The sequence below is a fragment of the Amblyomma mixtum genome, chromosome 8 (assembly GCF_055824585.1).
Source record: "Amblyomma mixtum isolate Tamu chromosome 8, ASM5582458v1, whole genome shotgun sequence".
Classification (NCBI taxonomy): domain Eukaryota; kingdom Metazoa; phylum Arthropoda; class Arachnida; order Ixodida; family Ixodidae; genus Amblyomma; species Amblyomma mixtum.
The window spans coordinates 123,437,489-123,719,062 of record NC_143019.1 but is presented as its reverse complement, the minus strand read 5'-3'; the positions used below and the strand labels follow the sequence as shown (position 1 = coordinate 123,719,062).

At 46.9% G+C, this 281,574-nt stretch overlaps 6 protein-coding genes and 2 long non-coding RNA genes across 12 annotated transcripts; 7 read left to right on the top strand and 1 right to left on the bottom strand.

Annotated features, from left to right (window-relative positions):
• The first annotated feature begins 47,806 nt into the window (after window positions 1-47,806).
• Window positions 47,807-129,122, top strand: LOC149334200 (cytochrome P450 4c3-like). 2 transcript variants are annotated; one of them, XM_089555074.1, is made up of 13 exons: window positions 47,807-47,973; window positions 53,058-53,215; window positions 53,679-53,967; window positions 68,700-68,812; window positions 70,039-70,124; window positions 78,269-78,462; window positions 78,531-78,600; window positions 80,019-80,145; window positions 105,783-105,971; window positions 112,066-112,239; window positions 121,257-121,323; window positions 126,076-126,255; window positions 128,830-129,122. In XM_089555074.1, the coding sequence occupies exons 3-13, from the start codon at window positions 53,694-53,696 to the stop codon at window positions 128,985-128,987; spliced, it is 1,632 nt and encodes a 543-aa protein (XP_089411200.1). In that variant the 5' UTR covers window positions 47,807-47,973; window positions 53,058-53,215; window positions 53,679-53,693; the 3' UTR covers window positions 128,988-129,122. The 2 variants fall into 2 exon arrangements, with proteins under 2 accessions (XP_089411200.1, XP_089411201.1); XM_089555075.1 differs by lacking the exon at window positions 53,058-53,215.
• On the top strand, window positions 80,163-86,279 carry LOC149334204 (uncharacterized). 2 transcript variants are annotated; one of them, XR_016284729.1, is made up of 4 exons: window positions 80,163-84,274; window positions 84,776-84,844; window positions 85,344-85,408; window positions 86,134-86,279. It is a non-coding gene; the product is annotated as an uncharacterized LOC149334204 (long non-coding RNA). The 2 variants fall into 2 exon arrangements; XR_016284730.1 differs by having other exon boundaries at window positions 80,176-84,463.
• On the top strand, window positions 86,722-91,211 carry LOC149334203 (uncharacterized). 2 transcript variants are annotated; one of them, XM_089555073.1, is made up of 12 exons: window positions 86,722-87,848; window positions 88,349-88,463; window positions 88,521-88,689; window positions 88,750-89,122; window positions 89,353-89,526; window positions 89,646-89,721; window positions 89,791-89,901; window positions 89,989-90,237; window positions 90,296-90,467; window positions 90,601-90,749; window positions 90,830-91,027; window positions 91,103-91,211. In XM_089555073.1, exons 1-11 carry the CDS (start codon window positions 87,543-87,545, stop codon window positions 91,009-91,011), a joined length of 2,076 nt encoding a protein of 691 aa, XP_089411199.1. In that variant the 5' UTR covers window positions 86,722-87,542; the 3' UTR covers window positions 91,012-91,027; window positions 91,103-91,211. The 2 variants fall into 2 exon arrangements, with proteins under 2 accessions (XP_089411199.1, XP_089411197.1); XM_089555071.1 differs by having other exon boundaries at window positions 86,738-87,848; window positions 89,646-89,901.
• Window positions 91,300-93,650, top strand: LOC149334202 (uncharacterized). 2 transcript variants are annotated; one of them, XR_016284728.1, is made up of 9 exons: window positions 91,300-91,419; window positions 91,505-91,620; window positions 91,702-91,821; window positions 91,907-92,025; window positions 92,107-92,226; window positions 92,312-92,430; window positions 92,512-92,631; window positions 92,717-93,036; window positions 93,175-93,650. It is a non-coding gene; the product is annotated as an uncharacterized LOC149334202 (long non-coding RNA). The 2 variants fall into 2 exon arrangements; XR_016284727.1 differs by lacking the exon at window positions 92,717-93,036.
• LOC149334201 (uncharacterized) lies at window positions 95,142-102,323 on the bottom strand. The gene is made up of 3 exons (XM_089555076.1): window positions 101,775-102,323; window positions 101,500-101,712; window positions 95,142-100,348 (listed from the first exon to the last, which is right to left on the bottom strand). The coding sequence occupies exons 1-3, from the start codon at window positions 101,975-101,977 to the stop codon at window positions 100,192-100,194; spliced, it is 573 nt and encodes a 190-aa protein (XP_089411202.1). The 5' UTR covers window positions 101,978-102,323; the 3' UTR covers window positions 95,142-100,191.
• A 3,218-nt stretch (window positions 129,123-132,340) lies between the features above and the next one.
• On the top strand, window positions 132,341-159,324 carry LOC149334199 (uncharacterized). The gene is made up of 6 exons (XM_089555069.1): window positions 132,341-132,554; window positions 149,783-149,930; window positions 152,036-152,169; window positions 154,666-154,774; window positions 157,156-157,284; window positions 158,899-159,324. The coding sequence occupies exons 1-6, from the start codon at window positions 132,464-132,466 to the stop codon at window positions 159,215-159,217; spliced, it is 930 nt and encodes a 309-aa protein (XP_089411195.1). The 5' UTR covers window positions 132,341-132,463; the 3' UTR covers window positions 159,218-159,324.
• Window positions 159,325-179,999: 20,675 nt separating this feature from the next.
• Window positions 180,000-198,833, top strand: LOC149334198 (uncharacterized). The gene is made up of 6 exons (XM_089555070.1): window positions 180,000-180,222; window positions 183,417-183,564; window positions 186,893-187,026; window positions 188,786-188,894; window positions 196,991-197,119; window positions 198,421-198,833. The coding sequence occupies exons 1-6, from the start codon at window positions 180,132-180,134 to the stop codon at window positions 198,731-198,733; spliced, it is 924 nt and encodes a 307-aa protein (XP_089411196.1). The 5' UTR covers window positions 180,000-180,131; the 3' UTR covers window positions 198,734-198,833.
• A 30,203-nt stretch (window positions 198,834-229,036) lies between these two features.
• Window positions 229,037-258,155, top strand: LOC149334197 (uncharacterized). The gene is made up of 6 exons (XM_089555068.1): window positions 229,037-229,261; window positions 233,337-233,484; window positions 237,233-237,366; window positions 239,748-239,856; window positions 252,301-252,429; window positions 257,731-258,155. The coding sequence occupies exons 1-6, from the start codon at window positions 229,171-229,173 to the stop codon at window positions 258,053-258,055; spliced, it is 936 nt and encodes a 311-aa protein (XP_089411194.1). The 5' UTR covers window positions 229,037-229,170; the 3' UTR covers window positions 258,056-258,155.
• The last annotated feature ends 23,419 nt before the right edge of the window (window positions 258,156-281,574 follow it).

Sequence of the window (281,574 nt, the reverse complement as noted above, 5' to 3'; positions counted from 1 at the left end):
CAACCAACCAACCAACCAACCAACCAACCAACCAACCAACCAACCAACCAACCAACCAACCAACCAACCAACCAACCAACCAACCAACCAACCAACCAACCAACCAACCAACCAACCAACCAACCAACCAACCAACCAACCAACCAACCAACCAACCAACCAACCAACCAACCAACCAACCAACCAACCAACCAACCAACCAACCAACCAACCAACCAACCAACCAACCAACCAACCAACCAACCAACCAACCAACCAACCAACCAACCAACCAACCAACCAACCAACCAACCAACCAACCAACCAACCAACCAACCAACCAACCAACCAACCAACCAACCAACCAACCAACCAACCAACCAACCAACCAACCAACCAACCAACCAACCAACCAACCAACCAACCAACCAACCAACCAACCAACCAACCAACCAACCAACCAACCAACCAACCAACCAACCAACCAACCAACCAACCAACCAACCAACCAACCAACCAACCAACCAACCAACCAACCAACCAACCAACCAACCAACCAACCAACCAACCAACCAACCAACCAACCAACCAACCAACCAACCAACCAACCAACCAACCAACCAACCAACCAACCAACCAACCAACCAACCAACCAACCAACCAACCAACCAACCAACCAACCAACCAACCAACCAACCAACCAACCAACCAACCAACCAACCAACCAACCAACCAACCAACCAACCAACCAACCAACCAACCAACCAACCAACCAACCAACCAACCAACCAACCAACCAACCAACCAACCAACCAACCAACCAACCAACCAACCAACCAACCAACCAACCAACCAACCAACCAACCAACCAACCAACCAACCAACCAACCAACCAACCAACCAACCAACCAACCAACCAACCAACCAACCAACCAACCAACCAACCAACCAACCAACCAACCAACCAACCAACCAACCAACCAACCAACCAACCAACCAACCAACCAACCAACCAACCAACCAACCAACCAACCAACCAACCAACCAACCAACCAACCAACCAACCAACCAACCAACCAACCAACCAACCAACCAACCAACCAACCAACCAACCAACCAACCAACCAACCAACCAACCAACCAACCAACCAACCAACCAACCAACCAACCAACCAACCAACCAACCAACCAACCAACCAACCAACCAACCAACCAACCAACCAACCAACCAACCAACCAACCAACCAACCAACCAACCAACCAACCAACCAACCAACCAACCAACCAACCAACCAACCAACCAACCAACCAACCAACCAACCAACCAACCAACCAACCAACCAACCAACCAACCAACCAACCAACCAACCAACCAACCAACCAACCAACCAACCAACCAACCAACCAACCAACCAACCAACCAACCAACCAACCAACCAACCAACCAACCAACCAACCAACCAACCAACCAACCAACCAACCAACCAACCAACCAACCAACCAACCAACCAACCAACCAACCAACCAACCAACCAACCAACCAACCAACCAACCAACCAACCAACCAACCAACCAACCAACCAACCAACCAACCAACCAACCAACCAACCAACCAACCAACCAACCAACCAACCAACCAACCAACCAACCAACCAACCAACCAACCAACCAACCAACCAACCAACCAACCAACCAACCAACCAACCAACCAACCAACCAACCAACCAACCAACCAACCAACCAACCAACCAACCAACCAACCAACCAACCAACCAACCAACCAACCAACCAACCAACCAACCAACCAACCAACCAACCAACCAACCAACCAACCAACCAACCAACCAACCAACCAACCAACCAACCAACCAACCAACCAACCAACCAACCAACCAACCAACCAACCAACCAACCAACCAACCAACCAACCAACCAACCAACCAACCAACCAACCAACCAACCAACCAACCAACCAACCAACCAACCAACCAACCAACCAACCAACCAACCAACCAACCAACCAACCAACCAACCAACCAACCAACCAACCAACCAACCAACCAACCAACCAACCAACCAACCAACCAACCAACCAACCAACCAACCAACCAACCAACCAACCAACCAACCAACCAACCAACCAACCAACCAACCAACCAACCAACCAACCAACCAACCAACCAACCAACCAACCAACCAACCAACCAACCAACCAACCAACCAACCAACCAACCAACCAACCAACCAACCAACCGAACCAACCAACCGAACCAACCAACCGAACCAACCAACCGAACCAACCAACCGAACCAACCAACCGAACCAACCAACCGAACCAACCAACCGAACCAACCAACCGAACCAACCAACCGAACCAACCAACCGAACCAACCAACCGAACCAACCAACCGAACCAACCAACCGAACCAACCAACCGAACCAACCAACCGAACCAACCAACCGAACCAACCAACCGAACCAACCAACCGAACCAACCAACCGAACCAACCAACCGAACCAACCAACCGAACCAACCAACCGAACCAACCAACCGAACCAACCAACCGAACCAACCAACCGAACCAACCAACCGAACCAACCAACCGAACCAACCAACCGAACCAACCAACCGAACCAACCAACCGAACCAACCAACCGAACCAACCAACCGAACCAACCAACCGAACCAACCAACCGAACCAACCAACCGAACCAACCAACCGAACCAACCAACCGAACCAACCAACCGAACCAACCAACCGAACCAACCAACCGAACCAACCAACCGAACCAACCAACCGAACCAACCAACCGACCGAACCAACCAACCGAACCAACCAACCGAACCAACCAACCGAACCAACCAACCGAACCAACCAACCAACCGAACCAACCGAACCAACCAACCGAACCGAACCGAACCGAACCGAACCGAACCGAACCGAACCGAACCGAACCGAACCCGACCGACCGACCGACCGACCGACCGACCGACCGACCGACCGACCGACCGACCGACCGACCGACCGACCGACCGACCGACCGACCGACCGACCGACCGACCGACCGACCGACCGACCGACCGACCGACCGACCGACCGACCGACCGACCGACCGACCGACCGACCGACCGACCGACCGACCGACCGACCGACCGACCGACCGACCGACCGACCGACCGACCGACCGACCGACCGACCGACCGACCGACCGACCGACCGACCGACCGACCGACCGACCGACCGACCGACCGACCGACCGACCGACCGACCGACCGACCGACCGACCGACCGACCGACCGACCGACCGACCGACCGACCGACCGACCGACCGACCGACCGACCGACCGACCGACCGACCGACCGACCGACCGACCGACCGACCGACCGACCGACCGACCGACCGACCGACCGACCGACCGACCGACCGACCGACCGACCGACCGACCGACCGACCGACCGACCGACCGACCGACCGACCGACCGACCGACCGACCGACCGACCGACCGACCGACCGACCGACCGACCGACCGACCGACCGACCGACCGACCGACCGACCGACCGACCGACCGACCGACCGACCGACCGACCGACCGACCGACCGACCGACCGACCGACCGACCGACCGACCGACCGACCGACCGACCGACCGACCGACCGACCGACCGACCGACCGACCGACCGACCGACCGACCGACCGACCGACCGACCGACCGACCGACCGACCGACCGACCGACCGACCGACCGACCGACCGACCGACCGACCGACCGACCGACCGACCGACCGACCGACCGACCGACCGACCGACCGACCGACCGACCGACCGACCGACCGACCAACCACTCGTTCGTGCAAAAAAGGAAGGAAAAAGAAGAAAAGAAAAGAGAAAGAGGGAAGGCGTGATAGACGAAAAACCACGTGGCATGAGATTATGCATTCATACATAGATAGTCAATTTCGCTGTCGCGAAGTGAAATGGAAGGGATGCTGACGCACTCTTCACCATTTTGCCGAATGTTGATGGCTTCTTCAATTTCTCTCGTCCGTTGGTCTGGGTAGGTAGATATGATTGTGGTGTTGCCAAGTTGGGGAGCACATTCATGCTCTCGGCAATGTATTGCCAGTTCACTGCTGATGGCGCCTTTCAAAGATCTTTTATGCTCTTGCAGCCTTTCATTTAAACAGCGGCCTGTTTGGCCGATATAGGTGTGCCTGCATGACAGTGGTATCTGATAGACGACATTTTTAATGCATTTCACGTGCATGTTCTTGTGCTTCTTTTAGCACTGCTTCCTTCCCGTTCGCTCACTATTTACCTTGGCACACATGCTCCTTAACATGTTAGGTGCTGACATCAGCACTTTTCCGCCAACGTTTTCGCCTACCTTCTTGAGGTTGTGTGAAAAGCCATGAATGTATGGAATTACTGCATACGGCTTCCTTTCTTGTGATGTGGCCTTGATCTTTTTCCTGCCTCTAAGCTCTTGCAGTACTCCTTCTGCGACACTGGACAGTAGCTGCGTCGGGTAACCTGCTGCTTCCAGCCGACAAATTTGGGCGTCGAAACTAGCTTGTACTTCATGGTGGCAAGATCTTGTCAATGCGGCTTTCATTGCTGCTTTCACTATTCCCCGTTTGATGATCTTGGAGTGGGCTGAGGTGTAAGGAAGGAGTCCCTTTTTGCTTCGCGTCTCTCATAGCCTTAGTTGCTTTGGGACGTTAAACCCCATAAACCAAAACCAAACCTTTTTGCTTCGTGTTCCGTACCGCCAACAAACATGACTGTCTAAAAAGGTTAGCGTCAAGTCAAGGAGTCGCAGAACGTTGTTTTCTGGGAGTTCGCTCGTTATTTCTAGTCCTTTTAGTCCTTCTTTGAAAACGTCAATGATTTGGCCAACGTGCTGTTGCTGTCGTGCTGTCTCGTCCTCTTTATAAAGAATTAGATAGTCATCTACATAACGGAACACCTTGATGATGATTGTCACTTGAATAGCAGTCATAAGACTTCTGTCAATACGCGCCAGAAACAAATCACTCAGAATGGGGGCGAGCGAAGACCCGATGCATATCCCCTCCCGCTGAATGTAAAAACTACCCTTATGACTGATGATGGTGGACTGTAAGTAGCTCGTTAATAATTCCATAAAATTTCCGTTCGACAGGCCGCAAGAGTTCTGAAATTTCACCACGCCGTGTCGGTCAATGCATTCTTCGACTTCTCTGCACACCAAATTCTGCGGGAGCGAGTTGTACAAGTCTTTTACATCTATCAATAAGCCACTCACGTTGGGCTGACAGGCACCCTGAAGAAAGTCGTCCACGCTTTGAGGCTTGCGTATCAGGAACGGGTCGTCCACCGTGAGTTCGGTGAGGGCCCGTTGTAAAAAACCGCCCACAATGCTCTGCCAGGTTCTTTTTTCCGACACAATGGCTCTGAAATTACACTCTTCTTTGTGAGTTTTGGCTGTGAAGAAGACTGTCAGACTTGTCTCTTCGCACTTGCTTATGGCAGAGGCCATCTTCGTCAGGCCCATATCCTCGCACATCGTCATCACTTTTTTCTTCAATCTCGCCGGTTTCACACCTACCAGCTCCTTGCAGTTGTCTGACACTGCCTTGTCCGCTTTATCGTTGTACACATGAGGTGAGGCTAGGACAAATCCTCCTTCCTTGTCCGACTGCAGTAGCCGCAGGTCAGCGTCACGCAGGGTCGTCACCGTTGACCTCAGAAGGTCAAGGCCCGCTTGAGGCTGTCTTCTGGGAAGGCACTCCACTGCGCTGTCAATGCACCTGTCTCCACCGCCATTCTTTGCTTTGGATGCCACGCTCCTCACAAGTTCCAAGAGCTCGGTCTTGTTAGGACGTGGGGGAACGCAAAACTTGGGTCCCATGTTCAACAACCTCGTCGTCGTGTCGGGTGCTGACGCATCGCCTAAGACCACCAACTCTTGACCTTGAGGTTGGGAAGGCCGCTGTTTCTTCTTCGGGAGCTGCTGTAAAGTTTGGTGTCGAAGGATATCCGCCGTTTGGTTGGCTACACGACGATCTTGGCGATAGCGGCTGCGGCCGCATCCATCTGCGGAACAGTTCGGTTCACCGCTAGCAAGCAGTCAGAGTAAAACCGAGCTTGTCTCCACGCTTCTGAACGAAGAATCCGGCAAACTCTCCTGGCGTGGCCTTCTGACGGTGCCAGGCCTCCGAAGAGCACTGCCACATCGGGTGGAACAAATGAAGTCCGTATGAAAAAACTGTAGAGCCGGTCTCTGCAAGTTGCCCATGAAACTAGGTTGACATAGAAAGAACGAGGGTGAAACACTGAAGGGTAAATGAAAGTGCCCGTTGAACTAGAAAGGTACTTCAAAAGGGTGGAAAGGGTGGCATCCAAGGCAAAGAATGGCGGTGGAGACAGGTGCATTGACAGCGCAGTGGAGTGCCTTCCCAGAAGACAGCCTCAAGCGGGCCTTGACCTTCTGAGGTCAACGGTGACGACCCTGCGTGAAGCTGACCTGCGGCTACTGCAGTCGGACAAGGAAGGAGGATTTGTCCTAGCCTCACCTCATGTGTACAACGATAAAGCGGACAAGGCAGTGTCAGACAACTTCAAGGAGCTGGTAGGTGTGAAACCGGCGAGATTGAAGAAAAAAGTGATGACGATGTGCGAGGATATGGGCCTGACGAAGATGGCCTCTGCCATAAGCAAGTGCGAAGAGACAAGTCTGACAGTCTTCTTCACAGCCAAAACTCACAAAGAAGAGTGTCCTTTCAGAGCCATTGTGTCGGAAAAAAGAACCTGGCAGAGCATTGTGGGCGGTTTTTACAACGGGCCCTCACCGAACTCATGGTGGACGACCCGTTCCTGATACGCAAGCCTCAAAGCGTGGACGACTTTCTTCAGGGTGCCTGTCAGCCCAACGTGCGTGGCTTATCGATAGATGTAAAAGACTTGTACTACTCGCTCGCGCAGAATTTGGTGTGCAGAGAAGTCGAAGAATGCATTGACCGACACGGCGTGGTGAAATTTCAGAACTCTTGCGGCCTGTCGAAAGGAAATTTTATGGAATTATTAACGAGCTACTTACAGTCCACCATCATCAGTCATAAGGGTAGTTTTTACATTCAGCGGGAGGGGATATGCATCGGGTCTTCGCTCGCCCCTATTCTGAGTGATTTGTTTCTGGCGCGTATTGACAGAAGTCTTATGACTGCTATTCAAGTGACAAGCATCATCAAGGTGTTCCGTTATGTAGATGACTATCTAATTCTTTATAAAGAGGACGAGACAGCACGACAGCAACAGCACGTTGGCCAAATCATTGACGTTTTCAAAGAAGGACTAAAAGGACTAGAAATAACGAGCGAACTCCCAGAAAACAACGTTCTGCGATTCCTTCACTTGACGCTAACCTTTTTACACAGTCATGTTTGTTGGCGGTACGGAACACGAAGCAAAAAGGGACTGCTTCCTTACACCTCAGCCCACTCCAAGATCATCAAACGGGGAATAGTGAAAGCAGCAATGAAAGCCGCATTGACTAGATCTTGCCACCATGAAGTACAAGCTAGTTTCGACGCCCAAATTTGTCGGCTGGAAGCAGCAGGTTACCCGACGCAGCTACTGTCCAGTGTCGTAGAAGGAGTACTGCAAGAGCTTAGAGGCAGGAAAAAGATCAAGGCCACATCACAAGAAAGGAAGCCGTATGCAGTAATTCCATACATTCATGGCTTTTCACACAACCCCAAGAAGGTAGGCGAAAACGTTGGTGTAAAAGTGCTGATGTCAGCACCTAACAAGTTAAGGAGCATGTGTGCCAAGGTAAATAGTGAGCGAACGGGAAGGAAGCAGTGCCAAAAGAAGCAGAAGAACATGCACGTGAAATGCATTAAAAATGTCGTCTATCAGATACCACTGTCATGCGGGCACACCTACATCGGCCAAACAGGCCGCTGTTTAAATGAAAGGCTGCAAGAGCATAAAAGATCTTTGAAAGGCGCCATCAGCAGTGAACTGGCAAGACATTGCCGAGAGCATGAATGTGCTCCCCAACCTGGCAACACCACAATCATATCTACCTACCCACGCCAACGGACGAGAGAAATTGAAGAAGCCATCAACATTCGGCAAAATGGTGAAGAGTGCGTCAGCATCCCTTCCATTTCACTTCGCGACAGCGAAATTGACTATCTATGTATGAATGCATAATCTCATGCCACGTGGTTTTTCGTCTATCACGCCTTCCCTCTTTCTCTTTTCTTTTCTTCTTTTTCCTTCCTTTTTTGCATGAACGAGTGGTATTTAACCTGTGAACGTGCAATAAAACTTGGTTTTAGTCAGCGTCGTGTCCCTCTCTCTGCTTCGTCCCCGTTTGCGCTGTTTTTTATCCTCAGATCTTGCTATCGATTATGCGCGAAAATTCGTGCCACTTGCTCCACGAGATGCGTGTTGACGGGGGCGCAAGCAGAAGTTGAAGATGTTGCCGGAGCAGACGGGCTTGGTGCTGCTATTCGGAGCGCATAATCTTGCACATCCGGTTACCATGGCCGGCCGAAGGTCGAAGAGCGCCGAACAGGCTCAGAACTTCAGGTGGTAAGATCTGGTGTCGCACGCAGAATCCCAGAATTCTAGCCTTGCAGGTAGCGGACGAAATCAACGAGACAAGATGGCACGGATCGACACAGAACGAGAAAGAGAGCCCCTTGTATTAGAAATGAACTTGAGCAAGGTGTGTTTCTGGGCGAGTTGGTTGGGGTACATCTTGAGAAAAACAGCGCTTGCAGACAAAGGACCATCACGAGAAGGACACTCAACTGCGCTGACACTACTTTCTTGCTGTGCTCTTAACTTTCGTCAAAGCTACGTTATTACATTTGTCAAAGCAGGAATTGAGTGCGTACGATGCTTTTTCACAGCGCAGTTGTGTGTCCTTCTTGTTCCGGTCCTTTGTCTGCAAGCGCTGTTTTTCGTAAGAGTAAATTGAGTGAAAGATTCTTGATTCCAACATTTATTATCTTTCCGTATTTTTTTGCTTTTCCAGCAGCATAAACTTTCAAGGTGACAGGAACATTGTGGTGGCAGCAAAACACCAGGATAGCAACCACTTCCGAGAGGTCCTAAAGTATCAACACCAGCACACGCAATAGACCATCGATCACAGCTTCCTGTCTGGAGAGGGAGGGAAAAGTAAGAACTGCAAAAAGTGACATTTGAGCTTCGGGAAGAAGAGAACAGACCTAATCGCATCAAGTCACGGAAACGGTATGTGAAACGAAGGTGCTGATGTGAGCCACCACAAATTAGGTGGCAAAGCATATGAAGACAGCAGGCGCGGGAGACAAGGCCTTCCGCAAAGTTAAGCTATGCACAAGTGAGTGTTTTTCTGTCTCAGGCCTTCATGTCTTCAAACGGCCTCAAAAGCCTGGCGCTCATGCCTGCTTTGCTCGTTAGTAGCAAGTTTCAAGAGGCCTTCGCCACCATCTGGAGGCGGGGGTAGAGAGTGCGGGACAGTAGCCTCAAGGTAGTGCGACAAACCGTTCTTTCCCGAACTGGCACTCTGGCGTCGCACAACACGGCGCTCAGGTCGCGTGGTGCTGTGCGCATATTGGAAGTTGGCGCTGCATACGGACCCAACCTGGTGTTCGTGAAACGTCCCGTCGAGTACTGGGACCTGGAGCCAAACATGGCGTTCAAAGCGGCCTTCGAGAAGAACCTGGCGGAGATCCCTAAGGTTTGTTTCTTGTACTTCTGACATCACATAAGTATTGTCATGAAACAGTGGCAAAAGGCAATCACAAAGGTCGCCGGTCTAGGCCACCAGAGACAGCCAAAACTTGGAGCACAAGCAGAGAACAGTACGCATTTAAAAGCAGCAGAAAACCGTGCACAGTGGTCCATCAAACTAACAAACATTAAATGCATAGCGTAAGTTCACATTATAATCGGTAACATTTACTGAAGAACAAAAAGCAGCAACGCTCTAAAATTCAGACTTCGTCAAATTGCACAATTGCCTACCTACCCGTATTCACTAAAGAATAAATATATGACTGAAAAGAACTAAAGAAAACGTATCACTTACAAAACTTTCGCGGAGTGGTAGCAATTATGAATGTACAATAAATGAATTTACTTACTGACTCAGTTTCTTCAAAATGAGCGACAAATTACCAATAAAAAGTTGTTGTCGACCGATAAACAACCATTTAAGCATATAAGATATACAGGCCAGTAGATCAAATGATAATTTCTTGCGGATAAAATAGCCGGGTCATCCTGTACTTAAAATCACTACCTGTGCTCTTTTTCTCGTCGCAAATATTAATTCCTGCAGAAATCAAAAATTGTTTATCAATTTTTGCTCGAAAATGGCATTCAGATCGAACAGTGGACTTCATCGCTTGTAGCGATTTTTGCGAATTAGTTCTCGCACAATATCTTAAAAGGCGCAGAAAGCAGGGAGCAGCTTAAAAGCAACCACTGAGCTCTCCTCGTTCCCGCATTTGGTTCGAAGTGCATGTCTGCTGATATTACCGCCACTTCGATTTTCGCTTGGTGCTGGTGGTAACAATGCTTTATTGGCACTTTTAGGAGGTTTTGACGGGCGAGGTCTTTACTCTGGAAATCCGTTTGCGAAGGCTGCTGCACTGACTGCTGTAACGAGGTCCTTCTGCTTCGTACTGCCTGAAGTATTTTCTTTTTGACGTCTATACACCTCTTTTTCGGACAGGACCATATCATCTGATATAAGTCTGCCTTCTTCCCGCAGAACTGACATTTGGAGTCGAACGCCTCCAGGACCTATGCCGTGTCGCCTATATGGAGTGGTAAAGGTGCTGGCCTGAATTTTACGAAGCGAGATCTCTTCGACTTTATCTAACGTATTTTCCAGCGGGTGTGTTACCCTGCGGGCAGCCTAATGTGTTGAAGTATCTCGGTGAAGCATAGCAGTGGAGCAGTGGTTCTACAACATCCCTGTAGGGTGCCCGGGGGAGAAATTGTCGGGCCAAGGTGGGTGCTTTCCCATACCCTGTGATGCCCTGGTAGCCTGGTACTAATATTTAATATTTTTCTTCTAGTTTCTGGCCTCTATTGTGGCTCTTAATTAGCATACTAGCCGTGAGAGACATTATCCTGCCTTTGATGTAATTATGATACGCGGTTTCAATCCCTTAGCATGTATTGTGATTACGGGTGAGTGGCCGCTAAGGCTATTGCCGCTGTCTCTGCTGCTGTCGCATCGTAATGAACGTTAATCTATCTACGACCTGATTTTCGTGCACTAAGGCGACTGCCACTATACCCCACTCAGTTCCCGTAGCATCGACTTAAAATACGCCTTCATCCGCTCCATAGTGCTTCTCTATGGCTTTAGCTCTACCTTGCCTTCTCTCCTGGTGAAATTGGGGATGCATATTTCTTGGCAGCAGTCTTAAACTTTCACCGCCACGGGGCTGACATGTCTCCTCTGGCGTCGGGTTGGTGGGGGTACCTGATGTGCAGACATTCAAGCACTTCTCGTCTCGTCCTGTAGCGGACAACCTCCCGATATGTGCCCTCGGGTGTATGTGGCGCGGACCGTAGGTACCAGGGCTGCCGGCTCTGAGTACCCTGCCATTGTGTTTGCTTCGGAGCCTGACTAGTTGACCTGCTCGTTGCGCTTAGGTAAGTTCTTCAGTAGTGTTGTGAACACCTGTGGAAGGCTTTGAGTAGAGGAATGGTGAGGGAGTCCACCCACCGTCTTCACTACCACGTAGAACCTTGCTCTAGAGGGTACATTTTCAAAATGTGAGTTACGCGGGAGAAGTGGGCAAAGATTTTTGGCCTCTTTCATCGTGAATAACTGTGCTTGCTATTGTTGCCGTTTTTTGATGAAGAACGGTCTCATCTACAACCGTGAGAAAAGGCTGAGGAAAGCCTGTCTTTTGGAGCCTTACAATCTCATGTTCAGAGCTTCTTCGCTTTGGTTGAAATGAGAGCGAAACTCCACAATGGAGTCTTCCATAGGTGATGTGAAAATGGATCGCTTCACTGTCGGAGAGTGGGCCGATTGATTAGATCGATAACATTTGTGAGCATGCGGACAGTACATCAAGCAAAATCTTATTTTGCCTCAGAAAGTGGCAAGTGTAGAAATTGCAATATCACACCTTTTGCACGCTCATCTGTAAACGGTAACCCTTTTTCTGTATTCTCTAAAATTAAAAAAAAATCCGTGTCTGGTTACTTTAGTGCTTCCTGTTTTTTAAAAACAACAAAAAAATGCTGTCTGTTCCGATTCGAAAGCAATAAAACATTGCTCACGCATGCTAAAACCTTTAAGGATCTTTGCCTTATCAGAACGATCACTCGTGCTTCGACAAATTACGAAAAGAACATTTTTTGTTTATGCTTAAGCTGCGCCTTTAAAAGTATGATGCGATAGCTTTAATGGGTACCGCTAGCGACTACAAGTGATCTCATTAGCATATTGCACGATCACGCACTCTACTTATGTTACCACATCGCATGACACACCAATGTCACGTGACGCAAACATATAGTCGTTCGCGTGCACTCAACCGTCATCTACATGCGCTCCGCTACTCTCTTAATCGCTACTCCATTAATTAGTGCCTTTCAATTCACCCATACACCCATTAGCACATTGTCACAAGCTACTACATAATGTGAAAGATAACGCGACATGCATACAAAACCACATGGCCTTGGCCTAACGTATCTTACTCGATACCCAAGAGTCGGAGATTCCATTACCCATTAATCACCCCAAATTTCTTTTCATTGCACTTAATTTACTTTGTATGCTTACATGTCGCAATGGCGCTTGAGCCATACACGACCTTGTTATCAATTTTATGTAATGTGTAAATAACTATTCATTTCCGCCGCCCTACGCTTAACGTCGAATCTTTTCCACCAATTTGGGATTTCGCGACTCAACGCCGTAAGCCTGCAGCGTGACACCGCATTTAACGCTGAACGGCAGCCTTCAAGTTATTGCTTTAAAACCTATATAATATGGGTGCCTTACTGGGAAATGTCGTTGTCGTCGGTTTCTGAAGAAGGCACTCGGCAAATTAAGATATATGGCCTGGCAGGATTTAACCCTCGGCTCCTCTTGGCGCTATCAGCTGTGGGACAATTACAACTTTCTCGGCCAATGTTTTCTGTTTACGTGCTTCGATTCTGGTGGAAAAAACGTCTGACTTTTGACAGCATGGTGTTGAAGGTATCATGTGTACGGAGGCGGCTGTAATCGAAGAAAAGGACAGCGGCTATTTCGCCTCGCTCGGTACAGCGCGCCCAGAAAAAAGCGGGGATCACAGATTATGCAAGACAGTTGGAAACCAACACATAGAACCAAAGTATTCATGGTTAGGATGCTAAAAGCTTTCATTCTATAACTGTTCTTACTAGAAGCAGAGGTATAATGCCGTATTTTAACTCGCGCATCCTCATGATTACTGAAATTTTAGCAGCCGTTGAGGGCGACTTCCCGAACTTCATTTCATGGAGAACGAAACGCTACATGAGTGCCGCTCTTTGGCAAATATGCAAATGCAGCTCGGAATAAATAATTGGACTGTTGGTGTAGCAGAGCTGAGCAAGTCTGACGTCACTCGCTCCAGCATAATCTGCGCATGACCGAGCACGTCAGCACAGTGTATATATATGCCATCTTATCGAGAGTAAACGTTGTTCATCACCTGATGTCGGCCCGTGCACATGTTGGCAGCGGTGCCCATTCACTATGTCCGCCCCGTCGACGCTGCTCCCGGCCCCGAAACAATTGGATACCTCGGGCGACGCATGGACTGCTTGGAAAACATGGAAAAGTGAGTTCATGCTGTTTTCCACGGCCACCCAGTTAAGTAAACAACATTAAAAAGTGCGAGCAGCGACGTTACTTGTAACAATTGCAGACAACGGCAGGAAAACTTATAGCACTTTCAAATTCGACAAGGAAGAGGACAAGAACGACGTCGACATTTTGCTTAAAAAGTTTGAGGAATTCTACAAACCATCGACGAATCTGACATTCCATGAGTTCCGCTTCGGATCAAGAGACCAAAAACAAGGGGAACCTTTTAACGACTGGCTGACAGACCTATAAAGACCTATATAAAGCTGCTAGCAAAAAACTACGGGTTCGGAGACTTGGAAGACCACTTGCTCCGCAGCCGGATTATCCTGGGAGTTCAAGACAAAGGTTTACAGAAAATGCTTATTGCCGAAAACCCGTCGTATGAGAAGACAGTTACAATATGCCGAGCCCACGGAAAGGAGCAGTTTAAGGAAATCAGTGACGGCAATGAAATAGAGGGCGACGCCGTAGTCCATGCGGTGGGGCCGCGAAAACGGCCTTGTAGTCGTTGTGGCTATTTCACTTACCGTGGCGTAATATGCCCGGCTCAAGGGAAGGTGTGCACGAATTGCGGTGGGCGTAATCACTTCGCTCAAGCATGCAAAGCACTGGCGCCCCGTCATAACAGAGGTTCGAAAAAAGAACTGCGCCAACTGCAAGGCGAGGACAACAGCGATTTCATTTTGCAAAGTTTGACCGTCGGTGCCCTAGCCTCAGACCATTGCAGCGCGACAGTTTACATCGAAGGACGCCTATACACTTGCAAGCTGGACACAGGAGCTAAGTGCTGCGTAATTTCGAGCAAGGATTTTTTTGCGTAATTTCGAGCAAACCGCACCAAGAATGTCGCGTAACGTTAACAGCGTTTTACGGCCATTAAACTCTGGCCAAATAAAAATTAGGCTGCATTTGCGCTATAACAACAAATTGCACGCAGGGGCGTTTTTCGTGGTCGACCAAAACGTGCTCGTGACTCTCAGTGGATCAGCACGCCGACCCGTTGCACCAACCAGCACAACCGTTTGAAGATGTTTTCAGTGGACTGCGGCAGTTAAAAGGCATTGAGTATGCGATGAAGCTAAAGCCCGGATCCGTGGGAGTGGTCGTGCCGGCGAGGAGAGTTCCGGTGGCCCTCCGAGAAAAAGACAAAGAGGAGCTCCAGCGCATGGAAGAACAAGGAGTCATATCCAAGATAAATGAGAAAACAGAATGGTCTAGTCATATTGTCACGGGCGCCGGTAGAACGTTCTGTCCCTGGCGAGCACACTGGGCGGAGCGCAGCCGGCCGACCCTAGCACCGAGCAGAAGAGGACGAAGTCCGGCGCGCGACAAAGGTCGAAGACAGACCGCACGGGCGAGCTGGTAGAGTGTGGCATTGCCCCTCCCCCCTGGAAAGGCATCGACTCGATGGCTGAGATTGAGGGGGAGCCACGTGTGTGCGTGAACCGAGTCCCGGGCGCGGAACGTGGTGAGAGTTGTTCTAGCGGGCATGGTATGGCTTGAGTCTTGCTACGTGCACAATTTCGGATGTCGACGGGCGTCTTGAAGAACGAACACTCCCTTGCGGGAGCACTTCATACGTAACGTCGCTGAGTTTGCGGAGTACCTCGTAGGGACCGAAGTAACGGCGCAAAAGCTTCTCGGAGCGACCGCGCTGACGGATGGGGCTCCAAACCCACACTTGATCTCCAGGCTGGAAAATGACTTCGCGATGACGAAGGTTATAGCGGTGAGCATCGACTTCCTGCCGCACGCGGGTTCGTTGCCGAGCCAGCCGGCGGGCAGCTTCTGCATGGCGAACGAATGCATCAGCGTCGGCAACGGATGGGTGCGCAATATCGGTCAACAACATCGTGTCCAACATAGTCACGACTTCACGACCGTGTACCAAACGAAATGGCGTTAACCCCGTCGTCTCTTGAAGGGCAGTGTTGTAGGCAAACGTGACGTACGGAAGTATTGCGTCCCAGTTCTTGTGGTCATCGTCGACGTACATAGAAATCATATCAGCGATAGTCTTATTGAGGCGCTCGGTTAGGCCGTTGGTTTGAGGATGGTAAGCTGTGGTCTTACGATGACTTGTGCCACTGAGCCGCATAACTTCCTGAGTAAGCGTGGACGTGAACGCTGTGCCTCGGTCAGTTAAAACAACAGAAGGGGCGCCATGGCGGAGGACTATGCTGATGATGAAAAAGTCAGAAATTTCAGCAGCAGTACCGCGGGGAAGGGCTTTCGTCTCACAATACCGGGTGAGGTAGTCGGTGGCAACCACAATATACCGGTTACCCAATGATGACGTGGGAAATGGGCCCAGTAAGCCCATGCCGACTTGGTGGAAAGGAATTCTCGGCGGAGCAATGGGTTGGAGCAAGCCAGCCGGCTTGAAAGGTGGTTTCTTCCGACGTTGACACTCGCGGCAAGTGCGCACATAACGCTTGACAGCCGCAGAAAGCCTGGGCCAGTAATAACGGTGACGAACTCGTGCCATCGTTCGAGAAAATCCGAGGTGGCCGGAAGGAAGCTCGTCGTGGCACGCCTGCAAAACGTCAGTGCGGAGCGCCGTTGGAACCACGAGCAGGTAACCAGAGTCCGTCGGGCCGTAATTTCGTTTGTAGAGGACGCCATCTCGCAAGCAAAACGACGACAAGCCACGCGCGAATAGACGAGGTGGTAACGAGGCGGTTCCCTCGAGATAATCGATGAGTGGGCGCAATTCCGTGTCGTCTCTCTGTTGTTGAGCGAGGGCGGACGTGGTCAGAGCACCAATAAATAGAGGGTCATCTTCGAGGTCATCAGAGCTGGACGGAATAGGAGCACGGGACAAGCAGTCTGCATCGCTGTGTTTGTTGTCCGACTTGTAGACAACTGTAACGTCAAATTCTTGCAAGCGAAGGCTCCAACGAGCTAGCCGGCCCGAGGGGTCTTTAACATTCGCGAGCCAACACAGTGAGTGGTGGTCACTCACGACCCGAAACGGGCGACCATACAAGTAGGGCCGGAACTTCGTTATCGCCCACACAACAGCTAGGCACTCCTTTTCAGTGGTTGAGTAATTTGCCTCGGACCGTGACAGCGTGCGGCTGCCGTAAGCAATCACGCGTTCAACACCATCTTGCCACTGGACGAGGACTGCACCGAGGCCAATGTTGCTGGCATCGGTGTGAAGTTCCGTGTCCGCCTCCTCGTCAAAATGGGCAAGAATGGGCGTGGTTTGTAGGCGTTCGCGGAGCTTTTCGAAGGCGTCCTGCTGTTCCTGTGCCCAGACGAAAGGCTGATCGTCTTTTGTCAGCCGTGTGAGAGGCTCAGCCAGCCTGGAGAAGTCTTGCACGAAGCGTCTGTAATATGCGCAGAGGCCAAGAAACCGGCGCACAGCTCGCTTATCAGTGGGAGTCGGGAACGCAGCTACAGCGGCCGTCTTGTCAGGGTCGGGGCTGACGCCCTCAGGTGTCACAACATGGCCCAAAAACTTCAGCCGTTGGTACGCGAAGCGGCATTTTTCGGGTATTAGAGACAGACCGGCTGATCGGATTGCCGTCAATACTGCACTCAAGCGTTTGAGATGTTCTTCGTAGGTCGCAGCGAAAATAACCGCATCATCAAGATAGACGAGACACGACTGCCATTTGAGGCCAACCAGGACAGTGTCCATCATTCTTTGAAAGGTGGCAGGAGCGGTACACAGGCCAAAGGGGAGCACCTTGAACTCGTACAAACCGTTGGGGGTTATGAACGCGGTCTTTTCACGGTCACGTTCATCGACTTCGATCTGCCAGTACCCACTGCGTAGATCAAGAGAGGAAAAGTAGCGGGCATGACGCAGGCGATCGAATGAGTCATCAATTCGGGGCAACGGATAAACGTCCATTTTAGTAATCTTGTTGAGGCGACGATAGTCGACACAGAATCGGAGAGTGCCATCCTTCTTGGCGACCAGCACAACGGGCGAAGCCCACGGGCTTGTTGACGGCTGGATAACCTCGTCACGGAGCATTTCCTCAACCTGCCTCCGAATCACCTCCCTTTCTTTCGCAGACACTCGATAGGGGTGGTGTTGTATAGGCCTCTCGCCTTCATCAACTACAATGCGGTGTTTAGCGACCGATGTTTGCCGAACTTTAGAAGTGGTCGCAAAGCAGTCACGAAAAGAGTCGAGGATCAAGTGGAGGCGGTGTTTCTGATCGGCGGTTAGGTCGGGGTTCACGTCAGTCAGAACGGGGGCGTCAGACGTCGATTCATGGGTATCGTTGAGGGTCAAGGCGCAGTGGGAGACTGAGTCACTAATTTCATCGAAATAGGCTATGGCTGTTGCTGGCGGCAAGTGGCGGTATTCGGCGCTAAAGTTGGTAACAAAAAGCTGCGTTCGCATTCCGCGGAGGGAAGCAACACCACGCGCAACGCAGACTTGTTGACTCAACAGTAACGACAGGTTACCTTCCGCAATCCCGTGAGGCGTGCGTGGGTTGGAGCATTCCACCGTAATAAACAAACTGGAGCGTGGTGGTAGCGTGACATTGTCATCACACACGCGAAAAACAGGCCTGTCGGGCTCGCTTCTGCCGGCTGTGGCACACTGAGGTGAGAACGTCACGACAAGTTCGCGGAGGTTGATTATCGCACCGTGTTCTCGAAGAAAATCAAACCCGAGGATGAGGTCCTTCGAGCAATGAGCCAACACAGCGAAGCAGGCAATGAAGGTTACACCGCGAATCTCCATTCTAGCGGTGCAGACACCTAGCGGTGTCACCAGATGGCCTCCAGCTGTCCGGATGTACGTTCCAGGCCAAGGTGTCAGGACTTTCCTCAGGACAGTCGCCAGACCACGACTCATGACGGAGAAGTCGGCGCCGGTATCTACGAGAGCAGTCACGCGGCGGCCATCAACGATGATCGGGATTTCAGCCGAAGCTTGGTCACCTTCGGAAAAACGCTGTGTGGGGGTGGTCGGACTTGGGGATCGTTCTCGCGGTCGAGTTGGTGCGTCAAGCGGAGACGTCTCTATTCGTCGAAAAGTCGTCGGACGTAAGGGTCGTTCACATTGTCCAATTGAAGCGTGAAGCGAAGGCGTCTCTGGGCGTCGAAAGGTCGTAGCGGCGTGAGGTCGGAGGTCGGGTCGCATGCTAACATCGGTGAGCGGAGGATGTTCGTCATTATGTCCAGTGACGGCGGCCCTACCTCCGGGGGTCGCCGTCCTCAGTTTTCCCGGCGCGGGCTGGAGGACTGCCGGACGTAGGACTGGCGGGCTGGTGAAGACAACCGTCGAGGTGACGGTGACGTGGACTGACGTTGGGCAGTGGGTGCAGGTGGGACGTTGGCCGCTAGGTACTGATCTATCTCGCGGGGTCGTTCACCATAGCGTGGCAGGGGTGCATCTGGCGAAAAGCCGCGCAGGCCAATCCGGCGGTACGGGCAGTGACGACGGATGTGGCCCGCTTCGCCGCAGTGGAAGCGTGCGCGTGCGCGTGCGTTCGGCGTGCGCCACATGTTTGCCTTCGTGACGGGTGGGCGGTCGTCTGGCAGCGCTGCCGTATACGGGAATCGGCGGGACGGCGCGGTAGGGGCAGGAGAGTAGAACGCCGGCGGTGGTGGCGCAGTACTTCGCAATGCCTCGCTGTATGTCATCACATAGGGCGCTGGCGGTTGGGGAGGCGGAATGGGCTGCACCGTGCGGCGTATCTCGTCACGGACAGCATCCGAGATGGCGGTCACACTAGGAGGCTGCTCCACAGAGCGAAGCTTCTGCAGCTCTTCGCGCACGATGCTCCTGATGAGCTCTCGGAGGGAGGTGTTCTCATCCCCGGGCTTCGGAATGTGGCACTCCACAGCAGTGATGTTTGATGGACGGCCGTAGTGCGCAAACCGCTGTTGCAGGGCGCGCTCCATGCCTGCCGCTTCCTTCGCAAAATCGGCGACTGAAGCCGGAGGATCGCGCACGAGCCCAACGAACAATTGCTCCTTCACTCCCCGCATCAAATGGCGCACCTTCTTGGCTTCAGACATCGAAGGATCAGCGCGGTTGAAGAGCCGGGTCATGTCCTCCACGAACATCGCCACGCTCTCGTTTGGCTGCTGCGCTCTCGATTGCAAGGCCAATTCAGCACGCTCCCTCCGTTCGTTGCTGCTGAAGGTATGCAGCAACTGCCGCCGGAAGTCTTGCCAGGTGTGGATGGCGGACTCGTGGTTTTCGAACCACGTCTTGGCGGCGTCCTGGAGGGCAAAGTAAACGTTCCGAAGCTTGCGGGCTTCGTCCCACAGATTAAATTCAGCTGTGAGGTGCAAGCCACTCACCGCCTAGAACAGCCAAACTCATAAGTGGCCTGGCAACCCTGACTGTCTCCGCGCGTTCCCTCTCGAAGTGCCGAGTCGGGGAGAGAGCCTTCAGCCGCGAGCGGAGACGCTGCCGTCTGTATTTGAAGCCTTTTGTTTGTAACTGTTCGACGGTAGAGTAAATGCATCCGTGCTCACATATGGCGCAGTCGACGTCCCGAACCTCGGTGTAGCCCGCCCATTCGAAGCCGCAAGCCACTTCACCGAAAGCCAGAGTCAACGTGTGTCGAGCACCAGCAGCCAAAGCCCAACGCCCGTCTCACCGCCGCCGCCGCCGCCATGCCGCTCATAAACTGGGAGGAAGCCACCGCCTCGGACCTCGCTGGTTTTAGAATGGACTTCTTGCGAGATGAACTATCGCAACGCAATTTGGACAATACTGGTTCCAAGGACGAACTTATTTCTCGCATCCTTGCTGACACTGCCGCAAAACGAGTCCTGCTACCGGAAACAACTGGATCAGTCACCGAGACGCAGCCCGCTCCAACTCAAGGTGACCAGTTTTTCCAGCCTATGCCAGTGTTCAGCGCCGACCCCGTACAGAATATGCAGATTTTGACCGCCTACCTTCAAAATCAACTAGCTTTGTCACTGTCACAAGCCTCTACGAGAGCAGTGCACGTAACAACTTTGCCGGACTTGTCATCAACGCTTCCGACGTTCAGTGGCGACGGAGGGTTATCCGTAACCCGATGGATAGACGATCTCGAGCGCACCCAACAGCTTGCCTCTTGGGAACCCGCTACCCTGCTAGCCATCGCCCTCTCAAAACTTCGTGGCCCAGCCGCTGACTGGAAGGAAATCACTGGCCACCAGCTAAAAACTTGGTCAGAGTGGAAGGAAGCGCTTATAGCGCAGTTCGGCGAGCGACTGTCGCTTATACAGTGGCAGGAACTTGTCGGTGCGCGTAAGCAAAGCCCCGGTGAGAGCCTGGTTACCTATACTTTCGCCAAGCTCAAGATAATTGGAAGGTGCCCACTTTCATTGACTGACAAAGAGCGCATCGAATATTTAATTCAGGGCATCCGTGATGAGCAAGTGGCTACAGCGATCGTCGTTCAACGCCCGAAGACTGTCCAGGATTTCGTCAGCATCGCCTACAACCTCTACAAAAGATGCCTTGAAACATCTCCACTCAGTGTTTTACAGGTTCGGTGCTCCTGACCATTGTTTCTGTGACCATGCCAAGTCATTTGAATCACACCTGTTCGAAAACTTCATGCATATGCATGGTGTGAACATACACTTCGCAGTAGCTTACAGGGCAGCTAGCAACGGACTGGTGGAACGTGCGAATGCCACACTTGTGACCGTCCTCCGAAAACTGTGCAACAATGATCAGGCACTGTGGGTCTCCAAACTCGACCCAGTGCTAGTGGAGCCCACATGCGAAGCCGTGCAACCTATCCCGAGTCCTGATGAAGACAATGCCGAGCAAATGCCACCTATGACCAATGAGCCGGATCAGCCAACTGGTTCAGCGAGTCAGCGACCTCAGCGTCACCGTGCACCACCCAGGCGACTGCTTGACTACGACTTTGCCAAAGTAGACTAATGTTCCTGTCCAAGAGGACTTGGACTTGCAGGCGGGGTGGGATGTGAGGTGCAAGCCACTCACCGCCTAGAACAGCCAAACTCATAAGTGGCCTGGCAACCCTGACTGTCTCCGCGCGTTCCCTCTCGAAGTGCCGAGTCGGGGAGAGAGCCTTCAGCCGCGAGCGGAGACGCTGCCGTCTGTATTTGAAGCCTTTTGTTTGTAACTGTTCGACGGTAGAGTAAATGCATCCGTGCTCACACAGCAACCCTGTCATACCCGTCCAACCAGTCCTCCACATCCTCAAACTTGTCACCATGAAACGACGCAGGCGTGCGAGGCGTATGAAGAAGTAGCGGTGGCGAACTCACAGATGGCTGGAAGGTCTGGCTGGCCACCGTAGAGGTCATCGTGCGGGATGGCGCGGTGAGGGGTTTGTACTCGGGAGCTAAGCCTGTCAAGCGGCGGCTTGACTTGTGGACAGGTGTCGTGTCCAGGGGGTGTGGCGGTGCGCTGGAGGTTCCTGGGACCTCTTCGTACATGGATCGTACCCCGCAGCTGCACCAAAATGTCAAGGGCGCCGGTAGAACGTTCTGTCCCTGGCGAGCACACTGGGCGGAGCGCAGCCGGCCGACCCTAGCACCGAGCAGAAGAGGACGAAGTCCGGCGCGCGACAAAGGTCGAAGACAGACCGCACGGGGGCGCTGGTAGAGTGTGGCAATATGGTCACGGTGCTTAAGAAAGAAAAAGTGCGCATCTGCCTAGACCCCACAGTACTAAGCAAAGCTCTGCTACAGTTGGATCCGGGTATCTCAGTCAACAGATTGCACTGGAGAATGCCACGCCCGTTGTATGAATGTAACAACCGTTCAAAAGGCGGCTAGAAGTTCAGCGTAACTAACTTTGATTCACTGATTAAATAATTGGGGACACCCTTTTTTGCACAACATGAAATTTGTGGAATTCCATGCGGTAGCGGTAGTTTTCTTTTCCAAACGGGCCGCCGCTGCATTCCGCTCAATGAAGCTGAACGGGAGAGTGGGACCCAACATTAAGCCGTCGAGAGCGGTGGCTTCACCCTTCCATTGAGCGTTCCTCCATGCCATTGAGGCACCCTAGGTATTTTCCGATGCGAGCGCCTCTTTGTGGCGAGTGCCTCATTCAACGTCGCACGCGTACTTCTGCCGACCGCCGAGAAGCGGCGCTCGCAGCCATCACGAAATAAAGCCCCTCGATAATTTGAAAGTAGCGTCTTTCTGTGAACTATGCCACCGCGCCGCGCACCCTCGCCGATCCTCCTCTCTCACCTCTCCCATCGGCGCTTTTCTCAACGGTGATTGGCTCCGCGGGCGGTCTCCGGGAAAAGCGCGCGGAAAGTTCGCTCTTTTTGTGTTTTCATTTTTCGTCGGCACCATTTTTTGGCCAGCCGCCGCTGCTGCGACCGAGCTCCCTGGCATTGCGCGCTTGCACTTCGCGTTATTCGCGCTCTTTTAGTGCAGCACTATGCCGAGTTGCTGCGCATTTCAGTGCACAAGCCGGCCTGAAAAAGCCTTTGTTCTTTTCGCGATTCCGAGCGGCAAGAAAGACAGCATTAGGAGAAAAAAGCGGCTGCGCAACATCGGCCGCAAGAACTTGACCCTGACGAAGACTGCCCACCTCTGCGAGCAACTCTGCATTTCTTCCAAGCGACTGTGTATACTGAAACTGCATGCATGCGCATCACAAAGCCAACAACCTCACTTAATTCACTGATCATTTTTCGTCGTTATGCGTGTTATAGTTGTCACTTCATGGTTACGCTCAACGTGCTATAATAGCGGCGGCTGATGCATACAATGTGTGTGCATGTGTTAGCAAGTGTGGAAGCAAAAGTGTTGGTATGCGTGCAGCGGTATCCGCGGTGCGGTAAATTTTTCGAACCTCTGGTAATGGTGCACATCGCAGTAATGCGGCGCATGTCCCGAGCGAGATTTAACCTAGATTTTTTTTATGAATGCAACTTGTCTAACGATCTACGCTTATTTGTTGTTTTGCTGAACCGTTACGCTTCTACCAGGTGAGATTATCAATGCCACATTCTAGGAAAAGACCTCATATTGCATTCACATAAATAATTCGTTTTTTAATCACTTCAGCGCTTTGCATTGTTACCTGAATGTGCTCAAGTATTGTAAATATGTAATGCATGCCATTTTTCTATATTCATTGCTACAGTTTGTGATCTTTTGCTTTAGTTGAGCATGGTCGCGTAGCCTTTTGTTGAATACATCACCCGCTCAAAAACTATAGGCCTACATCTGAGCTGTTTCATTTCCCTAAGTATGTTTTTGTTTTCTGTGTTTTGTTTTGAGGACTGCACGCAACGGGTGACAGATGTCCACAGCTGGCTTATTCGTGTTTTTTATGTGTATTTTTGGCGTAAAACTACACGACTCCTCTGTAATAAACATTGCATCTGAAAAACTGTGTGTCATATTGTGACTGTATTTATACTGAAGACTTATATTAGTCAGGCACTTGCTTTAGGATAGCCTTGACTGTGGCTGACCAAATTGCTAAGACCCTATAACTTTCTCTTGGGCTTTGTCACGGTCGTTGCTATCAGTTTTTTTTCTTTCTTAACGTAACATCTCTTTAAGCGGATTTAAAAAGGAATAGAATGTGGGCGGAAAATTCCCCAGTGTGCCAAACTTTGGGGGTGGTCTACCTAAATTTTTAAGTCAACACTGAGTTTCCCATAGTCAAATTAGGTTGGACCACAATGTTGGTCAAATATGGACGACGTCAAATTTATGGGTTCCAGAGAGACAAATTTTGGGGATAGCCCACCTACATTTGGATCTCACCATTGAATTGGTCATATTAAAATTACGCTTCCCACCAATTTTGATGAAATTCGGACAAGGTCAAATTTCGGTGGTTGAGAGGGCCAAATTTTGGGGTGCGGACACTTTCCTTGGATGACGGAAAATCGGTGCGCGGATCTTTGGCTCTCGGCTTCGGCTCGACATCACCTCAAGGTCGCCGACAGCGGGATCTGAAGTCGTTTCATGCTTAATAGAAAAAGTTCGTATTCGTTTTCAAAAAGATTAGGCCGTTGCATGTGCACTGCGCGGTGCCAAACTCAGACTGAACCTTAATAAAAAAATTTAGGACGGCCATCGAAGTAAATGGCCCAGCTTGTTCCCAGCAACCATCCCACTTCTGAAACTCCACTCGTGAACAACTTCATAAACTGTGCTTCCGCGATAATTAGTTCGAAGTGAATCTACATTTAACTAAACATTGGTATGCTGAAAATATTCAGGAATGTTCAAATATATTGTAAATATTACGCTTCATATACTATGCCGTGTTGAGAATGACGGTATTGAAAAGTCAAAAAGAATGCGAGATGTATGCAGCAAGTGGTTTTGTGTGCCGCAAGCGCTCGTAATTGGCACTTTCATTGCGCGTACGAGACGCTAATTTATGTGGCTCGTGGTAGTCACGCGTTCGCATGTCTTTATCGTGTTTTTATTCAATAACAGAGCGTGGAAAAAGCGCGCACTTCAGAGCGCGCGCATCTGTCAGCCAACTGCCCGGACGACGAGCGAGCGACGTCCAAAAAAGCGTGCCGTGTGCAGCGCGCGCAGCCGGCGGGCGAGGATATTCGAGGAGGAAAACGCCGGAGTGGAGGAGAGTGTCGCTACTTTCAAATTATCGAGGGGCTTTATCACGAAATAAAGCCCCTCAATGAAACAAAAGTAGCGAAAAGCTTTGAACTTTCCGACACTCCTCCTCTCCTGGCGCGCCGCCGGAGAATCGAGCCTCCCATTGGCCGAGGTGCCGTAGTCACGTGTTAGCGCGCGCTTTTTGGCTCCGCAGGTGACGCCGGCGCCATTGCCGGGGCTGGGAGTCGCGCTTCATTTTCTTTCTGTGCATCAGTTTTGGAGGGAAGCGTTTTTTTTTCATATTTGACAGCGTCTACATGTTGTGGCGATGCCGAGCTTCTGTTGCGCGTATAGATGCAACAACAGAGGTGGCAGTGGCAAAAGATTTTTTGTAATTCCTTCCAGAAAAAGCAACTCGGCTCGCCGAAAGGTTTGGCAGCACAGGATCAGCCGGGCAAACTTCGATAATGTTGTGGATCCGCGTCTTTGTGAGATAAATGGTCATTTTTCAGTTGTGAGTCGTGTTTTTTCGCATGATTTGGTGTGAAGCGCCAGCGGCTGCAGTCTTTCTTGGCACTAAATGCTGTTTGGCATGATTTTAAATAGACTCGTTCGCTAGTGGGTACGAAAGCCGTGCTGAAGTGCAGGTTTAATGTTGCTCGCATTGCGCGGCGTGTCGGCTTGGTTTCAGTCGGGCTCGTTCGCATGTTGTTTGAACCCCGCCTTTTACGTTGCTCGCTATGCAGGTCCAGGCTTGATGTTGCGCGCATTGGTTGCCGTATTTGTGTTCCTGCAGCTGGACTCCTTGGCTCACGAACTCGATACTAAAGGGGCGGTACTCGCTGTTTGAGCCTACTCTGCCCATGCTGCTCGCGGTGCAGGTCTAGCTTTCATGTTGAACGCATCGCGAGACGTATTTGTTTGTTACAGTTGCACTCCTTCGCTCATGAACTCGACACCAAAGGTGTGGTACTTGCTGTTGAAGCTCCTGCTGCTCATGCTGCTTGCAATTAAGGTCTAGCTTTCATGTTGCGCGCATTGCTGAACGTATTTTTCAAGCAGGATTCTAAACCGAAATCGGGCGTTACTGTGCCTAGGCACATTAACGCACCTGTCGCTTGAATACTCGATATCTGCGTGGATAATATTTGAGAATGCAAGCAAGGACCTCTGTAAAACATAGTTTCAAACATTTTGGGCTGAGCCCGTCGTCGCTGCCGCGAATTCCTGCGAAAATCACGCTGCGTGGAGCTATGTAACGTGGATAGGTGGTGTCAAATGAATCACTAACGCAGGGGCGCGCGCAATGATCCAGACCATTTACAAAGTTCGGCATTGGAAAAGCTCCTCATGGTTTTTAATGCGGAGTGGTGACGTGTTAACACTTGTGTATTCTTTTTTCAGTTATGAAAGGTCACGCTCTATATATTTTTTTCGTGCCTTGTATCTCCCACGCCACAATCTAAAGGCGACCGAATCGGAGGCAGAAAATGCAACAAAAATCATGCGGGCGCGTGGTCCGCTGCGCGCCAAAGCGTGAGCGACGAGAAAGCCACTCGCAGGGTGTCGAACCGGAACCGAACCTGAACCCGAAACCGGAACCGAACCCGAATTTTCGCCCGGAACCGGAACCGAACCGAACCCATAATTTTTTCGCCATCTTGGAACTGAACCCGAACCGGAACGATTCAAAGGAACCGCTCCGAACCGGTTCGGGACCCGGTTCAGCCCCACTTTTTTTTTTGCATTTCGGCATACTTCTTGTTTCCGGACAAAATGAGATGATCCAGCGCATAGATTTAGCGCAACATTTACTTTTGTAGACGCTCATTGTCTCAGACAGCAGGTTCTAAATAAAACCCCTCATGATGTAGGGCAACAAAGAAAAAAAGGCTCAATGGCTGCGGAGCTCTGCTGCTGATTTCAAAAATACAAAAACCAGTGTGCTCTGTCGCATGCCGCAAATCCTCAGCTGATCTCCGTTAATCTGGAGCCCTCCACTACACCGTATATCCTATAGCCTCAATGTCTACTGGACACTTTAAACCCGCGATATTACTACTAGTATTACCAAAGGAAGGGTGTATAAATTGTTGCACCTTCTTTTTTTTTAGAACATTCTTGTTTGCACGTGACGGAAATAAGCAACGAAACGCGGGTTCTTGGCAATGGTGGAGATGATCTAATAAGCAAAAAATTAAATACCGGATAATCAGAAGGGCAATGAGGAAATATATGCGCTCGCTGGGATGCGATAGTGATTACGCCCAGAAAGAGGCTACTGCGATTAAATGTAACGGCGATGAAGTGATTTCATTATGCCCATTCGCTGAAATCGTTCTGCTTCTGAGAAAAAATTGCTGCCAGTCGCCAGCGCGCGGCTCCATCCGCTGTTATCGCAGTGCTCAACCTTGAATTCTCTGTCTGGCGACTCATATCTACTTCTTGCTGTCATACTTCCGGTTCTTAGTGTCTGACATGACAGGCTTATGATTCTTGGCGTTTTTTTCGCGTACAACGCTTGGGCGACTCGATACTTTGAGCCTTGACAACAATCTGCCTCGGCTATATCGCGTACAGGTAGGTGATGGGGGGTGGGGAGATGGGTGAAAGTTTTTTAAGGCGCATTTTTACCAGTGAATGCCCGGATGTGCGCCCACCGGAGTGTGCATCAAGGATGGAGGCTGCCAGGGTTGCCGTTGGTGGCTACTTTGCGCCAAATTGGCTACTTTTCGACCCCGTCTGGCGATGAAAATTTCACGCTGGCTCCTTGGCTACTTTCTGGCTACTTTGAACTTCTATTTTGGCGCATTTACTAGCCAATTTTTTTTGCAATATACAATAGCAAGTAAGAACAGAAAAGAACAATTATTTCCAAGCTTTGCTGTCCTCATTGCTGTCCTGGTCGCCTTGATGCGCGCGCGCGTCCTCGACGCATATATTCCTCCAACGAACTGGAGTCTTAAATACGCTAGCAGCAGAGAATTAGCGGTGCACTTGATCGCGCATCATGTTTGACTTTCTGGCACGCAGCGGCATCGTACAAGGACACTTGCGGCGAATGCCCTTTTCAACACCTGGCGCAAGGAGCACTGAAAATTTTGACCCTTCCAATTTCTAATGATGATGCAGAGCGCGTGTTCTCTTGCGTGAACTTGACGAAAACAGAGATCCGTAACAAAATGAAGCTGGACTTGCTTATGGCGATTCTGCGAATCAAATTTGGGCTACGACTCCAAGAAAAAACAGCATCATCGTTTAACCTTCCTGCTGAGTTCTTGAATAGAATGTGCCAAAATTACTCCGGCAAGAACACTATCTACTCTAGATAAACTACGCGGACTGAACTTTAGTTTAGTCTAGTTTATGGGGTTTAACGTCCCAAAGCGACTAAGGCTATGAGAGACGCCGTAGTGGAGGGCTCCGGAAATTTCGACCACCTGGGGTTCTTTAACCTGCACTGACATCGCGCAGTACACGGGCCTCTAGAATTTCTCCTCCAAACAAATTCAACCGCCGCAGCCGGGTTCGAACCCGCGTCTTTCGGGTCAGCGGCCGAGCACCATAACCACTGAGCCACCGCGGCGGCGGGACTGAACTTTTATTTATTTGCCACATAGAGCTAATAGATTTGCAACGTACCTGATACTTGAAGGCCGAGCAAGGGGCCCAAAATTCCGTGGTCTTTATTTACTCTGTGTTTTTGTGCTGATTAAAAATGATATTATTGTTCATTAATGAAAGTTGCTTATAATAATGGTTCTTTTCTACTTGGCTACAAATTTGGCGCCAAGATCAGGTGGCATGGCTACTTTTGGCTACTTTTAGCTTCAGTTCTGGCTCTTTTTGAAAAATTCCCAACGGCAACCCTGGAGGCTGCCCCCCCCCCCCCCCCCCCCGCACACACACACATAGTGCGGTTATTTTTGGGAAAGCAAGCTATACTATTAACGCAGTAAAAAGAACAACTATAAGAGTACTCATACTCTATTCTCTGACTCCGAGTGCGATTTGTACCCGTGGCGGCGCAACAGAAAACTCTCTTTACAGATGCCTTAGGCTACTCGGCTGTCTTCGGGGCTTCTTTTTATGGTTGTTGCATGGAATATTTGGAACCTCTCTGATCCTCCTCATGCCTTACTTGACAGCGTCGAATACAGCGATCTCGGCATAAGGCCTCATGCCACCATAACTCCCTTTCTCCGCCCGCACATGAAAATTCCAGACGGTGCACACGTCAAGAAAAGGGAACCAGTCAGGAGGTCGAACTTGCGCAGCGTATTCCTCCTGCGCTAAAGTGCACTGTTTTCTGAACAGTGACCTCGTTGAACGCGGCGGTTCTGCGTGTTCATCCATCATGCGTGTTTTCCACACGCTAAGCGGTCCTATCAACAAGAAGAGTTCGCATGGAGTTCCGGAGTTTTTCATCGCAGATATAAATGTTTTAAAGAAATGTATGATGTCAATGGGTTTTTTAAGATACTGCTTAAGTATGTCCCAAAACAACACAGCATTACGACAAAAATATCAAATTATTTCTCAAATTATCTCTCGTTGCTCGCACAGGAAGAAATGCACTGACCACGGCACAAACTTCCCTTTGGCCTGAAGGTTCATCCTAACATGCAGGGTCCATGTCTGAAGCGTGGAAAAGGTTTTTGTGACCGATTGAAATTACAGTCGAGCCCACTTATAACGAACCTGACGGTCACGCGGCTTCCGTTCGTTATATCTGATGTTCGTAGCAAGTGGATTCTTCGTACAACAGCCAAAAATACTAAGGCCGCTAAAAGAGGCGTTTATTATAAAACTGCGTTATGCGTGCCTACTTGTGCAAAGCAGAGCCTGTCGCTGCTCTTTCCAGGCTATCTAGGGCGGTCATTTAATCGTCGTCGAGACCTTGCTGCCAACTATCAAATTTAGGGACGGGTATAACTAATCATGGATGAAGTGTGCATAGCAACTGGTGGCAGGTCGGTCACATAAATGATTCCTGGCAGTAGGGAGAGCTCGCACTTGGTGTTCAACGTCTCCGTCAGAGCAGGTGCTTCTGCGATTTTGTGGTCCGCAGGAATGTAGTTATCCGAGGAAACATCTGGTCGGCTATGGATCAACGATGCGTTGCCAGAAATCTGCATACGTGTGTTTCGAGCTTCTTCTGTCGTTCCTGGGCTGATGCAGCGACGAAGTAGCGCAGCGCTTGTGGAGCAGAATGCATCCGTTGCACTGTCCGCTGTATGACAATGCGTGCATATGGTAGCGGCGCAAAAGATGGAGACGACTGGGCAGGCTATGCTTACCACGTGACCGGCATGGCCAGCAAGGATTTCAAAAGTATCAAATCGCTGCTGTTAGTTGATTGTCGACCATGGTCAGTAGCTTCGTTCTCGACGATGCCCCCGTCTCACGCGCACCGCGCTTCTTCCATTCGGGATGCCTTGCCGAGGCGGCGAACGCGTAGGCAATGATTGCCCTCGTAGGCCATCGACGCGGTTTTCCTCGCGAGCATGTCCAGAAAAGACAGGCGAGCACTTAGTCGCCTATTAAGCATAGATGCCAGAAAGAGGCCGTTTGTAGTTTTGAAAATAAATGCCTGAAACAAGTTGGTGGACAAATGGCGCACGCCAGATTAACCACTTTTTATCACTCTATCAAGGGCGCAAAAAATTTTGTTAACTCAAAGGTTCCCTTTGATAGCGCCCCATGAAAAGTCGCATTTGCCAATTTGGTTTGTTTGTTTTGGTTTATTGGATTTTAACGTCCCAAAGCAACTCAGGCTATGAGAGACGCCGTAGTGAAGGGCTGCGGAATTTTCGACCACGTGGGGTCCTTTAACGAGCACTGACATCGCACAGTACACAAGTCTTTAGAATTTCGCCTTCATCGAAATTCGTTCGCCGCGGCTGGGATCGAACCCACGTCTTTCGGGTCAGCAGCCGAGCGCCGTAACCACTGAGCCACCGCGTCGGGGCTGTTGACAATTCGTGTCCGTGCAAAAACGAAGCGTTCTCAACCCATCCAAGCGCGCGTTTTTCATGATACTATTTTTATTAGAAGAGAGGAGGTTGACGTCATCATAATAAGACAATATCGTAATTTCTTACTGTACTGTAGTGAGAAGCCACGATTAGCTGTGTTTTTGAAGATACTGAGCTATAGGGGTTCGGGATACATAACGGGAGTCACAAAGGCGATGTCGAATAGGTGATTTAAATAAAATATGTTTCGTAAATTCTGGATGTTAGGGAGAACCTGTGCTCCCACGAGGCTCTCGTTGGGCGGCAGATGGGTGGTCGAGGGATTCTCGCACATTTTCTTACCATTTAGTAAAGGAGGGGGGACTGGCAAGTCGGTTTTGAGGCTACGGAAAGGTGTCCGTCTGTAGGTAGGTACCGATACATGGCAGTTTCGTTTCTCACTGGTGCGCGGGAACGTAGAGGGCGCGTGCGGCGGCAGTCTTGGGGCCCCGTAAGTACACTGCGCACGAGAAAGTCCCAACTGACTCCAGCTTCAAGGGAGGCCTATTAATCGCGCGACGGGGTCTCCCGAACTGCTCAATCAGGAGGGTCTTGTAGATGCAAAATCCACCGGCTTTTCGCCTTACACCCCACAAGGTGGATTACAGCGTACACATAGCCGATTTTCATTAATTTCGAGTGCATTTCATTTTACGGCTCTTGCCGCAAATTCGTCTTTGCTGCGGACAATAAGTAAAATGGGTAAAGTGAGAACACCTCGCATTAAACAATTTTTTCATGCTTAAGTCACGCAGTAAACACGACAAAAAGAAGACGGGAGATGACACGAGCGCTGACTAACAGCTGGTTATTTTATTCTAGGAAAAGTACATAAAGGCGTTGGACGCAGGGAACAACCCCAAAAACAGAAGAACTAAAGTTGAAATTTAAAAACCATATTACGCATGCACATCACAGTCGAGTCATGACGTCTTTTTCAACGAAATTCGAAGACTACCTTCCATAGTAGACGGCACTCCCCTATCTCCTGGACCTCACACAACTGCCAAGAAAGCCTTACTCCTTGTCTGCCAAACTGATAGGTGGTGAAACAACACACTCATCTACTTCCTTCCTGATCACATAGGCCTCGACCAACTCCCTACATATGCAAAAATGGTTATTAAGCACGACACTTGTCTTATCTACTGGGGGAAGCAATCGTTGCACTCGCTGCAATGCTAAGCCAAGTTGTACGACACCGCTACTTTTTTCACCCATCAGTGATGTTCGAACAAATGCTCATTGCTTCCCCACTTAGAAAGACAAGTCTCCTGTTTATTCACTCAGATAGAATTTGTAGAGAGATGGTGGAGGCCTTTATGATCAGGAAGAAAGCAGATGGGCGTGCTGCTTCACCATCCATCAATTTGGTAGAGAAGGAGTCAGGCTTTCCTGGCAACTGCGTGAGGTCCAGGAGATAGCGGAGTGCTGTCTACTATGGAATATAGTCTTCATATTTCGTTGAAAAAGTTTAGTTAGTTTATGGGGTTTAACGTCCCAAAGCGACTCAGGCTATGAGAGACGCCGTAGTGGAGGGCTCCGGAAATTTCGACCACCTGGGGTTCTTTAACGTGCACTGACATCGCACAGTACACGGGCCTCTAGAATTTCTCCCCCAAAGAAATTCTAGCCGCCGCGGCCGGGATCGAACCCGCGTCTTTTGGGCCAGCAGCCGAGCACCATAGCCGCTGAGCCACCGCGGCGGCGCATTTCGTTGAAAAAGATGTAATGACTCGACTATGATGTGCATGCGCAGTACGGTTTTTTAGTTTTAATCTTTGTTCTTCTGTTTTCTGGATTGTTCACTGTGTCCTGCACCTTCATACACTTTTCCGAGAATGTAATAACCAGTTGTTAGTCAGCGTCTGTGTCGCCTCCAGTTTTCCTTTTGTCCTGTTTACTGCGCTGCTTAAGCATGAACTCTTACCAACTATCACAGTTTTATGTTCTCGTAAACAAATCTTTGCATTTTTATTTTGTATATCGATGTGCCAGAAAAATGAAAACCCATAGCAGAGTTGACTGAAACTCATCTGCGTTTTAATTTTTTTTTTGTCCTGAACCCGTTTGAACCCGTTTGAACCGGTTCGGGACAGTCCGAACCGGTTCGAACCGGAACGGAATGGCCCTTTGGAGCCGAACCCGGAACTGAACCCGAAAGGCGTGAACCCGAACCCGAACCGAACCCGAAAAAATGCCGGTTCGACACCCTGCCACTCGTCGAGCGATGGTAGTCACTCTAGTGCCGCGAACGTGCTCGCGCGCGCCACTTCCAGTGTGTGCTCCGCAGTCAAAGCGATCGAAGAACAAGAAATTTCTATAAAGCATTCCAACGTTGGTCTGGGCAGTTATTACAGTGACTGATTTTTCAATCTCTCACTTCATGATGTCATTTTGACCGAAGCCAAGTCACAAAACGCAACACAAAGTTCATTTGGGCGCGCGGTCTGCCGGGCGCCAAAAGGCGACGGTTGGGAGCGTCTGCTAGCTGCTCCCGGCCTAGGTGCCGCCACCGTCGGCGCCCTGGAGAAGCCGAGAGAAGAAGCGCCGGCATAGGAGGTGGAGGGAGGAGATGTGGCTACTTTTAGTTCATTTAGAGGCTTTATCACGAAAAGTGCGACGGTCGGCTCACATTGACCTTCGCGCCGATGACCACTGACTAGGCATGGAAAATATAGGAGGCTATGTCTCGGTAGAGACCCGAACGGCGCTCTTAGGGAAGGCATAACGGAAAGAGTGTTAGAAGGAAAGATGAAAGAGGTGCCGTAGTGGAGGTCTCCGGAATAATTTCGACCACCTGGGGATCCTTAAAGTGCACTGACATCGCACAGAACACGGGCGCCTTTTGCGTTTCGCCTTCATTGAAACGCCGCCGCCGTCGTCGGGTTTGCACCCGGCTATTGCGGCTGGGTAGACGAGCGTCTTAACCACTGCGCCACCGCGGCGGGCCTCATACGGCGGTACATAAGCGATCTAGCGGATACCGTGCAAACTTCTGGGCAACACCCAGCTGGAGACGCATGGAGGCAGACATGCGCTAGAAATAAATTTTTCGTTCGAAGTAGCCCATATTCATACTACCAGTCAGGGGATAGAGAAGTGCGCAAAATATAGCCAACCCCTATATATAGCGTTTATTGATTACGAGAAAACATTTCACTCACTCGAAATCTAAGCAGTCATGCATGCATTGCGGGATCAGGGTGTTGACGAGTAAGGTTCTAGGTTAGTTGGTAATGCATTTAAAAGGAAGAAACAGCACGAAGAAGCAGGACATGCGAAGAAATGGGACAAAATGTAGAAGAGTAAACCGTAGAAGAGTAGAGTAGAAGAGTAAACAAGAAAGTTTTAAATGTAGAAGAGTATTACGTGAAAATAGTGGAAGATATCTATAACGAACGCAAAGCTACCATAGTACTTCATAAAGTCAGGAATAAAAATGCAGTATGCGATGGCAGCGGCCGCAATCGCATGCTGCCACCTTTTCTGTTTCATTTTTCCTTCGAGCAGCAGCGGACAGGAACGTTCTACCCCGTGACATCGTCAACATCGCTTCTTCCTCTACTTTTCAAGAACATGTAACCAATCACCTTCAGTGCTAAATAATATTCGCTGTTTTGTTTGTTCATTTCATTAAAATCCCACCCCTTATGTAATGCCCCCTGATACAAGGGGGCCTTTAAGGTAAATAAACTGAACTGAACTGAACAAAGGGTGTCAGGCGTGGAGACCGGATCCCACCAATGCTCTTCACCACCTGTCTACAGGAGGTGTTCCGAGGCCTGGATTGGGAGCAGTTGGAGGTAAGATTTAATGGAGAATATTTAAGTTATCTGCGATTCACTGAAGACATTGCTTGACTAGGTGACTCAGGAGATCAGCTCCTCAGCTTGATCAATGAGTTAGACAGCCAGAGCAGAATTGAAGGCCTTAGAATTAACATGCATAAACCTAAAGTAATGTTCAACAGTCTCGCAAGGGAACAGCAGACCACAATTGGTAGTGAGGTGATGGAAGTTGTAAGGAAATATGTCTACTTATGGCAGCTGATCCATATCTTGAGAGGCAAATAACTAGAAGAATAAGAATGGGGTGGAGCGCATATGGCAGGTTCTCTCAGATCATGAATGGTAGCTTACCAATATCCCTCAAGAGAACCGTATACAACAGCTGTATCTTACCGGTACTCACCTATGGGGCAGAAACGTAGAGGCTAACGATAAGGGTTCAGCTTAAGTTAAGGACAACGCAGCGAGCTATAGAAAGAAAAATGATAGGTGTAACTGTCACCCAACTTCCAGCACTTTTAAGCGTAAAGTTCTGACACCCTTAGAGCGTGAGGGACTCAAAGGAGATGCCCTCGACTCAGCGTGGCAAGCTCAACGGAGACCAGCTACCAAGAGACAAGAGGCTTTTCGTCGTTTGGTCGTTTGGTGCCCAGCTTTCGCCGGTCGCAAGCCAGAGAATGGGTCGGAGCCAAAGGTTTACAAACAAAACAAAGTTTATACAGCAAAGAGAAGATACAGAGGATTTCAGAATCAATAGTACAAGCACATACAAAGTGATTAACAAAGCAATGCAACTCGTTCAAAGTTAAACTTGAGAGAGATTACAATGCAAAAGGCAATATTGCACCTAAAGTGCACTAACACAAGAGAGAGGCGAACAAACGAAACACAATTTGTTCACTGGGCACTGCGACAGTCCGACGACCAGAGGTTCACGACGATGCCGTCCCGCAGACCGGCGCACGTTGCCTCGTTGGTACGTGGCTGGCCGAGTGGTGTTCTCCCGGGAGACAAGCGGGCGCGCTTCTCCGAGGCTTTAACGGCGGCTTAGATTGAACTGACAGCGGTCAACGCCCTTCTTATACAGGCTTCGTCCGCGTCTGTTTGTTCTACGCGCCAAAGTAGGCGAGCACATACACGTAGTGTCGGCCGTGCAGTCTCCCTTTCCTTCTCGCGCCGGCCACGCGTCATCATTGGTCAAAAGCCGGGAGTCGCTTCGTGGAGCTTCTCGTAACTTTTGGCGTGGCGCCGCCACCGACGGCCGAAGGGGCCATGTCATAACGCACGCAAGGCTACGACCTTTCCCCCGATTAGCAGTAGAGGCGACTCCGGCGTTCTAGAGAAATCGTTGTCGTGGCTGACTCATTCCTTCCGGCGAGCGGGGGTGGAGGGGGCAGCCACACACACAGAGGGCTAGTCGCCCTCCAGGGGTCTCCTCCTCCCCCGTTTTACGACCGCGCTGGCTAGATGCGTCCGCGCGGCGATGATTTCTTTTCTTTGTTTCAAAAATGCGCTGAATGTTGTGACACTGCCCCTTCCTTTAAGAATATTGTGCAACAATATTCACAAATCACAAAATTGGTGCGCACATGCGCTCACAAACTCAATGGCGAATACCAAAATACATACATGAATACAATAATGTTTTCACATACATAAAACGCAATGTTCACAATGCACTTAAAAATACACCGGAATTCGGCAGTACATCAACAAAACATTACAAACAGGAAGCATACAAGTACGAAGTATACTTTGGCCTGTACTTGCACATTCGGCCTACACTGGGCTTCTTCGATTAACCGGGCTCGGGCAGCCCGCTGGCGGCCCGCAAGTTCGTCTCTGACAGGAAAACGCATCATGGTCACGTGGGCTGGCGGCCACCGGAACCAGACGGTCGGCAATCTCGGCGGCAAGCAATGCGCGGATCACGGAGGGCAGATGCTCTCTCTAGCTTCGCGTTCTGCGTCTCATTCACGCGTACGGTAGAAATAGGCTGCTTGGTATCGAAAACAACGACTTGCAGTTATTGAGGGCTGCGTGCCGCAGACTGCAGAACATGCAGCTGATCAGGCTCGCACTCGTATACATCGGCAACGACAACGCGAGCGTGTGCCTTCGGTGCACTGTGTAAGCTTCAAGAAATCCTCAAAAGCATGCGATGAGCAATCGCAATCTAACGTGTTTCAGTCGACACCACATAGAACGGAAAAACTGCCCGTGCGTTGTTTATCAAACGACAAGCCGTACTCTCGGATTATTGCGTGTTTGCTTACTACGCAGTAAGTATATAAGACTGGTATGACCGCCGACGATCGACCCAGCTGGTGTACTCTGCTGTGGTTGTTGCGATTTCTAAGCTCGTAACCTGCTTCCCGTAAGCTGTAAGTAGAAAAGAATCGGAACACGTCCGTTCAACTGTAGTCTGTCGGCCGCCGGCTTTTGCTGCTGGCAAGGAACGCCTAATCTCGGCAAAATTTGCGCATATCAGCTTGTTGAACGTCCACCTAGGACAAGCGGGTGCACTCTATAAATTTAGCTGCGTATCGTTTCTGTAATAATACAGCTTTATAGCAGAGAACTGGCACTGAAATGAAAGGCGCTACAATAAAGCCCTGCGTGTCGGCTCCTCACGTTCCGCGTGTGTTTGCATGACGATCAGCGCTAGAGCTCATTTTTATCTTTTTTTTTTAAATGGGCCAAACTCGAGGAGGTGCATGCCTGCGGTACTTCTCAGATATTTTGAGCATATGTGGCAGTAGGCCCGAGCATGAAGCTGTTCAACAGTTGGTGACAACAGAATCAGCACTTGGTCGGCGCGACAATTCTGTGTGGCCATGCATATGCCCGCAGAGATGTCTCGAGCAATGTGCTCGTTAGGGCTTTTAATAAAGGACATGTTTCAGTCAAGCGTTTTTCAAAGCATATCCACTTTTGCACTGCGCCAAACGCAATGAAGACCATACGCTCCCGTATCGCGCTCAACCAACACTTCGTAAAACACGGTCAGCACATGCATCTATGCGCGCGTCTGAACGCCTACTCGGAACTGGAATCCGGCTGCTCTCGTGAAAGGCCTCGAACACCATCGCAATATCCGCCGGGCGCACGAAATTAACAGCCGAAATATTTTGTGAATCAGAAGTATGCGATCGTAATATGAAGCGAGCAATTCTGCTTTCGAGGTGGTGAGACGATCGAAATATGATCGCGCATACGCACGCAAAACATATCAATAAACAGCGAGAACTACCGCAAAAAGGTGTCATTGCAGGCGACACAGTCGATATGCACCGTGGCCTAGTCGAAACAAGCGCCTGCATCGCGCAAAACATCGCATGAAGAACCGCGGTCCTTCTAGTCCTTATAAAAATGGCCGCGCGAGCTTCCCGTTACCAAACACCTCTCTGTCGTCTGCTAGCTGCCCGAGCGCTGCCAGCACAAAATCGTCCTGGCGAGTCTGGCCGCCGGCTGGCAGCCCGAAACCGCCCAGCCAGAGAAAAACGAACGCGTTCCGGGCAGCCACCGGAAGTGGGCGGAGCAACCCGAGAAAATCGAGCGCGCTCGGGCAGCCCGCAAGCAACCCGCGGGCTGCCAGAGGCGGATAATCGAAGAAGCCCACTGTGGGCTCGGAACAGAACTGTTTCCCTCAAGGCTTCAGTCGCGCCGTTCCCTTTCGCAAGCGACTGTGGCTTTTCTTCCTGTCGCGCGTTCTAGTCTTCTTCTGCCTCATGCTGAGGATTCTCTTCCGAAAGCTGTTTTGGCTCCGCTTCCTACACGTAATCGTGTCTGGTTTTGCGTCCAGAATTCGAGCCCTTCTTCTTTTCCTGCGGCCAGCGCGTCTGTTGCGAACAAATGTAACGCCAGTTCGCTCATCAAGGCTCCGCTGCCCGTGCCTACTTTCTTTTCGGTGTACGCTCTTCTGTTTGCGCTTTCGTATCCACACTGAGTCCTTGCTGAACGCTGGGTACGTTCGTCTGAAGATCTTTCTCACTTTGCTGCGATGTTCATGCAGCTCGCTTGCATACCACTCAGCTGTCTTCAGCTTAGTTCTGTTTCGCTCCATTTTCTTCCTGAATTTTCTCCAGGGCTTCGGCTTGTCGGGTTCACGTGCTTCGGCGGTGTCCGACTCATTTCTCTTTCTTTTTCCTTTCTTCCAAATTCTCCTTCGGGTCAAGGCCGGTTCACTGCCGTTTGCGTCATCCGAGTTGTTCTCTCGCGATGAAGCCACTAGATCAGTTTTCTTTTGTTCTTCGACGATTTTGCTTTCTTCTTCAAAATCCTTTTTTTTCTTCTTTCTGACTACTCTTCGAGCGCAATGCTCCGAGCTCGGCTCAGGAGTCACTGCAGAATCATTCTCCTCACTTATGAATTCTCCCTTAGTGATTCCTTGATTCAGTTGGTCATTTTCAATGCAGTCGTGTACAGACCCGTTCTCAGTGCGCTCTTTTACTTACATAGCACATTCTCATTCCTCAGAGGCAAACATTTCCTCGCCTTCCTCATAGGCGCAAATTTCCTCGCCTTCTTTGTAGGCACAAATTCACTTGCCTTCCTCATCCGGAAAGCTCTTTTCACTGCTCGAGGGTTCACTCGGAACGGTTTCCGTGTTTTCTCTGAGTGCGCTTTCCTCAGATATTACCACGTCTGAGCTTTCACACTCAATGCCATCTAACCACTCCTTCTCGTGGTCGGCACTACAAGACTCACACGTGTTGCAGTCGGACTCCTCCATAGAGATCCGAACTGCTTCTTCGTCCTCAGGCGGCTGTCTTAGGGTCCCCTCTGACTGAAGCGTCAGGTCGGCCTTTACCTCAGTGCCTACTACCTCGGTAGTAGCTGCGCATTAAGTTTCCTGAGGAATTGATACTCCGGTGTCTACTTCATTCTTTATCTCAGTTGCAGGAACTGGCACTTCCACAACCAAACTCTGACTTGTGGAGCTAGCTACAACCTCTTCCGTGGTTGCCGAGGAATTAATTTCCTCTCTTTTCCACCCGGCTTCTCCGGGAGTAAGCTCCGCTGGCTCCCTGACGTTCCTCAAACGCCGAATTTCAGCTAGCTTCTTCTGAAGCATTGCCATCTCTCTTTCAAAATTCCTTTCAGCTTTTTCACGTTTCCTTTGCCTCTCTTTCTCAGCGGCTTCTCTAGAGCGCTGTCTTTATTTCTCTCTTTCTTCTCGAGTCCTCTCTCTTTCTTTCTCAGCTCTGTCTCTCTCCTGGTCCACCCATTTACGCAGTTCGGCTCCGGTCATACCCATCTTGATGCCGGCCTCTACTAGCTCCTTTAGCTTCTTAAAGCTCATATTTGGCGACCGAACTGTATATTCAAGGCAATGAATACCTCTGCACGGTGAACCTCTCTAACCGCTTCAGCGCGGCACCTCACAATATCGTTCTGCTGATAACACTCGTTTACGACCTCTTCGTAAACTCCTTCCAGCTCTTTCTCCGTTCTCTGCGCTTACAAACACCAAACATCCTGTCGTGGATGCCAGAATTTGTCACCCAACTTCCCGCACTTTTAAGCGTGAAGTTCCCAGACACCCTTACATCGTGTGGGGGTAGCGGTCTCGGACTCAAAGGAGATGCCCTCGACTCAGCGGGGAAAGCTCAGCGGAGACCCGCTACCAAGAGACAAGAGGTTTTTGGTCGTTTGATGCTCAGCTTTCGCCGGTCGCAAGCCATAGAATGGTGTGGAGCCAAAGCTTTGAGTTTGAGTTTCTTTATTTCTACCACAGCCAAAAAGTTACATCATAAAAACATACAAGAAAAAAACTCTGTACACCAAACTGTGAAAAGGAAGGCGAGAAAAAAGCCACGGTTTTGTGGCTTGACAGGCCCCACCTCCCACAGAAACAAAACATCTACGACGACAGCGGCAGCAGGGAAAAGAGTATCATCAGCAGCAAAACATCACCAAGCAGAAAACACCAACAGAACATTATGTAGTGGCAGAAAATAAATGAAAAAGAAACAAACAGGACATATGATTACAAAATGATACACAAAGAAAAACATCATTTGCAGTTGTCTGAAGCGGTGACAGCGAACAACTCTTTTTTTTGTAATGTATGTAGTTTTTCTGCAGTGAGGTGCAGTTTATTTAGTGCTTGTGGAAGACTGAAACAAATAATCTGCATGCCGTAATTTGTGCGAGGTGTCGGTACGAACAAAATTTCTGGATATCGAGTAGGGCGAGACGAAGTGTTTTCTCTTAATATTGCTATTTTGTGCAGGGTTTTGCGCCTTTTATGCATCTCTGATTTGAGAGTTACCAGTAGCTTGTACACATAGAGCATACTAACTTGAATTACGTGATATTTTGCGAAAAGTGAATGACTGTGGGCATGATTAGGCTGATTTGCAACTGCGCGTAGGGCATTCTTCTGCATAATGACTAGCTTTTCAAGAGCTATATTTGTGCTGTTTCCCCAAACTAAATGGCAGTAACGCAGCTGCGAGTAAAAAAGTGCGTTATATAGTAAGCGCATGAGATGCGGTGGAAGCAAATGTCGACATTTTCTAAGCATACCTAAAACCCGAGAAAGTTAAGTGCGCAGGAAATCAGTATGATGATCCCACATCATGAACTCATGGAAAAAATGCCAAGTGATTTAACAGTGGAAGAAAATTCGATTACAGATTCATTTATACGCAAGGCAGTGGAGGTATTACATGACGTTGATTTCGCACGGAAAAAGACCGCTTTTGTTTTGGCATTATTGGTTAGTAATGAATTTTCAATGCTCACAAACAAAACATAATTTAAATGCTTCTTTCCACACTCGCATACCAATTACGGTCAAAACATGTTCAGCCATTATTTGCAATTATTACTGAATAAGCTTCGTTTCCCTTAAAATTGTTGGTGCCTTTATTCCGTATTTTAGTCTGCAATATTTTTTCGTGTACTTTGTGTCATTTATTTTTTCCCTTGCAACCACATCGTTTGTGGTGTTGGCAACACATGACCATGTAGCAATTCTTTAAATCTTGTACGAAGGCTCACGCTTATAGTCACGCTTCGTTCCACTCCTAGGATTTGCCTGCACCGTAAGCATCTCAGTGGTGAAAATTTTGATTTGCATTTTATTCTATTTGTGCGGCTTCAGGGATGAGAAGAGGGTGACTGTTTATCTTAATTTACGTAGAGCAGCAAGAGCACTTGCTTCTTGCAAGAAAATTGAGCCGGGCCCATCGGACTGACTGCGCCGTTTCTTACGCATCGATCACAAAGTTGCCCTTCGCAGAAGCCGCTTCACAATCCATCCCAGGTCGTTAGACTGCTCCCAGATGGGCCTCTGGAATGCGACTGCTGCAACATACGATGTGCCGAAAGAACCGCGCCGTAGCTAGAGGCTCTCCGCTGGATGCCTTTTAACTGTTATTTGCGCACCGTATAGTTCCGGATTGCAAGAAGGGCACGACGCCGCTTTCAATATGAGGCACTCGCCGTTCGTGTTCTTCCAGGTTTTCCTGGTTCTTCAGCTCTTTTGGAATACACCACCTGCGGATTCACTGCAACTTTGGACGCTGCCAGACGCGACCGCACCCGACAGCTGGACGAAACCGCCCTTTCTGGACGAGATATCCAAGTTCAGCTGGCAACCGGAGCCATGTACAGTCGCAGTCAAAAGTAAATGGAAGGCGACTACGATAAAAAAATTTAATTTTTTTAAATATAAGGCATAATGGTCCATGTTTGTTGGTGCATAGTGCAATTCGCAGAATCACAATTAGTCTAGACATATGTATTCAAGGATGCATGAATTGAGCGGGCAATGATTATATTTTTTCGTTGATATTGCCTTCCATTTACTTTTGACGGCACCTGTACATCCGCCCACCCCGCTATCAGCGTTGGAAGCGCGGGATATAATCTGCAACCGGACAGCGTTTTCTGGGGCACGACACCGCTTTCAACATAAAGCACTCGTTGTTCATGTTATTCCAGGTCAGTTACAATGCTGAAATTTTATCTGCTAAAACCTCAAATCGTTTTTTGTTCGTGGTGTCGTGCCCCAGACACTGGTTGCATTTTATCACTGGTTGTAGGACTGGAATGGCACTCTTTACTAGCAACACTCTCTTAACGCTTTCTGCAGACGTAGAGTTAAACCCCGGTCCGCCTGGTACCGATCAAGAAAGCGTCCTGGCAACTGTACTTGAGACAGTCGACAGAATTGAATCTGGCCAGGATGGTAGCAGGAATGACCTACGAGCCCTAAAACAGTGGCAGGCATCAGTGGACACCTGCCGCGGTGGCTCAGCGGTAAGGCGCTCGTCTACCAAGCCAGAGTACCCGGGTCAGAACCCTACCGCGGCGGCCGCGTTCCGATGGAGGCGAAACGCAAGAGGCGCCCGTGTGCTGTGGGATCTCAGTGCACGTTAAAGACCCCCAGGTGTGGAAATTATTCCGGAGACCTCCACTACGGCACCTGTTTCTCTCTTTGTTCTTTCACTCCTACCTTCCCTTCGCTTACGGCGTGGTTCAGGTGTCCACCGAGATATCTGAGACAGATACTGCGCTATTTCCTTTCCTGAAAAACCAATCGATGTCGAGATGGTAGAAATGACGTCTAAAATTTCTACGCCATCCACAGAACTGTCTACAATAGGCCCCTCAAATATAACCGAGCAATTAATAACAATTATCTCACGGTGCGACGACACAGAAAACCGACTTCGCCGCTCCAACCTACTTTTCATCGGTATATCTGACAGCGATTCCGAAACATGGTCTAGCTCGGAAACGAAGGTGTTGGAGCTGTGTGCGGAACATCTTGCATACTTGAGCCAACAAAAACTGAAAGGGCCCATCGGCTTGGTTGATGTGAACCAGAGAAATGTAGACCGATCATCGTCAAGTTCGCGCACTACAAGGACAAACAGCCGATCATAGATAAAGGCCACAATTTTAAAGACACACAGTATGTCGTTCGCGAAGATTTTTCTTCCCCATCATGCCTGGCCAGGAAAAACTAATAGATTTCGCGAAGTCGGAGGGCGGATCGTTTAAGCTTAGAGTCGATAAACTGCGCATGAACGACACTGTATATATGCACGACGCTACTTCAAACACTGCCAAACAATACACCCGATATCAAAAACGAAGAACGGTTTTACACAAGGCTGACTATCAGCCGCAGCTTTCATACGGCGGCACCGCCCACCCTTCGCTTTCCGTATCATTCACTAAATATGTAGCATCCTTCCAAAGCGCAGCAAACTCCACTCATATCTAGATGATAGTAACTCTGACATGTCAACTTTAACAGAAACGTGGCTGCACTCGGATATAACTGACGACGAAATCTTACCTGATTCTCGCAATTTTGTGATTTACCGGAATGACTGACCAAATAAAAGTGGAGGTAGCGTGATGATAGCCATAGAAAAATACAATCCGTCCCTTCGTGTCAACATTTCGTCCCCTCTAGAAGTTTTATGGGTGTGCATCACGTCCTCATCTCTTAAGTCGCTTCTTGATATATGTTCCCGACCACCAGATAGTTCAGAAATTTTAGTAACAAATCTGCACGCCAACCTCTCAGATATCAGAAGCAACTTCCTAAAGGCCGACTTTTATTTATTCGGTGATTTTAATTAACCGAATATCAAGTGGAATACCTTAACTGCATCGGCCCAGGACTCGCTTAATTTCGTTGAACTAACATAAGAATTTTCTTTAACTCAACTAGTTTCACAACCTACGCGCGACCTTAACATATTAGACCTTGCTCTCACATCGGCTTCAGACAATATAAGTCCGATCTCCTTCACGGATGGTTTCAGTGATTACAAACTGCTCCATTTCACTCTAAAAATGCCGTCACGCTAACGCAGACCATCTCAGAAATACATCTTCGACTATAACAGAGCCAACTACGGTGCCATTAAACTCGGTTTAGAAACTTTCTGCGATTCCTTTCTGCAATCCTTTCCTAATCAATCTGTCAACGAAAACTGGCGTCAGTTCAAAGATAAACTCACGCAGTTAATTAACACACACGTATATACCCCGCATATCCTTCCGTGCTAACTCATCTAATGTGCGGTACCACAAGAACCTTCGTACGCTGATGAACAAAAAAAAAAACGATTTTTCAAAACAGCTAAATAGCTTATAACACCCGCATCATGGAAAAAACATAAAAACGCTGATAAAGAATACTGCGCGACCATACGGAAAGCTAGGCATAAGTTCATGGCTCACGATTTGCAATCCGTCCTTGAGCACAATCCAAAAAAATTTTGGAAAACATTACCACCTTCCAAAACTTCTTCAGATTTTAGGTTGATTGATGAGGCTGGAGATTCCATTGCTCAACACGAACGCCCTCCGACTTTCAATACCTTTTTCACCAATATGTTCACGAAGGAAGACTGTTCCAATATTCCGTCGGCACCAGAATATGACTATGACTACATGAGCCCAATAGAGGTTACTGTTGATGGCGTTGCGACATTGATTAAAACTTGTGAAATTGAATACTTCATGTGGTGCTGATGGAATTAATTCAAAAATTTTGAAACATTCCGTGGCTCATTCCAGCGTCATACTCATATATATCGGCAATCACTTTCAACAGACGAGATGCCGTACGAGTGGAAAATTGGAAAAAGTTATTCCAATTTTCAAATCTGTTGACCGGACTAACGTTGCTAAATATCGCCCAATATCGCTGACATGTATATCTTGCAAACCTCTCGAACACATCATTGCATCTAACACGGCACTACATTTAGAAAGGAACGGTTTCTTCTTTTCAAAACAACACGGGCTCAGAAAAAGGTTATGTGAAACACTACTACTCTAGTTTATTATTGAGCTGCTTCACGAAAATCGTTAAATCGACTGTATATTCCCCGACTATGCTAAAGCCTTCGATCGCGTTCCACACTGTCGTTTAGTAGCGAAACTCTCATCCTTGCGCCATGATTATTTAACAATTTCTTGGATGAGAAACTTTTTATCATTTCGTAAGCAATTCAGTTCTATTGAAAACCATTCATCCCCTTTAATTGATGTAACATCAGGAGTACCGCTAGGTAGCGTAATAGGGCCGTTACTGCTTCTGATTTACATCAATGACCTACCGTTAAGCATTACTTCAACACTCGGAATGTTTTCTGACGATTGCGTTATTTATCGCAAAATCCGCATCCTTAATGACCACATAGCTCTTCAAGAAGATCTACATTGCATTAATAACTGGTGCGCATCATGGCAAATGCCCCTTAACACTGATAAATGTCAATTATTGATATTTAGCCGTAAATTTTCTAATTACCTTTTCACTTACTCGCCTCGCTTAACCACAGTCCAGTCACTTTCGCGCCGTCATACAAATATCTTGTCGTCCACTTTTTAGCTAATCTCTCATGGAAAGCCCACATAGAAAAAATTACTGCCAAACCTAGCCGTACATTAGGTTATTTAAAACGTAGCCTCAGAGGTGCATCTTTTTCCACATGGCAGCTGGCATATCAGACATTTGTCCGCCCTCAACTTCAATACGCATCTTCCATGTGGTCACCCCACCAACACTACTTAATTCATCCCCCAGAGCGCGTAAAAGATCGTGCCGCACGCTTCACTGCTGGCCACTATTGCCGACATTTCAGTATTACTAACATTAAGGGTTCGTTATATCTTAGAATCTCGCTGAACAATAGCACTTATTTGCCTCTTCCATAAAATTGTTTACAGCCATCATTCCTTCTCACTACCTATTACAAAACCGGACCACACATCTCACCGATTGCATAATCGCCTCAGTTTTACACGCTTTCGGGAAGGACCACTGCATTCAACTCATCAGCCCTGCCACGTGAAATCATTTATTCGAACAGTCTTCCTGACAACATTGTTCACATCTCAGATTATGTTGTTTTGGAAAGAAAAAATGATCAGCATTTTCTTGTGAAGTGTTTTTTTGAAGTCTGTTCTGTGGTGTGTTTTTCGATTTAGTTCTATTGTCTATTTGGTTGCTCGCTATTGTATAACGATGTTAAAGCAACCATCTTCTACTTGCTTCTTTTTCTCACCACCGTTATGTAACCCCCCTCACATAATACTCCAGTCGGAGCCCGTGAGGTATTTGAATAAATAAATAAATAAAATGGCTTCAAAATAAAGGCTGCTGTCATGTACTCGCTGCAACCGTTGTGTTCGCAATATATTCCACACAGTGAGCGCCGCGGAAAGATCAAAATGTGAGGTGACTGAAGCATTGTGAAGATGTGCACCCACTTCGGATGGTGCAACACGCGCAACTCATTGCAAGCACGCCGTGTAGTGTTCATTGCTGCAGCGTGTCGGTGGTATCTCTCGGAACTTTCCGAGGGCAAAACACAAAACTACCGTTTTCGTTAATTTGAAAGCTGCACGCAAGGTTGAACGGTATAGACCAAAACAGGTTTGTTTTTGGCCTGATGTAATAATACGCTTCGCGACGCTCATACCACGCGACGAGTTCCTCTCCTGCAATCTTCCGAAACACGTGCGCAACTCAGCTGGGCGGGTCGTGTGTCACTAATGCGAGTCGCCGGAATCGTTATCTCTTTTACTCCGAGCGCAGCTCAAGGCTGAATTTCGACATTGAAAACGCCGACGGCGCCCGCTTATTGCCGGTTGTTGGGCCGTTTGTAGACAGCTTGCTGGGCATGCAGCCATTCGACGCTGACAGGCACGCCAAGACTGACCAGTTCGGTTGGCGCCTTCTGTACCCACGGATTGGAATAGTGTCCCAAGCGCGCGCTTCCGACTATCTGCTTGTCCCATTTGCCCCTTTTCAAACGTGACAAGGTAAGAATCTTTATGGCTGCTTTTCTCAGCGCCACACCGAATCGCTGTTGGGTTGCCTTTACATTTCTATATTGTGTGCCCGGTCTCTCGTAGAGCTTCTGGATGCTCCCCTGCAGACGGTACGACAGTAGCTTTGACTGGTGCTTATTTCCGTTCGTGTAGTTTCTCGGCCACATCCTTTCTTTTGGGGCTGACGAACGAATTTGTGCCTAATTTCCGGTTGTTACCGACTAAAGTAAAAGTATAACTGTATCCTGCGTAACTCATTCTACTGAACCTTGCAATTTCCTAAGGCAGTTGTTTTAATTAATTTATTTATTTTGTGGTGTTGATCAATTTAGAATATTACTGAGCATGTCATCGCTTAAAGCTAATTGATTAGAAAAGCAGAAGAAAAAACAACCACTGCCGCCGGTGGGATCCGAACCCACGACCTCCGAATTACGCGTCCGGTGCTCTACCTCTGAGCTACGGCGACGGCTTTCAAATCTTCTGCTTTCGGGGGTATTTATGTTTACAAGTAACCTAACCTTGAGAGTGTTCATCAGCGCCACCCACGTTCATAAGCGGCGGACGTAGAACGTCCTGAGTAACCGCAGGTAGTGACGTAGAACGTCATCGAACGGAGAGGGTGGAAGCTGCGTGAGAACCCTCTTATGCTTCCTATGGAGTCAAGGCTGCCAGAACCGAGGCCCTCGCTAAGCAATTAAGCAAACAAGGGAAGGGGAATGAGGGGCTCGTTATAAATATGAAAGAAGCCAACAGCCACAGAAACCAAGGGGCACAGGGGATTTTTTAATTAATTTATTTATTTTGTGGTGTTGATCAATTTAGAATATTACTGAGCATGTCATCGCTTAAAGCTAATTGATTAGAAAAGCAGAAGAAAAAACAACCACTGCCGCCGGTGGGATCCGAACCCACGACCTCCGAATTACGCGTCCGGTGCTCTACCTCTGAGCTACGGCGACGGCTGTCAAATCTGCTTTCGGGGGTATTTATGTTTACAAGTAACCTAACCTTGAGAGTGTTCATCAGCGCCACCCACGTTCATAAGCGGCGGACGTAGAACGTCCTGAGTAACCGCAGGTAGTGACGTAGAACGTCATCGAACGGAGAGGGTGGAAGCTGCGTGAGAACCCTCTTATGCTTCCTATGGAGTCAAGGCTGCCAGAACCGAGGCCCTCGCTAAGCAATTAAGCAAACAAGGGAAGGGGTATGAGGGGCTCGTTATAAATATGAAAGAAGCCAACAGCCACAGAAACCAAGGGGCACAGGGGATTTTTTAATTAATTTATTTATTTTGTGGTGTTGATCAATTTAGAATATTACTGAGCATGTCATCGCTTAAAGCTAATTGATTAGAAAAGCAGAAGAAAAAACAACCACTGCCGCCGGTGGGATGCGAACCCGCGACCTCCGAATTACGCGTCCGGTGCTCTACCTCTGAGCTACGGCGACGGCTGTCAAATCTTCTGCTTTCGGGGGTATTTATGTTTACAAGTAACCTAACCTTGAGAGTGTTCATCAGCGCCACCCACGTTCATAAGCGGCGGACGTAGAACGTCCTGAGTAACCGCAGGTAGTGACGTAGAACGTCATCGAACGGAGAGGGTGGAAGCTGCGTGAGAACCCTCTTATGCTTCCTATGGAGTCAAGGCTGCCAGAACCAAGGCCCTCGCTGAGCAATTAAGCAAACAAGGGAAGGGGAATGAGGGGCTCGTTATAAATATGAAAGAAGCCAACAGCCACAGAAACCAAGGGGCACAGGGGATTTTTTAATTTATTTATTTATTTTGTGGTGTTGATCAATTTAGAATATTACTGAGCATGTCATCGCTTAAAGCTAATTGATTAGAAAAGCAGAAGAAAAAACAACCACTGCCGCCGGTGGGATCCGAACCCACGACCTCCGAATTACGCGTCCGGTACTCAACCTCTGAGATACGGCGACGGCTGTCAAATCTTCTGCTTTCGGGGGTATTTATGTTTACAAGTAACCTAACCTTGAGAGTGTTCATCAGCGCCACCCACGTTCATAAGCGGCGGACGTAGAACGTCCTTCTTCTGCTTTTTTCTTCTGCTTTTCTAATCAATTAGCTTTAAGCGATGACATGCTCAGTAATATTCTAAATTGATCAACACCACAAAATAAATAAATTAATTAAAAAATCCCCTGTGCCCCTTGGTTTCTGTGGCTGTTGGCTTCTTTCATATTTATAACCAGCCCCTCATTCCCCTTCCCTTGTTTGCTTAATTGCTTAGCGAGGGCCTCGGTTGTGGCAGCCTTGACTCCATAGGAAGCATAAGAGGGTTCTCACACAGCTTCCACCCTCTCCGTTCGATGACGTTCTACGTCACTACCTGCGGTTACTCAGGACGTTCTACGTCCGCCGCTTATGAACGTGGGTGGCGCTGATGAACACTCTCAAGGTTAGGTTACTTGTAAACATAAATACCCCCGAAAGCAGAAGATTTGACAGCCGTCGCCGTAGCTCAGAGGTAGAGCACCGGACGCGTAATTCGGAGGTCGTGGGTTCGGATCCCACCGGCGGCAGTGGTTGTTTTTTCTTCTGCTTTTCTAATCAATTAGCTTTAAGCGATGACCTGCTCAGTAATATTCTAAATTGACCAACACCACAAAATAAATAAATTAATTAAAAATCCCCTGTGCGCCTTGGTTTCTGTGGCTGTTGGCTTCTTTCATATTTATAACGAGCCCCTCATTCCCCTTCCCTTGTTTGCTTAATTGCTTAGCGAGGGCCTCGGTTCTGGCAGCCTTGACTCCATAGGAAGCATAAGAGGGTTCTCACGCAGCTTCCACCCTCTCCGTTCGATGACGTTCTACGTCACTACCTGCGGTTACTCAGGACGTTCTACGTCCGCCGCTTATGAACGTGGGTGGCGCTGATGAACACTCTCAAGGTTAGGTTACTTGTAAACATAAATACCCCCGAAAGCAGAAGATTTGACAGCCGTCGCCGTAGCTCAGAGGTAGAGCACCGGACGCGTAATTCGGAGGTCGTGGGTTCGGATCCCACCGGCGGCAGTGGTTGTTTTTTCTTCTGCTTTTCTAATCAATTAGCTTTAAGCGATGACATGCTCAGTAATATTCTAAATTGATCAACACCACAAAATAAATAAATTAATTAAAAATCCCCTGTGCCCCTTGGTTTCTGTGGCTGTTGGCTTCTTTCATATTTATAACGAGCCCCTCATTCCCCTTCCCTTGTTTGCTTAATTGCTTAGCGAGGGCCTCGGTTCTGGCAGCCTTGACTCCATAGGAAGCATAAGAGGGTTCTCACGCAGCTTCCACCCTCTCCGTTCGATGACGTTCTACGTCACTACCTGCGGTTACTCAGGACGTTCTACGTCCGCCGCTTATGAACGTGGGTGGCGCTGATGAACACTCTCAAGGTTAGGTTACTTGTAAACATAAATACCCCCGAAAGCAGAAGATTTGACAGCCGTCGCCGTAGCTCAGAGGTAGAGCACCGGACGCGTAATTCGGAGGTCATGGGTTCGGATCCCACCGGCGGCAGTGGTTGTTTTTTCTTCTGCTTTTCTAATCAATTAGCTTTAAGCGATGACATGCTCAGTAATATTCTAAATTGATCAACACCACAAAATAAATAAATTAATTAAAAAATCCCCTGTGCCCCTTGGTTTCTGTGGCTGTTGGCTTCTTTCATATTTATAACGAGCCCCTCATTCCCCTTCCCTTGTTTGCTTAATTGCTTAGCGAGGGCCTCGGTTCTGGCAGCCTTGACCCCATAGGAAGCATAAAAGGGTTCTCACGCAGCTTCCACCCTCTCCGTTCGATGACGTTCTACGTCACTACCTGCGGTTACTCAGGACGTTCTACGTCCGCCGCTTATGAACGTGGGTGGCGCTGATGAACACTCTCAAGGTTAGGTTACTTGTAAACATAAATACCCCCGAAAGCAGAAGATTTGACAGCCGTCGCCGTAGCTCAGAGGTAGAGCACCGGACGCGTAATTCGGAGGTCGTGGGTTCGGATCCCACCGGCGGCAGTGCTTGTTTTTTCTTCTGCTTTTCTAATCAATTAGCTTTAAGCGATGACATGCTCAGTAATATTCTAAATTGATCAACACCACAAAATAAATAAATTAATTAAAAAATCCCCTGTGCCCCTTGGTTTCTGTGGCTGTTGGCTTCTTTCATATTTATAACGAGCCCCTCATTCCCCTTCCCTTGTTTGCTTAAGGCAGTTGTTATGTGTTTAGTTTGCTGTTCGCATGTCTGGTTGCCTCAGAGACAAAGCACCACCTTGAAATGGTAATGCCACAGTTCTTCGGTTCTAGCTCTGTGCAGATAGCTCACGCGATATGAAAAAAAAAACATGTCTATCCGCTCTCGCACAGACACACCAGTGGTCTCAAAATCGCAGCTAACGCCTCGATTCCGCTCCTTTCCGCACTGTCTGGTTCTGAAAAATAACAGGACCATGATACTAATGGTCTAGTGCCCATATCTAAGTTTACACCGGTGACGTGTGCAAGTGCATAGAGGAAAAGAGCTGACGGGGAGGTTAGCGTTGCAGATACATAAAGAAACAAAAGGCAGCACTACTTTGCTTTGCAGACATCAGGCACGTTTCGCTGTAGACATCATGACTGCGTGGACGCTGAGGAAACGTCACAGTTTTGACCAGGAGAAACGCCTTAGTATATTATCTCTGTACTAGATTTATCAAAGCATTTACTGGCCTGTGCAAGGTAATTAGGGGCTTGTTACGACATAGATATGAAGGAGATGTACAGCCACTGAAATCAAGGAAAAAATAGGAGACTTCTTTTTCTGTGTGTGTTTGTTCATCACAAGAAATTGTTGCGCCATTATTTTGGGCCTGAAAAACATTCTATGTGCGCCGCTATCGACGAAAGGGGCACGGGTTAACACTCTCAAAGTTAGGCTGCACGAAATGTAAATACCCCCCGAAAGTAGAAGGTTGGGCACCCGCTCCCATTACTCTGTTGGTAGATACCGAATGAAATTTACGAAGGATGTTATTTCGATTCCACCATTGACATGTGGTTATTTGTCTTCTGCTTTCTAATCAGTTGCGTTCCAGAGAAACAACTTCCAGAGAAAAGTTCAAGAGAAACAACAACAGTAATTTAACAGGACGAATTATCAAGAAAATTACTCCCGTGGACTTTGGCTGGTTTCAGTAAAAGTTGGAGCCCTTCATTTCAAACCTGTGCAAGGCTTTCGAAAGGTTTAAGTTTCATTTGTTTACTTATTCACAATTCCTGTAACGTCATGAAGCCATAATTTTCGGGGATGGGGGGGATGCATAATTAAGTCCTAAAAACAACAAGAGCTTATCATTTTTACAGGATAGAAATTAATGAACGGCACCAAAGGGAAAGAGGAAAGAAAAACCCACAGGAGAACGAACTATGTATCCAAATGTGTCAGCTTGCTGACAGTGCCAAACCGAAAAAAAAAACAAACAGCGCGGAAGAGCATCTGAGCATTAATGCACGTCACAAGGCTGCAAACGGTGCCTTCGACGCACAACCAACAACACGATGAGACACGGTGAACTGAGCCTGACGGAGAGGGCAAGGAAATACGACTTCAGGCTGAGAAAGTGCTGTGTATTTCCACCTTTCCTTCCATGAAAACTCGAATGATTTTGTTTTCGGCATAACACGTTTGGTGCAATCTGCTTCCAGCCGCCACTTCCCACAATGCCACAGTTATCGGTGGGCCATATGGAGCCCTTCTTATCTGCCGGATGTTGGGCTCAAGCAGCGCTTACCTTCGTCAAGATCACAGCGCTGGCGGTGGCAGGTGTGTCACTCTTTGCCGTTGTTCTGCTGTGGACAGCCCGAAGGATCCGCGCGAGGAATACCAAGCAGCTGAAAGACCTACCGCAGATACGAGAGCACTTCCCTTTCCAACAGCAATGGATCTGGAAAAAAGCCTGCACTCAGCCAGACTCCCCAGTCGGATTCAGCACCCGTGAGTCGAAGCTGCACGCTGATCTAATACAGATATGTATTTGTGTCTTTTCACAGTTGGACATGTATTATTTCCTCTATTTCATTAATCAACTGGTTCTAAAATGTTGTGGCTGAGAGCTGCAATCTAAATTTTTCATAAGTGATATGTCTGCTGGGCTGAACAAGTCTACGGCGAGATGCAAATCGAATAGGAGTAATGTTAAAAAACGTATAATGCGGAATAATATTGAAGTGAACCATGCTATGACAAACAATGAACGAATGTTAAAATAATGGTGTTAGCGCAGAGCTATAATCGATGAAGTATGAGATAGGAAGAGGAGAAAATTACGGAGTGAGGGTAATGGTGCATAAAGCTTGTTTTTGAAATTCCTGTGAGAGAGCAAAAGAACACAATCCCTAACTGTGCAACATATTACATGCAGGGTCTGTTCTGAAAGTAGTAGGACTGATTTTTTCCTGGGCGAACGGGAGGACGAAAGGTGTTCTGCGCGCGCAGGATCGGTGAAGGGGGATATTGGGAACGCTGGGGAAAATCGGCAGTCTGCTCTCGGTCGCTTTTGTAGTGTGGATCCCTATCGAAACGCCTCGTCACGCAGAATCATGGAGTGTTTACTGGATCAGAGATATGCGATCAAATTTTGTGTAAAGCTTAGTAAAACGGTAAAAGAGACTCACAACATGATTAAGGAGGCCTACGGTGATGCTGCCATGGGTAGATCAGGTGTTTTTGAGTGGCACAAGCTGTTCCAAGAAGGTAGGGAAAGAGTGGAAGACGACGACCGCTCCGGACGCTCATCGACCAGCAAGACCAACGAAAATGTGTCGCGATGAAAAATTTACTTAAGATTGATCGCAGGATGAGTATCAGAATGATTGCTGATGATTTTAGCATTCCTCAAACCAAATTTCTAGAGATCATGACCGAAAACTTAGCCATGAGGAAAGTGTGCGCGAAGTTGGTGCCGCGACTGTTGTCAGAGGAGCAAAAGGCCAGCCGGAAAGCGATCTGCGAGGATCTTCTTCATCACGTGAATGAGGACCCCGATTCTTTGGACAATGTAGTGACCTGTGAAGTGACGTGGGTGTTTGAATACGACACGGAGAGCAAGCGGAAGAGCTCAGAATGGCTCACCCCTTCTTCCCCACGCCCCAAGAAAGCGCGAAAGAGCAAATCCAAGGAAAAGTCCGTGCTCATTTGCTTTTTTGATCGACATGGAGTCACTCACAAAGAGTTGGTACCACCCGGACAAACAGTTTATGCATTTTTTTACGTGGAAGTCCCCAGAAGAGTGCGACAACGCATTGTTCGTGTCCGCCCAGCCATCGCCAACAAATGGCGGCTGCACCACGACAACGCGCCGAGCCACACAGGGTTCATCGTAATCGAGTATCTTGCCTAGCACAAGGTGGCAACGCTGCCTCGCCCCCCCCTAGGGCCCCGACTTGACCCCGCCAGGCTTTTTTTTATTCCCGAGAATAAAGTCGACGCTCAAGGAGAAGCATCACGGATCGTTAGAGGCGGTTCAAAAGGCCGTGACGAGGGTGCTAAACAGCATTCCGGTCCAAACGGTCCTGAAGGCGTACGAAAACTGGAAAGCTCATTGGCAGCAGTGTGTAGATGCGGAAGGGTGCTCCTTTGAAAAATGCTAATCATTTGTACTATTATCATGAATAAAATTTAGAAAAAAAATCAGTCCTACTACTTTCAGAACAGACCCTGTATTGTCTAATCGGTGTGGATAAGTGCACAGCTCTTTATAATACAGCTGTTTCATATTAAATTAGTTACTACATAGCTTCAAAATCAAAACGCATACTCCAGGAGTCCCGAACTCATATTCCTATGCGGGCCTTTTTGAAAAATTTTTATCTGCGGCAGGCGACAGGCCGGATAAGAACCAAAAAATGGCATCGCGTTCTTTTGGGCGGCGTGTAAAGAACGTCAACCTGCTGTGTTTTTAAATTCAAGAAACTACGGAGATTATTGGCGTAGTCGAGAAGGAGTTTTTTTTTTTTTGAACTGCAGGAATTACCCTTCAGTTTTAAGCATGCGGCTCTCTTAAGGTTTGACAACGCTTAGCAGCGACAACGGATGCGATATCCGACGTTAGGTCTTTAGAAACTCGGCGCTGTGTCTGTCGCTTCATGTCCTCCTGTCCCGATTTTCGCTCAGCTTCTTTGCTATAATCATGAAGCAATTGGCCCTACAATCTTCCCTTCTCCAGCTAATGCATAGGATTGTTTGGAGTGGCGGTGCTCGGCTTGCTGTGCGCGTCATAAGGCCGCTTTTTGATGTCACTCTTTGTGATTCACAATAGCGCGACAAACGCGTACAAAAGGGAGCCTGACAAAACAACAAAGCAAAAAACTCGGTTGCTTTTTCTAGTCTGCATTTTCGCCATCGCTGCGATTTTCGGTACCTTCTCCGAGTAAAGTGAGCGCGCGCGCGCACGCGTGTACACACACACACACACACACACACACACACACACACACACACACACACACACACACACACACACACACACACACACACACACACACACACACACACACACACACACACACGCACGCACGCGCGCACACACAAACAAACACACGCACACGCACACACACGCACACAAAAACACACGGACAAACACACACACACACACACACACTCCGCCGGCTTTTGTCGGAATGGGATTAGTAATGTTTTAGCATTAACAATAAATTGAAGGTAAAACAGATTATGGGGTGGTGGAGGTGAAAGCTTTTATTTGGTGAAATAGAGTTTGGGAGCCACAGAGCGGCCCTGCTGCATGGTCGGCGTCCCTAGTGCGGGACACCGCATGACGAGGCCCCGTCTCTCGCCCGTTTCACCAGAGCCCTTTGGGACTCAAGCGAGGAGCAGTTGAGGAGGGCAGTCTCCCATGCCTCTCGGGTGGGGGCGGGGGAAGGTGAGGATTCTGAGTACATGCCCACACCATGTGGAAGATATCACAGGTCTCCCCACAGTGCGGGCATAAGGAGAGGAGGGAGGACTCTGGAGGCTAAGGGTTCCTGAAAAATGATAGCAGGAGGTGCAGGGTATAACGTAAAGGTAGAAGGATACCTTAAAGAAAGAAAAAGTGAAAGTAATGGGGGAGGGGAGGGGGGGGGGTAAGGACGGTTCGCGGCCCAAGGTTAGGGTGAAAGAAAAGATAGAGCGGCGATATGAGTACTGGAAAAAACAGTGTAATCATTTTTTCTGGTCTGTTACCTCTCCACGCTCCATACCTCCAGAACCCTTTCCGAGGAGCTGGTTTATTTATTTATCGCAGTTTTTCAGGTTAATCAGTCAATGCCCTTTAGCAGCCATCCTGCCTGGAGAAGGTTTCCATGTTCACCCTTCTAACCCTAACACGTTCCCACATCACAACCTCCTCAACACCTGGCCTTCTCGGAATGAAGGCCCTATATAACACCGCAAGTGATGAACGCTTAGCACAAATGGAGACAAGACCTCTTCGAAAAACACTGGCTAGGACCCTGAGGCGTTCCTCAACCTTGTGCACTTTTTGAGTGCTTTATTAAATGGATAATTAGCAAAATGTTCATTACCGATACAATTTGCGTGTACTGACAAGCAATTTAATAATAATGCTTGTCCTAAGATATTGTTCCATTCGCAGATATAAACTGTCTGTGCGGTGATAGGGAACGAGCGAGACTAAAGGAAGCCGGCTGCTGCCAGACCAGACCGATGGAGCAACCACTCGAGCTTGTGTTTTGTTGTCGTTGGCCTCTGGAGAAATCGAGCATACACACGGTGGGAGATTGGCCAGCATTTGGTGCAGATGTTTTCTCCTTCCTTTCTTCGTCGTCATCGTCATGCTTCTAATAATTTCCCCTTCGCAGGCGAAGCCCGCTGAGAGCGTCAGGCATTGCCACGACCGTGCTATGGATTTAGTTTTATGTCGGAAGTGTTTGCAGACGCTGGTTCATTCTCAGCTCCTTCCTTCACTGAACAGTTATTTCAGTTTTACAAAACTTCCCATCAATAGCACCCTCCATAGCCTGAACCTTACTCGTTTCTTTTGTCGCATTGAGACGCTTCTTTCTTCTTGCTATTGAGCTTTGGAATTCGCTTCCTGGAAACGTCTGCTCGTTACCCATGGAAGAGGTTTTGGCGGCCATTGCTTCTGATATTTTCGATTTTCATTTTTTTTCGTATTTGTATTTTTCTATATGACTTTTTTCTAGAAGTGTGTGATGAGAGGCTAGTTGGTAAGACATTCTGAAGACATAAAACTACGCAGGAGACAGGACGCAGAAAAGATGCAGACAGGACGAGCGTAGACTAACAACTGATTTTTTGGACGAAAAAACGACCTTTCTTCAACAGCAACGCATGCGCAAACAAACTTAACGCCCAAAGCAAAAGTACACAATATAATCAACCCAAAAAGTCAAGTTATTCTTATCAAGGCTGGAGCACGCATAGATGAGTAAATAAAGAGTAAATAAAATGTTGATAGGGGGTCGAGTATCAAAATCAGAATGCGCACAAATGCAGGATTTCCTCAATAACATCGGTGGGGACCTGGCGGCTCGGTTGGGTACAACAACGCGCAGGGATCCGTGGCGTTGGATTAAAGAGTGCAGCATGAAAGGGGAGACTTGAGAGGCTCTTACGCAGGCGATAGGGGCTCTCTCATAGTTTGAGGGACGTAGTCTGCGCTAAAAACAATCCGGTGGTTGTCGTTATGCTACATTGGGTATGGACCTAAGGGTCTGTCCCGACTGCCTCAATGGGTGCTCTGGGAGCCTTTACAGGATGGAACAAGTCAGGACAAGCGCAGATAGAGTGTTTGTGGCTCTTCTGCTGTACATCGTCTTCCACTCGCCTCAGGCATCCGCAGCCAATATAATGATGTTTGAATAGAATTCTGTTTACCTAAGGGTTCCAGGTGGGTAGAAGTCGGGTCGTCCTGCATCGCGCGCAAAACAGATGAACGAAGGCTTTCGGGAACAACCAGAAGAAACCGCAGGCAGATGGCAGATTAATTCTTCGTGTAGAAGAGGCCCTCGCGTATACAACACCTGCATGCTGCGACAGTCATTAAAAGCGGTAGGAAGTGGCTTGAGACGCTTCTTGTTTTTTTTTTTTACTCAGTTAGGAGGAAACTAGCTTCTTGAATTCAGGTGACACAGAACCGACATAGTAATGTAAGTCATCAGCGTCACATTCCGTCATAGCAGGCGGTAGCGGCAAGAGGAAGCCTGCGTCAGCGTGCTATTGACGACCTTCATACGAAAAGGCCTAGTCGTACTCTGGCAGATGGAGGGCACACTTGCAAGTCGATCAGAGGGACCACGGGGATTGAGATGCGATCAGAGGGAATGGTGATTGGTAAGGACTGCAAAAGGCCGTCGGTACAGGCACCACTGCATATTCTTCCCGGCTGAAACGACCGCAAAGTATTCCATCTGGGCGATGAGGTTATCTCGTTCTGGCTTGTTTTGGGACCAGTTCGCGTATGCAATAATATGTTCTTTATCATCATAACGCTTAACGAGGATAGCATCGATGCCACTACCACTTGCCTCAGTATGCACCTCCATCGGAACTGTAGTTCTGAAATGTCAGAGAATAGGATGGGACGCGAGAAGGACTTTTAGTTGACGGAAATAACAGCCGATCTTTTGTGGCCACTCTATGTGCTAAAGGCAATAAGCAGGAGCACGGTGTCAACAAAAGCACGGACACCTTCATGGTCGACGAGGTGGCCGCACCATGCGTGACGTTCAATGATACGGCACATTTCAACGTTTGAAGAACGCTATCTGTCTTCATCCAGTCCAGGACAAGAGATAGGCATTCATGTGCTCACGCAATGTCCGTGCAAAGATAACGACGTCGTCGAGGTAACGCTTACAAATGTGCAGTGTTTAAGCCCAAAGTGTGGCGTTCATATATCTCTCGAAAGTTGCCAGCACAGAGCAGAAAATTATGCGCATTACTGCGCATTACTGCAAAAGATTAATGCGTAAGGCGCAATAAAAGCAATTTTCTCCTTCTACGCTGGTGCATTGGTATCTGCCGCAGCCCAATCTCAGATGCAGAGATAAAAAGCATGAGACTGAGAAGAGTCGATTGCGTCATCAATCCGCAGGCGTTAGTGCGCGTGCTTCTTGGTGACACCGCTTAGGCGTGTGTAATCCTTAGAAAAGCGCCATGGGCTTTGTTCTTGACTAGAAACAGGGGACTCCAATGGCTACAGGAATCCTGAATAACTAGTTTCTTTTGCAAAATGCCCAGGAATTGCTCATTCATGACCTTACAGTCGTACTGTGCCGGTCTGCATAATTTCTCTCCAATGGGGCGTGCATATGCAATGCCAGTATGACGACGAGTGAGTGACACAGGTATTAGGCGTGAAGTGTCAGGCTGAAAAACTCGAAAGCGGACGCACATATCAACTGCAGCTGCACCAAAGTATGAAGCTCCTCTGTGACGAGCGAGTTGTTAATTATTTAAAGAAGTTTCAAGTCGGCTGTGGAGAGGCAACGACATTTTCTTGGCGCATACGTAACCAAAGCCACTAACTTGCTATACCACTGCTTTAAAAAGCCAGCTTCATGGGGTTTGGAAAGAGCACCGGTTACAAGCAGCAGATAATGGTCTATAGTCGAGTGAAGCCCTGGAAGACCGACGAAAAATAATGACGAGTCAATCCAGCGTCCACCGGGAAGTTCGAGTACACTTACGCCACTGTAGCATCAAATGCATTTTGCGTACGATAGGAGCATGACATCCAGATAAGAATCACGGATAGCGGAGACGCGACGGTATCTTTTGACATGCAAAAGAGATCTCCAAAAAGTGATAAATACTCAAAGAAGCCACACTGAAGACAACTACCAACATTCAGCTCTACCGGTCGAATGTAGGCAGTGTAACCACATATTCGCAAAAAGTGGTCGTGTAAGACTTCACTTGGAGCCGGGAAGTGGCTGCATTGTTCGTCGTTCCAAGAAGATTAATGCGAAGCAGATGAACAGTCCGGATTATTGTTGAATGAGTGATTACGCGGTGTTGCAGCATACCGGGGACGTTCACAGCGGGATGGTGGACGGTTGCAACAGTATCTTGTAATGTGACGTGCGACCCCTCACCGATGGCGTATTGGAGCAGGGCGATGAAAACGTTGCTCTTGAAGTGATTCGGTGTAGGCAAGACGCGTAGTGTGACCAAACGCGCCTTCTTGCGTAACAGCGAACGTGGTTAGCCGACTTCAAAAGTGGCGAGATTGTGGCGACTCTCGTAGCATCCTACAGGTTGTGGAGGTCGTCGGAAAATGCTATGCAGCCGAATTAGGATCGTAAGGTCCGAAATTATTTTAGACTTGAAGAGGGAAAGGAAGAGACTATTAAATACGAAGCCAATGTCTGAGTTAGCAGTAGGAGGGAGAGGAGAGTTTCTGATGTCACTGCAGAGGACACGCTCGGCTTTAACAGATTACTACGACACTAATGTTCAAGCAGTGGACGGTAATCTCACGGAGATCATTACACAGTTCTTAGTAGAAGTAGGCGGTAAGACGTATAGACAGCTTAGCGGAAAGACCTTTCAGGAGAGAGCCAGATGATCTCATTAAGACAAGCCAAAGCATGAAAACCTTTAACCCGGCAGAGAGAACAGACCTGGCAGAGCTGTCAAACCTAATCGCTAAACACAAGGTGAAGATATAAGGAAGTATAATAAGGAAAGAATCAAACATACTCTGAAGAAAGCAGGTAGCCGAAAGCGGCCAAGAGAAGACCAGGCATGGATAAAAATCAAATGTACGCGTTAAGAGACAAAATGGACAATTGTATAAGCAGTATGCATAAAATAGTGCTGAATTAATTGGAAAGATATGGGAGAAGCCTTTGTCCAGCGGGGGGCTTTGTTAGGCTAATAATGATGAAGACGTTGACTGCTGTGCAGTTTTTTTTTATGAGCATTCCTTGTGCCATCCTCAGAATCAAACTGAGCCCGACTTAAGTACGCAGGGGGCTGCCAGACAGGGCCGAATGGGCACGCGGTCGAGATTATTTTTATTGTTCCTCCGCGTTCTCTTCCGCATCGCCCTTTTGTCTCGGCGACAAAGTGGGTATAGACGAATCATCGAGCGCTCGCGCTAGGCTCAGAGACACTAGATCGTGCCACAGCAATTTGTCATGTAGTACTGTCTTCACCGGATTGCCGTCACGTAAGGTTATTATGAGTCTCGAGTTTGCTGAATCAGATGCTGTTGTTTGACTTTTTTTTTTTAATATGCCGCAGTGTTTGAAGAGGAAGCATGTCAAAAATGCAGGAAATGAGGAATGCAATGCAGCACAACCATGAGCTAGCAAGAAAACATTTAGAAAGGATAGCAGTCTATTTAAAACAAATTATAAACAAAAGAAAACAAAAACCAGGCAAGCAAGCAGCCGCCAGCAAAATAGGAAAATCAACACATCTATTGGAATCAAAGACAGTAATTGAAATCAAAGACATCCATTGGAAATGCATTCCTTGGGGAGTTAGTGCGTTTGAAGATTGAGTTCTGAAAACTGTTATGACGTGCAAAATGCGACTCCAGACTATAAAGATCGGTGCGCTGAGTTCGACCAACAAAGCGTTCACGAATGAAGAATCCTGAATAGATACTTAGATAGTGATCGTACAGCAGGAACAGTAATTGCAGCGTGGCAAGCATTCTTGTGCTTTCAATGTCACAGTGTTTTTTGCAGCCATAAGAGACGACGGTGACTCTAGTCTGTGATGTCAACCGAATATAAAACGAACTGTTACTTTCTGAGCATTTCTAGTTTATTCACGCATTTTTTCTAGTGAGGGTCCCAAAGCGCGCCACCGTGTTGTAGCCCGATGCACGGTTAGCTGCTGCGCCTGCCTGGGAGCACGGAGGACCTTCTGCAGCTGCTGGTGCTTATCTCGGAGCCATAAGCAACTCGAAGATCTCTGGTGGGCATCGCAGAGGGCGCGATTTCGGCAGCGCTTTTGTAAGCCGAGGATGAGAGTGGTGGAATTGTGGCGCCACCGGCAGCACGGGGCATGCTCTCATGCCGTGCTTTTGAAATTTCGTGTGCTTTCATTTTTGCCGAATAAAAGACCTAACTAAAGACTACCTCGCCAAAAGCACCTGAGTCGATCGATTTTCTTGGTGGTCGACAACCTTCTTATTTACAGCTTTTGCATATAGGCAATATGTGAACAGTTACTTAGCCCCGCCGCGGTGGCTCAGTGGTACGGCGCTCGGCTGCTGTCCCGAAACACTCGGGTTCGTTCCGGGCCGCGGCGGCCGAACTTCGATGGAGGCGAAATTCTAGAGGCCCATGCACTGTGCGATGTCAGTGCACGTTAAAGAACCACAGGTGGCCGATATTCCCGGAGCCCATCACTACTGCGCCGCTCGTAGCCGGAGTCGCTTTGGGACGTTGAACCCCAATAAACAAAACAGTTACTCAATTAAGGTAGACTAAATAAAACATCACATGGAAAAAAAAAACCTAGCCGATAGTTCACACACCTTCTAAAACCGTTTCGTTAACTCATATCTGCCTCGCTTCTTACGTGTAGAATATCTTTTTGACATAAAAGTCTATTGTGTAAAAGCTTGGGCCAGCTAGAGCAGGTTGAGGAGGCTCTTAAGTTTTCCTGGGCAAGGGTTGTATTGTGTGCGTTCACGCTTGTGCATTGTGTGCGTTGAGAAAGATCTGCCAGTCTTACCTGGACGTCATTTTTAAATTTGACCCCAGTGACAACATGCTATTTCTGCAAGGAAAACAAACACTTTTTGCGCATTGTAGTAAGGAAACTGGAGCTCGCGATGAGAAATGTGATTTTAAAGTCAATACCAAAGTTTCAAGTGCTACCACACGTAATAAGTAGCGAATTTTCCTAGTGTCCAGCATTGTTGCGCGGCTGAAATGTAGGTGTTGAGATAGATATTTCCATCACTAAAGGATAATTCTGAATTGTGTAATATATAAACATTTCATATCGAAAAATATTTTAACTGTTTTCAACTTTCTGAACTTTACGCATATGTCGGTTAATTACAGATTGAAGAACGGTCTCTTTTAATTTATTTGGTACGTTTTAGCGGAGACACCCTATATAATTGGTTTACTAACACTACTCATACTGACGAACTATGGAGCACATTAACCACATGTAAAAATGAATAAATCCTGGTCATCAGATCTAGAACTCTTGTCATATCGGAACTCTTACGAGAAGGCCTTTAACAGCAGGTTCCAATTGTCTGTCGTCATTTTACTCATTACGCTCAGGGGCGGAGGGTATATCATGAGGGAGTGGGTTGCATTACAAAAGAGATTGCAAAAGAGCGAAAAAAGTGAATCGAAATGGAAAAATTAGTAACGTCCACGGAGATTAGTCAATGCTACAAAAACAGAGTAATACAAAGAAACACCACAAAGTACCTAGTTAAAAGATGTGCGAACGAGACAAACGTGATGTAACAAAGCATAAAGGCAAAATGAGAAACTGCTAAAAAAAGAAATTTATAAACGAGTGAAAGAAGTTTGTTAACCTTCTAATGTAATAAATAATATGTAGTTCACTACGATTCTAACAGTGAGAACCATGCTTGTTGCGCCAACGAAGAATAGACGCGTTTGTTCAGATTTCTGGAACTAAAAAATAGCAAAGCTAGACGCACTTATGGCCTTTAAATAGAACCCATAAAGTTGATTTCGGAAAATAAATTGCATGTTCCTGCATGGGTAGATTTTAAATAACGTCCGGCATATTCCTGGAAAGTATGAAGCATGCAGAAAGCTGTGGTAATGCATAAATTCAGCGAAAAGAATAAAATTTGAGATTATAGAGACTATTTTTAGTCCATCGTGTAGTTTTAACAGGGTTAAAAATATACATTTCTACCGGACTAAATTACTTTTCCTGGAAACGTAGCTCAATATCTTCATTAAAGTATTGTTTTCCAATTTAAATGTCGACTGAGCTTGCTTGAGCGATCCAGAAATAAATAACACTTAAATAATTTGAAGGAAAGGAACTAATTCTGAGAATTTTCGGTAATTTCGAAGGCTATCAACTCTTTAAATTGTGAAACACATTTAAAAAAATTAGAACGTTCTCTTTTTTTTGGCTGAGGAGTTAATGTCCTTGAATTATAAATACCCAACCCATGGTCGCATATAATATGAACAGTCTTTTGCACCTGAATATGGGAAAGCCGGTGCTCCACGACATACCATGTCAGGATCATTGTTATGAATTGATACACTCTAAAATGCGTTTCTTACATTTCTTATCTCTCCTTGTGTTAGCTTTATGTGAGGCTCTATTATGTGAAAAGAGATAAAAAAGAAAGGGGACCTTATCTTAGCTTTCTGTCTGCGGGTGCTATGCGCCCAGTAGTACTTTGAAGCATTGCTGTCGTGTTCACAAGAATGAAGACGACCCCTTGAATGCGATAAATCCCCAAGTCCAAACTGCTGTGCTCCTCATTAAGTAGTGACGCGTTTATCAAACCGCTGAGAGCATCGCCTGTCTCATGGCCGCCAAGTTTGATTTGCACTCGCTAAGGCTTTGTGAAATGTCTGCCAAGCCGAATCACACTCATGGACCTATAACTGAACATTTTCCCAGCGTTGTCACAAATTAAAAAAAAATCTTTCTGCAGCTGACACCTTAATGTAGGAGGGAGCCGAGGTAATGGGAAGTAGAAGAATGTACGCGCCAGGAAATGCGCTGTTTAGTCTGGCCTCAGCCTGGCCCGAGCTCCAATTTGCGAGCCCGGCTTAGAATGGGTTGTACACTAGTGGTCGATATCCACAGTTTGATTTAATATTGAAGGGTGACGTTCACTTGTCGCGTTCTAGCAGCCGTAAGGATGAAACGGGCGCGTAGTGTGCACTAAACGCTTACGTACTTACTTTTGGTGTTCGCTGTAGTTGAATTTTTTCGCACGAGAACAATTACAAAAGAATGTGTGTGTGTGTGTAAGTGTGTGTGTGTGTGTGTGTGTGTGTGTGTGTGTGTGTGTGTGTGCGTGTGAGCGTGTGCGTGTGTGTGTGTGTTTTAACGTTTCAGCAAGGAAAGAATCCCACTCTGAGACGTCTCTACACTTTTTTGTGGACGCAGACATGTCGTTTGGAGACCGAGTTTCAGGGGTCACTCGGTGTGCTTGCACTGTCTTTGCAACTATGCATGCGCACATTCAGGCAGGATCAACGATAAGGGAAGTTAAGTTTAATGCTATTTTTGAACAATTGAACAGCGGCCGCGACCGACCGCTCTCGCAAGTTCTAAAGTGCCAAATACTTCACCGACCTGCAGCACTGTGGTGATCTTAGTAGATGTTTTTAACGCTTCACATACGCCTCGTCTCGCAAGTTCATTCGCATGTAAATTGCAAACACCGCTGACTTGTTTTTTTGTTGTGTAATAGAATCCGCTGTAGCGGGACATTCGCTCGGTTGCTGCTCGACGAGCATCCGGTTGTTTTTCTTGGGCGCGTGACTTCACCTGCCCAAAGGCATCTGAATGCGTTTATTTCTTTCTTCTTTATTACTTTACTTTACTTTTACCTTACTTTCTTACTTCATTCTTTCTTCTAGCTCCGTAAAACTGCTTCTCTACAAGTCGTTGGTTCGTAGTAAGCTGGAATATGCTGCATCCATCTGGGACCCCTATCAAGAGACACTAATATACCAACTCGAATCTATACAGAACCGTGGGGCGCGTTCCATTCTCTCCAATTATCACCGTAAATCTAATGTCAGTGCCATGAAATCAAGCTTATCACTCTCACTACTGTCGGAACGTAGAAATATATCCCGTCCAACATTATGTACAGCGCGAAAAACAAAGACAGGGGAAGAAACACGCTAACAAACAAGCGCTGTTTGTTTGAGTGTTTCTTCCCCTGTCTTAGTTTTTCGCGCTGTACATAATGTTGAACCTTCACCAACTCGCCCAGTTTTCTGTTCTATATCCCGTCTTTGTCTATTTCATAAGATTTACTATGATAACCCCATCCTTAAGAGCAAATTTATAACGCCACCTTGCTACGTTTCAGCTCGGATCAATCATCGTCATAAAGTTGGTATTCTTTCATGCCAAACAAACCACTTTTACAACTCATTCATCCCCTGCACATCAGCACAGTGGAATCACCTTCCCCGTTCGATCGTCTAAATATGTGACCATTCTCTGTTTAAATCAGCTTTAACTATCCTGATGGTAACATGGTACAAGGATTTCTTGCGTACTGCCATTTGTTTATTATTTTTAGCTCATGAGCTGGTTCAAACAGACCTTGTCTCTTTTTTCCTTCACAAATTCTGCTGTTTAAGGGCATGACAGAATATGTGCACCGGTTTTTTTCCTGCCTATTTCAAAAAATTGCTCCTTGTGTTTTTTTTTTCTCTGTTATGCTTTACTGTTGTTCTTTGCTTATAATTTCGTGTTAATGACTGTTAATTTGTTCGATTGCATTTGCTGTAATCTACTGATTTGCGCGAGCCATATTTTTATTCACATTTTGTGTTACTAGTGACTGCCGTTCGTTCTTTTCTCATTTTGTCTATTGTACCCCACTTCCCTCTATAATGCCCTAGGGTCCTGATGGTACTGAAATAATAAATAAATAAATAAATAAATAAATAAATAAATAAATAAATAAATAAATAAATAAATAAATAAATAAATAAATAAATAAATAAATAAATAAATAAATTCTATGAGAAACACTTTTGGGGAACAGCTTACAGTTTTGGGCCAGTTCGGGTTTCTTAACGCAAGCTAAACTTTAAACACGCGCTTTGATGTTCGCCTTCATTGAGACGTGGTGAGTGTAGCAATTAATTCAGCCCTCAAAACTTTTTCCGCAATAAAAAAAAAAGAAATGTTATCGCTGCAGGTACGAGGAAATTTTTTCATTTAGACATTCCGGGCGAAAGACGGGCTTCGATTAAAAAGCAAGAGTCAACGCAAAGTAGCCTGCTACGCGTGCGTGTAGCAACCCTTTGATTTGGCTTTCGGAATGGATCTCACGGACGAGACCACCGTTAAAATAATGCAGCGTACGAACAAACTCATCTTTTATTCTTTTTCTGCTTACCAAACAATTCGTTTTTTTACTGAGTTCGCGATGTGAACGCATTTGCGGCTGCATCTTTCCTTGCGTAGTACAAGCGTAGTTCCACAGAATGAGATATTAACGAGTGACGCTGCCGCTGGCTGGTGCGAAGCCGTGCTTCACGCCTAACTTTGTGGCCCGGGCCGGGGTCAGTTGAAGGATAAGTTGCAGGCCCGGGCCGGTCCGGAGCTTGAAGAGGCGCACCTATAGGACAGGCTGAGGATTGTAGCCTCGAGCTCGGCCTTTAGAGCTACTTCTCTTTAGAGCACACCGCTAGCTTCAGTCGGAGACCCACACAGTGCCAACACGGGCCTCAATCTGAGGCCTGATCAGGGCTCAATTAGAAGTACTTGCCAATATTTTTAGTCTCCCCTGACGTCCGCGCTAACTGCGCATCAGGGTAAGGTGTAGGCAAAATTGATCGTTCACTTGCTCCTCCAAATTGGAAAAAATATAAGCATAAGCTAGAACTTATGTGGCTGTTTTGTGAAGTTTACTACAAGGTTCAATTTGGCACCATTCTCTTCCCTGCTTCACTCACTTTTGCGCTGATTTCGTCTTTGTCTGCTTTTCTTTTCAGAGACATTCGCTCTAATATGTGGATTCCATGCCAGGTTTCAGAAGTACGGGCGCTATCTTCTGTACTTAGGATTCACGCCACTGTTGGCCCTCTACAAAGCACAGTACGTTGAGGTAAAGTAGACACTAAATATCGAAGTGCATGTTGAGCTTCTTGCAGAGGAAGAAAGTGTTTTTGTTCCTAGGTTACTCTTTCAGGTACAATCTTCGATATATTATGGACTAAAGACTGAAATTTCCTTGTGACAGGGGAAAAAACGCCCATATATAAGAGTGAACGGTGGTCATGTCTACAAACGTGAGGAAACCAGCAATAAAAACGGGAACGCTTAATGAGAAATTACACAGGACAACGCTAAAGTAACAACTTATATTTTAATGAAAGATGGTCGACCTAGGGAACAAAAGAACACATTAGTTCCAGGCGATAAAAAACGCTCATTTTTAACATGACCTAGGACATGCTCATTCTGCAAATCCTGACCAATTCTAGAATGCCTGAGATAAAAGTTTATCGTCCTCAGTGGTAACGTAATCAAACTTTTGGAAACACGTTGAACAGAAACCTTACGGCACTGCTTTGGATGGCAGATTCTCTTTCTGTGGCATGCAATCAGTGACTTGGAAAAAGTGGTAGGAATGTCAGTAAATCGCCTCTAACTACTGATAGTTTAGCCACGTGAGAGCTGCTGGCATGCACTGGCTGCGCAGATATGCAGAACACCTTTCAGACGCGTTATTCACTCGTAGGGTGGAACAAAAGGGAGGTTAGATTTACTTGTTTTTCAAACAGTCATCAACAAAACACCACTTCCCCCAAAAAATATTCACGCCCTTTTGTTTTTTTGAGTAAATGTCACGCACTTCGAAAATTTTCGTTCAAGGCAGGTAACGCACCTTTCCTGATGCGAATAAACTGAGCACCAGTTGTCAAGACGCGTCGCTTTATACTGTTTCTTAAAATGCACTGGGATTCATCCTGTAATGTGTTCAGTGCATGAATACAGTCGCTAGAAATGTCACCTGCTGCGTGTCAGTAGTCAACACGGAAATAGCTATAATGTTTCTCGTGCGTAACTTGGAGGCTTAGTCTAACCTGCGAGTTGAGTCGGTAGGAGAAGGTAACAAAATCATGTGCACACTCTGTATTAAATATCTTTCATTTCAAAGAAATATTTTTCATTGTGGAGCCTTGTTTATATGTCATAAGGAAGCTCTGGCAATATTGGCGCAGAGTGCAATGAAGGCCGCATGGTATGAAGCCATGTTTCGCTCCTTGAAAAATGCGAAGACTTCTATTCAGCACTGCAATGATCCTAACAGTGAATGTCATGTTTCAGGAGGTTTTGTCAAGCAGCAAGATTTTGACAAAGGGAAACCAGTACCACTTGCTTCACGACTGGCTCGGAACGGGACTACTCACCAGGTATGGTGGACTGAGTGCGAAGGTTTATGTTTCTGTTTCAAGAGCGGTCAGGGTTTTTTGTGGCAGGTCATTAAAACGACAACATATTTTAACAGCGAATCTGCTCTTGACTGAGGCTTTCATGGGACGAGGCGTGGCAACGCGGGCGCAGTGATGTGGAGAGGGAAGAGCCTAACGAGGAAAGATCAAGCGCCAAGAACAGCTTCAGCGTAGTGGGGAGAGGGGGAGCGAAAGAGAGGATGAGGGGAGTCGGCCAATTGGAGTATGCAATGCGGCTCCATCAGATAGTTCGGAGGAGCACGCATATTTAGACGAGTGCACTGGGCGTGTGTTTCCCGGACGTTCGGAAAATGAGTAAAGTCGCGCGTTCTCCGGAAGAAGCCGCCCGTCGGGAACGCCTCTAAAAGCTGGCGCGCGAACGGGCACGGCGCCGCCGGGCGAGACGAGAAGCCCGCGCTAGGCATACCGAAGCCATGTGCAAGCGGAGGGCTGAAGATCCCTAGCGAGAGAAGCCAAACGCCAGGCAGCTTCGTTGTCAACATTAGCGTTCACGGCGTTGAGTCCTGGAGGCAGGGCTGATTTTCTTGCTTCTTAAGGAACAGCGATTGCTTCGAGCCCTGCAACACGGACGACTGTCCACAATGAACTTCAGCTTGCCTTTTCACTTGCTAGCCACGGCTACGCTATCCGCAAAAATTTTCCGTCTCATATACACACTTAAATCCCTCCCGCGTGTGCCAGGCAGCTACAAGCTAAGTGGATGCATTGCAGACAAAACCTGCTATCCATTTTATCGTGCTGTCCGGCGTTTGTGCCGTTTAGTTGCGAAAGCAACCCTACCGGAGCCCAGCTCGGCTCGTTGCGTATGCCCGTAGCGGTGCGGCTACCAAAGGACCTTGAATCGCCGTTGCCTAACAATCGCTTCAGCTGCGCTCTAACAGATGGCTCCGCGCCGCTGCCGCCTGTCGCCTATGCGCCCGGAAGGCACCCCCCTCGCACAGGCGCTCAGCTCATGACCGCGTCGTGACGGCCAGGGAGTCGGCACAAGCTAAACCAAACGCTTAACCACAAGCTAACACCACAAGCGTATTGGTAAAAACGGCACGTACGATCTTGTGCAGTTGCCTAGCAACCCACGTTACTACCTAAGCTGACACGAGTTACTCGGGTAAGCTCGGGTAAGTTCGGACTAGTGTCGTGCAATCTGCGCGAGAGGTTGCTCGGAAAGAGCAACATGGGTCGCAAAATCCCGACGGGTGGCTGGTATAGAAACAGCCACCCATTGCAGTGGCGCACCGCTTAACCGCTGCACCACTGCGCTGGTAGTGGTATATGAGGACTCGCTGTCATCTACGAATCTTAAGTAGGAATTACCAATTCAGCTTACATGGGCGTTAATCCACTAAATGTATCATGCCACAACCCTAAGGCGGAGTTTTAGTGCCCCCCCCAATTGAAGAATGAAGACCTGCTTTGGCAGGTCTACTCTGTTCAACTACGTTAAGCCCCTATCAATTTTTAATACCTCAAGGCCCGGATGACAATAATTGCTTTCGCATCGCAACCTTGCATGTGCTTTACTTAATGAAGCCGCATTCTCGTCGGGGGCATCCCGTCTGCCGGCTCTGATATCAGCAAGCGAACCCAAAGCGTTTCTCCTGAAGATGGGCACAGTGCACACGAAAGAAGAGCTCTAAAGCCCTATGCATAGTGCCACATCTTGCGCCTTAATGATCGAGCTCCAGGAAGCCGAAATTAATCTGGTGTTCGGCGCTATGGTGTCTTTCATAGCTGATGTGCAGGTTTGGGACGTTTAACAACCGATACCATACCATAATCGCTATAGCCACAACTTGTTTATGTGATCCGGCTGTTTGGATTAATAAGTTTGGAAATAAATTCCCTATACACAATGTCACCCAGTAAAAGTGGAATGTGAAGACAGGTATACGTTGTCTTCTCTCGAAAACGTCTCATATACTCGCGCTTGCGTTTAGAATAAAGGTGCTCACATGTTACGTGAATTAATAATCACAGTATATTATTCTTAGGTCGGAATGCTAAACTGGAGTATGTCATTAACGGTGATAATTAATCAATAATCAATTCATAATTCTAGCAATCGCTGTGCAAAAACTGGTGTCAAAGGGAAGCTAATAACACAGAAAATGGGTGTACACTAGCGCATTTTTGCTCGAACAATTAAACACGACGGAACTTGTTATTCATTTTTTTTATGTTGGCGCAGGCCTAGAGCTGCTAACAGAAACGAGTGCATCATTCTCAAAGTTTGGTTTTAGGTTTTGGTTTTATTGGGGTTTAATGTCCCAAAGCAACTAAGGCTATGGGGACGCCGTAATGAAGGGCTCCGGAAATTTCGACCACCTGGGGTTCTTTAACGTGCGCTGACATCGCACAATAAACGGGCCTCTAGACTTTCGTCTTCATCGAAATTCGGCCGTCGTGGCCGGGATCGAACCCGCGTCTTTCGGGCCAGCAGCCGAGCGCCATAACCACTGAGCCACAGCGGTGGGGCCGTTCTCAAAGTCTCTTCATTTAAAACAATAGCTTTCACGTGTGTCAGAGCGCAGTGATTCTAAAAAACTGAGACAAAGATCTAATGGGACCGACCGGCAGGATTTCAAGCAGCGCAGCGAAGAGATAGGTGAAGTGCAGTCGGGATCTTGAGTGACGCCTGCGAGTGCGTATGCTGTGAGGCTCGTCGACCGGCATCCACCGACCTGCGCTTCTAATAAACACCTTTAGAGAGACATTATTCCGTCTTTGTAACAAGGAACAACAAAATTCGCCACGATAGCTTATGCTTCCAGTCGCTGCTCGAATCAAGGAATGAACACAATCGACAATAATCCCCAGTTGGTGCACATTGAGGCAAATATTGAAACATATCTTCGTATTTTCTTCAGGAGGGTCCCTTTACTGTCTGCGCGTGCCACTCAGCAGCGCATAGTGCTCACAGAAAACAGGTGTTCTCAAACGTCTGCGTTTCATATGGTGGTCCAACATGCGGCTCTTCGATAGACTGAACATCCCAGTCAGGACGAACAATGCAGACAGCACACAGATATTTACTTAGTTTTTTATAAATGAATCAATGTTTTTTCTTCCCAGCGATTTACAAGAAACGGCCCTCAGCCGGACAGGTACGATATTAGCTTCAGAGGCCGCTGAGGGCCAGCGAAAAAAAACAACTTATGAATCACCATAGAAAGAACTGAATGCTATATCCTCTTGAGATCCGCAGTGTAAATTGTGTCATTAATTTTGTTAACAAAGTCAGCATATTAGTAAACGTAATTAAGAGCTCGTTTGCGGCGCTTTGCTATTTAGTCGACAAAGCCCAGAATAAATTTAGAGCTCCGATCGCGCTTAATTCATTGCTTATATCTGTTGATTTCAGTTCACAAGTGTTAATGGGTGTTAGGAAGTGTTCTACCGTAATTAGCTGACATGCGCTTGCACAAGTTTTAAATTGCCGGGCCTTAGGTGGATATGCCGCGATTGCATATCCTTCTTTTGAGTGCACTCTGCACACAGCACTGACAAACGACGAATCAGTGCTCAACTGTTTCAGGCTGGCTACGTAATCGTGCCAGTTCACAGGCCATGCCGCAAACGTCACCTGCAGCATTCATTACAAGCTATGTTTGAGGCCGTAAACAGGCAAAAAGAAAGCGCTGGTCTAAATTTATTATACGGAGACATAATGTATATTGTTCAGTAGTTTGAAAGAGAACAAAGGGAGTATAAACTTTTCAAGTCAAAAGTACCTTTTGCATACGCTTTAGCAATGCCGACTAGCTCCTTGTGGTCTTCCAAGGTGCCGCCGGCTAGTGTCAGCTCCCACTGCCCCAGCGTTGGGCGGCTTTAAGTAGTTGGGTCTGTGTGAAAGTAGGAATATCGCCACACCAGGGAGAACAGCACACGATTGAAAGTTGAGCACTGGGGGTTCAAAGTGGCAGCCGCAGGTCAGGACGGTTAAAAAAAACTGTACATTATGCGAATGCGTTGTAGCAGGAATTGCGGGGACAGTGAATATGTAAACTGCAGCACAGCAATGTCCCTGAGGAAAACACATTAAGTATAAATATCGCGCACTGTCGGTACCAGCTTTGACTGGGAAAGTTGAAGGCTAACAATAGGGATCGCATTTAGATGAAGGATCGTGCATCAGTTGTTAAAAGAAAGGAAAAGCGGCCGCGGTGGCTCAGCGGTTATGGTGCTCGGCTGCTGACCCGAAAGACGCGGGTTCGATCCCGGCCGCGGCGGCTGGAATTTCTTTGGCGGAGAAATTCTAGAGGCCCGTGTACTCTGCGATGTCAGTGCACGTTAAAGAACCCCAGGTGGTCGAAATTTCCGGAGCCCTCCACTACGGCGTCTCTCATAGCCTTAGTCGCTTTGGGACGTTAAACCCCATAAACCAAACCAAACCAAAAGAAAGGAAAAACGGTTAATGGTTGCTGTGAGAGAACTAGAGAATGGCGCATCAGAAAAAATTTTCATTAGATGATATCTGAGAGGTGTTCAGAGAAAAGAGTTTACTTGTGTAAAAAATACAATGCAGAGCAAATGAAAAGGCAATAAATAAATTACAAGGGCAACTGAACAGACGCCGCTTGCAGGGGGTCAATCGTAGAAGATTAGGAAATTTGTTTACACTGAGGGCCTCCAGCTAGCACATGTTATCAATAACTGAAGATAGTCCGAAAAGTCATCCCATCGTTTGTCCTAATGTGGAATTAATCTGGCTGAGGATGATGATTATGATGGCGACGTCATTTTTGATTAGCTCTTTCTTGCGCTGCTCTTCAGTGTCACTGTTTGATTTCATCACCAGGAATAGCGTTTGATAGTCAGTTCATCATATTCTATCATGAAATGTACACGCTCATTTGGCAAATACATAAGGAGGTCCCAAAACGAACGAGGCTGGAACTATAAGCGAAAAAAAAAATTGAATCATTATGATATAAGTGTATAAGTAGACGGAAATATTTCAAGCGAGTGTCCTTTGTTCTTATCTATTAAAAGAAATTATTTAGCTAAATTGAAAAAAAAAGACGAAAATTGTATTGAAAAGCATTATAAAGTAGATAATTGCTTCAAAGTAAATAGCCATTCTACACAAAAGTGACAGAAAAAATAAACATAGATTTGCGTAACTGAATTATGCTTCGAAAGGAAGAATTTGTGGCGTCAGGACCGAGTGGTGAGGAAAATTACACTTTTAGTTATCGCAATGGGAAGTTATTCGATTTGTGAAACTGTACAGTCGCCGTCAAAAGTAAATGGAAGGCGACTTTGTCAAAAAAATTTAATTTCTTTAAATCTAAAGCATAATGGTCCATGCTTGTTGGTGCACAGTGCAATTCGCCCAATCGCAATTAGGCTCCACATATGTATTCAAGGATGCATGAATTGAGCGGGCAATGATTAAATTTTTTCTTTTATATTGCCTTCCATTTACTTTTGACGGCACCTGTACATGCGAACTGCAAGAAAAAAATGGCTGGCAGTTTGGCTTCGCGAAGCACGAAATATCGTGCGAAACCAAAGTTTTCAATTTGTACACCACCGTGACGACCCTCAAGGCTCAACACTCAAGGGGCGATTGAGATGTCCGGTGACCTAGGGTGCCAGTTATTTATGCTCGTCTTCAACTTTTTCATCGTCAGTGCCAATTTCCCCAATATACGCCGGTGGCCTATGCTCAAGTGCCGTGTGTTTCTGAAGCAATGTTGTCAAAGCCAAAGCGTATTGCTCAAATGTCGTTCTTCTGCTACAACATTGTCGAAAGGAACGCATGCAGTGCGCGCACCTCTCTCTGTCACTACCACCACAGAGCACATAGCGTGAGTATTAGTTTGACAGTAATATTAGTTTACAAAATGTAAGATGTGAAATGCAGAGCGCAAGAGTGTGCTTCAGTTTAACGCGAGGCTTGATTGGCTGCGCCGATAGCATAGTGCTCTCGTGCAGTGGCCAGCGAATCTTACCTGTTCACGCTGCCGTGGTTTCGAATCCCAGTCGCCGGTGCTTGATGATTCATTTTTATATCTTTATTTCACTTGGCGCAAACCCCTAAACACCACAAGCAGATGAACATCGCAAAGTCGTGCTTAGGGTTTGCCGATCGGAACAGAGAACGGTGGATGTGATTTCTACAATATTATCAGCATGTTGTAAGGGAGCAGCACTGCATAAAAAGTTGTTGAAGGTAATATTACGTGTGGCTTGATTCTGCTTGTGTTGAAAATGCGATAATTGTGCTCTGTCAGTGTTTACCAAGTAGGAAATGCAATAGATATATGGATATGGATGGAAGCTTAGTAGAGCGAGATGAGAGTGTGTGGATTAAAACAGTGGCATAATATTATATGGCACTCTTATGTCGTATGTGGTTTCTTCTTAGTTAATATGTCCGGAACTTTCAATGAGAGTTAAGTTCTACTCGAAGAAACATTGCTTATTCAGCAGCATTAAGCCTGTTACAGTCGAGGGAGATACGTGAATAATTACCGTAATTAGTTTCAGGCTTCGATAGTAAGACATTTTTGTGGCATGAGAACGAGTCATGCTCTGGTGACGAAACTGGATACTCTCAATTATCGGAAAGGAAACAGATCTTTTAAGGCCTCTTCCCCTCACTTAATCCCGTCTAATGGCCTAATTAAGCGCCATTAGGGACACCTAAGCATGAAAGTTTAATGAAGGGGGTGTTCGCCCTCCTAGATATGCTTGGAACGGAATCATTTTTAGGTACAGGATATTCTGCAACGAGGTCATTGTCAAAAGGGCTGTGGCGAAGCAGCTCTAGAAGTGCATACAAATGCCACAATAAAATACTTCCTGCGTGGTAGCATGCTGTAGCACAGTGACATCCTTGAGAATGTTGCGATTTTGAGAAGATGAACACAGGACATGCCGGATGGCGATAGCTTTATTTGAAGAGAAAAACAGCGCTTGCAGACAAAGGACCAGAACAAGAAGGACACACAACTGCGCTGACTAACAACTTTTATTTCGGAAGGGAGCGCGATCCGCGCCTTTTATACAGAACTGGAGGGATCGAATGATGCGCACGCGCGAAGATCAGCAAAGTGGGAGCACACATCCTTGGTGTACTAGCGTGAGCGCTCCGTCCTCGTCAAAGCACGCATCTTTGCTTTCCTGGCATTTGGCATCACCCAGGTGCACCAAAAGACAGCCCCGATCACTAAGAAAGCTGGCCCAAAGCTGCAACAGTGCATAATGGGATCTTTTTAAAACTTTTTGGAATTGTTTCTTCACGCTCCCTGTCTTTGTTTCCCCGTTTTTTTCTTTTCTCGCTTGTTTTGGCTGCGTTATTGGTTATCAGTGACGATAAGAATAGTTGGTCTATGTGTTGGCTCTTTCCGTGCTCCCACTTTGCTGATCTTTGCGCGTGCGCATCATTCCCTCCAGTTCTGTATAAAAGGCGCGGATCGGCTCCCTTCCGAAATAAAAGTTGTTAGTCAGCGCAGTTGTGTGTCCATCTTGTTCTGGTCCTTTGTCTGCAAGCGCTGTTTTTCTAAAGATGTACCTCAACCAACTCGCCCAGCAACACACGTTGCTGCTTGTGTTCTGCTTGTTTACCAAGTGTGTTTCAGAACTGGAGGGAATGATGCGCACGCGCAAAGATCAGCAAAGTGGGAGCACGGAAAGAGCCAACACATAGACCAACTATTCTTATCGTCACTGATAACCAATAACGCAGCCAAAACAAGCGAGAAAAGAAAAAAACGGGGGAAACAAAGACAGGGAGCGTGAAGAAACAGTTCCAAAAAGTTTTAAAAAGATCCCATTATGCACTGTTGCAGCTTTGGGCCAGCTTTCTTAGTGATCGGGGCTGTCTTTTGGTGCACCTGGGTGATGCCAAATGCCAGGAAAGCAAAGATGCGTGCTTTGACGAGGACGGAGCGCTCACGCTAGTACACCAAGGATGTGTACTAGCGTGAGCGCTCCATCCTCGTCAAAGCACGCATCTTTGCTTTCCTGGCATTTGGCATCGCCCAGGTGCACCAAAAGACAGCCCCGATCACTAAGAAAGCTGGCCCAAAGCTGCAACAGTGCATAATCTGTTGACCGTCGTCGTTTACTTTCAGCACCGGAGAAAAATGGCGTTCCAGGAGACGCCTCTTCACGCCGTCCTTCCACTTCCGAATCTTGGAGGACTTCATGCCCACCATCAACTCCGAGTCCATGGTACTCGTCGCGAAGTTGGCGGAACTATCTCGCGCGAACAAAACGTTTGACGTCGTGCCTCTGATCACCCTCTGCACATTGGACATCATATGCGGTCAGTTATTTCGCACGGAAGCTTTTCGCGGAATGTGCAGTACGAATGCCATCTTTTGCTGATTGCAGAGACAATCATGGGAACGACAATATCTGCTCAGAGCAACGAACACAGCCCTTACGTCGCAGCAGTGAACAGGTAAGGCTGAGGTGAGAGCTAAAAATGATCCACTACAAGAAAGAGGGAGTTAGAAGCATCTGGAGAGAAACCTGTAGTCTTAGAGAAGGAAACCTTAGCTAATAATCAGTCTTGACATCAAGACAACTGCATTTCCTTCCACCTATTCTTGAAAATAGGTGACAGGGCAAAAACAATGCTCTATGTTACTTTTTCTTCGCTTTTTTTTTCGTTAGTAGCAGGAACAACTTTTAAAACATCGTTGGCTCGGTACAGCTACATGCACCATGACCTACCAGAAGATTAATTTTGTGCAATTTCTGCTCGAGCGTTCCGCCGTACTTATAATTTAAGCGCTTCTAGTAACACGACATTCGTGCCCTGAGCGAGAATGTTGTGTAACATGGCACCGTGTGTAACCTAAGAAAACGAGCGCACAGTAAACGCTGAAGCCATTAAGGCCGGCAGATTAGCGTGATGTGTTCAGTATCAAACGCCAGTCTCAGAATTAGTGAAGCCGATAGTTGAGCGAGTTGTTAAAAGTTCATAATGTAAAATATAGCGCAAAGGAAGCACGAAAGAAAGACAGGCTGACGGTGACAAGCACTAACTCGAAGGTGAGGTTTATGGCTTAACGCACGCAATTTATAAACGACACGATGAAAAACAATGAAACAACAGGCCCCCTCGGGAGCCGAGTAAAAGGTTAAAAAGAGTTTTCTTTAGGGTTTGGTCGAAGTCTCACGTCTCAGTCATTTCAACCCAGAAGAATTGAGCACCAGGCCTTGAGAAATCTTGTACCCATTAGAAAAACAGTGGGTACCCGGCTGCACTTAGGATCGAACCCAGCACCTCCCGATTTTGAGGCGAATGCTGTACCACTTGGTCACTGCTTCGATTTCGAAGAACCTTTTGAACCTTTGACTCGGCTTCCGAAGGAACTCGTTTGTTTCATGCTTTTCATCTTACAAATTGCGCGCATTCAGCAGTAAACATCAGTTGTGAGTTAGCGTTTGTCTGCGTCTTTCTGTCTTTCGTGCTTCCTTTGAGCTATATTCTGCATCATTTTCGTCAGTCGCAGAACTATTCCGCTTAATAATGAAGTGTGCGCACGCATAACAAGAACTTCTTTTCTCGCTATCGTTTCGTCCTTCAGTCCATAAGTGCACTTTTCAGAGAACGCACAAACGAAAAAGAGAAGAAAGCACAGGAAGAAAACAACGCCGAATCGGAACGGTCATGTTTTCATTCACATCGAATACCTGTTGGTTGCTGTGGTGCCTTTATATGTAAAATTTTTTCCAGCAGCCGTTTTGACGTTGCATGTAATTGGCACATGTCAGCAAGCCAGGCTTCATACCTGTTGGCGGAGCACTTCCCCGTTCCGATCCTCTTTTGCTGTAGTCCCTATTCATAGCGCCCTCCTCTGTCTCTTCCAGAATCGGTGAGCTGTTCGTGGAACGCATCTTCAGGCCTGTCCTCCGGGTGGACTTCATATACAGGTTGACCCCCATGGGCAGGGAGTCAGCAAAGTGCCTCAACACGCTGCATGGTTTCACGCGCAAGGTACGGTAGTACTCCCACTAATGATGCAGAACTATCGATAGTACTATCGATAGTTGAGTCACTATCGAACTATCGATGGTAAAAAAATATTATCGATAGTGCTATCGATAGGGCGCTATCGATAGTACTATCGATAGTTAGTATTTTCGATAGTAGTATCGATAGTCTTCGAAAGTTCTCTATTGAAAGTACTATCGATAGCAGTATCGATACTACTTGTTATATATAGTACTATCTATTCTATAAAATCAAGCACGCGTACTCACCGCATCCTAATCTTGGTTTCTCGAGTGTGTGGTATGGAGGTGATGGTATGACTAACTTACAGGACTCGCCCGTTTTCGCGCCCTACGCGTCACCGAGCTCTGCAGACGTTCCCTATGTAAAGTTGCTGAATAAAATGTTAGCGTGCGAATGTCCTAGTTACGAAGCATGTGTGCGAAAAGCATTTCTGCAGCGGTTACGTCAGCAAGACGACGTCTGCAGTGCACGATAGATTCGTGTAAGCCAGCACAACTTGTGCTCTTTGTCATTTCATCGGATGCAGTTCCAGGTATTTTTCCGAACTGTCCCTGTGCACGTTAAAGTACCCCAGCTGGTCGAAATTTACCCGGAGACCGGCACTACGGCATCCCTCATAGCTTGACTCTCTTTGGGGGGTTAAGCCTCATGGGTCCGTGAAACCAATCAGGTATCGCAAATGTTTTGGTTATATCGCTGGCCAACAAATGCATATCGGTATTGTTACTATCAATAGTCTTGCCATCGACAGTTTCACTATCGATAGCAACACTATCGATTGTAATACTATCGATAGTAGACTATCGACAATACTATCGATATCCAGCGATAGCACCACAATCGAGTTTTTTACACTATCGATAGTTAAAAAAAGTATCGATACTATCGATAGCCAATTTTTCGATAGTTTTGCGTCAATAACTCCCGCGCAAGAGCTTTACAGGAGCTTTAGAACCACAAGCATCTTCTCCTTGTAGTGGTCAGCAGAATCCCAGAGCACTGCGCAACTTGAACTCTGTGCGGAGTTTCTCCTCTTCGCTGATTGCTCCTGTCAGAACCCTTACTGAAACGAGATAGCATACTGTAGAATATCCCCCGTTACGCATTATAAACTATGCATATCAAGACCTTGGATGGAGCAAACCTGATGTCAGGAAATGACAGACGGGAGGAGAGGCCGTAGACGACGAACGAGTAACTGTGCTAACAGCTTGTGATCTGAATTTAGTAGAATCACAGGGCGCCAGTCTGTCAGACATGTTGTCAAAGCAGCCGTTTTGGGAATGAGGACAATGCAGTCTCTTTTGACTGATTCAGGAAAGACATGCTCCTCTCGGGCGTCGACGGTGGTATCAGCTAGGCAGGGTACAGCTAGCGGACGCTCGCAGAACGCGCCCTTTGGCGCGCAGTAGACAGCGCGACATATTGAATTTTCACTTTATGCCTTCGTTTTGGTAGAATGAAGTGAGATGATGGCTGCGAAGGAAAAAAAAAATATCTAATAACTGCACCTGCCTTGCAGTGGGCGTAACCAGGCTGATAATGATGGTGATGATGATGTTGCACTGCGCATAGAAACTTTTTGTACTGCAATCGCTGCGTTTACGGCATACACTGTGGCAGTGGCCTGCGCGAGGGAGCTGACGACCATATAGTAGACATTCTCATTGTAAAAAAAGTGCGCTCAGGAAGACAGACAAGAAAGTCCAAACAACACAAGCGCTTGTATTGTTTGGTCTTTATCTGTTCTCCTGAGTGCGCCGTTTTTTATGATTCTATACCAACTAGCTCAAATGTCGGTTCTACTGTAGGGGACATTGTAGGAGTGCTGTTTTTATTTCAGCAGCACCTTTTGCCGAATGTAATTTTAAGTTTAACGCCGCCGAAAGGAAGTGGCATGACATAAGCGCTGGATGCGGACTTTTACCGTTTGCTTTTGGCAGAGACAGACGTGCTAGACTGCGCGGCGTAATTCGAACCAGTGGAGGTTTGATGTCTCCACAATTTCTTATTCTCTCAAAGGCGCATTTGCTAGTTTAACAGGTCGTTTTATTGAGTGCGTAGCTGCCACTCGTCTCAAATTTATTTTCCGCTCAGGAAAGCTTGCCAATTGTTTCGAAGCAGCTATTGCGCGTGTACATCAGAGGCTAACGTTGACATGCCCCGACAACGTATATATTTCATATATATTTTAAGAAACATGCACAACTGTTAACATGTCAGTACGCCGTATACGCAGCAATAACAGCTTTAACAACGTTGACAGTGGTCTCGATGACTGCGCGCGTCAATTGGGAGTATTTTACGCCACCTATTCATGTTACAGAAGTTACAACTAGGCAGATTTGCACGGGTATCAAGCGGAAGCGATGCCGGCCTTGAACACAGTTTGTGAATATGTTTAGCGGAGGTTCTCGCTTGCATTCTCAAATACTGTGCAGGCGGATGCGGCGCACTGTAGAGATAGCGGCCGTTATAATGTACCTAGGCTCAGTAACGGCCTACTGTTATGACAACACCGCCAGTAGAAATACGCTCAGGAATGCTGCAACATCGGAGTTCTACCTGCACCGCAACCAGTGTGAACAGCGGGGCTAGAACAGCCAGAAATACAACTTTAATTTCGAGTTCGGAAGCAAAGATGTTCAGCTGCTGAAAACCAAATACGTGCAGCAATGAGGGCAAGGTCAAAGATACACTTGCATAGCAAGCAGTGTGAACGACGGGACTCAAGCAACATGAAGCGCAACTTTCGAGCTGAGCCTGTGAACAAGTCCAACCACAACAAACCGAATACGCCGTGTGATGCACGCAACATCAAAGCTAGTCCTACAGAGCACCAGCGTGAACGTCGGGGCTCAGACAGCAAGAAGTGCGGCTTTCGTATCATGCAGACAAACGGGTGCAACTACAGCCATGCTGAACGTAGTTTAGTCAGTTAAAGACTGTAGCTGCACGCGCTTCACACCAAATCTTCCCAAAAAAGCACGACTTACTGCTCTAGAACTGCCATGTACCTTATAAAGGGATGGACCTATCACACTATCGAAGTTTGCAAGGCCGATACAGCGCAGCCAAACTTTCGGCCAGCTGCGTTGGAATACCGAATAGAATACCGAATATTCTTCTCCTGTTGCCTCTTCTGTTGCTACACCGCTAAGCACAACACAACATCAGCATCGCAGCAGAACGTAAACGCTGGTGGCGACGCCAAAACTCTGTTGTACCAAAACAAAACGAAGCATGCTTTTGTACCCGGGAATGGCGCCGGCATCAGCTCCGGACATGGAAGAAGGAAAACTCAGGAGAGTATACCAGCTGCACGCCAAAAAGTGCGCCGGAAGTCACACGATTTCGCAAGGGCTACTGGGAGTATTGTGGAGGCTAACAAAGAGGGTTCAGCTTAAGTTAAGAATAACGCAGCGAGCTATGGAAAGGAAAATGATAGGTGTAAAGTTAAGACCCAGTGAACCACGGATATCCGTGGGAGGTCCGAGTAAGGTCCGAATCTCCAGTGCCAGGCTGGGATGTCCGTAGGGCATGCCTACGTATATCCATATTCGGATATACGCATCGGAGATTCTGTGTATGTCCGAGGGACGTTCGTTATCGGATGGCTGGCGGACATCCGCCGGCGGATGTCCGAGGAGTATCCGTAAACATCCCTCTTGGGATGTGAGCTTACCTGGCATATATATTTTGTTTACCCTCAGACGAACATTTTAAAAGAAATTCTATTCTGGAAATGACAAAATTCACACAATCACATTTCTACCACCAACTAGTTTAATATTCAGGTTGATTAAGATCACTCAACTATGGTGTTGATGTAAAAGAACCAGAATTAAACTAATTGCTTGGCTTTCTGGTGCCAGTGCTCATAATTAACGCCCTTTTATCCTGCAGCAATCCTTCAAGGTAACCGAGGCATGTAGCCATGCATGCTGCCTTCCATGAAAACAAACCCGAATAAACTCCTACTAGGGGCCGCGGCAGAGCGGTAAGCCTAAAAGTCAATCCAATCCAAGCCAATGTTTGTGGCGCGATGGTCTCGTTGGTTTTCGTCGCGTGGTGCTCCTTTCGACCTTTACTTTTGCTGCAATGTGCGGTTTGTTCGCTCTGTGGTTGCTTGGCTGTGCTGCAAATGTGATGTGTCACCTACGCGCTCGAAAAGACCTTCGTTTGCCTCTGAAGCTCTCGTGAAAAAGCTCCGGCGTCGTATTGCACCTGACCCCTTGCCGAGACATGCTTTGTTGCTTTGGATGAAAGAAGCGGCCATGGTGTTACCACTTGCGAGGTAAGTAACTGTGCTTGAAAATTACTTTCAGGATGTTGCTGTGGGATGAGTGAAGCGCATTAACGCAGTTGTACTCTGTTGCGCAACTTGTTTGCCACGGAGTGGAAGTTACATGCACTATGCATTAGCTGCCGCAAACGTTTCTCGTGTTTGTGAAAAAAAGTTGAGACGGTGTGCAGTTGCATGGTGTGAATCTTAAGGCAATTGCGCGTAGGTTCATAACTGCGATAAAACAGAGAGCAGGAAAAGCATAGTGTTAGTTTTTCAGTGCTTCGCGACTGAGTTTTTCTTACTTTTCTGTTGCCTTTGCAGTGTGGATGTGGCCCGGCTACCGAGTGTATTGGTGCCTACATTAATTATGCCAAGCCATGGAAAGCACAGGTAGGTTGAAAATGTCATATAAAAGTTGTTCATACTTCCACAGCTTATCAATTTGTGCATTAGGCTTGCCAAATGGAAGTCTCCAACCATCCACTACACAGTACTTTGCACTGTGCAGTAGCATTGTTTAGGACAGCTTAACTGTTGTGTTAAGTTTGCGAGCTTCAGTCACACATTTTTCACTTCCCAATCAATGAGCTCTTGCAGTGCTTTGGTATAACTTTGCCAAACATGTTATGCCCACAGGGCTCAATGCTGAGCCAGATAGCAGGACCATATATGACACCCCTAGAGCCACATGTTCCTGGATTGTGACCAGACCTCTCTTCCTTACTCCTGTGCAGCTGTGGATCATCAAATATGCTGTCAGTGCCCTGATGCGTGATTCATCAGTGAACCCTGTGGGCATTGTAGTTTCGACAGAGATTGTGTTTTGCTGCATCGTTGACAACGTGGTGTATAAGTTGCTCTCTCATACTTTATTTTCTTGTCTATACAGTGTGGATGTGACTGACCTAAGCTAGCAGCTATATAGTACCTGCAGCGTACAGCAGCAACCTTCAGGTAAGTTTGAACTACAGTGCAAGTTTCACCCTGCCAGATAATGGATAGTTTCCTTCTGTTTGCTCTGTGCAGCGGAGGGTATCTAGCTATACTGCAGTGTTCTTGTACACTAATGGATAAAAATTTGTGGGATGAAAGTTCTTTGTAAAATAATTTCTCTGTGCTGTTAGCCAGAGCAATTTAATCAAAAGCCTAGAATCATGAGAGGACATGGATACTCAATCGTATTGAACAAATTTCAGCTGACTGCCTGGCGAGGCAATGCAAAAATAAATATTTTCAGAAAATCTACATCCAGCAAACATTTCTCTATGAGTGTACCTTGTGCCCAACCTAAGTCATTAGCTAGCTTGCAACGGTGTGGTAAGGATCCCTACTCTTACACTTGAATTTTTTTGACCATCAGTGTGGAAGTGACTGCCTGTGGGAGTAGCTGTGGTGTCTTGCAATGTAAACGCATTTTTCATGAACTGGTACAAAGCTCTGCAGTGGGGCATTTGTTTTTGCAGTTTTTTTGGAAAAGCAAAATATTTTGTATTGCAAGAAATATTCTCACCTCTGTTGTTTACAACTTACTAGTTGTTCAAGATGTAAACATGCTTTCGGAGCTACAGATGACTAATTTACTTGGCACGGTGGAGTTACTGCATAGAACTGAATGGTGTCTGTCAAATTCGCTTGCTTTAATGACATATTCTGAACTTAGTGTTTACTGTTTTCTGCAGAAGACGTCCCCGGCTTGGCTACAAATTCATCATGGTCTGTACAGTATCCTTCCTGCTGCGTTAACTAAATGTATGGCCAGCTTGATGAATTCCTCATGAAGACTGAAGACGGCATTTATGTCATAATAAAATCATCCAGACTTTGATATGCTTTGTCATTTTGGTCGATTGCTTTACAGATTCATGCATATTACATACAGCAAGGTGTATGTCCGATTTCAGACACTCTGCGGGCTTTTAATAAGCCCAGTGGCCCTACGAGGTACACTGATTGGTGGTTGTAGTTCTGGCTTGCCTCATAATGGTGAAGAATGCATTACCTGCAAATATCCTCAAAAGATCCGCCGGCGGATATCCGAGATGGATATCTGTCGGCAGTCTAAATAATTATATTTGTACCTCCGTCGGAGGTCCGTGCGAGAGCCGCTGGACGTCGGCGGATCTCCCACGGATATCCATACATCCAGTAAAGGACATACTTCGGACGTCCGATGAATGTACACTGGTTGATTGGGGAGATCGGAAGAGGGCGGAGTGGGTGAGGGAACAAACGCGGGTTAATGACATCCTAGTTGAAATCAAGAGGAAGAAGTGGGCTTGGGCAGGGCATGTAATGCGAAGGCAAGATAACCGCTGGTCCTTAAAGGTGCACTGAAGAGGATTCTGAACATGTCTTTTTGCCGCGGGAACTTGATGTACACGTTCCCAGCATTCTTAGGAGCTGCGACTTATTGCCCTGTGTGGCCGATTTCCTCAATTAAATCTAATTAACGTCCGGCTCCCGCCTTTTTTTTTTGAATTCGGCCTCATACGATGGGCGGAGTCTACAAACGCGTCGAGTGCCTTTCAGTCAGCTCTGTGGAGGCTTTGCTTTGGCTTTATTTTGTTTTTTAAGTTTCCGTGAATAAGTAGTTGCATTCGTAGATAATATAGCCGCAAAATAAGCCAACAGAAATAAAATTACGCGCGGACTATTTGCTTTCGCCAATGACTTGACTGAAGTGAAATGAAAACCGCGAAAATAATCGAACTAATTTCTATTACTCTTTCTGGACACGCAGGATACAATAATTTGATAAATCCGCGACATAGTTGTGGTTCATAGAGCGTATCACTAAAAAAAAAACAAGCCCGAAGCAGCCGGACTATGTTTTCTCCTCGTCTGCTGCCATAGGAGTGATGCGCCCTACCGCGGTGGCTTCGGCCTGCTCCGAGGAAGCGCTCGCCTCGCTTCTTTTACTTGTCGGTTGTTGGTGCACGCGGTCCTTACTCCCAGAAGGTCCTGTGTGCCCCACTTCCTACTTTTGCTATCCTGCGACATCCTTGGATCTACACTTTTTCGTGTGATCTGTGGGACGCCATCGCGTTTTGTTGCGAGTGTTGTTCGGTTCGCGAGTGATATTTTCGCGATGCCGGACGTTTGTGCGGTGAGGTTGTGCCCTCATCGGACTAAGAAAAATTGGCACAAGGGCCTACGTTTGTTCGCCTTGCCGAAGGACGAACCGCGACGTAGTGCATGGCTACGTTGCGCGGGGCTCGATAACACCGAGACGCTACCAAAGTGTGTCCGCTTCTGCTCTGAACACTTCGAGATAAGCGCTTTCCATCGGCCCGACGTGAGTCACTCTCGCCTGCGTTGGAACGCTATGCCCACGCTTCGACTTCCCGTCGTCGATGGAACCGAGCAACAAGCCCCGAAGCGCCAAAGAGTACTGGTAAGTATTTCTATGAATTAATTTTCTTAGCATGGCTCGACAGTGTCGTTCTGTAGGATCGCCGACTCGAACATGCGTCAGGCTGAAGATATAGTTTGTTCTAAAAGTTACGTGGCTGTATCATGACGCGAATGGTCATCATTTGCAGAAGCGAAAGAAGTAACAGTGTTCCGTGCTTCGCGTTCGTAAGTGTGGGGTCGGCTAAATAAGCTTAGAAACTTTGATATACAGCTTGTTCGGCAATTTTACGCGCGCCGTACAATGCTTCCGCCGGCTAAAACGGTGCATTGTTCGCGCTCAAATTTCGCGCAGACATGGCGTTTGGTTGTAAATGCTGTGATTCACGATGCCGTGCACCCGATAGAAACTAATCAAGTTCCCAAATCGGTGTATTTATAGTGAAGGCATGGAATGTAGAGCAATCCTGAAATGCTATGTTGCACCACCTCCAGCTTTGTAAACCGAAGTGACTGATCGGCCTTTGTACAACCATCTTTCAGAGCAAGGATCTTCAACCAGATCCCTCTGAGGCAAGGCTTTCAACAGCTGCAGCCAGCAGTGGTCCGTACCAGGACAATGGTTCTGTCGAACACAGCACTAGATCTGAAGCTGTCTGTAAGTCCTTATTGCATTTCGTCCATTCTGTGTGGATGAATATTTGTTTCCCTACAGTGACGCCAGCTGCGACTTCTCCTGGCCGTGTCACAGAGGAGCCCTTGCTGCTTCCACCCTTCGTCCCGGCCACATGCAGCAGTGATCCACTTGACTGCACATCTCCACAGGGTGACAGGCTAGACTCTGACTCCAGCTACTCTCCAACCTACCATGACGATACCGAAAGGTGGGCTCTTCACAGCTGCATGGGTTTTGGGCCTAACAGTTGGCACTATTCTGATTCCAGTGAGTCATCCGCAGAGAGTACACCGGCCCCCCCAGAAGAAGAACGGCAGTTCTTGGTCTTTGAGAGCTGTCTGAGGGAGCTGTTCCAGACATGCCCAGAGTGCTCGAGGCCTTGTGAAACCACCATTACCACCAAAGGCAGCCTCATCAATGTCATCAGCATCTGTCCTCTGGAGCATGTCCGGACGTGGAACAGCCAGCCTGTCATCAATGGAAGGGCAGCAGGAAACCTTCTGCTGTCCAGCCACCTCCTCTTTTCAGGAGCAAATGTAGCTTCCACACTGAGGATGCTGCGCCACATGAATGTGCACGTCCCAAGTGACCGGACCTTCTACAACTATCAGGATGCCCTCCTTTTTCCTGCGATAGAAAAGGTGACCAACAAACCATACTGATATATTTACCCCAGCTTGACCAGATGTTTTCAAAAAAGTTCAATTCTCGTTAGCCAGAAGGCAGAAATGAAGTTCAGATTAAACGAACACACTTCTCCTGACATCACTTTTTTGTTGTTTTGTAGTAACTACCGCTGCAGTAGTGCACAATCAAACTAAGTTGTAATTTTACACTGGGCTAGTCAAGAAATGGGATAACATTTGAACAGATCTGGCTACAAGAACAAGCTGAACTCATGGACCAGTTCAACAACCAAGAGGTTGATGTCACCGGTGATGGACGATTTGACTCCCCTGGGTTTTCTGCCAAGTTCCTGACATACACCACGCATGTTGAGCAGATCAACAGAATTCTTCACTCGGTCCAGGTCCAGCTGGGGGAGGTCAGTAGACACGTCTGTGGAAAGTTGTTGCAGTAATTCAGTGATAAATATTTATGTAAGCCGTTGGTATGTAGAGTGGAAATACAGGAATGTAATGTTTGAAACCCGTCTTCATGCAGTCGGAGCAGGCAATGGCCAGCGTGAACATGGAGAAGGAAGGCCTAATCAAGCAGCTGGAATTCTTCAAGGAGAAATGTATGGCATGCCACAAAGGTTTATATGGTAGACAATTTATCGTTATCCCACCGACAATGCATAACACAGGTATCAAGATCCGGTCTCTCACAACTGACCGTCACCCTGCCATACGAAAGCACATGCAGACCCGTGAACCCAAGATCAAGCACTACTTTGACATTTGGCACATCTCAAAAGGTAAGAAAGTTGAGAGCATGATTGAAAAGATGCTTGCTTGCACAGAATGTGCTGCAGGCTTCCCTGATATGCCTTTTTAAAATTAAGGTGTCAAGAAAAAGCTAGCTGCGGCAAGCAAGCGGGCTGGATGCAAGGAGCTGGACCTCTGGATTCAGTCAACTACCAACCACATGTACTGGGCAGCCCGCGCTGGAGGGGGCAATGCAGAGCTGGTCGTCGACGTCTGGCGGAGTATGAAAAATCACGTCATCAACCAGCACTCTGGACATGGTGGACTGTACCCAAGGTGTCTCCACAGCGACATGCCAGAGGAGACAAGAGTTTGGATGGACCCTAGTGAGTTGTTTTTGCCCTTGTCTAAAGAACTTGTTTTAAAGCATACCTTTTCCTCAAGAGTCCCAGGCATACGAGCAATTCAAGCACATCACTGAGGACAAGCGTCTCCTCAAGGATATCACACAGATGTCCCCCCATGGCCAAACGTTTGCTCTGGAGGCATTCCACAGCATCTTGATTGACTTCGCGCCAAAGTCTATGGCATTTTCTCCAGCAGGGATGCTCGCAAGGTAATATTATATTGTAGTTCTGTCCTCTGTCTAGAGGCAGTTGGTTTATTCCAAGAGTCAGCACGTAACCACATCCACGTACTCCAGATCATTAGGCAGCATTGCCATCCGATGCGATATCCTCAACTTACAGGACGCAGCTTGCCATCCTCCACTTCAATGAAAATGCAGACCGGTCCCAGGCGAAGACAAAGGAAGGCAATTCACGCTGGATGATGAAGACTACCAAGGCGCGAAAAGGCCATCACACAGTGTGCCCCATCAAAACAGCTACCACTTACAGTAAGTATTATGCTTCATCCCAAATGAGTGACTTGAGGGGAGCCTTTTGGAATGAAGTAATGTGAAGATTTCATTTCCAGAGTATGTCGGAAAGCTTGTAAAAGAAGTTATCAGCAGCAGCGAGCTTTGGCAATCTCTCTCTGATGCATCAGAGGCCAACACAAGTACTTTCCCAGCACCAATGACCTCGGCCTTCACAAGGCCTTCTCTTCAGGACCTTGTGGAAGCAAGGAGGTCCCGCTTCAGCCTGGGTCCCCAGTGAGGCTAGACCAAACAAGGTGAGGGCGACAACATCCAGCGTGTTTGAAAGTCTGAACTGACCAAGATGTGTGTTCCCCCTTCTGCTGCACCAGAGGCCGACATAGCATCTTCGTGGCAGGGCTCGGAATCCTACTTTGCAAGTGTAATGAGGACCAATGGCTGCCAACATCACTCACACTGTGTCCCATGCAAACACTTCCAAGTTTCAGTGAGTAACATGTGTAACTTCTGCATGAATGACATTCGGGGCGTATTTTCGAACAATATCATGCTCCAATTTCCCTTCCAGAGCGCACCTGAAAGTTTGAGAAGGAAGTTATGAGCAGCGCCAAGAGTCAGCGATCCTTCTCTGATGCATCAGAAGCCAGCATAAGTGCTTTCCCAGCACCAACGATCGGCTTTCGCCAAGGTGAGGGCGACAACATCCAGCGTGTTTGAAACTCTGAACTGTCAGACGAGCTGCAAGATGTGTGTTCCCCCTTCTGCTGCACCAGAGGCCGACATAGCATCTTCGTGGCAGGGCTCGGAATCCTACTTTGCAAGTGTAATGAGGACCAATGGCTGCCAACATCACTCACACTGTGTCCCATGCAAACACTTCCAACTTTCAGTGAGTAACATGTGTAACTTCTGCATGAATGACATTCGGGGCGTATTTTCGAACAATATCATGCGCCAATTTCCTTTCCAGAGCGCACCTGAAAGTTTGAGAAGGAAGTTATGAGCAGCGCCAAGAGTCAGCGATCCTTCTCTGATGCATCAGAAGCCAGCATAAGTGCTTTCCCAGCACCAACGATCGGCTTCCGCCAAGGTGAGGGTGACAACATCCAGCGTGTTTGAAAGTCTGAACTGTCTGATGAGCTGCAAGATGCGTGTTCCCCCTTCTGCTGCACCAGAGGCCGACATAGCATCTTCGTGGCAGGGCTCGGAATCCTACTTTGCAAGTGTAATGAGGACCAATGGCTGCCAATGACATCACTCACACTGTGTCCCATGCAAACACTTCCAACTTTCAGTGAGTAACATGTGTAACTTCTGCATGAATGACATTCGGGGCGTATTTTCGAACAATATCATGCGCCAATTTCCTTTCCAGAGCGCACCTGAAAGTTTGAGAAGGAAGTTATGAGCAGCGCCAAGAGTCAGCGATCCTTCTCTGATGCATCAGAAGCCAGCATAAGTGCTTTCCCAGCACCAACGATCGGCTTTCGCCAAGGTGAGGGCGACAACATCCAGCGTGTTTGAAACTCTGAACTGTCTGATGAGCTGCAAGATGCGTGTTCCCCCTTCTGCTGCACCAGAGGCCGACATAGCATCTTCGTGGCAGGGCTCGGAATCCTACTTTGCAAGTGTAATGAGGACCAATGGCTGCCAATGACATCACTCACACTGTGTCCCATGCAAACACTTCCAACTTTCAGTGAGTAACATGTGTAACTTCTGCATGAATGACATTCGGGGCGTATTTTCGAACAATATCATGCGCCAATTTCCTTTCCAGAGCGCACCTGAAAGTTTGAGAAGGAAGTTATGAGCAGCGCCAAGAGTCAGCGATCCTTCTCTGATGCATCAGAAGCCAGCATAAGTGCTTTCCCAGCACCAACGATCGGCTTTCGCCAAGGTGAGGGCGACAACATCCAGCGTGTTTGAAACTCTGAACTGTCTGATGAGCTGCAAGATGCGTGTTCCCCCTTCTGCTGCACCAGAGGCCGACATAGCATCTTCGTGGCAGGGCTCGGAATCCTACTTTGCAAGTGTAATGAGGACCAATGGCTGCCAATGACATCACTCACACTGTGTCCCATGCAAACACTTCCAACTTTCAGTGAGTAACATGTGTAACTTCTGCATGAATGACATTCGGGGCGTATTTTCGAACAATATCATGCGCCAATTTCCTTTCCAGAGCGCACCTGAAAGTTTGACAAGGAAGTTATGAGCAGCGCCAAGAGTCAGCGATCCTTCTCTGATGCATCAGAAGCCAGCATAAGTGCTTTCCCAGCACCAATGATCGGCTTTCGCCAAGGTGAGGGGGACAACATCCAGCGTGTTTGAAAGTCTGAACTGTCTGACGAGCAGCAAGATGTGCGTTTCCCCTTTACTGTAACGGAGGTCGACATGAACGTCTTGTCAGCACATACTTTTACAAGTTTCTTGCATGCAGGTCCAACCAGCTACAGATTCCCAGGTTCCTGTCTACCCGGCCCCAGATTGTATGGACATGCCAAGACACGTATCCTTTGTTGAATGGTCACCTTGGCAACCAACATCTTTTGCAGAAAAATGACTGGTTCAGCCAGATCACACAGATTTTTCTCTCGGCAGAACCTGCCTGCTAGAGAGCGCGTATCCCAGTTGGCGGATAGGGATGCTCTTATCACAGTCTGGCCGTTCTCCTCTGCAATTTGTGCAGTCACTTGCAAGACACTTTTAGCAGGAATAAACTTTGATTCAGTGCACCTGCAGTTACATTCCCCTTGACTGGCAGAGGAGCAATTGAGGCAAGTGTGATAAGAGTGGTGCTTGCACCCGCGGACCAAAAGGCATTCAGATTTGAGCAGGATCCCGGCCACCTACCAAGTGCCGGAAGGATTCTGCAGATACATCTAAGCAAGTCAATAAACTATTTTACAACTGCTATTCTGAGTGGCTTTGTGCATCTTTTCGTACTTTACCGCATGGCTGAAATACAGAGCTATACATTATGCTGCAAAAGAGCAATGGAGCCACCTAACTTACTGATTTTGAAACGCTGCTAGGCAAATACATTTCCTGCGATTCAGTTGTGTATGGCAGTTTGATGAGCTGCAGAACAAAATTTTGTGAAGATGTGGAAGGTTCACACCTTGTTGGTTCATGTATCAGCAGGTTAGTTGAAGTCTGAAAGTTTTGGTCCACCACCACAGTTCTGTAAGCCTTTTAAACCAACTCTTATAGAGCAGTTGAATTACAAATAAGTCTTTGCTACACGGAGACTGAATAAGCTTAGTACATTCCAAAAAAAAGTGGTCTGGATGAATTACAATGTGCAAAAGCTCTGATGCACTGCAAGCAAAAATGTGGTATGAGGTGATCCAGTTCTTTATCCTGCCAGTGGAAAGCTGAAATCCCATGTTCGGGTGCGTAGGATGCCTACCTTTGGACGATTTACAAGGACTGTGGGTCGGCACACTCACTCGTGAGTGCACTCTTATCACCTCACTCGCGTCTGTGAGCATGAGTGGTCATGATTGGAGGCAAATGCCGCGTGACAGTGAAGTTTGTTGCATGTGCTTATTTTTTTTCTGTTGATAGCTGAGGGAATTAGATATTCACTGCCGAAGGCGCTCGAGGTAGCATAAGGCACCATACCGGTGTCTATTTACAAATGACGCAGAGGATTACGCTGGCGCGAGAATGGAAATATTTCGTTGTTGTTCACCTTACTAGTTCACCGTTGGCATGGGCGCAGGCTCGCGGGTGCAGTGAACCGATACGAGTTGTGTCCGATCCTTTTATCGAATTTCGCATTACCACAGCTAGAAAGGCAGATGTCTGTTGACATGCCTCCTACACGGCTCGAGCTCTGTACACAGAGTTCCAATGCTTGCTGCTGAAACCACGACTGTCAACTTCTCAGCAATAACTAGCGTAAGGTGGGATCTCGAGTACTGCAGTGGACGCTTCGTTTTTTTTTTTCTATGGCCGGCCGTGTGCACTGTAGAGCTCTGCTCGGGCCATAATTTTTTTTATTGGGCCAGACCCATGCAATGAGCCTGATCTACTTGGCCTAGCTCTTCAACCACACAAGCGAAGCTTGTTCGGTTGAGTGAGTGGTCATGAGTTTGGGTGACGGGTTGTGAATGTGAGTGAACATTAGTGCGAGTGTGTGAGAGGACGTGAATGAGTGCTTGTGAATGCGAGTGGACATGAGTGTAAGTGAGTGCAAGTGGCCGTGAGTGTGAGTGTAGTTGAGCAACCTCTCATGGTGCTGAGGTATGACAAGGACGAGCTTGTCCTTGCCTGTCAGGCAGAGACTTTGTCTATACTACTACACAGACACTGAATAAACTAAGCACATTCCCAAAAATGGTCTGCATGCAATCTGTAAATGCTGTGACGCATTGGAAGCAAAAATGAGGTGCGAAATGGTTCACTATTTTTCAATATATTTCAATGGTTCAATATATTTACAAATAGGGAAGAACAGCTGCGAGCGGCACCGAGAACACAGTCCGAACTTCGTTGTCTTCTACTCTTCCCACGCTCTTGGTCGTCGTCTACCCACTTCAGGACCCCCGGCTGCTGAAACGCCGTCTCGGCGTTAGGGCGGCGACGTGTGAGCGTCGTGATAAGGTTTAAGGCGACAGACGTGGACGATGTCGGTGGTGGCGCCAGAGGACGATGGCGAGGTTTCAAGGGGAGCAATTTCATAGTTCACGTCGGTAACACGGCACACGACACGGTAAGGGCCACGGTAGTGCGAAAGGAGCTTCTCGGAGAGACCGACGCTGCGAGAGGGCGTCCAGAGAAGGACGAGTGATCCTGGGGTAAATTCGACGGCCTGGTGATGGCGGTCGTAGGCTGACTTCTGGGAAACTTGAGAGGCTTGGAGCCTACTACGTGCTATTTGGCGCGCCAGCGTGGCCTGGGAGATGGCGTCCCGAGCGTAAGCAGTGGTGGGGGCTGAAGAAGGCGGCATGAGTGTGTCCAAAGGCAAGGTGGGATGCCTACCAAACAAAAGGTAGAAAGGAGAATAGCCTGTTCTGTCATGAAGGGAAGAGTTATATGCAAATGTCACATAAGGCAAGGCTGCGTCCCAATCTCGGTGGTCTGGCGATATGTACATGGCTAACATGTCGGTGAGCGTGCGGTTGAACCTTTCCGTAAGCCCATTGGTAAGCTGTCGCGAGCTGGTGCTGCGTGTCACACGAACGAAGAATGTCGTGAACTACTCTGGATAGAAAATGACCGCGGTCGGTGAGCAGTTGACGAGGGGCGCCGTGGTGAAGGGTGACGTCTTGCAGAAGAAAATCGGTGACATCGGTAGCGCAGCTGGACGGCAAAGCACGCGTGATGGCGTACCGAGTCGTATAATCAGTTGCGACAGCGATCCACTTGTTGCCGGAGAGGGACGTGTTGGAAAAGGGCCAAGAAGGTCGAGGCCAACACGGTGAAAAGGTTCCGGAGGTATGTCGATGGGTTGCAGAAGACCGGCAGGCAAAGTGGAGGGCCTTTTCCGACGTTGACACAGGTCGCAAGTGGCCACGTAACGCTTGACGGAACGATAGAGAGCAGGCCAAAAGAAGCGATGCCGCACCCGAGCGTACGTGTGGGACACGCCAAGGTGACCGGCTGTCGGCAGATCGTGCAGTTCTTCCAGGACAGAAGAGCGTAGACGTTGGGGTATCACGAGCAGGAGCGGAGGGCCATCGGAGCGTAGGTTTCGGCGATACAAAATGCCGTTCTGGAGCACATAAAGGTTCAGAGACGGAGATCGGTTTGCAGAACGGATGCCATCAAAGATAGGTCGTAAAGATGAGTCGTGGCGCTGTTCGTTGGCAATATCGGCAAGATCAGAGATAGCTAAGAGGCAGGGCAGGGTCTCTGCGTCCTCTAGGTCAGGTGGTTCCACAGGGTATCGATAAACATTCAGCGTCCTGGTGATGGCGCCCTGACTTGTACACGACGGAGTATGAGTATTCTTGGAGGCGCAATGCCCAGCGACCAAGGCGACCGGTGGGATTTTTTAGTGAAGACAGCCAACAGAGAGCATGGCGATCAGTGACAACAGCGAATGAAGGGCCGAACAGGTAGGGTCTGAATTTAGCTACTGCCCAGACAAGGGCAAGACACTCACGCTCAGTAATGGTGTAATTTTGCTCTGCGGCTGAAAGTAGGCGGCTGGCATAAGCGATGACTCGATCTTGACCCTGTTGACGTTGGGCTAGGACGGCGCCGATGCCATATCCGGAGGCGTCGGTGCGAACCTCTGTGGGAGACGACGGGTCAAAATGTGCTAAGATGGGCGGAGTGGTCAGCAAATGGACGAGGGATGAAAATGAGTTCTCTTGAGCAGGGCCCCAGGTAAAGGGGGTGTCGTTCTTCAGAAGATCGGTGAGGGGACGAGCGATGCCGGCGAAATCTTTGATAAAATGGTGAAAATACGAGCACAAGCCGACAAAGCTGCGCACATCTTTCGACGACCTTGGAAGAGGAAAGTCCTTCACAGCTTGAATTTTGATGGGATCTGGGCGTACACCAGAAGCGTCAACGAGGTGTCCGAGAATAGTGAGTTGGCGACAACCGAACTTCCATTTCGATGAGTTCAGCTGAAGTCTGGCGTTACGAAACACTGTCAGAATATTGGAGAGGCGCTCGAGGTGCGTGGAAAAAGTAGGCGAGAAAACCACAACATCGTCTAGGTAACAGAGGCAGGTGGACCATTTAAAGCCATGAAGAAGGGAGTCCATCATTCGTTCGAAGGTAGCCGGGGCGTTACAGAGGCCGAGCGGCATGACTTTAAACTGGTATAAGCCATCAGGCATCACGAAGGCGGTCTTCTCGCGGTCCTTTTCATCAACGGCAATTTGCCAGTACCCCGATCGAAGATCAATTGAAGAGAAATATTTGGCGCCGTGGAGGCAATCTAAGGCATCATCGATCCTTGGGAGTGGATATACGTCTTTTTTTGTGATGCGGTTGAGGTGCCGATAATCAACGCAGAAGCGCCAGCTGCCGTCCTTTTTCACCAGGACGACTGGTGAAGCCCAAGGACTTGACGAGGGCTCGATGATGTCTTTTGCGAGCATCTTGTCCACCTCTTGATTTATGACGGTGCGTTCGGCGCTGGACACTCGGTACGTACGTCTGCGGAGAGGAGCGGAATCACCGGTGTTTATGTGATGCGTCACCACAGAGGTCCGAGCCAAAACACGGCTATCAAAGTCGAAGATGTCGCGGAAAGATGATAAGAGGCACCTAATATCGCGAGCTTGCATCAGCGGTAGGTCAGAAGCGATCATGTCAGGGTAGTCGTCCGTTGGGTTCACTGTTGATGGGGCTGCAGGCAACCGGCATTGCTGAGTGGAAGGTAAGCAGCTGTCCACCACTGATATCACACATTCGGCAGCAGGGCACAGCGTGGCGAGTGAGATGCCTTGCGGGAGCGGTTGGATGGATGAACCAAAGTTCAGGACAGGAAGGTACGCGCGGTTGGCCGACAATGTAAATACAATGTGTGGAAGCGCAATGCTGCGCGTCAGGGCGACGTCAAGTTCCGCAGTGACTACGTAGTGACCATCAGGTACAGGGGAACAGATGAGAAAGAAATGTAAGTTGCGGCTTGAGGCGGTAGACGAACAAAGTTGACAGCACAAAGACTGTATAACTGGGGACGGCGACTCAGCAGAAAGAGGAAGGTCAAGCTGAACAACATTAGTGGCGCAGTCAATGAGGGCTGAATGCTCAGACAGGAAGTCGAGGCCAAGAATGACTTCATGAGGGCACTGGTCTAGAACAGAGAACAGAATGGATGTATGGCGGCCGGATATGGTCACACGGGCTGTGCATAGTCCAACAACATGAGGCGTTCCGCCGTCGGCAACGCGGAGAACGGCTTTGGGTGCAGGGGTCAGTACTTTTCGGAGGCGGCGTCGTAGGGCTGAACTCATGACGGATACGTGCGCGCCTGTATCGATCAGGGCTCTCACAGGCACTCCATCGACATGAATGGCGAGCAAATTATGGTGTGCACGAAGGGCTAATCGAGGATTTTGGGACTGGGGCTGTACTGCAGCATAACCTCCAGACACTGCAGCGTCTAGTTTTCCGCTTGCGAGCGTCCGTAGGGGCCAGGAGAGGAGCGACGGCATTGGGGCGAACGAGACTGTCGACGCAGGGGGGACGGGGAGCGGCTGGAGCGGGGAATCTGGCCGTCGACTGTAGCACCGTGCTGGGCTTGAGGGGGCGTGTAGTGGCTGGGCTGTTCGTCGTCGCGATGGGAGCTGAGAGGACGGTATGTGCTGCGACGGGACCAATAATTTCGACAGTGGCGGGAGATGTGGCCAATGCGGTGGCAATGGAAACAAATGGGCCTGTCGTCGGTTGTCCGCCAGTCGTTAGGGTTTCGGCGACGTGGAGTGAAGTACGAAGGTCGTCCAGGAGCAATCGCAGTGATTTCGGGTGGTGGTGAAGACCGTACAGGGCTGACGGGCTGGAAACCAAGGTTTGCAAACTCTTGGCGGACGACAGCTTGTACCAGAGAGATGGTAGGCAAGCGGTTGTCGCCATCATGTAGATGCAGGGGGGCAGGGGACATAGCTTCGAGCTCGCGTCGGATGATGCGGGTCACATTTTCTGGGGGCGCTGAAGTTTCCCTGTGTCGCAGGTCTTCACATGAAGAAGTCGCAGCCGTGTTGGGGAGGCGTGTGTACGGCTGGCTAATACGCCTGCTTTTGGCTTCCTCGAAGCGTCGACATTCCTTAATAATTCCGTCGACTGTAGTGCAGTTCTTGTATACGAGCAAGTTGAAGGCATCGTCGGCGATTCCCTTCAACACGTGGCCGACTTTGTCAGACTCGGGCATGTTGGCGTCAACTTTGTGACAGAGGGCCAGCACATCTTGAATGTACGACACATAGGACTCCGTAGATGTTTGAGCTCGGGAGGCGAGGTCCTTCTTAGCAGCAAGTGTTCGGCCGAGCGGCGGTCCAAACAATTCGCGGAGTTTCTCTTTGCACACGTCCCAGCTGGTTAGATGGTCTTCGTGGGTCTCATACCAGACCTGGGCAGTGTCTTTTAGGTAGAATATTACATTTGCGAGCATAAGGGTCGGATCCCAGCGGTTGTAGGTACTCACTCGCTCGTACATGTTGATCCAGTCGTCGACGTCAGTGTTGTCGGTACCAGAAAATGTCCCAGGGTCACAAGGGGGAGAAAGAACGAGTGATGTCATGGCCGGGGCTGAGGTTTGCTGGGAGGCGTCTTGGGTCATGATGAGGGAAGGCAACTGGCGGCCGCTGCGGAGCTCCGTCGTTGGTAGACGTAGGGGAAAGCCGCACCTCCACCAAATATGTTGCGGGAAAGAATATATTTACAAATAGGAAAGAACAGCTGCTAGCGGCACCGAGAACACAGTCCGAACTTCGTTGTCGTCTTCTACTCTTCCCACGCTCTTGGTCGTCGTCGTCGTCTACCCGCTTTAAGGAGTTGCAAGCTGAAAACCTACATGGTTTTCACCAGGATATTTTGCCCTTATTGCCTTCACCATGCAGGCGGGCAGGGGCCTTCTGTTGTGGCGCCCAAGCCGCCCCCACAGCCAGAGCACACACTGCCTGTAGGCAGCAAACCGGTAGTGCCTGAAACAATGCCAATGATTAGATGTAGCAAGCAGTACACAGGATGAAGTTGATCAGATGCGCATCCAAGTCGGGAGGGGACAGAATGTTCTGACCCCTAGCCGCCTCCTAATTTTTTTAATTCAGCCAGAAGAGTGCCTGTTCTGCATATTTACTCATTTGAACCAAAAACAATCATTCCTGTAACTACACTAAACAATGGTGACTTGAGTAAGCATGCACACCAAGGTTGAGGCCCAATGTTCACTCTTTTCTAGATGTCTCAAGCTGACCTCCCTTGTTGTTGCTAGTGGCTCTTTATTGATAATAAAAAAAATAACAATGGAAGCTAACGATGTTGCTAGCCGCGGCATCTGCCATCCAAACCTGAGCTGCGGCTAGCGAGAATAAAAGGACAGGGAGAGGGAAAGAAAGGGGGGAGCGATAGTAAGAAAGGATAGGTGTTGGGCGGCAATATACACTATGTACAATTCCATATATGGGAACCAAGTTCTACAACTCTGCTAAATGCTCCAAAAGCACACTTTTCATCACACTTACTAGTATTTATGTTATCACTGCAACTAAGGAAATTTATATATATAGGTGCCAGAAGCCCACTTCTGATAGGACAATCTCCTTTGAAATTTCGAATTGGCTCAGCAGTTGCTGCCAACTGCAATAAAGATAAATTTAAACCAGCCAAAATCCCGACGTACCTGAACCCGGACATGTATTAGACTAGCAGTCAATAAGGTCTGCCTTATTTTCAGCCGTTCCTGAAACTGTAAATAAGGTTCCTTTTTCTGAAAATGACAGCATGTAAGGTAAAAAAAGGTTCCATGCTTCTTATGCTATATAGCTCGTAATCTAATTCCTGAAAGGAGAATGAGTCTGTCTCCTGCACAGTAATGGGCTTTGTCAGTGCAAACTATCCTGATCCCATTTGTTTGCGCAGTGGACAGCTGCAGTCTTTTGCAGTGGTTATGGCCATAGCACACCGTGATTCCGCACTGTATACGAAGTTTTAGGCATTCTCTGTCGTTTTTTTTAAATAGAACAGCACCGCATGCGTATGCGCTTTAGATCGCACTGTGGTCAATAAACGTAGTTGCAAGAGCTAGCACCGGTAGCGTTATTACGCAATCCGTGAAGCTTGCAGTTGTACTTACTCGTTCGCGGTGTCGCCCATGCCTGGCTGCCGGTAATGCCGCATGTTTAAATATGCAAGCTGCAGCACACCCTCGTCCAGGCAAAGATACCCGAACTCGGGGTGCGCTGTGATGCAGTTGTGTCCCGGCTGCTTTTTAACGGCGGCCGGGCATTCCCGGCAGCAGACGTTCTCGATGGCTGTCGGCATGGCAGCGCAGCCGTCGCACTGGCACCTTCGCAGAAAACGGATGTCAGCGATGCGTGCCACGAGCATAATAGAGTTCATATCACTCACCAGTCCACGTTTCCCACTCGTTGCCAGCCGTCCTCGGAGCCATCGGCGTCCGAGTCTTCGTCCGTGGTACGGCCGGACGGATGGCCACTGCTGCTATCTTCGGCCGTATCGCGCAAAGGCGTACTATCGTAAGAGATGGTGCCTAAATCTGCCGTCCGCCGAAGAATCTCTCTTTCAAGCTCTGTGAGATCGTCGATGTCCATCTCATCGGCTTACAAAAACACAAATGGCTGAACGTAGTTCGGCCAACAACGTGCGCATTTTCAAAAAGTCACTCCGCGTATTACTACGTATTACTCCGCCGATGACGGAGCGGCAAGCCTCCACGGAACTGGCTGAAAGGCACTCGACGCGCTGGTAGACTCCTCCCATCGTATGAGGCCGAATTCAAAAAAAAAAGGCGGGAGCCGGACGTTAATTAGATTTAATTGAGGAAATCGGCCACACAGGGCAATAAGTCGCAGCTCCTAAGAATGCTGGGAACGTGTACATCAAGTTCCCGCGGCAAAAAGACATGTTCAGAATCCTCTTCAGTGCACCTTTAAGGGTAACGGAGTGGATTCCAAGAGAAAGCAAACGTAGTAGGGGACGGCAGAAAGTTAGGTGGGCGGATGAGATTAAGAAGTTTGCGGGGATACAGTGGCGGCAACTAGCAAAGGACAGGGGTAATTGGAGAGACATGGGAGAGGCCTTTGCCCTGCAGTGGGTGTAGTCAGGCTGATGATGATGATGATGATGATGATGACTGGGAGTATTTAGCCGACGGCGCAGCGAATAGTAACGCTGGGCGTAGCGGCGTCTTCTGCGCAATGCCTGCTGCGCATGCGCAAGCGCACTGAGAAGGCGGCCAAGTAGGGGGCGCGCAGGGGGGAGCCGGCTTCAAAAAATGTGACGTAACCGCCTCCCCTGAGTTCTTTCATTACCTAATGGCTGCGCAGCAAAAAAGCGCGTGCTATCATGCGACCACGGAATCTCGTCCAATGGTCGGGTCGGTCGTTAAGCGGCGCGCTGGAAGAGTGGAGGAAAATCCCTTGGGGAAAAAAGCCCCACGGTCTGATATACTCCGCTGCTCTAACAGATGGCGCGAGCAGTACGAAGTTTCCTCAGTCCGGAACCTGCTTTCGGATGCAGCGCTCCTTTGTGGTCACGTGACAGTGTGTGTTGTGCAGTGAGTACTAATCATTGCGTGTGTGTACAGAAGGAATGTTACGTGCGTAAAGTGCAGATTGGGAGAATTCAAAAAAAATAATGTGGAAACTGTGTTGTGACAAATGCGTAGGCGTTTCATTTCATATATTTATCTTAAAAGCCTCTTTCGGGGTATCACATAGAGGTTGGACCGTTCCAGGCTGGCTCGACTTGTGGCCAGATGGAGGTGGAGAAACGGTTCGAGCGCACGGAAGACTAATTTGTATGGGATGACCAGTGCGATGAAATATGCGGGGGGGGGGGGGGGGGGGGGCGGGGTGCGCAGATGTATGGTTCGTGACCGAGTAAGCAGCAATAAAATTTGCGAAAAAAGATAGGATAGCGACGCGGCGACGACTAGGAAGGCTTCGTAAGTGGGGATGTGATTTCTTTCTTTCATAACAGTAACTTTATTGCGAGAACAGGTGATATACACAAACACTGTTTGTACCGATAGCTACAAAGCTAGTGGCCGGTCCAATACAAAAAATACTTGCAGTTCAGCCACAGAGCGCGGAAGACTAGAGCGCGGTAAGGTTAATCATGTTATACACAATAGTGTAGGTTACAAAAAACACGCAGAAAAAAACAAGAATAAGATAGCAGACTACAAGAAGAATACAAAGAATGACACACTGACTTCGTATTCTGATGACCACACATATTGCTCGGGTCCACGCAGGACGGAGAGGCAAAGAGACCCTTCTGAAATCAGTTGGAACAAAGCCGGTATATTCAAGATATACATGTTATCGAGTAGGCGATGCAGATGCTGGGGTTCCCAAGCTTACATGTCGCTGCGTTGGCGCCGGAGTCATCGTCAAAAGGAAAGGAGGGACTGTGGCCCTTGTTCGTTCGCTAAGTCTCAGCTTTCGTTTGGGGCGCCGGAGGACCGACAGCCGCTGGTGCCGTCTCGGGCATTGCTCGTCACCCCACTGACCAGCTTTTATCATTTTTTTTTATTTTCTGTTCATTCGGGTGATCCTTCTTTCCAGGCTGGAGCGTCTCCCTTGCCCTCCTCGCAACGCCGGTGCCTCTGTGCTTGGCGGGGTGTGCTTGACCGTGTCGGCGCGCGAATAAAGCCGATGGCCGGGCTGTCGGCCTTCAGACACCTAATGAGACTTGACCCCCCACACACACCGCCATACAGTCTGTTGTTCAAGCGCCTACGGGGTCCCACAAAGGGAAGATGTCGCCGGAGGTGACCCTCCGGAGGGGCGCAGCGCACTGTCACAGTATGAATATTGGGAGTGAATAAAACGTGCGGAACGATTTTGGGCGGTTCAAGAGCATCGATTAGATATGTTTAGATGGGGCTCCAAGTGGGTGATGCTTATTATAATTTTGGCCTTACCAGTGTTTTATAAACGAGTAATCTTACCTGTGACTATGCATGGAGAACAGTGACTATGTGTGAGGAGAAACCGCTGAAGAAAGCCATTAACGCTATCGCTTCGTGCCGTTCAGGCGGAGCTTAACTGTCCATTTATTTTTTGTTATTTTGCTTAATTTGGTTCAATGTACTTGCACTATCCGGTATCTTCACGTGATTAAGATATTAGGACTCCCTTAATAACTGCCTTTTTAATATTTGGAATGACGGCGGTCGCATCTTTGCACTGTCGCTCTGATTGCTACTTAAATGACAACCTGCGTGCACCTCTTTGGAATGGATATTCTCTCATTCTCAAAATAATTAAATGGAAATGGGAAGACCGGGAATACTTTCAGGCAATAACGAAAGCATTGTACGTTCTAGTCAAAAGCGGTCATGTATTAATTTTTCACCGGCTGGATTGTCGCCAGTATTTGTTCTTATTTTATTCGATAATATTAAAATATTTCATCACAGCATATATTATTTTCATGTTGTAACATTTCCAACGACATCGACCATGTTCCCATTGCTTCCTTCAGGGAATTAAGTGGGAGTCCCTGGCTTCCGTGTTTCCTGCAGTGACTCCCGCTGTAATGTTTCAGTGACACTGCAGCAGCTTAGCTTCTTCGGCCGTTGCAACGAAAGGCAACAGCGCTTGCTACGTACTCGGCATTACAGCGGAGCGAAAAGAAATACTGGCTCATGAAATAGAATCTGTCTATTTAAAGTGGAAAATTCACAAACATGATGACGGTAGTGAATTTTATGGAGCAAGGGCATCTGCGGCCAAAGAGCGCCAGGGCAGAAGGTATTTTCGTATTGCTCAAGGTGGGGTCAAAGACCCATTTCCCAAGCATTTCACCCTGATTAAGCCGAGCACCAGGACAGGTGGAGCTTTCACCCATTGTACCACCGGTGGCTACCAGGCGGCACTGGGGATCGAACCCTGCACCTCCCGCATGCTAGGCGGAGGCTCAACTACTTTGCCACATCTGCGATCCGAAAATTCCGAAATATAAACTGCGAAGTGGTTTGCGCTCCTCTACTCAGAGCGATAAACTCAGAAGAGCCTGTCGCGGGGCTTCTGCGTGGCGTATGCTAAGTCTAAGACGGAATGTAGAGCCAAAGCCCACAGACTTTGTGTCAGCGTCAGCTACCACCGCAAGCGCAATAAGCGAACGTTCAAATGAGTCTGGCAATGGTCACGTGGGCAGTGCTGTTCATGTGACTTCACGTGGTGGTTTTCTACGGTTGACGACCTAATCTGAAGAGGATGGCTCAATATAACACCTTTCGTTGTAAAAGAGACATTAAGTATCTGCAGAGAACCGTGTTTCTAGGTCTCTCCAAACTGTAGATTCAATGCTCTTTGAGAGGACATACATATATGCCTAGAGTTAAATTTCTACCTGTATATCGATTTTCCCGGCGCCTTGCCGCAGGTGATAGCCGAGCGTAAGCAAGAACTCCGCAACGAAGTGGACAGCGGCCTCATCAGCCTCGAAGACGACAGCTCGGAAGGGGCACGCAAGAAAGCCCGTCCCTTCATGGATCTCCTCCTCCTGGAACACTTCAAGAACAACATCACGGAGGAAGGCATCAGGGAAGAGGTCGACACCTTCATGTTCGAGGTGCGCTCTTATGGCGCGGTCTGCACGCGGCCAGCGCACAGTAGTCCGTCAGTTTCGTGCAGCTTAGCAGAAGTGCTGCAAGGGGTTATGACTATATTTCTTGCGTTTTATGCAGTAGGTTTCCAGAGTATAGGAATAAAAGCTGCGCGCCAAAGAATCAAGGCATCCCTTAGTAGCTTTAATTTAATCTCGGTTTGAGGTATAGCCTGCGTTTTATCTGTTATTGTAATTTCAAATCATGCTTGCATGGCTGCCTACCGCGAAGAACATTTTGGAGAGGATTGAATTGCGGGCCGGTTGTTTATTTTATTCTGGCACCTGAGAACGTGCAGAAGTGCCGAGTAAGCTCAAAATAGTATTCATTGTGTGGAGTGCTGCTGTACTGGCGCACCGCCAGCACCTTAGTGCTAATAAGAGCTGTTCGAGCTGATTACGGCCACGTTCGTGCTGATTACGGCCACGCAATAAAGAAGCACCGTTGTCCAAGGATCGTACTCGATTTGGATCGCATGATGTCTGAACTAGATTTTTGTCATTAAATTTAATGCAAAAGTTTTCATGCAAAGGTTGACGCCACGTGCTGAGAAATATCCGTTTCAAGTTTTCTTTTAATAAATTTTGTGGGGTTTCCTTGTTTTTTCATAATCTCACGAGACATTAAAATAAATGGCGCAGTGAACAACCAGCCCACAGGTCATGGTGTTAGTTATGACATTACATGAACGGAGGAAAACGAGTACTATTCACATGCAGTGCGGCGCGCATCAGGCAGGGTGCGTTCCCTTGTGTAAGCATTACTTCGAGTCCGCGCCATTGCCTTCGGCATTCTCTGTGTGGTCCTTTTTTGGGTGTCTTGCAGGCCCGTTCTTACGATGGTGTTCGCGGAAGACGTCCCTTCATTATAATGCCCCATTAACGGTGCCATTTTCTCCCTTTATTTGTTTCTTAGAACGTGTCTAAGGGGGGGGCGAAGCTAAAGGCGTAACAACGCCTGACGGGGCCTCGGCCCCCCAATACAAATTCAGCCCCCCCAAAATATTAATTAATACATTTCGGCAAGCGGCACTGCACTTGTGAGTCAAACAAAACATTTGCACATCTGATAATGAAATGTAAATAAATGCATAAAAACACAGTAGTAGCAAGGCTAAAATAATGAACTTTGGGACAGAGAAAGCACAGAATATTTTTTTTTCTATCTGACTTCCTTCTTTCTAGTGGATAATACGCATGCAAAAACACACAATGTATTTACAAAGCAAAGGAAAAACCGCTTGAAACCAAAACATTTTTACGCTCTTTTTTGAATACAGGAAATCTTATCTAGAAATCTACATGAAATCGGTTCTGTTCAACGTAACATTTGAACTGCGCCCTCTTGCACTCATGTTCGCTGCAGCATATGTCTGCAAAAAGGATGAGATAATGAAGAAATAAATAACGGCAGTAGGCGCCACACAAAGTGCTCCTTCCACGGGCATCAATACGCCTAGGTCGGTTTATCTTGGTCAGGCCGCTATCGGGGCAGCGGTTATCTCTTTAAGAACATTTCAGCAGGGTTTTAGCCAGTCTTTTGGGGAGTGGGTAGAATAACCTTAAAGATATTAGAACTTGTATTTAAAAGGAATGTGACCTCAACCCCTCCCCCCCCCCCCCCCCGAAACGGGATTTCGCCACCTTGAATTAGTACTTGACCACCACCAAATCTTTTATATTACCATTGGGCTTTTACCCGCGATACATCAGTGGAGCGGGAGAGGCTTATTTCTTATTCATTTTTATGCCACAACCTATACTTTATCATGGCGTCCGCCACCAGCTTGTTTCAAAGGCAACGCTCTTGCGATTCATTCATCTTGTGAATGCGTAAGGGCGCACAGTATATTTCCTCTTCACTCTGCAGCTAGCAGTGGGATATTCAGGAGCGCTGCTAGTTTGCGGCGATCTGCCCCATGTGAAATCCGGAGAGTGTACTTTTCACAGCTACAGTGGTAAAACGGGAGTCTATTGATAAACAGGCCTGAAATGCAGTCTGATCTAGGCGCCCAAAGTCTATACGTCACCCCTCACGAGAACAGAATTTTGCCACTCAGACTTAGTACTTGACCACCACCTCCTACGTAAAGCACCCTTAGTTCCTGGAGTTACGGAGTAACTGGCAAAAGCGGCGTTCACACCTGTGACGCAGAGGATGGCGCTAAGAATCTTTGGTTTCGGACATTCCCGAGTGGGAATTGAACTTCGCAACGTTCAACAGTCGAACCCTTTTCAGTGAAGCTCGCCTAGAAGTGATCATTCAGGAACTAGCGTGCACGAAACGGGAATACATACGAAAACGTGAGGTTAGGATAACATATGAAGAGTATAGATTGATAAAGACGGAACAGGTACTGCGCTATTGTGATTTAGCGGATACAGCGTGATTTAGCGGATATAGCGTGATTTAGCGGATCATTAATAAGGATATAGCTGCGAATGTAGAGGAATCCAATAGCATTGGCTGGAAGTTGGCAGTTATATTATTAACTTAATTTAGAGGTACAAATTGAAGGTGTTATATGACAACGCGCCTACATCAAGTCATGATCACTAGAGCTTCTATGATCGCGTGAAATTGGTGAAAAATGAAGTGCATGGTCAGTACTCTCGCTGAAGGACGACTTCGAAGACCAGTCAGTAGGTGGTTATAGTATAGTTTCTAGAAACAGCAGAGGGCATATTAGTTGAAATTGCAAAACGTAACAATTCAGAGATAATTAACCGGTACTTTTTTATGGAAGTCGACGTAGATGAGCGTGATTGCTGAGAAATGATATGGACTTAGCATTGTGCGCATATGCTAGCATCGTGCAGGATTTGGAAGTATTCGACGAGGTAAAATATAGTGAGCATAAGGTGCCAAATTAATCTGCACTTGAAGACGGAACGAAGGCAGTTAGCAAGCTAGAAGCCCATCAAAGTGTCAGTGGTGAGAGATAAAATAGAGGAATTAAGGATATCTCAGGAGAGGAAAGGTCCGGTTGAGAAACGAGAAAGGGCCAAAGCCTCTAACCCCATACATAGCAAGGACCTGGCAGAGAGGTGAGAATTATTAAATAAGTGTAAGGCAACAGACATAAAAAATATAGCAAGCAGAGAGTCGACCATGCTCCAACAACAGGGTAGCCTTAAGGCGGTCAAGAGGAAATTAGGCATCGAAAAAATCAGTTGCACAACCTACCATACACGGAGGGCAATGTGACTACTAATGTGGATAAAATAGTTACGTTAGCTGCGGAGTACACAGATCTCTAATGACAGGGCAGCGGGGGCGATAATGAAAACTTCCAAATTTATCACCTTACTGTCTGTTTCCAACAAGAATTATAACACGTTAATCGCTAACTGAATCACGATAATCTCTGACTTCAGTCAACCAATGGACTACCCTGGTTTTCCTAAAGGCTTTTCGGTAGTCGACCTAATTGCTATGAACCCAGCGAACGGCAATGACGCGGACGGAGGGGTGTGTGCTTGGCGCGAGCTGACTAGCCAAATCCTCCGCGGCAACTTCTGCCTAGTGTTCGTTTTCTGCCATGTTCTTGCGCGTTGAGTGATTCTATATGCCGTGAAGGCCTCCTGCCCCGCAGCAAAATCGCAGGGGACACTAAAGTTCCATCATAAGGGCATGGCGTGATCTCGTAATGAGTTAATTCTCATATATCTGGAGAATCAATGTCTAGTTTACGTTCACAGATCCCTAGGAGTCCCCATACCCACCCGTGTGCAGTGGTACAGCGTTTAAGCGATGTGCCACTGCCCTGCGGTGGACCTTGTGCGGCTCAAGTTTGTCCTCCCGAGCGACCAGTCATTGTTTAACTGCCATCTACCAGTGTGGGCAGATTGCTCCCAGTGTGGTGGGCAGGTTGTGATGGCACCGCAGTGTCACGTGACGTAGGCCGCCCACATGTCTGTTTTCTGGGCACCACGTGCCAGAGTCATGGTCGTGATTTCTCGCTCACAACGCCGACGTTGTATTTTCTGCGTTACGGGGCCTTTAACGATATCGCGTTAGTATCAGCACCAGTGATTGAGAAATACACCTAGGTTAAACGAACCATACATAGATTACCCATATAACCATAGATTACGAAAAAGCATTTGACTCAGTCGAAGTGTCAGCAAATCATACAGGCATTGTGAAAACGCGGTGCAAAAGAGTCATTTTTAAACGTACTGGAAAATATCTACAGAGGCAGCACAGCAAAGATAGTATTCATAGAAAAAGTGACAAAACTCCAGTCATGATGGACGTCGGGCAGAAAGACACGATCTCGCTGGCGCTCTTCATCGCGTGGCCAAAGGCAGTATTCAGAAAGTTAACGGTGATTGCCTTATCAATATCCTTTTGCTTTCCTAAGTACTTCCCCGGTAAGTATCTCCGGGGACGAATTGCACAGCATGAACAATGACTTCGGCAGGGAATACTGCGCGGTAAGTCTGAAACTTATCCGGCAGGAAGCTAAAGTAATGTTCAACAGACACGGGGAGAAAAAGCAGTTTACGAGTATTTATCAAGAAGAAATATTATAACAACTACAGAATGATAATAATAAGGATAAGGACCACAAAATTAATACCTTATCTCTGCCATATTTATTCGGGAACGGAGGGAGAAAAGCCGATTGATGGGTTTGAATGATAATAATAAGGATAAGGACCACCAAATTAATACCTTATCTCTGCCATATTGATTCGGGAAGGCAGGGAGAAAAGCCGATTGATGGGTTTTACAAGCTTGCTCCCCCCCCCCCCCCCCCGATCAGCAGAACAGCGTAGCGCCGCTGGAAAATAAATGTGCACTCGACAACACATCACAGTCTGGGTGTTCAACAATCACAGACGAAAACGGCAACGTTGGCAGTGAAGAGGCGCCGAAATTTTTCAGTTTAAAAATAAAGTGAAATCATACTTTTTGGCGAAAAAAAGGACCGATTTTGTTCCCAGTAGTAGCAAGTCAAACACTTTATATGCGAGGAGAACACTGCATAATGCGTGCGTATTTTAACCTTGGTAGGGAATATCTATGTTTATTTATATTAGGGAAGCCAACCACTCGAGAAAACTTGTGTATGATATCATCAACTTGGGCTTCCCATGAAAACTTTTTTCCTGAACACGACACCAACTATTTTAAAGCTTGCAATTTATATTGCAATATTATTCTCCAGGATATCTCCTTCGATTAATACATTGTTATTTTTAAACTTTTCACTTGTTTCTTTAGAACATATGTAGTAGTAGTAGAAAACTTTTATTGAGATCTTTTAAGAGATTCGCGGATTCGAAGCCTCCGTCGTCTTTCGTGGCGCCGGCGACTTGAGGCTTCTCTTCAGCAAGGTTGGGCCCCTAGTCCAGGGCTCCACTGAGTCGCGCTGCATCAGTAGCGCGCCGCACTAAGGCCCTTTGGGCCGCGAGCTCGCTGCTGGTGTGCCGGCTCTCCCATTGCTCCGCACTCGGGAACTCGTGTTGGTGGAATGCTTTATTTCGTTCGCACTCCCATGTGATGTGTTATAGTGTGGGTGTGTCGCCGCACCAGGGGCAGTTTGCTCTGTATTGTGTTGGTGACATCTTGTTATAGATGTACAAGTTGGGGAAGGAGTTTGTTTGTAGCCTACGCCAGCCGACTGCTTCCTCCCTCGTGAGGGCTTTGTGTACTACCGGTACTGAGGAATGGGGTGAAATGTGGAGGTTTACGAAGAGGCTTGCAATTCAATTCAGGACAACAGAGCGACCTATGGAGAGGAACGACACTGATGCAGCGTTAGGAAACAGGAAAAGAGCGGGGTGCATCCGAGAAAAAGCGCAAGTTAATGCAATCCATCTCTAAATAAAAAAAATGCGAATGGGCAGGGCATGCAAGGCGAAGGCAATGTAGCCGAAAAGGAAAGCGTAGCAGGTGGCGACAGAAAGTTGGCGGGCTGCAGCTAGAAGTTCACCAGGATAATTTTAGAGATCTGTGAGAGGCCTTTGTTCTTCAATGGGAGTAGTTAACCTTATGATAATAAAGATGGTTATGAGGCAGCCGTAAAGTACTCTGCACCTCCCGTTCTAGGGCCACGACACAACGGCGATGGGGATCAGCTGGGCGCTGTTCCTCATTGGACACCATCCGAAGGAGCAGCAGCTCATTCACGAGGAGCTGGACCTAATCTTCGGAGAGGACCAAGAGCGCCACGTCACCTCTGAGGACCTGAAGCAGATGAAGTACCTCGAGTGCGCTCTAAAGGTGAGAGATTGTGGATTGGGCTGTTTCAGAAGAATTCGAGAAAGATGTTCAGAGTGCGCCGAAGAGAGATTCTCAGAAATAGAAACAATAAAGGGTGAAAATAGCAGGCGTTGTGATGTCGGTATGTTTGTTGGCTCTTCCACGCGAGGCTCTGAGCTACATCCGAAGGCCTTCATTTCTTAAATAGTGCGACTTTCCTGCTACCTTCATCAGGAAAAAACAATTTCCTCGTCTTTAAATCTCATATAACTGGGAGCTATTCTTCTGTCGCGTTGTTGTGAATTTTTATTAGCGCCGGGTTGGCCAACTTGCGCTGGTGCAGCAACGCCGTACAGCATTTCAACCCCTGGTTTAAAAGTAACATTTGGTATTCAGTGATTAGGGTTTTTACGCTGCTGATGCGTATTTAAGATATGGACGGGGATTTTGGGTGGAAAAACAGCGCGAAATGGACGGAAGACAAAGATGAAGGCACGTGCGCGGGCGACGTCAGGTCATATGACTTTTTTTAAAAGTATAAATGGCTGTTTTTTCTGAATAAAAAATAGTTGTGAGTAAGCGATCGTCCGTGTGGTTTCCTTCACCTTTTTGTTCTGTCCCTTTCGCTGTGTTTTTCCACCGAAAATGAACGTATACCAACTCGTCCAATTTTCCATTCTACTACAGTGTATATGGACGGAGGTAGCTTGTGTGCAGAGGCCCTAACCTTAATAATGATACAAAGAAAAAAATTAGTTTTGGCGTAGGTGTCTTAGCATGTCAGTGGCTTTAGAGATAAAAGGTTGAATGCCGTCATTTATTCGGTAGAATATCTTGACCACTAAAATGCACGAAAGACAGTGTAACGCGGAAATGCAGACTGGTTAATGTATGTGAGATATATAACTTTAGCACCAGATGTTCGAAAACAAAAATAAATAATGTTTTATGATATCATGTTAAACCACAATGGTATATGCGCTCGCACGCAGTGTGTTCAGGAATTGCGCGAGCACACGGAGACAAATTTTCTTCAAACTGCTGTACTCAACTATATTTTTAAGCTTGCCTAAAATGCTCATGTGCATCCAGAGATTGTTCGGGGCCGCTATTCCCGAAAAAGGTTGTGTGTGTTATGACTTGAGCAAGGTGTGTTGCTGGGCGAGTTGGTTGGGGTACATCTTGAGAAAAAAAAACAGCGCTTGCAGACAAAGGACCAGAACAAGAAGGACACACAACAGCGCAGTTGTGTGTCCTTCTTGTTCTGGTCCTTTGTCTCAAGCAGCGCAGTTGTGTGTCCTTCTTGTTCTGGTCCTTTGTCTGCAAGCGCTGTTTTTTTTTCTCAACATGTGTTATGACGTTGCTACGAGCAGCGCAAAGTACAGTTTCACAGCGCATAAAATGATTTTCAGTTGACGAAATGAGCGTCAAAGAGCCCTAACACATAAAATGATTTATTAAATAATGCGAACATAAATGAGGGATTAAACAGAAATTAACCTAAAAAATTCCAAACGCACACATCTGGAGCTTCACCTAACTGGAGCATCACTCGACGCACGTGAAAGCATCTTGACGCTGGTGCGCTACCTAAGTGGCCCGCCATCATAGGTACTCCGCACGTGCTGAACTGGGTGTATTGGGAAAGTTGCGTCGGGCGTAGGCTACCTCAACCTTGTGTAGTGAGGTGTTGGTGCTTGGCGCAACCACGGACCCTTAGCCCTCATACCGAAGCTGTCGTCCGTACCGTGGCGATAGGTTGAGAGGTGGAGGGGAGAAACCATGAACGGTGGCGGTCGAGGAAGTGGTCAATCCTCGGCCGATGAGCTCCTCGTCCGTCTACCAGGCGGGGAGTCCCGGGACCTTCCTCTGTGTATAAGGGTGAATCAGAGGCGACAAAGTATTAGGAACCCTTAGCCAGTACATGCCATGTAGATAAATCTTCAAAAAAATCTGATCGGCCCCCCAAAAAGGGGTCGCAGCGATGTGAAAAAATTGATGCCACAGAAACCAGAAACGTTTCCGCAGTTTTCATGGTTCACTCAAATACAGATGAACCTGTAGAAAACTTGTCCGCATTTGTGATCGCCAACACTCTAAAGAGCTGTATAGGAAGAAACTACAAAGCAAAAAAGCAGCGAACCGGAGATCTCCTTGTAGAAATAGACACAAAAGAACAGAGCACCAAACTGATGTCATTACAAAATCTTGGTCAAATGAGTGTGCAGGTAACCCCGCACTGCACCCTGAACCACTCAAAGGGCGTCATATCCGAATGTGAACTCCTGCAGAGTACTGATGCTGAAATGGAAGAAGAACTAGCAGAACAATTAGTAATAGCAGCCCGACGAATAACCATCTGGAGAAACAATGCTGAAATCAAGACAAAACACATTGTCCTAACTTTCAATAGCACAACTCTGCCTGATTCCATCCACGCCGCATACATCCATTGTAAATTCCGCCCATACATACCGAATCCGCGACGGTGTTTCAAGTGCCAGCGCTTTGTACACAGCATGTAGGCTTGCCGGGGTAAACCCACTTGTGTCACATGCGCAGAAGACGCACATACCGAGGAAAGATGCGAGTGCACACCGAAATGCATCAACTGCAACGGCGCACATGGCGCGTACTCCAGGTCGTGCCCAGTCTGGAAAACAGAAAAACAAATTATAACTTTGAAGACGACTGAAAACCTGTCCTACCTTGAGGCAAAAAAACGTCTCTATTTCCAACAGAAAGGGACATACTCCGAAGCGGTGACGCGGGGACCGCCGCCGCCTTCGGTTTCTGTCGGCACACACGTCGATCCGAAGTACCTGGTGTCGACACCCAAGTCCCCACCACAGAAGTCGGTGGAACAGTTCACAGGGCTGAAAATTTCGCGGAGAAGACCACGCGATCCTCGCCGGAGGCCCTCAGGCCCCACTTTCAGCAGCGGCATCCTCGGCGACAGACACCTAGAACAGCTCAGCTGAACTGGACCTGTCGCCCCACCCTTCTAAAAAAGCAACTGCTGGTCCAAGAGACTCTGCCGCTGTAACAGGGCCTGGTTCAGCATTGCCAACAAAAAAGATGAATGCGAAGGCCACGGGCCATCGCAACCAAGAAGCATCCTCCACGTCTACCGTGGAGGATATGGATGTCAGCGAAAGTCCGGCGATATCTAAAACTCACACATCCGCGGCGTCTCCGCGGAAATCCGGCGCCACGTAAGTGGCGATTGATTCAACTCCTGGTTCGCCACCGCTGCAGCGGTGGCGAGACTCCCTAGAGAAAAAAGGGAAACCACGAATCGCTGCTCCTGAAAATAAGTAACTTTCCCCAATCCCCAGCTTATCACAATGGCATATCTAATACAATGGAACTGTAGAGATCTACACAGAAACTACACAGACATAACTGATATGCTGAAAACAATGGCACCTACAGCTGTGTGCCTGCAGGAAACGAACCTTGGGCCACAGCACACAAACATCCTAAAAAGATATAATATTTTCCGGAAAGACCGAGCGCAAGCTAGCCGACTCTCGGGAGGCGTCGCTATCATTACGCAAAGCGATGTCCCTGCAAGAGAGGTATCATTAAAGACAAACTTAGAAGCGGTCGCAGTGAACATCATTAGCCATAAAACAATAACAATATACTCTGTGTACATACCACCACACAACACAATTACCATGCATGACCTAGAAGAACTTTTCGAACAGTTGCCTGAGCCATGTGTGATAATGGGGGATTTTAACGCACACTATTCATTCTGGGGAAGTGAGCATACTGATTCGAGTTTAAAAGGCTATGCGCTAAAGAGACGTTCACAGGAAAAAGGAGACGACAGGAAAGAAGCGCAACTTTCAACTTCCTCTGAACGTCTTTTTAGCGCACAGCCTTTTAAATATGAATATGTACAAACTAGCCCGTCAAAAAACCTTACTGATTCCAGGGGTCAGCTCCTCGAGGATTTTATTCTTTCAAATAGCATATGTTTAATGAACCCAGGAAAAGCCACATACTGCTGCCCCAGCTCTGGAAAAATGACCTGCCTCGATTTAGCGTTTGGATCTTCATCGGTTTTTAATGATTTTATTTGGGATGTTTTAGATGACCCCCGGGGAAGCGATCACTTACCTACGGTTTTAAAACTAACATCAGCTACATTCATCCTCCGTACGAAGCCACGGCGATGGAAAATCCACCTCGCCGATTCGGCACTTTTCAGAACGAGGGCCACACTGGAAAAATAATATCCCGAAACCCTTACAATAGAAGAAATAAATGAAATATTTTTGACATGCTTAATATCTGCAGCAATAGAAGCAATCCCACAAACATCTGAAATTTCACGAAAAACACATAAAGTTTGTTGGTCAAATGAATGCACATTGGCTAAAAAGTAGCAAAACAAGGCTTGGGGCAACCTTCGCAGATATCCCACTGCAGCAAACTTGCTCACTTTCAAAAGGGCTAGAGCCAAAGCACGATACATTAGACGCAACGCAGAAAGGGCATCATGGCAATAGTACATATCCTCGATAAAAAGCTCAATATCGTCAAATAATATGTGGGAGCAGGTGCGGAAATTCACAGGAAATTTTACTCCTTTTACATTTCCAATGCTAACAACACCCGGTACTCAAACAACATTAGAAAAGCAGGCCAACATATTGGGTGAGCATTTTTCCACAGTTTCAAGCTCATCCAACTACACACACACACACATTTCAAAAGCACAAAACAATAGTAGAAAAAACAAAAACTTCCCTTCAGAACATGCATACATGAAGACTGCAATCAGCAAAAAGACAGCACCAGGCCCAGACAATATACATTATGCCATGCTTGCTCACCTCTCTGAGACTGCGATAGAGGCTCTCCTAAAATGTTTCAATAAAATATGTATGAGTGGAGAAACCCCCCATGCGCGGAAAGAAGCAATCATAGTACCCTTCCTAAAACCTGGCAAAGCATCAACTAGTCCCACCAGTTACAGGCCAATAGCACTCACTAGCTGCATAGCAAAACCATTCGAAAGCATTCTAAACATCAGATTAACCTTCATACTTCAGTCCCGGCAATTTTTAGATATACACCAATGCGGGTTTAAAAGGACATGTTGCACAACCGATCACCTTGTACGTTTTGAGAACACAGTCCGGGAAGCGTTCATCCACAACCAACACTGTATCGGGGTCTTCTTCGACCTGGAGAAGGCTTACGATACCACGTGGAGGTTCGGTATCCTCCATGACCTAGCGGACCTAGGTATCCGCGGCAGGATGCTGAGCTGTTTGAGCGACCTCCTGACCAATCGCACGTTCACAGTCCGCCTAGGCGCAACCTTCTCCAAGACTTTTATTCAAGAAACTGGTGTACCTCAAGGGTGCATCCTCAGCACGACCTTATGTGTCATCAAAATGAACTCCATAGGAAAAGTAATCCCAAAATCCATAATGTACTCAATTTACGTAGACGACCTCCAAATAGCATGCACGTCTTCCAGCATACCTACCTGTGAGCGGCAAATACAAATAACAATAAATAAACTGGCTACCTGGGCAGCTAGAAACGGATTTAGATTTTCCCCTCAGAAAACAGTAGCGGTTCTGTTCTCCTTGAGACGAGGCCTACAGGCCGACCCCACACTATATCTAAACCAAACCTTATTACCTGTCAAACAAGAGCATAAATTTCTAGGGATAACTTTCGATAAAAAACTCACTATCTTGCCACATATAAACAGCTTAAAGAAAAAAGCTTCCCAGGCCCTCAATGTGCTGAAACTACTATCAAGAAAATGCTGGGGGTCTGATAGGGCTTCCCTGTTACATATATATCGTTCTCTGTTTCGCTCTAAGTTAGACTATGGGTCCATAGTATATGGCTCAGCAAGACCGTCCTACATAAAACGACTGGATCCTGCCCACAATCTTGGTTTAAGGTTGTCTTCCGGTGCTTACAGAACTTCCCAATAGCAAGTCTGTATGTGGAAACTAATGAACCTTCCTTAGAAGATCGAAGAACTGCACTAACTTGTACATACATCCTCAAAATCCTTTCTCAGCCCAAACTTCTCTGTTACCCAATTGTCACGAAATGCCTATCCCGAATACTCTTCAACAATAAGCCCCATGCAATTAAGCCGTTGCTCTTGCGCTTCAAAGAAAAATGTCAAGCTCTGAACATACTAAATGAAATCAAAAATATTGCCCCAAGACACGAAGCGTTACCACCGTGGTACACTCTCCCCACAGTGTGTGACGTCACACTAACACGCCTCAGGAAAACCTGTACACCACACGACCATATAATACAAGAATATCTAGCACTACGAGAAAAATACAGAAATTATACTGCATTTTATACTGATGGGTCAAAAACTCATGTTCATGTAGGAAGCGCAGTAATACAAGGAAAAAATAAAGATGCAGTATGACTGCCCTCATGTGCTACAGTTTTCACCGCTGAGTGTTATGCAATTTGTGTTGCGGTACAGAAAATAACAAATGAAAATATCAAAACAGCATCATTCATACAGATTCACTGAGCGTCCTTACAGCATTAAACTCTAAAATTGCCATAGAGCCACTGATAGGGAGCATCATACACAATATAGTAAAGGTCACTGCACAAAAACATGCTATAAAATTCTGCTGGGTTCCCAGCCACGTTCGTATTAGGGACAATGAGAGAGCCGACATGTGTGCTGCACAAGCCAAAACCATGGAAATAAAACATGTGTATTTGCCTCCAAGGGATTACATGAAGTTAGTACGTAGCAAACTAAGAGCGAAATGGCAAGCTTCCTGGGAAAATGAAGGAAACTACAAGCTGCATACTGTAAAGCCCATTTTAAAAGAATGGAAATCGAGCCGCCATAAAAAGAGCGTTTTATCGAAGTAATCTTTATGTCGTTTACGCATAGGTCACTCACACTTCACCCATAGCTTCTTATTAACAAAAAGAGACAAACCTGTGTGTGAAATCTGTAGTGAGGAGCTCACGGTAAATCCCATTTTAATTTCTTCTTCGCATTTCGAAGAACTTAAAATAAATTTTTTTACGGTATTTTACAATGAACACATTCCATTTCACCCCGCATTGCTTTTAGGCGATCAAACACTTGTCGAGTTCTCACTTGTTTGTAAGTTTCTAAAGAAAGCCAATGTTTTAATTCTATTATAATGTAACCCCTATACACTTAACATAACATCATCTAACCTTGTGTTTGGCTCATTATAGCCATAGTTGCTGATGCGCCATAAAACCCCATATAGCTAACTAACTAACGTAGCCTACCTCAGTAGGCTCGATCCCCCGCTACAACTGGAACATTACGGCGACAGACAACCCTCCTTGAGCCTAAATTTATTAACCGCTTCAGGAACACGACGGAAGCAGAGAGCTCGGGAACTGATCCTGCTTGAGATAATGTTCCCGTTATGGGCCTAAACGTTTGAAAGCACTGAATTATGAGAAACTGCTGATTGCTAGAGGGCCTCTTGCAGAGCCTCCTTGGACATAAAGGTCAGAAAGATGTCTTTCTGGTCGCTGCCCGCCTGGGATAACTTGCATGCTTTACCTGCCGATGACATTGGTTTGGTTTTATTTGGTTTGGTTTATGGGCGTTTAACGCCCCAAAGCGGCTCAGGCTATGAGGGATGCCGTAGTGAAGGGGTCCGGAAATTTCGACCACCTGGGGTTCTTTAGCGTGCACTGACATGGCACACAGTACGGGCGTGTAGAATTTCCTCTCCATAGAAATTCGAGCGCCGATGACATTGGAGCCGGTGTCGCCTAGTAGGGTGACTTGGGCCATAACTGGTAAGGGCGGGTGGTTTTGCCCGTCAGTGCACCGGATTTCGTCTTGTATATTATAAAAGTACGAAATCATTATATGGCTCATCGGCAACGAAACGCTGCGTTGGCGTTAACCGGCAGCAGGAGCCAGAGAAATCCCAGAGGACGTCACAGCGGTATCAAAGAAAAATGAAATTTCTTCGGGAGGTGCGTGGAATTCAACCCAGGACTTTCAGTCTCCGAAGCGAGCAGGCCACAAAACTGCTTTGCTTCTTGGGGAACAATGGTGAACATGGTATATGATTTGCCTTCCGACTGTATGCCAAAGAGTATGTGTGTGATTAGAGAGCAATAGTAAAACGTTTAAATAAAAATAAAATAAAAGGAAATAAATAAACAATGTTTTCGTTTTCAGAGCACGCAAGTAGTCTTAAGTGCTCTCATTAATTTTTTGTCCATTAAGACCACGTGTATCCGTTGTACGCAGAAGGCTGCGACCGACCCGGAAGCTCTGAATGGCTTTCCTGCGCGGAAACGGTATCTCTGACTGGCCGGAAGCTCTGGGTACACGATTTACAATCATGACGTTACCGTCACTGGGTTCGGGGGTCTTGGAATATGAGGGCACACCGCGAGTTTCACTCTCGATTTTCTCAGCAACGCAGCCACCTATCCTTGCCGAAAAGCACTGACAGTACACGGCAGAAAGTGATGTGGACAGAGGAGATTACGAAAGTTGCCGCAATAATATGTGGCGCAACTGGCACAGGACAGAGTTAATTACAGGGATATGCGAGAGGCCGCTATCCTACAGCGAACACCGACGGGAAGATAACGGTGAATTTTCGTGCAGCCTTCAGCTAAGGCCTGTTTTCTCCTGAGAAGGACTTCACGTTGTGTCTGTCCATTTCCGAAGCCGCATTTAGAGAGCAGTCTGGGCTCTGTCTTAAGCACGTGATTAAGCCGTGTGTGGTGGCTAGCTTCCGCCCAACCTGGTGGCGGACGGTGGCTTGACTGTTCAGGTTGGCTGCCGACTTCAAAACGGCGTTCTGCCGTTGCTCAGCAATTGCTCATATCTTCGCGTTGTTAATACGTTTATTCAACTATCGAACACACCATATCCTTTGCTCTGCTCAGCGTGCATCTTGCTTTATTCCAGGCAGTTAATACGTCCATCTCATCCAATGAACTTGTTCGTCTCCTGTGTTTTTCTTCATTCGAGTCCGTTCTCCTCGCAGGAATGCCAGCGAATTTACCCGTCCGTGCCGGTCATTAGCAGAGCCTGCAAAGAACCTTTCACAGTGGGTAAGAGCCGTATTTCTGCCATTCATATTTTTAGTGTGCTCACATTATAGAGGCCATTCCTGCTGTGGTGTGTTTGTTTTTCTGTCTGTCTGCTTGTGCGGATCAAGCTTTGTGGCAGGCTGCTCACCTGCCCACCGTGTGGAGGAAAACATGCCGAGGTGTGTATGTATATATACAGGTTGCGTCAGCATGAAGTGCTGGACTGCTTAAAAGAGTATAAGCGAAATGTGCGGTTCTTTGGAGGAAACATTTATTTCACTCAACGTTTCGATCGGAGGACCGATCTTTTTTAAGAAAGATTGGTGCGCCGATCCCTTCCGAAAAAGATCTGTTCACCGATAGAAATGTCGAGTCAAATATATATGTATCTATATATATATATACACACATACTCAGAGATTTTGGATTCCGTTCCCACCGGCGGCATGTGTTTGTTTTTTCTTCTGCTTTTGTAATGGATAATCTTTAAGCGATAACATATTCAGTAATATTCTCTACTGACCAATCCAACAAAATAAATAAATGTAAAATAAAATCTCTTCTGTGTTCCTTGGTTTCTGTGGCTGTTGGCTTCTCTTATATATATATATATATATATATATATATATATATATATATATATATATATATATATATATATATATATATATATATATTCAGCAGACAAGGAAACGGGAATGAGGGGCTCGTTATAAATATGAGAGAAGCCAACAGTGACAGAAACTAAGGGGCACAGGGGATTTTTAATTTATTTATTTTGTGGTGTTGATCAATTTATAATATTACTGAATATGTTATCGCTTAAAGCTAATTGATTAGAAAAGCAGAAGAAAAAACAACCCAATGCCGCCGGTGGGATCCGAACCCACGACCTCCGAATTACGCGTCCGGTGCTCTACCACTGAGCTACGGCGACGGCTGTCAAACCTTCTGCTTTATGGGGTATTTATGTTTGTGTTTATGCTTATGTTTGCTTAGGAGTGTTCACCAGCGCCACCCACGTTCTTAAGCGGCGGACGTAGCACGTCCTGAGTTACCGCTGATGTGACGTAGAACGTCATCGAACGGCGAGGGTGGAAGCTGTGTGAGAACCCTCTTATGCCTCCTAAGGCATCAAGGCTGCCGCAACCGAGGCCCTCGTTAAGCAATTCAGCAGACACGGAAACGGGAATGAGGGGCTGGTTATAAATATCAGAGAAGCCAACAGCGACAGAAACCAAGGGGCACAGAGGATTTTTAATTTATTTATTTTGTGGTGTTGATCAATTTATAATATTACTGAATATGTTATCGCTTAAAGCTAATTGATTACAAAAGCAGAAGAAAAAACAACCCAATGCCGCCGGTGGGATCCGAACCCACGACCTCCGAATTACGCGTCCGGTGCTCTACCACTGAGCTACGGCGACGGCTGTCAAACCTTCTGCTTTATGGGGTATTTATGTTTGTGTTTATGCTTGTTTGCTTAGGAGTGTTCACCAGCGCCACCCACGTTCTTAAGCGGCGGACGTAGCACGTCCTGAGTTAACGCTGATGTGACGTAGAACGTCATCGAACGGCGAGGGTGGAAGCTGTGTGAGAACCCTCTTATGCGGCATTGGGTTGTTTTTTCTTCTGCTTTTCTAATCAATTAGCTTTAAGCGATAACATATTCAGTAATATTATAAATTGATCAACACCACAAAATAAATAAATCAAAAATCCCCTGTGCCCCTTGGTTTCTGTCGCTGTTGGCTTCTCTCATATATATATATATATATATATATATATATATATATATATATATATATATATTGTGAGACAGGAGACAGAGCGCAGGATGGAGCGAGCTTTAATGGCACCCGCAAGTATGGCGACCAACCCTTCGAAGAAGAAGATGATCGATAATGATGGATATGTACAGATGAAGACGAAGGTCGCATGTTGTGCTTTGAGCGATGATGATGGATATGTACAGATGAAGACGAAGGTCGCATGTTGTGCTTACAATATATATATATATATATATATATATATATATATATATATATATATATATATATATATATATATATATATATATATATATATCAGCAGCCTTACTACACCCACTGCAGGGCAAAGGCCTCTCCCATGTCTCTCCAATTAACCCTGTCCGTTGTCAGTTGCCACCACTGTATCGCCGCAAAGTTCTTAATCCCATCCGCCCACCTAACTTTCTGCCGTCCCCTGCTACGTTTGCTTTCTCTTCAAATCCACTCCGTTACCCTTAAAGACCAGCGGTTATCTTGCCTTCGCATTACATGCCCTTCCCAAGCCCATTTCTTTTTCTTGATTTCAACTAAGATTGCATTAACCCGCGTTTGTTCCCTCACCCACTCCGCCCTCTTCCGATCTCTTAACGTTACACCTATTATGTTCCTTTCCATAGCTTGCTGCGTTGTTCTTAACTTAAGCTGAACCCTCTTTGTTAGCCTCCACGTTTCTGCCCCATAGGTGAGTACCGGTAGGATACAGCTGCTGTATACTTTTCTCTTCAGGGGTATTGGTAACCTACCATTGATGATCTGAGAGAATCTGCCATATGCGCTCCACCCCATTCTTATTCGTCTAGTTATTTCCCTCTCATGATCCGGATCTGCGGTCGCTACCTGCCCTAAGTAGACATATTCTCTTACTACTTCCAGCGCCTCGCTACCAATTGCGAGCTGCTGTTCCCTTGCTAGGCTGTTAAACATTACTTTGGTTTTCTGCATGTTAATTCTTAGCTCCACCGTTCTGCTCTGCCTGTCTAACTGATTGATCATGCTTTGCAGTTCTTGTCCTGAGTGGCTTAGCAAGGCAATGTCATCAGCGAATCTCAAATTACTCAGGTATTCTCCATTAACTCTTATCGCCAACTGTTCCCATTCCAGTCCCCGGAATACCACCTGTAAGCAGGCAGTGAAGAGCATTGGCGAGATCGTGTCTCCCTGCCTAACACCTTTCCGTATTGGAATTTTATTGCTGACTTTATGGAGAACTATAGTAGCCGTGCAATTGTTTTAAATATCTTCCAATATTTTCACATAACACTCTTCTACACCCTGATTCCGCAATGCCTCCATGACAGCTCAGGTTTCCACTGAGTCCAATGCTTTCTCGTAATCAATGAAGGCTATATATAGAGGTTGGTTATATTCTGCGCATTTATCTGTCACCTGATTGATAGTGTGAATGTGGTCTATTGTCGAGTATCCTTTACGAAAGCCTGCCTGATCATTTGGTTGACTGAAGTCCAAGGTTGTCCTGACTCTATTAGCAATTACCTTAGTAAATACCTTGTAGGCAACGGACAATAAGCTGATTGCACAATAAGCTGATATATATATATATATATATATATATATATATATATATATATATATATATATATATATATATATATATATATACAGCCACCTAACAGCCACAGAAACCAAGGGACAGAGGGGATTTTTTTTAAAGTTTATTTATTTAGTTTGTGCTGTCGTTTCTTTAGAATATTACTCAATATGTTATCTCTTAAAGCTAATTGATTTGAAAAGCAGAAGAAAAAATAACCACATGCCGCCGGTGGGATCCGAACCCACGACCTCCGAATTACGCGTCCGCTGCGCTACGGCGACCGCTGAGCTACGGCTACGGCTGTCAAATCTTCTGCTTTAGGGGGTATTTGTGTTTACAAATCACCTAACCTTGAGAGTGTTCATCAGCGCCACCCCACGTTCTTAAGCGGCGGACGTGGCATGTCGTGAGTTACCGCTGATGTGACGTACAACGTCATCGAACGGCGAGGGTGGAAGCTGTGTGAGAATACAAACGTACGCACAGATTGTTTCATCAATTCATCGCAGCCGCAGGTGGTGTGGGGAGGGGTGTCGGCCGTACCTCGAGGAACAAGCGTTGAAGCACTGAATAAATCTGAGCGACATGCTCCGTGGTTTCTGAAAGCAACGCCAAACCACAGGCGACTCGGCGAAGTTGATTCACGTCGGTTTTGCCAGCCTGGAAGATAGAGTAGACACATGGAAATCTCAGTGCATGCGAGTTATGTTTACCTTTCTAGACATTCGGCCACTGAGACCGGGGTCGAAAGAGCTAGCTCGTGCCGGGCAAGCAAGCGACTAATGGTGCAGCAGCCTTGAGCAATGGTACAGGGTTCCTAACGCTCATAAGCAATGCACCTAGAACGAAGCTAAAATTTCGTACACTAGAGATAACTAGCTAATAACAAAGGTGGCTTCTGCGTTACCAGCCGGCGCAGCCATCTTCCGGTTACGCATTCTTCCGCCCTCTCTGTGCTCTCTTTCAGCGGCAGCCTTCTAACTCAATGTTTTATAACCTACGTTCTGATCGTTCCCGTGGAAACCGCCTTTGCGGTTGCGTAATCCTGAACTCTTGCGCTCGCCTTTTCTTTCCACAGAATTCCTTCTCCTCCTTTCCCTAGGTCTTCAGCCTCCGGCAATGCTAACTAGTACAACTGCGACGACGCGGAAGCTGGGAAATGTGCGTTTAACAGCTGTGTCTGTAAAATATAATTGCAAATAGTATTGCTTAAGCTGGTACAGATATGCTTACCTTCACTTACCTGGTACAGATATGCTTGCAGCCTTTTTAAATCTATTCTCGAGGCAAATATGGCTACCGTCGCGGCGTACAAAGGGCCGCATATATTATTCCTTCCGCACTACCTTCCTGCTACTTTCTGTTCGAGCTATAGGACCCCCAAAGTCACTGTTTTTGTGTTTCCAGGCGGAACAACACTGCCAAAGGGCTCCATTATCAACGTAGAGACGTACTTCCTACACCGGGACCCGGTGGTGTTCCCGAAGCCCGAGGAGTTCCACCCGGAGCGCTTCTTCCCGGAGAACGCCAAGGGACGCCACCCGTACGCCTACGTACCTTTCTCGGCTGGACCGAGGAACTGCATCGGTAGGTGGTGCACTGCAGTCGTTGACTTTCTCAGCTGAAGCGCATTTGTGGGGCTATTTACCCTGAGCTAGAGCTGGCACCTCAGATACCGGTTAGTGCTATAATCTGCATTGTGTCTGGCGTCAGCTCAGTAACTCCCGAAAGGTTGCTCGAGAAGAGCAATCTGGGTCGCAAACTCTACCTATGAAACCAAAATCCCGCCGTCGACAGCACCTTGCGGCACTAGGTCACTGGTGCATCGATTGACCCTTGCACCTCGGCGCTAGGAGTGGTAGGAGGACTCCCAGGGATCGGTGAAGGTAAAGGAGGGAATGACCAATCCCGCATATATGGATATTAACCTATTAACGCTACACACACCCTAGAAAGCGCGCTACGCATTCGGCCTTACTACGCAAATATAATATTAATGTGCGTTAATTATTTATTTAATCAACTACTTAGTAATTAATCTGATAACAGATGATTGACAGTTCGTGCGGACACGCTCTGATGACACACTCTGCCGACACGCTCTGATGTCATGGTCCTGTACACGCCACTCGTGAGACAAGTGATGCTTTCATATTAATAATGCATGGAGTTCCTTTGCTAGCCTCTGAAGAGTTTCCCTCAGTTTCACACCCGAATGGAGCGATCACAATTTTTGTTGCAAAGTTTTGAGACTTTCGCTGCTCATCTTATGACTTCCTTGAGAACATGAGGTTTTAAGAGCCTAGAGTGCAGATACATGAAATTTTTTATTGGAAGAAAAAGAAGCGCAGCTTCCATTTTAATCAGTTAGCGTTTTTCATGCAAAAGTTATATATTGTATTTGAGTGGGTATGCAAAATGCGGTGCCAAAATGGGGAGAAAATGAATCGGTAGAAGCGTCAGACGAATTTTCGTAGCTGTTAATGCAGCCAACAACACAATACATCTGCCTAGACTTTGTTTCAGCAGACATAACCACGCACAACACCACATAAACTAATAGCACCGAAGTAAACTAGACACAAACCAACGACATACTGCGGACTCCAATGCGCCGTCTGGCGCCGGTCCATTCCGGCGACGAGGGAAGCGCCGAGAGGCGGCGCCACCCGTCCAGCTGTCCACTTCCTCTAGCCATCCGTCAAATTTTGCAGACAGGTGTGAGTGACAGAGGAAGGTTCGAGCATGAAAAAGTCGTAGGGAAGGGCTTGCAAATTTTCGCGCGTGATTGTGGGTTACCTGCTGCGATTAGAAGTGTATTATTTGGCTCAGGTGTTCATGACAACGCAACACAGCGATTGAGAGAGTTGATGTGCTCTCCTTGGAAGGTGTTTCAGAGCCACTTTGAAAGACATGCGCTATGTGCTTTTGCTGCGTACCAAAAACATGGATTTCATCCTTTTTAATTTTACCCTTAACTAAGAATTTCCAAATATTGGAAATTTACGTACGTTGTACGTTGTTTAGAATTGTTTCTATTTGCGAAATATGGGAAAAATCTGAGAACATTGTTCTCGACGCACTAGGCGGATATTTTTCTTGGTTTAGGTTTAACATTCTAGACTGCTCCAAGATCAATTCCAGTGGTATTGGCCTTTTCATTGCGATAGCAATAATTCTTTGTAAAAACTTACCGTCTGAAGAGAAATCGGAGGGAGGAGTCACTTGGAGAGGAGTATGTATGGGGCCAGTCAGAGAATGGGACAGGGATGACAAGGCTGCTAATCAAAGAATGGGAGAGAGGTTAGGATAGAAGGGGAGGGGTAGCGGGGGAGCACAGTCGGACTGCGTCGGCCTTCAGTTATCAATTACTCCTTGAAGCTGTCGGACCTGTACTCAGGGCTCTCCTCCCGCCTCTCGAGTGGTTGCAATTTCTTCCACTGATTGATGCCACTTGAAACCGGCAACAATATGCAGGCGGCCACTGACACACTCTGCCCCTTCGATCGGCGGTACGGAAGTCTGTAGTCCGCACAAATCTGCCCCACACTCTAAAGAAAATGTAGTTGAGGTTACTACATTGTGGGGTAGCAACAAGCATCACATATATGACTACTTATGTAGGAACTGTGCGTAGTAAGTGCAAGGTAGTAACATTTACTACCTCTGCACAGGTAGCAACAGTAACTACCTGCAGGGACATTTGCTAGATTTGCTAGATTTCCTAAATTGTTAGATTTTCTGCCATTCAGGAAACCCTTTTCAGTATATAAAAACATGGGGCATTGAGTAGCAATGCCACCAGGAATGCTAGTGTGCATACATGCGCATATTCCGAACATCCATTTCCAGATCAAGGTAGTAATGGATACTAGCAGGGTTATAATCAGGCAGTACAAGTGTAGTAACTGCCAAAAAACGTAGTAACAGCAGAAGTCACTACCTTGTTACTACTTAATTTTTTCTTGAGGTATAAGAAGCTCGTAGGAACTGAGTACATAAGTAGCAAGGGTTAAAAAAAGGTTGTAACAGCAGCCGTTACTACGTTTCCACTACCTTTTTTTCTGAGAGTGCACAGTGGGGTCACTAATTCTAGCGCATGCTCTACAGCATCAGTGGCATTGATTGTCTGTGAATTTTTTCTGTCGTTCCGTGTTTCAGGCCAGAGGTTCGCGCTGGCGGAGGAGAAGATCGTGGTGGCCAACATCCTCCGTCGCTTTAGTGTACAGTCCCTTGACCAGCGGGACCAGGTGGCGCTCGTCACCGAAATGGTCCTGCGGCCTCGCACGGGGCTCAGGATCAAATTCACGCCGCGGTGACGCAACTGCGGAAGCGGCACTTCGAAGCGCGTGTCGAACTTACTCCTGACCTAGTAGATGCATCAGTTCGAGAAATGTTTTGGAGGAACGGAAGAGTAGCACGAAAGAAGACAATAAACATAGCACCTTATCCTCGGCTCCTTTGTGTTCGGAAATCACGACTAGGCCTGAATTGTTAACTATCTTGTTACTGCTTCGTAAGCAAATCGTTTGCAGCTATACTGCAGCTCCTTTGTTTTCGGGTTGAAAACTGGTGCACCATGTGCGCGAGGCACCTTGAAAGGGGGTGTAGTTTAGATAATGAAAGAACTCTCTAAGGAACATGCGAGCGATTGGAAAGCATTGCAATTCTATTTCGTTTTGATTGAAGTCTCAGCCTATTCAAATTCGATAAAGATCCTACTCTATTCCTTTGTAGTTTGCGCAGTTGTAAGCACTAGAAGAAACTATTACAAGGTAACATTTATTTTTCAGACTTTTGACGAAGTCATACCTTTTTGAAGAGTCGCGAGTTTTGTAACGTCGCCACTTTTTGACCGACGCCAGCTTTTCGTGACGAGGAACCGTGGCTGTCAGTTATTATCTTGCCTCAAGGAAATGCAGATACTTTGTTGCGCGACATCAGGACCCGTCAACAGATTCTGAGAGGCACATAACAACTGCGCTCGTGGTCAATGCCTAAATGCTTACAGGCGAAGCTTTTCTTTCACCTGCACCTCGAAACTTACGATATAATATGAGGACAAGCTGGTATTTAATGCAGCGGTAATGGCAGGGGGAGGTAGCCGCCGCGGTGGCTCCGTGGTGAGGATGCTCAGCTGCTGACCCGAAAAACGCGGGTTCGATCCCGGCCGCGACGGCCGAATTTCGATGAAGGTGAAATTCCAGAGTCCACTGTATTGTGTGATGTCGGTTCACGTTAAAGAACCCCAGGTAGTTGAAGTTTCCGGAGCCCTTCACTACGGCGTCTCTCATAGCCTGAGTCGCTTTGAGACATTAAACCCCAATAAACCAAACCAAATCAATGGCAGGGAGAGGGAAGCGTACGGCAACAATTCCTGACCAGCCTGCACACGGTACGTATTGCGTTGAGAGCCGGTTCATAAGCACTGCGTGACACGGTAGGTAGAAGCTGATTGGCGGCCGCACGAGTCACGTGGTCGTGTATGCATCAACGCTGAATAAAAATTCTGGAGCCAGCTTACGTCCATGTTTTTCCTCTCTACTCCTCGTTCTTGCCCCCCCCCCCTTTTTTTTTTCGTAGCTGCGCCTTAATTCTAGCAACGTTAGGCATTCCTACATTTCAACCGAAAACGCAAAGTAGCAATTTTTTTATAGAAGAATATAAATTTTTTTTGTCTGGTGCTCATGTATCCATATCGTTAAAAAACTTCTTTGAGGATCTGAAGTAGAAATTTAGGGACTGAGTTCATTCGTAAAATGTGATGTAAACAGATCAGCGCACTTGAGGCTTCTTAATTTGCTTCATGGAGTACAGAGAAAGAGTGCATAAGTACAGACTCGCGATACATTCGATCTAAAACTATTTCCTGCCTAAACCACACACTTGTTCGCATTAAAATAGGTACATAGGGGGAACTGGGTCGTCAAAATGCTTAATTAACACGTTTTCATGCAGTGGGCTTCTTGGCTGCTTTTCTCTTTTTACACTAAAGCCGAAATGGGCAACTAGGCTGAATTGCAGAAACCAGGGGCAAGTGCTACACGATTATTCTGACGACTCAATTCCAACTCTGTGTGCAGCTTTTAGGCGAAAGAGCTAACGATTCAGTCTGAAAGTGTTTTCTCGATCGAGCGTATAATGGCACAACAGCGCCCCCGGAGGCATTTCAGTGTAGGTGACCCCTACTGTGTTCTGCACTTTCAGCTTTGCTCTGGTCCATCAGCAATCCATCCTGCAAACCGTGGCCTCACTGCCGCCACTCGCAGCAGAAAATGTCAAATTTTTGGTAATTGCTTTAAGCTGTGCTTTACATCGAAGCTTTATTGCTTTCAAACTTAAAAACACGATGCGAATAAGCCAAGGGTTAATGATGTTATATGCTACCTTTTAACGGATTCGCAAGATGAGAAATTGTTGATACAAGAGCGCACGATTGCACACTGTTCGCCTTCGCATGTGGATCGATAGATAAAACCAGAAAGACGAGACACGCTCTTGATGTGCCCGAAAGGTCGAGTCAAACGGCTTCCGGTGAGTGTACAGATAGGTAGCCGAGAAGTCAGTACTTTGCGGTTAATAATACTGCGTTTATGAACATAGCTGTGGCACGGCATTGCGCTGTTTGCTCTGTTCGCAGCGTAGAACTGGAGCGAACATGGTAGGCTCGTGTCGACTTGCGCGCGTCTCTCTCTCGACAGTTTACTGTTTGCAGCCAACGCACGTTCCGCGCTATCATCGTTCTCTGACTGCCGTCTCGCAAACTCTGGGGAAACTAGTGAGAAAACGTCGTGCATGCTATCGCATACACAACATGGTTTATATAAGTGCGCCTTAACTTTCTTTTTTTTGTGAGGAAATGTTTTGATAACACAATTGCAATCTGAGGTATTTGTTCAAATTTAATCCAAATTACACGTTTGCAGCTTTCGCTTTCTGCGCTGATTTTAAGCTTGAGAGGTGATTTGTTTTCATATTAACATGTCCAGGACTCTTTGTTGTCTGAGAGCATATTGAGGAGCCGATTTCGTGCATCTGACAACTCTTCGGTCGCGTATAGTCAGTCGGACGTGAATATGTCGACATCAACTTCAAAGACAAAACAGATCAGAGAATTTTCTTTAGCTAGCGTTCGCCCGTATTGTTCAAGCACACAGACCGGTTGCAAAGAGGAGCTCTCATTAATTTAGCACCAAATCTCGAAAGCTGAGAGTTGTAGTCACAGTTTAGGTTCGCTTGTAGGAGGATGTGTGACCATTATGTGAGCGGAAAGCATAGAAGATAACTTCTTTTCTAAGAAAGACACTCCTTCCGCGAACCCTGCCCGAAATGGCCTTACGGGCTCTTGCGAACAACGCTTACTTGGGTCTTAAGTTTTCATTTCCTTGGCTGAGTTGTTTACGCTTCCCATACAACTGCGCACGTCCTTCCATATAAATCAACAATGGGCAATTTTTTCCTATTCTTCGCCGGAAATATCAGTCCTTATATCTCTATCGCAAGACCACAGCGTGTTATATTCTGCGTTTTTATATGTTCCAGGATGCTCATTATTTTTCGGCTAAAAGCACACGCAAGTGCGGGGACACAAAATGATACCGCTCGCCTAGGCGGATGTGGGCGGCACCCGTAACAAGCTTGAGGTGCTGATGATAGCGAGGGGCGCCTTGGAGGCTTGCGGAAAACTTGCGAAGAGTGTGCGCAGGAGGGCATTCTCGTCACTCGTTGCTTCTAAGCTGCTGTTACTAAAGCAGTACATTTTGACCCTGGAAAACTCTTCGCTCAGCAGACAGACATGCCTAGAGAGGATTTCGTCAGCTTTAAGGTGATATTTTTTGCCGCTGCTCTGGTGCAGAGCTTTAATGCCGTCATCGCTTCTCAAGAAGGTAAGTGCTTTTGAAAGGACAGGCGTGAGACAGCTGTGTAGTGCAGTTTGGTCCAGGAGTTGTTTTGTTATAACAGCGGAGAACGTTTATTGGGACAAGAACCTGATGCAGCTAAGTCGAACAACGATAACTAAAAAAGGCGCGACAAAACAATATAACCTGCCGTTTATTCTTCACAGTATGAAAGCATAATAACGGTATCAGAAACAGACGTGTCATGATTACTCATATTTTACATGTAAGAAATCCGCGCTATTGTATGTGTGCGTTCGAAAAGAGTCACAACGTAGGTCTGATGAGCACTTTTCTTTTTCCAGTATCCTATACGTGAAGGGCAAAAGTGTCCTAACTAAAGAATAGACCTGATTTCTGCAGGAAACGTAGTTTTCTTCGGGGTAAATCCAATTTCCAAACAGGCGGAAAACGCCGCTTTTGCGATTTGTTCAAATTCAGAGTATTGGATCACAAGCTGGGACAAAATATGGGTTTGACGAGCTACAAAAGAATTCCCAGCAAACCATGAATATGCAGAGGATGTCCACTAATGGTCCTAATGTCCAATGTCTATGTATCGATACCCTCTGCATGTTGAGAGGACTATCGGATTCAGATATCAGTTGATATTCAGATGACATTCATACATGCTTTTCTTTCAGCACAGTGGAAGATTTGGAAATGTGCAAACAGCTTACCAGAAAACACATTAAATTTATGTTGCCTTTAAATTTTAATTTTTTTTGCTTTCGCAATCTTAAGTTTTCAGGAATGAATTATTTAGGCAGTCAGCAATTACATGCTTTGATTTTATTTTATGCAAGCAAATGCATGTGCAGTACGATTATTTGAAGAAACTTCTCAAGTTAGACTGAAACCCACAAACGCCGCGAATTTCAAACCAGAACCGCAACTAGAACTCTATTGATATTAGGCAGCCCAACGGCCATGGGCATCATCATTAGCCGCGGCGGCCGCGAAGCGATGTTGGTCCCTTTCAGCTTTCGTTTGCACATTTTATTTTTTCGCGTGTTCACATTTTCTTCGTTGTGGCGGCAAGCTTGTACGCGTCGTATACCGTCCTGTGCCAGCATTGTGCAGTGTACTGGATGACTACGTGAAGAACGGCAATAATGGTGAGTTTTTGCACACTTTTCTCTCAAACAAGTGTTAGTGTTCGTTTGTGGCATTGTGCAGTTTTCGTGCTGGCGATTTCACCAGTCGGTTTATCAGTTCGTGGAGTGCATAGATAGCTTAAAAATGCGTGGCGTTTAGTTAACTGGATTTCTCCCCGAAGCGGAGGCATGGTACAGTAGTGGCGCGGGAATGCCTGTGGCGGCCGCCTGGCATGCTATGACCCTCACTACAAAGGTAGACAGTTTCCAGTCTCCGGCGGCTCAAGAAGACAGTTTTGGCAGATCTTGTGTTGGTGTAAAATTTGCTAACAGGTCCCCTTTCGTTGCAGCTCTTCTCTTCAAAACTAACTGGGCTTTGTTTTTAGTCAAGCTCTTCTGTTTAAATTTGCCTTTTGCGATCTGACATTGCTTTTTCATCTTTGTGCTTGTAAAAAACCTTTGTGGGTTCTTTCTTATTTGTAATTTTCTCCTATTTCAGTTGTTGCTCACTTCATGATATTTGGTTCTTGACTACTTTTGTCTTTCAGCTTGTGGTTTCTATAACTTTTGCTGAAAATATCTTTTTATTGCAGTGTGTCAATGCAAGTAGTGCTGAGAAAATTCTTGCTACTGTTCGTGTGCCCCAGTACGGGGTTACATTATATAAAATGAGAGTTGCAAATTGTAAACCTGTAATGCAACTGGGTGTGACCATTCTTCTCTCCTGTTCATTTTCAGGTATTTTGGAGAGCATGTTCAGAAAAGAGGCTGTCTGTATGTTGTCACTCACTAGCTGCATTTGCTCCATCAAGACAAAGAGCTGGTACGAAACTGTTTTTCGCGCTTCATTCTTAGGTTATTAGTCATGACCTATGGAAAGCAAATAGCTTTCACCAAATATATTCTAGTTCTTCATTAAAGACAGGCTAATTGCCAACTACTGCCACATCTTTCGTCGTAACATAACGCATAAAAATTCAAGCAATCAGGTTTAACTCACTTGAGTTAAACCTGTTTTCTCACACGTCCCAACTTTGGTTCCGCAAATGCTTTCATGAAGCACAATTTATAATGTTCGGTAATGATTAACATACATTTATAGCTTCTGGGTCTGGAAAGAGCTTTGATTTTAGACGTCTCCAAGGCATGTTTCTATGTTAAACTCCAGGTTTCTACAATAAGACTAAGGCACCTCAACAATGACTATTTGGTTTTCTACAGGGTCGCTGACTTTCTTTCTAACTGCACATCATTTGACTGTTAATGCAACCAAGTCTTATGGTGTTCCAATCCTTTCAGGCATGCCTCAAGGATGTGCTTTAGCATGTTAACTTTTTCTGACCTGTATTAGCAGTTCATTTAGTGTTGTTTCTGCTTGTTTTTTGCTGCTGATTGTGTCAGCTACTGCTTAATAACTGATGGTTCTGACACTGCATCACTTCAGACTGAATTCAGTAACGCTGTGTAACGCTTTCTCTAGAATGTGGAGCTTTACTTCCTGTTACAAATTTATGAGAATTTCTCATAACCAGGCACCCTGTTCTTGTTATTTTTACAAATAGTTGCCTGGACTTTCTGCATAGAAGTACGTTAGCATGCATTATACAACTTTTAGCAAATATTTATGGAAGTCCAACTAGTATTGCTTAAGTAATATCAAAATCTAATTGCATGCTGATGCATTTAGAAAACAATTTTCACAATGGCAATGAAAAAGTACGTGCCAGCCCATTCCAATTTTGTTCCCATCCGTGTTTCCTCATGCTGCATTCCCCGATTATGATCTACCAACCAGACTTATTACAATATCGACCGTTCATGGCTCTTTTTTCCATGTGTGCTTTCATACTGAATGTGTCCTATCGTTCTGCATAGATGCTGTTCGATCGAACAAGATGTTCTCGACAACACTGGCCGAGATAGAAGGAGTGGTAAAAAAATGGCTGCAGCATGCGTCCTGCAAGCGGAAGCAGCTGCAGGAAAGGCACGCAAAGAAAGCTGAGGCAAGTTGATTCCCTTATACCTTTTGTGAGCTTGAGACTGTTTTTGTGTGTACAGTGATGACCAAAAGTGTGCTTGTCTGCATAGACCTGGCATACCCAAAGGTTACATTCGACAGCTCGTGTTATCCACTTTTATGGAGAAAGATACTTTTGATTTTTGTGAGCATTTGTGTGCACACTATTAGTTTTTTGGTTTGCTGCCTCATGTAGCCTAACATTTTTAGTCCCCTGGTACACAATTTGGTGCACTGCAAATTCACAAAGCTTGGAGCGTAGTCTGCGTAGCTTAGATTGTTTCATTTAAGGCTAATTAATTGAGCAGATAGAACGCTTTGTATACAACTGAAAGAGCAAATATATTTCACAAAATCGTAAGCTTGGCACTGTGACCTCCAATGGTTTGGTGGTAGATTTTGGCCCTATAACTGATGTCATTTTTTTTTCTCAGAGTTCGGTTTGATTTGGTTCATGGGATTTAACGTCAAAAAGCGACTGGCTGTGATGGACGATGTGTGGAGGGCTGTGGATAATTTTGACCACTATGGGTTCTTTTTATCATGCACTGACATTGCTACACAGGCATCTTGCGTGCCTGTGTAGCACGCAAGGAGGCTACACAGGCACCTTCCATGCCTGTGTAGCCTCCACAGCCAGGATCAAACCTTGGGTTGCCAGGCTCAATAGTCGAGTGCCCTAACCACTGACTGCTTAGAGCCCATGCGCCCTTACATCACGTCTTCAAAATGATTTGGAGATGCCTAGGGTGACAATTTCATAGATCTGGATTTTAAAAATTTTGTTTCCAATTTTTTAGCAGTTTCCATACCTAGAAAACGTTCGCCATTTGTGTTCTCTCTCCGCTGGAATGATAAGCACTGTTTTGAATCGAAGTTTGTTTTATGGGGTTTAACGTCCCAAAGTCACTCGGGCTATGAAGAACGTCGTAGTGAAGGGCTCTGGAAATTTCGACCACCTGGGGTTCTTTAACGTGCACTGACATTGCACAGCATACGATAAATGGCGCCTAAATGCAGTCACTTTCTGAAAAGTTCTGTGATTTGGTACAAATAGCACATCATTGAATGTTCTGATTCCTAGTTGCATTTGTATTCGCCTGTAGTGTCATTCTGGAGCTAATTTTTTCCAAGCAGAAACTGCTTTAGCATACACGTTTTTCTCCACAAAGTGCATTTTTTAGTTACTTGACTACTATTTAATACTATGTATTGTGCTCTATTATATTCACAGGCCACTCGAAATCAAGTGGGGACCTCTCCATAGTAGGCGTCCGCCATTCCTCATTTTGCTTGGATTGTGCCTGCACCTTGGCTTTGTCACAGTGGTGGGGTACCTGACTGGGTAATAAAGATACATAAGAATAATGGTGGTCTTGCCCAGTGCTTTGTTATATTGACACAGCATCATTACATTCAGCGTAGAACACCCGGCACCTCCCTCTACAACCCACAAAAATATTGGATGAATATCTATTCAGCGTCCATTAAATATCTCAGAGTGACCATATGTGGCCAAAATATGGACATTATATAAACATCCACTGCTATCAAAATGAAGCTCATATGGTTATTCTATGGACATAATATGAACTTGTGAGAATATTATATGGACATCTGATATTTTATAAATTATATTATATGGATATCCCCTGAACATTACTTGGTTGGCTGGGTTGATGGCAATTGGCAAGCAAGAGTTTACGGTTCCAATTGTTAAAGCAAAAGGGTTTGCAAAGGCGATGGTGAGCTAGTTTAAAAACAGTGGTCAACTTGCACTCAATAGGAAATGATGGCCGCGCTGGCGCGCTGAAAGAAACCTGAACGATATCAGCATTCACGACCTTCGACACAGTCCGTTCACTGGCTTTAAGGACAGGATGAAAGGGTATAAAAAGGCAAGTGAAGTACGCGATTACCAAATCATTATCATGCCATCATTAGCCTAACTACGCTCACTGCAGGGCAAAGGCCTCTCCCAAGACACTTTAATTACCCCTCTCCTTTACCACCTGCGGCCACTGTATTCCCATAGAGTTCTTAATCTCATCCGCCCACCTAACTTTCTGTCGTCCTCTGCTATCAAAAATATCCTGTCTAAAGATATTAACCCTGCTTCAGGCGGTACTTATGTCGCACACCCCATTGTTTCGTAGTTGGATTAGTTCTGGACTAGTCTGCGGATTCGTGCAGAGTCAAGCGCTGTAGTAATATCGTCCCGTAGCGGTGACGGCAGTTGTACAGTCAAGAAGACAGCCAAAAGGGCTTCCCAAAGAAACTTTATTCCATCGAACAGCGCCAACAAAGGGTTGAATAACTCGGCGGCGGCGAGAGCCACATGCGCACTCTGCGGTCATAGAACAGAATGCCAGTCGCTGTGTGCCGCGCTCAATTGAAGAGGGACAAGGAACCATCGAGATAAGGCCCCAGAGGAACTGTAACAATCGGTGTCAAATTGGAAGCAGGTGCGCGTGAACGAACGAACGGGCTTTGAGCGTGAAGGAACAGTACAAAGGTTTGGTTTGGTTGATGGAGTTTAAAGGGAGGGTGATATGGATTTTTGACAATTCGAGGTTATTCGAGAATTCGAATCTATGAAGCTTCTTCGTAATGCGTGCAAAGTAGTTTTGCGCTAGCATTTAAAATGGCGAAGCAGTCACCGATTAAAACCATGACGATTTTCAGGCTTTTCCTCACTGCGTTGGAGAAGTGCGGGGAAACTCGTGCTGACGTCATAACTGATTACATTTCACATGTCCACTACCTTCGTCTACATGCTGCCATGCGTCTTCCGATGCCGCCAAGCAATGCTTCATGAGCTTCACCTTCGACGGCATTCTTTTTCTTCCTTAAAACAACCGCTTCTTCGCTGGAAACTCAGGGCCGCCGTACGTGACGTCATCACTGGGGCCACTGCCTGTCGCTGTGCACTGCAGGGAAGCCTGAACGCCGGTGCCCTTTTAGTCGGCGATTACATCACCGTTTCAAATCCTAGCACAAAAAGACTTCGCATGCTTTACCTGCAAGTTTCAACCATTCGGCTCGGCTAAAATCATCGAAATCTAAAAGCTCTTCAGTTGCCCTTTAACGTCCCGAAGCGACTCAGGCTATGAAAGACACCAACAGTACAAATATTCGTGGCAATATCGTCATAGTGTTTTTTTTCTTATGTATCACCTTTTGCGGAAATTGGATTATGGGTCTGGAATCTCATTGTTTTGGGATGTTCGCGCTTCATAGAGGGCTTCTTCGTCGGAGATATTGTTGCGTGAAGGCAAGCAGAAGGACGAGACATCATGACAAATCGCTGTAAGCTGATTTAGATGATTTATTGGCTGCTTTCGTTGCGCGAGTGCTACGCCAGCGCACTGCTGGCTTCGTCATCTTTCTAGTCCGCAACGCGACCCGGAACCAGAGAATGGTCGGCCTGATCGAGACCTCGAAAGAATTTCACAGCCGAGGAGATGGAAAGCATGAAGATGGGTGTGACTCCCTGCTTGTAAAAGAGGAAAAGGAGAACCGCTTGCCGCCACCATGAAAGAGCTGAGCAGATGAACCTTGGTCTACGAAACTTGCCGCGCAGCCGGTCGCCAGAATCGAACGCCGAGGCCCGTTGAGGATCCCAACGGCAGAGCGTGGGTACCATCATAGTTCGTGTGGACGTCGCGTCAATACATGGTCTTAGTGGTCCATCAGTGTCTTGTTCTTGTCAGGGGATGTGGTTGGGGCTTTTTACGAGGTGGGGTGGGGGGCAAGAGAAAGAGAAGTCGATCGATTGAAGTCATAGATTGATTCACAGGAGCCGGATGTTCGGCGCCCCTAGTCCAGGGCTTTTCTGGCGGCCGAAGAATGTTGTATACCGTATTTTTCGGTGTATAAGACGCGGTTTTTTATTTCAAAAATCTTGCTGGTGCGTCCTATACAAGGGTGCGTCTTATATGCGAATTTTACGGGTTTTTTTGCGAGTTCAGAAATTACTCAGGTTCATGTTCAAGCTTTTTCCACCGAAAAAATATTACTACCAATAACGCGATTGTAACATGGTTAATACTTCAATACAGGGTCCGCCATGCGCAACTTTTTTAGGTGAACTTTATCATGAAACGGCGGGGTTGACCACTTCTGGGATCTTAAACACGCGGCCATTTCGGAGGCCCCAAGCAAAGGTAATGTGAAATGACAAAAGATAGCGACAGTCGCGCTTCTCACCATTGTCAAGACAAGCCAAGAGAAGCCGATGTTTTTTTTTAGTCATCATTTGCAAGTACTTAGTGCGAAGAGAATGCTTTAGACGCGTTGCCTTTTCGATAGCGCATCCGAATATGAAGACTTTGAAGGTTGTATGTAAATATAAATTGTTATGGACATAGAGTTCTTTCGCTTTTTCTATTTTGTGCTAAAACGTGGGCTGGTATGGCGTGAGTGTTACATTTTTCGATCACTTAGCGTTGCTTAAGAACTTCTCACACGTACGGTGCATTTTGCGATGGTCGCATAAGCATGTTTAATTAAGCCTCGCTAGCCTAACTGGGTAAATGAGGGTGCGTCTTATACGCGGGTGCGTCTTATATACCAATTTTTTCAATGACACCCTGCATATAAGGAGGGTGCGTCTTATACAAGGGTGCGTCTTGTACACCGGAAAATACGGTAGTTTTTAATTTGCACTAATGCCGATACAGTGGATTTCACGGACTGAAATCCAAGCTGTTGTTTAGAGATTGTCTTTAGCTTGTATAAAGTGCTACAACTTTTTTTTATAAATAACAGGCTTTGCTCTTTATAAAAGAAGCGGCAATACTGATATTCGTCTGTAGTTATTGAGGCAAATTTTGCGGCCGGATTTAAATGCAACTGTAAGTCGTGCAACTTTCACTCTATCCGGGAACGTACCAGTCACTGTCAAGGCAGAGATAACTGCCTCGACAAGAAGAACGCTCATTTCATAGTTGCCGGGTAACACGTTTTTTTCAACGCTTTTAGAATCGACGCTATTTCTTCGCACCAAGAACAAAGAATCGCTGTAAGCCGACGGAATTATGAAATAGCAGATTTTCATCCTTGTGGTGTTTGTGTGCCAATAAAGAGACGTCAAGCCAAAGTGCCGGGGTGGAGTGGTCCCTATATGTCTAGCTCGGAAGGTATACGTGGTCGTTCACTTCCCATAATTTTGTTAGGAGTTCCCCAAAGAAGTTTCGAGTTATTAATTATACAAGTGACTTCATTTCCATAATATGCATTAGGAATCTTGAGATCGAAGCTTAATTTGTTTCTATACCCCGTAAATCCTCTTATGTAGGCCTAATTCTTTGTTTCTAGCAAGCGGGAGAACACGCATTTTTTTCCCTATAATTCGTTTGGACAGTGATGGTGTGATCCATTCTTTTCTTTTTCTTCCCGTGCTTCTTAATCTGTAACATAAGGCAATGCAGAATTGTAATTCTGAATTGCCAGAAATATCATACGCTTTTGAAGGATCGGTCTCGTGATACAGCTCCTCCAAATCAGCTTCACTCCTTAAGGAGCAAAAGCGGTCAATGCTGTCAGAATTTACAATCAGCTATCCTTAGACTTCGTTTTTTTTTTTAAAATGGGAATAGAGCAAAAAAGGCATATGGTCGCTTATTGCAGAAGAAAACACTCTCCGAAGAATATTTTGAGAACGAACACTTCCGAAGGATTCAATAATTAAAGTTTGAGGGTGTTCAGTTGCCCTGGTGGGTTGATCAACGATATTTTCACACCCATATGACGACATTACATCAGTTAGATTTCTTTTTATGTTCCTACTTGCAAAGTGATCTATATTTAGATCGCCAAATATTCTGCATGTCATCTGCTGAGAGTGGCAAATTCGAAAAAATAATCAAAAAATAAAAAACTGGTCGTGCTGTGGGGGGGGGGGGTGACGATATAACCAAGGAACAGTAACTTTTTCGGTGACAAGACAGAGAGCTTGGTAGGCCTTATTTACAAGTGCGTACTCATGATTAAGTTCAAAAACTAGGTTCTTTATGTCGAGAGCGACAGCGCCTCCACGTTCATTCTCACGGTTCACCAAAATGCTGTATTCGAAAAGTGCCTGATATGTGTATCAGATTTATACCCTGCCCCTCTGAAGCCAAAAATGTCAAAGCGACATTTTACTTTTCGCAGATTCCTCTCGATTTCTTCAGTTTCGTTTGTAAGGTTTTGCGCAATAAAGGTACGATGAAAGTGTTCGATGAAGGGGATAATTGCTCCTACTTGTAAGGTTATTGAAGAGGTCTTCGCCAAAATAAGAGGCCATGACTCTGCTAGACTGCAGAAATTTCGTTAACGTTCTTGACGTCTGAAGTTTATAGATACCATTACCGAGTGCACACTGTACTTAAGAGGTAGGGTAGCTACACAGGGCACCGACAAGCTCTGCCAGAATAAATAACCTTCATTAGGAAGTATAAAAGGCAGAGAACCAAGCATACGCTAAAGAATGGGCGAGGCCTTAGTATGGTCAACAGGTAATTAGGAACAGGTAAAGTAAGATGTATGGGCTAAAAAAGGAGGAGGGCAATGTCATTACTCATACTGATCAGATAATAAGGTAGGCGGGAATATTTTCACCAATTTATACAGCATCCAAGATAATGAGGACGATACTGACGGAGGCACGAGTGCAGAAGGATTGGAATCCCGCCGCTGAAAAAACTCAAAATTGCCAATCAATGCACAGAAGGCAAGCAGGTGGTGAAGAACAGGCGACAGATTTTTTGTACATCGAGAAAACTGTGGTGCAAAAACTAGCCTCCCTGGACACGCATTGTCGGCTGATCTTGGGTTTTCAGGAACCTTGGAATAACGCCAACGTTATATTAAGCTTAGGAAAGGGGACGTCAAGGACTAAAAATTGCTTAGCGGTCAGGTTACTGTCCGTACCCAACAAAGCTTTTGTAAGGTAATGCCTACTAGAATCATGATAGCTACGTGTGATAAAGATGAAGTGTGGCAAGTGCCCTGCACGCACTCGCGCGCACGGGAGTAGAGAAGACGACGAAGTAGGAGAATACAGATCGGCTCGACCGTATGCTACGTGTACTGTTTCATTCTAATTACCATTACTTACGATACAACATATTTTGGCGACGAGGATGGGATTTCTTGTCCGGCCATGTCGCAGATGTAAACTGAATGGCTTGAGCAACTGCCGCGTCGCTGATGGTTGCCTCTTGTAGCTCTTCTAGAGTCATGGCTGGCGATAGCAGGCAGACGAAATCGTCGTCACTGGAGTCGAACTCACTGGGCTCACTGCATGATGAGGTCGGTAAGGGAAGGCGAGACAGAGCATCCGCAACAGAGTTGTCATTGCCTTTACGGTACTCTACAGTGTAGTTGTAGCACAACAGGCGAGCCGACCAACGTGAAATTCGCAACGGCCGATGACCCGTTCCTTTCGTTGACAGCAAAGTGACAAGTGCACTGTGGTCGGTGCGTAGAACAAAAGGCCGGCCCCACAAATACACGTGCCACCGTTCGCACGCCCAAACGCAAGCTAGGGCCTCACGTTCGCCAACAGAGTACTTTCGTTCTTGGGGTGTCAAGGTACGGGAGGCAAACGCAACAGTTTGCAGGGAATGGCCGTTGTCTTGCTGAAGCACTGAAGAAATCCCTACCGGAGAACCTCAGACCATATTATCTCCTGCGCTCGGAGCTGTCCGTCGTGCAGGGCGTCTTGTACCGAGGTGACAGGCTCGTCGTTCCCGAAAGTTTGCGACGACGCCTCATGGACATCGCGCACGAGTCACACCCCGGAATAAGCCGCACGAAAAGTCGACTGCGAGAGCTCTACTGGTGGCCGCGAATGGACGAGCACGTCGAAGAAATGGTACGGACATGCGTCGTCTGCCAGTCCTGTGACAAATCGGCTCGTCCGGTGGCAGCTCCTCTGCAACCTGTCGCCTTCCCAGAAAAACCTTGGGATAAGGTTGCCATTGATATCGTGGGGCCTTTCGACCAAGCTCCCAGTGGCTGCCGCTTCGCGATTACGCTAATGGATTATTATAGCAAGTGGCCAGAGGTTTTCTTCGCGGATGCCATCTAAACTCAAACCGTTCAAGAATTCCTGCTTGGCCTCTTTGCTCGTGAGGGTTACCCTCAAGAGATTGTTTCTGACCACGGACTTCAATTCTCATCGATGGCCATGCAAACTTTCCTCCGCGAACGGGGGATACGCCATTGCTACTCTTCAGTGTACCATCCCCAAGCTAATAGACTCGTGGAACGATTCAATCGAGTGCTTAAGTCCTATATTCAGCTGGCTCTGTGCGAGCGACGCGACCTACGTACAGCTATTGTGGACTACCTCGGTGTCTACCGCTGTACGCCCCGTGCCACGACAGGAATTGCACCAGCCATCCTACTTCATGGCCGGTTGCCCCGCACAAGACTGAACGTCGTAGGACTGCCGGATCAGTGCTTCTCAACGGATCCGACCTTAAGCTTTTGCGGCAGAGGCTTCAGGAGAAGCAAGCGCAGTACAAGCTTTATGCGGACCAGGGGAGTGGCGCCAAGTGTCGTCACTTTCAGATTGGCCAGTACGTGCGTGTTCGCAAACCAACTGTGCGAGGGAAACTGTCAGCACGGTTTTCGGAGCCTCGGAAGGTCGTGGAGCAGCGTGGACCTGCATCTTATCTGCTGGATGATGGGCGAGTGTGGCACTCGTCCAAGTTTTCTGCGGTTCGCCCAGAAGTAGTTCAGCAGCAACTGTCCTGCCCAGCTCCAGCGGCCCTTTTCGCTGATATTTCGCCGCCTATCGACGGCAACAGAATGCCGCCGCCCAGTCCACAGTGCGGAACCGTGGTCCAGGGTTCTTCTTCGGACGCGCCTTCAATCCATCTGATGCCAGCCGCTCAAGTTAGCTGCCCGGGCCCTTCATCGCACCTGGTTTCGCCAGCTCCGGAATCGGCAGCCCCCTCGTGTAGTACATCCACAGCGGCAACTGCGGCTTCACTTCCTGCGCCGCCTCGCCGAAGTACTCGCAAAAAGAAGCGGCCCGCATGGTTCAAAGACTATCACATCCGCTAGACATTATTTTTTTTTAAGTGCGGCGGAAATGTGATAAAGCTGAAGTGTGGCAAGTGCGCTGCACGCACTCGCGCGCACGGGAGTAGAGAACACGACGAAGTAGGAGAATACAGATCGGCTCGACCGTACGCTACGTGTACTGTTTCATTCTAATTACCATTACTTACGATACAACACTACGGACTTCAATCAATGAAGTAGTCAATCAGGTTTTCGCGAAGTCAATGATCCTACCCGCACTTTTAATGAATTTAAATATAATTGCAAACGATACAACCAACTCGTCCGCAAGGCAACAACAAGGCGCAAGGATTCCGCAATGGTTAACAGCCTGGATTCCAAGAGAAGGCAAGCGTATCAGGAGCGGCCAAAAGTCACGAGGTTGGATGAGATTAAAAAGGTTGTGGGGGTAAAGTGGCCGCAGCCTGCACTCGACGTGTTTTATGGGAGAGATCTGGAAGAGGTCTTTTCCATGCCGTGGGCAAAATAAAATCATGATTATTCGAATGATGATGGTGATGTTACCACGAAGCCTTGTCTGAAAGCGAATTAATGTGTAGGGGACTTCGAGAATACAATTTTCTTTAACGTGTTTGCTGGCAGTTTAGGGCTGGCCAATGTAAGGATTTAGGGCAAGAGGAATTGTATGTTTCGTGCACTCGAGTGGTCTTGAGGGCAAAAGAAATTAGCCGTATTCAGGACTCTCCAACAAGATCTTTCCACGATACCGGCGTTGGAAGTCATTCTGGATTTTGCCACCTATAATGTGTTTTTCTGAGTAGACAATACATTTTGGCGCGAAAATTGCAAACTCGAATTGGATTTCGTGGCAACGCCCTTGCACCTGGAGTCACGTAACGCAAGGAGCCCCATCCCAGCACAAACTGTCAAGGACCTATCGATGGCAAGCGGGCTCACCGCGGCATTTTGTGGCGGCCGAGGAGTCCAAGAGATTATTATCCATTTTATCTTCGCATTTCTAATATTTATTTTGCTGAACTCCACATGTGCTCTTGTTGCGACTAAAATTTCGGAGCAATTACTTGCAATGCATGACCGGCGACAGCTGCTGCTGTGCAGCACACTGGAACGAAGGACAGCGTCAATGAGATTTTTCCCTGGCCGTTGCATATGTACAAAAATGTAAAGCTTCTTGAACGACAAAGGTTCATTTCGTGGCCTCTACGTTTTTCTTATCAGCGGCATGCACTGCTTTGCTGGTTTCCGACTGACATACATGTAGTTCTAGACTTCGCGCGGTATTTTCTTTACAAATTATATACACAAAAACATGGAAGCATTGGTATCAGTTATCTGCCATGATTTTTAAGACATAATTTTAAATTGGTTTTTAAGACATATATTAAAGATACATATTTCACTTGTCTAGACACTGCGTAGCGTTATCTAATACACAATGGCATTGTCAATGGCAATGCAGTTATTATTCTTGCGTTTGATCCCTCCACAAATTCTATGAGGAGACCGCGCTGCAACATGAGCCCCGCCTCATCCCCCCCCCCCCCCCCCCCTTTCCTCGAACACTGGAACATGGCGTAAAACTCACTCTGCTTATCGGTCAAACTTGTGGCCAAGGGAGATGTCGGTCTCAGAGGTGACAATACCTGAGGTTCTCTCCCGTGCTGAATTTAACAGTGGCAGCGAAGTTTCATGTGAAGCAACTTAAAGGAACTCCGGAACGAATCTAGAACATCATAAAAACAGCTGCGCATGCTCAATACCGATGCAGGCTGCTCTACCAGCGTCTCGCGGTAGGAACAAGGGATTAACTCCTCCCTGAAGCGGTCACCAGTAACTGTAGAAGAGTGCCACAGCAATATTTGTTATGGTCTCAAATGATGAATTTTCGAAAGCTCCCTTTTGCTGTTTGCGTGGAAATCCTTTGTAAAGCGGGCTATCAAGCGCTTTGTTTTTCTTAATACACAAGGCTCCCGAACGGCGCTGCAAGAAAGCCCTACTTGCAGAGCAGGAAACCAAGAATACCAAGAACAATTAACTTATGCACCATGGTCAGTGCTGAGGAATGAATTTTTGAGGTCAATACGCGTGCGAAGTAATGCATAATATTCTAAAATACATTAGTTAAATACTCACGGGAATCTACGAGAACAAGATATTCTTAAAGAAACCCAGTTGCGAAGCATTGTACAAACAAGCCAAGACTTGTTTTTACAACGCTGCGCAATTGAGTGGTCTAGTCATTGGTTAAATATCGTATAAAATAATAGCGCTTCAAACGAGGAATAATCAAAAAAGAAGAGGTGCATCATGTCTTATTCACTTTCTTCCTACTTGGTTTAAGGGGTAGCCTCTCTACATTAATCTGAAGAAATCTTCGTAGCAGGATTGCATGAATTATGTGCTCTGGTTCTTCATTTTCTGTGGCGAGATACAGCAGTGGTTAGTGAAAATGGCTTATATTTACCTCTGTAGGTTGCATTGCCAGGTCTATTAGCCGGCCGAAAAAGGATATAATGTCTGAGTGTAGAAAAAAAAAAATTACTAGTCTGTGTAAACTGCTCAAGATCTCATCCTTAAATAAGGCAAAGTTTAAATGCATTCTGAAAACCTTCTTTGTTGAAACAGCGATTTGTTTAATAATTAAGCTCAGCCGATAACGCTTCATCGTTCTTGCTAAAAGTTTAGTAACACATAGCACGTACGGGCACCCTTTGAATTTATTTATTTTATAACATATCAAATCACCTATGTATCTGTAATACGTGAGTGATGTGCCTAGTGTTCCAATATGATTCCGTGGATGGCGGCCTTCAGTTGATGAGGATTTGAGTGGTGTGTAGCTAGGAGACAGAATTTCGTAGGTTTGAGAAGCTGCACTGCTCTTTAAACCTTGAATCTATTAGTGCTATCAATACAGAGTTTTAAATCCATGACTGCCTGAATGTTGGCATGAAGCTTGTGCTTGTTTGACCTCAAGAACAGATCGAAAGTGTCCAGGAATGTAGCCTCTGTACGAAATTGAATCAGTGCAACTGTACCGTTGTAACGCCTGGTAATCATATGCCCATATTTGATGATTCCTTGCCGTTCGGCTATAATAATATTTTTTCGTTTAAAGGTGCACTGAAGAGGAATCTTAACTCGTCTTTTTGCCGCGGGAACTCGATCTACACGTTCCTAGCGTTCTTAGAAACTGCGACTTCTTGCCCTGTGTGGCCGATTTCCCTAATTAAATCGAATTAACGTCCGGCTCCCGCCTTTTTTTTTTAATTCTCCCTCGTACGGTGGGCGGAGTCGACCAACGCGTGAAGTGCCCTTCAGCCAGCTCTGTGGAGGCTTTGCTTTCGCTTCATTTTGTTTTTTAGGTTTCCATGAATAAAGTTTCATTTGCAGATAATATAACTGCAAAATAATCCCGCAAAAATAAAAATAAGCACGGACTATTTGCTTCTATGGACTACTACGTATTACTCCGCCGATGGCAGAGCGGCAAGCCGCCACGCATGGAGGAAAAAAAACTGAGGAGGGAGCGGCCGGCGACAACCTTGAAGCCTAGTCTTAACAAGTAAAGATATAGTAAAAAAAAGACAGTGTGTCCCCCCGTGATCACACCACGTGATAGCGTGCGGTAAAATCTAGCCCCGCTGCGCGCGCGCATGCGCAGATCAGCGCGGCAGACTGGCTGTAGATCAACCTCCTTGCTGTAGACGCCCGCGCCGCGGGTCGCGCATACGCGCGCACTAAAACATACCAGAATCAAAACATAAAGGACAGACTCCGAGAGCGAAAAACTGAGGGAGAAAACGGCTTCGTAAACACTCGGCTTGCGAACACTGGCCGCGTGACGTTACGCTCCCTCCTTAGTTTTTTTTTCCTCCATGCCGCCACGGGACTGGGTGAAAGGCACTCCCCGCATTGGTCGACTACGCCCACCGTACGAGGGAGAATTAAAAAAAAAAAGGCGGGAGCCGGATGTTAATTCGATTTAATTAGGAAAATCGGCCACACAGGGCAATAAATCGAAGTTTCTAAGAATGCTCGCAACGTGTAGATTGAGTTCCCGTGGCAAAAAGAAGAGTTCAGATTCTTCTTCAGTGCACCTTTAATCGATGTCTTCGAAATAAAGTGAAACAGCGCTTGCGCGCCAGTATGAATCAGAAGTTCCAAAGAGTCCTTTTGCTACGCCTTGTTTAACCAAATTAAAGCGATGATGTGCCTTTTAAGAGTGTATAGATGAATATTTGTATAATACAGCTTGCACGCAGCACATTTTTATTCGTTTCATGAACGGCGAAAGCCAGACAGGCTTTAAAAACTCCGAAACCACGAACGTTATCACAAATTGGTTTCCGGTGGATGAGTAAGGATACGAAGTAAATTTTGTTTGTGGCAGAAAATATATTCATCATGCAGATAATTTTAGACCTCATGAAATCGGTTATACATATTGTTAACCGCCAGCGCCCAGCCGGAGGCAAGCAGACGCAGACACGGCTGGCGGGAAATGAGCCGTTTATTCTGGGAGCACTGGCCAATATATAGCGAAAGGTGGAAATGGGGTTTCGGGGAAAGAGGAGAGTAGAATGGCTATCGCTAGAGCCATCGACGAAGCGCAAACAGGGAAAAGGGGGGTGTACAGCTTGGCCGATACGCGATGCACAACACATATGCACCGAAGGGAGAACGGGATATGCTATCAAAGAAAACTTATTCCCTTTTTCGGCACGGGACACCAGGTATATGCATATCGTACTGCTTCAGTAAAATCTAGGTATTATTTAGGAACAACAGAAAAGTTAAAAAAAAAACAATTACGCCGTATAATGTATGAATATGACAAAATATATCGGCTCGTGCAAACACTAGGAAAATTCGCCAGCATAGCAGCACAAATTCGCAATACAAGTTATGTGTTGGTAACACGCGAGGACGTTTTTTTTCAAACAAAGTGCCGGCTGCTCCTTCGGCCGTCACACAAACATACATCGACTAACGTCTTGCATACTTGAAAATATTTACTGCGAATGGCGACGTACACCAACAAAAATTGATTCCTGCAGGCATCCCAGGCACTCCGGAGCTGACAGAATGCACACAAAAAGGAATTACCCTCTGCTACACAGAGTACGTCGAGATTTTCTACCGCTACGCGCCTCCGTATGGCAGTGGGAGCGCATGGAGCGACGACGTATACAACAGGGTCTGCAGGTGAGCCTTCCTCTTCACTTTGGCCTCCATTGTTGCCTATGAGTTAAAAGTGCATAAAAATTTAGTCTCTCTTGCCATACCCGCATAATGAGCCAACTTTGCGTCACGGAAACGATTGAAAAAACACACTGCACGGTAGTGCCGTCACTCCCAATTTCACTGTGTTGACAAATACAAGTATTATTTGTTTGCCTATTTACCTATTCGCTATTACTGCCGGGTTATGCGCCTATTTGCTTGCTGTTTATATTATCTATGTAACCTTGGTCTCGGTGACGTAAGCACCCTCAAAAGGCGCCATAGAGACTGTTCCACTAGGTGACGGAACGCTGTTCGTGTCTGGTTTAACCTTGGCGCCGCAATGTGAGCGTTTTGTAAGTATCGAACTCAGACTTTTTTGCGCAGATAGTGCGCAACTCTCCTCGACGGCATCACTGCTAGGTGCAGCACAATCTTTAGCCTCCCCTCCTTCCTTGAGCGCTTAGCTTCACTCGGGCTCGACAGATGATCAGCGGGCCTGGCGGAGTAGGCGCTCTTTACTGCGCCTTGGAGGTGGCGCAAATAAAGCTTTTCCATCCTCTTCCCCCTTCCGGCCCCGGAAGAGGTGTGAATTCGCTATGTACACAGCGTTGTCATATTGCACCTGCAAGGATCAGTTGTAATTGTAGCCAGTCAGACATTTTGGAAGTGTGGCGCCTGTGGTGTCGTTATCGCTTATATGTCAGCTGTCCTTGTCGTATTCGCGCAGACTTACCTTTTAATGAAAGGAACCAACTAGCCCCCAAGAAAGTTCTACTACGAAGAGTGTTTTTTCACTTTGGACAACAGCCAAAATCTCTACGCCTCCAGCTACAGGTTGCAATGTGAGCTAGTGCAAAGATCACGGAAATGGCTCCCCACTAGCTTTGCATGTTGGTATATTTAATCCCAAAACGGGATTAGCGCTCACTGCCAATGCAGAAATCAAGATACAAGTACAACAGTCAGAAAACGAAACGAAGGCCACAAGTGATTAATACATTAAAAAACGGATGAGAACTAAAGACAGAATAATTATGAAATCAGTACAAGAAAAGTGTAGCCATGGCGAATTAACAAGAACACATCAAATATATCGTAAACAAAAAAAGACTAATCACGACGAACATAAACCCGATAGTATTAGTAAATTCAGAACAAGGTGGGATTGAGAAGCACAATACAAAAGGAAGTAGTAAAAGTAGCGTGAAAAACATAGACCTTAAGCACAGATCCCGTGTGCTCAAAGCACGAACACTGAGCCTGGTCGACAATCAGATTACCTGGCGACGTAGCCTCATCAGTGCCCCGCTGGCCTTGAAATTGTCCCGGCACGGCGAGGAGTTTCACGCTCCTTGCCAACAGCCTAGGTTCTAAGAATGATGACGGTTCTTGTTTCAGAAAAGAACTGGTAGCGCAAACAAGAGGTAATCAAGAATTTCACTCCAAGGCGGTACGTGGTAAGGATTGAGGACCGGCGGTTCTAGACGCAATAGCCCTGGCTTGCTACACATTTATGAAATGGTGCCAGCTTGTTAGAAGACGTACGTGTGGGGTGGACTGTGTTGAACGGTCGAGGAGTGGTCAAAGTACGTCCATGAGTTCATGTCGCTCGGCGGCGTACGTGTTATGTGTCCCAATCCGTGATACCCGGGGAGGACAGCGTGCAACAGGTGTCGCCCAGTTGCAAGGCGTGCTACGCGTGATTGACGTAGCTGTCTATATGGCAAGACACTCCCCGGGTGTCTGTTTGGAACAGGGAACATTTCGTTTTGAATCCAGATTATCAGAAAAAAAAATACCTGCATCTATTGCGTGACGGTTTTATCATGACAACCTACAAGGGGAACGCGCGATTTGTGCGAAATTGGTTCGCTAGTCATCCCATTTATAGGTTGTTGGGGGCTTCATGGATTGAGGTGACTGGAAGAGTTCCGAGAATATTATCGCTAGTGGAAAAAAAAAGGGGTGATGACAGATAACTATCGAGGTACTTTGTTTCTCACTACACCTCACTTGCAATGTGATGATCGTAAAGCCGGCTTTAGAAGTGCATGACTTTATAGGTGCATTTTGTGCGATTACAGTGCCTTCAACGAGACGTCTTCATGCTACATTGGTTTCCACCGTTGTCCCGACTCTATGAAAGCCAACTTCACTCGAAGAGAGGAAGGTTACCGAGCCTATCGCGCTGTGGCCTGTGATAAAGAGGCGTATAAAGGTGAGAATAAGGTGCCATTGACGCATAATTCTTACCACTTTTGCTCCGTGCACGAATGCTGGGCCTGGTCGACAACCGGGCTGCATAGCGACTTTGCCTTATCGTCGGGCCCCAACGCTTGGATAATGCCGCAAATTTATTTGAAGTATTGCCAGCAGAAACAAACGTTTTATATGATTTGTCTGCGTTCTGATGTTTGCTAATATCTTGCCTTCGAAGTACATTAGACGAAGCTTCCGCCGTCTGGTAAACCACAGCCTAGCTTCAAGGCGAGTGTTTAGTTTCTCTGTAGTTCTCCAGAAAAGTCGCTGTATCTGCGATCCTACCTTATGCACGCTGCATATCGGTTCCCTCTCAACTCTCCGCTTCACCGTCGGCGGCGCATTTTAGTTCTGATGCCGTAATTGTTGAAGCTCATTCCACGCCTACTTTTCCGGGATAGTATTTCCTACAATGGCGTTCCGCTGCAAAGTGCGCAGTGCGGAGGTCGAGGCGTATGCTGTGCGAATGGCGTTGGCGCCGGTAGCGATATGCACCGTCCATTATGTTCGAGTGCGGCTGCCGATACTGATGGCGTAAAACCAGAGCCGGAGATTGAATATAGAAGGTTAGCCGTCAAACTCGGAAGCTGGAGCCAAAGTGCAATGCATGCTGGTTTTAAGAAAGTGTAAACTTCAAAACAGCTCTTTTTGAAGGTTGAAAAACTGGTAAACGTAAGGGTAAGGACACTGAGCCACACGCTTTCGAAAGGTGAAGGGTATTTATTTTTTTTTAATTTTATTTAAATACCCTAAAGGCCCAAGTTGGCATTACATAGGGGGAGGGCATGAAAACCACACATTACAGATTACTGGCACACAGTAGTTAACAAATACAAAGAATAACTATATATACAAATTGCAAGTACACATCACTGCAGTCGCTGAAAGATACATAGGTTCAGATACATAGGTTGAGCTGTTCCGACACAAATGAGCGTAAAAGACTTAATGCTTCGACAATACTGAAAATATCACGGTGAATTTTGTAGGCCAAGGTGCGATGAAAGTTTTCTTTGGAAATGTGATAACTGTGCAAAGATTGAGCCACCTGTTGGAGCGTCCGTTGCAATGTTGCTCGCGACTGGGCTTTGTGCTAAAAAAAAACAGGTTTTCGACATGAGGGTGTAGCAATAAACGCGGGTGTTTAAATGCGTGGTGATTTTTTTATCAGAAATGAAACGACGCCCTGTGTTTGAAAATGATTTTGAAATTTGCGTGCCAGCTGCTTTCGTGCGCACATGCATGCGCCGAGAAAATCGCACGCATGCTTGCCAAATTGTAGGTTTCCTTAATATCAGTGTAACCAGCAGTCAAAAGACAGCTGATGGGCTTCAAAATTTAGCTGATGTTCTCATTCTCTTTAAAAACAATTCACACTGTCATTGAGAGCATTCGGTACTATCTGAGGTGGTTTACTCTGTAACATGCACAGAGGGATTAAATGGCGGCAAATGACGGGTTCCCGTTCCAACTTTTTATCCTCATTCTAAGTCTGCAGCTTATATGCTAGAGATAAGCCTTTTGCTCGAGAAACTTCCTTTCTCAAACAATAATTTCAAAATGGAGGAAAGACGTTTGGCTGCCACTGCACTAAATATCCCACTGATTATTTTCCCGCGCTAATCCCGAGTAAAAGCAAGGAGTTACGTCCTCCTCTAAAAAAAATTGTGATTCTTAAGGGCCGAATCGTGTCATCCACACACTTCCAAGATTTTTTTCAGAAAAAGAGGCCAAAATTGAACGACCCATTGCAGAGCAACTGTCGAAATCTGTTTAACGAAGAAATGTTTCTACTTGTGCGCACTCAGGCCTCATAAAATCTTCGCGGTAATGCTGTTTGCAGCGGTTATCACGGTGCAGGTTAGGACCACGTGGTGCAAGGAGATTGCTGCCAGAATAGTACACACTGTATTTTCTCTACGGTGAAACGGCCCGCTATGAAGTTGAATTAACGCAGTGGTTGTCATCGCGGTCGTCAGGAATGTGGACAGCGTGTGCATTAGAGCATGGGAGTGCAGTGGCAAGGTTCGGGTTCGAGTCAGGATGCTAGCTTTATTGAGTCATGCAGCTTGAAATACCGGGAATTGCTTTCAACCTGCCACGGTGACGAATTCTACTGCCGATGCCGTGGTCGTGATATCGAATCGCTGTTTGTGTTTTCAACCAACTTTGCCTGTCGCAGACGGATAATTTTCGTGCACCCTTGACAGGGCGCTACCTCTAAGCAAATCTCTAAAACAAACGGTAAAATGAAATTGCAGCACGGAAAGCGCGGCAGCACTTATTGCTTTCTACTAAGCTGCATTCGCCTTCCGCGCTTTGTGCAGTGGTCCATTTTACAGGAATTGTGAAACCTCTCTATCTAATATTGCAATGCACTCTTCATCGCAGCATTGATAGTGTCCTTCTCGCATCATAAATAACCCAAGAGATTTATTTTAATTCATGTTTGCAGGTGTGATCACAATAATGGAATGTTCTGACCCGCGGAAAATGCGTGACTGCTTAGAGGAAGAACATGGAGAACTTGAGCTTGACAGAGACAACGAGAAAGTTTTCTGTAGGTGAGTACTGCAACGAACTTCCCGCAAACAAGTTTTAAGGGCCCCATTTCTCCAATGATATCGTTTTTTTTTTCTTAGTCTGGCGAGTGCAGAGTACTTTTCAGTGTTTAGAGAAGCGGAGTGCACAAGGCGATAATTATCCGTAATTAAACGGCGACAAGAGCGATTTGGTGAAACTTCTCGGGTAGCATTTATAAATGTACAATATCATATGCATGGCACTCAGCTCTTGGAAGTTTGATGAAGAGGATATAGCTTCATGAAGGGGTCATGATCATAAAAAAACTGCCAAAAACACAAGAAAGATCTCTCGAAGTTAACCCCAAACAATAAGAGAGTCCCGCACCGATATATTATCTATAAAAGCAAATTATGAGGGGCTATATCTTAGTCAAGTGTGCGGAAACCAGTGGTCGCAGCGTCTGAAGTGCAAGCCAAGAAACTTCAAAACATTTCACACGACTTATCACAAGAGAGCCGTAAAATTTACGATAAGTTGTGCTGTTTTTACAATTTCGTTTTTTTAGGGATTCTGCAACTGTTCTTACTTTTATGTTTTCATCAGTCGCGGTAACCACTTGACGTTCCTGTACCCAATGCATCTGTTATGATGCTCAAGCCGGTTACCTTCAAAGAGCTGTTGCAAAATTTCGGCCAGTCCCATTGATGTTCAGCGTAGGAGCCTCTCCTCTATTGATTTGCAGATTTCGAATGGTTGCAGCCAATAAAATAGCAGTGTCATCTAGAATGGCACGGTAAAGTTCGTTGCTAGAAAATATTACACATATTATCGTTGCAGTAACAGCGAGGAGGCCTGATTCGGCTTAATGATAACTTAAGCCTTTACTTCGTAGTTTGAGTTGAGGAGGCTCGCGAATCGCGGACGAGCCTCACAAGTGACACTCTCGCAAATGAGCTGATTTACCGCTTTACTGAGGGTTAATATCTAACAACGACACAACAGGGACAATGGTCAGTCGAACAATGCAGCAGCGGTACTGTGAACGTTGCCGTGCTCTCCCGTTAGGGCAAAATGGCGCTGGCGTATAAGCCCCCTATGTACGCTTACCCAAAAATTCTAGACAAAAGAATTATTCAGTAGGAAATAGTTTGTGAATGCAATTTTTTTGCACATTCTAAAAGTTCACTATAACAAACAATATATCTGCAGATCTCGTGCATGTTTTTGTTAGTAACGTTTTCCTTATCTGTAAAGACACTCCCCATTACTTCTGGCCAGTAGCGCAGCAAGATAAGGTCTCGGCGAACGAGTAAACACACACCGTCTCGCTTGACATGTTGCGCTACTGGTCAGAAGTATGAACCAACTGGCCCCAATTTAAAAGTAGCTTCCCATTAGTTTTCTATGGCAATCCCAACTGCTCAATGCGATCGGCGGAGCAACTTTAAAAGAATGGCTTTGCTACGCAACAGAAGAATGCACTATCACATGCAGTATTCTCATAACATTACATGAATATATTCCAAGAATCAAAGTTCATGTCCAAGAATGTTGGGTATGCAGTTCGATGCTAGAACGCGCGCACAATCCCAGCGGCTCGAAGCAAAGAACCGTACATATGCTAACCTCGCTTTGACGTGTTTTAGTGCCGGTGATCCGTGTAGAGCGGCGCTTCACGGCAGATACCGTGTTTGCCTCGATGCTTGCCCTTTTTAGACTCTTGCTTTGTTGGCTTGACGCGATACAGTGAGCTGAAAATAAAATTTGAGAGCATTAAATTCCTCATCTCGACGCGTCCGTATTTAGAAAGTATGAGGCTGTCTCTGCGTACCGTTGCCAGCACAGAAGTCACCTTGTTGGACTCCTGCTGATCTTCCATTGCATAGCCATTGTTAAAGTTGAATCGGTAATTCATTCGTGGTCGGCACAGCCAAATTCGGCGCCCTCGCGAACGCCTGGAATAAACGGGGCCGGTAAAAACGCTGTTCCGTCTCAAAAAGCCTATTTGTCAAAATTGAGTAAAGCGGGTTGGCGAAACGCCCTGTATAAAAAGCACCAGTGAAGTGCGTTACAGCTTAGCCTTGCGTGTCACAGTCCTCCGCACGGGTCCGTGGGCTTCGTGCTGGCCACGAAGGCCTCTCTTCAGCGCCATATGTTTGCGTCAGGCTAGAACAGTTGCTGCTAAACTGAGTGCAATAAATGGAATGCTGCCATGCCGGTTTCGTGTTTGGTGCCAGCGGCAGTTTTGGAAAAGGTATACGATAACTTCGGAGGTGCTGTGGCACTGAAATTAACCAGAAAGTAACTATGATTTCGCAAAAATATGACGCAGATGAGAGCGTGGCTTCTACATCGCGACTGCTACTCCGCAAGCTTTGTATGCTTGCTCAAGAAAAACTGCCGACTGTTATTGTTCCAGATACGGTCCGACCCAGAAGATGTGCTTTGACAAGACATGGAATTCATCTTGTCCATTGTCTCCAGAGTCCAGACAAAGAGCTGTTACCAGAATTACAGCCGCTGCAGAGTTGATACACGACTGCGGAAGGTATGAACACTGTCCGCGTTTTTCTGCAATGGCTGTAGGGGCTACTGTCCATCTTGTTATGTTTGACCAAAGAAATGAATTTCTTTCGGTCCTTGTTGCACATATATTTCAACTAGAGCTTCAGTTTTTCGTGTAGGCAGGAAACAAAAAATGATCAAGTACAGCTGACTTTTTAATTGAGACGGCTTTTAACCAAAACGTCAGCCTCTTTCACTGGAGCATCAGAGCGCAGCTGGCTATACTCGGGGACACCTTTCTGTGGTTTTGCAGTGGAAGCGATGAGCGGGCGCCGCGTTCTCCCAGACTTGCATATCTGGCTCATGAGCGCGTCAGAAAACCGCGCCCTCTTGCAAACCGGCGTGTCAGCCGCGTAACTTCTGCTTCACAGCAGCATTAAATTGTCCCCTAGTATATTAGTATGTTTTTCACTTGGCGACAATATGAAAATATGCTGACGATTTAGCGTTGCTAAACACGAAATAATGTGCGAAAGCAGGGTTTTGCAGGTGGGCGCCAACGCTATATACCTGAAAGCGCGATTGCAAGCTCGTTTCCTTTCCTCTCGTGACTTGCGCACAACTGATCGTTGACGAAGACGATGACGTACAATGCACAGCGCGAGCAGTTTAGGACGAGGCGAGATCGGCTACGGAGATGCTATAGAGTTTTCATGCAGTGGTTGCTCGTCTACTTAGCAGGAGTATCCGGGTTCGATCTCAACCAAACACTTTGATCCAAACGCAGATGAGCGCTGCCCGCACTGTTGAGAGATCTGCGATCTTTCACATGGTGTGGGCTTTTTCTCGGAATCCTCACCTTCCCTCTTCCCCCGTCCCAACCCTAGAGGCATGGGAGATTGCCCTCCTCAACTACTCTACACTGGAGTCCCAAAGGGCTCTATTAAAGCGGGCGCGAGACAGGGCCCCATCGTGCGATCTCCGGGACTAGGGATACCAACCATGTAGCGGGGTCTTCTGACCCCCGAACTCTCTTTAAGTATTAAGAAGGTTTTCACCACCACCCCCGCGGCGGCCTCGTTTTGATGCAGGCCGAATTCGCAAAAGACACCCGTGTGCAGTGCGATGTCACAGCACGTTAAAGATCCGCAGGGGATCGAAATTGTGCAGGAAACCTCCACTACACAACCTCTTTCTACTTTCACCCCTTCCTTTACCATTCATTCCCTTACAGCGAGGTTCGGTTGTCCACCAAAATAAGTCAGACTCTTACTGCTCATTTCCTTTTGTCCAAAAACCAACCAATTTCATTTCGTGCAGTTGCTAGCGAAGCTGCGCAGTTCCTTGAAAATGTGTCTTGTTTAAGTGCAATCAGATATAGACAGAAGCTACTTTTAGGAATAATATTTCCGTTATTAATTTCAGCATCTCTATCTGTCACGGCTGCTAAAGGGCGTAGCGGAGAGAGAGTTGCTTTCACGCGCTTCAGCGGCGCAGGGGTTCATTGGCAATGATGCTTTGAACCCAGAAGCCTCTCCATCCCCATCCTCTTCAAAGAAGTTAATGATTTTTCAATGTGAGAATCGTAGCCCATAGAAACCAATATGAACGACTTCGAAGAGTTGTTTTCACTTGCACTTCCACGCGTGTTTTGCAGGATGTATCAGCGCGCACCGAAGATACACCATAGCAATATCACCACTGGCGATCCAGCAGCCCATGAAAAACTTGGTGCCGAGGTAGCCGAGTTGCGAACTCTTCAGCGGAAGGCACTTCAGACACTTTATACCCTCTTAGAGAAGGTGGAGAGCATGGAGGAGGCAGGAAAACGTGAGCGGATTGAAAATGCCCACGTTGTCCATCAGCAATTGAAGTCCATCCAAGCTCTCGAAGGAGTTGTACAGCAACTCCAGAAAGACTTCGCTCAGCGATGCAAGTCTGAGTCGCCCGACGAGAAATCGCGTGGACTCTTTTGAAACGCCTGTCTGACTTAGGTAGCAGAGGCGCACAGGCCGATGTTCTTCAACCATCTGCTTGACAGCTGAACATTTTACTAATAAACAGTGCTGTCTGAAATCCTTTTGTCTCTCTCCGTACTTTTCTGATAAGCAGTTTTGCGTTTCTCCGACCGCAAGTGGAGGTAGCGGAAAAGAAAGCCTTTTATTGAAGGGCACTTTAGTGGTCGGACGCCCTCTTCCGGGATTCCATTGGACGCTGTGGCAGCTCCGGCTAGAAGTAAATGTAATGTTAGTATGTTGAGGTGAAAGAGCGCAGAGCATGCCTCATAGTCTCTGTTTACCACGCTCGTCAGCGCGCTCATTTGAAACGCACATACTTATTTCTGAAAACCCAGCGGTCTCCGATCAGCTCAAGACTCGCCAATCGAAGGAACCGCTCTGTTTTCTCTTTTGGTTTATGTTATTTTCCCGAGAGGGTAGGGAGGCTATTTAAGCTCCGCGCAATTTCGAGGAAGGCTATCTCACTGTCACGCGTTCGGTCAGCCCTTGCTTGCTGAGGGCTGGCGCAAGCAAGGAGTGCTAGGCTCCGTGGTGGAGACATGGCGTCCCAGGCGTCACGTTGAAGGCGGTCTGCTAGACCGGCTGCAGATCTTTTCTTTTGCCGACAGTTGTATGTACGTGTGTAAATAGCGGTGACCAACCTCGATTCTCCCCATCGCCGAGAATCCCCAGCGTTTTCCTTTGTCAAGCCAGTGCACCAGGGCTCCGAACACCACCGTAGAAGGGACTTTGCTGTAACAGTGGGAGGAAAGAAGCGCACAGCAAATCACTTTAGCAAACAAGGAGGACCAAGTTCTCGGATTTTAATTTTATCAGCGCCGTGATGTACGGCGGAGTAGTGAAGAAGAAGACTGTAAAGTTGTGGATGGGGAGAGAGAGAGAGAGAGACTCTTTAATGAAATGCAGAGAATTTAGCCGGCGTTTAAAAATCGCTGGCATGCTACTCTGCGTAGGAAGGGGAATTTGGGAGAAAAAGACAGAAGGAGAGCAGCGTGGAAGAGGTAAAAAAAAACCCGAAGATAAAATGCCGCCATGAAATGGGTACTAAGGATCCAATGGCGAGTATTGATGTAACCTATGGAATGATGGAGCGCATAGTCCGACAAATGGGCTGACGAAGTTCACTGCATGAAGAATGCATGAAGGTAACGTGCAAGTGAATTTAGAGCTTATCAAGATGTCCAATGTCTTTTAAATATGTAAAAAGAAAGTTCATTGCAAGTCTCTGTTGCCTGAACCTGGCTAAGGGACCTAAAACTTTGTCCATTGATAGGGGCACTGGGCAGAGCTTCTTCATGCAATGTTCATAGTACGCACGCTCGTTAGCATACGCAGGGCACACAAGTAGGATATGTTCCACAGTTTCTGTCGAGGCACAATTGTCACAATGCGGACTGTTCGTTTGTCCAAAACGGTATCGCAAGCCGTTTGTATATGCAGAATTCAGACGAAGTCGGTGATAAAGTGTTTCCAGTTGTCGAGGAATTCTGGGTGAGAGTCTTGATCTAAGATGTGGGTCGATTGAGTGAAGAAATTGGTACTGATGTGTCGGCAAACTCCAAAGCCGATACGTTTCTTCGTAAGCAAAACTTTTAGCCATTTGGGACGCATCCGATTTCGTGAAAAGTTCCAATGTATCTCCGATGTTGATGGCCCTTACGGGCCGCTTCATCTGCTTTTTCATTAGCCAGAATGCCACAGTGAGCAGGTACCCACTGAAATGTTATGCAGTGGCCTGCGGCAATAGCTAAATGATGTATATACCCGATGTCGAGGGAAACTGGCTGGTGATTCGTTTTCTTCAGCAGGTTGGCCAGGATCTGCAGAGATGCTTTTGAATCGGTGAAGATAACCCAACGGCCGGCGGTTCGGCGCAGGATGTAAGAAACAGCTCCCTTAATGCCGTGAAGCTCAGCTGTCGTAGAGGATGTCCTCCGCTGCAGCCGGTAAGAAAGGGCATGGTCTGTTGAGGGCACATAAAGGCCACAAGAAGAGGTTTCTTTAGTAGTTGAACCATCGGTGAAGATATGGATGTGCTGCGTATATTCCTCCGTTAAGTAGGCGAGAGTAGTTTGCAGAAGCGCTGCCTGTGGCATGCGGCTCTTTGCATTCACACCTGGAACCTTTAGAGGGGAGAGTGTCCATGGAGGAAAGGCCAGAGGTAGTAGCTTCTGTGGCTGATTAATAGTAGGAAGGGGCAGGAGCTGTACTGCCTGGCCAAAGCTAGAGTTGTTGTGAGTTAGATGGACGCGGTGTAGGAAGTGCTTCTTCCCTTGCAGGACATGGCGGAGATGGGTACGCATAGTTTCCTGGGCGGCAATCACCTCTAGTGGGAGACATCCTGCCTCCGCTACTGTTCCTGACGCAGAGGAACCTTTTGGGAGGCCAAGACATATTCGCAGGCCGTTGTTCCGTGCGGCATTGAGAGTCTTATTGCTTGATGTAGATAATCTTTGAACCACTGGTAGACAGTAGGGCAAGGTTCCTTCAACGTAGGCTTTTTCAAGCAGAAGCATTGATCGGCAGTTGCTACCCCACCTTGTTCCCGCCATGAACCTGAACACTTGCGATGCTGCAGTAATCCTCTGGCGGAGTTTTTTGATCTGAGGTGACCATGACAGATTGTAGTCGATTACAACAACCAGGAATCGCTGAGATCGTACATATGGCAGCGATCGTCCGCCTAGGAGCAGCGGATATCGGGTCATCGTTTTTCTTGTAAACGCCATTGCAACACTCTTTTCTGGCGATAGACGAAGACCTCTGGAAGCCAGGTACATCGAAACGTGCAATAGCGCTCTCTGAAGACGTTGCTGGGTAATATAGCGCGAACGTGATGCGGTCGAGATGCAGATATCATCAGCATAAATTGTTATGCGGACCCCTCGCGGAAGGTTTCTTGTTATGTGAATAAGGACAATATTGAACAAGAGAGGGCTGAGCAAAGCTCCCTGTGGTACGCCCCTCCCCACTGCGTGAAAGCGTGTTGGACCGTCTGGAGTGGTCATAAGAATTTGCCGGTCTTTCAAATAATGCCCAATCCACTTGTATAGCCTTCCTCCAAGACCAAGACTGCCAAAGGCTGCGAGAATTGCATGGTGAAAGACAGAGTCAAAGGCGGCCTTGATGTCTAGGAAAACGGCTGTCGGGATGTACCCAGCATGAAGGTACTCCTCAATTGATGAGACGAGAGCGATGATATTGTCAGTCGCAGACCTGTTTTGACGGAACCCGTTCATTTCTTGGGGGAACTCATTTCGGCTTTCTAGGAACCAAATTATGCGCTTGGAGATCATGCGCTCAATGAGCTTACCTACGCAGCTCAGCAGGGCAATGGGCCTGAATGATGCGTAGCTTGTTGGCTGCTTACAGGGCTTCAAAACGGGCACAATTTTTGCCAGCTTCCATTCCGTGGGGACCTCACCAGCCATCCAGGAAGAATTGTAATACTCCAGCAGTCGAAGACGGGAGGTGTGGGGTAGCTTAGCAATGGCGTCATAGGTCACCTCATCATGACCCGGAGACGTGTGTCTGTTTGTCTCCGCGATAGCTGTGGATAGTTCTTCCATTGTGAAAGGCAGGTCTAACGCTGGCACTGCCGCCTTTGGGATGCCTGTTTGACCATCTGCGGAGAGTGTCGAATGCCCTGACCCTGTCGACAGTAGCCTGCAGTATTCTTCTGAGACTTCTTTTATATATTTTTGTTCGTGAAGGGAGAGTGCAGCGAAGGGGTGGAGTTGTTGAAGTGGCGTGCGCATACCTCTAACTATCCGCCAAATGTTGGTTACTGGTTGGCGCACATCCAGCGTAGAACAAAAGTCACGCCACTTTTGCCGACTCAGTTTATCCATGTAGCGTCGAATGTGACGTTGTGCCCGTCGGCATGCACGTAGGTCATCGAGGCTTTTTGTGCGCAGAGCTTTCCTTTCAGCTCGCCTGCATATAGCGCAAAGCCTTTGGAATGTGTCATCATTTGAAGGTAGGTTATCATTTCAGCTGTAATTTGTGTACTCGCTCTCAGGCAATACGCCATTGTCGATGCTAATTCCTCATTTCGAGTTGCCGCAGTAACTCCTTTGCTTACAGCGTCCTTGTATGCGTCCCAGTCTGTAGATTTTATAAGGAATTTCTTTGGGTTCCTCAGCGCATGAAAAGCCGATATGAGGATTGGGTAATGGTCGCTTCCGCGCGTCTCCAAATCAGTGCACCAGCCAAAGTTGTGGGCGAATGAACTTGTGACAAATGTCACGTCGATGCTGCTGGTAGTCGTCGGGCCTCGGAGGTAGGTGATGCTGCCGTCATTTAATGGCTGAACTGAATGCTTGGAGAGAAGTTTTGCAAGCTTGGCACCTCGGGCACATGTATGTGAGCTGCCCCAAATTTCATTATGAGCATTGAAGTCTTCGCAAATAATATGCGGAGAGGGCGTCTTTGATATCAAATTTTCAAGTCTCAAAGCATCAAATGGCGTGCCTGGCTCAAGATATACTCCAATCAGAGTGTACTGTTGTCCGGCAATAACTGTGACAGCGCACACGTATTCATTGTCGCTGTGAGGCGGGACATCAACCGGTGAGGCCGGGATATCCTTGCGAAAGCCTATCAGAAATCTGCTGACGTTATCTGGTCGTTGTGAATGATGGAAATAGTATCCTTGGAGTCGGAAAGTTTCCTCGACGCGTGATTCACAGATGACTATGAAGGGGAAGCGGTACGCTCGCACGAGCTGTCGGAAATCTGAGAGTTTAGAGCGTAGCCCGCGAGCGTTCCACTGGAAAATGGTGCATGTACGAAAGATGTTGTTGATTGTCAGCTGCGGTGAAGTTCTCGCTGTGGAAGCCATGATTACTGAAGTGTGGTATTACGCCCCTGCGGAGCGTAGGAGACCGACACCAACGGCTCCATTGCAAGGACAGCTTCTACTTCTGGGAGTCCTCCTGACGAGGGGTTTGCACGGATAAGAGCTTTGATGGCTGCAAACAGCATCGGAATCAGTAGGCATGTGACATCTTGTTCAGAGCTTCCGGTTTGCTGCCTGCCGCTGATCTTCCTGTCATGTTGTGGCGCCTTAGGCTCAGAGCGAGCGACGCTGTTTGTCGGGTCTTGTGCAGTGCGTTGCAGCAGCTTTGATGAAGGAGAACCAACAGACTTCCCACGCTTCTTTTTTACCGCATCTGCGTAGGTCTTGTCAGCTGCTCTGCCACGCTGTGTTGACTGCTTCTCGGAAAGAGCTGCCGTAGGCGTGAAAACCACTTCGGGGTTAGGTGTGGTTCATGGCGCTTAGGGGGTTTCCCTTGTGTTTGCTCTGCCGTGCGAGCAACTGTGGCTGCTTTCTTTTTATAACACCCTCCATAGGAAGCAGGGTGTGGGCCACCGCAGTTAGCGCATTTAGGTTGCGCTCTCGAAGTGCATTCTTTGTGCGAGTGGGGGCCAGCACAGACTTTGCAGCGCACGGGGCCGTTACAGTGTCTTGATATGTGGCCATGCCTCTGACATTTATAGCATTGAGTTGCTGCTCCGACGTATTCAGTTACAGGGTAACTACAGAACCAAAGCGTTACTCGTTTTGGTAGCGGCGCATCTTTTGCGAATTCCAATACAACTGCGCGACGGCGTACCTCTTTGATCTTTCCACCATCCTCAGGAGTGTAGGCTGTTAGCCTCCTCGCTGACAGGACACCTTGGTCGCGTAGATATTCGTGCAGATCTTCGTCTGTGTAGGTTAAAGGTACATCTTGTATTTTGCCATAGCTTGCCATGTAAGAGTATGGCACTCGGGCCTCTACAGCCACTCCAGCCAGCTTAGTTACCGTGAGCAGACGGTTGGCGGCGGGCAGCGTCGATACTGTAACCATCCTTGTGAATGCGATGGCTGAGGACGTTTCCTTGAGCCGATGCTACAACCGCCGAAGCCACAATGTTGGGGTTGGCTTTCCATAGGCTTCCTCCTTCCTATGTGGGCCTGAAGACGACAGGAACACCGGTAGCTCTCTTTTTCTTGTACGATACAACTGCAAATGATGCTTGATCCATGTCCTCTGGATGGTCGGTCAGAGGCTCGTTGCTGGCTTGGTCGTCGCGCAGTCTATTGTTTGCCGGGCCCTGGTCTGTAGCCGCAACTACAGGGGCCGCTTGACCCGCCGCTGCCGTTGCTGCCATCAGTGCAGCATGGAGTTCAGCTGGTGGTGATGTTCCGTGTCGGCGTTGATACGGCGCACAGCGCCGAGGAGGTCGCTTGACGTGCTTTTGCCGGCGGCCAGGGACCCCCAGGTCGTCGCACGTCGAGGACACACTCCAAAAAAACTGGAAAACCTTTGAAGTGAGAAAATAAAGCCGAAAATTACGGACCGGTGTCAGACAGCCGGCCCACCGTTGTGGATGGAACGCAGCATTGTCCAATCCCTTCTTTTGGTCTCATCCGAAAGAAGCAGAGAATAAGCCTAATGGCACCTACTCTTTTTTTATTAGTACCATGCTGTTCAGAAGGAAGTGCATCTTGAAGAGAAGGTACTGAGGGAAAGGCAGCGAAAGTGGAGCCACATCATATGGCGTTATGACGAAGTGGAGAATGTAATTCGTGGGATTTTACATTAGACTAGATTTGTTGATTTAGGCGCATGCTGCTCAAAACTACTTTTTTCAGAGAGTAGATGCACCGTATTAAGCTCAGCTGCAACAGCGGCACCGAAAGCAGTTTGTGCCGCTGTAGATACATGCAATACAAACACACGCCAATATGTAACTGAAATCTTATCCAGGAATAACGCTATAACATAAAAATGCCTTTCGTTTAGACTAGATTTTGGAGAAGCATAAGGTTCTAGGTTTAATTCTTTGCAACCAATGGCATGCATCGACAACCGCGCCGCGCGAAGTTTGAATCCATGAAGTGTCTACCTGGGTCAGTGCTTGAGAACGCCGCTGAACGTAGCGGGTCATCCTGGGCACACTTTTCGGTAAACAGGTGATGAGGGTTGTGTGATCGGGCCCAAAAGCGCATCCTAAAGCCATGTGCCCTCTTTTCATTTGACGTGACACTGTGAGCATCGATGAACAACTTTTTGAGGAGCGCATCCTATTGTAATGGGTCACTTCAAATTAACATTTTTGACTACAAAAGGTATTTAGAAGCAGCTATCACGCGGACATGTGCAGAAGTACAAGGCAGAATATACGATGTATAAGTGCCCTTAATAAGACCGAATGGGATATCTACGTTGTCGCTTGGAAGTCCTTGTAGGGATAAGGATATGCGGCTATGAATCGGACATCCCCGGGACCATTGTATTCAGTGGGCTGTTTCAAAGGTGGTAGCCAGGGAGGCCGATGAAGCGGTGCGATAGATCACGCGCCTTTCTCCAACATTATTACATTACAGCTGTAGTTGGTCTTGCCGTTCTCTCATCGATGATGAATCTGAGCACCAGTGTTTCAAACGCATACGGCGTCGACAAGCGGCCGCTTCTCTAGACCCAGTGCAATGCGAGTTTCCAATTTTCATCGCACAAACACTGCGCACTTACAGCCGCAACACCTTCCTCTATTCGAGGTCGAATATCATCTTTACAAACATGGGCCCTTACTACAATATCCGCCTACGATCACTGTTAGCCAGCGGCAGAAGTACTCCACAAGAGCCTTGAAGTGCGCAACTCAAATACCTCGTGAGAAACGCAGAGCAGCACATTCACTGTTTTACGTCAGCGTTTGAAGACAACAGATTAGTTGTCCCGCTGGGCAGGAGGCTCTTTTCTTCCGCAGTACGTTGAATATGCGCCAAGGCTTTGATGCATATTTAATGCATATTTAAGACACGTTTAATGAGTTACTTCATACAAACAGCTAAATTTTTTCACACCGCAGCGGCATTCTGCAGCCACTTGCAAAGCCATTGCTCCTATCGCCAAGTCAAAGTAATGTGGCCGAGAGAGTCCTAAAAGTAACGGTAAGCAATAGCGGCATGAGGTAGCGGCCGTAGCTGCGATGGATTCCATCTGAGGTTACTGCAGTGGGAAGCCGTGATGCAGCGCTGTAGTAGCCGCGGGGGAAGGGCGCGCGAGAACTGGTGGGTGTCTCCTACGCAGTTCAATTTTTTTTGTTTGTGCGTTATGCAAGCCAGGAGGCAACTTTTTGTATTTTACAGTACAACACAATAATTACATTATTTATACAATTCGTTGTATTTCGACGCTTCATCCGTCGTCTTGTTCGTAGATGGATAACTGTCAACGCAGTTATACTTTTAGAAGCACCGACATACTTTCGATCTAAAGCTATTTCCTGCCTAAAACACACGCCTGTTTGCATTAAAATAAGTACATAGCTATAACTGAGCCGTTAGAATGCTTACTTAACACGTTTTCATGCAGTACTTGCCGGTTTTTCTCTTTTTACACACAAGCCGACATGGGCAAACAGGCTGAATTGCAGAAAGCTGAGGCAACTGTTACACGAAACGTGTTAACATATAATTCTGACGACTGAATTCTACTTTTTTGTGCAGCTTCACGGCGAAAGAGTGCCCTGTTTATTCTGAAAGTGTTTTCTCGATCGAGCGCATAATAGTACAATAACGACTCCGGCGGCATTTCAGTGCATGTGACCCCTACTGTGTTCGGCTCGTCCATCTGCAAGACTGCAAGCCATTCTGCAAACCGTGGCCTCACTGTCGCCACTCCCGGCAGAAGGTATCAATGTTTTGGATAATTGCTTCAAGCTGCGCTCTTCACCAAAATTTTATTGCATTCAAACTTAAAAACACCACGCGAATAAACGAATGGTTACTACTGTTATATACTATCTTTTAACGTATTCGAAAGATGAGAAAGAGTTGAAACACGAGTGCACCGGTTGCGCACTGCTGACCTTCGAATGTGGAAAGATAGATAGAACCAAAATGAGCAGACACGCCCTTGATGCGCCCGGAAAAGTCGTGTCCAACGGCTTCTGGAGAGTGTACAGATCGATCGCCCAGAAGTCACTACTTTGCGGTTGATAGTGCTGCGTTGATGACTTCAAGCGTCGCTGGAGTGCGGCGTTGCGCTGTCTGCTGTGTATGAAGCGTAGAACTTGCGCTCACATGGTGGGCTCGTGTTGGCTTGCGTGGCTTTACCTCGACAGTTTATTGTCTGCTGCCTACGCAAGTTCCGCTTTATCGTCGTTCACTGACTGTCGTCTCGCAAACACAGGTGAAACTAGGGTTAAAACGTCGCCCAATAGATGATGTGCGTTAAGCGCACGTCATCTCTTCGCTCTCCACGAACTACACATGCTGGGCTGATTTTGTCCAAAAAAAAATGCGTTGTCCAGCGTTGGGTAATGAAGCTGCGTTCCGTGTGAAAGGAGAAATATCGGTGCACCGTCGGCCTGCGCCCTGTGCTCTGAGAGGATATTATGATGCGTGCGGAAACCGGGCATACTGACGGTCATATACCGGGTTCTTCAGCGAACAGTTTCCAAAATTTTCAAAAATAGGCTTTTTGGAGTAAAAATACGACATTTGCAGCCTAACATTACTACTGTTGGCGGACACAAGAAAACAGGTGAATCGCCTTAAGTTGCTAGCTGGTTAAGTAATTTTTAATAATTAAGTATTTAGTTACTACAGTTCGGCGCTTAGTTACAATTAGACATTTGTAGCCGGTCATTAGTAAGCGCCATATCAGCTTTTCGAATTTCGGAAACGCTATTACTCTCGCTGCTGCGGCTAGACTAAATCTGGCTCCATGTTGTGAAAGATTCTTGCGTTATCAAAAGCATGCTGGCAAAGCAGCCCCTCCGTTGCACGTAATTAGTCGAAGAAGCCAAATTTTGTCAAGCCACAGCGCCAAGGATAATCGAGTTTTTGAAATTCTAAACATAATAACGATCGGTTACAAATATCTAATTGCAACTAGGCACCTTGCTCTGATAGTTAAAAGGCAATTATTAAATATTAGTGGCATGGCACCGTGAACGCCCCGGAAATGTTACTGGTGCGGATTTTGCAAGCCGCGTTCTTACGAAGTTCCCGCTGTTTCGCGGATCCCGCTGCTTCATCGCCATCCGGTGCCGCTGAGCGACCTTCGCTCTCGCCTGCTTTTTGGCCATACGTAGTTGACGACCGATTTTTGATCTGGCAACGTGGTTTTTCAGCTACTATCTCCGGCATCGGCGACGCATATAAGAGCAAGCCTGGAAACGCCTACCTCGGGCACGGCACCGTGAACGGCATGGAAACCTTACTGCTGCGGATTTTGCGGATTTTGCTTTCTTTGACTGTTACGGTGACAATGACTTTGCAGTGACTTGGGTTTTCGCTTTTTTTATTGCTATTATTTATTCCGCGGACTGCACGCTGTGCTTTGGCTATCTGCCTGCGTCTAACTTATTATGACGAGAGTTTTGTTTTCTTTTCTTATGAGTTTTTTTTTTATGCTCTGTTTTTCGCATAATTTTTTTTTTCTTCTTGGGAACATTTAGTTATTTTTAATTTATTTTGAATTGGCGTTAAGCCTGGCAAATCATTGCTGGTCCAGGCATCCTGTCTCTTTATTTTATGTTTTTTAAATCTTTTTCTGAGAGGACCAATAAAAGGGTAAAAGGGTTAGTTATTTGGAAGGCGCTGCCTGTGTGAAGAGCAGTGATTATTGCCTGTTTACGGTGTCGTGCAGTGGAGAGTGTATTAATGCACTGAAGCGTGTATTGTCTTTGCCTTCTCGCCTTTACATATTTTTTTTTACGGTATGCTGCTCTCACTGTCGCGTGACATCGAAAGAAATTCTGTGCCTATGAATGCAACTGAAAGGCAAACATTGAAGCTGACCGAAGCTGACCATTGAAGCTGAAAGAATTGAAGCTGACCTAGCTGTAATCCTTAATGAAATCAAAGGTGCCGCCGCGGTGGCTCAGCGGTTATGGTGCTCGGCTGCTGACCCAAAAGACGCGGGTTCGATCCCGGCCGCGGCGGCTAGAATTTCTTTGGAGGAGAAATTCTAGAGGCCCGTGTACTGTGCGTTGTCAGTGCACGTTAAAGAACCCCAGGTGGTCGAAATTTCCGGAGCCCTCCACTACGGCGTCTCTCATAGCCTTAGTCGCTTTGGGACGTTGAACCCCATAAACCAAACCAAACCAAATCAAAGGTGTTAAAGAAAGGCAGGATGCTACCGATAAGGAAATCAAGCAGCTCACATTGAGAGTAGCAGCCCTTGAAACAACAACCTCACTTAATAGACCTGATTCTCTTGTAGCTGACAATGCCACACGAGCCATTTCTTCCCGGCTTTCTAGCATTTACTCAAGATGTGATAATGCTGAAAACAGATTGCGCCGAAATAACTTGCTTTTCTTTTGGCATCGTCGATGTGGAAAGTCGTTGCATTTTGTTCAGAGCACCTAGGTTTATAAATGAAGGCTTCAGAATTTGAAACGGTCCATAGATTAGGCAAATTAAAAACTGATATGCACAGAGCAAACATAGCCAAGATGACCTTCTTTAAAGAAAAGCAGAACATTTTTTCAAATGGGCACAAATTGAAATACTCTAGTCTTGCAATCCGTGAGGATTTTTCCGCTAAAACTCTTGAAGCTAGAAGCAAGTTGACCAAATTTGCAAAATCGCAATCCAAGTCTCATAAACTGGTATTTGATGAATTTCGAAAGAATAAACAAACATATGCGTATGACCGCGCCACTGATTCGGTCATATTAGTATCACCATAGCTAGGCAATGCAACTAGCTTGCGTGAGTGTCATGCCACCCAGCTCCAGCATTGTTCCTTTTGTTTTCTAATATCCAAAGCTTGATGCCTAAACGTGATCACCTCTGTTCTTTTCTACAAGACAGTGAATGTGATATCGTTGCTTTAACTGAGACTTGGTTGCACGCCGGTATCAAAGACAATGAAATCTTTCCAGACGCCCATGCTTACAATGTCTACAGACATGACTGCGCAGATAACAGAGGGGGTGGGGTTCTTCTTGCTATTAAAAAAACGTTCCCATCCACTGCTATAAACTCCGACTCTGACCTCGAAATAGTGTGGGCTGCCTTATTTCAGAATTTACGTTTTGGGGTGTGTTACCGTCCGCCTGATCGTGGGACTTCTTTCATTCATGATCTTCGGTCTAGCATTGCTGCCGCTGTTGAACATAGTTCACCTAACAACATCATCTTGTTGGGTGATTTTAATTTTCCTGAAATAGAGTGGCATTATTTCTTTTCAACTAGTCATGCTGCAACAGAATTCATAAACCTACACTAGATTTCAACTTATTTAAAGTGATTTGCCAGAATACGCGTGGTTATTTAGCTCGAACCACAGCTCTCGATACAATAGGGACGGTAATGTATCTTGACGGATTTAGCGATCATAAGATGGTGCAGTTTGATATTCTAGTTCCGAGTTTGTTTGCAGGTATTACAACTAAAAGAATTAGAGATTATAGTAACGCATGATATGATGAAATTAACACGCAACTCGCAACATTTTTCAGTGAGGTGTTTTCCCCGCTAAGAAACGAACGATCAACCGAAGAAAACTGGTTACTCTTCAAACACAAACTATCTACACTGATAGAGACACATGCTCCTCTCATTACAATAGCGAATGACATAACAAATCCATGGTTCAACAAGACCCTCCGTCGATTACGAAATAAAAAGAAGCGCCTATAAAGAAAAGCTAAATATGCTCCTTCTTCGACATGGTTGGAAATATTGCCACGTGCCTAACGGGCCGCGTGGTCTCCGCGCTGAGACGAAAAACGACGACGAAGCGGCAGTGGGCTCTCGAGGCGCACTGGCTCTGCTCTGTGTCCTGGAACCTGGCTGTACAATTAAACCTAAGGCCCCCAGTCTTGGGTTCTTCCCGATGCCTACCTTCACGGCTCCTCTGGTCGTGGCACTGGTGGAGGTGCGACCGATGCTCCATACTCCTGTGGACGACTCGACGAGCTCGCCTGTTTTGGCCACCCCTGTCCATCGTGCCAGCCGGAGGCTCCGAGGCCTGTCCCCCGAGGCCCTCACTTCTGACGGTGCGCCCTCGACTACCCCTCCACTCATGGCGACGCCAATGCCAGCTCTGCCTACGACTGTCCCTTCAGCCAGCCACGCCTATCTCACCCTCTAGACCCCACGAACGCCTAAGCCCTTTCACGGTGACCTATTCGAGGATGCCGAGTACTGGTTGGCTCACTACGAACGGGTTGCGACCTTTAACTTTTGGGACGACGCTACCAAGCTACGTAACGTGTACTTCAGCCTTGAAGACTCTGCACGCACGTGGTTCGAGAACCATGAGGCTACATTGGCTACGTGGCCAGACTTCTGACGTCAGCTCCAGACTACATTCGCCAACAGCGACCGCCGGGAGAGCGCGGAGCGTACCCTGACCTCTCGTATTCTGCTTCTCAATGAGGGTGTTGCCAAGTATGTCGAGGATGTGACGCGTCTTTGCCATCGCGCCGATCCGGCCATGACTGAAGAAAAAAAGCTGCGGCACCTGATGCGCGGAGTAAAAGACCAGCTCTTTTCCGGCCTCGTGCGGAACCCGCCCAACACCGTCGCGGAATTTCTGGCCGACGCCGTGCACATGGAGCAATTGCTGCAGCAGAGATTCAATTACTACGCCCGGAAACTCCATCCAGTGTCGACGCTATCAACGTGGGACTGATTCGATCATGATCCCAGGATGAATCCGGACTCCCTTCGCGAACTCATTCGCTCATTCGCTCCGTGGTCCGCGAGGAGCTGCAGCACCTTCAAGCAGCATTTTCCCCTCGCGTCGATTGCGCTACCAGCGTCACCCACGAGGAAATCCGGCAGGTACTCAGGGCACAAGACGCTGCTGCTGTGCCGGCGGCGCAGCCGCCCCAATACGTTCCCGCGCCGTACCCGGCTCCTGTGCAGCCAGTCACGTACGCAGACGTCGCGCGCCGCCCAGACCCATCTCCTGGGCCTTCGCTTTACACCCCTCCAGTGGTCGCGGTGCACTCTGCTCAACCGACTGCTTACTCGTCGATCGGAAGACTGACCTCTGGCACACTCCGGATCAACGACCGCTCTGATACCTCTGTGGTGAGGCCGGCCATCTCTACCGGCGGTGCCCCTATCGCGAAATAAGACTGCGCGGAATTTCACGACCTGGAGAGCGCCCTCAGGACATCGCCGATTATGTCACCCGCCAGCGTAGTTCCCAGCCTCCTCCGCGCCGTGAGGCACGATCGCCTTCTCCACGCCAGTCTTTGCCCTCTGGGTCCCGTTATGCCGCAGCACAACGTGGTTCCTCGATCCGTCGTTGGGAAAACTAGCTCCGGCGGCCTTTGCAGGCGAGGCCGCCGAACGCCGATCCACCGCAAAGCTTCCATCTCCGCACCAACCGAATCACCGCGACGTCGCATGCCGCATCGCCGAACAGTTTTCCCCAACGTGGCATTCGAATCGCCGCGATGCCGCAATCACAATCGCCGACCAGCTTCCGCCGCCGCATCGACTGAGTCATCCCCAACATCCATCGACGGGCCACGCTGAAGGCACGGTCGCCATGGATATCCCTGTTATCGTCGACAAGAAGGAGGTCAGCGCGCTGGTCGATACGGGTGCAGATTACTGTATCCTTAGCGGATGGCTTGCGACGGCCCTGAAAAAAGTGACGACACCCTGGGAAGGCCCCGACATACGTACGGCCGGCGGACATGTTGTCGCACCGCTCGGTATGTGTGCAGCCCGGGTTGCGGTTCCAGGCTGAACATTTGTCGCCACTTTTCTCGTTCTGCGCGAATGTTCTCGCGATGTCATCCTTGGCATCGACGTTCTTCGCGAGCGCGGTGCTGTAATAGACGTCCCGAATCACTTCGTGACGTTTTATACGAGAATGGCCACAGAAAAACCTGTGCCCCAGGGTTCTCGGTCCGCCCTGCGAGTGGCCGACGATAACGTTACGGTGCCACCACGTGCCAGCATTCTCGCTAGAGTTACCTGTGACAAAGCTACATCAGGGACTCCGGGTTGTGGAGCCTAATGTCTTCCTCGTACTCACTAAGGAGGTTGCGGTAGCATGAGGCCTTGGATGCCTTCATGACGTTTGGACAGAGTTCCTTGTTACCAACTTCTGCAATGAGCATCGGCATCTGTTCCGTGGCACAGCCATCGCTTATGTTGACCACGTCCAGGAAGTGGCCGATTGCTTTGCTTGCGAGGAGGGCACAACTGGAGCTGACGCCGAAGCGGTCAACAACGTAGACATAAATCCATGCCTTCCACCCGCCGAACAGAGGCAACCCCTGGACCTCTTGCGGGAGTTTGGTGCGTGTTTCATGTCTCGGGTAAAGTGCGACAAACGTCGATAGTTCACACCGCATTATCACGCATGAAGGAGCCCGACCCATCCATCAGCAGCCCTATCGTGTGTCCCCACGGGAGAGAGCTGCTATCCAAACCCAGGTCAAAGAGATGCTCACAGACGGCGACATCGAACCTTCAAGCAGTCCGTGGTCGTCCCCTGTCGTCCTCGTGAAAAAAAAGACGGAACACTAGGATTCTGCGTTGACTACAGGAAGCTTAACAGTGTGACCAAGAAAGACGTGTATCCGCTGCCGTGTATCGACGACTCCCTCGACCAATTTCGTCAAGCCAAGTACTTCTCTTCGGTCGACTTCAAGAGTGGTTACTGGCAGATAGAAGTTGATGAGAGGGACCTTGAGAAAACCGCCTTCATCACACCGGACGGGCTGTACGAATTTCGCGGCTTGCCATTCGGGCTCTGCTGTGCTCCTGCCACGTTCCAAAGAATGATGGGCACCGTCCTCACAGGTCTGAAGTGGCAGACCTGCCTTGTTTATCTTGATGATGTCATCATTTTTCCGCAACGTTCACGGAACATCTGCACCGCCTCAGAAATGTCCTTGAAGCCGTTCGATCCGCCAACCTCTCCCTCAAACGAGAAAAATGTCACGTTGGGTTCACCGAGTTGAAGTTTCTCGGGACGTCATTAGTGCTGACGGACTCCGAGCTGACCCAGAGAAGCTTGCTGCCGTTGCTGTCTTTCCGGTCCCCGCGCACAAAAAAGCAGTCGGACATTTCCTGGGCCTGTGCTCCTACTATCACCGTTTCATTACAAACTTCGCCCAGCTCGCCAGCGCTCTGACGCTCCTAACCCGTGAGGACGCGTCATTTTCCTGGGGCAACGAACAGCAGACTGCCTTCGACGATTTACGACGCCGACTCCAATCGCCGCCGATCCTGGCACATTTCGACGAAGATGCCGATAAGGAGGTACACACGGATGCGAACAACGTCGGTCTTGGCGCCGTTCTAGTTCAGCGGCAAAACGGGGTCGACAAAGTACTTGCCTACGCCAACCGCGCTCTGTCGCGCGCTGAGATGAATTACTCTACCACCGAAAAAGAATGCTTGGTGGTAGTCTGCGCCGCCGCTATGTTCCGACCATACCTGTATGAAAGACCGTTTTCTATCGTCACCGACCATCACTCGCTCAGGCGGATGAAAAATTTAAGCGACCCTTGCGGCCGCTTGCGGCCGCAAGGGTCGCAAGGGTCGTCGTACAAATACTTGGAATTCAGTTCTCGCCAAGTGTTTCATGGTCTTCCCATATTTCTGCACTCTGCAACAGGGCATCGAGGGCGTTAGGGTTCATATGCCGGAACCTTTGCAACTCACCTAGCTCCGTTCCAAAACTTGCATATTTTACATTTGTTTGCGCACAGTTGGAATTCATCTCACCTATATTGTCTCTCGATCAAAAATACCTCATAGAAATGCTCGAGTCTATTCAAACCAGTGCCTCCCGGTACATTATTAGCAATTATAGTCCCCTCACAAGTGTGTCCCAGCTTAAAAACCTTAACGACATAGAGATGCTTGAAATTCGTCGCTCCATTTAACTTCTGTGTTTATTCCATAATTATGTTCACATCCGTCCTTCGTTGTTACCTCTGGAATCACCTTTCCGCTCTTCACAACGGTTACATAATCAACTCAGGTTCAACTGGATATATGGAAAGACCCTGTCATTTAATTCTGCATTAGCTGAGCAAATAAACTGTGGAAATATCCTCCAGACAACATAGTCTCTTTCATTGATCCTGGAGAGTTTAAAAAACAGCTGTGTACACATTTATTGCCCTAGTAATGTTCGAAATGTACGACAGTTTCATTTGCTCTTAACGTTGTTTTCCTGGTTACTTTTTTTTCACATGTTCGTGTTTCGCTTTTTTTTCTTTCTATTTTTGTGTTTGATGCTATTTTAACTGCGCTTTGTATCAGTTTCATCTTCCTTTCGCGTTGTGCCGCTTGTACCGCGTTCATTGTACCGTTTTCTCCTTCTACCTATTTCTTTTTCTATATGCCCCCCAGTACCCAATGCTGTTCAGGGCCTGTGAGGTACAAATAAATAAAACCAGCTTACTACTTATTACGATTCACCGGTCTTCTGGTGTCCGCCCACAGTCGTAATACTATGCCGCAAAAGTCATATTTTTACCACAAAAAGCCTATTTATGAAAATTCTCGAAAGTGTTCGCTGAAACACCCGGTATAAAGTTACGGAGCACGGTTCGGCAATCAAATTTTTGAAACGCCATATCTAACGAAAGTTAAAGTCCGTCGTACATCTGGTAGCACATGGTACCGGTGGGCTTGCTCACGAAGCCAAGAACTCATTGCAGTATCTCTTCAGAGAGCGTAAAAAATGCGTATGGTAGCATGGAACGCGTGGTCAGTAATATTATTGCTGAACTTAGTGAGTGCTATTGCGCTCAATATGATTCGCAACCTCAAGCAGCGTGGCCGGAGCGCTTCCTGGAAGCATGGTGGAGCTGACAAGCGACGCGCTTGAAAACGAAAGGGCAAGAATTTTGCTGTTCCACCACAAATTCTTGTCCCCTGTGCCGTCTGGTCATGGCGGTACCATGGCGTTATTGCATCGCCGGCGCTTTCGTGACGAATGAAAGGCGCATGTCACAGTTGATTTTGTTTTATTCCTTTTGCTTGCACCTCTTATGCTCGATAAAACCAAATCGCGCTTCAATCGCAGTACGACTGGAGTGGTTTTGACGATTTGAACCCGTTTGGAGGAGCAGTGCACATTGCTGTTGTAAATATGGTTATAGTTCCGGAAATCGAACGTATATGGATAGCGGAACTCTTCCCGAGGTCGTACATTCAGCGCGGAATTTTGGAGATGACAGGGCGGTCAACACACAAACTCAACCGTATCATGCAAGCATATCAAAGGAAGGCAGCATTTCAGATGCTCCATATAACCGACGCCCGCGGGCAGCTACACCAACAGAAGATGAAGGTATGATGGCGGCCGCTCACGCTAACCCGTTTGGCACAGCGCAAGATTTGTCCGATGATGCGGGGGCTTCTGCTTCCATTTCAATTATGCAAAAAACCGGGCGAAAAAACGGGTACGAAAGGAAGAATACACAGGAACAAGCGCTTACCCTCAAAGAAAGTTTAATCACAGGAAACGCGCTTATAAAAGGAAACAGAAGCAAAAAAAACACCAAAACCAGAACGCACGTGCTAATAAGTGATATCCAGATATGCAACCTCACAGTCACGCAGGAGCAGGGATGGTTTGCTGACACACAATCTTGCTTTCTTTGCCATATTATACGCCTCGATGATTTCTCTGGTCAGTTGGTCGGGATGTTTGTACAAAATGTCAGTACAATGCAAGCCACTAATCTAGTTGATCATTACCGAGAATGCGAATCCTGTTTTCCGTCCTTGCACTGTACTGATATTTTGTACAAACACCCCGACCAGTTGACCAGGGAAATAATCGAGGCGTATAATATGGCAAAGAAAGGAAGATTGTGTGTCAGCAAACCATCCCTGCTCCTGCGTGACTGCGAGGTTGCATATCTGGATATCACTTAGTAGCACGTGCGTTCTGTTTTTGGTGTTTTTTGTTTTCTGTTCCCTTTTATAAGCGTGTTTCCTGCGATTAAACTTTAGTTGAGAGTCAGCGCTTGTTACTCTGTATTCTTCCTTTCGTCCCCGTTTGTTCGTGCTGTTTTTTGCATAATGTATCACCAACTCGCCCACTTAGCTATCCTGTTGAATTCCATTTCAACACTGAGAAGACGGCTGAGAGCAGGGTAGCCCTGCAGAAGCGGCCCACCTCCAGTTCGCAAATGAGCGCAGTGGTTGGAGTGTTGACCAGTGTAAAACAGTCTTTTCAGATGAGTCGACCTTGAAAACCGTCTGGGACCATATACGGCGTGTTTAGCGACCTGACAATGATCGGTATGATCAAGAATATATTCAGTATGTGGCTGCAAGCGGCAGGAAGGCTGTAAACGTATAGGGAGCCATGTCGAGGGAAGGACTGGGTCGATTGGTCCGAATTGAACGCTCCCTGACCTATGAAAAGTATTCTGAGATCTTGGACAACACAATGATTCCGTATGTCTTGGATAGCCCGTTTCCCGACGGAAACTTTTTTTTTTGCAGCAACATCTATATCTCATCCACACAGCAAGGCGGGTCAAGACATTGCTAGACGAACGTGGTGTAAGTATCGGCGGTTGCACAGGCTCGGCATATGCGGCGAGCAAGAATGGCGGAGGTGGTTTGGTTGGTTAGGTTTACTGGGTTTAACGTCCCAAGGCGACTAAGGCTATGAGAGACGCCGTAGTGGAGGGCTCCGAAAATTTCCACCACCTGGGGTTCTTCAACGTGCACTGACATCGCACAGTACACGGGCCTCTAGAATTTCTCCTCCAAAGAAATTCAACCGCCGCGGCCGGGATCGAACCCGCGTCTTTCGGGTCAGCAGCCGAGCACCATACCACTGAGCCACCGCGGCGGCCCTATGGCGGAGGTGGAGGAGCAGGCGTGGCCGACTTCCGAATTTACTGCTATCGCATACACAACGTGGTTTATATAAGCGGCACTTAACTTTTTTTTTATTGTTCGGAAATATTTTGATAACACAATTGCATTGTGAGGTATCAACCTTAATCTTCATGGTCGGTTTGCAGCTATTGCTTTCTGGGCTGATCTTTAAGCTTCAGATGTGATTTATGTTCAAATTAAGACGTCCAGGACTGTTTCTTGATGAGAGCAAATTAAGGAGCTGATTTCGTGCATTTAATAACTCTTGGCTCGCGCTTACTCAGTCGGATGTGAATATATTGACATCTTCTTGAAAGACGAAATATATGATGGAATTTTTTTCAGCCAGCGTCCGTCCGCATTGCTCAAGCACACAGCCGGACCGCAAATAGGAGCTCTCATTAATTTAGCAGCGAATAGCAAAGTCTGAGAATGAAGTCACAGTTTAGATTCACTTGTAGCAGGATGTGTGGCCATTATCTGAGCGGAAAGTGCGAAAGGTAATTTCTTTTCTAGCCACTTTTTCCGCGAACCCTGCCGGAAATGGCCTAACGGCCTCTTGCGAACAGCGCTTAATTGGGCCTTCAGTTTTCATTTCCTTGGCTGAGTTGCTTATGCTTTTCATACAACTGCGTACGTCCTTCCATATAAATCAACAATGTGCAATCTTTTTCTATTCTTCGCCGGAAATATTAGTCCTTATATCTCTATCACAAGGCCCCAGCCTGTTGGATGCTGTGTTTTGCCTAGGTTCCAGGATGCCTGTTATGTTTGAGCTAGAAACACACCCAAGTGCGTGGACGCAAAATGATACCGCTCGCCTAAGCGGATGTGGGCGGCACCCGTAACAAGCTTGAGGTGTTGTTGATAGCGAGGGTCCCGAGGGTCACCTTCAAGGCGTGCGGAAGACTTGCGAGGGCAAGGAGTGTGCTCAGTGGCATTGATGTCATTCGAAGCTTCGAAGCTGCTGCTCTTTAAGAAGGAGATTTTCACGTTGCAAAGTCCTTCGCTCAGCAAACAGCCATGGCTAGAGAGGAGTTCGTCGGCTTTAAGGCAATATTTGTTGCCGCTGCTCTGTTGCAGAGCTTCCATGTCGTCGTCGCTTCTCAAGAAGGTGAGTGCTTTTGAAAGGACGGGCGTGCGATGACTGTGTACTCCTGTTAAGTTCAGGAGTCGTTTTATTACAACAGCGGAGAACGTGTATCGGGACAAATGCCATATGGCGCTAAGTCGAAGAACGATAACGAAAAAAAGGCGCGTAGAAACAATATAGCGTGCCGTTTATTCTTCACAGTATCAAAACATAATAACCGGTATCGAAACCAGACGTGAACATATTGACACATTTTATACGTTCTAACAAACCCGTGCTATTTCATACGTTCGTTCAATAAGGGTCGCAATCTAGATCTGATGAGCATTTTCTTGTTTCCAGCATCTTATACGTGACGGGCAAAAGTGTCCTAACCAAGGAATAGACCTTAGCTTTGCAGGAAAATAGTTTTCTTCGGGGTAAATCCTATATCCCAACAGGCGGAAAACGCCACTGTTGCGATTTCTTCCAATTCGGAACATTGGATCGTAAGTTGTGAGGAAATATGAGTTTCACGAGCTTCAAAACAATGTCAAATTCCAAGCCAGAGTTTATGGTTCTTTGTTAACGGGAAAGCTCGTGCAATGCCGATAGTGAGCTCATTAACGACATTACCTCTAACATCCTTCAGTTCGCTGATGACTATTATTTACCGTAAAATTTCTAATCCAGCCGATTATCTCGCTCTACAGAAAGATCAAGACCACATAACAAACTGGTGCGCTAGGTGGCTGATGACGATTAACACTAACTGGAAAGTAATGGCTTTGAGCCGTATACTATCGAATTCCCAACTGGTGTTTAGAGATTGTCTTTAGCTTGTATAAACCTATCAAATGATTTATTAATAACACGCTCTGCTATTTTATAAAAGGAGGGGCCATACCGATATTGGTATATAATTATTGAGGTCATTTTTGAAACCGCCTTTAAATACAGCTGTTACTCGCGCTGTTTTGACTCTGTCAGGGAATGTGCCAGTCCCTGTCAAGGCAGAGATAGGCGCCTTGAGATGGCTGCATAGCGTGAAATTCACACTGCTTATCGGTCCAACTTGTGGCCAAGGGAGGTTTTGTTCGCAGAGGTAAGAATACCCGACGTTCTCTCCCGTGCTGAATTTAAAGGTGACAGCGAACTTTTAAGTGAAGGCACTTCAAGGAACACCGAAACTAATCTGGAACATCGTACAAACAGCTCCGCATGATCAGTACCGATGCAAGGGGCTAAGGTAGCGTCTCGCGGAAGGAACAAGGGATTAACTCCTCCCTCTAGCGGTAACCAGCGAATGTAGAAGAAAAGAGTTGTCGCAGGAACATTTGTAATGATCTCTACTTATGAATTTTCGAACGCTGCTTTTTAATTCTCTCCGGGAAGTTCTTTGTCAGGCGCGTATTGCGTGCTTTGTTTTTCTTAGCATCCGAAAGGCGCTGCAAAAATGACCCACTTTCAGAGGAGGAAGCCAAGAATACCTAGAATGATTAATTTATCCACCGCGGTCAGTACTGCGGAATGCATTCCTGGGTTCAGTACACGTGCGAGGCATTGTATAGCATCTTGAAATACATTAGTTAAATATTCACAGTACTCTACGAGAGCATGATTTTTTTAAAGGAACCGAGTTACGCAGCGCTGTATAATCAAGCCGAGGCACAAGATGGTCAGGTTGTTGGTTCAAACTGGCATAAAAATACACGCGCTTCAAACGATGAATAATAATAATAGAAAGAGTGCATCCTGTCTTACTGACTTCCTTCTTACTTGGTTTAAGCGGTAGTCTCTCTCCATTAATCTGAAGAAAACTTCCTAGCAGAATTACACGACTTATGTGCGGCGCATCGTCATTTTCTGTGGTGAGCTACAGCAGCCGTTACTAAAATTGGCTTGTATTTACATCTGCAATTTGCCTTGCCACGTTCATGAGCCGGCCGAAGAAGTAATATAGTTCCCCAATGCAACATTCCATTTCGTGCTATTTCGTGTTAAATGCTTAAGATCACATCATTAATTATGGCAAGGTTGGAAATCTATACATAAAACCTTTTGTGTTGAAATCGTGATGTGTTTAAGAATTATTCTAAACTGATAATGCTTTGTTGCTTTTGCTTAAAATTTAGTAACATAGGGCACATGCGTGCATCCTTACTTATTTATTTCATAAAAGATAAAATGACTCATGTATCTGTAATACGTGAGTAATGTGTGAGTGTTCCAATATGATTCATTGAATAGCGGCCTTGAAATGATGAAGATCGGAGTATTGTGTAGCTAGGAGACATACTTTCGGTGGTTTATGTAGCCGCACTTCTTTTTTAACCCTGGAATTGATTAGTGTTTTGAGTCAGTAAAAAAATTTAAATTTACGAGTGCCTGAATGTTGGCATGAGCATGCGTTGGGCTGAATTCAAGCACAGACCGAGAATGTCTAGGAATGTAGCCCCTGCAGGAAACTGAATCATTGCATCTGCACCGTTGTAAGACCTGGTATAATTTTCTGCCCATCTGTGTTGATTCCTGGCGGCTCCGCTACAATATATATATATATATATTGCTTACCAAGCTGAATTAAAAATTCCAAAGTGTCCTTTTGCTACGCCTCTGTCTTTTAAGAGTTAAGAGATGAATATTTTTCTAGTACAGCTTGCACATTGCTCTCTTTTTTGTTCTATGAACGCGGACACCAGACAGGCTTTAAAAATGCGAAAACCATGAACTCTATGAACAAATTTTCTTCCTGTAGATGAATAAGGGGGCGTAGTAGATTTTACTTGTGCCAAAATATATCTATCATGTGGGTAATTTTAGTCCTCATGAAATCGGTTATGCACAGACAAAGAAGGCAGAAGAAGACCTGATATCAAAGATAACGCTTTCCGTTGTCGGCAGGGGGTCGAATTTATAAGTGCATCTTAATGCTTTTGTAGAATGAAGGTATTGTTTAGGAAGAACATTAAAGCAATAAAAAATATTTGCCCTGTATACTGCATGATTATGACAAAATATATCTTTTTGTGAAAACGGTAGAAAAATTCGCCAGCATCGCCGCGCAATTTCGGAATGCAAGTTCTGTTTTGGTAACATGCGGTTTTCTCAAGCAAGCAAAACACCTCTTGCTCCCCCGGCCCTTACACAAACATACGCCTCCTACAAACGCCTTGCATAAATGTAAATACTTACTGCTAACCATGAAGCACATCGACCATAATTGATTCATGCAGGCACCCCAGGCACTCCGGAGCTGACAGAATGCACCCAAAGCGAAATCACCCGCTGCTACACAAAGTACGTCGAAATTTTCTACAGCTACGCGCCTCCGTATGGCAGTGAGAGCACATTGAGCGAGGATGCATACAACAATGTCTGCAGGTAAGCGTTTCTTTTCACTTTAGCCTGCTCAGCAACTGACGCGCGAAAAATGTGCAAATATTTCATCCCTTCTGCCATATTTGAAAAATGAGCCACCCATGTCAGGGAAAGATATAAAAAAAGGCACTGGACGCGTGTGTCGTCACACCCAATTTATGGGGTGGGTAAGTGAACGTTCTTTGGAATAGCTGAAATAAAATGCTTTTGATATAAATGAAATTATTTGTTCACCATTTTGAATTCAGGAAAATAGAGCAGGGAATACGAGGGCTGTTGAAGTTTGTCTGCCGGAAGCATTTCTTTTAATGAATGATGGAAGAGTTACATCGTGTTGCATTAAAATGAAAGTTGTGGTGGGCGATTCTCCTGAGAAGCGAAAAATCCTTGATATAGATCCCGTTGGCGGCAATCTAATCTGTGTGCTTCGTCGTAGAAAAATGATGGCGCCTGTCGACGAAACAATGCACGCTCTTGAATTGGCAGCTGCTACCCCTTTCTGGCGAAGCCGATGATTCCGACTTCAAAGAACTATTTTTCCGCCTTACTTGTATATGCAGGCCTGAAGAAAGTCAATTTCTTACTTTTGAAGCTCAAAGCACCAACGAATAAAGATTTCAAGCCATGTAAAAAATTTTGCACAAACTGTAAGAATAGGTGGAAACTGCAATATCGGACTTCCAGAATTTTTGCAATGAACGTAAGGAAAATTGCGCATACGATTTCCGCTTCCAAGCTGTTCATGACGGCAGGTCTGAAATAAAATACATGGGGGAGGGGGGGACTTTTTGTATTAAAATGGCAGAGGATGTTCTGGCTAATACAAGTAATATTTATTTGCCTATCTGTATATTCTTTATTATTGACGGATTATGCGCCTATCTTCTTGCTGCTTATATTATTTCTAGAACCTTCGTCTCACTAACATGCAAACCCACGAAAGGCGCCATTGAGATTACGACGCCATTGAGATGCACGAACAGATTTATTCCAGTTTTCATTTTTTCCTCGCACAGTAACGGACTGGAATGATTCTTTATTGCCTTTCGCCACACTTTGATGCTTACTAACTTTGTTATTGTTTTGTTTGCCCTTTTACCCACCCTGCTTTGACCTGTATAAGGTTTGCAGTATTGAATAAAGAAAGAAAGAAAGAAAGAAAGAAAGAAAGGAAGAAAGAAAGAAAGAAAGAAAGAAAGAAAGAAAGAAGGAAAGAAAGAAAGAAAGAAAGAAAGAAAGAAAGAAAGAAAAGAAGAAAGAAAGAAAGAAAGAAAGAAAGAAAGAAAGACTGTTCGACTATCTGCCGAAACGCTCTTCATGTCTAGTTTATCGTTCGCGGCACAATGTCAGCGTTTTGTAAGTAGCGAACTACACCATTTTGCGCAGAATGTGCACCCTTTTTTGCAAAATTGAGGATGCTAAACTTCTCTCAAAGTCATCACTGCTAGGTACAGCACACTACTTACCCTCCCACTCCTTCATCGAGTGCTTGCGTGGCTTCACTCGGGCTCGACACATGATCAGCGGGCATAGGCGGAGCAGGCACTTCTCTTCACGGGGCCTTAGTGGTGGCTCAAATAAAGTTTTTTCCTCCTCGTCCTCCTTCCTCCTCTGAAAGAGGTGTGAATTCGCTACGTACACAACGTTGATACATGGCACCTGCAAGGGTCAGTTGTAACTGCAGCCTGCAAGAGGTAGTTGGAAGTCTGCGCCCATGGTGTCGTTTTCGTTCCCATTTCTCCTGTCCTTGTCTTAATCTCTCAGCCCCACCTTTTAATGAAACGAACCAACTAGCCCGTAAGAACGCTCTGCTACGAAGACTGTTTCGTCACCTAGGAGAACGGCCAAAATCTCTACGCCTCCAGTTCGAGGTTCTAATTTGAGCTGTGGCAAAGGTAATTGAAAAGAGTCCAAACTAGCTCGGCATGTTGATATATTCATGCATTTATATATTTATTGATATTTTAATCCCAAGATGGCACTAAAATAAAAATAAATAAATAAATGCATGAATATAACGACATGCCGAGCTAGTTTGGAACTAGCGCAGGGTGGGCATGCGGAAATCAAGATACAAGTGCAAGAGTTGGAAAACGAAACAAAGGCCACAAGTGGTTAATATATTAGAAAACGCGTCGGCAATCATGAAAGAATAATTATGAAATCAGAACAACAAACTGCGCGGTGGCTCAGTGGTTACGGCGCTCGGCTGCTGACCCGAAAGACGAGGGTTCGATCCCGGCCGCGGCGGATGAATTTCGATGAAGGCGAAATTCCAGAGGCCCGTGTGCTGTGCGATGTCAGTGCACGTTAAAGAACCCCAGGTGGTCGAAATTTCCGGAGCCCTTCACTACGGCGTCCCTCATAGCCTGAGTTGCTTCGGGACGTTAAACCGCAATAACCCAAAGCAAACAACAAAACTGCAGTCATCGCGAATTAACAACAGCATATCAAACCTTTAGTAAACAAACATATACTAATCACGAGGAGCATGAGCCCATAACATTAATAGATTTAGAACTACGAGGGTATCAGGAGTGCAGTACAAAAGATAAAAGTAGCCTCACAAAACATACCTTAATTGCAGATGGCGCAGTTCTTACCCCATGCGCTCAAAGCACGAACTTGAGCCCGGTGGACAACCGGGTCACCTAGCGACGCAGCCTCATCATCGTCCCGCTGCCCTTGAAGTTGTCGGCATAGCGAGGGAGTCTCACGCTCGTTGCCAACAGCTATCGCTCTAAGGGTGATGGCGGTTCATGTTCCAGAAAAAAAACTGGTCGCTCATAGAAATCGTAATGAAGAATGTCGCTCCGAGGTCGTACATGGTAAGCATTGAGGACTGGCAGGTCTAGACACAATAGCCATCAACTGGTGGACATTTCCGAAATGGTGCTAGCTTGGTGGAAGACATGTACATGTGGAGTGGGCTGTGCTATTCGAAAACGAAAGCTGAGCGGCCGAAGAAAGGCGGAAAGTAAGCACAAGAAAAAAACTCAAAAATGAATTTTAAAATGCAGATTATTAGAAAAAGAATACTTGTGATTATTGTGTGATGGTTGTAATATGACAACCTACAAGGGTAGCGCGCGGTTTGTGCGAGGATGGTCCGCTGGTCATGGCCTTTATGGGTTGTTGGAGGCGTGATATATTGAGGTGACTGGAAGAGTTCCAGCAATATTATCGCTTGTGGAAAGAAAATGGCTGACGACAGGTAAATATAGAGGTCCTTTGTTTCTCACTGCATCTCACTTGTGACCATAGTGACGCCGGTGAACTCGGGGCACTCTAATAGTGCACGAAATTTTAGCTGTATTTTGCGTGATTACAGTGCCTTCAACGAGACGTCTTCATGCTACATTGGTTACGACCGTTGTCCCGACTCTATGAAAGCCAACTTCACTCGAAGAGAGGAGGGTTACAGAGCTTATCGCGCTTTGGCCTGTGATAAAGAAGCGTACGAAGGTGAGACACAAGGCGCCATTGCCGCATTTCTTACCCCGCGTGCTTCAGGCACAAATACTGGGCCTGGTCGATAACCGGGCTACATAGCGACGTTGCCTCATCGTTGGGCCCCGACGCTAGGATAAGTACCAGAATTTCTTTGAAGTATTCCCAGCAGAAATATATGTTTTATATGATTTGTCTGCAATCTTATGTTTGCTCTTAGCTTACATTAGGATTTTATTATACGAAGCTCCCGCCGTTTGGTAAACCGCAGCCTAGCTTTGAAGACCGGTCCTCGAAGAGATCGGTGTATCTGAAATCTTACCTGATGCGTGCCGCATACCGTTTCCGTTTCTACTGGTCGCTTCGCCATACGCGGAGTAGTTTACTCTTGTTGTGGTAATGGTTCTAGTTCTTCCACGCCTACTTTTCCGGCGCGGTAGGACGGCGTAGAAGATGGAGGAACACTATGAAGGTAGTCCCGGAAACTGGCCGAATATATTCTTGCTCGCAAGGCCGCTGTGCGGTGTGCGCCTTATCTACATTCCCCTCTCCACGGCTGCACTGGTTTAAACCTAATCCCCGGCCTGTACCGCGCATGCACATGCGCAGTTACACTAGCAGACAGGTGCAACCGGCAGCTGGGAGCGCAAACTTGCTCCCAATCATGGTTAAAGAACGCAGCGTGAAAAGACAAGACAAACGAAGAAGTGGACAGGACTGGCGCTGACTACCAACACATTTTTTGAAAGAAACGAGCAGCTTTTATAATGCCATCCAAGACCCACGTGACCAGATAAAGCAGCAGGCGTGGAAAATCTTTAACCATGATCTTTAACATTCTTTCTGATCTTTAACATTCTTTAGCATTCTTTAACCATGATCACTGACCAACAAGCCCAAACAGCCACTTTTGCCCCCAATGCCCAGTTCCTGCCTCGCCGAAGGGAATCACGGCTACAGCTTTCAGCGCATTTGTTTTAAACCAACTTTGCATGTTGCAGACGAATAATTTTCGCGCACTCTGTAGAGGGCGGTATCTATGGGCAAGTGTCGAAAACAACAGGGGGCACTTTGGCTCTCTACAGTGCTGCAAGGCGAAAGCGTTTCCTGGCGCACTGTTTGTTTTTTTATTGATTATTTTTCATATTTTGTTTTTTTTGCTCCTTTTGTTATTTTTTGTTTCATTTTTATTTAATTTCTTACTATTACTTTGTTTTTATTTTTGTTTATTTTCTTATTTTTATTTTCATTTTCCCTTTCCTTCACTTTATACCTTTTATTTTATTTATGAAACCCAAGCATTCACTAGATGCGCCTTTATTCATGCTCGAATTTTGAGCCTTCGTGGCGGAGTGGTAGTGTCTTCGCTTCAAATGCCAAAGGCTCTGGTTCGATTTTCACCCTCGGCGCAGTTTGCCGAAAGGCGGACAAATCTGCCGACGCGTCCGTCGACACGGCTGCCGACAGCGTCGGTCGACACGGCGGCTGACGCGTCTGTCGACACGGCTGCAGACAGCGTCTGCTAACGAGAGTATGAGGCATTAAAGGCTTTCGCCTTAAAAGTTGAAATTAAATTACATCACGTAAAGCGCGGCAGCACTCATAGCGTTCTACTTGGCTGCATTCGCATATCCACGCTTGGTGCAGTGGTCTAATTTATAGGACTTGCGAATACTCCCTATATAATTTTACCACGCACTCTTGATCGCAGCATAGATGGTGTCCTTTTGGTATCATAAATAACCACAGAAAGTATTTTAATCCTTGTTTGCAGGTGTGATCACAGTAAGAGTTTGTCCGGACCTACGTAAAATGCATGACTGCATAGAGGAAGAACATGGCGAGTTTGAATTTGACAGAGACTACGAGAAACTTTTCTGTAGGTAAGTACTTCAACAAACTTCCCGTAAACAAGTTTTAAGGACCCAATTTTTTCAATGATTTCGTTTTTTTTCTTTTCTCAATTTGGCGTGTGCACAGTACTCTTCAGTGTTTAGAGCTGCGGAGAGCAGAAGGAAGTCATTATCTCTAATTAAACGGCAGCCAGGGCGATTACTGAAGTTTTTCAGGCAAAATTTATGAATCTACAGTGTGATATGCATAGTACTAAGCAACTGGAGGTTTGATCACGAGGATATGGCATTGTGAAGAGATAATGATCACGAGGAAACTGCAAAAAATAACGCAAGAAAATTCTCTCGAAATTAGCCCTAAGCAAAAAGAAAGTCGATAGTAGAGCAACTTGGTATAAGTCATTGAAACTAATAAAATGAACACAAATTATGAGCGGTGACATCTTAGAGAAGTGTGCGGAAACCAGCGGTCGCCGTGTCTCAAAAGTGGAAGCCATGGAATTTGGAAACAACTCCCATGACATTAGACGAAAGAGCCGTAATATAAACAATCAGTTTCGCTCTATGTACCATTTTGGTTCTGTAGGGATTTTGCATCTTTTCTTGATATCAAGTTTTCATTGCTCGTGCAACCGCTTGACTTTTATGCGCCAATTGCGTCTGCTATGATGCTCAAGCCGATTACACCTCTACGATTCGAGGCAAAAGAACGGCCAGTCCCATTCTTGCTCAGTACACGCGCAGAAGCCTGTCATCGGTTGTTTCACACACCTGGAAAGGGTGCAACCACGAAAATGGCAGTGACGTACAGAATAGAACGGGATAGCTAGGGGCCATTACACGGCTTACCGTTCCCAAAACAGCGAGAAGGCATGCTTCGGTTATAATCAAAAGTAAAGCCTTTACTTTGGCGTTTGAATTTAGGAGGGTAGTTTAGGAGTTTGGAAAGAGTGTAGGAGGCTCACCAAACATGGATCAGCCTGACGTGTGCCATATCCATAAACATCAGCTGATGTATCTCTTTATTGACGTTTAAAATCTAGCAACGATACAACACTGAGACTAGTCCGACAACGAAAAACAATGCCGCGGCAGTACTGAGAACACTCCTCCTCTCTCAGGTTAGAGCAAAGTTGTGCGGTCGAATAAGACCCTTACAGGCACATACCTAATAATTCTGAACAAAAGCTTTCTTAAACAGGAAACAGTTTATGAACGCAACTTTACACACACACAAATATATATATATATAGTAAGACCGTAGACCAACGTTTAAAAGGCTTCAAACAATTGACGTTTCGACCGTGGAACGGCTTTCGTCAGAATGTGCACATTCTGACGAAGGCCGTTCCACGGTCGAAACGTCAATAAATTCTTTCAAGCGTTTCAAACTTTGGTCTACGTTCTTACTACTATATACCGTGCCGAGAATTCTTTTTTTGCTGGATTATATATATATATATATATATATATATATATATATATGCGGCCAGGAACACAGAAACAGGACTTGCAAACGAAGCTCTTTATTTGGCCTTACTTGCGGCCGCCAAAGAACTGAATCACTGGGGCGGCGGCGCAAGAAACAAACGTGCTCGTCAGTCGTCGAACTACGAATGCCCGCCGCTCGCGGCATCGCTCAATTTAAAGCCGGCAAGGAAACTTCGAGGTGAAGGTCAAGATCATCTACAGTATTCTGGAAAAACGTAGACGCAGCTCTTCATGGCTGCAATCAGTCGTGATTAGTCCGGTCGCTTTTCGCGTCACGAACAAAAAGGATAACAGCCCTTTCCTGCGGCCTTGGATATTACAGTGACACGTGGCAATATATATAAAGTCAAAAGAAATTGAAGAACATAACAGGATTTATTTCACGTAGAAAGGCTGGTCCTCCAGCCGAAACGTCATGAATTGAATCCTGTTATTTTATTTTGATTATAAATACTGCTGTCTCTGAGGAGAGACATAGCAGGAGTGGGTAAATACATGAGTAAAAACAAATAACATGGGTAGCATAGAAATAAATAACACAGAAGTATTAAAAACAGGGCAACGGGTCACATTGTCAGGCAACTGAACAACAAACTCTTCAATTGGCAATGAACGGAGCCGTCCAATCCATTCCAAATTTCAACAGTTAGAGGGAAAAAAGAACATTAAAAACAATCTATATGTGGTTTGAAGGAAACAATGTTTAATGGGTGGTTCCGTCGGGTTGCACGTGCGCTAGAGGGCACAAATGTGAAGGGTTTTTCAATGTCTGGTGACTTTATCTTATATTGATCAAACAGCTGCCAAGAAATCAATCACACACACACACACGCACACGCACGCGCACACACACACACATATATATATATATATATATATATATATATATATATATAAAGCCAACAGCCACAGCAACCAAGGGGCACAGGGGATTTTTTTTTAATTTATTGATTTATTTTGTGGTGTTGATCACTTTAGAATATTACTGAATATGTTATCGCTTAAAGCTAATTGATTAGAAAAGCAGAAGAAAAAACAACCACATGCCGCCGGTGGGATCCGAACCCACGACCTCCGAATTACGCGTCCGGTGCTCTACCTCTGAGCTACGGCGACGGCTGTCAAATCTTCTGCTTTCGGGGGTATTTATGTTTACAAGTAACCTAACCTTGAGAGTGTTCATCAGCGCCACCCACGTTCATAAGCGGCGGACGTAGAACGTCCTGAGTTACCGCAGGTGTGACGTAGAACGTCATCGAACGGAGAGGGTGGAAGCTGCGTGAGAACCCTCTTATGCTTCCTATGGCGTCAAGGCTGCCAGAACCGAGGCCCTCGCTAAGCAATTAAGCAAACAAGGGAAGGGGAAAGAGGGGCTCGTTATAAATATGACAGAAGCCAACAGCCAACAGTTCTACGTCACACCTGCGGTAACTCAGGACGTTCTACGTCCGCCGCTTATGAACGTGGGTGGCTGGGTGGCGCTGATGAACACTCTCAAGGTTAGGTTACTTGTAAACATAAATACCCCCGAAAGCAGAAGATTTGACAGCCGTCGCCGTACCTCAGAGGTAGAGCACCGGACGCGTAATTCGGAGGTCGTGGGTTCGGATCCCACCGGCGGTATGTGGTTGTTTTTTCTTCTGCTTTTCTAATCAATTAGCTTTAAGCGATAACATATTCAGTAATATTCTAAAGTGATCAACACCACAAAATAAATCAATAAATTAAAAAAAATCCCCTGTGCCCCTTGGTTGCTGTGGCTGTTGGCTTCTGTCATATTTATAACGAGCCCCTCTTTCCCATTCCCTTGTTTGCTATATATATATATATATATATATATATATATGCAATGGTCAGATCATATAAGGAATACAAAATTCTAGACACCCCTAGTCCAAATGCCGTCGAGACACTTGCAAAATTGGTCCTTAAACTTAACACCTTTGCATTCAACAACTCATATTATCTTCAAACTAGCGGTACAGCTATGGGCACAAAAGTGGCTCCAAATTACGCCAACATATTTATGAACAAAATTGAATTAGACTTTCTCTCCTCATATCCAACTAAACCAGCTTTTTACAAACGGTTTCTGGATGACATATTCATAATTTGGACAGAAACCGAGGACCAACTCATCCATTTTATCGCCTCATTCAACAAAATCCATCCCAATATCTCTTTCACACACACCTACTCAACCAATGAAATTAACTTCCTGGATAGTCTGGTTCGAGTAGAAGGAAATACATCAATCACTAGTGTCTATAAACAACCCACATACAGACAACAGTATCTTCATTTCAACAGCTCTCACCCACTCCGCTGCAAAACTTCAATCCTATACTCACAGGCCATCAGGTTCAAACGAATTTGCTCACGTTCGGAAGATTTTCACGAAAATGCTAATCGCATGCGAGACACTCTAAACAAGCAACATTACCCGTCTTATATAATCAACGATGCCATTAAAAAGGCAGCACCAACTAATATTAATTATGTCATTAAGGAATCTCAGCCAAGATCACAGCGCTGTAATCTCATACTAACCTTCACAAATAATCTACCGAACATTAACAATATCCTGAAAAACACTTTAATATCATAGAACAGAGTGACCGGCTTTCAAAAGTTTTCACAACGGTCCCCCAAGTAACATATAGAAGACCAAAAAATCTGCAAAACCATATTGTCCATTCGACAGTCAATAAACCGAGATCTGTGGGTGGCACACCATGCGAAAAAAGCCGATGCCAAGTCTGCAAACACATGGAAACCACGGCACTGGCAAAAAGCACCCATTCAAATTTCAAGCATTCTATCCGGGAAGACCTAAACTGCGATTCCAGCAATGTGGTTTACATTCTCGAGTGTGGCGACTGTCGAATGCAATACATAGGCCAAACAGACAATTCCTTCCGATTCAGATTTATTAACCACCGCTCACATACCCAATCCCTCCCCAACCTCCCTCTTTCGAAACACCTCCGCGAGAAAGGCCACGAGTTTGACAAACTTAAAGTAACAATACTACAGAGTGGCTTCAAAAACACTCGTGAGCGCGAGCAACGAGAATCATATTTTATTTTTAAATTTAACACAGTCCAAAATGGCATTAATGAAACTTACGGCACCCTCACCTCTCTTCCGAGGTCAGAGGCCTACGAAATTAAACAAAGCAACACTGACCCTGTCGTCTGAGGTCATACCCCTTTCTGCATTGCACACCTGTGCCGTTCGTCCCCCCCCCCCCCCCACGGGTGTGCTCACCTTGTGGTCCCGCGAAAGCCACATAATTTTTTTTCTTTTTTCCTTTTTACTTTTACTATGTAAGTTTACATTTTTTTACATTCCTTCCAATACTTCCGCTCAACCGGGCGTGGGTGCATTATTGCTGGGTGCAAAGAAAAAGCACTGCTTTAAAAGTTTTTTTTTTACCTATTTCACTTTTTTTTTCTTCTGAGGTTTCTTCCCTGCTCTTTTCGTTTTCTCTTATCTGCCCTCTCTGTTGGAGGGTCAGATTTATATATTTTTATTTTTATTTTTTTCTTGCCCTCGCGGCCAGGAGAAGGAACAAGTTCTCGCATTTTTTTACGAAAGTTGCTGCACGCCCACGCACCTGTCGAGCACCTCCGAGCTGGACACGCCTGTCAATTAGCAAGCCTGTGGTGCTTAAAAAAGCAGAGGCCTTTGTATTTTCTTACTGAGTACCTGTTCCTCGCACTCTCTCTCTTTTTTTTTTCTCGTGTGCGTCCCACTACCTGTAATAATTTTTTATGTGTATTTTCCTGCTATGTGCTTTGTGTTTCCCACTTACCTGTACTGTGCCCACCTTTTATAGGGGGATGCATTAACAAAGTAAAATCACTCCTGAAGAAGATCGGTCTTCCGATCGAAACGTCGAGTCGAATAAATATGTTTCCCTTAACGAAGCGTATATATATATATATATATATATATATATATATATATATATATACACACATAGCGAAGTATACGCTTCGTTAAAGGAAACATATTTACTGGACTCGACATTTCGATTGGGAGATTGATCTTCTTCAAGAATTATTTCTCTGATGATGTTTCCCCTAGTCCAGAGGCAGCAGCTAAACCGGGGATGGGTGCATTATTGCGGATTGTGGTGAAAAAGCACTGCTTTAAAGTTTTTTCTTTTTTTCCTCCTGGATTCTTTCCCTTCTTGTTTCATGTTTTCTTTCCTGCTCTCTCAGTTTGGGGGGGGGGGGTTAAGATATCTGGTCTTTTTCTTTTTTCTTTCTTCGTCTTATTCCTTTCCTGCCCTCGCGGCCAGGAGGAGGGACAAGTTCCCGCATTTTCCTATGAAATTTGCTGCACAGCCACGCAACCTATCGACCATCTCAGAGCTGGACAGGCCTGTCAATAAGCAGGCCTGTGGTGCTTACCAAAGCAGAGGCCGCATCTGGACATTGTATTTTCCTACTGAGTACCTGTTCTGCGCACTCTATTTTTTTGTGGGTTTCTTTGTTTATATGCGCCTTTTTCTCCTAACTACTTTGTGTTTTTCACTCACCTGTTCGGTTCTCACCCCTACAAAAGGTTTGGTTTAGGTTTTTGTTTCATGGGGTTTAACGTCCCGAAGCAACTCAGGCTATGAGGGACGCCGCAGTGAAGGGCTCCGGAAATTTTGACCACCTGGGGTTCTTTAACGAAAACTGACATCGCACAGACATCTAAAATTTCGCCTTCATCGAAATTCGGCCGCCGCGGCCGGGATCGAACCCGCGCCTTTCGGGTCAGCAGCCGAGCGCCGTAACCACTGTCCCACCGCGGCAGGTTCCGTAAAAAGGGGAAACATCATCAGACAAATCACTCTTGAAGAAGATCGGTCTTCCGATCGAAACCTCAAGTCCAATAAATATGTTTCCTTTAACGAATCGTATACTTCGCTGTATCCTCCTGTAAGCAGTCGAGTACTTCATTCTCTCGCAGCCTATATCTCGCAGCCTATATATATATATATATATATATATATATATATATATATATATATATATATATATATATATATATATATATATATATATATATATTTCACAGTAGTGCTTTTGCATTTTTTCACGGCAGGCTTGCATTTTTTTGTTCTCAACATTATTGCTAACGTCAAAAACGCTCTCGATTGGCTTTATATGGCAATCTTAACAGCTCGATAGTAGCGACGGAGAAACTTCAAAAGAAATATTTTTCTACGGATGAGAGGAATGCATTATTACCTGCAGTATTTGCATAACAGCACGTTAAAATATTCGAATATTCAAAATCCTTGTCCAAAAAGTTTCGATACGGAATTCAATGCTACAGAGCGCACACTATCCCACTGGCTCCGGCAGCGCTTCACGGTAGATACCTTGTCTACTTCGATGCTGGAGTGCATATTGCAACCGCGCAAAACGACGCAGGACGAAGAGAGGAAAGCACAGGACAAGACAGGACCTCTCTTCAAATTGTCAACCACCAACTAGCCCGCCTTCACTTGTTGCATGTGCTACTTCGATGCTTGCCCTTATTACTCTTTTGCTGTAGGGTCTGGACGGGATGCACTGACTGAAAACTTTCTTAAGAGTAGCAAACTCTCTTCTCCTCGGTTCCGTATATGGAAAGTATGAGGCTGTCTATGCGTTGCGTTGCCAGTACAGGAGTCTATTAATGCCGTATGTATCTGCTATTGCTTCGCCATTGTTAAAAGTGACATCAATAATCCGTGCGAGGTCGGCAAAACCACCTTCGGCGTCATCGGGAGCCCGTAGAATAAGCGGATAAAGTAGTGTTCGATACTCATTTAAGAGGCGCCCGATTTATGTACGCACATCTTAGAGGGCAGCCCAGACGCTTTAGAAAGGCGTCGTTCCTACCGAATACTTGGAAAAGCTGGTGCTTCCATGCCCTACTATCCATGTTATCCATGCCCTACAGCGCGAATAGCAGAATGGCGGTACCGTGAGAGATCTTCTGGTGTCTCAAAGGAAGAGCATAAAACCCCAACGAATGGTTCGCTAAGTCGCAGCGGCGGAACGGGGCAGCCAGAACGGCTAAATTCGGGGAATTAACCACGTGCCAAAAGCGCTCGCACTATCCTCCCCCGTGATTAGCCTCCTCGTCCGTTATCTAGCATGGTCGCTGCAGTCACACACGTGTACGTGTCTCTGGTGAAGGGCATGCGGTCAAGGGCAGCATCCCTGCACTAACGAACACACGCTTGGATCCAAACAGATTATATACAGGGAGTGCCAGTGCGCTTGCTGCGCAGCTTTGTGCGCGGGTATATGGAGGACCTGAGGGCTGCCAATGCTTCTCTGGACCGCGAGACGTTTGCGTGAAACTAAAACTGTTATTTACACAGGGTATGATAAGCATCTCACTCTAATGAATGCAGTGATGACTACTTCGAGTTTGGTGCCACCGGCGATTTTAAAAGGTATGCAGTTATTACGATCATTTTGGTTTCTGGGCATTTTCTATTAGAAATGCATCTCACCGTAAGGATAACTTTCACGCATAAGATATCACGCAGATGAGAAGTTCTCTTCTAAAAAGCAGTTTTTACGCAAGAAGCTTTGTGTGCTTCCTCAAGAAAAGTGCCGCACTTGTTATTGTTCCAGATATGGTCCGACCCAGAAGATGTGCTACGACAAGACATGGAATTCATCTTGTCCACTGTCTCCAGAGTCTAGACAAAGAGCTGTTACCAGAATTATGGCCGCTTCAGAGTTGATACACGACTGCGAAAGGTATGAACACTGGCGGCGGGTTTTTGCAAAGGCTGTAGGGGTACTGTTATGTTTGGCCGAAGAAATCGATATTTTGGGTCCGTATTGCACATATACTTCAACTAGAGCTTCAGCTTTTCGGTTAGGCAGGAAACAAAAAATGTTCAATGTACAGTATACTATATATTGACGTTAGCTTCAAACCAAAAAAAAAGTATACATGGCAGGAGAATCAGAGCGCAGTTCGCTATGCTTACTTTTCTATGGTTATGAAGTCGAAGCTATGAGTGCGCGCCGCCTTCTGACAGATCTTTGTCTCTATGTCGTGAGCGCGTGAGGAGACCGCACTCTCGTGCAAGCCGGCGTGTAAGGCTCATAGCTTTTACTCCACAGCTACAGAAAAAAGTGTCTCCGAAAACTGTCCACTCGGAGACAAAACTGCTGGCGGTTTAGTGTTGCTAACCCCGCAATATTGGGCCAATGCCGGTTTCCCATGTGGACACGAACGCCATATACCTGAAAGCGCAATTGAATGCACGTTGCTTTCCCTCTAGTGACTTGCGCACAACTGGACGTTGACGAAGACCACGACGTGCAGTGCACAGCGTGAGCAGTTTAAAAAGAGGCCTGATCGGCTGCGGCGACAGTATAGCGCTCTCATGCCGTGGACAGTCCGCTTTGGCTCGATGGTTACGGCAGTCGACTTCTGAGCCGGAGTACCCGGGTTAGATCCCGACCGCGGCGGTCGCGTTTCGATGGAGGCGAAACGGAAAAGGCGCCCGCGTGCTTGGCGATGTTAGAGCATCTTAAAGATCCCCAGGTGGCCGAAATTGCTCCGGAGAGGACCGCTATGACACCACTATGACACTTCTTTGACTCCCTCCTCTATCCATTCTCTTAGGGCGTGGTTTGGGTGTCCACCGAGATAAGTCGGGTTGTTACTGCGTCATTTCCTTTGTTCAAAAAATCAACCAATTTCATTACGTGCAGTGGCCAGTGAAGCTGAGCAGCCCCTTGAGATATACCTTTTCAGTGCAATTAATTGGAGACGGTGACATTTGGAGCGAATGTTTTCGTTATTAATTTCCTCATCTGTATCAATCGGGAATGCTGAAGGGCGTAGCGAGGAGAGAGTTGCTTTCACGCGCTTCAGTGGCGCAGTGGTCCATTCTCTGCGTGATGCTTTGAACCCAAAAGCGTGCCCCTCCCCATCCTCTTCAGAGAAGTTAATGATTTTTTAATATGAGAGACGTAGCCCATGAAACCAATAAAATCGACTTCGAAGAGCTGTTTTCACTTGCACTTGCACGCGTGTTTTGCAGGATGTATCAGCGCGCACCGAAGATACACCGTAGCAATATCACCACCAGCGATCCTGCAGCTCTTGAAAAGCTCGGTGCCGAGGTAGCCGAGTTGCGAACTCTTCAGCGAAAGGCACTTCAGACACTTTATTCTCTTTTAGAGAAGGTGGAGAGCATGGAGCAGGCGGAAAAACGTGAACGGATTGAAAACGCCAAGATTGTCCACCAGCAATTGAAGTCCATCGAAGCTCTCGAAGGACTGCACAAAGAGGTTGCACAACGATGCAAGTCTGATGCTGAGTCTCCCGACGAGAAATCGCGTCGACTTTTTTGAACCGTCTGCCTGACTTAAGTAGGAGAGGCGTACAGGCCATGCTTCTTCAACCATTTGGTTGAGAGCTGCACATTTTACTAATAAACTGTTCTGTCCGAAATCCCTTTGTCTTTCTCCCTACTTTTTTGTTAACCAGCTTTGCGTAGCTCTGAGCACAACTGGAGCTAGGAGGAAAAGAAGCATTTTATTCAGGGAGTCTTCAGCAGTCGGAAACCTTCTTCCGGGATTCCGTTGGACGCTATGCCAGCCCTTGCTAGGATAAAGGTTGGCATTTTGGGGGAATCCGCCGCGGTCGCTGGAGAGGCAATAAGGATCTAAAAGAGAAGGTCTACTACGTGGACATCACAGGGCGGTCGCCCGCGGGATACGACGCGGCTGCCGTAGTCGACCGGGGAATGAATATCGATGGTCTATCTTTTCGTGCCCTAAATTCAACACCACGGGAGGAAGTCTCAATAGCTCTCGCTGCCGCCGATTCAAAATCGAGAAAGGTTATCACAGACTCTCGCCCAGCCTGTGAGCGGTATCTGGCAGGAGAAATATCACCTCTTTCCTCCCAAATTCTAATACGCCCCCCCCCTCCCCCCCGATCCAACTCGCACAAACGTAATCTGGGCTCCTGGCCACCAGTGTCTACGAGGCGATGAGGCCACTGATGCGGCCGCTCGAGCGCTCACACACCGGGCTCCTCATCCAAACTCTCCAGGCTCAGCAGCTTTTAAAACGCTCCTGCAGTTCCGGAGATCTTAATTCATTACTGTGACAGCCACCGCCTCTACCCGGCACCCGCCAAGGGGCTGAGTAAGGCGGAGGAGCGAACTCTGCGGCGCCTGCAGACAGGAACTCTTCTCTGTCCTGTCATAGCAAAACACTTTGATCCGAACATAGATGGGCGCTGCCCACAGTGTGGATAGATCTGCGACATCTTTCACACAGTGTGGACATGCACTCAGAATCCTCACCTTCCCCCACCCCCACCCGAGACGCATGGGAGACTGCCCTCCTCAACTGCTCTACACTGGAGTCCCAAAGGGCTCTAGTAAAGCAGGCGCGAGACGGGGCCTCGTCGTGCGCTGTCCCGGACTAAGGATACCGACCATGCAGCGGGGTTTTCGGACCCGCAAACTGTCTGTGAGTATAAAGGTTTTTACCACCACCACGGCAGTGGCTCAGTAGTTAAGGCGCTCGTCTACCGAGCCAGACTACCCGGGTTCAAACCCGGCCGCGGCGGCCGCGTTTCGATAGGAGCGGAACGCAAGGTGCCCGTGTGCTGTGCGATGTCAGTGCACGTTAAAGATCCTCAGGCGGTCGGAGTTATTCCGGAGACCTCCACTGTGGCACTTCTTTCTCCCTTTCTTCTTTCACTCACACCTTTCTACCTTCTCTTACGGCGTGGATGAGGTGTCCACCGCGACATGTGAGACAGATACTGCGCCATTTCCTTTCCTCGAAAACCTATCATTAATTTGGGAGGGAAGAGCGCGGGGCATGCCTCAGCGTCTGTGTTTACCCGGCTCGTCTGCGCACTCATGTGAAACGCACATACTTGTTTCTGAAAAGCTAACAGTCTCCGATCAGCTCAAGGCTGACCAATCGGAGGAACAGCTGTGTTCTCTTTTGGTTTCTGTTATTTTTCCGAGAGGGTAGCGAGGCGATTAGAGCCCCGGTCAGCTTCGAGTGAGGCTCCCTTTCTCACTGTCACGCGTTCGGTCAGGCCGAGAGCGGGGAGGCATTTGTTTGCTGAGGGCTGGCGCAAGCAAGGAGTGCTGGTGGCCCCGTGATGGAGACATGGTGTCCCAGGTTCTAAATTTGAAGGCGGTCGGCTGGACCGGCTGCAGATCTTTGCTTTTTTCGGCACCTGTATATCCCTGCTCTAAATAGCTGGGACAGAGCCTCAATTCTCCCATTGTCGAGGATCTCCAGCACCTCCTTTATCAAGCCTGTGCACCAGACTAGGAAAATAAGCACAGAAGGGCCTTTTCTGTAACAGCCGGAGGAAACAGCGCACAACAAATCACTTTCGGAAGCAAGGAGGACCAAGCCCTTGGATTCTAAGTTAGCAGCGGCTTGATATGGCCCGCAGAAGTGCAGAAGACTCAAAAGTTAAGGGTGGATCTTCTTTTGGTATCATCCGAAAGGAGCAGCCAAGTCTAAGTACCACTTAGAAGCGTAAAAACACCGAAACTTTTTTTTATTAGTACTGTGCTGTTGAGAAGGCAGTTTTTGTGTTACAGTAGCTTGTCTTCGAAGGAAGGTCTTGAGATGAAGGCTGCCAATGTGTAGTCAGAAGATATAACATTTTAAGGAATTTACAATGTATTTCGTGGGATTTTATATTAGAATAACTTTGTTGTTGGAAGTGCATTGTGTCCAAAGTAGCTCTTTCGAGAGAGTGGAAGTGCTGCATTACGCTGCTTTATAGAAACGACGCACATGGGCTTGCGCACATCTTTTTATATTTGCACATTTCTAAATGGCATAGTTTTGAGCTGAAAGGCGAGAAATAAAAGGCACCAAATAAAGGAGGTGTCTCCCGCCTTCCTCCTCAGATCAATAGCGGTGTATTATGTATTGTGTCCTTTTCTTCGCCCTTATCGTTTCAGAGGCGTAAATTTTATAAAAACAAATATTATTGAAATTGGTGTCACAGGGGCAACTGTCGCCAGGGCTCTTCTTTTAGAAAGAATTTAGAAAAAAATTCAACAGAATGAGCTGAGAATTCTGAAAAGACACTAAAAATATTAAAGCCTGAACCAGCCTGGTACAAAAGGACTGGTAGGTTAGTTCACAATAAAAAGATCAGTGAAGCATGACGTAAAGCTGCAGTTGACTCTTCCGCAGCCACTGTTTTAAGCACGCACAATATTAAGAAAGAAAATGGGACGAAAAATATTGCCAAATCACAAAGAGCTACTTTCATCTGTCGTTAGGCGTCAGTATCTTATGGAACACAAAACCCTGCTATAGCTGCCACAGTCACAAAAACATATCAAGAAACAAAATGGCTCTGTTAGTGGTTCAAGCTAACTATAGAACTAAATGCCTATAATGTGGTAGTTTTAACAACATAATGAGTAGGAGCAACCATCAGAGTGATTTTAGAGTTGTGGAATGCCTTTTTTTAGCGTCCCAATCCTTTCGGCTGGCACGATTGAATGGGGCAAAAGCGTTATTGGTGGGAATTTATTATTTTGGCATTTATCTCATGCTTATGCCGTTTGATAATTTACATCTTATGGGCTTTGAATATACGCACAGTTACAGACGCTTAAATTGTTCGTTCTCGCGAAGAGAAAAATCATAAATTCCTAATGCAAAATCCTAGGCACCTGCCGCGTTTTCCCTGGCGCAATGCCGGTACGACCGCTTCGCGATACGAAGGTGCTGCATTATTGCGCTTAAGTTTTCTTTAGCGAACAAACAGCGCGGGTTTGTTTGCGCATTTGAAATGCATAAAAAATCGGGCATCACTCAAAGAAACGTGGCAAATCTCTTGGGAAATCAACTGAGCAGAAAAACAAGAAATCTGGATATGGTGCACAAATACCTATATTTTACGAAGTGATCTCTGAGTAGCTGAGGGAACATGCTGGAGACCTGAGAAAAAAGAGTGGCGCGTGCTTCCCCGTATTGAGTGCTGCTTCGGCTTTAAGTCCTGAAATGGATTTAATAATTGGAGTTATGCTCTCAATTCTATCTCGAACAGAAAAGTGGATAGGACGGAGCCCTGAGGGATGACCCTTGCTCCCTAGTTTCGTAGTTCAGCATGTACGCTGATGTCATAAATCTTTGGATCAGTAAGTGAAGCGACGCGGAGATAGAACAGGAGTTGTAAACAGCTGAAGACACGGTGATTAAATACACGGCAGATAGAGGTCTATCGTGCTCCCCGGAAAAATCATAATTGTTCATCTACAGCCCGAGGAAAAAGAATGCCGTGGACCTAATAATTAGGATAGAAAACACTCTCGTCCCGGCAGTAGACGAGACAAGAATCTTAGGAATGTTCATTCAAGGAAATAGAAAAAAACACAAACACCATTACAAAATTTGAAAGCTACGCGGCACAAGTCACAGGCATATTAAGGAGAGTCTGGCTCAGAGACCACGGTCTCAAAAAGCGCAGCCTCCTGAAAATGACCCATGCTTACATCAATAGCCGCATATGCAACGCCACCCCCTTTTTAAATAAAGAAAACGTAGCAAGACAGAATCGGCGCTATAATTACAAAATGCATCAAGCGAGCACTAGGACTCCCCATATCCACTTCGACGGAGAAGCTTGAAGGTATGGGAATCTACAATGGATGGTAGGAACCAGATGAGGCGGTAAGAATCGCGCAGCTAGAAAGACTGCGCTGGAAAAAACGGGGAAAACTATCATGGGATGAATTTGCCTCCAGGCATACAGAGGCCAACATGAAAAAAACACACATTCCCGCAAACACAAGGAAGTATCCACTGATCACACCTCTGCCGAAGAACACGCACCCGGCACACAACAACGGACGCAGAGAACACAGAGCGAAAGCTATCGCCAAAAATATGAAAAACAAGACGGCTCAAGATGTAGCATCTGTCGACGCGGCAGGCGGCAGACATGGAGCGGCAGTATCGGCAGTGGTAGGTGCAGACGGGATACCCAAAATTACGGCCTCGTGATGCACCCGTGACATAATTAGGGTCGAAGGAGTTGCAATAGCACTCGCCTGCGTCGTATCTCGAGCACACGTAATAATTAGCGAGAGCAAAACAACCATTTGGAATTTTGCGAGAGGTAGAATTTCGGAGGAAGCCAGACGCATCCTCTCAACGAACTCAATCGAAAAATATTCATCATGTGGACACCGGCGCACGAATCTGTCTCTGACAACGAGGCTGCACATGCGCTCTTTCGAGATCTCTACTATCGAGCGGCCGTAGTACAGCCCGGATGCAATGGAATGAAAGATAGCATCATTACATACCACGAAATCACCGAACACTATAAATTACATTGAAGGGTATTTCCACCCCCAGGTCGGTCTTCCTCAAATAATGAGGCGCGAATTTGGAGGACGTTACAAGCTGGAAACTACATCTAAGTCTGGGCCCACCTGACGCAGATCGGGGATGCGGGCGATTCTTAATGTAAAAACTGCGGTGAAAGGGGAACTCTGGATCAAATAATTTGGGAATGCGCTAATTTTCCGGGCGCAGGCTTAAACATACACAGTGAAGAAGCCTGGGAAGTTTCGTGCGGAGCGAGGAACCCCCCATCTAGCAGCGAGCCACCCTCCTGGCGGCTGAGGCCGTGAAGAAACAATGTAGCTTCACTAGTCCTTAGTCGGCGGAGCATCCCCTACGAGCGTCATAGGCCTGCGTGCCGGGATCGGGTTTTGGGGGCTCCTTCCCGGTGGACCAATAAAAATTGCTGGGGCTTAGCTTTGGTTCAGCGTAGGTAATTGCGAAAGCAATATGGTGTAACTTGAAGCATCTTCGATATCCATAGCCTCCGTCAGGTTAAACGATAACACAACACAAGAATCTTGACTCGCGTCCGAAGTCTTCCATAGCTATACCGAAGAACCGGCGAGCAGGCGCTACTTTTCTCTACACCCGATAGCGCCTGGATGTCCGTGGATGGCGTCATACCAGACGCTGCAACACACATCCATCACCGCAGCAAGGCCTGCAAGCTCTTCCAAATTGTATGACGTCAATCGCTTGCCGACGTTCGCAGGGGGTCGAACGGCCGCGAAGTTCTAGCTGCGGCGCGCTGAAGAGCGGACTTGGTGCCCCCTCTTTGGCTCTGGTATGACGTCAGCAGTCACATGACCGACCGCCAACTGTCGTTTGGCCGCGAAGTCTAGCTGCGGCGCGCTGAAGAGCCGACTTGGTGCCCCATCTGTCGTTCTGGTATGACGTCAGTAGTCACCTGACTGACCACCGACCGTGAAGTGTAGGCTGCGGTACCGCGAAAAGGCGACACCTGGCGTAGTATTCCTCTCGAAATAAAAACTTTATTCATTCATTTATTCCTGCTCCGGCAGCGAGCAGCAATTGTCTCACGTCCAGATTCAGGGCAAGTCCAGAAACGCGATTCATCACAATCTCCTCGAGATCTGTTTAAAGCCCAAACAAGGAATGGCTATGTTAGTGAAGCATTCATCAGAATTTTATGGGTGCCAGTTGAATTTCTTGGATCAGCTTTTCGAGGTGCCAGTTCAATACGTATATCTCACTTTCATCTCTAGAGTAAGCACAATATGGTTCTTGTGTAATGTTTTGCAGGCTTCCTGATACGGTATCAATCATGTATTTTTGCTGCTGCGCTTGTCGCAATTTCTTTTACTTCCGCTTATCCAAAACTCGCAGTGCATAGGCAAATCCTTACGTAGAAGAAAGTTCACGAAAGTATCTCATGTTCACTTTCGTGAACATGAGATACGTGGCACCCTGCGAACGCTGGAGACAAACTGCAGGAGGCAGAAAGAGTACTTGGAAATATGATACTGACTCAAACATCGCGAAGTGACTGATGCTATTAGGGACGTATTATTGGAGGTATCCGGATAATTTCGACCACATGCGGTCCTTTAAAGTGCACCGACATCGCACAGTACACGGGCCTGTAGCATTTCGACGCCATCGAAATGCGACCGCCGCGGCCGGGATCGAAGCCGTGTCTTTCGGGTAAGGAGCGGAGAAGTACAACCACTGAGCCACCGCGGTTGCTTTACTACTTAGGTACTAGTGTTTTCTGCGCCATGTTAATTCAATAAAAGCCGTCGAAATTTGTTGAAAATTTTAAAAGTGGCTTGGCTGTGAGGTTTGTGATTAAATTCTATCTGTTCCTCAATAAACTAACATGACAGTGAAAGCAGCGTTTTAGTGGTGTGGGACTTAGGCATAGGCCCGTGCACTGCGATTCCTCAGAAAATTCATAACAAGGCCACGCTTTGGTTATCGTGCGTAAGCGGAACCTCCTCGCTTTCCGGTGGGGAAAAATGCAACCATATGTGCGTTACAGTTTTACCATCTCGGCACCACTGAGGACGCTGACGTGCACTTTCTAGCGTGTGAGCGTGCAAGAGCATTTTCGGACGGCGATTTCAACGCGCCACGTCAAGCATGGTGGTATCAGTATAACGCCCCCAAATATAGGAGGATCAAGGATTAAAATATCGAAAGCATTTTCGAAGGGTAAGACCCTCAGCTTAGATAAATGGAGAGGAAAAAATTACGAGGAACTTTAGCGGCTAAAGTGTTTTCATGAAAGGCGAAAGCCTGACTGCTGCATTCTGCTACGCGATTGTTCCTCTTCACATTTTGCTGGTGCATTAATTAACTGCCAATTAATGACGCTTAAGCTTCGCCTTTAGGAGTCGAACGCGACAGCGTGTTGTAGCGCTGCCACGGAGTCCATTGAACGCCACCACCCGTTCGGCGCGATGCCTTGCCCTTTTAACGCAACGCTCTTTAAGGAAAGTAAATGGCGCAGTAATTTTCTGTCGTCTCGGTGGACACCTGAGCCGTACTGTACCGGAAGGGAGGAAGTGGAGTGAAAGAAGAAAGAGGGGCCTTAATGAAGAAAATGAAAATTGTATTTGAGGAAAGGAAATTACGCATTAACTGTCTCGCATATCTCAGTAGACACTACTCGAAAATTATATTTGACGAAAGAAAGTTGCGCAGTAACTGTCTCACATATTTCGGTGGACACCCGTCAAAATTCGCGCGTGGTGACATCACGACAACTTGGACCTATCTGAAACGCGGACAAATACGCCTTGCTCGTCAGTAGATTGGTTTCTGAGGAAAGGAAATGTATCTGTCTCGCACACCTCGGTGGAAACCAGAACCTCGCCGTAACGGGAAGGGAGGAAGATGGGAGTGAACGAAGACACCGTATTCACTAGACGCACCTTTGTTCATTCCAAACCATCGAGCTGGCATGGCGGAGTGGTAGCGTGCTCGACTCGCACTCCGGAGACCGGGGTTTGAATCCCAAGCTCGGCCAATTTCTTGCTCGGTTTTATTTATTTATCTGGTCTGACTAGAAAGGTTAATTGGACTAATTGGTTAAGTAAACAATTAACTAAACTGAAACTTACTTGGAGCATCACTATACGATCCCTTTAATTGGGTGAATGGTTAGTAGCCAAAGTACAATTGGCCCCGTTTGAAATTCGCGCACTCTGACGTAACGACCGTTTCGACCAACTGAAAAGCGTGACATTTCTTGTCGACAGCTCCTGCTTACAACGATGAGGCATTAAAGGCTTCCGCCTTAAAATCACACGCCTCCCGGACGAAGGTATCACAGGTGTGGACAGCATTACAGATGGAAACCATCGTCAAGCACTCTGTGACTGCGGATGCCACCGTGGAGAGCCGGACAGTTGACCCCACCTATTATACCTGTGGATAGCCAGGAGAGTCCTGACAAGGAGGTGAAAGAGGTGGAAGTAATATCGCAGGCTCAAGATCAAGACTGCAGTGCACACCAAAGATGTGGAAGTGTACGCACAAAATTTTGCTAACCATGAACGGCTCAAGCTGTGTGATGGGCGGGCTGCGCGGTAGAATGGCAAGGGCTAAAACATGAGGACTACTGAGATCAGTTATTAAGCCGAGCTCAAGCCGGAAAAGAGCAGACAGACATACTCTTTAAATACTTGCGCAGTTATTAAAGGGACAATGAACCCCCTCCGCCCCTCTGCCTGGAATCTTCTGCCTGGGATCCCGGTACCCTATCCGTGCATACACCGGCAGTCATAAACGAGAGAGGGACAATGACGTCGCTGTTGAACAACTGAAAGTGGAGCTCGAAGTCACGCGTGAGAACACTGGACCTGGATCAGACCAGATCAATTATGGGTCAGAATTGACGGCACCAACTTAAGGCAACTGCTGAAATACTTAAACGCGCAATCCTGTAACAAGAGTAAGACCTCTGACTGTTGGAAGCTGGCTCTAGTACGGTTCCTTCCCAAACGCAAAAGCCATTGGTTAGCGCGCTCGGCTATTGAGTCGGAGTTCCCAGGTTCCAACCCTGCACGGCGACTGCTTTCCATGGAGGCGAAATGTAAAACACGCCCTTGTGCTGCGCGATGTCAGTGCATGTTCTTATTTCACTTCCTCCGTTATCCCTTCTTTTACGGCGCAGTTCAGGTGTCCAACGAGACGTGATACAGTTACCACGCCATTTCGTTTCCTCAAAAACCATTTTTCCATGTCATATTGATCATCTACGACTAACTGTCTCTCACACTTGAGCGTTTTCCATGAAGTTCCAGTGAAAGAAATTTGGGGGCGCTTTTTCCTGTGACGAGTATCCCAGGCACAAGTTGTGGGAGAAACAAGAAAGGTAAAAAGACGGGTAAAGATGAATCCAGGGTGCACCACTGACATACCGCGATGATGAAATCAATGCAGCGGCAGTGTTTTGAACACTACGCTGTGCGCTCACAGGAGCCATACTAGTGAATAAGCTCCTTACGCACACAATTACGCACGCAGAGACATTCTCATGTAGACTTGTATTGCGTGCACAGGTTCACCGACCGCGTTCTGCATACGTCCATTGCCAGCTAAGGAGCCACGTCAGGCGCGCACTTGTTTCGGCGCGTGCGAAGCAGGCAGCTGGTAAGTGGTATGTTCCATTAGTTTACAACATGATAACGTAAGCGATATTGGACGGTAATTTTGTAATAATGCACGGTCACCTTTCTTGTGTATTGGCACAACCCTGGCTATCTTCCAGTCGCTCGGTAGGCGTCCATGAAGTAATGAAATACGAAATCTAATAACTAGAAACTTTGCAACAGATTCAGCATATCGCTTCAGGAACACGTTAGGAAGGTTGTCGGGACCACATGATGGTTTAGTTTTTAAATTCAGTATCATTGAAACTACGCCAGGGTATGAAATAAAATTTACATCACAGCGATCAAACACTGTGTCACTGGATGTACAAGCACCAGAATTTGAAAACACACCGTGAAAGTAGTCATTGAAGTGGTGCGCAATATCCCCGTGATCGGTAACTACAGAACCATCAACCAAAATTTGCGCCACTGGTTTCTCTTTTTCGCTTATATAATTCCAAAACTTTTTGGTTCCTCTACAATGAAATTTGGAAGCACTGTTTTAAAATAGTGTTCTTTCGAAGAGCGTACTGCGCGTGCAAGCCTTTCTTTTAAATCCTTTAAATGACCTAAATGCAAGCGCCGTTTCTTTAACCTTGTTATCTTTAGCTTTAAGTGGATTATTTCACGCGTCATCCACGGCGTTTTTCTATGAACAAGTTTACGTTTGCTCGGCACAAACTTATCTATACAGTAGTGGCACATATCTTAAAAGCGGCGCCAAAGTGCGTTCAAATCAGTATCATTAAAATCGATGAGGCATGTTTCCAAGTGTTCTATAATGGATGCATCATCTGCACTTTAGTAGTCTTGGAAAGAACGTTTCACAGGACTATTAGATTGAGTACAAGCGACAATGTGCAAGCGAACACTGACAAGCAGGTGGTCAGAGATGCCTTCCACAACTTCAACAGTGTATTCAGGTAATCCTCTAGGCAAAAATACCAAATCCAATACAGATTTGCTAGTTCCTTGCACACGTGTCGGTTCCTGGACTATTTGAATTAGGTCATGCGTTAACATCATGTTAAGTACACTGTTTAAATTATCGCTGTTTTGAGGAAGGGATTCAGAACGCTCCCAATTAACGCCTGCTAGGTTTAGGTCACCAATAAGTAGCAATTTGCTTCTTTGGAACCGAGACATGTGCTCTTCCATTTTGAACAGATAAGCAGCTGAGACATCAGGAGGTCTATAAATGGCAATGGCAATCAGAATGAAGTTATGGCCCCAGCATGAGATATTTAAGCACAAACATTCAAGGCCGGGAATTTCCTCCAAGAGAACAGCCTTTATGAGGCCTTTAATTAGGACTGCAACGCCAGCTCCCCTGAAATTCTGATCCCTAAAAAACTTGGTAACAATTAGGGAAGACATCCTCGTCGGCTATTTCAGTCCGCAGCCACGTCTCGGTTATGACGGCAATGTGTGGGTCATGTTCAAGTAAAGAAACCTCGAGAGGTTCTGTTTTGTTCACTACGCTACGAGCATTTAAGTTGATTATACGCAAGTGCTTGTCATATTCTTTGGAAAGGCGTCAAGGCTCGGGCTGCTCAGAGCGTTGATTGTTAATCTTGACGCGCATGTTTATTGTCTCATCCCAAAAGAACAAATCTTTATCGACCTTCAGTTCATCATGAAGTAAGTGTACTTTTTTACCCTCCAGTTTCTCATCTTTGGCACTTTCCCACAGGAGCTTCCGTTTCCCACAGGAGCTTCGTGATTGAACGAGTTAAATGGTCAGTTATATTTTTAGGCGCCAATTGATTTGGGTCATAAGTCACCATTTTTCTATCTCGACAAACTTCAACTCGCTACTTAAAGAACTCTTAGTTGTCGAGAAGCAATAAATAGCGCGATAGAATGTGAACGTCAGGCTATTTTTCCTCCTTCTCATATTACTGTGCTCAAACTTGCTCTCCTTGGAACACACAACTTTTCGAACAAAGGTTTCCATTTTTTTCTGCAATATTACAAATGAGAAAAATATGGATTGCATTGCTTCACAGAGGAAAGTTTGCGTATAAATCAGGCAAGAAGACAGAGGTTCACAAAAATTTGTTTTGTTTTGCATGGACAAAGGTTTGCAGCTTTCGGTAATAAGTAGAAGCACTTTTTAGCGTATTGTAATATACGACTTTCTCCGAAGAAAGCTATTCCGAAGAAAGCAAAATTTTCAAGAATATGCTTTTTGGAGTAAAAATACGGCATTTGCAGCCTAACATTACTGCTGTCGGCGGGCACGAGAAAACAGGTGAATCGTCTTAAGTGGCAAGCTGGTTAAGTAATTTTTAATAATGAAGTATTTAACGACTACAGTTCGGCGCTTAGTTGCAATTAGACATTTGTAGCCGGTCATTGGTAAGAGCCATGTCTGCTTTTAGAATTTCGGAAACGCTATTATTCTCGCTCCTGCGGCACGACAAAATCTGGCTGCATGTTGTGAAAGATACTTGCGCTATCGAAAGCATGCTGGCAAAGCAACCCCTCCATTGCACGTAACTAGTCGAAGAAGCCAAATTTTGTCAAGCCACAGCTCCAAGGATAATAGAGTTTTTGAAATTCTCAACCTGATATAACTATTAACAACCATCGCTTACAAATATCTAAATGCAACTAGGCACCTTGCTCTAATAGTTAAACGGTAATTATTAAATATTAGGAGCACGGCACTGTGAACGCCCAGGAAATCTTACTGGTGCGGATTTTGCAGGCCGCGTTCTTATGAAGTTCCTGTTGTTTCCCGGATCCCGCTGCTTCATCGCCATCCGGTGCCACTGAGCGACCTTCGCTCTCGCCTGCGTTTTGGCCATACGTAGTTGGCGACCGATTTTTCATCTGGCAACATGGGTCTTCAGCTACTATCTCCGACATCGGCGACGCATATAAGAGCAAGCCTGGAAATGCCTACCTCATGCACAGCAACGTGAACGCCATGGAAATCTCACCGTTGCGGATTTTGCGGGTTAGTTATTTGGAAGGCGCTCCCTGTGTGAAGAGCAGTGATTATTGCCTATTTACGGTGTCGTGCCCTGGAGAGTGTATTGATGCACTGAAGTGTGTATTGTCTTTGGCTTCTCGCCTTTACATATCTTTTACGGTATGCTGCTCTCACCGTCGCGTGACATCGAAAGAAATTCTGTGCCTATGAATGCAACTGAAAGGGAAACATTGGAAGCGCTCTTGCTGCCTATCCAAAGAATTGAAGCTGGCCAAGTGTCACCCACACTTCGCGCACTTTTACGTGGGAAGCTCCCAGACACCCACAGAGCGTGTGGGGGTAGCAGTCTCGGACTCGAAGGAGATGCCCTCGACTTAGCGTTGCAAACTCAGCGGAGACCAGCCACCAAGTGACAAGAGGTTTTTGGGCGTTCGGTGCCCAGCTTTCACTGGTCGCAAGCCAGAGAATGGGTCGGAGCCAAAGGTTCACAAACAAAACAATGATTATACAGCAATGAGACGATACAGAGGATTACACAATCACTAGTACAAATACATACAAAGTGATTAACAAATCAATGCAACTCGTGCCAGGTTAAACTCGAGAGAGATTGCAATACAAAGGCAATATTGCACCTAAAGTGCACTGACACACGAGAGAGAGCTCAACAAGCAAAACATAATTTGTTCACCGGGCACTGTGGCAGTCCGACGACCAGAGTTCCACGACGATGCCGTCCCGCAGACTGGCGAACGTTGCCTCGTTGGTCCGATGCTGGCCGAGTGGTATTTTCCCGGGAGTCGAACGGGCGCGCTTCGATGAAGCTTAAACGGCGGTCCGGACTGACTAATCTGATAGCGGTCAATGCCTTCTTTTATAGGCTCGCTTCCACGTCTGTTTGTTCTACGCGCCAGATTAGGCGCGTACATACACTCAGCATCGCCTGAGCAGTCTCCCTTCCCTCTTCTCACCGGCCGCGCGTCCCTATTGGTCAGAGTACGGGGGTCGCATCTCGAAGTTTCTAGCGTGTTCTGGCGTGGCGCCGTCGCCGACGGGCGGGAGGGACGTGTCTTAGCGCACACAAGGCTACGCCCTTTTCCCCCCGTGAGCTGTAGAAGCAACTCGGATGTTCCGAGAAATCTTCGGCATGGATGACTCATTCCCTCGGCGCACGCCGTGTCGGTGAGCGGTGGTGGAGGGGAGAGGTAGCCACGCGCAGAGCGGGGGTTTTCCTTCTCACCCGTTCGGCTCGCGCCGGCGAGACGCCGTGTGCGCGGCGGTTTTTCTTTGTTTGTTTCTAAAATTCGCCGAATTTTGTGACACTGCCCCTTCCTTTAAGAATATTGTTTAACAATATTCACAAATCACAAAATTCGCGCGCTCATGCATGCGCTCACAAAGTTCGTGGCGAATGCCACAATGCGTACTACAATACCATGATGCTTTTCACATACATAACACAGTGCAATGGGCAGACTGCACTTGAAAACACGCCGCAGTTCGGCGGTACAATTCACGCGCACATGCATGCGCTCACAATTGCAATGGCGAATGCCCAGATATATATATATATAAATGCAATGATGTTTCCACATACGAAACTCAATGAAATGTTCACAATGCACATAAAAACACACCGCGATTGGGCAGTACATTAACACAACATTACAAACAGGATTCACACAATTATGAGGCATACTTTCGCCTATACTTCCACGTTCGTCCTACACAGTGGGTTCGGAACAGAACTGTTTCGCTCAAGCTTTCGGCCGCACTCGTGGTTCTCTTCCTTACGCGACTCCTTCGCTCTGTGAATGTTTGCCTCTAGCCTTTCCGCCCTGAGAAATTCCTTCATATCCCACGCATACAAAAAGGTTTCGGGTCTGCATGCACCTGCGAAAAAGACAATCGATAGGTTCCAAGGCACTTGCATCACAACGCAGAGACTCAAAATAAGGACCGGTGTGAACACTCTCCAGGGCTCCTTCCCGAATTCGACGGTGCGGCAGGAAAACAGCCGAAGCAATGTGCCGATCAGCACGAGAATCTTTTCCACAGTCTGCCTTACACTGAGTTTGGCAGAAACTCCTGACATATTGTTTTCTCGTGTCCTCCTCTGGTCTTCGTTCCTGCCATTGGTGTTCGTGCTCCGCTGCGGCCACTTACTGGCTTATCCTCCAGCTTCTGACAGCAGCTTACTTCGTTCTCGGATGTTTCTTGCGAAGAGGATTTCTTTTGCGCGGAACGTTCCTGCGCTACATTTTGCCGTTCTTCCTTCTTCGGTGATTCGTTTATTTCTTCCTTTCTTGCACTAGCCCGCTCGCGATTCGTTCGCCGCTTTTTCTCCTCTCGATCACTTCGACGCTCTGCCGTGCAGGATTCGGATTTTTCGCCCTCACGGCGACCGTCTGCGTCCTTGGGAAATTTTGCCCCCTTGATGTTACCCAATATGAGGTCGTATATGGGGCGTTCCATGCAAAGTGCAGTAAGTTTTCCGCTGTAGTACGGAGTCTGCACCTGCACTCTAGCTTCCGGTAAGCGCTTAAATGAGGCATCTACTAGCCGCACAAGGCACTTCGTTCCAGTGAGATCCTTACCTCGCACCAAGCCTCGCTTCATGATGACCGCGCTGCTTCCTGTGTCTCGCAGCACTGAAATTTTTTGCGGCCCTACTTTTCCTTCCGAGACAGGCGTCCTGTGCATTCCGGCTTCGGGTCGCGCGTTCACTACGGCGTTCACGACGGGCACCTTCTTGCCGTTCTTCAGCTCAACAAAGCTGTTTTCGTCTCCTTCCTCCAGGTGATCACCTGAGGAGGCCCGCATGCACGATACCTGGGGAACGGACTTGCCCGGGCTGGAACATGCCGCGGCTTTGTGCCCCTTCTGGCAGCATTTGAAACAAGCTGCAAGGCGTGGCGCTGTTGCGGCAGTTAGATGCGTAGTGGCCTGTCTTGTTGCACAGGTAGCACATCGGTGGAGGCTTTGGGCTGGATCGAGTATCGCGGCTGTTGGATTGCTGTGCGCTTTCTGAATTTGCATTCTTAATTTTGGTCAGATTCGTTCCCCCTTGGGCTTCAAGAAATTGGTCGGCAAGTTCTAGCATTTCGGAGAGGGTCTTGGCCCTTCTCTCCTTGAGGTATAGCGCCAACATAGGGTGACAACTGCTCAGGAATTGTTCCTTGATCAGCAGTTCGCGGAGTGCACTATATTCATGTGCGATTTCCGACAGTTTCGTCCACCGATCGAAATAGTGGCTTAATCGCGCCACATAATGGGTTGCCGTTTCGCCCTCTGTGGGCTTTCCTGTCCGGAATTTGTCCCTAAATCCCTCGGTGGTGAGTCGGAATCGGTTCAGCAAAGCGGCCTTTACCTTGCTATAGCTGGCTGCATCTTCAGGAGACAGTCGCCCGAATACACCTAGTGCCTCGCCGCTCAAACAGGTGCTAAGAACGGTAGCGCGTTCACTCTCCGACCAATTCTGGCTCACTGGGATCCCTTCGAATCGCTTAAGGAATGCGTCGAGATCGTCCTTTTTTTCATAAAATCTTAGAAGCAACCTGCTGGCATCTATCCGGAAACTGCTACATTCTTCCCTAGTGCTATGCACTTCAGCTGAGTGGTTCGCAGCACGTTGCAGTTCCAGATTGCGGCAAGCAGCTTCATTTCGCGTTGAAATTCTCTCTCTTTTTCTTTCTCGGCTTCTTCTCGAGCCTTCTGCTTTTCTTTTTCAATTCTCTCTCTCTCTTTTTCGGCTTCTTCTCGAGCCTTCTGCTTTTCTCTTTCAAATCTCTCTCTCTCTTTTTCGGCTTCTTCTCGAGCCTTCTGTCTTTCCTTCTCCACCCATTTACGCAGTCCGGCTCCGGACAACCCCATCTGGGTTCCGGCCTCTACTAGCTCCTTTAAGTTCATATTTGGAGACCGAACCCTGTACTGAAAGTAATGGATACCTCTACACGGTGGACCTCACTAACCGCTTCAGCGCGGCACCTCACAATATCGCTCTGCTGGTGAACACTCGTTTACGACCTCTTCGTAAACTCATTTCGGCTCCTTCACCGTTCTCTGCGCTTACAGACACCAAACGTCCTCTCGCGGACGCCAGAATATATTGTCACCCACACTTCGCGCACTTTTACGTGGGAAGCTCCCAGACACCCTTAGAGCGTGTGGCGGTAGCAGTCTCGGACTGGAAGGAGATGCCCTCGACTCAGCGTGGCAAACTCAGCGGAGACCAGCCACCAAGTGACAAGAGGTTTTTGGGCGTTCGGTGCCCAGCTTTCGCTGGTCGCAAGCCAGAGAATGGGTCGGAGCCAAAGATTCACAAACAAAACAATGTTTATACAGCAATGAGACGATACAGAGGATTACACAATCACTAGTACAAATACATACAAAGTGATTAACAAATCAATGCAACTCGTGCAAGGTTAAACACGAGAGAGAATGCAATACAAAGGCAATATTGCAGCTAAAGTGCACTAACACACGAGAGATAGGTAAACAAGCAAAACACAATTTGTTCACCGGGCACTGCGGCAGTCCGACGACCAGAGTTCCACGACGATGCCGTCCCGCAGACTGGCGAACGTTGCCTCGTTGGTCCGATGCTGGCCGAGTGGTGTTTTCCCGGGAGTCGAACGGGCGCGCTTCGATGAAGCTTAAACGGCGGTCCGGACTGACTATCTGATAGCGGTCAATGCCTTCTTTTATAGGCTGGCTTCCACGTCTGTTTGTTCTACGCGCCAGAGTAGGCACGCACATACACTCAGCATCGGCTGAGCAGTCTCCCTTCCCTCTTCTCACCGGCCGCGCGTCCCCATTGGTCAGAGTACGGAGGTCGCATCTCGAAGTTTCGAGCGTTTTCTGGCGTGGCGCCGTCGCTGACGGGCGAGGGGGACGTGTCTTAGTGCACGCAAGGCTACGCCCTTTTCCCCCCGTCAGCTGTAGAAGCAACTCGGATGTTCCAGAGAAATCTTCGGCATGGATGACTCATTCCCTCGGCGCACGCCGTGTCGGTGAGCGGTGGTGGAGGGGAGAGGTAGCCACGCGTACAGTGGGGGTTTTCCTTCTGTCCCGTTCGTCTCGCGCCGGTGAGACGCCGTGTGCGCGGCGGTTTTTCTTTGTTTGTTTCTAAAATGCGCCGAATTTTGTGACACCAAGCTGTAATCCTTAATGAAATCAAAGGTGTTAAAGAAAGGCAGGACGCTACCGATAAGGAAGTCAAGCAGCTCACATTGAGAGTAGCAGCCCTTGAAACAACAACCTCACTTAATAGACCTGATTCTCTTGTAGCTGACAATGCCATACGAGCCATTTCTTCCCGGCTTTCTAGCATTTACTCAAGATGTGATAATGCTGAAAATAGATTCAGCCGAAATGACTTGCTCTTTTGGCATCGGCGATGTGGAAGACGAAAGCTGGGCAGTCTATGAAGGGAAAGTCATTGCATGAAGGAGCTAGAGACTGCAGCGGACACGGGACAGAGAAAGAAGACGACACAGGGCGGTACTTGCAACTAAAATTTTATTTGAAACTTCATGGCTTTATAAAGACAGAGGCACGTGTGGTCGTACAATCAGGTAAAAAAGGATGAATGAAAAGCAACAGATAACGAGACCTAACTGACAACAACGCACAGGAAAGATATGCGAGTCACATAGTACAGAAATCAGACTTTAAAACGTTATGCAATGCTCATCATGCGAGTCACAATCCACAGTTATCAGAAGTGTTAAAATCGTCGACCGCATGTGGAAGCATGAAAACCACAAGACAAAAGGAAGAAAAACACCGTCAAAAGGAAGCAACCCAACCTGTTACCTGTCAAGGAAACCCAGTTCTTTTTGGAGGATGGAAACCGAAGGCGAACTAACGCATTCATCCGGTTGCAAGCGCAAGATGGCAATGGCCTCTACAATCTCTCTCTCAAGCTGCCCCTTCCTTCTTCCAACAATCTGGGTCTGGCTGAACTGAGGGCAACAACCCCGACACTTGCGGCAATGAACAGGCTGATTCGAACCCCCCGCCTCCCCCAAGGAACGCGCATGTTCTCTCAAGCGATCATTTAAGCACCTACCGGTTTGTCCAATATAAAAACGCCCACAACTGTAGATTACCCCTGTAGATTACCCCTGTTGCACATGCGACACGCTTATGTTCTTCCAAATGTTTCTTGCCACAAGTTCCTCGAATCGAGTCCCCTTTTCCCACTAGATTGCATAATCTAGAGAGCTTGCAGGGTGCCGAAAATACAATGTCGATGCGATATTTGCCTGAAATCTTTTTGAGATTATGTGAAACCCTGTGCAGGTAGGGAATGACTTCCACTTTTTTCTGGCCGGCTGGTTCTTGGCAAGCAACTTTTTTCTTTTTACGGAGCTTATTGGCCACTGTTTCAGCAACCGCAGTTAACAAAAACCTCGGGTACCCTGCCTTTTCCAGCCGCTCTACTTGAAGGGAAAAACTGGACTTCAACATATGAGTGCATGATTTTAAAACTGCGGATCTAAAACAGGAGGAGGCAATACCCCGCTTTACCACCTGGGAGTGGGAGGAATAAAAAGGCAGCAATGCTTTCTTTGGCCTAGGTTGGAAGGCCCAGTACACATGATCACTTCTGTTAAAAGATAACTTTAAATCCATTAACTGAATGGATCCGTTTTGTGGAAGTTCTAGAGTGAATTTGAGAAATTGTGAATAGTTAGAGAATACACTTAAGATCTTGCCAGCTACTTCTGTCAAAGAGTCATGGATAGCTGTGTCAAGATAGCTGGGTCTGACACCTTGGTTGCAGCATTGAATTCTGGTGTTCCAAGTGCCAACTGTGCCTTGTCCGTCGACGTGGAAGAGTTGTTTTACTCGATTCCGCATTATGAACTTTTCAGTGTAGTAAGAGAACTGATTGACGTTGCTGGCGTGGTTGGATTCCAGAATACCTGTGGTGTATCGCCTGATTCTTTTATGGAGCTGCTCGGTTTTTATCTTGATTCTACTTTTGTTTCCTTTGGCGAGAAATAGTATGTGCAGAAAAAAGGAATTTGTATAGGTTCCAGTGTCGCGCCAGTGCTGTGTGAAATCTTTCTTGCGCGTCTAGGTCGACTGCTCGAACTTAAGCTAAACCAACCTTTCATAGCAAAGATCATCAGATAAGAATAAAGAAACTTGAAGAAATGCTGCAAGGTATAGAGACTAACAAATGGTCCCAACAAGAAAAGATAACGGAGCTAGAAGACCGCAGCCGACGAAGTAATCTCGTTGTGTTCGGCATTGAGGAAAAAATCAATGAGGCGAATGATGACGTCAAGAAAAAAGTACTGGAGGAAGTATTTCACGAACGCCTTGGTGTCGAGGTTAGCACCGTGGAAAGAATCCATAGACTAGGGAAGAAGCATGAAAATAAAATAAGACCAGTCGTAGTAAGGTTCTTTGATTACAACGAAAAAATCCAGATATTCAAGAACTCTAAAAAACTGAAGGATACGGGTATGTCAGTTGCGGACGCCTTTTCTGCGAGCACGCTACGGAAACGGAAAAATCTCTGGGACAGCGCTAAACAAGAGAAGGATGCAGGTGCAAAGGTGCGGCTTGTGTATGATAAGATGATGATTGGTGACGACACATTTTACTGGGATGACGTGAAGTCATGTAGAATCAAACTAAAAAGAGAACAACTAAAGAACGACGGAAAGCCTCAAAGACTAATTCGAAACGAAAGTGGTGATTTTATTCTGATTAATGTCAACGCGCGAAGCCTCGTAAATAAAACAACTGAGCTAGAACACTTGCTCATACAATACGATCCCGAGATAGTGGTCGTGACAGAAACCTGGTTGCGCCCGGAAATCCGGGACTGCGAGATAATTCCACCCACTCACAAAATGGTTCGGAAAGATCGTGACTCACGAGGAGGGGGCGTCGCCGTTATTTTCAAGGATGACGTTGATCTCGTAGTGATGGAAGGGAGCCCTGATAATGAAAGTATCTGGTGCAAATTCAACCTTTATGACGTGCCTTGTATACTTGGAGCAGTGTACAGGCCTCCCAGTTCCCCACTGAAGTTCCTACAATCAAGATTTTCTTTGTGACAGTTAAACCAAACACGCACATGATTATTGCAGGAGACTTTAATCTCCCTAATATTCGTTGGAACGATTATGACGTGGGTACTACAAATGCTAAACATGCCGAGGTATTGCTAGACATTGCATTTAATCGTGATTTAAAGCAAGTAGTACATCAAGCTACCCGCATTGGATCAAACACACAGTCATTGCTTGACTTGATATGTGTGGATAGTAGGATTTCTAATTATGATGTTTGTGTTTCTGATGGGCTGTCCGATCACAGGCTCATATCGCTTTGTGTGAAAAACGTCTTACCACGGAAAGAAAGAAAGAGAGAAATTGTGTACATTAGAGATTTCTTGAGAGCTGATGTTGTCAGCATTCTGGATTATTTAGAAATGTCACTGTACCGTTTTGACGGAGCTTATGACGTTAATGCACTGTAGGAGGAATTTAAGAATATAGTTAGTTATTGCATAGAAAACTTCATTCCGAAAAAATAAAGAAAGTTAGGAAAAGTAACCCTTGGGTAAACAGAGAAATCATTCAGCTCAAGCGAAGAATTAGACGTAGGAAGCGAAACAAATTCAGAAATAACGCCGAGATATCTTCATTGTCCAGGATTCTTAAGGAGAAGTTAAAGAGTGGAAAAGAAAATTATTACTGCAATACACTAACAAACTTTATGAAGCAAGCACCGCAGCGGTTTTGGCGTCATCTTGCTCCAACAATTGATTATATTTTAGATGATGGATGCGTGATTAGTGATCCGTGTGCTATAGCCCATAAGTGTAATACATTTTTCCATTCCGTATTCGACCGACCACAAACATTGACTGTAAACTTGAGTGAACTTGATGTTGAAAGATACGTGACTATGGAAGACGTTATTCTTTCCGAAGCAGGAATTCTTTCACTTTTACTGAATTTAGACATCAAAAAGTCAGGTGTTCCAGATGGCATTCCTAACGAATTTTTGAAACGCTATGCGGAATGGATCGCGAAGTTCCTTGTTGTATTCTTTCAAGCATCTCTAGAACAGCACAGTTTGCCTGCCGACTGGTTACGGGCAAGAGTTGTCCCAATCCACAAATCTGGGAGCAAATACAATGTTGGAAATTATAGGCCGATTTCAATAACTTGCACATGTAAAATCCTGGAGCATATCTTATCAAAAAGCATGTTTCACTATTTCGAGAATACTGATATCTTCACAGCAAATCAGCATGGCTTCAGACAACGCCTGTCAACAGTTACACAGCTCACTGAAACAATTCATGATTTCGCAAACGCGATTGACAGTAGAAGCCAGATGACGCTATATGCTTAGACTTGTCGGAAGCGTTTGACCGGGTCGCGCATTCTGAGCTGCTCACAAAACTTTGTTATCTTGGCGCTAACAAAAACATTGTTATGTGGATAAAGTCTTACCTGGCAGAAAGAACGCAGTTCGTAGAAGTACGTGGCGCAAAATCTTGTATGTTGCCAGTCACTTCGGGAGTTCCCCAGGGATCTGCTCTGGGTCCGGTTTTATTCTTAAGTTATATTAATGACATTGCCGAAAGTCTGAACACAAAAATTACAATCCGTCTATTTGCAGACGATTGCCTCATTTATTCAACAATTGCAAGTCAAGAAGATCAGGTATTGTTGAGCCAGGGTTTAAACAGTATACAAGAGTGGTGTACCAGATGGAAAATGAAAATAAATCATGATAAAACTGTTTTTGCAAGGATAACTAGGAACACTAAAAATATTTTCCCTTTCGACTACCAGATAGACGGCAAGCCTGTAACACGTGTCAGGCATTTCAAGTATTTAGGCGTGACCATATGTGAGGATTTGAATTGGAAATTGCATGTCAATAACATATGTGCATCAGCTGAGAAAAAACTTGGGCATTTGAAACGGAAACTTCGACTTGCACCAGCAGATGTCCTACTCACTGCATACGTGACTTTAGTAGGCCCCAAGTTAGAATATGCAAGTGTTGTATGGAATCCTTTTAGAAAAAAACCAAATAGATAAAATTGAAAAGGTTCAGCGACGGGCTGCAAGGTTCATACTCTCAAAATAAAGGTCAACAGACTCAGTCACGGAAATGCTTGATAAATTGAACTTGCCGCAACTTTCCCAACGACGACAAATAGCCAGACTAAAGTTCATGTATCTAATAAGTAAAGGCCAATTCAATTTCGACACAGAACGGTACCTTCAAACACGATCATCACGTCCTGTACGCCGTAGCCATTCTATGCAGTTCCTTCCTCTACAGGTAAGAACAGATACGTTTAAGTTTTCGTTTTTTCCAAGAACAATTGAACTTTGGAATTCCATACCAACGACATAATAGAAATCAATTCCCTTGAGCAATTTCAACACTCTATCCTCCACCACTTCGCTGCTGATACATTAACAGTATAGCAGTCAGACAGGTACCCCTTCCTCCCCTTTATTGTTATTTTTATTTACGAAGTGCGCTGTAACCTGAAATGTAGCACCTTTGATAGCCCTGTAACCCCAATTTCTGATGTTACCTTTCTACCATTGGGTTGTGTAGGGCGAGCTGACTGGAAGTGTATCCATGAAGAAAATTGTGTATATAGAAAACTGGAGCAGGCTTGAATTGTGCACTTATGTCGTATTTACTGAACTCTGTTTGTGTTTTATAAAAAAAAAGTCATTGAAATCCCACCCTGTATCGGCCCAAAAAGGGCTAACAGTATCAATACATAAATAAATGTAGACGACTTTTAATTATTTTGAAACTTTCATGACTCTTTGACAGAAGTAGCTGGCAAGATCTTAAGTGTATTCTCAAACTGTTCACAATTTCTCAAATTCACTCTAGAACTTCCACAAAACGGATCCATTCAGTTAATGGATTTAAAGTTATCTTTTAACAGAAGTGATCATGTGTACTGGGCTTTCCAACCTAGGTCAAAGAAAGCATTGCTGCCTTTTGATTCCTCCCACTTCAAGGTGGTAAAGCGGGGTATTGCCTCCTCCTGTTTTAAATCCGCAGTTTTAAAATCATGCACTCATATGTTGAAGTCCAGTTTTTCCCTTCAAGTAGAGCGGCTGGAAAAGGCAGGGTACCCGAGGTTTTTGTTAACTGCGGTTGTTGAAACAGTGGCCAATAAGCTCCGTAAAAAGAAAAAAAGTTGCTTCCCAAGAACCAGCCGGCCAGAAAAAAGTGGAAGTCATTCCCTACCTGCACCGGGTTTCACATAATCTCAAAAAGATTTCAGCAAATATGGCATCGACATTGTATTTTCGGCACCCTGTAAGCACTCTAGATTATGCAATCTAGTGGGAAAAGGGGACTCGATTCGAGGAACTTGCGGCAAGAAGCATTTGGAAGAAAATAAGCGTGTCGCATGTGCAACAGGGGTAATCTACAAGATCCCCCTCAGTTGTGGGCGTTTTTATATTGGACAAACCGGTAGGTGCATAAATGATTGCTTGAGAGAACACGCGCGTTCCTTGGGGGAGGCGGGGGGTTCAAATCTGCTTGTTCATTGCCGCAAGTGTCGGGATTGTTGCCCTCAGTTCAGCCAGACCCAGATTGTTGGAAGAAGGAAGGGGCAGCCTGAGAGAGAGATTGTAGAGGCCATTGCCATCTTGCGCTCGCAACCGGATGAATGCGTTAGTTCGCCTTCGGTTTCCATCCTCCAAAAAGAACTGGGTTTCCTTGACAGGTAACAGGTTGGGTTGCTTCCTTTTGACGTTCTTTTTCTTCCTTTGTCTTCTGGTTTTCATGCTTCCACATGCGGTCCACGGTTTTTAACACTTCTGATATCTGTAGATTGTGATTCGCATGATGAGCATTGCATAACGTTTTAAAGTCTGATTTCTGTACATTGTCACTAGCATATCTTTCCTGTGCATTGTTGTCAGTTAGGTCTTGTTATCTGTTACTTTTCATTCATCCTTTTTTACCTGATTGTAAGATCAGACGTGCCTCTGTCTTAATAAAGCCATGAAGTTTCAAATAAAATTTTAGTTGCAGGTACCGCCCTGTGTCGTCTTCTTTCTCTGTCCCGTGTCCGCTGCGGTGTCTAGCTCCTTCAGGTCTCACGAACTGGTCTACACATCTACCCTCCAAATTCATTGCATTTTGTTCAGAGCACCTAGGTTTATCTATGAAGGCTTCAGAATTTGAAAGGGTCCATAGATTAGGCAAATTAAAACCTGATAGGCACAGAGCAATCAAAGCCAAGATGACCTTCTTTGAAGACAAGCAGAACATTTTTCCAAATGGGCACAAATTGAAATACTCTACTTTTGCAATCCGTGACGATTTTTCCGCTACAACTCGTGAAGCTAGAAGCAAGTCGACGAAATTTGCAAAATCACAATCCAAGTCTCATAAACTGGCATTTGATGAATTTCGAAAGAACAAACAAACATATGCGCATGACCGCGCCACTGATTCGGTCATATTAGTATCACCATAGCTAGGCAATGCAACTAGCTTGAGTGAGTGTCCTCAGTCCACGTCATGGCCCCCAGCTCCAGCGTTGTTCCTTTCATTTTCTAATATCCAAAGCTTGATTCCTTAAAGTGACCACCTCTGTTCTTTTCTAGAAGACAGTGAATGTGATATCGTTGCTTTAAGTGAGACTTGGTTGCACGCCGGTATCAAAGACAATGAAATCTATCCAGACGCCCAAGCTTACAATGTCTACAGACATGACTGTGCAGATAAAAGATGGGGTGGGGTGCTTCTTGCTATTAAAGAAACGTTCCCATCCACTGCTATAAACTCCAACTCTGGCCTTGAAATAGTGTGGGCTGCCTCCAAAACTATATCTTCGAATTTATTTTCTGGGGTGTGTCACCGTCCGCCTGATCGTGGGACTTCTTTCATTCATGATCTTCGGTCTAGCATTGCTGCCGCTGTTGAACATAGTTCACCTAGCAGCATCATCTTGTTGGGTGATTTTAATTTTCGTGCAATAGAGTGGCATTCTTTGTCTTCAATGAGTCATGCTGCAACAGAATTCATCAACCTACACTAGATTTCTACTTTTTAAAGTTATTTGCCAGAAGACGCGTGGTTCTAATATGCTTGATATAGCTCTAGCCACTGCTCTCGATACCATAGGGACGGTAATGTATCTTACGGATTTAGCGATCATAAGATGGTGCAGTTTGATATTCTAGTTCCGAGTTTGTTTGCAGGTATTACAACTAAAAAAATTAGAGATTTATAGTAAAGCACGATATGATGAAATTAACACGGAACTCGCCATATTTTTCAGTGAGGTGTTTTTCCCGCTAAGAAACGAACGATCTACAGAAGAAAGCTGGTTACTCTTCAAACACAAACTATCTGCACTGATAGAGAAATAGGCTCCTCTCATTACAATTGCGAATGACATAACAAATCCATGGTTCAACAAGACCCTCCGTCGATTACGAAATAAAAAGAAGCGCCTATAAAGAAAAGCTAAATCTGCTCCTTCTTCGACATCGATGGAAATATTGCCACGTGCCTAACGGGCCGCGTGGTCTCCGCACTGAGTCGAAAACGACGACGAAGCGGCAGTGGGCTCTCGAGGCGCACTGGCTCTGCTCTGTGTCCTCGAACCTGGCTGTACAATTAAACCTAAGGCCCCCAGTCTTGGGTTCTTCCCGATGCCTACATTCACGGCTCCTCTGGTCGTGGCACTGGTGGAGGTGCGACCGATCCTCCTTACTCCTGTGGACGACTCGACGAGCTCGCCTCTTGTGGCCACCCCTGTCCATCGTGCCAGCCGGAGGCTCCGCGGCCTGTCCCCCGAGGCCCTCACTTCTGACGGCGCGCCCTCGACTACCTCTCCACTCATGGCGACACCAATGCCCGCTCTGCCTACGACTGTCCCTTCAGCCAGCCTGAAGAGCAGCTCAAGCTGATCGACAGGGCTCGCAAGACTGCAAAGACCGCTGCGGCCCTGGACTGAGGGCTCCACCTACGCTGCGAGAAAGAACCCTTGTACAATAAGGTGTTTCATTAATTAATTAATTAAATAAATAATTAATTAATCAATCTACACCTGTCTCACCCTCCAGACCCCACGAACGCCTAAGCCCTTTCACGATGACTTGTTCAAGGATGCCGAGGACTTGAGCCGCCGCGGTGGCTCAGTGGCTATGGTGCTCGACTGCTGGCCCGAAAGACGCGGGTTCGATCCCGGTCGCGGCGGCTGAATTTCTTTGGAGGAGAAATTCGAGGCCCGTGTACTGTGCGATGTCAGTGCACGTTAAAGAACCCCATGTGGTCAAAATTTCCGGAGCCCTCCACTACGGCGTCTCTCATAGCTTTAGTCGCTTTGGGACGTTAAACCCCATAAACCAACCATAAACCAACCGATGCCGAGGACTGGTTGGCTCACTACGAACGGGTTGCGACCTTTCACTGTTGGGACGACGCTACCAAGCTACATAACGTGTACCTCAGCCTTGAAGACTCTGCACGCACGTGGTTCGAGAACCGTGAGGCTACTTTCTCTACGTGGCCGGACTACCGACGTCAGCTCCTGACTACGTACGCCAACAGCGACCGCCGGGAGAGAGCGGAGCGTACCCTGACCTCTCGTATTAATCTTCTTAATAAGGGTGTTGCCAAGTATGTCGAGGATGCGACGCGTCTTTGCCATCGCGCAGATCCGACCATGACTGAAGAAAAAAAGCTGCAGCACCTGATGCGCGGCGTAAAAGACCAGCTCTTTCCCGGCCTCGTGCGGAACCCGCCCAACACCGTCGCGGAATTTCTGGCCGACGCCGTGCACATGGAGCAATTGCTGCTGCAGAGATGCAATCACTATGCCCGGCAACTCCATCCAGTGTGGACGCTATCAACGTTGGACCGATTCGACCATGATCCAGGATGAATCCGGACTCCCTTCGCGAACTCATTCGTTCCGTGGTCCGCGAGCAGTTGCAGCACCTTCAAGCAGCATTTGCATCTTGCGTCGATTCCGTTACCAGCGTCACCCGCGAGGAAATCCGGCAGGCACTCAGGGCACAAGACGCTGCTGTTGTGCCGGCGCCGCAGCCGAGCCCGTACGTACCCGCGCCGTACCCGGCTCCTGTGCAGCCAGTCACGTACGCAGACGTCGTGCGCAGCCCAGACCCATCTCCTGAGCCTTCGCCTTACACCCCTCCAGCGCTCGCGGTGCACTCTGCTGAACCGACTCCTTACTGGGCGGATCGGCGCCAGGCGCTGCGGAAGACTGACCTCTGGCGCACTCCGGATCAACGACTGCTCTGATACCTCTGTGGTGTGGCCTGCCATCTCTACCGGCGGTGCCCCTATCGCGAAATGGGACTGCGCGGAATTTCACGACCTGGAGAGCGCCCTCAGGACATCGCCCTGTATGTCACCCGCCAGCGTAGTTCCCAGCCTCCTCCGCGCCGCTTGGCGCGATCGCCTTCTCCACGCCGGTCTTTGCCCTCTGGGTCCCGTTATGGCGCAGCACAACGTGGGTTCCTCGATCCGTCGTTGGGAAAACCAGCTCCGGCGGCCTTTGGAGGCGACGCCGCCGAACGCCGAACCGCCGCAAAGCTTCCACCGCCGCACCGACCGAATCACCGCGACGTCGCACGCCGCATGGCCGTAAAGTTTTTTCCGACGTGGCATTCCAATCGCCGCGATGCCGCAGCCCCAAGCGCCGACCAGCTTCCGCCGCCGTATCGACTGAGTCATCCCCAACATCCATCGACGGGCCACGCTGAAGGCAGGGTCTCCATGGATATCCCTGTAATCGTCGACACGAAGGAGGTCCGCGCGTTCGTCAATACGGGCGCAGATTACTGTATCCTGCGCTTGTACAAAATGTCAGTCCAATGCAATCCACTAATCTAGGTTATAATTGCCGAGAGTGTCATTCCTGTTTTCCGTCCTTGCATTGTACTGACATTATGTACAAACACCGCGACCAGTTGACCACGGAAATCATCGAGGCGTATAATATGGCAAAGAAAGCAAGATTGTGTGTCAGCAAACCATCCCTGGTCCTGCGTGACTGTGAGGTCGCATATCTGGATATCACTTAGTAGCACGTGCGTTCTGGTTTTGGTGTTTTTTGTTTTCTGTTTCCTTTTATAAGCGTGTTTCCTGTGACTAAACTTTAGTTGAGAGTTATTCTTCCTTATTCTTCCTTATTCCTTATTCTTCCTTGCGTCCCCGTTTGTTCGCCCTGTTTTTTACAAAATGTATCACCAACTCGCCCGCTTAGCTATACTGTTGAATTCCATTTCAACACTGAAAAGACGGCTGAGGGCAGGGTAGCCTTGCAGAAGCCACGATTGATGCAGCAGAACAAAGCGTCCCACCTCCAGTTCTCCAATGAGCACAGTTACCTGGAGTGTAGACCAGTGGAAAACAGTCTTTCCAGATGAGTCGGCCTTCACCACTGTGTGGGACCATACACGGTGTGTTTGGCGACCTGACAACGCCCGCTATGATCAAGAATATATTCAGGATGTGGCTGCAAGCGGCAGGAAGGCTGTAAACGTATGGGGAGCCATGTCGAGGGAAGGACTGGGTCGATTGGCCCGAATTGAACGCTCCCTGAAATGTGGAAAGTATTGAGAGATCTTGGACTACACAATGATTCCGTATGTCTTGGATAGCGCGTTTCCCGACGGAAACTTTTTGCTGCAGCAACATCTATATCCCATCCACACAGCAAGGCGGGTCAAAACATTGCTAGAAGAACGTGGTGTAAGTATCGGTGGTTGTACAGGGTGGGCGTATGCGACGAGCAACAATGGGGGAGGTGAAGAAGCAGGTGTGACGGACTTCCGAATTGAGTGTTCTCGCATACACAACATATTTTATATACTGACACTTAACTTTTTTTTATTGTGCGGAAATGTTTTGATAACACAATTGCAATGTGAGGTATCAAGCTTAATCTTCATGGCCGGTTTGCAGCTTTTGCTTTCTGCGCTGATTTTTAAGCTTCAGGTGTGATTATTGTTCAAATTAAGACGTCCAGGACTCTCTTGTCTGAGAGCAAATTAAGAAGATGATTTCGTGCATATAATAACTCCTGGGTCGCGCATACTCAGTCGGATGCGTATATATCGACATCTACTGGAAAGACGAAATAGATGAGGGAATTTTTTTCAACAAGCGTCCGCCCGCATTCCTCAAGTACACAGCCCGACCGCAAATAGGAGCTCTCATTAATTTAGCAGCGAATAGCGAGGTCTGAGAATGAAGTCACAGCTTAGGTTGACTTGTAGCATAGTGTGTGCCCATTATCTGAGCGGAAAGTACGAAAGATAATTTCTTTCCTAGCCCCTTTTTCCTCGAACCCTGCCGGAAATAGCCTAACGGCCTCCTGCGAACAGCGCTTAATTGGGCCTTAAGTTTTGATTTCCTTGGCTGAGTTGCTTATGCTTTTCATACAACTGCGTACGTCCTTCCATATAAATCAACAATGTGCAATCTTTTCTTATTCTTCGCCGGAAATATTAGTCCTTATATCTCTATCACAAGGCCACAGCCTGTTGGATGCTGTGTTTTTCCTAGGCCCCAGGATGCCTATTATGTTTGAGCTAGAAACACACCCAAGTGCGTGGACGCAAAATAATAGCGCTCGCCTAACGGATGTGGGCGGCACCCGTAACAAGCTTGAGGTGTTGTTGATAGCGAGGGTCCCGAGGGTCACCTTCAAGGCGTGCGGAAGACTTGCGAGGGCGAGGAGTGTGCTCAGTGGCATTGTCGTCATTCGAAGCTTCGAAGCTGCTGCTCTTTAAGAAGGAGATTTTCACGTTGCAAAGTCCTTCGCTCAGCAAACAGACATGGCTAGAGAGGAGTTCGTCGGCTTTAAGGCAATATTTGTTGCCGCTGCTCTGTTGCAGAGCTTCCATGTCGTCATCGCTTCTCAAGAAGGTGAGTGCTTTTGAAAGGACGGGCGTGCGATGACTGTGTACTCCTGTTAAGTTCAGGAGTCGTTTTATTATAACAGCGGAGAACGTTTATCGGGACAAGTGCCTTATGGCGCTAAGTCGAAGAACGATAACGAAAAACGTGTAAAAACAATATAGTGTGCCGTTAATTCTTCACAGTATCAAAACATAATAACCGGTATCGAAAACAGACGTGAACATATTGACACATTTTACATGTTCTAACAAACCCGCGCTATTTCATACGTTCGTTCAATAAGGGTCGCAATCTGGATCTGATGACCATTTTTCTGTTGCCAGCATCTTATACGTGATGGGCAAAATTGTCCTAACCAAGGAATAGGCCTGAGCTTTGCAGGAAAATAGTTTTCTTCGGGGTAAAGCCTATATCCCAACAGGCGGAAAACGCCGCTTTTGCGATTTCTTCAAATTCGGAACATTGGATCGCAAGTGGGGAGGAAATATGAGTTTCACGAACTCCAAAACAATTAATGCCAAATAGCAAGCCAGAGTTTATGGTTCTTTGTTAACGCAAACGTTCGTGCAATGCCGATAGTGAGCTCATTGCCGACATTACCTCTAACATCCTTCTGTTTGCTGATGACTATTATCTACCGTAAAATATCTAGTCCAGCCGACCATCTCGCTGTACAGAAAGATCTAGACCACATAACAAACTGGTGCTCTAAGTGGCTGATAACGGTTAATATTGATAAGTGTAAATTAATGACTTTCAGCCGTAAACTATCAAATTCCAAAATGTTGTTTAGAGGTTGTCTTTAGCTTGCATAAACTTTAAAAATGATTTATAAGTAACACGCTCTGCTATATTATAAAAGAAGCGGCCGTGCCAATAATGGTACATAATTATTGAGGTAATTTTTGAAACCGCCTTTAAATACAGCTGTAACTAGCGCTATTTTGATTTTGTCAGGGCATGCACCAGACCCTTTTAAGGCAGAGATAGGTGCCTTGAGATAGCTGCATAGCGTGAAACTCACACTGCTAATCGGTCAAACTTGTGGCCAAGGGAGATTTTGTTCGCAGAGGTAAGAATACCTGACGTACTCTCCCGTACTGAACTTAAAGGTGACAGAGAACTTTTAAGTGAAGGCACTTAAAGGAACACCCAAACGAATCTAGAACATCGTACAAACAGCTCCGCATGATGAATACCGATGCAAGGTACTAAGGTAGCGTCTCGCGGAAGGAACAAGGGATTAACTCCGCCCTGTAGCGGTAACCAGCGAATGTAGAAGAAAAGTGTTGTCGCAGCAACATTTGTAATGATCTCTACTGATGAATTTTCGAACGCTGCTTTTTACTTCTGGCCTGGAAGTTCTTTGTCAAGCGCGCTATTTCGTGCTTTGTTTTTCTTAGCATCCGAAAGGCGCTGCAAAAATGCCCCACCTGCAGATGAGGAAGCCAAGAATACCTAGAATGATTAATTTATCCACCACGGTCAGTGCTGCGGAATGCATTCTTGGGTTCAGTACACGTGCGAGGCAGTGTATAACTTTTTGAAATACATTGGTTAAATATTCGCGGGACTCTAGGAGGGGATGATTTCTTTAAAGAAACCCAGTTACGCAGCGTTGTATAATCAAGCCGAGACACAAGATGGTCAGGTTGTTTGATCAACCTGATATAAAAATACTAGCGCTTCAAACGATGAATAATAATAAAAGAAAGAGTGCATCCTGTCTTACTGACTTTCATCTTACTTGGTTTAAGCGGTAGTCTCTCTACATTATTCTGAAGAAAACTTCGTAGCAGAATTGCACGACTTACGTGCAGCGCATCATAATTTTCTGCAATGAGCTACAGCAGCCGTTACTGAAATTGGCTTGTATTTACAACTGTAATTTGTCTTGCAACGTTAATGAGCCAGCGGAAGAAGTAATATAGTTTCCCAATGCAAAATTCCATTTTGTGCTATTTCGTGTAAACTGCTTAAGACCACATCATTAATTAAGGCAAAGTTGGAAATCTATTCATAATACCTTTTGTCTTGAAATAGCGATGTGTTACGGATTATTCTAGGCCGATAGTGCTTTGATGCTTTTGATTAAAGTTTAGTAACATGGGGCACGTGCGTGCATCCTTAGATCAAATGACTCATGTATCTGTAATACGTGAATAATGTTCTGAGTGTTCCAATATGATTCATTGAATGGGAGCCATGAAATGATGACGATCCGAGTGTTGTGCAGCTGGGAGACATAATTTTCCTGGTTTGAGTAGCCACACTTGTTTTTTAACCCTGGAATCGATTAGTGTGTTGAGTCAGTAAAACATTTTAAATCTATGAGTGCCTGAATGCTGGCATGAAGCATGCGTTTGGCTGACTTCAAGCGCAGACCGAGAATGTCCAGGGATTAGGCTCTGCAGGAAACTGAATAATTGCATCTGCACCGTTGTAAGACCTGGTAATTGTCTGCCCATCTGTGCTGAGTCCTGGCGGTTCCGCTATAATATATATATATATATATATATATATATATATATATATATATATGGAAGGGGAATGAGGGGCTCGTTATAAATATGAGAGAAGCGAACAGCACAGAAACCAAGGGACACAGGGACACAGGTTTTTTTTATTATTAATTTATTTATTTCGTGCTGTTGTTTGATTTAGAATATTACTGAATATGTAATCGCTTAAAGCCAATTGATTACAAAAGCGGAAGAAAAAACAACCACATGCCGCCGGTGGGATCCGAACCAACGACCTCCGAATTACGCGTCTGGTGCTCTACCGCTGAGTGCTTTGCTTAATTGCTTAGCAAGGGCCTCGGTTCTGGCAGCCTTGACGCCTAGGAAGCATAAGGGGGTTATCACACAGCTTCCACCCTCGCCGTTCGATGGCGTTTTACGTCACATCAGCGGTAACTCAGGACGTGCTACGTCCGCCGCTTAAGAACGTGGGTGACGCTGGTGAGCACTCTAAAGGTTAGGTTATTGGTAAAACATAAATACCCCTGAAAGCAGAAGATTTGGCAGCCGTCGCCGTAGCTAAGGGATACAGCACCGGACGCGTAATTCGGAGGTCATGGGTTCGGATCCCACCGGTGGCATGTGGTTGTTTTTTCTTCTGCTTTTCTAATCAATTGGCTTTAAGCGATAACATATTCAGTAATATTCTAAACCAAACAACAGCACAAAATAAATAAATTAATAATAAAAAGAAGAAAAAAAACCCAGTGTCTCTTGGTTTCTGTGGCTGTTGGCTTCTCCCACATATATATATATATATATATATATATATATATATATATATATATATATATATATATATATATATATATATATATATATATATATTGCTTACTCGGTGTCCTCGAAATAAAAGGAAACAGCGTTTGTGCACCAATTTGAATTAAAAGTTCCGAAGTGTCCTTTTCGTACGCCTTGTTCAACCGGATTAAAGCAATGATGTGCCTCTTAAGAGTTAAGAGATGAATGCTTTTCTACTACAGCTTGCACATTGCTCTCCTTTTTTGTTCCATGAACGACGGAAACCAGACAGGCTTTAAAAATGCCGAAACCACGAACGCTGTCACAATTTTTTTTCCTGTGGATGAATAATGATGCGGAGTAAAATTTGCTGGTGTCGCGAAATATATCCACCATGCGGTAAATTTTAGTCCTCATGAAATCGGTTATACATAGGCATCGGAGAGAGAAGGGGAGGTGACGTCAAAGATAACTTTTTCCATTTTCAGCTAGGGGTCGCATTTATAAGTGTATCTTAATTTTTCAGTCGAAACAAGCTGTTGTTTAGGAAAAACATAAAAGTTAAAAAGAAACATTTACCCTGCGTACTGTATGATTATGACAGGAATAACACATCGTTTCAAATTCGCTAGCATAGCAGCATAATTTCGGAATACAAGTTCATTTTTGGCAACACGAGAGAACGTTTTCTCAAGCAAACAAAATATCTCTCGCTCCTCCGGCCCTTACACAAACATACGCCTCCTACAAACGCCTTGCATAAATGAAAATACTTACGGCGAACCATGAAGCCCATCGACAATAATTCATTCCTGCAGGCACCCCAGACACTCCGGAGCTGACAGAATGCACCCAAAGCGGAATTAGCCGCTGCTACACAAAATACGTCGAAATTTTCTACAGCTACGGGCCTACGTACGGCAGTGAGAGCACATTGAGCGAGGATGCATACAACAATGTCTGCAGGTAAGCGTTTCTTTTCACTTCAGCCTGATCAGCAACTGACGCGCGAAAAATGTGCAAATACTTCGTCCCTACTGCCATACTTGAAAGATGAGCCACCCATGTCAGGGAAAGATATCAAAAAAGGCACTGGACGCGTGTGTCGTCACACCCAATTTACGGGGTGGGTACGTGAAGGTTCTTTCGAATAGGTAAAATAAAATGCTTTTGATATAAATGAAATCATTTGTTCATCATTTTGAATTCAGGAAAAGAGAGCAGGGAATATGAGGACTGTTGAAGTTTGTGTGCCGGAAGCATTTCTTTTAATGAATGATGGAAGAGTTACACCGTGTTTCATTAAAATGAAAGCTGTGGTGGGCGATTCTCATGAGAAGCTGGTTGGTTGGTTTATGGGGCTTAACGTCCCAAAGCGACTAAGGCTATGAGAGACGCCGTAGTGGAGGGCTCCGGAAACTTCGACCACCAGGGGTTCCTTAACGTGCACTGACACCGCACAGTACACGGGCCTCTAGAATTTCTCCTCCAAAGAAATTCTAGCCGCCGCGGCCGGGATCGAACCCGCGTCTTTTGGGTCAGCAGCCGAGCACCATAACCGCTGAGCCACCGCGGCGGCTCTCCTGAGAAGCGAGAAATCCTTGATATAGATCCCGTAGGCGGCAATCTAATCTGCGTGCTTCGTATTAGAAAAATGATGGCGCCTGTCGACGAAACAAAGCACGCTCTGGAATTGGCAGCAATCTAATCTGCTTGCTTCGTATTAGAAAAATGATGGCGCCTGTCGACGAAACAAAGCACGCTCTGGAATTGGCAGCTGCTACCCCTTTCTGGCGAAGCCGATGATTCCGACTTGAAGGAAATATTTTTCTGCCTTACTTGTATATGCAGGCCAGAAGAAAGTCAATTTCTTACTTTTGAAGCGGAAAGCACCAACGAATAAAGTTTTCAAGGCATGTAAAAAATTTTGCGCAAACTGTAAGAATAGGTGCAAACTGCAACATTGGCCTTCCAGAATTTGTGCAATGAACGTAAGGAAAATCGCGCATACGATTTCCGCTTCCAAGCTGCATGACGGCAGGTCTGAAATATAATACATGGCGGAGGGGGGACATATTGTGTGAAAATCGCAGAGGATGTTCTTCCATGTTGACTGTTTTGAGCCGCCGCGGTGGCTCAGCGGGTATGGTGCTCGGCTGCTGACCCGAAAGACGCGGGTTCGATCCCGGCCGCGGCGGCTGGAATTTCTTTGGAGGAGAAATTCTAGAGGCCCGTGTACTGTGCGATGTCAGTGCACGTTAAAGAACCCAAGGTGGTCGAAATTTCCGGAGCCCTTCACTACGGCGTCTCTCATAGCCTCAGTCGCTTTGGGACGTTAAACCCCATAAACCAAACCAAACCAAACCACTGTTTTGACTAATACAAGTATTATTTATTTGCCTATCTGCCTATTCATTATTATTGACGGATTATGCGCCTATCTTCTTGCTGGTTATATTATTTCTATAACCTTGGTCTCACTAACATGCAAACCCTCAAAAGGCGCCATTGAGATTACGAATGTTCGACTATGTGACGGAACGATCTTCGTGTCTAGTGGACCGTTTGCGGCACAATGTCAGCGTTTTGTAAGTAGCGAACTACGCCGTTTTGCGCAGAATGTGCACCCTTTTTTGCGAAATTAAGGATGCTAAATTTCTCTCGAAGTCATCACTGCTAGGTGCAGCATACTCCTTGCCCTCCCACTCCTTCCTCGAGTGCTTGCATGGCTTCACTCGGCTCGGCACATGATTAGCGGGCATAGGCGGAGCAGGCACTTATCTTCACTGGGCCTTAGTGGTGTCTCAAATAAAGTTTTTTCCTTCTCGTCATTCTTCCTCCTCTGAAAGAGGTTCGTTTGGTTTGGTTTGGCTTATTGGGGTTTAACGTCCCGAAGCAACTCAGGCTATGAGGGACGCCGTAGTGAAGGGCTCCGGAAATTTCGACCACCTAGGGTTCTTCAACGTGCACTGACAGTGAATTCGCTACGTACACAACGTTGATAAATGACACCGGCAAGGGTCAGTTGTAACTGTAGCCTGCAAGAGTTAGTTGGAAGTCTGCGCTCGTGGTGTCGTTTTCTTTCCCATTTCTCCTATCCTCGTCTTAATCTCGCAGCCCACCTTTTAATGAAACGAACCAACTAGCCCGTAAGAACGTTCTACTATGAAGAGTGTTTCCTCACCTTGGAGAACGGCTAAAATCTCTACGCCTCCAGTTTGAGGTTTTAATGTGAGTTGTGACAGAGGTAATTGAAAGGACTCCGAACTAGCTCGGCGTGTTGATATATTTATGCATTTATTTATTTATTGATATTGTAATCCGCGGATGGGATTAAAATATCAATAAATAAATAAATTATGAATATATCAACATGCCGAGCTAGTTTGGGATTAGAGCAGGGTGGGCATGCGGAAATCAAGATACAAGTGCGAGAGTCAGAAAATGAAACAAAGGCCACAAGTGGTTGATATATTAAAAAACCCACCAGCAATCATAAAAGAATAATTATGAAATCAGAACAACAAAACTGCAGTCATGGCGAATTAACCAGAGCACATCAAACCTTTAGTAAACAAATAAATACTAATCACGACGAGGATAAGCCCATAATATTAATAGATTTAGAACAACGAGGATAGCAGGAGTGCAGTACAAAAGAGAACTAGTAAAAGTAGCCTCACAAAACATACCTTAAGCGCTGATGGCGCAGTTCTTACCCCATGAGCTCAAAGCATGAACTTGAGCCCGGTGTACAACCGGGTCACCAAGCGACGTAGCCTCATCATCGTCCAGCTGCCCTTGAAGTTATCGACACAGTGAGGGAGCCTTACGCTCGTTGTCAATAGCCTAGGTTCTAAGAGCGATGCCGTTCCATGTTTCTGAAAAAAACTGGTCGAGCATAGAAATCTTAATGAAGAATGTCGCTCCAAGGCCGTACGTGGTTACGATTGAGCACCGGCAGATCTAGACGCAATAGCCATCAACTAGTCGAAAACGAATGCTGAGCGGCGGAAGAAAGGTAGAAAGTAAGCACAAGAAAAAAATGGAAATATGCATTTTAAAATACCAGCCGCGGTGGCGCAGTGGTAAGGCGCCCGTCTACCGAGCCAGAGTACCCGGGTTCGAACCCGACCGCGGCGGCCGCGTTTCGATGAATGCGAAACGCAAGAGGCGCCCGTGTGCTGTGCGATGTCAGTGCACGTTAAAGATCCCCAGGGGGTCGGAATTATTGCGGAGACCTCCACTACGACACCTCTTTCTCTCTTTCTTCTTTCACTCCTACCTTCCTCCCTTCCCTTATGGCGCGGTTCAGGTGTCCGCCGAGATATGTGAGACAGATACTGCGCCATTTCGTTTCGACAAAAACCAATTGACCAATTTTTTGCATTTTAAAATGCAGATTTTAGAAAAAGAATACTTGCGATTATTGTGTGACGGTTATAATATGACAACCTACAAGGGTAGCGCGCGGTTTGTGCGAGGATGGTCAGCTGGTCATGCCCTTTATGGGTTGTTGGAGGCGTGATATACTGAGGTGACAGGGAGAGTTCCCGCAATATTATCGCTTGTGGAAAGAAAAGGGCTGATGACAGGTAAAAATATTGAGGTCCTTTGTTTCTCACTGCATCTCACTTGTGACCATAGTGACGCCGGTGAACTCGGGGCACACTAATAGTGCACAAAATTTTAGTTGTATTTTGCGTGATTACAGTGCCTTCAACGAGACGTCTTCATGCTACGTGGGTTTCGACCGTTGTCCCGACTCTATGAAAGCCAACTTCACTCGAAGAGAGGAGGGTTACAGAGCGTATCGCGCTTTGGCCTGTGATAAAGAAGCGTACGAAGGTGAGACACAAGGCGCCATTGCCGCATTTCTTACCCCGTGTGCTTCAGGCACAAATACTGGGCCTGGTCGATAACCGGGCTACATAGCGACGTTGCCTCATCGTCGGGCCCCGACGCTAGGATAAGGACCAGAATTTATTTGAGGTGTTCCCACCAGGAATATATGTTTTATGTGATTTATGTTTATATTAATAATAACGAGGGTCAATAAATACAAATATCGTAGACTAACACTTACTTCTGGCTTACCTTGGAATTCACACAGAGATAATACATGTTCCAAGGCTTCCAAAGCACTGTGGAGCCTCAGACGAAATATGCATAGTGCAACCCCTTCAATAAAATGTCTGGTTTTTAAGAGCTTGATAAGGCCCATCCTCGAATATGGAAAAATTGTTGGGGACCCCCACACTGCAATCAATTGCTCTAAGCTGGAAAGAATTCAGTGTCTCGGTGCTAGGTTTATATTTAATAGGTACCGACATTCTGATTCCCCTACATCTTTGTGTAAACGTGCTGATTTGGAAGCGCTCGATTTTAGAACCAAATGTGACAGGCTCAAGTTTATTTTTGAGATTATTAATGGCAGCTTGAAAATAAACCATTCAAAGTACTCAAAAGATCAAAAAGAAAACCACACGCGCTTTAGTTTGTGAATTTTCTCACATGAGAAAAATATAGCTATAAAATAAAAGTTATGTTTTTGGGGCTTAAGGGCTCAAGGGGTCATGCTGTGAGAGACACCGAAGGAGAGAGCCCCGGATCATTTCAACCACATGGGTTTCTACAACGAGAAATGATACTACAAAATACATGGCTGTCATGCTTGCTGCCTAAATAGTAATGCGGCCCCCGAGGCTAGGAGCAAACCCTGGTTCCCCGGCTCAGTAATCAAGCGCCTTGACCACTAAGCCATAGCGGTGTGGAAATAAAGAAAATATGTTAATGAATAAAGCTTAGTTTCTTTCTCAGCGCATACTATAACCCACTGCTCCTCCGTGTCGCTGCTCCAATGCCGCAGTTACGTACTTCACTCTGCAAGAGTGAATTAATAGTCAGACACCAGCCGTTTCATTACGGACCCAAGCCCAACTCGGGTCCGCAGCTTTAAGCCCGAGCCCGGCCCAGGCCCGCAACTTCAGGCCCGGGCCCGGCCCAGATCCGGCAATACAGATCATGTCCGGGCCCGGGTTTTCGGGCCGGCCCGAGCCCGTGCAGTGCACTAGTAACTTACCAATGCCCACCGTCCGAAATGATTGCTTCAAAGTTAATTTTTTCCCAAGAACCATTAAGGAATGGAATATGCTACCAAACTCTGTTGTCACCTCACAATCACTTAGGGAATCTTTAGATAAGCTGCACAATGTTTTGTCCTCTACATGAAATATATGCCAGTGTTTTATTTTCTGTATGAGTGGTGAACGCTTTATGTACCGAATTTTTTGCCCGTTTCAATGTTTGTGTCCTTGCTATTTTTTATTCCTCATTATCCACTGCTGTTATAGCCCGTGATCAGGGCTGACAGTATTAATAAAAGAAAGAATGAAAATGAAATTTGTCTGCAATCTTACGCTTGGTCTTAGCTTACATTAGGATTTTATTATACGGAGCTTCCGCCGTTTGGTAAACCGCAGCCTAGCTTTGAAGGCCAGTCCTCGAAGAGATCGGTGTATCAGAAATCTTACCTGATGCGTGCCGCATACCGTTTCCGTTTCTACTGGTCGCTTCTCCATACGCGGAGTATTTTACTCTTGATGCCGTAATGGTTCTAGCCCTTCCACGCCTACTTTTCCGGCGCGGCAGGACGGCGTAGAAGATGGAGGAACACTATGAAGGTAGTCCCAGAAACTGGCCGAATATATTCTTGCTCGCAAGGCGGCTGCGCGGTGTGCGCCTTATCTACATTCCCCTCTCCACGGCTGCACTGGTTTAAACCTAATCTCCGGCCTGTACCGCGCATGCACATGCGCAGTTACACTAGCAGACAGGTGCAACCGGCAGTTGGGAGCGCAAACTTGCCCCCTAATGCCCCGTTCCTGCCTCGCCGAAGGGGATCACGGTTACAGTTTTCAGCGCATCTGTTTTAAACCAACGTTGCATGTAGCAGACGAATAATTTTCGCGCACTCTGGAGAGGGCGGTATCTATGGGCAAGTGCCTAAAACAAAAGTTGAAATTCAATTACAACACAGAAAGCGCGGCAGCACTCATAGCGTTCTACTTGGCAGTATTCGCATATCCACGCTTGGTGCAGTGGTCTAATTTACAGGACTTGCGAATACTCCCTACATAATATTACCACGCACTCTTGATCGCTGCATAGAAAGTGTCCTTGGGGTATCATTAAATAACCACAGAGAGTTTTTTGATTCTCGTTTGCAGGTGTGATCACAGTAAGATTTTGTCCGGACCCACGTAAAATGTATGACTGCGTAGTGGAAGAACACGGCGAATTTGAGTTTGACAGAGACTACGAGAAAGTTGCCTGTAGGTAAGTACTGCAACAAACTTCCGGGAAACAAGTTTTAAGGGCCCCATTGCTTCAATGATTTCGTTGTTTCATTTCTCACTTTGGCGTGTGCAGAGTACTTTTCAGTGTTTATAGCTGCGGTGTGCACAAGGAAGCCGTACTCCCTAACTAAACAGCGGCCAGTGCGATTTACTGAAGATTCTCGGGCAAAATTTATGAATCTACAATGTGATATGCATGGTACTCAGCCAATGAAGGTTTGATCGCAATGATATGGCATCATGAAGTGATCATGATCACGAGGAAAGTGCAAAAAATAACGCGAGAAAGATCTATCTAAATTCGAAAAAGATATATCGAAAATAAGAGAGTCGATAGTATAGCAGCGATATAGTACTAGTAGTACAAGACCTTTATTCGGCCATAGTTAACAGGCCGAGCATGTTGACCGCCTGGGCTTGGGCTTATATATCGCCTGGGCGATATATAAGCCATTCAATCTAATAAAATGAACGGAAGTTAGGAGCGGCGACACCTAGAGAAGTGTGCGGAATCCAGCGGTCGCAGCGTCTCAAACGTGGAAGCCGTGGAATTTCGAAATAACTCCCCTGACATTAGACAAAACAGCCCTAAAATAAGCGATCAGTTGCGCTCTTTGTACAATATTCGTTCTGTAGTGATTTTGCAACTTTTCTTGATTTCATGTTTTCTTTGCTCGTGCAACCGCTTGACGTTTATGTGCCCATTGTGTCTGTTATGACGCTCAAGCCGATTACACCTCTATGATTCCCAGCAATAGCACGGCCTGTCCCATTCTTGTTCAACACACGCGCAAAAGCCTGTCATCGGTTGCTTCACATATCTCGACCGGCTGCAACCACGAAAATGGCAATGACGTACAGAATAGAACGGGAACAATGGGGAGCTCGGGGACATTACAGGGCTTACCGTTCCCAAAACAGCGAGAAGGCATTCTTCGGTTATAATCACAAGTAAAGCTTTTACTTTGATGTTGGAGTTTAGGAGGCTCACCAATCGTGGATCAGCCTCACGTGTGCCACTCCCACAAACATTAGCTGATGTATCTCTTTATTGACGTTTAAAATCTAGCAAAGATACAACACTGACACTAGTCCGAAAACGAAAAACAATGCCGCGGCGGTACTGAGAACACTATATATATATATATATATATATATATATATATATATATATATATATATATATAGGTACAGTATTACGACAAACGCGACTGTTCTTTTAACGTTTATTTTGCCAACAGTTTCGGGAATGGTATTCCCTTCGTCAGGGCAGGCTTACAATGAATCCGTTTCGTCAATATAAGGACACAGAACAAGCGAGGAGGTATAATCTCCGCCCTCTAAACAAACTTGAGAATGAGGGCAGGGGACCGTATACTAGGCAGCACGACAAGTCTCAAACGGACTTGTCGTGCTGCCTAGTATACGGTCCCCTGCCCTCATTCTCAAGTTTGTTTAGAGGGCGGAGATTATACCTCCTCGCTTGTTCTGTGTCCTTATATTGACGAAACGGATTCATTGTAAGCCTGCCCTGACGAAGGGAATACCATTCCCGAAACTGTTGGCAAAATAAACGTTAAAAGAACAGTCGCGTTTGTCGTAATACTGTACCTAAACTAGTAAACTGGGCCATTGGAACCCCTACTGAGTACAATATATATATATATCTATATATATATATATATATATATATATATATATATATATATATATACAGGTACAGTATATATATAGGTACAGTATTACGACAAACGCGACTGTTCTTTTAACGTTTATTTTGCCAACAGTTTCGGGAATGGTATTCCCTTCGTCAGGGCAGGCTTACAATGAATCCGTTTCGTCAATGTAAGGTCACAGAACAAGCGAGGAGGTATAATCTCCGCCCTCTAAACAAACTTGAGAATGAGGGCAGGGGACCGTATAATAGGCAGCACGACAAGTCTCACACGGGCCGCGGCTGAACAACAACCAGAAAAACAAACGGGGAGGTGGAAATGGTAAAGTAGTAGCAAAGAACGAGCCTGAACAGCACAGCGATAGAGGGGGAAAAAGAGCGTTAAAACCGGCTCTCGGCGCACACGGAAGTCGCTACCCGCCCAATACGCGCACACCCCCGCAAGACGCCGCCCGGTCCGAGTGGGCGGCCCGTATCAGGTATCCTGAGACGCTTGCAAGGGATGCGTTCGAGAGACAGCTAACACTCACTTGTTAGCCGCTGCAACGGCAACTTGCGACTGTGCCCTCTGCGTATTTTTGCTTCATTTTGTCGCTTTGCTCTCCTGTCGGGCTTTTCTACCAGACAATCTGGCGCCCCTTTTCCCATAAATATACTAGGCCGTCCAAACCCGTGTCCCCCAGTGAGCTTCCCGTGAAGAAACAGCGTCCGTCGGGTAAAATACTGAGCTAGCCCGAGTGCGTAATTTGAAGTCAAAGATGAATTTGGGGGAACAAAACAAAAGAAGGGAAGAGAAGAAAAAAAATTAGTGTAGTCAAGGGTTCGACGGCATACCGTCTGGTCAGGAATCATGGCTTGAATCTCAGTGCATCTGAATCTCAAACAAAATTAGCTCTAAAAATGTTTTAAAAAAATTTACACAAAAAATGTTAACGCACACACAGGAAGAGAAAAGAGAAAAAAAAGAAGAAGAAAAAAAACTACTGATTAAATGTGGCGCCAAACAAGTATGACATGGTGAGAGCACTTTGATAAAGTTTGGCGCAGTGCATGTGGTTTCGAGATTTGCACGCACGCGCAGGTTAAATCATTCTGAGATTATTGAGTTGAGTCGATGTTGGTGTAAGTAATTAACAAATAGCAAATAATATGTAGAAAAATGAAAATAAAAATGGCATGGAGAATATAAAATTGAGCACAAGAAATTATAAAAAAGTTAACAAATTTAAAATAATAATAATGCATGTGTGCGGAAAACGCGTAAGGTCTGCGGCCCGTGGAGCAGCCGCGTGGTCCCAATGTTTTAGGTGATAGATCAAAGGTGTCTATTTGGAATGGAACGTGGATGCTGGCAGAAGGTTGGACAGAAAAGTACTCAGGAAATAGACTGCCAGATTCCCTGCCATTTCAAAGTGTGTCTACAGTTGTCAAGAAAAAAGAAGTTCCGGCGTATTCTGATAATAACGTTGTCCAAGGCCTATGACCGGCGGAATTTCCTACGTTGGCTCCTTTAAGCAGGAAAGTCTCCCGGGAGTAGCGTTCATGCCATGAGAGAACGTGCCGAATTTATGAATGAAGTACGATTCCTTTTGTTCCCTGTAATATGTGTTAGGGAACCTGGACTGGAGAAGGATTACACGGATGTTTTCAAAACTGTGCAGGGGCAGACGCAGGTGCCTGGAAAGGGGCAAGTTGGGCAGGGATGACACATGCGCTTTGTGGTTGTTGAAGCGGAAACGAAATGTTGTCTTGGTCTTGGACAGAAAGAGGACTCTCTTGCTGGACTCGCTAAGGACGGCAGAATAACTCAGGCAATGTTAAAATCAATGTCGCCGAGCAATCCAGCTCCAGGCCGGTTTTATCTCCTCCCTAAAATCCATAAAGTTAACCATCCTGGCCGTCCAATTGTGTCCAGCAACGGGGCAGTGACGGAGAACATATCAAATTTCATTAGTTTTCTCATCAAGGACATCCCTCCGCGTTTTCCCTCGTACATCAAAGACACAAGCCATTTCCTTCGGGAGATTTCAAACTTGACCATCCCCACAGGAGGCCTTCTGGCGACCATGGATGTATGCTCCCTGTATAAGAATATTCCGCACGTAGACGGCATAGCAGCAACGCTGGCAGCATTCGAAATCTCGAACTCTTTGGTTGATTTGGACGGTGGCACCCTTTCTGTCCTTCTTGAACTGGTCCTAAATTCCAACAATTTTGAATTTGATGGCGAGCACTACCTCCAAACAAGCGGTACTGCGATGGGCACAAAAATGGCCCTAGCTATGCCAGCATCATATGGCGTCACTAGAAATTCCCTTCCTTGAGGAACAGCCAAAAAAACCACTTTTCTACAAGCGTTTCCTAGACGACATCTTTCTTGTATGGGAACATGATGAAGCGAGCCTGCTGGACTTCATTGCGCACTTTAATACCGTGCATCCATCCATTAGGTTTACCCACTGTATCTCCGACTCAAAGATTAACTTTCTCGACGTGGAAATATCGGTAGATGGCAACCGCCTTTCGACTACCCTATACAGAAAACCAACGGATAGGCAACAGTATCTCCATTTTCACAGTAGCCACCCGAAGCACTGCAAAACAAGTATTCCATATTCTCAGGCTCACAGATACCGAAGAATATGTTCTACAACAGAGGAATTTGACCAGCATACGGGGACTCTCAACGACGCTTTGTCACGACAAAAATACCCGGGGAAATAGTCGAAGACGCGATTCAACGCGCTCGCAGCCTAGACCGTTCTTCCATCTTGGCAGAGAACGAGGTGAAAAAAGACAGCGAAACAAACCTAATCCTTACTTACTCCGCAACTGCTCAAGGGGTAAACAACATACTAAGCCGTCATTTTAATATAATCAGACAGAGTAATAGGCTGTCACAAATATTCAAGGAACCACCCCGAGTGGTGTACCGCAGGGACAAGAACTTGAGAGACTTGCTTGTCAACGCGAAAACAAAGAAGACCGCGGCCCGAGGTGGATGCCACCCATGCGGAAAACCCCGTTGCAAGGTGAGTCCGCACATTTCCGACATCAAACTGGCAAAATCCAAGTCCGATGGCTTTACGTTTCACATAAATGAAGACCTCGACTGCGATTCGAGCAATGTTATCTACAAACTTCAATGCGAGGTATGTGGGGAGGAGTACATTGGTCAGACCAAGACAACATTTCGTTTCCGCTTCAACAACCACAAAGCGCATGTGTCATCCCTGCCCAACTTGCCCCTTTCCAGGCACCTGCGTCGGCCCCTGCACAGTTTTGAAAACATCCGCGTAATCCTTCTCCGGTCCGGGTTCCCTAACACATATTACAGGGAACAAAGGGAATCGTACTTCATTCATAAATTCGGCACGTTCTCTCATGGCATGAACGCTACTCCCGGGAGACTTTCCTGCTTAAAGGAGCCAACGTAGGAAATTCCGCCGGTCATAGGCCTTGGACAGCGTTATTATCAGAATACGCCGGAACTTGTTTTTTCTTGACAACTGTAGACACACTTTGAAATGGCAGGGAATCTGGCAGTCTATTTCCTGAGTACTTTTCTGTCCAACCTTCTGCCAGCATCCACGTTCCATTCCAAATAGACACCTTTGATCTATCACCTAGACCATTGGGACCACGCGGCTGCTCCCCGGGCCGCAGACCTTTCGCGTTTTCCGCACACATGCATTATTATTATTTTTAATTTGTTAACTTTTGTATAACTTCTTGTGCTCAATTTTATATTCTCTATGCCATTTTTATTTTCATTTTTCTACATATTCTTTGTTATTTGTTAATTACTTACACCAACATCGACTCAACTCAATAATCTCAGAATGATTTAACCTGCGCGTGCGTGCAATTCTCGAAACCACATGCACTGCGCCAAACTTTATCAAAGTGCTCTCACCATGTCATACTTGTTTGGCGCCACATTTAATCAGTAGTTTTTTTTTCTTCTTCTTCTTTTTCTCTTCCTGTGTGTGCGTTAACATTTTTTGTGTTAATTTTTTTAAACATTTTTAGAGCTAATTTTGTTTGAGATTCAGATTCACTGAGATTCAAGCCATGATTCCTGACCAGACGGTAAGCCGTCGAACCCTTGACTAAACTAATTTTTTTCTTCTCTTCCCTTCTTTTGTTTTGTTCCCCCAAATTCATATTTGCCTTCACATTACGCACTCGGGCTAGCTCAGTATTTTGCCCGACGGACGCTGTTTCTTCAGGGGAAGCTCACTGGGGGACACGGGTTTGGACGGCCTAGTATATTTATGGGAAAAGGGGCGCCAGATTGTCTGGTAGAAAAGCCCGACAGGAGAGCAAAGCGACAAAATGAAGCAAAAATACGCAGAGGGCACAGTCGCAAGTTGCCGTTACAGTGGTAAACAAGTGAGTGTTAGCCATCTCTCGAACGCGTCCCTTGCAAGCGTCTCAGGATACCTGATACGGGCCGCCCGCTCGGACCGGGCGGTGTCTTGCGGGGTGTGCGCGTATTGGGGGGGTAGCGGCTTCCGTGTGCGCCGAGAGCCGGGTTTAACGCTCTCTTTCCCCCTCTATCGCTGTGCTGTTCAGGCTCGTTCTTTGCTACTACTTTACCATTTCCACCTCCCCGTTTGTTTTTCTGGTTGTTGTTCAGCCGCGGCCCGTGTGAGACTTGTCGTGCTGCCTATTATACGGTCCCCTGCCCTCATTCTCAAGTTTGTTTAGAGGGCGGACATTATACCTCCTCGCTTGTTCTGTGTCCTTACATTGACGAAACGGATTCATTGTAAGCCTGCCCTGACGAAGGGAATACCATTCCCGAAACTGTTGGCAAAATAAACGTTAAAAGAACAGTCGCGTTTGTCGTAATACTGTACCTAAACTAGTAAACTGGGCCATTCGAACTCCTACTGAATATATATATATATATATATATATATATATATATATATATATATATATATATATATATATATATATATATATATATATATAAGATGCGAAATTGAGAAACGCTTCGTTTATTGGGAGTCGACGTTTCGGACAGAGCCTGTCCTTTTTCATTGAAAAAGGACAGGCTCTGTCCGAAACGTCGACTCCCAATAAACGAAGCGTTTCTCAATTTCGCATCTTATTTTAAACTAGCAACCAAGTACGTTTACCTTATTGTGCTATATATATATATATATATATATATATATATATATATATATATATATATATATATATATATATATATATATATATATATATATATATATATATTTCGTGTGAGCCGCACTGCTTCTAATAATTTTTATGTGTATTTTTCTGCTGTGTGCTTTGTGTTACCCACTTACCTGTTCTGTATCCACCCCTATAAAAGGGGGTGCATTAACAAAGTAAAATCACTCCTCAAGAAGATCGGTCTTCCGATGGAAACGTCGAGTCGAATAAATATGTTTCCTTTAACTAAGCGTATACTTCGCTATATACTCCTGTAAGCAGTCAAGTAACTCATGCTCTCGCAGCATATATATATATAGGTTTTTCTCTTTTCCTGTTGTTATTTCCGCGTCGTTTCTTCTTCTCTACTAATTTGCTGATATATTGTTTATCATGACTGTATGTTCCTCTTTTGTTTCCTTTGGTTATTAATGCACTGTATAGATTTATTTCTTTTTATCATGATCGTATGTTTCTTTTTGTTTCCGTTGGTTATTAATGCACTGTATTATATTTTTTTCGCCCCTCTTACACAATGCCCACTGGGCCTGTAAGGTATTGCAAATAAATAAATATATATTGAAAGGGGGTTCACGTACTAGTGAACTCAGCAATACAGTTCACCAAACAGCTGAGCGGATGGCAGCAAAATCACAGTCAGTCTACACAGCCAGAGAGCTGGAGCCGCGCGCCGGCACACTTCGTCGTCAACTTCTTCGTCTGCCATCGAGGCAACCTGAGGCGCATTCATAATAGTTCAGGCGCGTTCATTGTAATTCACTACAATGGCCCCGGGATGGAAGAGGAGCCATCCTGGCGACCTATGGTGATGGCAAGAGGAGCGGGTCGTAATAAGTCTTGAGGCGACTGACATGGACAAGCTCACGGCCGCGACGACGCAAGTCCGAAGACGGTGTAAGCGGCTCTACAATATAATTAACAGGGGACGTTGATTCGACGACGCGGTAAGGGCCATGATGTTCTCGGCGAAATTTCGAAGACTGTCCTGGTGTAGTGGAGGGGACCCAAAGCCAAACTAATGAACCTGGAGAGAAAGCGTGCGCAGTTTGATGGGCATCGTGTTCATGCTTTCGGCGACCTTGGGAGTTCGAGGTGAAAGAACGGGCCAGTTGGCGACATTCCTCGGCGTGCTTGGCGAGTTCGGAAAGGGGCGTGCATTCAGAGGCGTCCGGAGTGTACGGCAAAACCGTGTCCATTGTGGAGGACGGCTCACGGCCATACAACAGGTAGAAAGGGGAAAATCCGGTGGTTGACTGAGTGGCGGTATTGTATGCGTACGTCACAAAAGGCAGGACAGCGTCCCAGTTAGACTGATCTGACAAGACGTACATGGTGAGCATATCGCCGAGAGTGTGATTAAAGCGCTCAGTCAGCCCGGTAGTTTGAGGGTGGTAGGCAGTGGTGGTCCGATGAATGATGCGACACTCTCTGAGGAGGGCTTCCACCACGTCCGAAGAAAGACACGGCCTCGATCACTGAGCAACTCGCGCGGCGCACCATGGCGAAGAACAAAATTGTGCAGCAGGAAGCGGGCAACGTCACGAGCAGTCGCAGCGGGTAGTGCGGCGGTCTCGGCATAATATATATATATATATATATATATATATATATATATATATATATATATATATATGCGAAATTGAGAGACGCTTCATCTCGGTAAACATTTATTGCTAGTCGACGTTTCGGACGGAGCCTGTCATTTTTTCAAGACTTCAGTCTTGAAAAAGAACAGGCTCTGTCCGAAGTGTCGACTAGCAATAAATTTTACCTAAATGACGCGTTTCTCAATTTCCTATTTTACCTCTACCAACCAAGTACGTTTATCTTTTTATAATATATGTATATATATATATATATATATATATATATATATATATATATATATATATATATATATATATATATATATATATATATATGTATATATGTATATATATATATATATATATATATATATATAGTAAGAACGTAGACCAACGTTTGAAACACTTGAAACACTTTACTGACGTTTCGACCGTGGAACGGCCTTCGTCAGAATGTCTGATTTGAAAAGGATGGTACAATATATGTAGGTATGAACAACGCACAGGATAATGAACCCAAAAAAATTCGATAAAAAGCATCACGCACATGACTAGAAAACGAAAATGAGTCACAGTGTGAATCACAAGACGATAAATGAATCACAATGCACAACAGCTACTTTCCGAAATTTAGTCTATCTTCTGTGTTAGCTACATATCAAGAACATCATTATGTACTTTGCTTATAATCAGTCCTAAGATGAAAAGTCACCATCTTGAACAGCGAGAATGAAGAAGCAACAAGTTACACATGATCAACGAAACACATCTAGGCGATGAACAGCATGATCAGTAGAAATAATATCTATTACTAAATCCAGAAAAGAAAGTGATGGCAATCACGGTACACTGACCTAAAAGCGAAATTTTTGGGCATTAAGAGGGTATGGAACTCATTTTTCCTGTGCTTTCATTTAAGCCTGAAGACACTGTATTGAACTTATAGATGATATATATATATATATATATATATATATATATATATGAGAGAAGCCAAGAGCCACTGAAACCAAGGAGCACAGGCGATTTCTTAATTAATTTATTAATTTTTTTTTTGTGCTGTTGATCAAGTAAGAATATTACTGAATATGTTGTCGCTTAAAGCTAATTGATTAGAAAAGCAGAAGAAAAAACAACCACATGCCGCCGGTGGGATCCGAATCCACGACCTCCGAATTACGCGTCCGGTGCTCTACCTCTGGGCTACGGCGACGGCTGTCAAACCTTCTGCTTTCGGGGGTATTTATGTTTACAAATAACCTTATCTTGATTGTGTTCATCAGCGCCACCCACGTTCCTAAGCGGCGGACGTGGAACGTCCTGAGTTACCGCTGGTGTGACGTAGAACGCCATCGAACGGCGAGGGTGGAAGCTGTGAGAACCCTCTTATGCTTCCTATGGCGTCAAGGTTGCCAGAACCGAGGCCCTCGCTAAGCAATTAAGCAAACAAGGGAAGGGGAATGAGGGGCTCGCTATAAATATGAGAGAAGCCAAGAGCCACTGAAACAAAGGAGCACAGGGGATTTCTTAATTAATTTATTTATTTTTTTTGTGCTGTTGATCAAGTAAGAATATTACTGAATATGTTGTCGCTTACAGCTAATTGATTAGAAAAGCAGAAGAAAAAACAACCACATACCGCCGGTGGGATCCGAACCCACGACCTGCGAATTACGCGTCCGGTGCTCTACCACTGACCTACGGCGACGGATGTCAAACCTTCTGCTTTGGGGGGTATTTATGTTTAGAAATAACCTTACCTTGATTGTGTTCATGAGCGCCACCCACGTTCCTAAGCGGCGGACGTGGAACGTCCTGAGTTACCGCTGGTGTGACGTAGAACGCCATCGAACGGCGAGGGTGGAAGCTGTGAGAACCCTCTTATACTTCCTATGGCGTCAAGGCTGCCAGAACCGAGGCCCTCGCTAAGCAATTAAGCAAACAAGGGAAGGGGATGAGGGGCTCGTTATAGATATGAGAGAAGCCAAGACCCACTGAAACCAAGGAGCACAGGGGATTTCTTAATTTATTTATTTTTTTTGTGCTGTTGATCAAGTAAGTATATTACTGATTATGTTGTCGCTTAAAGCTAATTGATTAGAAAAGCAGAAGAAAAAACAACCACATGCCGCCGGTGGGATCCGAATCCACGACCTGCGAATTACGCGTCCGGTGCTCTACCACTGAGCTACGGCGATGGCTGTCAAACCTTCTGCTTTGGGGGGTATTTATGTTTACAAATAACCTTACCTTGATTGTGTTCATGAGCGCCACCCACGTTCCTAAGCGGCGGACGTGGAACGTCCTGAGTTACCGCTGGTGTGACGTAGAACGCCATCGAACGGCGAGGGTGGAAGCTGTGAGAACCCTCTTATGCTTCCTATGGCGTCAAGGCTGCCAGAACCGAGGCCCTCGCTAAGCAATTAAGCAAACAAGGGAAGGGGAATGAGGGGCTCGTCATAGATATGAGAGAAGCCAACAGCCACTGAAACCAAGGAGCACAGGGGATTTCTTAATTTATTTATTTTTTTTTGTGCTGTTGATCAAGTAAGAATATTACTGATTATGTTGTCGCTTAAAGCTAATTGATTAGAAAAGCAGAAGAAAAAACAACCACATGCCGCCGGTGGGATCCGAATCCACGACCTGCGAATTACGCGTCCGGTGCTCTACCACTGAGCTACGGCGACGGCTGTCAAACCTTCTGCTTTGGGGGGTATTTATGTTTACAAATAACCTTACCTTGATTGTGTTCATGAGCGCCACCCACGTTCCTAAGCGGCGGACGTGGAACGTCCTGAGTTACCGCTGGTGTGACGTAGAACGCCATCGAACGGCGAGGGTGGAAGCTGTGAGAACCCTCTTATGCTTCCTATGGCGTCAAGGCTGCCAGAACCGAGGCCCTCGCTAAGCAATTAAGCAAACAAGGGAAGGGGAATGAGGGGCTCGTTATAGATATGAGAGAAGCCAACAGCCACTGAAACCAAGGAGCACAGGGGATTTCTTAATTAATTAATTTATTTTTTTTGTGCGGTTGATCAAGTAAGAATATTACTGAATATGTTGTCGCTTAAAGCTAATTGATTAGAAAAGCAGAAGAAAAAACAACCACATGCCGCCGGTGGGATCCGAGCCCACGACCTCCGAATTACGCGTCCGGTGCTCTACCTCTGAGCTACGGCGATGGCTGTCAAACCTTCTGCTTATCTATATATATATATATATATATAAAGAAGGGGGTGAAGATCGGATGGATCCGGTAGAACATAAACGCAATGCAGATGACACACGGTAGAAAAACAACAACTTTATTCTTACGTTTCGACCAGGGTCCGGACTTCACTTGATCACTCTGACGAAGGCTAGACCCTGGTCGAAACGTTAGAATAAAGTTGTTGTTTTGCTACCGTGTGTCAACCGAATTACGTTTATATATATATATATATATATATATATATATATATATATATATATATATATATATATATATATATATATATATACTCAATATATTTCCAAAACGCTCCCGATTGGTTTTCTATGGCAATCCTAACCACTCCATATTAGCGACGGAGAAACTAAAGAATTTTTCTACGGATGAGAGGAATGCATTATTGCCGGCAGTATTTTCATAACAGCCCCTTAAAATATTCCAGTATTCAAAATCCTTGTCCAAAAATTTTCGATATGCAATTCAATGCAACAGGCTACAGCGCCAGCAGCGGTTTCCAGCGGCGATTTCAAAAGGTATGCAGTTAATACAGTCATTTCGGAGGTGCCGCGGCATAATATTGGTTTCTGGGCATTTTCTACAAGAAGTTCATCTGTCCGTAAAGACAACTTTGCAAAAATATGACGTAGATGAGAGGTTCTCTTCTGCATCGCAGTTTTTACGCAAGAAGCTTTGTGTGCTTGCTCAAGAAAAGTGCCGTACTTGTTATTGTTCCAGATACGGTCCGACCCAGAAGATGTGCTTCGACAAGACATGGAATTCATCTTGTCCATTGTCTCCAGAGTCCAGACAAAGAGCTGTTACCAGAAGTATGGCCGCTTCAGAGTTGATACACGACTGCGAAAGGTATGAACACTGGCGGCGGGTTTTTGCAAGGGCTGTAGGGGCTACGGTCCTTCTTATGTTTTGGCCAAAGAAATCAATCTTTCGGTTCCTATTGCACATATACTAACTAGAGCTTAAGTTTTTCGTTTAGGCAGGAAACAAAAATGAACAGAGTGCCGTAGACTTTATATTGAAGTTAGCTTAAAACCAAAAAAAAAAGTCAGTGTTCATGACAGGAGCATCAGAGAGCAGTTCGGTATACTCGGAGACACTTTTCTATGGTTATGCAGTCGAAGCTATGAGCGCGTGCCGCCATCTGACAGACCTGCGTCTCAAGGTTCTGAGCGTGTGAGAAAACCGCGCTATGGTGCAAGCCGGCGTGTAAGGCTCGTAGCTTCTACTCCACAGCTAAAGGAAACTGTCTCCGAAAACTGTCCACTCGGCGATAAGCTAGATGAAAAACTGCTGGCGGTTTAGTGTTTTCTAACCACAAAGTAATGGGCGAAAGCAGGTTTCGCAGGTGGACAGCAACGCCACATACCTGAAAGCGTGATTTAAAGCGCATTTCTTTTCCACTAGTGATTTGCGCACAAGTGGACGTTGACGAAGACGATGACGTGGAATGCACAAAGAGAGCAGTTTTAATTATACTCAATTCCCTGTACATGAGTGCGTTTGTATCCGCTATGCACCCTGGCCAATCCCCCGCCGTGGGTATGTGCCATTCAGCCCGAGGACATCATCATCATCATTATCATCATCATCAGTTTAAAACGAAGCCTGATCGACTGCGGCGACAGTATAGCGCACACGTACAGTGGACACGCCGCTGTGGCTAAATGATTAACGCACTCGACTACTGAGCCGGAGTACCCGGGCTAGATCCCGACCGCGGCGGCCGCGTTTCGATGGAGACGAAGCGGAAAAGGCGCCCGCGTGCTTTGCGATGTCACAGCATCTTAAAGGTGCCCGGGTGGTCGAAATTGCTCACGAGACAACCATTATGACTTCGTAGTGGTGAACAGCGCAAAAAGGCGGGACAACGACGAGACAAGCCCTGCCAACTGGGTTTATTGAAGGACGGAAGCGTATATATACAAAAACATAACACGAAGAAGTAAGACGATAGCGTGAAAAGGGCCGTGAAAATCAAAAACTATGTCAGTTGGGAAGTGATGTATGCTAATTCCTTGTTGTTAAGTGTCACGGAAGGATTTCTGATGCATTCGTCACCTTGCCTGTGGATGTAATGCGCTTCCATTATTTCGCGCGTGAGCTTATCTTTATGGCGGAACAGAACTTCGGTTTTCTTGTACTCAGGTGCGCACTTGCACTTTTTTCAGCGGAAATTTGTGCGCGGAAGCCCGCCATTTTGTTCCGATTTCCTTTCTTGCTGCCTTTCATGTTGGCATTTGCACTTCTCACAATGGGCGGCAACGTGGCTAAGAGGGTCACTTTTTCTTGTGTTTTCATGCTCCATGAGCTTTTGTTTAACCATCTGCCGGTCTGGCCGACGTAAACAGCACCGCAAGAGAAGGAAATTTGGTACACCACGTTTTCTGCACATGGTACAGAGGGTGAAACATGGCGCACCTGGCAGCCTTTCTTCTTTTCTTCCTTTTCCTGTGCAACCTCCTTGCACATGGAGCTCAGTTTGTGGGGAGCAGAAAACACAACATCGACATCATACCTGCCGGCAACCTTCTTGAGACCGTGTGACAAGCCGTGCGTGGAAGGAACCACTGCTGGTCTTTTTACCTTCTTGCCTTCAATGGGTTGGCCATTTTTTTACAAATTTTATCAGCTTTTCGGAAGCCCTGGAAATTATTTCATCCGGATAAGCATTTGCGCCTAACCTGCAGACCTGGATTGTAACACTATCAGCGGTCTAATCATGGCACGACGTTTTGAGAGCGGATTTCAGGCGCGATACCGCTATACCTTGTTTTATAAGTTTGGAGTGACACAATGAAAAATTCAACAATGGTTTCTCAGACCTCGGGCAATAATACCAGCATACATGTCCACGTTCAATAAATAAAGCGAAATCCAAAAACTGTAGCTGATTGGCGCTTTGAACCTCGGTTGTAAACTTGAGGCCGCGTCCGTATTCACTGAAGACATTCAAGACATCAGAGAGCTTTCTTGGCAAACTGCCTTCATGAGCAATAACCAGGAAGTCATCTACGTACCTGAAGATACGAGTGACCATGACTTCTGGCGCTTTGCTAATATCAGAGTCAACATTGCCCAGAAAGATATTGGCCAAGAATGGAGCAAACCTTGATCTGGAGCAACCCTTGGAGCAACCCTTGAGCAACGTTGGCGCATTTCCTCAGGGGGGCGGCGAGCAATGCCTCTCGAAAATGCCACCTTCTCAGCAAGTTTCAGGCGAGGTTCCAGGGCGAACTTGGGACCCATCCGCAGCACCGTCTTATGTTTCTCAGGAATTTCCTTGAGGCCGAGATCAATATATCTTCCTTCATCTCCTGGAAATATCTCCTTCATCTTTCAGGAAATATATCCTTCATCTCCTTCATTTCCTGCAAGCCCTGGAAATAATTTCCAGGGCTTCCGACAAGCTGATAAAATTTGTAAAAAATGGCCAACCCAATGAAGGCAAGAAGGTAAAAAGACCAGCGGTGGTTCCTTACACGCACGGCTTGTCACACGGTCTCAAGAAGGTTGCCGGCAGGTATGATGTCGATGTTGTGTTTTCTGCTCCCCAAAAACTGAGCTCCATGTGCAAGGAGGTTGCACAGGCAAAGGAAGAAAAGAAGAAAGGCTGCCAGGTGCACCATGTTTCACCCTCTGTACCATGTGCAGAAAACGTGGTGTACCAAATTTCCTTCTCTTGCGGTGCTGTTTACGTCGGCCAGACCGGCAGATGGTTAAACAAAAGCTCATGGAGCATGAAAACACAAGAAAAAGTGACCCTCTTAGCCACGTTGCCGCCCATTGTGAGAAGTGCAAATGCCAACATGAAAGGCAGCAAGAAAGGAAATCGGAACAAAATGGCGGGCTTCCGCGCACAAATTTCCGCTGAAAAAAGTGCAAGTGCGCACCTGAGTACAAGAAAACCGAAGTTCTGTTCCGCCATAAAGATAAGCTCACGCGCGAAATAATGGAAGCGCATTACATCCACAGGCAAGGTGACGAATGCATCAGAAATCCTTCCGTGACACTTAACAACAAGGAATTAGCATACATCACTTCCCAACTGACATAGTTTTTGATTTTCACGGCCCTTTTCACACTATCGTCTTACTTCTTCGTGTTATGTTTTTGTATATATACGCTTCCGTCCTTCAATAAACCCAGTTGGCAGGGCTTGTCTCGTCGTTGTCCCGCCTTTTTGCGCTGTTCACCAGTATGAATGCATACCAACTCACCCATATCTCAGCTCTACTAAACCATTGGACACCTCTTTGACTCCCTTCTCTATCCACTTTCTTAGGGCGCGGTTTCGGTGTCCACCGAGATAAGTCAGGCTTTTACTGCGTCATTTCCTTCCTCAAACAACCAACCAATTTCATTCCGTGCAGTGGCTAGTGGAGCTGAGTGGTGGTGGTGGTGAAAAACTTTAATACTCAAAGAGTGTTTTGGGTCAGAAAACCCTGCTGCATGGTCGGTATTCTTTGTCCGGGACACCGCACGACGAGGCCCCGTCTCGCGCTCGCTTTACTAGAGCCCTTTGGGACTCCAGTGTGGAGCAGTTGAGGAGGGCAGTCTCCCATGCCTCTCGGGTGGGGGTGGGGGAAGGAGGAAGGTGAGGATTGTGAGTACATGCCCACACCATGTGAAAGATATCGTAGATCTCTCCATAGTGCGGGCAGCGCCCATCTGTGTTCGGGTCGGAGTATTTTGCTATGGCAGGACAGAGAAGAGTTCCTGTCTGCTGGCGCCGCAGAGTTCGCTCCGCCGCCTTACTCAGCCCCTTGGCAGGTGCCGGATAGAGACGGTGGCTGTAGCAATAATGAATTAGGATTTCGCTGAACCGCAGAAGGCGTTTATGAGCTTCTGGGCCAGGAGAGCTAGGATGAGGAGCCCGGTGTGTGAGCGCTCGGGCGGCCGCATCAGCGGCCTCATTGCCTCGTGACCCTGGTGGCCAGGAGCCGAGATCACTTTGTGCGAGTTGGACCGGCGGGAGCGCGTCTTAGAATTTGGGAGGCAAGAGGTGACATTTCGCCTGCAAGATAATGTTCACAGATCCGGCGAGAGTCTGTGATAACCGTTCTCGATTTTGGATGGACGGCAGCGAGAGTTGTTGCGGCTTCCTCCACTCGTGTTGAATTTGGGGCCCGAAAAGATAGCCCATCAACATTCATTCCCCGGTGGACTACGGCAGCCGCGAAGAATCCCGCGGGCGACGGGCCTGGGATGTATAAGTAGTAGACGCCCTCTTTATATCCATATTGCCCCTAAAGCGTGCGAACCCGCGCTTCTCGTCTGCCTTCATGTGAAGCAATGTCCATGTTACGCGGGAGCGGAGCGACCCAGAGCATGTGGCGCCACAGCACCGGGATGTTCTCCGTCACCTCTGGTACGCATGTGTGTTGGATGTGTAAGCGGTTTAGCAGGCGGCGCCCTGGAACCGTCTGCGATAGCCGCGTATATTGGTTCACGAGGTGGACCTCCCGCAACTCCCAACGCCTTCAGTTTGGCGTTGGAGGTAGCCACCGGGAGGTCCAGTGCTCGCTGTGTTGCCTTCCTGATGATGGCGTCAATGCACTCGTCTTGTTGTTTGGTGCTGCGTAGGTACAGCACGGCGTAGAGGATCCGGCTGGTCACGAAGGCATGGGCGAGCCGTAGCCCGTCCCTGCCCCGCAGACCACCGTGCTTGTTGGAAACACGGTGGATCATGCGCCCTACTTGTTCACCTATGCTGTTGAGTTTCGCTATAGTAGAGTCTGGCCTAAGTTTGTTAATGATGAACAGGCCCAGGATCCGGAGTTCTGCCACTTCTCTGATGGGACCGCCCGACAGAGATAAGTGTAGAGACGAGCAGCTCCTTGAAAAGATATACCTTTTCAGTGCAATCAAATGGAGACGCTGACGTTTAGAGCTGTTGTTTTCGTTATTAATTTCCACATCTGTATCAATCTGGACTGCTCAAGGGCGTAGTGAGGAGAGAGCTTCTTTCACTCGCCTCACTGGCGCAGTGGTTCATTCGCTGTGATGCTTTGAATCCATAAGCTTACCGCTCGCCCTCCTCTTCAGAGATGTTGATGATTTTTCAATATGAGAGCCGTAGCCCAGTGCAACCAATATGAACGACTTCGAAGAGTTGTTTTCACTTGCCCTTGCACGCGTGTTTTGCAGGATGTATCAACGAGCACCGAAGGTTCACCTCAGGAATATCACCACTGGCGATCCTGCAGCTCCTGAGAAATTTGGTGCCGAGGTAGCCGAGTTGCAAACTCTTCAGCGGAAGGCACTTCAGACACTTTATTCTCTCTTCGAGAAGGTGGAGAGCATGGAGGAGGCGGACAAACGTGAACGGATTGAAAATTCCCACATTATCCATCAGCTATTGAAGTCAATCCAAGCTCTCGAAGGAGTTGTACAGGGACTGCAGAAAGACTTCGCTCAGCGATGCAAGTCTGATCCTGAGTCTCCCGACGAGAAATCACGTGCACTTTTCTGAAGCGTCTGTCTGACTTATGTGGCAGAGGCGCACAGGCCGTGCTTCTTCAACCACTTGCTTGAGAACTGCACATTTTACTAATAAACAGTGCTGTCTGAAACCGTTTTGTCTTTCTCCCTACTTTTCTGATGACCAGTTTTACGTAGCTCTGAGCGCAACAGGAGCCGGGACGAAAAGAAAGCAGTTTATTGAGAGAGTCTTGACCGATAGGACCCGCTCGTCCGGGATTCCGTTGGAGGCTATGCCAGCTTCAGCTAGAACTAAAAGTAATGTTGGCATTTTGAGATGACCCGCCGCGGTGGCTCAGCAGTCAGGGCGCTCGCCTGCCGAGCCCGGGTACCCGGGATCGAACCCGACCACGGCGGTCGCTTTTCGATGGAGGCAAAACGCAAAAGGCGGCTGTGTACTGTGTGATGTCATTGCGCATTAAAGATTCCCAGGTGGTCGAAGTTATTCCGGAGACCTCCTCCACAACGGCACCTCTTTTGCTCTTTCTTCTTTCACTCGCACCTTCCGCCCTTCCTTTACGGCGCGGTTCAAGTGTCCACCGAGATATGTGAGACAGATACTGCGCCATTTATTTTCCTCAAAAAACAGTTATTATTGCGTTAGCAATACTACTGTAGGTTTCGCCTCGTCGCGTAGCCCCGCTCGGTAGGACGGATGACTTTCAAAAGCGTTGCTTCAGCCACGCCGTCGGTGCGCCGCGCGGCAGCGGCGCCGAGTAGTTCGCTCTGTCTACGACAGATGGCGCCACTAGGAGGTCCGCCACTTCTGGCCTTCGAAGCCGGCGTTAGCAGCATTGGCGCGCAATGCATCGATGACATTCGAATAATAACGGTTATGCAATTAACCTAATTTCTTGTAAATAAATAAACCCGAGTAGGCAACTGGGTGAGCTGGGGAATCGAATCAGGGTCTCCGGAGTACGTGACAAGCACGCTAACCACTCTGCCATGCCAGCTCGATGGTTTCGAATGAACAAAGGCGCGTCGAATACGGTGTCTTCGTTCACTCCCATCTGCCTCCCTTAACGTTACGGCGAGGTTCAGGTGTCCACCGAGATATGGGAGTCAGATACATCTCCTGTCCTCAAAAACCAATTAACGGACGAGAAAGGCGTACAGTCGAACGGGCGATGGCGTTCTGTGGACTCCCAGGCAGCGTGGCGCAATTGTCACGCGACCAAATATGGGGGCGCCCATGCTCCCGCTCTGTAAAGCGTCTATAATTTCGAGCTTGCCTTGATGTGAATGCCTTGCTATGTAGTCCTCTAAGGAGAAGTGGTAGCGACAGGAAGAAGCGAGAAAGCGACAACGTGCACAAGAGGCGCCAGAAAAGCGTGGAGAACGTTTTGCAAAGCGTCGTGCTAAGGATGCAGCTGGGCGACAACGTTCTACCTCGCAGAGTGGTTCCACGTCATCGGTCACCGATGAATCTCAACACCTGAATGCTCAGGAACGCCGCAATGCTACAAGGCGAAAGCAGCGCGCCGAAGAATCGCTAGAAGAACGCGCGCACCATTGCTAACGCAAATTACCCGGTTTAACCAGAGATAAACCGCCGCCAATTTTTATTATTTTGGGTTGGAAGAGCGCGGGGCATGCCCAGCGCCTGTGTTTACTCGGCTGGTCTGCGCACTCATGTGAAACGCACATACTTCTGAATAGGTAACGGTCTCCGATCAGCTCATGGCTGGCCAATTGGAGGAACAGCTGTTCTCTCTTTTGGTTTCTGTTATTTTCCCGAGAGGGTAGCGAGGCGATTTAAGCTCCGCGCAGTTTCGAGGGAGGCACCTTGTTTCACTGTCTCGCGTTCGGTCAGGCCGAGAGCGGGGAGGCCTTTGTTTGCTGAGGGCTGGCGCAAGCAAGGAGTGGTGGTGGCCCCGTGATGGCCCCGTAGTGGAGACAGGGTGTCCCAGGTTTCAAATTTGAACGTGTTCGGCTTTTTACGACATCTATATGTACTCGTACTATCGCGCTCAATAGGATTTATAACGCGCGGTCACCGACCGGGGCTCGTTCTGTGGTGTGCTTCCTCCAAACAGTCGCTCGGAATTCTGGGATAAACTTTTTCATGAGCGGGGCTGCTCTTTTTTCCTGAAACAGCAGTTTCTCCCAGAATTCCGAGCGACTGTTTGGAGGAGGCACACCACGGAACGAGCCCCGGTCGATGACCGCTCGTTGCAACTTATATTGAGCGCGATAGTACCTGCTGTAAATAGCTGGGACACAGCCTCGATTCTCCCATTGTCGAGGATCTCCAGCACCTCCTTTATCAAGCCAGTGCACCAGGGATAGGAACATCAGCACAGAAGAGACTTTTCTGTGACAGTCGGAGGAAAACAGCGTACAAAAAATCACTTTCGCAAGCAAGAAGGACCAAACCCTTGGATTTTAAGTTAGCAGCGGCTTGATATACGACGCAGAAGTGCAGAAGAAGAGTGTAAAGTTAAGGGTGGACCTTCTTTTGGTATTAACCGGAAGAAGCAGCCAAGTCTAAGTACCTCTTAGAAGCGTAAGAAACACCGAATATTTTTTTTATTTGTACTGCGCTGTTGAGAAGGCAGTTTTTGCGTTACAGTAGCTTCTCTTGGAAGGAAGGGCTTGAGAGGAAGGCTGCGAATGTGGAGACAGAAGATTTAACATTATAAGGAATTTACAATGTATTTCGTGGGACTTTTGTTGCTGGAAGTGCGTTCTGCACAAAATTGGTTTTTCCAGAGAGTGGATGTGCAGCATTAGGCTGCCTTAGAGAAACGACATATGGGCTTGCGCACATCTCTTTACGTTGGCACATGCTAAATATTTTTAAATGGCAGACACCTAGAAAAAGTTTGTCGATAGTTTTGAGGTGAAAGACGAGAAATAAGATGCAGCGAATAAAGGAGGTGCGTCCCGCCTTTCCCTCAGATCAATAGCGGTGTGTTATATATTGTGTCCTTTTCTTTGCCCTTTTCCCATCCGAGGTATAAGTTTTATAAACAGATATTATTGGCATTGCAGCGACAGGGGCAACTGTTTCAAGGGCTTTTATTTTAGAAAGAATTTAGAAAAATTTCAACACAATGAGCTGAGAATTCTGAAAAAAAAGAGACGAAAAATATTAAAGCCTGAATCAGCCTGGTACAAAAGGACTGGCAGGTTAGTTTGCCTTGAAAAGATCAGTGAAGCATAGATGCAGAGCTGCAGTTAACTTTTTTCTTTGCCACAGTTTACAGCACGCACGATATTAAGAAAAAAAAAATGGACGAAAAATATTGGCAAACCACAAAGAGCTACTTTCAGCCGTTGGTAGGCGTCAGTACCTTATGAAACACAAAAATGCTGCTCTAGCTGCCACAGTCACAGAAACACCTGAAGGAACAAAATGACTGTGCTTGTCGTTCTTGCGAACTATACAACTAAATGCCTATAATGTGGTAATTTTAAGAACATAATGAATAGGAGCAACCATCAGGATGATTTTAGAATTGTCGAATTCCTCTTTTTCAGTGTCCCAATCCTTTCGGCTGGTAGGATGGAATGGGACAAAAATGTTATTGGTGGAAATTAATTCTTTCGGCATTTATCTCATGCTTATGTCATCTGATAGTTTACATCTAAATTCTTAACGCAAAATCTTAAGCACCTGCCGCGTTTTCCCTGGGGCAATGCCGGTACGACCACTTCCGCGGTAAGAAAGCGCTGCATTATTGTGGTTAAGTTTTCTTTAGCGAACAAACCGAACAGCTTTCGTTCTCGCATTTGAAATGCATACAAGAGCGGGCGTCGCTCAAATAAACATGGCAAATCTCTCGGGTAATCAACTGAGCAGACAAGCAGAAGAAATCTCGCTCTGGTGCACAAATTCCTCTATTTTACTAAATGATCGCTGAGTAGCTGAGGGAACATGCTGGAGACCTGAGAAGAAAGAATGGCGCGCGCTTCCCCGTATTGAGTCCTGCTTCGGCTTTAAGTCCTGAATTGGATTTCGTAATAGGGGTAGTTCTCTCATTTTTTAATTGAACAGAAACGGGGATAGGACGGAGCCCTGAGGGGTGCCCTAGCTGCCTTGTTTTGTAATTCATCATGTACGCTGATGTCATAAATGATTGGATCATTAAGGGAAGGGACGCGGAGATATAATAGAAGTTGTAAGCAGCCGCAGATGTGGTGCTAAAATACGCGCGAGATAGAGGTCTAATGTGCTCCCCGGGAAAATTGCAATTGTTCGTCTACAACCCAAGGAAAAAGAATGACGTAGACATAAAAATTAGGCTAGAAAACACTGTCGTCCCGGCAGTAGACGAGATACCAATTTTAGGAATGATCATTCAAGGAAATGGACAAACCACAAAGACCATTAGGAAATTTGAAAGCTGCGTGACACAAGCCACGGGCATATTCAGGAGAGTCTTGCTCAGAGACCACGGTCTCAAAAAGCGCAGCCTCCTGAAAATGATCCATGCTTACATCATCAGCCTCATAGGCTACGCCACACCCTTCACACCCTTTTTAAATAAAGAAAAACGTAGTGAGACACAATCGGCGCTATAATTAGGAATTGCGTAGACCAAGCACTAGGACTCCCCATATCCACTTCGACTTAGAAGCTGGAAGGTATGGGAATTCGCTATAGATGGTAGGAACTAACTGAGGCGGTAAGAATTGCGCAGCTAGGAAAACTGCACCAGGCAAAACGAGGAGAACCATCATGAGAAGGATTGGCCTCCAGCCATACAGAGGCCAACACGAAAAAACGGACATTCCTTACAGACACGAGGAAGTATCTACTGATCACACCTCTACCTAGGAACGCGCACCCGGTACACAAGAAAGGGCGCAGAGAGCACACAGCGAAAACCATCGCCAAAACTACGAAAAACAGGACGGCCGAGGATGTAGCCTGTGTCGAAGCGGCGGGCGGCGGACATGGAGCGACAGTATCGGCAGTGGTAGATAGAGACGGGGTACCCAGAATTACGTGCTCGTCACGCGCCCGTGACATACTTAGGGCCGGAGAAGTTGCAATAGCATTCGCTTGCGCTGGCACCCGAGCACACATAATAATTAGTGACAGCAAAACAGCCGTTTGGAATTTTGCGAAAGGTAGAATTCCGGGGGAAGCCAGACGCATCTCTCAACGAACTCATTTAATCGAAAATATCCAATATATGGACACGTGCGCACGAATATCTCTCTCGCAACGGCGCTGCACGTGTGCTCGCTCGAGATCTTTGCTACCGATAGACCGTAGTAAAGCCCGGATACAAGGGAATGAAAGATAACATCATTACACACCACGAAATCACCGAACGCTATAAGTTACATAGAAGGATATTTCTACCCCTAGGTCGGTGTCTCCCAAATAAGCAGGCGCGGATTTGGAGGAGGTTATAAGCTGTAAATTACATCTGCCTAGTCTGGGTCTACATGACACACCCCGGGGCTGAGAACGATTCTTAATGTAAAAACGGCGGTGAAAGGGGCACTCTTCATCACATAATTTGGGAATGCGCCGATTCCCCAGGAGCGGGCTTAAACATAAACAGTAGAGAAGCCTGGGAATTTTCTCTACGGAGCGAGGACCCCGCCGTCAAGCAGCGCGCCACCCGCCTAGCGGCTGAGGCCGTAAAGAAAATATATAACTTAATCTGCGGAGCATCACCTACAATAAATTAGTTCCATCCGCTTAATGCGAAGCCAACCAATCGAACCTAGGCAACAGCGGCCAACGAAAAGCGCGACAAACCCTCGTTCTACTCAACGGCTTCAAAGTCATTACCACCGTTGTCACAAATTATAAAAGACCGCTTTTAACAACTGTCATTGTATACGCCAAGATGCGACAAAAGGAATCGCTAAAGACTTCAGAATGGCATCTTTTTTCCATAATGAGGGGGCGCTGTTGAATCATTACCTTCAACAGCCCTCAAGGTTCTCCCATGCCCCAGCCACTATAACAGATTCCCTGAACCAGTATCCGCGTTCGCATTTGAGCCCTTGTACCCTTACTCGTTGGCATTTCAGCCAGTTAGCTCCACTCGGACAGACGTATTCAAAGCAGCAGTGTTGGCGTCGTCCGCGCTCACTTAGCTACGGTGGTCCATCCTGACGATCCTTCTGATGTGCGCAATGTTTAATGAAAAGCTTGCGGCTTCCCCGCGAAGCTGCCAGACTTCAAGCTTGACGTCAAGCTTGACAAGCTCCACATGATAAAATCCTGAAGTCCTTGAAATAACAATCCCGACGTCCGCTCGTGCTCGAAGATTCACTACGCGTGTCAAAAACGACTACGTCGGAGCTGGTATCGTAACTGAAAAACAAGACATTTTACCGCATTGCTCTATAATGGCGACTGTTGAGGGCAATTATTTTGATTTTTTACTGCGAGTGAAAATCGACTGCATGAATAATCATTCTTTTGTGGCAGGAAAAAACACGTGAAAACTGGATTTAAAGTTATTCCCGCTACTCTTTTCGAACAAATGAGTTCAACGCTGATAACAACTCTTTGAGAATTTATTTCTAACGAGTGCGGTGTAGCGTTAGCGTCGGTCGGAAGTAGAGACGCCTCTATTTTATTTTTCTTGCTTTCAGCGTGTAAAATTTTCGTTCTCGGTTAATGTGCCTTGTTTATAATTTCGATGCGGTAAAGTATTCATCATGGCCAACCTAAATTTTTCCTCAATGTTCCTTTGAAAGGCCAACATTGCATGTTGCGCTTTAGAGGCTAGAAATTAATGTGCCGACATCAATATCCTTGATGAGACCTTGCGCAAGTTCTATACGTGCGCAGAGTGAGTGAAAGTCACCGAGCTTCTTTGAAACTGCTTTCTTTAACCTTCAAACATACATAGTGGAACAAACCTTAAACATCCGTCGACAGCCAGCTAGGTCATAATTCTCTTCACATGCCGCCATGCCGTTCCGCGGTAGGTAACATCTCTGCAGAACACTGCGCAGCTCCCGACTAAATCCAAGCTTTCAGATAGGGGCGCGCGTAACAATATCTTCGAAACCGTGTTGCCTTCAGGTACTCGATCAGCCTTTTAATGCGATAATGTCAGGATGGACATGAAGGCGAGAAGTGTCTGACTGCGCCGGCGTTTTTGTGAAGCCTGCACACTCAAAGACTCTTAAACGCCATATTGCTTCAGGATCCCTAAAGAATGTCATTGCCAGGTCGTTCAAAGACCACGTGCAGACAAGTTTCCTGGCACAGATGGAACGTGCTAAGTCAGCTGAATTTCTCGAATCACTTCTCCTGAGCGTCGAGGAAGGGTTGGTGCGATGGCGGTGCAACTTTGTTGGCCACGAGGAAGTAGAACTCAGGCGCATGCGTAGTATCGTCTTTGTCCCGTTTGTTCACTAGGTTGCTCAGAAGAAAAGGCGTGTTTCGCGCAGGATAAGAGCGCATATGTTTTCAGCCGCTAAGAAACAGCAATGGCGTTGAGGTAGACCATCCACCTCGCGAACGACAGGACCGCGGTTCGAATCCCGGTGGCGCTCAATTCTACACTCGGTTAAATAAAATCTCCGCGTGTTGATAGAGTTCTATTGTTACGGAACTTACGGGTTGCTACGCAACTTACGCCGGGCCGCGCTTCGGAGCAAGTGAAGAAGACGAAGGGCGCAGCGGAAGAGAAGAGGACGACGAAGGGGCGCGTACTCGAGACTGGGACTGGCTCGACGCTGGCCGTTCACCGTTTCACTGTTTGCTCCCATATCCCCGTTCATCCTGTAAATAAACCCATTCCCTTCGTCACAACTTGGTGGAGGGGCCGGGTAAGTCGTTCTGGACCCTGCAGAACCTCGACGGAGCAAACGCTTGGCTGGGCTACCCCCTGACCTACCCGACATGGCGAGCCAAGACGGAAGCGGTCATTCTTCGGGTAGGGTTGGTACTGTTTCGAACGCAGGCCGTGAACACCAAGCATCGACCAATTCCTGGCCTCCTCAGCGTGAGCCTAGAACGTTTTCCGGCGGCGTGGACGAGGACGTTGAAGATTGGCTCAAACACTACCAACGGGTCAGCAAATACAACCGCTGGGACCCAACCATGCAGCTCGTCAACGTGGTTTTTTATCTCACCGGTACCACACTACTGTGGTTCGAGAACCACGAAGATTCCTTCTCCACCTGGACTAAGTTCGTTTAGGAGATCGCAAAGTGCTTCGGCGACTCCCTTACAAAGAAACGCAAGGCAGAGAACACCCTGTCTCAACGAGCACAGTTGCCTGGAGAAACCTGTACGACATACATCGAGGAAGTCTTGCGGCTCTGTCGAATTGTGAACAGAAGCATGACCGAGGAGGACAAGGTCGGCCACATTTTGAAAGGAATTGCTGAAGACGTGTATAATTTTCTGATCACTAAGGACACCCTCACCAGCACGTCTGACGTTATTCAGCATTTCCGCACGTTCGAGGCGTTGAAAATGCGGCGAATTGCACCGAAGTTTGGGCGCCTTGCTAATGTTACCACTGTTGCTAGCGTCGACTATTCTGCCCATGACGATCTTGCCACGCTCGTCCGCAGGGTTGTCGCCGACGAGTTGAGCAAGCAGTTGCAAGGCGTCGGCGTACCACCACCGCCTGTTTATCACGAATGCGCAGTCCAACCACCGCCTTCCGATCCCCAAGCCTCGTGGACCTGGCCTCCTGACCATCAGCGGTACTCCCACAGTTACGATCGTGTCTCCGAGCCCCCGTACATCCGGGGTACACCCGTACCCCGTACACTCAACGTGCGTCCTGCAGCTGCCTCCGACTCCCGAGCACCGCCCGCTCCCGTCGATACCTACGGTTTTCGTGAGTCGCCGACTTGCTATCATTGCGGCCGCCGCGGACACATCGCGAGGTTTTGCCAACGCCGGCGCCCACAGCCTTCACGCTCCTGGACCCGATCTTCGACCAGTTTCCGGGACAACACTGCGTGGAATCAACCAGCCAGTTTCCGAGAGAACACTGTGTGGAATCAGTCGGCCGGTGTCCGGGGAAATGCTGCATGGGTTCAACCTCCTCCCCCGCCACTTCGCTCTGGCGCCTTCCGCAGTGACTCTCCCGCTTCTGACCGTAGCTTCACTCCACCAACGCAGCGACGCGGCCGGTCTCCATCTCCACGCCAGCGCTCTTCTTCGCCCCCGCCGGGAAACTATCGGGAGCGGCCGATGGGGGTGAGGTCGCAGAACGTTCAGCTTCGCCAATTCCTCCGCCTGCTGTGATGCTGAAAAACAAAGTGCCAGTTAGTGTAAATGGTGTAAATACTCTCTCTTTGGTGGACACCGGTGCCGCAGTGTCTGTAATGAGTTTGTGTTTTAAAAATCGGTTGGGGCCAACGGTTATGTTTGCTTTGGAGCGCAGCGCCAGTTTTCGCGGAGTTGGGGGCAAACATTTGCGACCTGTGGGACTCTGCTGTGTGCCGGTCGAGATCGCTGGAGAAACGTTTAGGGTCGAGTTCACGGTTTTGGAACGAGCCACGCATGACGTTATTCTCGGTATTGACTTTCTGCGTGAGTGTGGAGCGACGCTTGACTGTGCCGCTGGCGAAATTATCCTTCGGCGGAATATTCTGTCTGCTTTAGTTGAAGATTCAGCCGCCCCTGTTAACGGTGTATTGTGTGTCGCCACAGATGTACTGTTACCAGCTCAGGCGGCAATGTTTGTGCCTGTACGCTACTCCGCCGACCGATCAGGCATCCGTCGTTTGCTCGTTGAACCCAACCATAACAACGCCGTCAAGAAACAACTCCTTGTGCCCCGTGCGATTGTTGAGGCCGTCGATTATTGCGCCCACGTGTCGACGGTGAATATTTCGTCGGAGCCCGTTTGTATACCTGCCGGCCTCAAGTTGGCGACGTTTGGCGACTATGAAACCCTGGATATTCGGTCCGTGTCTCCTCTCCTGCACCAGAGGGCAGAACAACCCGACTATCACGCCGATATTAACCGCATGATCAACAAATCTCTCCCTACGTCCGAGCAGCGTGCCTTACATGAAGTCCTGACTCACTACGCATCCGTGTTCGATTTTGCTCACAAAGCTGATTTGCCTGCTCCGCCGGCATCACGTATGCACCATCAGATAAACACCGGTGACGCAGCCCCTATCAGGCAGAAGCCATATCGTGTGTCCCCAGCGGAGCGGCGGGTAATCAACGAGCAAGTGCGAGACATGCTGGAGAAAGGTGTTATCCAAGAGTCAGCAAGCCCTTGGGCTGCCCATGTCATCTTGGTGCGGAAAAAAGACAACTCATGGAGGTTTTGTGTTGATTATCGGCGTCTGAATGCCATCACAAAGAAGGACGTCTACCCTCTGCCGCGCATCGATGACGCCGCGGACTGCCTACAATCCGCATCCTATTTCTCGTCAGTGCATTTGCGATCTGGCTATTGGCAGATACCGATGCATCCGGCGGACCGGGAAAAGACAGCATTTGTGACTCCTGACGGACTCTACGAATTCAATGTGATGCCCTTTGGATTGTGCAATGTCCCAGCGACGTTCGAAAGATTTATGGACACAATCTTGCGTGGCCTAAAGTGAAGGTATGCATGTGTTACCTGGACGACGTCATCATTTATGGGACGACATTTCGTGAGCATAACGAACGTCTTGGACTCGCGCTAGACTGCATTCAACAAGCTGGACTAATTTTAAATTCTAAAAAGTGTCACTTCGGCGAGTGACAAACCCTGGTGCTGGGATTCCTCGTCGACCAGAACGGGATTCGGCCGGACCCGCAAAAGATTGCTGCTGTGCGTGACTTTCCGGAACCTCAAAATGTAAAGCATTTGAGGAGCTTTTTGGGCCTGTGCTCGTATTTTCGTCGATTTATCCAAGGATTTGCCCAAATTGCCCATCCGTTGACTTGCCTCCTGCACAAAGACGCTCAGTTTGTGTGGTCCCCAGAATGTGCGTCCTCATTCCAACAACTGAAGTTCGTGCTACCTTCTGGCCCCGTTTTGCGTCATTTCGATCCCGCGGCTTATACGGAAGTCCACACCGACGCTAGCGGCGTGGGCGTCGGCGCGGTACTCGTCCAGCTTCAGAATGACGCCCAACACGTTGTTGCCTACGCCAGCCGCACTTTAACGAAAGCCGAACGCAATTATACCGTCACAGAAATGGAATGTCTCGCCGTCGTTTTCGCTGTCGCCAAGTTAGGACCCTACCTCTATGGACGCCACTTCAACGTGATCACCGACCATCACTCCATATGTTGGCTCGTTGGCCGACGCGACCCTTCGGGTCGGTTAGCTCGCTGGGCCTTACGTCTTCAAGAATATGACTTTTCGGTGTCCTATAAAAGCGGCCGTCGCCACGCTGACGCTGACTGTTTATCGCGTTTCCCTCTTCCTTCAACGGCAGTCGGTGAGGACGACCTGGATGACTACCTAGCCTCTTTGACTGAGACATTTCCGGACCATGTCACGTTCCAACGAGAACAACGCCAAGATCCAGATTTGAGTGCGCTCTTTGCCAAGGCTCACATGGCTGTAACTACTACACCCTTCGTTATCCGGGACGGCCTACTTTATAAAAAGAACTACTCAGCTGACGGCGCCCGTCTGCTGCTTGTTGTCCCGGCTTCTCTTCGTGGTGCCGTCTTGCATGCAATGCATGATGACATCACCTCCGGTCACCTGGGGTTTGCTCGCACCCTTGCTTGAACCCGACAGCGTTTTTACTGGCCAAGAATGTACACAACGACACAGCACTACGTAGCAAGCTGTACTCCCTGCCAACGGCTGAAGCGGTGCAACACACCACCGGCCGGTCTTCTGCAACCGGTAAGGCCACCGAGCTTACCTTTTGAGAAAATCGGAATTGACTTGGTCGGCCCGTTTCCGAAGTCGTCTGCAGGCCACCGCTGGATTATCGTAGCTGTGGACTACTTGACCCGCTATGTGGAAACTGCTGCACTTGTTTCCGCCAAAGCAGCAGACGTGTCGGAATTTTTGCTTTCCCACGTCGTTCTTCGCCACGGTGCGCCTCGTGTAGTCATCAGTGAGCGCGGCCGGCAGTTCACTGCCAAAGTTGTAGAAGCACTACTCCGGCTGTGCGGCTCCGAATACCGCCATTCTACGCCCTACCATCCCCAGACGAATGGGTTTGACAGAGCGCGTCAACCGGACTCTGATCAACATGATGTCCATGTACGTAGCATCAGACCACAAGAATTGGGACGCCGTGCTGCGATTTGTTACGTACACCTATAACACAGCGAAACACGAGGTCACGGGATTCTCCCCTTTCTTCCTGCTCTACGCACGCCTCCCGCGGACCTTCTTGGACACTATTCTGCCATTCTCCGGACATGAGGACATCACCCTCTCGCAACACCTCTGCCGCGCTGAGGAAGCCCGTCGACTTGCTCGTCTGCGAACCATCACAGCTCAAGGCCGCGCCAAGGCTCGGTATGACGATGCGCATATGGCAGTGACCTACGCACCCGGAGATCTCGTTTGGCTTTGGACAACATTACGTCGTCGGGGCCTATACCAGAAATTCCTTTGGAAGTACGCCGGACCCTTTGTCATTATCAGCCGGCTGAGTGAAGTCACCTATGTGATCGCGAAAGTGACCTCGGCGAATCGCCGCTCACGAAAGACAGAGGTCGCTCACGTGGCTCGACTGAAGCGCTGCCATCCTAGGTCCTAACTCGCTCGGGGCCGAGCTTCGTCTGCTCGGGGAGAAGTGTTACGGAACTTACGGGTTGTTACGCAACTTACGCCGGGCCGCGCATCGCAGCAAGTGAAGAAGACGAAGGGCGCAGCGGAAGAGAAGAGGACGACGAAGGGGCGCGTACTCGAGACTGGGACTGGCTCGACGCTGGCCGTTCACCGTTTCACTGTTTGCTCCCATATCCCCGTTCATCCTGTAAATAAACCCATTCCCTTCGTCACACTATAACTAGGCCTGGGCTGCGGCCTGACCTCGGTGACCAGAATCGACTACGCACTCTTCCAAAAGAGATGCACTTTGCACACCCTGGCGTAGTACTTTGCCACAGTCTCACATGGACAAACCAATTATCATTAGGCCCTCAGCCCTCAGCGGCTGCGCAGCTTCTGACCAAGGCGTCGGTCACGCCTGTGACACAGGGGAGGATGCTAAGAGTCGCTGGCTCGGGACAGGCCGTCATTGAAGATTAGAACACTCCTATGTGTAACGCCTCAACGGCCCTGATAGTAATGAAATAAAAGTCACTCAAGAGATGAACTACAAAGCATGATCAAGGAGTCATACAGGCAGAGCAGAAGGGGCAAGTCTCAAAATTACCAGGCAGTAAACCAAAGTAATGTTCAATAGTCTCGCAAGGAAACAGCAGCTCACAATTGGTACTGAAGTGCTGCAAATGGTAAATGAATGTCTTCTTAGCGTAGGTGGTGATCGCTTATCCGGGTCATGAGAGCAAAATAACTTGAATAATAAGAATGGGGTGGAGTGCATATAGCAAGTTCTCTCAGATTATAAACGGCAGTTTGCCAATATCCCTTAGCAGAATAGAATACAATAGCTGTATCTTACCAGTACTCACATATGGGGCGGAAACGTGGAGGCATTAAGGAAAAGGGTTCAGCGTGAGTTGAGGACAACGCAGTGAGCTATAGACCGAAGAATCGCAAGTGTAATGTTTAAAGTGTGTGTGTGTGTGTGTGCTGGCCGTAACGTTCCGCAAAATGTTAGATGCTGTGTTTAGTAACTTTCGAAGGCGAGACTTTTCTTGATTTTTTTGCGGAGTTTGCTACATGTGCATTTTTTCAAATACCTCATATTAGCTTTTTTTTCCTTCCTCTGATTAACTTGTACCTGCCTTCTTAACTTGTTTACTTCTGTTTTCTGCCGTTTGTATTCTGTTTTATATCTGTTGTTTTCTTTGATGAATCCCCCCTCCCCCTATGTAATGCCCGCATTGGGCCTTTAGGGTATTTAAAATAAATAAATAAAAATAAATAAAGACCATAAGCGGGCCGAGTGGGTGAGGGAATAAACGCAGGTTAATATCTTAGTCGAAATCAAAAGGAGAAAACCGTTTGGGCAGGGCACTTAATGCGAAGGCAAGGTAATCGGCGGCCCTTAAGGGCAGCGGAGTGGATTCCTAGAGAAGACAAGCGTAGCAGGGGGCGGCAGAATGTTAGGTGGGCGGATGAGATTGAGAAGTTTGCAGGGATGCGGTGGCCGCTGCTGGCAAAGGACAAGGTTAAGTGGAGAGACATGGGAGAGGTCTTTGCAATAAAGTGGGCGTAGTAAGGCTGGTGATGACGATAAGCAACAACGGTTGTGTATAAACGTCAACTTCTCAGGCCCTCGCGCTATTATGTACCGCAAGCGGCATGACACGCGTTTTGTTGCCTGCCACAGGCATGTTACATGTGTATGAAGTGTCGTTTGGTGCGGCGCCTCACATGTTGGGTAAAGAAGGCTTTGCTTATATGATCATACTGGTGAACAGCGCAAAAAAGGCGGGACAACAACAAGACAAGCGCTGACTATCAACTGGGTTTATTGAAGGTCGGAAGGGTATATATACAAAAACAAAAACATAACATAAAGAAGTAAGACGATAGTGTGAAATGGGCCGTGAAAATCAAAACTTATGTCACATGTGAAGTGATGTAAGCCAATTCCTTGTTCCGTGGCACTTAGCAACAAGGAAATGGCTTACATCACTTCACATGTGACATAAGTTTTGATTTTCACGGCCCTTTTCACACTATCGTCTTACTTCTTTATGTTATGTTTTTGTTTTTGTATATATACCCTTCCGTCCTTCAATAAACCCAGTTGATAGTCAGCGCTTGTCTTGTTGTTGTCCCGCCTTTTTTGCGCTGTTCACCAGTATGAATGCATACCAACTCGCCCAGATCTCAGCCTTATATGATCGCCTCAGAGGGCACGCTGCGTCTCTTGACCTGGCGCGCCACTAAAAAAGTTGCAAAAGGCAGTCACTACTTTTGGTCGACGCGTAATTCTCAGGCCTTACACCAACGCACAGACAAGAGAAATCGTTGAAGCCTGTGCTATAGCACGAAAGGGAGCATCATGTGCCAGCAAACCTTCAGTCTCTCTCCGGGGCACAAGTTCGTGTATGTTTATTCCTGAGTGACAAGCCTTTCCTTTTGGTGAATCATTCGTTTTATTTCTTTTTCTTACTTCTGCACTAAGCGCTCGCGTAGTAAATGAATCCATCTGCTAGTCAGCGTTCGTGTTTGTCTACTCCCTTCTGTCCTGCTCTTTTTGCACTGGTTTCCTGTGTTATAAAGAAAAAGAGAGAAAACTAAGGGGCAGAGAGACAGGGGGTTTAGGTTTGGTTTGGTTTATGGGGTTTAACGTCCCAAAGCGACTAAGGCTATGAGAGACGCCGTAGTGGAGGGCTCCGGAAATTTCGACCACCTGGGGTTATTTAACGTGCACTGACATCGCACAGTACACGGGCCTCTAGAATTTCCCCTCCAAAGAAATTCAGCCGCCGCGGCCGGGATCGAACCCGCGCCTTTCGGGCCAGCAGCCGAGCGCCGTAACCACTCAGCCACCGCGGCGGGCAGAGGGGGTTTAAAGAATACAGGAGAGGTCTGCCTGTTTATTAGCCTATCATGCCTATAAGTGGTTATTATCAATGGTAATTAGCCTATCAAGGGGCGCAGGTTATGCATTAGAATATTCTGTGAAACACAATCCACACAACGAAGGATTCCCTCAGAGGCATTCAAAGATGGTAGTTCGCCATTAGTATCAGTATTTGAAGTACACCTCCCAAGAGATCAAGCGGCCGTGGTTTTATACAGAATATTTCGGTGATGGGTGCGTTTTGGACGTAGACTTTCTAGCGTCATCATTTATAAACATTGCAAGCACTATTAGATGGTCGCAAAACCTACCCTTCAAGCACTCGTGGCATAAAAGACACAAGATCTCAGCCCGTTTCATTCAACAATAAAGATGGCTTCCGGTCACTGAGCAATCTTCAGAGTATTTGTAAAGGGGCTGCTTCCGTTAATGAAGAGATGTTGTTGGCCTAGCATTGATATAGGCCACTTCTGCGCCTGTGTCGCATGTGGCTTAGCTGGGGGCCTTCAGACGACGGCCAACGGGCCACAACCGGGCACTTGGAATTGGTCCAATTGGCCCACGCTGGAACACATGCTGGAACACGTGACCGTGAACGTGAGGCCGCGTACAAGCACCACCCACAATCTTCAGTCGATGCCCTTTTCCGGTGCGTGCGCAGCCGTGTAAGCTGAGCTGTGTCTGTGTCTGGTTTGTACTTTCGAGAGGATCGCACCTGCAACCTTAACGCGAGAGCCGACCTTTCCCAACAACCCACGCCTGGTTGTGTGAGTCTGAGTGATCAGACAAAATGTTTGAGATGCGTGGGATCCTAATAAATTTCTAGGGATGCGTCAGATATTGCTCTCCTACATGCTGTGAGCCTATAGTACTGACAACATAGCGGCATGGTGGAAGAGCTAGTGTTCGGCAACGGCCCTAATAGCGTGGCTGGCAAAATTTGAATTTGTATTTCAAGGTATATATACAGCTGCATTACTAAATAATTATACGTAATCATGATGAGCGTTTCGTGTTATCGAGATTTCTATGGCAAGCTCCTTGCAAGTTTTAAAAATTGAGTAAACATAATGCATTTACTCGACTGTGATGCCCTAACGACAAAACGCCGCCTGATTTTTAATATTCACCAAAAAGAAAAGAGCATAAGTGCTGAAGAGCCGTAAATAAGCACTGATATCATCTTCCGCGTTATTCCTCGATGTCAGAGTATGTTAAAGAGCCCCAGGGGGGGCATATTCTGTACTCTGTTCATATCTTTGAGAGAGAAAAGGAAAATAGCGCTGTAAAAAGACGTACACAAGAAAGACTGACACAGGACATGCGCTGCAAAAAGACGTACACAAGGAAGACTGACACAGGACATGCGTCTGTCCATATCGCGTCCATTTTTTTCACAGACAGCGGTCATTGAGATATACCCACTGCTTTCAAGCGCCTATGCGAGGAGCAGTAAGAAGAGTACACTTTAATTTAACAAAAGGTTCTTCAGTGTGGACTACTTGTCCAGGAGTCCACCGGCATGGGCTTCACGGAGAGCACTGTGTACCAGCCATATTTGGCCAGGCTGTTGAGCAACTCACCTAGAGGCTTCCGCATGAGAAGGGACACTGCCATGGGTTAGGGGCATTCCTACAGGTAGTGTATGAGGGTGGCCTTGGCGTCCCCGCTTGTTTAACAGAGCGGAAGGGTCAAGGCATGTTGGTAGAAATGAAGGAAGCAAAGTAAGATGTAGCAGCTTGTCTGCAGTAGTCGCCAGACCGCACTCTATTTTGAATCGATTGCACAGTAAAGTGGTGGGATGGTAAAGAGACTGCTTTTGTAATGAGCGGTGATTTGGTGGTATGTGAGTTCGACAAAGTTCCCTGCGTGGGTATGGGTGTCCGATCCTCCGGAGACCGTAGGGATAATTCTCTTGGCAGCGCGTGAACGCACTCATTGCCGGGGATCGATACATGCCCAGGAACGGATGCATTTGATTTGCTTATAGTGGCGGCACGCAGCTTGGGAATCGATGCAGATTTCTGTGGTGCTGGGATCTTGTGTTGCGTGTTATGAGCCCCAAGGCGATGGCCCTGCCCTCAGCGTCTGCAGGGTTGTTGGCGTGGAGGGTGGCTGCAGCCCCGATGGTGGCATCCTCGTAAGGCGGCGGCAGCGGTATGAGTGCATGGCAAGATGAGTTAGCCGTATCCGTGTAGAGGATGTCGGATCTGCCTCTTTCGGTTTTGGCGTGATATTCTGCTGGAGCATGGCGTCTGCCCTTTGTAGCTAGTGGTTCACATTCCTGGGTAGAGGTTTGATGCGCATTTGACCCTGGATGTCAGATGGAATAATTTCATAATTTAGAGCAGGTGATGTGGGCCAGGTGAAGAAGCCGTAAGGTAAGCTGGTTTCTTTGCGGGTTAGTCGAAGTATCTGGTTGCTTTGTTGTGCTTCCAGTCGACCCGAGATTGTACTGTAGGTACCCATTGCGAGTAAGTGAGTTTTGCTAAGGAATTACGGTAGGTAGAGGGTTTATATGGTCATCTTTGAAATAAGGACACCAGCTTTGTCTTGCTGCGTTTTGGTGAGCAAGTGATAAAGAAGGTGATAAATCAAGCGGCGTCTGCTATATTAAGGGTTCTCGTCTCGGTTAAGGCCGCGGTTGCCTGAGGCCACTCTGCGGATAAGGCCCGCGACTTGTTCGGTTTGCTTGTCTAGGAGTTTGGAGGTAAGGTTAAATCTAGAACAGTCCTGTGTAAAATCTGCAACGACCTTCAGTCTTTTGACCAGGGTTATGCGGACGTCGTACATTCGGAGGTGTGCGCGTGGATCCCGGGGAAGTGGTCTGACCATGAGCTGTTCCCATTTGAGCAGGAGTACTTAAGGCCCATATTGATCAGGTCCGAAGGAATTAATTTAAAAACTGCAAATTTTAATGTGTCTTGCTCTTCTCTTATGCAACTTTAAGTCATCCGTAAGGCGGTGTTGTCTGCGTATATTGCTGCGGAGAGGTCAGGTGGTTTGGTGAATTGTTTGGCCAGTGGGGCAAGGGCTACATTAAAGATGATGGGAGTGAAAACAGCTTCTAGTGGAATGCCCCTTTTGGGGAGGGATAATAGAGGTGAGATATAGTTCTTAGTTGGATGTAGGTGGATTGTTGTGTACGGAAGACTTGTCTACAGCGCAATATGTGTGACCCACCGCCCGTGGTGACCATGGTGCGAAGGATATGGTCGTGGCTAATGTTGCCGACGGTTTTTTGAATGTCCAGGGAGAGATTTGTGCATGTGCTGGCCGTGTGCTTCTTAAAAGATGCCCAGCCATGCGGTGATTGGCGCCCGGATCTCACCTTCTGATGCATATCGCATCCATTGCCAGCCAGTGGAGAGGTCTTGTCACCAACCACCCAAGTGACGGGTCGCTTCCCATGGACTCGGCTACTGACCCAAAAGATGAGGGTTCAATCCCAGCCACGGTGGTCTAATTTCGATGAAGGCGTAATTGTAGTGTCGTGTACTGTCCGATGTCAGTGCACGTTAAAGAACCCCAGGTGGCAAAAGTTTCCGGAGCCTTCACTAAGGTGTCCCAAGAGCTTGAGTCGCTTTGGGACGGTAAATCCATAGACCAAAATTTGAACCGAAAGCCACCTGTATATCTAAAAGACGAATTGCAGTTTGACCACATGGATGCGAAAGGAACAATGTCAAATGAAAAGCTTAAAGAATAGGGCCCCAGGCGGTGAAAATTATCCGGAACCTTACTACGGTGTCCCTCATATCCCGAGTCGCTTTGGGACCTTAACCTTATAAGCCATCCTCGCATCCTTGAAAACCCTTTGCTGTGATCGTGACAAGTGCACCTGAAAGCAGCTGACGAGTAACACTGCTATTAATTCTATGACAAAACTGCATTAATTGAAGCGATCCCTTCGTAACTTGTCAAACTATTTTAAGCTTCTAGCGTAGAAGTCTCGTTTTAACTTTTGTGGAATATGGCAAGATAGCATGCTATCCATTTCTGCCAATATGAATAAAGTGAAAAAGGTGCAAAATCTCTGTCGCATTACGTTGCGGGGTGAAATTTCAGGCATTGCCTTAAATAGGTATATGAAGTATGTTTCTTATTAGTTATTCTTTTTTGAATGACTTGTACTTCAATTCGCATGTTTAATATTTTTCAAACTGTGCAAGAATTTGATGCTACTGATGAACTTCCCACCCTCCCACGGCCGCTGCCTTGGGGATAGCAGTATTGAAAATAAATAAACAATCCTATTGCAAGCCAGCCTCTGAAAGAAAATTCAAATTAAAGGCGTTCCCTACGGCACATTCCCGACCTGGTGCCCTCGCGTGCGTCCTGGATAATATTCTGGTAAGCAGTAAACCTAACTGCAAATAATCCTGTAGTTTTGGGCTCCGGAGATTACCGGAAGTAATGTTGCTAACCGCACGTTTCTCCGCGCAAAACCTACCACTTGTCTGGGAAAGTGACTTTCACCGCTAACGAGCGGCGCAAACAACGGGCATTTTGAATTTTTATTAAAGAAATCGACTTTTATGAACAGTTAAGATTTTTGTCATACATAGCTCCCAAATAAGAGAACGAATGCGGACACTACAGGTACGTGCGAGGAAGGCTACGAACACGGACTCGAATGCAACAGAGAACGCATCACAAAGAAAGACACTCAGCAAGTTTCAAAAGTACAAAGATTACAAACTCCTAACCATCCCTCAAGAAGCCGGCGCAACGGCGTTAGAAGTCACTTAGCCCTCCTTCCCGGCTCCACAAGCACCACTACGGAAAGCACGCATCCGTCACGAAGCCTGTTTCTTTTATTGCGAAAGGAATACTACTTGCACTTTCACGTCTTGGCCGTCCCGCGGCGGTGACCACTATCGTGCCGCGGCTGTGACCACCATCGACCTTCATTTGACCTTGATTGTATTAGATTGCATTAGATTGGATTAGATTAGATTGGACTGGATTGGATTAGATTAGATGAGATTAGAGTAGAGTAGATTACATTGGATTGGATAGGAGTGGATTGAATTGGACTGCATTGGAATGGATGGGATTGAATTGTATTGGTTTGGATTGGATTGGATTAGATTGGATTGCATTGGATTGCATAACCGATGCATCACCACAAGTCTAACCACAAGCACCACCACCAGCTACACGACCAGCTGTACCATGGTGTAGGTACGGATATTGCTTTCGCAATTACCGGGATTAACCAAGCTAAGCCACAGCGAATTTTTTAGAAGCGCTCCCCCCAACCACGTCATGCACCCTTTCACACGTCTCGGCACGCAAAGCACATGGCAGTGGAAACATTCCACACGCTCTGACTGCTGCGTTGCGCCCCGCAAGCCCTCAACTCTCCGTGTCTGAGATCATATCTCGCTCTCATTGCTTGAGTGTGATGTGACATCCCGACGTCTGTCGTCGAACAATAGGAATTCGTGGGACAACGCTCTCGGCTTTTCCTCCGAACAACAACTCTAAAGCTTCGCTTTGAAATCTCCTGCGTTTTCGAAGAGTCTCTCTTTGGTTCTCTCGTGAGGATATTGTGCATTAATAAACGGAGACAAATTCCCTCTCGGACGTAGACTTCCATAGAGATGTTTGCTTTTCAGTTAGTGCTTCTCTGCGTACAAAATTTTGTCCACATTTTATCAGCGTTGTTGCTGTTAGTTACATGCTGATTGAAAGCTATTACTTGAGTAAGTGCCGTTTGCATTAATTTAAGAGGCGTCCTTGCAGACATACGGGTTGATCTAAATCTGCGTGCAAAGAGAGGTCCAAATGTCGCCGTTTAATATAATGCTGCAAAGCCCAAACCAAGATATTACGATTTACCTTGACCGAGACGCATTAGCCTTACTCATGCCAATTACCAGACGCCTGCTGCGCGCGCGCCGAAACAGGTGGGTAGCCTTTCTGTTAGCGATACCCTTGATCCTCCTATATTTGTGGGTGTTATACCACCATGCTTGACGTGGCGCGTTGAGATCGCCGTCCGGAAATGGTCGGCATGCCCACAGGCTAGAAAGCGCACTTCAGCGTCCTCATTGGTGCGGAAATGCACCGTGGCTGGGATAGAACCCTCCTCTTTCGGGTCAGTAGCCGAGTCCATGGGAAGCGACCCGTCACTTGGGTGGTTGGCTGGGTATCTTTTAAGAAGCACACGGCCAGCACATGCACAAATCTCTCCCTGGACATTCAAAAAACCGTCGGCAACATTAGCCACGACCATATCCTTCGCACCATGGTCACCACGGGCGGTGGGTCACACATATTGCGCTGTAGACAAGTCTTCCGTACACAACAATCCACCTACATCCAACTAAGAACTATATCTCACCTCTATTATCCCTCCCCAAAAGGGGCATTCCACTAGAAGCTGTTTTCACTCCCATCATCTTTAATGTAGCCCTTGCCCCACTGGCCAAACAATTCACCAAACCACCTGACCTCTCCGCAGCAATATACGCAGACAACACCGCCTTACGGATGACTTAAAGTTGCATAAGAGAAGAGCAAGACACATTAAAATTTGCAGTTTTTAAATTAATTCCTTCGGACCTGATCAATATGGGCCTTAAGTACTCCTGCTCAAATGGGAACAGCTCATGGTCAGACCACTTCCCCGGGATCCACGCGCACACCTCCGAATGTACGACGTCCGCATAACCCTGGTCAAAAGACTGAAGGTCGTTGCAGATTTTACACAGGACTGTTCTAGATTTAACCTTACCTCCAAACTCCTAGACAAGCAAACCGAACAAGTCGCGGGCCTTATCCGCAGAGTGGCCTCAGGCAACCGCGGCCTTAACCGAGACGAGAACCCTTAATATAGCAGACGCCGCTTGATTTATCACCTTCTTTATCACTTGCTCACCAAAACGCAGCAAGACAAAGCTGGTGTCCTTATTTCAAAGATGACCATATAAACCCTCTACCTACCGTAATTCCTTAGCAAAACTCACTTACTCGCAATGGGTACCTACAGTACAATCTCGGGTCGACTGGAAGCACAACAAAGCAACCAGATACTTCGACTAACCCGCAAAGAAACCAGCTTACCTTACGGCTTCTTCACCTGGCCCACATCACCTGCTCTAAATTATGAAATTATTCCATCTGACATCCAGGGTCAAATGCGCATCAAACCTCTACCCAGGAATGTGAACCACTAGCTACAAAGGGCAGACGCCATGCTCCAGCAGAATATCACGCCAAAACCGAAAGAGGCAGATCCGACATCCTCTACACGGATACGGCTAACTCATCTTGCCATGCACTCATACCGCTGCCGCCGCCTTACGAGGATGCCACCATCGGGGCTGCAGCCACCCTCCACGCCAACAGCCCTGCAGACGCTGAGGGCAGGGCCATCGCCTGGGGCTCATAACACGCAACACAAGATCCCAGCACCACAGAAATCTGCATCGATTCCCAAGCTGCGTGCCGCCACAATAAGCATATCAAATGCATGCGTTCCAGGGCATGCATCGATCCCCAGCAATGAGCGCGTTCACGCGCTGCCAAGAGACTTATCCCTACGGTCTCCGGAGGATCGGACACCCATACCCACGCAGGGAACTTTGCCGAACTCACATACCATCAAATCACCGCTCATTACCAACGCAGCCGCTTTACCATCCCGCCACTTTACTGTGCAATCGATTCAAGATACAGTGCGGCCTGGCGGCTACTGCAGAGAAGCTGCCACATCTTACTTTGCTTCCTTCATTTCTACCACCGTGCCTTGACCCTTCCACTCTGTTAAACAAGTGGGGACGCCAAGGCCACCCTCGTACACTACCTGTAGGCATGCCCCTAACCCATGGCAGTGTCCCTTCTCATGCGGAAGCCTCTAGGCGAGTTGCTCAACAGCCTGGCCAAATATGGCTGGTACACAGTGCTCTCCGTGAAGCCCATGCCGGTGGACTCCTGGAGAAGTAGTCCACA

Bases quoted from the DNA above. Each gene is read 5' to 3' on its own strand.
- LOC149334200 (XM_089555075.1), top strand. From the start codon at position 53,694: ATGCCACAGTTATCGGTGGGCCATATGGAGCCCTTCTTATCTGCCGGA. The intron at 70,125-78,268 runs GTATGGTGGACT...GTTTACTTTCAG, and splicing joins GGAACGGGACTACTCACCAG to CACCGGAGAAAAATGGCGTT. The intron at 112,240-121,256 runs GTGAGAGATTGT...TTCTCCTCGCAG, and splicing joins ACCTCGAGTGCGCTCTAAAG to GAATGCCAGCGAATTTACCC.
- LOC149334203 (XM_089555071.1), top strand. From the start codon at position 87,543: ATGCCGGACGTTTGTGCGGTGAGGTTGTGCCCTCATCGGACTAAGAAA. The intron at 88,690-88,749 runs GTGGGCTCTTCA...TTCTGATTCCAG, and splicing joins TACCATGACGATACCGAAAG to TGAGTCATCCGCAGAGAGTA. The intron at 90,750-90,829 runs GTAAGTATTATG...TTTCATTTCCAG, and splicing joins CAAAACAGCTACCACTTACA to AGTATGTCGGAAAGCTTGTA.
- LOC149334201 (XM_089555076.1), bottom strand. From the start codon at position 101,977: ATGGACATCGACGATCTCACAGAGCTTGAAAGAGAGATTCTTCGGCGG. The intron at 101,713-101,774 runs GTGAGTGATATG...TTTTCTGCGAAG, and splicing joins CGAGTGGGAAACGTGGACTG to GTGCCAGTGCGACGGCTGCG. The intron at 100,349-101,499 runs GTAAGTACAACT...GCATTGTTTCAG, and splicing joins ATGGGCGACACCGCGAACGA to GCACTACCGGTTTGCTGCCT.
- LOC149334199 (XM_089555069.1), top strand. From the start codon at position 132,464: ATGCCTAGAGAGGATTTCGTCAGCTTTAAGGTGATATTTTTTGCCGCT. The intron at 132,555-149,782 runs GTAAGTGCTTTT...TGATTCCTGCAG, and splicing joins CGTCATCGCTTCTCAAGAAG to GCATCCCAGGCACTCCGGAG. The intron at 149,931-152,035 runs GTGAGCCTTCCT...GTGCGATTACAG, and splicing joins GTATACAACAGGGTCTGCAG to TGCCTTCAACGAGACGTCTT.
- LOC149334198 (XM_089555070.1), top strand. From the start codon at position 180,132: ATGGCTAGAGAGGAGTTCGTCGGCTTTAAGGCAATATTTGTTGCCGCT. The intron at 180,223-183,416 runs GTGAGTGCTTTT...TGATTCATGCAG, and splicing joins CGTCGTCGCTTCTCAAGAAG to GCACCCCAGGCACTCCGGAG. The intron at 187,027-188,785 runs GTGAGACACAAG...CCTTGTTTGCAG, and splicing joins TGATAAAGAAGCGTACGAAG to GTGTGATCACAGTAAGAGTT.
- LOC149334197 (XM_089555068.1), top strand. From the start codon at position 229,171: ATGGCTAGAGAGGAGTTCGTCGGCTTTAAGGCAATATTTGTTGCCGCT. The intron at 233,485-237,232 runs GTAAGCGTTTCT...GCGTGATTACAG, and splicing joins GCATACAACAATGTCTGCAG to TGCCTTCAACGAGACGTCTT. The intron at 237,367-239,747 runs GTGAGACACAAG...TCTCGTTTGCAG, and splicing joins TGATAAAGAAGCGTACGAAG to GTGTGATCACAGTAAGATTT.